Genomic DNA, 242,537 nt, shown 5'->3' with positions numbered 1-242,537 from the left:
TTTCAAAACATATATTTTATTAAAATGTAATATTTGTTTTTATATACAAATTTTGTACGTAAAAAATTTAAGTAAATATCAAATCAGAACAGGCATATGAAAGCAAAAACCATTCTTCCCGTCTGAACAGTAAAGTTCACTGGATTGGAACACTGGTGGTAGTGATTATTTGTGGAGATTGGTCATTGAATTAAAAATGCATTTTCATCAAGTTACTAGAGCTTCATATTATTCGTATTTAGTCATTAGTATGTTATTGACTCGAGCAACATGAAGTTCGGAATTATCGTAGCTCTGATGTGTGTTTTCGATTCCGCGGTATCTGCAGACTCGGGAACTCGTCACACGAACATCAAGTGTGAAATTCATGATGAATCCTTTGTCGAAGAAAAAGTGTGTCGATTGAAAATCCTGGGTCGCGGCATAATCGGAGCTAACGTACACTTGAAATTGAAAAAGCTGCCAGTTAAAACGGTACACGTCAATTTCAGCGTTTGGAGAAAAATGTCCGGGTATCATCCATTCCTGTTCAATGTAACGGTGGATCTTTGTCACAACATAAAGCACCCGAACCCCTCTAATGTATTCTATTACTTTTATGGAGCCTTAAAGCCTTTCATAAATGTAAATCACTCTTGTCCGATCAACGTGAGTATAATTTAAAATAATTTAAAAAGATATATTCTATTAGTTTATCTTTAAGCAGCACGACCTGATACTAAAGGACTTTGTTCTAGATGATATGATGTTCACACTTTTTCCGGTGCCCAAAGGCAACTACATGTTTGCGATTAAGCTTTGGGCTAATGGAGCTTGGAGGGCAACGATTTTTTCTTATTTGGACATTAAAGTTGACAAAACTTTGTAGTTGTACAAATTTTTAACTACTATGGATATGGTCATTTCCGAAAGTGTCGATTTTTGTAGATATCTTGAAAGCAAAGATTGCACAGAATCATTAAGATGGAAGTAGAGAAGGAAAACAAGTAAAATCCATTGCCAAAATGAAAACCATTTTTTTGCCAAAAAATTCGCATTGATTGCGTGCAAAAAATTTTCCACTGGTGGTAATTACTCCGAAACACACCTTTTGGCAAAACATTCGGAGTTTAAGCTTAAGTTAAGCTTTAATACAACTTTAGCAATGTCTCGATCCACGAATAATTTTACATACATCATATGAATTTAATTTTAGCCAGGACTCAAGCCTTTGAATATGTCGACCGTTATTTATTAAGGTATTTAAAATAATCTTGAAGTGCAAAATGTGAAATCGCTTTCCATTATATCTTTACTTTCTTAACAATAGTCCGCTAAATATACACAAAAACCAGTGTACTACATTAATTTCCTTATAAGTAAACACTAACTGTCATGCGCCGTGATCATGTCACTGATAACGAATTCATTGAGTTCACACGAGTTGTTCGGTGCCAGACAGTTTCCTTTTCTTTACTAAAAATTATGTTGTCCCCATTATTAGTTATCGTTTTGTGTTTAACACGTGTAATTGGAAACATACTTCTTTTAATAAACTAAAAAGTTGCTTCCGGTTAGTAATACGCGTGCTATTGATAAGAAAAGCCGTTAATTAATGGATACCTCTAAAAGTACTGATAGCTGCAGCGCTCGGGTTCATGTGGTTAATGGTTAAAAGTGCGTCGCCTAGTCAGTCTGTATGCGAACTTCAAATGATGATAACCTTATTCCATCCGTACCTCAAATGGCTTTGCTTTTGCTTAATAGCCACAATTGTGATTCTCAGTCTTTCAACACAAGATGCAAATACGCAATATCGGGAAATTATCGAAAAGGAAAGAGTTTCGGAATTTACAGTGAAAGAATCTGCAAATACTCAAGATCGGAAAACTGCTGAGGATTTCAGAGATTTGGAAGATGCAGTGGAAGAATCAGCTAGTTCTACATTAAATCCTGAAGTGAAGGAGAAGGATCAACCCCTTTTCTTTGTGGAAACCGCCAAGTGCAAGATTCCGTATGTGAATCCCTTTGATTCGGATGCCATGGCTGTGTTCCATCCCGAACACTTTGAGTCCTGCTCCAACGAAACCGCCCTGGTGATCCCGATCTATGACGTCGGTCGGCAGCGATATGTGCTGTTCATCAATAAGACGCTAGCATCGATCATTCTGAACTCTTCCGAGGTGGAGTACAACTGCTATTATCAGGAGATAACACGCGACCGGCAGCACGACAGCTATGACAAGTAAAGGCCTCGTGCCTCTTTGATATCTCTTTAATCTAACACGATTCGTGGAACCAGCTACTTACTCACATATCATTCGGTTCTGTAGGGTGGAGCGTAAGTACTTTACGCATAACTACGAGGTCCCGCTACATGTTCATGGCCTGATCTTGGCCTGTCATCGTCTTGGCAACGAGTCGGATATTCTGCAGAGCGATGCCTATAGCCTCATTCAATATAGGCCACTTCCCAAAGGACTTTCGATGGAACCGTCTAAACGGAAGCCAAGTGTCCTAATGTTCGGCATAGACAGCCTGTCGCGGATCAATTTGCGTCGAACTATGCCCAAGGTTTATAATTTTCTGAAGGGAGAAGGATGGTTCGAACTGCAGGGCTATAATAAGGTGGGTGAAAGAAACAATCATCTGATTAATAGTCTTAATCCCAAATTTCTATCTACTCAGATTGGCGACAACACTTTTCCCAACCTGCTAGCCATTTTGACTGGCTATAATCCAAACTCGGCCATGGAAAAGGTGTGCAATTGGCACGAGAAGGGCTGTTTGGATAGGACCCCTTTTATATGGCACTACCTCCGGAATGCCAGCTATTTGACCGCCTACGGTGAGGATGAGAGTGGAATAGAGACATTCAACTATTGTAAGCCCGGCTTTTTGGTGCAACCCACCGACTTTTACCTCCGACCCAGCCAAAAGGCCTTCGAATCGGGTCTGAACACCTGGAAATGCGAGGACTGCTCTATGAGATACTGCATCGGCCGACGGATCACCAGCAGCTACGTCTATGATATGGCCAAAGAATTTGCCAAACGCTTTGTGGACGAACGTCCCATTTGGGGGCTCTTCTGGTCGAATAGCTTCAGTCACGACAGCTTTCAGATGCCCTCGAAAATGGAAGACTACGTGCTGCAGTATTTGTTGGATTTCCAGGCAGATGGTGTCTTCGAACAGAGTATAATGATATTCCTATCCGATCATGGATCTCGTTATGGAAGGATAATGTCTCTGCCTAGTGGATTCCTGGAGTCGCGACTGCCCTCGATGTTTATCTACTTGCCGCCCTGGTTCCGTGCTCAATATCCGGAATATGCGAAAGCCCTGCAGTTGAACCAAAACCGCTTGACCTCCAACTACGATCTGCACAATACCCTGAAGCACATCATCGAACTGGGCGGAACTCCTGATGGTCCCAAGTTACCCAAAGCTGCCGACTGTCCAAAGTGCCAGTCCGTATTTCTTCCCATCGATGAGTTGAGGACGTGTGAGGACGCTGGGATACCAGAGCACTACTGCACCTGTGTGCCTTATAAAAGACTAAATGCGGGTTGGGAGGAGCGTTTTGCTCCCCTGGTAATCGATCGAATCAACGAGTATTTGGCGAGCAGGAATCTTAGTAACATTTGCTCAAAGCTAACCCTGAAGTACGTACACGAGACGGAGATAAAAATCGACCTGGATCAGAACTTCCATGATGAGGTGCCCCCTACAGAGGTGGCCACCTATCGCACCATGTTCAAGGTGAATCAGAACACCGCCGACTTCCGAGCCACCGTTCTATTTAATAATATCACCGAATCTGTGGAGGTTTCGGTGCCCACTATCAGTCGACTCGACAGTTATGCAAAGGTTTCGACATGTGTCGACGACAAAACCGACAAGATGTATTGCATTTGCAAAAGTGATATCCAAGAATAAAATAGGTTTTAGGTAGGTTTATAAAGGGCTGCCATCTACAATGTAGATTTTAGACGGTCTTATAAATTTTTTATAAATATTGGGTTGCTAAGTTTTATTTATTTTTTGTAAGATTCTTTAAGTTTAAATTTCCATTGAAGACCCTAACAAACACCCGTCAAGTGTGGAACATTTTGTCGAATAAAGTTAAAGGGATTACAGCAAAATGTAGAACCCACTCCACTGGGGTTCAAATCGGGGTCACATGGTATCACCTGGCAAATGGTATTAGGATCCGGTCTTCTAGAAGTTATTCCATCGTTGTGGGTTATGACAACCCATTGTTGCCCTGAGATATGGCTAACAATTTTGTACATCCACTCGGGAATGGGAATTCTGTTATTGGCCAACAGGTACATGGGGGTCGGAACTCTATTCTGATTTGCCAACTTTTGCACCCCCAATGCCCCTGTGCAGACCTTGAGGACATCATAGTTTTGTCTAACCAGAAGTCGTTTTACCCAAAACTCTACCCTCTTCCAGTTCCCATTATTAATGTTGGAATATTGTGGAACAACGTTTCGCAGCTTGTTGGTGGCTTTTTGAAACTGATCAAAGGAATAATCTCCGCTTGGCGTCAGGTGGCCATGATCGAAGGGGTTTGGTGGGTTAGAAGACACATAATTCTGGTTTGGACCCAGAACACTATTAAAACGTTGGTAAATTCGCGAAAGCGAGTAGGCGGCAGCATCTCTGGCGGTCATCGCTCGGTCAGCGGTGAAGGCTTTATCCTGACGAGGAGCAGCTAAAAAAGGTTATTAATAAGAAGTTAAACTATAAAAAATATAGCTTACATTCTCTGCTCGGATAAACCTTGTTGATGGAAAATTGCGCTGCGTAATTCACACTATCGTAGCAGCTCCGATAGACCTCCATAAACCTATTGCTGTACTTATAACCCACGCGGTACATGGTATGAGGACAAGAGTTATCTAATATCTCTTCAACAGTTGGCTTAAACACTTTGGTGCAACCGGCACTGGGAAATGGCACATTGAACCTATTATTCGGTTGACAAACTAACTTAATAGGCGATGTTCCATCATCGCAAAGTAAATACATCGCATGATTCGTTGCCACACTATCACTGTGGAGAATATCGTAGACTCCATTCTCGATGCTGAAGAATACGTAATTTGACGACAAATCTGCTTTATTAATATAACAGATAGCCTCGGCATTTCGCATAACTAAAATTTTAATGGTTGAGTCATAAGCTCTGATGATAACACACATTGTTTACTTACGGAAAAAAAGACTCAAACTGATCCAGAGAAATTTATGATGGCACATTCTCACAGCTTAAGCTTCCAGCGAGAACTGAGCATCTCAACAAGCTCAGTTATCAATGAATTTATTAATTCAAAAGCAACTGTGTTTTATACCCTTAAAGAGGGTTTCTTAGTTAAATGGCAAAGTGTTCCACGCAATAAATTTATGTTCTAAAAAATGTATTTTCTCATAATTACCAAATATCATGCAACCTAGGCTCTTAGATTTAAAGTTTATCAGACAATTTTTTTTATATAATTATAGGTATAGTATTGAATCTTACAGAGTATTTGTTCTTTATTATCACTACAGTGAGGAGAGTCCCGGCATTCATTAAGACGCTTCGGAACTCAGTGATAAGCGGCTGGGATTAATTCTCTATACTGTTTAGGTTGCTGCCTAAGTATATTGCGAACATATCACAGACATAAATTAAATATTTTTTCGATCGGTTTCCTTTTTATGTACTGCTATACATGGGTAGCGAAACAATTCTTTATTGATCAAATGAAGTTAAATTTAAAATATACAACCATTGCAAGGTTATTTTCATTCCAAGATTTTTAGATTATTTGCGGTGTCAGCAAATGCCAGTCAAATGAACGATGTTCCTTTCAATAAATTCGAGTGGCTTACAACAGACAGTGAATCCCACTCCATTTCGATTGAGACCTTCTGGACAAGCGGTTGTAATGCAGATCTGGTTTAAGTCGCGTGGAAATGGCTGATTTACATCGTTGTAGGTTAACATCACCCATTTATCTCCTGAAAGATGGCTCACAATTTTATACATCCACTTGGGAACGGGTATTTTGATGTCATTATGAAGGTAAATAGGAACCCGTCTAGTTATCCTCTTATTTGAGTGTTTCAGGTCATGCACTCCCAGAGCCCCGGTGCAAACCTTAAGGACATCGTAAGTTCGATAACGATTATCATAATTTCCTTTAACTAGCCTGGTAACCCAGGCCTCGATATACTCCCAGTTTTGAACATTTACTAGATTATATTGGGGTACGGCATTTAAGTATCTGAAGGTCGCCTTCTTAAACTCTGTGAATATAAAAGCAGAACTTGGTGTCAAGTGACCGCGATCAAATACACAGTTCGGTTGGTTGGCACCCAAGGTAGTGCTCACGCAGGCCTGAGATACTTGTCTCTTGAAAGACACAACTTCTTGTGCTGACATTAATAAGTCCCTTTGCCAGTGGACAGAAGTAGGACGAGTAGCGGCTAAAAATAATGCTTTTAAGATTCGAAATTGTTTATAAAATATATCACACTTACATTTTGTGTAGCGATAAGTCTTGTAGATGGAATGTTGCAATGCTAATTTTCCCTTATCGTAGCAGTTTCTGTATAACTCCATAAAATGATCTTTGAGGTAATAGCCCACAGCGTAAGTAAGGGAAGGAGTGGGACAAGAAGTATCTGGTACATTTACAACGGAAGCTTTGAGTACCGATGAACAGTTAACCGTTTCTAGCGGCGGATTGAAAACATTGTGTTGGCATTGAAAGCCTAAAGGATGCATTCCGCCATGACACAACAGAAATATCATTTGGCCATGTGGCACAATGTCAGTTCGTTGAAGATCGTAGACCCAATTAGTATTGCTTAAGTAGATGTTTTGGATTTTCAATAGGTCCTCGTGGATAATACATGTAGCGCTGGCAGTTCCTACAACTGTAAATCGAATTTTTTATTTGCAAAATGATTGATAAGAAATCATTTACAAAATGTACTTACAGAAAAACAAACTCAGGGCTTTGCACAGGAACTTAAGCTCGTTCATCTTTACAGATTCGGCTTTCAGCAAGTACTGAAAATCGAAATACGAGCTGCCAAATTAATGGTTTTATAATTCGAGCTTTTTCTTATCTGTCTAGTTTCCAAAATCTAGACACTGATCAAGACGCTTTGCTGGTTACCAGTGATAACCGGCTCGGTGCTTTTTGGAGGTCAGTTCATATCAAAAATAAAAAATCAGAAATTTTATTTCTTCACTTGGTATTTTGAATCGACTTTTTTATTTTTTTCTAACATTATTTGCAACAAATATAAATGACAAACATATTAGAATGTTTTTAGATGTTGACTTAGCAAACATTCCTCAAATGCCTAAGATTTCGTTCAATAAAATCGTAGGGCTCGCAGCAGACAGTATGTCCCACACCATTGTTGTTCAGTTGAAGATCTTCATGACACCAGATCTGAGTGCAAATGTGATTTATTTCCCGCTCTCTAGGGGGAATTACGTCGTTGTAGGTTAACATCACCCATCTATTTCCGGAGATATGCCTAACTATCTTGTAGATCCACTTCGGGACGGGGATTTTGTTATTATCCAGAAGGTAAATGGGTATCATATTGTTATAATTGTTATGTTTCAATTCATGCACACCTATTGTCCCTGTGCAAACCTGAAGCTCATCGTAGGTTTCATAATAATCATAATTTCCCATAACTAGATTGTTTACCCAGGTCTCAATTCTTTTCCAGTTGCCACGATTGACTTTACTATACTGTGGAACGGCATTTAAATATCTGAAGGTTGCACTCTTAAGTTCTTTGAAGATGAAGGCAGAAGCTGGTGTCATGTGGCCACGATCAAAGCTACATTGCGGTTGTTCTGCACCCAGGTTAGTTAGGAAGCAAGCTCGAACTGTGCTTCCCAGGTAGGCGATATCAAATGGTCCAATTTGATCCGAGTTCCATGAAGGATTAGGACGTGAAGCGGCTAAAGAAATATCAAGAATGGAGCATTGAAAATAATAAAGTTGCTGCTGAATATTTTAAACTTACTATGTTTAAAGCGGTAAGCCTTGTAGATGGAATGTTGGAATGCTAAGTGGTCACGATCAAAACAGTTTCGATAGAGTTCCAAAAAGAGTCCATTGAATTGATAACCCACTGCGTGCATCACGTACGGAACTGGACAAGAGGTATCTGGTAAATGTACAACAGAAGCTTCGAATGGTGTTGAACACCTAGCCGTGTTTAACGGTGGATCGAAAACATGGATTTGGTTTTGAAAATCCGATTTGCACTCGAATTCGGGGAGGGAAGTTGCTCCGTAACAAAGCAAATAAACCTTTTGACCAACAGGCACAATATCACTTTGGTGAACACCGTAGATGCCATATTTGTAGCTCAAGTAAATATTACTGGTTTGCAAATAATTAATTTCGATGGTGCATTGAGCTATTCCAGTTTCTACAGCTAAAAAAAAAATTGTTTAGTCGTAACCTTTGACGATTATAAGGTTATCTACTAAATTTACTTACTGAGACACAAACTCAGGCAGACAAGCCAATATTTCAGCTCTTTCATCTTAGTAGCTTCGACTTCTGGCTGGAACTCGGGATTCTAAGTGGTCAGTCTGAACACAACCACATTCGTTGAGCAAAGATTATAAACTGATTTTATTTTTCGAAGTCCGCACTTATGTAGGTAAATTGAGATTTTTCTTCAATTCTTATCTGTATGTTATGAATATGCTTACTATGCAGGTAGCTCTATTAAATGATCCATACGTTACCATATGTGCGGTGTGGAAAAACTGTAATTGTGGGATAAACCTAATTGGCCTGACACTTATAAATAGAGATACAAGTTTTAGCTCAGCTCTAACTCGGATTTAAGTCGCAGGTAGATATTTTTTCACATAGGTTCTTGACCAGGGGTTGTAATTTCTTATACATACTTTTTTCCTGCACAAGCTGACTAATCAATGGTGCAATTGCTAAAGAGTATTTCTTATCGTTGTAGTCTAAAAGAAATCCTCTCATTCGTCAAGGCGCTTCGCAGGTCATCAGTGATAAGCGGCTGGGTTCCCTACTCCGGTCTTTTCAGGGCGGTTCTTCGGTGGGTGGTGGTGCCTGTGCCTTTCAGTCGGCCTTATCTTCGCATATCATCGGGTGGCTTGTTTACCTTGCCAGCGCACGTTTAATAACAAAGGAGTTGCCCTTCCGTTCCCGTTCCTTTCAGGCTGCATCCAATGAACTTTATGTGGCTTGCATTTTGTCAGCAGCACTCATAAAAACCTATCTGAAATTGAATCTAAGGTGCAGCGGAGGAAAATAAAATAAGATTCCGCACTTGAAACCGTTCGTTTGGGGCCATCATTAAGTGGTAGCTACTCGGATTTCATCATCAGAAGGGGCTTGGAGTTTACGTGACTCGGTGAGGTTTTGAAAAAATTATGGATTTTGCTATTTTAGCTTTTAATATTTAATGGAAGGGGTGTTTGCAAGGAAGACGTTTGCCTCTAAAATATATTATAATTATTAGTCTCAAACGAATGATTCCCAAATGAAGATCTCTTGCAATCTCAGGTGATTTCAATTTAATAGCCAATCATTTGAAATTGCTGCTTAGTGATATTTTTATTTGGCTTCCCCTGTCTCATATTTAAAGGGTAAAAGTGGTGGCATTGCAGCAGTAGGTGTAACCGGCGGCTGCCACATTCTCCAGGGTCATGGGGCAGGGAATGCTGGTGCAGAAGGCGGGGGCAGCTGGCCGGGCACGGGCAAAGATGTTGTTCAGGGTGAGGAAAACGCTGTGCGGTCCATTTGCCGAGGTACGCACCACCTTGTACAGCCACAGGGGCATTACGTTCTTGGTTCCGGCACCCAGAATGATGCGTCTCTGGCGACTTCGACTGTCGGGCAGCGTTAGATCGCCATTAGTTCCAGTCTTGATCCTCAGCAATCCACCGGCACTTATGCGAGTTCGCACCCATCTTTCAACCGTCTCCCAATTCCGATCGTTGATACTCTTGAACATGGGCGCCACATTTATATACTTGAAGGTAGCGCACATCTGATCTCCATAGAGATAATCACCCGAAGGGGTCAAATGTCCACGATTGATGATCACATCTCGTTCGTTAGGAATGTAACGCTGGTTATTGCCGAAAATGGCGCGGAAAGCTCGGAAAACACTGCGTGGCAGGAAACTTTGGACATCGGTCTCGCTGAGGATGCCATCTCGGGTGAAATCGGCACAAGGACGTTGTGGGACTGCAAGGAAACTGTTAGATATTGTACAGAAAACCAGCTATCTATAACTCACAGAAGGTCTTGTGGTAAACGGAATGGGTGGTGAACCTGGCCCTTACACCATTGCGATCGTAGCAGGCGCGGTAGAGCTCCAAGTGACGATTGTTGATGGTGTAGCCCACGGAATACATGGTCGCTGGACAAGAGGCATCGGTTACCACAGTGGCCGAGGCAGCAATGGGTCTTTGACACCGCAGAGGGAGCGGCCTACTGAAGTTGGTATTCTGCTGACAGGTTGTCTGCACAATATCATTCGCCTGGCAGTACATGTGGAGCACCTCGCCGGTGCGAACCCTCTGCATACGCTTCAGTTCGTATTGGTTGGCGGCATTGCGGTTCGTGAATATCCTATTGGTGCCCTCGATCATAGCCCTGGAGAGCGGACAGTCCGCCTGGGATAGGAACACTAAAACGGCAAAGGAAATTAGCAAATTAAAGAAGTAAAATTGGATTTTATTGAATATTTTAGAAGAATGAATTATTATTATTTTATTTTAAACCTCTTTCGTATAGTAGCGATTTTTATTAACATTTAGAAGGAATTGTGTTTATTTATGTATTAAATTTGTTTTAAATTAGATCTTAATTTAGAAAATTAAATGACCTAATTCTGAGCAAAATGTGTGCGGAATATAAGGAATTATTTTTGAATTTATTTTAGAATCAAACCTTTTATCTGCTGCATTTTAGAAGGATTTCTCATTACTTAACATTTCGTTTGCATTAAGCAGGTAATAAATCAAGACAAAATGTACTATTTAAATAGGTATAATAATTTCCAGAGGCTTTATATGTTTTTAGTAGCTCTTATTGTCTCTTACCCATTCCCAGTCCAATGGCAACGATCAGCAGCAGTTGTTGAGCTTCCATGGTGTATGTGTTTGATCGATCGGCCTGAGCCACTGGTGTTTATATACCATTTAGGCCCGTTTGCTTGGCCCGCTCCCATTGTTCTGGCCAAGCTCGTGGACACGTGTCTGCATTCAGCAATTCTCATGGCCAACAGACAACAGACTATTTTTGGCCGTAAACATATTTTCCCCATTTTCTTCGGGCTTAAATGCTTGAAAAGCGTTTTTATTGCTTTTCATTGTTACCCACTTGCACTTGATGGGCGGCTCTGCATCTAGAAGTATTTTCCACTTGGAAATATGCGTAGTAATTTCCAACATTTTCCTGCCTGCTGATGAAATTTATTTTGCCAAAAACCATTGAGTTGATTTTTCAGTAACTGGCTTAAAGGGAAATATATACAGTTTATGCATGGATGAGCAAGGCTGGCCATTAGTGTTGCATATGGATTGTGGTCTATCTAGATGGGGAGTTTTATTGGGTGTTGTGGTTAACTAAAATCAAGGTGCAACTTTTACGAAATCCCAGCCAGACAAAGGCTGAATAATGGCCTTGTTTTATCCCAGCCCGACAGTCGTTTTCGTCTGGTCATTGAAATCGTTCAGGCTCAAATGTTTTGGGAGTTGTCTAAGTGGCTGTGGGTTTTAATGTGCATGTTGCGAAATGGTTAATGCTCGGTAAAGTATGCTAGGCTCTTGTCTGATTTCGGTTTAGGGTGTTTTATTTTTTTGGAGTGGGCGTAACGCAATTTCCTGCGCTTACGAGCAATTTGGCGCTATTTGGGCACTTTTAATGCATGCTCACAGGGGCGAAACCAAATTATGCCATATAAAATTTGTGACTCAAATCGTGCGGTGTTGGCGTGAGGGAGTCGGAGTCTGCCTGCTTGGCTGCCCGTGTTGAATTGTAATGGTCAATAAAAATAAAAGGGGCAAAGCAGCAAAATCAACAAGCCGGCCACAAAACGGGGCATAAATTAAATTGTGCCGCAGTGCAGGATGGATGCATAGAAATGGCCAGGATGTGGGTGGTGGGCTAGTAGGGTGGGCAGTAGGGTGTTGCAAGTGCTCAGCCCATTCACAATGCCATTGAGTTGCGTGTTTACAGCACAATTACAACTGTTAGGTTTTATGAGAGCCCAGCTCAACGCATGTCCGGGTTGCTAAATTTATTCTGCACTTTTATGAGCTCCCAGTGTCCGTTTCCTATCCCCCCGTGATATCCATCGCACGCACAAAACAATTTCGCAGGCGTGCGTATTTAAAAGCTACGCAACAGCCATGCCCTGCTGAATAATTTATTTAATGTATACTTTTAGGCGCAACCCCCGGCAGAAGCAATTGCCATGGCCTTTATTGCACTCGCACGCATTGAAAAGCATTTGCCTTCGCTCCTCCACAATCGCAGCTTGAATTTAAATGGGCCAAAAGCGAGTTGGGGGCTGGGTTCTCCTGAATTTATGAGAAGCCGCTGAATGACCATTAAAACTGACGGCTGGAGTCCATTCCGAAAGAGGCACGAATTCAAAGTGTTTGGATGCGTTTTAAACTGCCACGCAAACTTTTACGATTTATGAAAATTGATTCGCACCATGACAACATAAAAATATATTTAATTTGACTTTAATTTGAACTAAGTGGGGGATATCATGCGGTTTTGCAGGAACCATTTGCGGTTCTTTCGGAATATTTACCTAATTTGACTGTTCTTTTTTTGATAATATTTTTAAATAATTGGTTTATTTAAAGGAGATTGATTTTGCTTAACCAAATCTCTATCTTAAAATATTTTGGTTCATAGAAAATAAAGATTAAGCCAATAAATTATTTGGGAAATTTAAGCTTATTTGACTGTTCTGTATTTTATAAAATTTAAGTTCGTATTTTGCATACCTGAATCACTTTCTAAAAATATTTTGGTTATTAAAAAGATAATATAAGTTAAGGAATGTATAGAAAATATTTGGGCAGCACACAGATTTTTATTGATAATTTTTCTTAATGATATTTTAGTTTTCAAATTAGGGTCTAAAAGTGGCGGTGTTACAACAGAAGGTATAACCAGCCTGGGCTGTGTTAGGCAATTGTATGGGGCAATTCACAGGTTGACAAAACGGTGGAGCCGCTGGACGTTGTCTGGCGAAGATATTGTTGAGGGTCAGGAAGGCCACGATGGGCTGGTTATTGGACCTCCTCACTATCTTGTACATCCACAGGGGAACCGGGTTCCTGTTGCCGCTGAGAAAGACGTTCTTGGGCCCAGTGCCCGAGGGCAGCGAGAGCACATCTCTGGCCCCTGTGCGCACATTCACGAACTGATTTCCCCTCACCGAATTGCGAACCCATCGCTCGATGGTCTCCCAGTTGCCATCGTTGATACTTCTAAACTGCGGCACGGCATTCACATATTTAAAGGTGGAACACAACTGATCGCCAAAGAAAAAGTCTGCCGATGCTGCCAAATGTCCTCGATTGATTATCACATCCCGGTTGTTGGGTATGAAGTTCTGATTGTTGCCAAACAATCGTCGGAAGGTCGCATGAATGTTGCGGGTTGTATAACTTGCTTCATCGGCTCCACTGATCACTCCGTCGGAGCTGAATTGCACACAGGGTCGGGTGATAACTAGGAATTAAAAAAAATGCTCATTAATTTTTCAAAGTCACTTCTGTGATGTTCTAAAATTATTCAAAAATCTGCTAAAAGTTTTTATAATATTTTTGACACTAAAAAAAAAATCCTTTAAACTTTGATAGATTAAATATTACGATTAATATTAAATCTAGATTTTTTTAGATAGAGATATAAACTTACAGAATGGCTTCCCGTAAATCTGATGATCCACGAAGATCGCTCTAACCGCTCTGGTATCGAAGCAGGCGCGATAGAGCTCCAGGAACTGGTTGTTGCCCACATTGTAGCCCACCCGGTACATGGTAGCCGGGCAGCTGCGATCCTGAACGGGAGTGGTCACGGCGGCCGGAGGATTCGCCCGGCAGGTCATGGGTAGCGGTGGGCGGAAGGCTGGAGGCCGACCTGCCTGGCAGGTGGTGGCCACAATGTCCCGTGGATTGCACCACATCTGCAGGACTTCGCCAACCGGTGAATCAGACGTGCGTTTAAGGGAGAGCTGCTGATTCCGACCACGCACCATGAAGATCCGATTGGTGCCCTCCACCTGAGCCCGGGTGAAACGGCACTGGGCCTGAGCTACAAGAACGAAATCTATAAGTCTCTTCCTTACCTATAAAATATTTTCCTTACCCAAAGCACAGAAAGCCAGTAGCGGCAGCAGAATTCTCAACATTTCGATCAGAATCAACTCGACAGCTGATGGCCTGCAGTTCTATTTATATGGTTGGGACTCTTTTTTATTTCTTTTAAATATTTGCACAACTGTTTTATTGTAATTGCAATTCATTGTCGAATTTTTATTGCTGGCATTAATTTTCGAGTACATAACAGCGACCTCAAAATTACATCAGAATTGATAGCACAAGGTTGCGATTTAAAGATGATTTAAAATCTGCCCTGGATAATCAAACTTAATTACCAGCAGATCGATGGGACAGGTAATGTGCGGACTTTATAGAGGGGGCCTGCTGGGTCCCATGTGGATAATGTCAACTTTTGTGTGCATATGCTGCTGCCGTGCGATTGCAAATGTGCCTGGCAGAGTAAATGAAATTAGTTATTGGCCCGATGCCACAACCTGGCCAGAACCGAATCACTTTCCATTTGCCCAGCGCCCCATGATTTCATTATCGTTGTTTGTTCCACAAATAACATTAGTTCGGTTTGGTTTAGCATTGATTTCGGTTTCGGTTTCGACCCAATGTCCCAATGTTCGATGTCCAGTGGCCAACAACAAGTCGTGCTGTGGCTGCAGATTGTATATTTGTTGCCTTAGTATGGCTTTCCCATATAACATGGCCAAAACGTTGTGACTTTCTGGCTTGTTTGCGGAACAGAAAGGTGCAATAGCAATCTACCCAATAGCACAACACATCCTTGGCGAATATTTCATAAATTTATATTTGCCTGCTAAATCCCTTAACGACTGTAAGCTTTTCCGTTTGTAGGGCATGCAGAAATGGCGGCCAAAACTAATACATGCGCATATATAACGCCGACTTAGAGAGGCGTGTGTATACAGGGATATGGAAAAACGTGCAAACTTTGCATGTGTGTGTGTATTGGCATCGTGTGTCGAGTGTGAGTGTTAGCCAAGTGGCAAGTGCCAAGGAAGCTTTTTGGGTATAGAAGGCAGAGACATTTGACTTTTACGCGCAATTGAGCCTGAGAAGCCCCGGAGAATCCCTGAGCGGCAGGATAGTTTGGAGTAGCTCTTAGCAACAGATCTAGTCCTGCCATCGACGGCCCACTCAGCCGCTTACACTCAACCGCCCACCGCTTATAAATATTTATAACAGCCCACTCGACACCCACTAAATTATTAAGTTAATGTGTCGCGCTATTCAAAAAAGGTATGCCAAACGCCAGGGGGACCAATAAAATTCCTTGGCCCAAACCTCAAACTCACATCGCTGTGGTTATGAGGGAAATGTGTGTGTGTGACAATTTCACGCGTCCTTCATTCCAGGATCAAAATCGTGAATCCTGAATTCCGAACCCTGAAGCACGTGCTTGATGTTCCTGTTTCGCGTGGTGTGTGGCCAACGATTAATAAGCTCGTTAATGTTGCGCGAAATTATTGGGGAAATGGGAAAAGTTTTGCAAGTCTAAGATTTATAAATGGTCCATGTTTAGAAGTGCAATTATAAGACGGGGTAAAAGGAGGGACATATGCCCGGGATGGCAAGTTAAGCAAGTTGAAGACCATAAATCAGAGATGGGACTTATGAAGTTTCCTGAGATATCACATAGAGGGATCAAGGATGCTGGCTTGATGCTGCTGTCCCAAATGTGTCACGGGTCGTATACGCTATATTGCATGTTTTTCAACCATGAGTGTGTGTGTGGACAATACGTATATGCATTTCGGAGACCCACCTTTTCGCTACTAACATTCCCGAATGCGGTCAACGGCAGGTGCAATGTTGTCCGTCGCTCGGCTGCCTCTCAGCTTGACGTTTATTAAATTTTTCGACCAAGCCACAGGAAGCGGAAACCAAGGATCCTGCATCCTGGTTTCTCGGGGGCGGCGGTGGATGGGCTTGCACTTTATGCTCCACTGCGCGGCAACTTCAACTCTTTTAGTCTTAAAGCTTTCCCGCCCCCCTTCATCGAATGCGGTCGCTTGAGTAAACACTTGCCAAAAGAATTTCACTTCATTTTACTGTTTTCCAAGCGCTTTATTTGATTCCCACAGTTCTTTTTGGAAATATCATCATTAGGACTACACATGCGACGGGCGACGAGCGACGAGCGACGTTTGTTCAAAGCGAAACGGCTCCATTACATTACAGTTTGCATGGCCCCAATTTCTGGGGCAATTATTTGCTTTGTAGCCTGCCAAAAAGGCTGCCAGCAGCAGACAGACAAGGAGCTCCGCTTCGAGCCGCTTCTCGTCGCTTCTTGCCGCTTTTACACAATTTCCTTCCGCTTTGCTTTCGCCCGGGAAAGTATTACGATGATTTGCATAATTTTAGCGCACCTACAGCAGCCTCAAAAAAAGAAAGAAAAACAAGAAAAAAGAGGCCTAAACCACGAATCCTCCAGCGCATCCTTGTGTGTGCTTGATACTCGGGCCCTTTTTACTTGTTCGTTTTTTCGGCTCGTCTTTATCTGCTTTGCTTTCACGGCTCCTTTGTTGAGGTGTGGGCTGGTTTTAGGGGTTTTCAGGGGGTTTCAGGGGTTTTCCCCGCTGAAGGAAGGGTGGCGGTCTTGAGGGGTAGCCTACATTTTTGTAACTGATGTGCTGCGTTGGCTCTCTCTCTCTCGAATCCGCTCCTTATCTTTGTGCCTGATCGAAATTGCTTTTGTGTGGTTGCCGGGCGTCCTCCTTGCAGGCCCTATACCTTCCCCCAATACCCACCCTCATCACCATCCCCACCACCCCCACCCTCATCTACTGACTGGGCCGTGCTGCTATTGCTATTTTAATTTCAGTCATGTGTGCAGCTGCCTCTGCGACCCTCTTTCTGTGGATTCTTTTTAGGCACTTTTGCAATTTTCTGCCTGTTTTGGGCTAGATATTCATATCAGCTCTATACATATTATAGCTATTTTCCGCTATAACTGTTACTGATTGCCGCTTTGTGGCAGCATTTTTTCCTCCTCCTATACCCACATCCATTCTATCTGGGAACTGGGACTACTTCCTCTCTCGTTCCGTCGCCCCTCGATTTTTGAGCACCAATTGAGATGCAAATTGCTTTTGCCTAGAATGATTTGAAAATAATTCAGTTGGTTAGCATTTTTGCCTTTACATATTTTGCTCCTTTTTTATCTGGAATTTCTGCACTCGAATTAATTTGATTCACTGGCGATAATCTTTGGCTTTAAAGTTGGGCATTAAATTTTCAAACATGATTTTGGGCCTAAGCAACCTAGGGAAATATGCATGGCTTATATTTAGGAAAAACCGATAAAGATAATAAACTGCAGGTTGGTTTTAATATACCTTTACAAATATCGGAATACCTTGAAATTTTTGGCAAGGCATTCAAAGCTTTTTGTCAAATGTTGACCTTTGATATTTTGGCACAGCATGAAACAATGAATAATATTAATTGAATGGTGCATTTTCCTAGCATTTCGCGGGAAATAATTTTTCGACTTTGTACCAACGACCACAAAAAATCCGCCCCATTGTGCGGCAGTAAAACAATGCGCGAATTTTCCAAGGAATTTTCTTTGAGGTAGTATTTCGGGATCAGGGTTGCTGCAAATTGTTGTGTGGCCAAACAGGCGCATTTATTATCCTTTCGGACACTCACATTCGTATATAAAACGTTTTAGCGCTTGTCGCTGCCACATGGCGCTTCCATTTCCTTGTTCATTTTCATTTGCAAATATTTATTTGCACATTTCCTTCTGGCACTATTTACCCACTTCCGTTGCAAACCCGCCACACACACACACAGGGATACTAAGGGCTTTCACTTTTCACTTGCCAGAAAACTTGCTGGCAAATTGCTGACCCAGAGACTCGAATGCAGTTCTGCAGATGTGAGTGCAAAATGCGACGTTTTAGTTTTCATTTCGGTTCGGGTTTTGGGTTTTTGGGCTAAAATGCCTCCCTGCAATTTGCTAAAACCCAGCCAAAATGCCAAGCCCTTCAGGCGATCAAAAAAAAAAGAATATAAAAGGAGGCCAAAGCCAAAACACCAAGCGTTGGTTTTCATTAAATTCCTTACTTTTGTTCAACATTTAATTGATGTCCTCTAAGGGAATCTGTCAGAAAATCCCACGATTCGATTCGAGAGCTGCTCCAATTAAATGCAACTTATCGAGGCAATTGATTAATTGTCTTATGAATCTTAAGCCAGGCTGTTGAATTAAAGCAGCCCAGCCGGAAAGTCCTGTGGAGGCCAGGTTGCCAGGTTGCCTGTTGCCAATTCGCCAGGGAAATCAGTGCAACAACGGTGGGTCGTCCAGCGAAGTCCTGCGAATCCTGCCTGCAGCTGGAATCCCGACGCTGACATGCACATCATAAATGCTTAATGGCCACACACGCACTGCACTGCACAACGGCAACTGCAACTGCAACGGCAACTGCATCTGCATCCTTGGACATCCTGACATTCGACTGCAATGCAATGCAAAAATTCGAATTGCTCGCAATCGGAACGGATGTCAGGAATCGCATCGAGATAACTCCATGTGCATTGCGTGTCTGTTAAATTAATAAATAATTGCTCGTTCAATTTCCCGCTGGCTGTCCTCCATCTGTGCCGGACTTCGCTTTTCTTCGTTGTCCTGCGAAACAGAAACATTGGCCATTCGCCATTCGCATTGGTTTTTCCTCGGTTTTACCTGGTTTTCCTATGCAGCTTTTTCGCGCACACCTGTCCGCAGTTGAGCCAGATTAATTGCCTATTTACCTCTCTCTTTCGGCCCCCGAATAAAATCCATCTGCTGCGTGGCTTTGCCTTTGTTTAATGATAAGCCGTGGCCGAAAATCTCTGACACTGACATGCTAATTAATAAATTATTTTGCAACAAATTAATTAGATCGTTGCGGCTGGTGAAAGTGATTGGTCATGTTGCGGCAAGTCGAAAAGAGCTGGAATTTTGGAACTGGGAATTAATTGAAGTGATGGGGTGAATGCTCCGCTGATTGATGGGTGTCTGAGTTGAGGGACTTTAAACTTTTAGGGAAATATAAAACATTTATTAGTCATTTATTAAAGCATAAAGTGGATGAAAATAATAATTATTTATAGTTTGATCCTTTTTCCCTCCTCTAACTGATTACTTTTGACCCATCGACCCATCCTTGGTCCTAGTTTTCTTGGCTTTTGTCCTGGCACGCACAGACCCCTGAGTCGTCGCCTGTCATCATTAAAATAATTTATCTTACCTGAATCTAGTTTAGTGAGTCTCGTTGCTTTCCTTTTTTTGCTGACCCATATCTAATTTAATAATAAATATTTTAATTAAAGGCCAATGCTTTTATCGCATGCTCAAGCTTTTGAGTTAATTAAAATGGTTGCTGCTGTTGTTTTTCTGCGTTTATTTGTTTTTGGGCAAAATAGTTGTTAAAGTTTTATGACAGCCGCATAAAATATGAATTCCGTCTGCTTTCAATTACAAAAGCAGAGCAGAAAAAACAAAGCAATTTCTGTTTAAATATCGTTTATTACTTTGCGCTCAACCATTAATTAAGGGCAAATGCCTGGCGATTATTGCGTGCCGGGCAGCAGGGCAACCTGCCGCACCCGTGACCAGGCGACCGCCCACCTGCCACTCCCCCTGACCCCTGACCCCCTTGGACCAACATCTGGCATCTTGGCGAAGGGCAAATGAATGCGGAGACAATTAATTGTTGCGCTGTGTGTTCAGTTCGCGCTTTCAACATTTCATCTGCAGTTGTCAGTTACTTTTGTCGTAAGCCTCAGTCTGAAATTCCGCTCCCAACCCCCCTCCTCTCAAAGCCCCTTCTCGAGGCCCCTCATCCCCATCATCATCCCACTGCAGCGCGCTTATGATAAATGAGTTGTTTTCACAATGCGGTGGCAGAGTCCGCCGCCTTTGTGTGTGCAGCGAGCATTTAATCCTTTGGGCTTCAAGGCATTTCAAGCGGCCATTCATTTAGTTTCCATTCCCAATGCAGGAGCCACTTAGCGCGATACCCTCGGCAATGGGCATAATGAGCACCCGGTGACCAAGCCCGTTTTTGAGCCCCAGTCTGCATCCTGCACTCACAGAAAGCAGGATAATTACAGCTTTCGAGGGCTTTTATTTAAGGCACTTTTGATAATTTACTTGAATTTTTATAAAAATTGAATAAAGATTTATTTCAGACATTTTTAAATATTTTTCATTATATTTTAAACTTAAATTAAAATTGTTTTACTATTTATATCTCTTTTAATCATGTGTAATTTAAACTTGTTAACTGTTTATCCAAAATTAAAAAATGTCTAAATTTTTTAGTGATGTTTTTCTTAGATAGGATAAGCATTAAATAAACATTCTTTATCCAATAATGTTTCCTCCGTCCAATCAACGAGTTGGCTTTTAAATTTACCCATAACTTTGGCCACATAGTATCTCCTTCAATTCAAGTTTTAACTATATTTCTTCAAGTGTGAGTGGTTAGTCTGCCACTGGCGTAAATAGAGTCGCTTTAAAGCGATCCACAGCCGAACAGGAAAAGTTTGCTTGGCCAAGTTCGCGCTCGTTGCCCAAGTGGTGGGTGGTTTGGATGGATGGGAATGTTGCAACTGGCAACTTGGAACTTGCATGTGCTGGCACATTCAGGGAAAGTTTACCACTTCGGCTTTGGCCAGTTTGGAGCACACCTGGGTGCTGCATAAAGCACATGGCCATATATTTATTTAATACTGCAAAAGAAGCCCCTCAACTTTTCCCTGCACTTGGCCAATTAATGTGTCAAGGGCCGGCATACGATAATGATACGAGGATGTGATGATGATGGGTCGGTTGGGAAAAGTGATTGGAATTATTCGAGTATACCAACCCCCACTCTGTGCATATTCGATTAACCAAATCCCGGCGGAAGCGCGTGCCACAACTTTTGTAATTTATTATTTTGCTTATTTTGTCAACAGAACTTACAAATCCCTGCCCCCGGACGATTGGCGGCCTGACAAGCCGCCGCAATGCGACCAAATCACAATCACATATAAATTATTGCGTCAAATTGAAGCTGCTGCTGGCCGACCCGAAAGCCGATTTAAAACTTGACACACTGTGACAGATATACACATGTGTATTTATCGCACGCGGGCCAGGTCGAATCGCAATCCAGCACATAAGCCGATGGCATTAAATATTTTATTTTATTTTTCTGTTCTTTTTTTAACTTACCGAAAAGAGTCTGCCTTGTTTTGCCCCCACGGAAATCCCGAAAGTAAGCTAAAAGTGTGTTCTCGGCTTCCATGGTATCCGCTCTATCGAATAAGTCCCCGATAAGTCCCCACAAGAGCTTTTACAATCATAAAACTCTCTGAGCTATGATAATTTCGTGAAAAGTTTCTTAGGATGATGTGAAAACAATCATACAAAAGTTTTTTAAGTTTTGTAACACTCATTTTTATACGGAACATTTTATTTAGTTGATTTCTTCATTATTTTTCATCATTAAAGATTAATTATAAAACCATCATAACAGAAAGAATTTTGTATATCTAAATTATGATTTATGAATTACATATTTAAATTATTTTAATAATGCTGCTATTGTATTGTGTATATTTTACGATTTTTATTTAGTTAAACCACAAATAAAAAAGGCACACAATTTTACTTGATATTTTTTGGATATGTCCCTGAATCCTGCGAGCGTCTGGATAGTCGTAAACTTGGCACATTACACTCTACTACCAGGGAGGCAACAGTTTGATGGGTGAAAAGGTCCGTCCTTCAGCACGAGTCCAATGCACGACCAGTTCCGCATCGTTCTTTTGCTCGAGGAACTGCAACGGATTCTTCGGCTCAACAGGTTGCTCCCTCGGTTGTTTCTTGATGGCAACGCCACATTTACCTTTGGGATCCAATTTTGACTTGCCTGTACATGGCATACATGCTACATGCTATATATATATACTAAACCAACAGCTGGAGGAACTTACGCAGACATGACTGCTTGGCTGGTTCAAATCCGTAGTTTTCAAGTACTCGACGAGGCATTTTGTTTAACCGAAATCAAGGCACATATACCTAACAAATATTTATACACTTTTACACAACCTACTACCAAGTGACACGTAAGTCGCAGCAAATCGTTTTGCCTTTGATACAAGCATGTGAATAATCCCTCAATTGTTGTGGGGATCATGACGCGTTTAAGGGATGGAGGTATATACACATCACCCAACCGCAGTGTTGTCATCGTTCCGCTGATAAATCTAAAGAGATTTGTTGCGCATCCATCAAAGTGAGCATTCTTATTATTCAAAGTACTTACACTTGCGACTGAGCGTTTCGGGCAAGTGCGTGTCCTGTTTGCTGCTTCAGCTCCTGCTTCTCCTGATATTCTCCTGATTCTGATATGTTAAGGAGCCAAAGCAACAGTGGCAAAATCCAAGAAGCACAGATAAAAAGTAAGCGCCACAAATAGCACACTCACACACACAAAATCCATTAACTAAAGTGTCAATTTAGTGACAGAGATAAAACGTCACACGCACAAAGACTTGGACTTGGACAAACACAGACACATACGCATATGTCCTTGCCGTTGGGCGGAGAAAGAAAACAAAACGAAGGGCGGGGGATGGGAGAAAATGGGGGACAGGAGAATGTCAGTGGAACTGCCTTGCCTTGGCAAATAGCATAGCACAATGAATGACAGCACTTTGTATTTTTCCACGTTTTTTTCCCTCTGTATTTCCATTCCATTCGCCTCCTTTGCTCCTTTGGCTGTTGCGTGCTTTCTTCTTTATTTGTTTGCTCATGTCAAAAGATCTTGGGATAAAGTTATCGTTATCGGTTTTTTGCCATTGTCTGCATTTGCTTGGCTAGGTCAAATCACCTGTTACGTGTCACATTCCCTTGTCTGCCTTGCGTTACGCATACGCCGCATGGTCCGTCGGTCTCTTAATAAGCGATTGCAAGTTTTCAATGGGCGATTGAACAAAAAAAGTGGCAGGCTAATTGTACAAAAAACAAGAACGAACACACAGATTGGAATCACTTTTTGTTTGGCTACGCAAGAAAGAAATTGTGGCCTAACTTTAGAAAATCCTGTTTTATTGTTTAACTAAAAATAAAGCAAAATAAGTTGAATATTTTCATATTTATTGCTCTGATATTGCTGAAATGTTCTATTACTTCGATAAAACACATTTTTGAAAATCTTGAATCCCAAAAAGTCCCCATTTTGTAGACTAGTGTAAGATGCCAAATACGAAACACTGGTTTTACAAGGAGCCCAAAAAGGGTTGCGAAAACAGAAGAAAACCGAAAAGTGAAATACGCTCAAAGACGAACCGCAAGTGAAAATTGTTTTTTTTTTCGTTTGTTTTTTTTCCCCCGCTTTTTTTCTGGCACTGACGCTTCCTTTGGGCCAATTGTCTTGCAGGCATTTCGTATGCGCCACGCAATACCGCAAAGCGCCACAAAGTGCAAGTCAATATAAGATCCTGCTTATCCCCGCTCCTCTCAATCCATTGGCTGCCAATCGAGAATGCGGTGCGTGCTCGAAAAATTTCCAAAAAACTAAAATTTCCACGACTAAGCAAACATCGGCACATCGGAATATACACACATAAGCAGGGGCCACTGAAAATGTTTCGATGATGGCAACGAGTGGCAAGCATTTGCTTTTATGCAAAGTACGGCAAATTGTATAAGCTGCATTGAAATTCAAGAGCAGACCCAGACCCACTGATAAATGACAAGCTCGTGCAAATGCAGCTCCATCTTGGTGGCACTCGATCCATTCCATTCCATTCCATTCCGTTCGTTCGCCGTTGAATTGGAGACACAGCATGAGTGCCATAACGATGCCACCTTGTGTGGCAGCAAAAAGCGAAAGAAAAGAACAAAAAATAGATAAACTGAAACAGAGGCGTGTAAATTGAGAGGAATTGCCCGACACGTTTTAATTATTGGCCCGGGCGGTACAGCCCTTTGGGGGCCGAGCACTTCATTAGGCCTCTGGCGCGGCTCTAAGTAAGACACGCATATTTTTCATACTTTACAAAATCCACAAGCGGCGCGAAGCTCAATTATTCAAAACAGCTGCACGGCCCGCACCCGAAAAAAGAAAGATAAAAGGTTTTTGGTGGTGGCCACGACTGAAAGATACCCTGTAGAGATTAAGGTGGGATAACTTAAAAAGAAATGGTAAATAAAAAGATTATTTGTAAAAAAAAATGTTGGTAAATTAACTTACATTTTTAATCTGATTTATGCAGTGGCGGATACAGGATACATACTTTTTGAATACCCGATTTCCTTCAATTTATTACGCGAGGAATATAAGATTTATTTATTTATTTTGATAGTGATAAGATATCATTTAGGCTAATTTGCATTTCAGTTCCTAAATTATTTCTGCTTTTTATAGCTTTTATAATTATAAAAACCTTTGAATAGACTATCTTATCTTTCAAATCTAAATTTACCCGAATGCAATATACCCCTTTGTCGACGATAACCGGGTACGCATGGGATGGAGATAGGGCGAGTGGGTAGTGGGTGGCCTAGACACGGGTACTCCCTTACACGACATTGACTAATGTTGATATGTCGTCGTTTTTTGTTGTCGGTTTTTTCCCAGCCTTGGCCTGATGGTTTATTTTTGATGTGTGTGCAGTTGAGCTTTGGCGACGTGCGTCTCCGGCGCCGAAGGATGTTCGGAAGCTGGGATACTGGGGATGCTGGGGATACTTGGCGATACTTGGGGATACTGTGGATGTGGATGTGGATACCGGGGATACTCGGATTCTCAGACTCTCGGATACGGGCATACTCGGGTGGTCGTCCCTTTTGTAGCAATTGCTGTCGTTGCTGCTGCCAATTTGCTGCTGTGCGTTTTGTCCTGTGACAGGAAGCGTAGGCTTCTATTGCGCCTGTGGATGTGTATATGGATGTGGATGTGTCCTTCGTACGCCGAGTGGGCGGTTGTGGGTGGTGTGGGTGGTGTAGGTGGTTGCGTTCTGACGTGACACATGGTTGTAAAGGATTTTCTTTGATGATGTTATCGTTAATGGTGCATGGTCGCAGCTTAGCTCAACTTCGCTTCAGTTCGGCTCGATTTCGCATCAGTTTCAGCTTCATCTACACAGCTCGACATTGGCAGATCGTTAGTGAACTTTTGGCGAAACGTCTACTCTTTGAATAATGATGTTGAACAGCCAGCAAACACCCACTCTGCTAAAGAAGTCTTTAAAAGGCCGCTCTGCCTACCTAATACATCCCACAGGATTTGGGATTCAGGATTCTATTCAAAACAAAACGAAACGAAACAACAAAGCAATACATTTTAATTAGCCACCCGGGCCCAAGGACCTGGAGACTTGGACTCGGTGCTAATTCAACTGGCTGACCGACCATTGCCAAGCAAATAAGCTTGGCGGCTTGTTGTTATGTCATGTTTTCGGTTGGCGGCTTTGTCACAAGAGTGTCGTAGTTGTTATTGTTAATTACCTGGTACGGTGGTGGACGTGGGATAAGAAGGTAGCCAGTGGACCTCCAACCTGGAATGCTAATTAAAATTGAAGGGCCACCCAGCCAAACCCCCCTGCCTATTTGCCTTGGCAAGTTATTTGGCTAAGCCCGAGAGTCGAGAGACGGGATCTTAATTCTCGAGACTCGAAACCAACTGATTGCCAGCCAGCCGGAACAGAATGCACTCAGCTCGGCCATAATGCAGCACTTAATGTCTTATTTAATTTAACCACACAACATAAATTCATCATGAAATGAGGCTGGAATTCAATTTCCTGCTGGAATGTGCAATGTGCACAGCCGAGGAGTGTGTGCATTAAAATTCTTATTAAATGATATGCACTGGCCGCAGACATTTGCTTCTCCTTAACAACCATGTTTGGCCACAATAATGCAGAGCACATGGCAACATTAAAATATGAGGCTCCAGCTTCTACCAGCTGGAAGCCACAAAAACCTATGTTGACCGCACATTAATTAACTTGGGGTGTACGAGATATATTCGGACAGAGGCTGCTTGCCCCAAAATATATATAACACGTTTGCTTTCGGAGGTTCAGGGGGTGCGTGTGCATAAATCATTTTTGAATTGGCAGCAATGCACCTCAAATTTGCAATGCAATCCATTACGAACTCTCTCGATAGGTGTAAACTTATTGGGTTGATGGCGTAATTTATATGCCCAACGTGGCCCCGCCCCTTTGCTGTTTTCCCAGCTAATTAGGAAGAGGGAGAGGGGGTGGGGTACAAAAAGAAAATTGAGGTACAAAATTGTTTCAACTGCAGTTTGGCTGTCTAGTCAATTAGCTCAAGCGTTCGGTTAATGCGAAACTTGGCTGGTTAAATGGAAATTGCGAGGCCTGTTCAACAATTCGCAGTCGTGTTTAGCATTGCTGTCATTGCAGTTGTAGTTGTTGCTGCTGTAGTTGCATGTAGCCTAAACAAGCGGACTGCACAAATAACAATTTCGGTTTAACATTTTACATGCATGCATAAGGAAGGACTCTCTCTGGGGGGGAAGAGGGGTTGAAGTCCTCCACTATCCTTTAACAGCGAATATCGTAAACATTTCTCTTAGCTGGTTTAGAACACCCCAAAAGCTTTCGCTTTCGCTCTCTTTCTTTTTATCCTTCGTTGTCCTTCGTGTTTCGTGTCCTGTCGAACCATGGCCGATTGCCAGGACAACGACAGTTCAGTTGCCTTTTGGCACTCAGCGGCTTTGCTCTCGAGCGTTTACCAGGAAATTATGCCAGGACTTAATGCGTAAACTATGTAGTTTATTAGTTCAGCATGGCCCGTGGGCCAAGCGGAGATTCTGATTCCGGATTCACCCTTGTAGTTTCAGCTGTTGCTAAACATCCATCTTGCCAGCTGTAGTTACACTTCTCTACTTTCCCCCTTTTCTTCTTGCAGAGATGAACTGATTCTGATTTTATTCCGCAACCCAAAACACGTGACAAAATGTTGGCCACCCGCTGGCTGTTCTGTTCGTTCTCTTGTTAAGTTTTATGATATTTTGCTTATAAATAATGAATGCATATCGCTCGGCTGCAGGACTCGCAGGACTCCTTGGTGTCTGCTGAGCAGGGGTCACGTTCATTGCAGACGTTTCACACCAATTACTCGCAATTTGCATACAACAGAACCGCATGCAAATGACACAATGCAAAGTTATCCACGTCCTGTTCCCGGTTACCCAGTTTTCAACTCCCTTATTCCAGGTTCCCTGCTTTCTGCTCCCTGTTCGCCATTTGCATTGGCCATGCATCTCAAATGTAATCAACGAAAGCCGAAACCAAAGCAAACTTTGCTCCCTAACCGCCAACCAGGCAGTCGGCAGTCAGTCTGCCGTTGACTCTATTAAGTAATGAATTAAGATGCGAATCGAGATCAATTGTTCGAAAACGCCACAGCGTCGAGTTTCGGGAATGGCTGCAAAAATGCATTCGGCAAATTGCAAAAGTTTCCACTTTTCATTGGTTTTGCATTGGAGTTAGATAGAGAGAGTGGGGGAGAAAGTTCCGGTCGCACTTATAAATTAATGATTTCCCTACCGAAAAACTTTCTGCCAGTGTCAGTTGTGTCGATTTGCCAGCCAGCAGGACTCTCTGACGTACGTAGCTCCTGGCAATCCTGGCTATTCTTGCTATTCTGGCTGTCTGACAAGTAATCAATGCCGCAGTTCCTTGAATGCCAATGTCCAATGCTTAATGAGGTTTAATTTGAGTCGCCCCCGTTAGTCGCGTTTAATTAACAGCCGCATCATATGCGAACGGGGCGTATAAGTAACTTGTCTTGGGGCCACCCTGTCGTATGCGTGACGTGTCATTAGCCAGCCTATAAATACAAATGGATGACATGGCCCCGTCCCAGGCCCCAAATTAATTTGTCGAGCTCCCGAATCGGTTTTGGTGTAAGTGGCGTTTCAATTTCACTTGAATAATTTATAAAGGCGAATCGCTAATTGGCCAAGCCGGAACCATATGCGTGCGATGTCATAAGCCCAGGCTTCGTTCAACAAGTGCCAAATGAAATTTGCCGCCGATTTTGCTTGGCGTCGCCTTGTTTGCAAAATAAACATGCGAAAAAATTGTTGTGCTGTAAACAAGCAGATAAGCCGTTGGTATAAAACCCACATACATCGACTGTGTGTATAATTTAGAATGCAAATGCGAATTGGCATCGACAGAGGGATACTTAGTAGGGAGTAGGAAAAATGTAAGGCGATATCGAGCTTAAGTAGGTATATATAAACCCTTACACTTTTTACTAACAGTATAATAAAGTTCGGTATTATTTCAACAAAGAAAATTAAAAATTGTACTATAAAACGGTTTCCCTTTTTTGGCAGGTTGACAGCACAGCAAAAACTATTTGACATAAAAATCTAAAAACAAAAAACGAAATTCGGATATAAATCATATAAAAAAACAATGCACCCAAACTCTTGCCAAATCCATACTACCCCACATAACGCAGGGTATCGTATGGGTCTCGGGATCATTTGCATACACGATATGGCGCAAAGGCTGAAAAGGAGGAGGAGGTGGTAGTAACTTGCTGTTTGCCGACGCAAAGTCGATTGCCGATATATACCAAATTGACGTTTAGTATAATAAATTGTATGCCATGCCTCACATTGTCCTCATCGAGCTTGTTTTGTTGCGGATCCTGAATCGCTGGGATGTGAACCCCGGGATGAGCTGAGCAGCAGTTGCCATTTCGTATTGTAAATTATATTAAATATGCAAGACAATGCTTTCATATAAATCCTCTAAATGAATTTCAAGCACGCAAACACACGCGCCACTGAGCTCAGAGATACTCACCCACACTGGGGCATGTGTATAAGTGGATACTCTTGTTGTGCCAGTGCCACAACAAAAAAAAATCCAAACATATATAAATACATATATATAGAGAAGGCGAATCCTGAGCAATTTTCTCCGCTGTTTTGCACGCGCGTCGCACAAAAAACTTTCGAGCTGTTTATTGGAAATTAGTTAAAGCACCCCCCAGGATACGACGAGTCCTGCGTGTCCCATTGCCCAGGGCTAGTTAAGCTGCTTCGGAGCTGCTGCTCAGTGCTCAGTGGCTTAATTTCTAGCGGGCTCGTAAATCTCGGCAAAATGCTGCAGACTGTGTTTAAAGAATTACAAACCCCGATCACGTTCTGCAGCGAAGAAAGTTTCGACTTCCTATAAACACTTGAGATGCTTTGTATTGTGTCGTAAACGGAAATGGGAAACAATTGCATAAGCGTTTTGGGTTGGATGAAGGGGGGTTTGGGTGCCTTGATTCCTCGATTGATGCGCTTAGCAGTTTGTGCGAAATGCACACGTCGCCAAGGTGAACTGCACTACGAGGCGTATACTTAACCCGCAACCCCCAACCCCCGACCCCACTTAACCCACTGGCAGCAGGCATTCCGTTTCTCATCGACTGGGCTTAACCCGACATGGCATGGCCCATTTGTGGCTGCTCTTGCTCTTTGGCACGCTGTCGCTTTGAATGCTTTACGCTCGATTGAGTATTTATTTGATTTCTCATTTGTGTCTGCCAGTTGACTATTTCTTTTTTCCCCGCTCGATTTTCTCGGCTTTTCTCTCCATTTCTTGGCTCCTTCGTGTCGCATTGCCTGGAGGGGCTTTCCCACTCTGTAATTCAAGTTCTGTGGCCAAAAGTTAGCCACAGTTGATTGGTTAGACAAGGCTTTTTGTTCCACCGAACTTCGATGGCTGTTTCTGTTGGCTTGTCTGGCTTATTTTTCAAGAATCGGACAGCAGTTAATGAAACTTCTGCCATGTTACACAGGAAAGTGCATTAAAGGCATCGGTCGGCAATTGCAGAATCAGGGGTAAATTGTCGGTGGCATGTTTCCATTTTGCACCCCCGCACGCTCACACATTTATTTTTTCCACACATATATTTCTTTCGTAAGCGAGTGGAATATATATGACCTGCCATTTGTTGCTGTGCTCTGCCTGTTGTTGAATGCACTAAATATTTTTTCACTTGATATAGTGGAGCAATATTGCGCATACGCCGCGTGGCCATAAAATACTCACCAAAAACCTGCCGACAAAACGTAGCAGCATCAAGAGACAATGTAGCAGGCCAATCCATGATGATGATGATGATGTTGTTCAGGGGCTAACAACTTTAGCATACTTTATGCTCCGCGGCAATATCGCTTTAATCGGAACACGTGTCCCGGCTGCCAATGGAAACGGCCAATAGCCAATGGGTAATTGCTATCGTCGCAAAAGAGGGAAAATACCGATATAAGATTATCGTGGCCATCGCTCTTCATTCCGCGCTTCACTTTTCAGCACGGTTTAATGTTCCGGTGCCGGCAGCTGAATTCAATTCACTTTGATTGGCCAACGACCAAACGATTGCTCCGGCTTCACAGCTCGACGTTTTTAAGTGGCCCTAAAATCAGAAGATAGCGATAATTATGCCGTGAAAGTTTGAAAGCTTATCTCCGTGAAAGTTTGCCCTGTTCCCGATCTGTCAACGGCTGAAGTTTGGTCCTTAAAAGCGTTTCGCCTGACAACCTGGGGATCCAACTGCGATCTGGCATATTAAAAATGAGAAAAACTGCCTGCTGCCAGTGCAATATGCCACTCGAGATGTGTGACAGTCGACATGCCAACAGGCTGTCATCTCCTGAGCGATTTCTGCACAGACGTCTCTACTGTGGCCAACCATTGACGCTGATTTGCAGCAGTCACTCACCCGGAGGTTGAGTTGAAAGACCACTTTATTTTGGCCAACCAACAAAAAAACAGTACATTTTCCGGACTTCAAATTATAGATTCCCTTTTAAAATTTTAATAAAAATGAAGCAGATTTTTTGTAAGCAATTAAAATGCCAGCATTTCAATTTGATAGAATTAAAAGAGGCTTTCCGGTTGCCGCATTTTATTTCGCCCACAGAATAAAACATTTGTACCTTTTAAAAATGCATTCGGCAGATTTACTGGTTGATTTCATCGAAGTGGAGTTCTTTTTTTCGCAAATGCACAGGCGTGGTAAAAATCATAGAGTTATTTTCTTTTATTTACCGAACGGTTTTGTCTTAGAAAAATAATACTTTAATTGTAAGATTATATTTTGTAAATTCTCAATTAACATTTGTATAATTTTTTGGATTTTTTTTAATTACCCAACAATTTTTCTTTTTTCTTTTTTCTTTAAATTTTTAAGCTTATATTTTGTGGAATATCAATTAACTGTGGTATATTTATTTTTTTCCCAGCTTTCTCATGTTTGCACTTATTACTTTTTGATATCTGTATGCACTAAATGTAACTACTAGGCCAGAGTTCATTGCTTTTGAATGTGCAGCTGTTTCTGTTTCTGTGAACCGTTCTCATTAGACTAACATGGGTTTTTCGGCAAAGTTGGCGCATCCAACGTAATCACACAAAACCCCACAAATGTCAAACAAATCTGACAAATTACTCGAGGCGCAGCTGGATGGCACGCACAAATTTATATATTTTACATTTGACAGAGAACTTGTGTGTGCAGTTTTTGGGGATCAGAAACGTTGTCATTTATTTGGGAGCCTCGGCTGAGCAGAGCAGCTTTCTTGCGGCAAACAATGCGAATGCAAATGAATACTGGATGCAAATGAAATGCAATCAGTTTGTGTATTTTTCATATGCATATCTCGGCTTCTTCATCGGCAGTAAGCAAGCTAAATTACAAAAATTCCAGCCATTCCATTTGAGATTCCCAAGGAGCTTGGGAGCATTTGAATATTTAAATTCGATTAGAAGGAAAAGGCAGGCCGGGCCATCAGGCAGGCAGGTCTTCACTTCATTGTCGAATGTCCAAGTCTGATGTCCTTGTCCAGTGTTTCTGGGATCGTGTTCCTGTGGCAGCTACACGTGTGTGCATTACCTTTTAGCATCGGCGCCTCTGGGGCATTGCTACGATTTGGTAATCTGCTTTCGAGCTCCAAAACCCCCTCCCCCTCCGGATACCAATCGACTTTTTGGGGCTGCCTTTGAGTGCTAGTGCGCCCTGAATACAATAAAATGTTCGTTTACTGCGTACAATCAACAAATACTTTTCAATATTTAACTTGCACATTTGCGGATTTCCTGCCGTTCCGAACCTGGGAGGAAGGGGCGTGGCACACATTCTTAGTCCTTTCTGGATCTCAGGACTTGGCTTGCCTTCTGACTTGTTTAACTTTTGTGCCGACGAAAACGAAAACCCTTTGAAACTCGGTTGAGTGGCTCTCATAAATTTGAGTTCAGCCCCCCAGAAACGCCCCTTCTATTTACACTCGCCATATAATTTGGCTCCGAATTTATGTGCCATGTGCCACGAGTCGTTTTTCTTGGCCCTTTCCTAACTCTCCTAGCTTCTAACTACCAATTTGTTGTCATAATTCATTGACGAAATTATTAGGAGACTGGCAGCCATCGTTTTGAATTTAATTGCCACTCTCCGCAAAAGTGGTAAAACATTTGGTCAATCGCCCAATTCCAGTTATTCCGGGGCCCTTGTTAACTTTTTGCTTACTGGTTACCAACTGGTTGCCCCGAGGGTTTTGTTGTGTATGTACGAGTGCCTCATAAGTGGCCTTTATCTCGCATGCAAGGTTTTTTTGGAAAAAAAAAAGAAGAGGGAATATAGCTTGTTTAATCCGACAAACAGTTAGCAAACTTTAGCATAGAAGTCGTCGCCCCGAAGCAGTTTTCGAAAATTCTACCCCATCTGTGGCTTCCACCCCTCTATCTTCTATCCGTAGTTTTAAATGCTTTAGCAGCTTCGAGTCTCGTTTCGAATTTGGATCACAAAGACACAATGGAATACTTGGCTCAACTTTTTCGCGATAAGCATTTGCATCTATCTCTAGTCCGTTGGTGCTTCAGTTCCACTTGCAGATGAAATTAGCTGCAGTTTGGCAGGGAAAACTTTCAATTTTTCATTCTGCCACGGCACAAAGCTTTGAGACTCGAGATGGGAAGCTCTTGCAGCTGAATATTTGAGCTATTAGCGAGCAGAGTGAGACAATGCCGTTCTATGCCGGCTAAACAATGTGCATCTATTTTTCCCCAGTTTTTCATAAATTATTCACGACAAAAGGACTAAGGACTTTCCAGCTACTGCAGCAATAAATGCAAAATAGTTGAGCATGTTTTATTGCAGCCAGCTAAAAAGATGGCGTACAAAACAACGTAGGGACATTCGGGCAGACATTCGGCAGGAAAGGCTCGGATTCCTTTTGTTTTTCGACAGCTTTTTTCTCTCTTCTACGTGCACAAATGCATCTTAAACTGGGTGAGTGGGTAATTTTGCTCAAAACTGCACAATGGTATAAATCAGATAAATTTAAATACATTTGTATTATTATAGGATATTTGGATAGCCTAAAAAAATATATATAAATTATTTGTAAGCCTTGTATAGTATATTTCATTTTTTAAAACTTTTCTTTTTCATAAAATAATAATCTAAATTGTCTCAACATTTTTATACAAATTCTTAACCAGTCTGGGTTGCCCTTAGAAATTTTCCACAATATTTGTTTGGCGTTTTCTTATAGATCTATAGTATTTAAATTTACAAGTAATATTTTTTACTTACCAATCTTTTATTTACCATTTTAATATTTTTAAAATTTACCCATTGTACTGGCAAGCCTTCTTTCTGGTAAATCTCATTTCAAATCTGATTTAGCCCCTAGAAGTTTTATCCCCCGGAGTTTTCCGACTGCGGTAATCCATTAACAGCAAATAGAAGCTCACACTGCACACTTATCTAACCAAATGAGTGCATTCATGAACTCAGCCAAAGGCAGGGCACACATGCTGCCAGTCTCACCTTTTCCAGCTGCATAATGACCGCAATAATGGATGTTGCGTCTCTATTCCACCAGTTTGGGTGCTTATGCACTTATGCTTGGCCCACTTTTCCCATTCCCATTCCCCTTACCTTTTTACCATTTTATTTTTTGTGTTGATTCTCTCGGTTTAGTTTTGTTGGCCAAAAGTGGGTTAAGTGATTTTCAGCTCAATTAAAATGGCTGGAAAAGCCAAAGTCGAGCCATCGGCCAATGGGGCGTATGAGCGCTCTTACCGCTGACCGGCAAACAAGGCTCTGTCATATTAACTCGACACTCTGGCCCGGAACACTGAGCCAGGACAAGCTGACAGCCTGTCAACCGTAAAACACTAAAGGCCACTTGCGGGTCGTTGCTGCTGGTGAACTGGTGAGCTGGCAGAGGTTGGGGCGACTCCAGGCGACTTCAGTCGAGTCGAGACTCTCTTTGCAAACTTGAGCGTGAATTGCTACTAAATTGCAACATCACAGTTAACTGCTCTAAACTTACGTGACATAATTATGCGTTTGACTAAGGAGTACCAACAAAAACAACATCAAGGGGGGTTTCCTAGGGTGGCCGGGGGGGCTGGCATATGGCCACCCGGGAGTGTCTGTTGTATGAACGTGTGTGTGAGGTTGTTTACACAATTACTACGAAATGCATGCACCACCAGAACGTGCAGACAGCAGGACAGCAGACACACACACCAACATACACACAGAGAAAATAATTTAAAAAATCTTTTAAGAAATTTAAACTAAATTTTATAATTTTCAGAATTTGTAAAATATTGATGTAAAATGTTACATAGGATTTATAGTTTGTATAAATGCTTGCCTACTTTGTGGGGTTATATTTAAGTTAATATTGAAGAAGAAAACTAAAAAATAATATTTTCTTTTATGAGGTTGAAGGTAAGTATTCCATATATTATATTTAAAATTTATTTACTATTTTATTTACACTTATAAATATACCTACATTATTTCCAGTGCACAGGAAATAAACAGCAGTAGCAACCCCTCTTCGGTTCGTGCCTGGCTACATTTACATAAGAGTGCGCTTATGGCCCCCTAAGAACCCCCCTATTTCCTCGCCCATCTCACACATTCGCAGCTGTTTGCCAGCGGAAGATGCTTAATGAGCAGGCACACACTCGGCGCCATAAAACAGATTTTTATTGTGCCAGAATTAACTTTGCAGCACGCACACAACCAGACAGGCAGACAGAAGGACAGACAGCCGGCGATTTCAATGAAGTGGCCCAAAACATTTTGGCTGGCCAAAAATCACTTCAAGGTCGCTAAATGGAATTCCCTGGCATGTCATAATGCCACTGCTGTCTGTGTAAGCCATCTCATTGAATTAGTGTGGGTGTAGGTGGTTGTGGGTGCCCTGATTTGGGCATAGGTCGCATAGCTCCCTGCTCCGTAGAACCCTGAACCAGCCAACCATTGACATTCGACACATGCCAGGCATTAGGCTGCCAGTTTGGCTGGATGTATGGGATTCTGGATGTTCGGGATTTTCGGCAGCTGAATGCTGGATGCTAGCAACTCGAATTGGCCGAGACTCGAGAAAGCATTTTGATTAACGACATTGTGCACTAATGTCAAAAGTCATTCAATCAGCCAGAATGCCGAGAGTAAAGCAAAGTCGACCCGAAAGCTCCAATCCAGTTAGACGATGCTTCATTCATGGCTCCTGCGTTGGCATTGTATTTTTACGTTGACAGTATCGATTGATCATTGGCACGTGATTGAATTCAATTTGATGAAATACTTTAGCCAATATGTCGGTGGCGTTGCGCAAATTTTTAACGATGTGGATTTTTATTTTTGCGCCCGAACAGAAACAATAATAAAAGCGTTCTAAATAGATGATGATGTTCGGTTTTAATGGTTGACACTTGCCATAGCCCTGATGACATTATAATAAAGCCGGATGACGTTGGATGACAAATGTGTTTGCGCAGCTTACACACATTCCTCCCTGTATATAAGCATGGGATTTATACCATACCATACCATACCATACTCATCCTCCAAAGTTATGCGGCACATTAGCATTCCTTCCGGCCGATCCATTCCAATTAGAGTTTTTTCGCGTTACGCATCGCTGGGCGGTTCGGTTTAATACATTGTCCCGGCCAAAAACTCAACTTTTGGGATTGAACTCGGCACATCAGCGAAAATCAACGAAAATGTGCAGCCAATGCAAACTAAAAACCAATGGTTGCTGAGCCGCAGAGCCACACCCACCGCCAAAATCCATCTGGCCAGCTGAAATGTTCCATGCAAATCAATTAAAATGGACCAAGCGGTCGATCCTGACCAAAAGTTGACAGCCAGCAGAGCGAAATCCGCTTAAAATGTTGTTGCTGCTGCTGCTGCTACTTCGTTTGTTTTGTTTCTGCTTTTGCTGGCAAACAAGCAACAAACAGACAAATGGATATTATCTTTTTATCTCCTGGGTTTGCCATTATTGTAACTGTTGTTCTTCTTGCTTTTTAGTTGTTGTTGCAAATGGGGCAAAGCTTTTAGAGGAGCAACAGCCGATGGCTAAAAGTACGGATGGGGATGATGGCTTCGGGGGATGGGAGCTCAACTCAAACTGGAGCTCAGCTCCTCGGAAGCTGTTAAAAATGCCTTAACTTGCGCAGACAGCGGCGCAGCGAAGGAAGTTTTATGTGAGACCAACGTGGCGTATACGTAATGTGCTTAAGCCTCGAAATTTAATTTGATTTTCCAATTAATCCAGCCAGCTTCACGAGTGAGGAGTATCTATACACTATTTTTATATATAGGTATATAAAAGTGTGTACAAAAATATGCAATTCTTAATTGAAAATTGATTTCGCCTGGAAGGCTTCCACTGGCAGCCTCAAGTGCAAATTGCTTCATTTGTATGCAATTTGCGGGTTTGCCTGTGCGTTTCGGCTTTTGGGTTGCTTCGGTTTGGTTTGGTTTTTGGTCGTTTGCTCGTTGGTTGTTCGTTATTGGTTGCAACTGCATTTACGGCATTTTTACCCGGACCGAAACGGTTTGGAAGCAGCTCTTACCTGGCAGCTGTTTGCTTTTGCAGGAGTCTCCACGTCGGGCCATTTAATTTAATGCATTATTTAAGGCAAACAATTTGGGCAATGCAGAGCGATACAGATACCAAACCAATCCATCTGCCTGCCAAAGCTAATGCCCAACGACATGGCCTAATTCGGCTAACACGACCCCTCGTTTCGGCCATAATATCAATCATTGCATACATTAAGGCGCATCCGCTGATTGCACACCAGGTTGTGGAATTACCTATTATTATTATTATTGTTATTATGGGCATTGACATGAGACCGCCGCATGACAATCCACAGTCCACCATCCACAATCCATACTTGATAAGCAGTTAAATGAGCGATGCCTGTGCATATCGAATCGACCATCAACCATCAACAGAGGCTGTGTGTTGACGTGGGGATTAACATGTTGCGGCTTGTCGCATGTAATTTATTCAAGCAACATGTCGGCAGTTTACCAATGGACCCATGGACCGCACCACAAAAGATGTTAATTAAGAAGCCAAAGTTAATCGATTTGCGGGCCAGCATGTTGATGGCTCTTGTGGCCGGTCTTAATGTTTGTTTTTGTGGGGTTTCGGGCGTAGGTTTCGTGGCCGATTGCATTGACTTAACTTGGCCTGGCCAACAGATTCCATATTTTCCCGGCAACGGATCGCGGCTTATCGTAGTCAAAGCAAAATTCTACTGCAGCATTGCTTTGAGCCAAGCTTTGCTTATAACGCAAAAAAAGGAGAAAGAAATACAACACATACTATGTTCATGCGAAGGCCAAATCACGCATTCGGCCAATTCGTGAATTTGGCAAAACACGAAAGTTGACTTTGGTATCAGCCTCAAAGCAGGATTCTATTGCACGAGTATAATTGCTTTTAGACCAATCTTTTTGTTAAGTAATAATTATTATTATTATTTATGAAATCAGTCACAACTATTTTTACCGGTATGGCATCTCTATAAGCTGAGAGTGAAGAAAAGCTAACTATTTCGCATAAAAAGGCGATAATTCTATATCGCGCTTTCAAAAAATCATGATTACCGTCGCATAACCACAGTAACAGATGCATCTATCTATCTATCTATCCAACCAGCTGTCCAGTGAAACAAAAACTAAAACTGAAAGCACACAAATGACCAGCAGATAGATGGAGCATTTTCCCTTTGGCCTTTACAATTGTTGCAATGCAACCGAGATTGCAGAATAGAACAACAAAAAAGAAGAAAAAACAGAATTAAAAACATTTCTAGCAGTTACAGTTGCTGCCACCGGAAATTCACTAATTCAAAGATGGAGTCCGTTGCTGCAAACTTTAACTTGCACTGCTTCCGTTTCCCCAGCTACACTTTTCCTGCTACACTTTTCCGCCTCCTCAGCCATTTTTTGGGGGGTTAAGGAGCAGGACCTCCAGCCCCTCCTCCTTATAGCTGGATTTTCCTTTTCCTTTCGAGCGATTGCTGTGCCATTTCTTTCGTGCTACTTGGGGAGCTTTTAATGTTTTATGCCTGATTGAGTTCTGCTTTCGGGTTTTTGTGCAGACTTTTGTTCTGTTTGCCTTCGCTCGCTGGACATTTCTATGAGATTTCCGCCTTTGTGGCTTATGTTTTGAGCATTTTTGTTATTAAACTTACAGCCACTTCAACTGGCTTTGTGCTCCCGGCCGTTGCTAAGTAATGAGATCGATTCTCTTTATTTTCCATTATTTATCCCCGCCTCGGCCCCTCATCCCTTTGTTTTCCATTCCCTCGCCCACTTTTTAATTGTTGTTTTCTGGGCTTGATGAATTGGAATTCATAGAAGGTTGGCGTTGGCTATGGCTTTGGTTTGTTTGCGCCATAACGCTCATTGATTTCGTACATTTTCGCCCGCGAGAAAACAACGATTTGAAAGGGATATCCAGCTTGAAATGGTAGTTCTTTATTTCTTATTTGGGTGTGGGAAAATGGGTTCGCCGACCCTAAAAGCTATCAGTTTTTTGCCTGCGGTTGTACTTATCAAACTATTCAATTAAATTACATTTACACATGTTAACCATCAGATATGACTTACAAAATGATAACTGATAAAGAGAACTTATAATGTAAGAAACCAAAATGAAACTGATAATTATGTTCCTTTTGAAAATTGGTATCAATTTTGACTTAATATGCGGCATCTCAATTTAATATGTTTGAAATGTAAACAGCATATCCTAAGTTTACCAGTTTTGAAATCGGCAAAATGATATTATTTAATATAAATTTTACCAGTATTTCTTGGTGAAAACGATAAGCGCTTAGATACCAAAGATTTACCATGCGCATATCGATTTGATCAAGGCTATTTTCAATTAGATTTGACTGACAGGTCTTTAAATTAATTGATACTTGCATCCTTCATGATGAATATGAAAGATGATTTACCATTCCGATTTAATTTATCCTTGTTATGTCAAGGATTAGGCCATTGTTTTAGTCGGACACCGAAAGCCTTAGGGGCTCAACATTCCCGTTTCAAGTCCACGTTGCATGTGAACATGTCGTGTACTCAATTAGTCATTACATTAGTCGGCTGCTATGTATCTAATTGATGTATTTGCCCGCCAACGTTTTGTTTTAGTCCAGTTTCAGGCTCGACTTCCTTTTGAAAAACACCCCAACTACCACCACCACCCTGGTTTATTCATTGTGCCGGACTAAATAAATAAAGCAATTTGTAACTGAGTCACGTAAATTGTAATCTGGCAAATAAATTGATTTGTTTGTTAAAATCGCTGCAAGCCAGCACGAAGAACCAACTGTACCGACTGTCAGGCAGTCGCTTTGATGGAACAGGAACCGTAGCATCCTCGCTGTACCATCTACCATGTACCATCTAGCCATCCCACCTTTCACCTTTGCAACTATCTGAAAAATATCGATATCCATTACGGACTTGCCGTCACAGCCTGTATTGTTTTGCCGCTTTGCTTAAACAGGTCATGGCAAAGAAACTGGAAAGGGGGACGGTAGGATCCTACAGGATCCCAGGGAAACCGAAAAGAAAAACAAACCACACAAAGCTCAATGGGGCTTTGTTTGTTCCAGGATGAGAGCAGGTCCTGAAGCTGCCAGAGGCATGTTTTTCCTGTCCTCTTACCAAACCAAAGCAGAATGGAATTGTATGCCTTTCGACACCTGAGACACTTTGGCATGTGACTAGGCCAAAGCCGAAATGGTGTCTAAATTATTAACCGGATTGCAATGCAATTAATATAATTTATGACTGTTAATTTGTTGCATACCGTTTACAGGCGTTTATCGTATTATTACTGCTCATGTTACTTACTTTAACTTGTGGCTGCTGCATTACGAAGGTAAATAATTCAATGCAAAATGCCTGGGCCGAGCAAATATTTGCCTATCTGATGGTTGAGACAGCCGAAAATTAAATTTATCTCGAGGAATTTGATTTTAATATTAAACAGGTCTGAGGTCTGAGTCAGGATGCCAGAGGATGGTAGACCCCCAGACCCATGCACTCATACAAAATCCCGGAGACATATGCAAAAGCGGTCTGCCAGGTTGGCAAATCCGAATCCAAAATCCCAACTATTTATACCCCTTACTCGTAGGGTATGTTGTATTCGTGGGAAATGATGTATATTAATTATATATATGCTTGATCAGGATCACTAGCCTAGTCGATCTATCCGCCTGTCCGTCTGTCTGTCCGTCCGTATATGCGCTAAAATTTCGAAAAATTCAAATCGGACATTTATTTAAAAGTTACGACCAAATAATGGAAATTAAGCAGTGCAAGCAGTCGCTTTGTTGCATGCATATCTCCATCTCCATTGCATTTCTTTCATCTGAGTAACAGGTATCCGATAGTCGAGGCACTCAACTATAGCGTTCTCTCTTATTTAGCTTACTTTCCGAAGCGAACTTTTCGGTTTTGCACTGAACCGTCTGTCTGCCTGCGGCTTGGACTCTGATTTACAAGCGTAAAATAGCAGTGGCATAAAATATTTAACTATTTTGTATCGACCGTCTGTGAACCTCCTGTTTCCTGTGTAACCTCCGTCTGTGGATTTTGGAGTTCAGTTTGGCTGTTCGGCTGCCAGTTTGTTTTTGCGGCTGCTCTGAAGAGGCTTCATTTTTGCGGGGTCGGTGGTTTATTTTTTATTCGCAACATTCTGCTCTAATCCATCCCCTAGTCTGCGCCTGAGGGCGGTTTATTTTCATATTTAATGACTTGTTATTGTTGGCACTATTGAAATATTTGCCATTTAAAGCCACAACACCAACATATATAATTGCTTAAATATCCGCACGTTAACAAAGCCGAGCAAAAAAGCGCCCCTCTTCTGTCCGACGCATTTATTAAATTTTCATTAAAATTTATAGTTGCCTCACTGTGGCCTGGGCGCCCATAAATCAGCAAATTAATATTAGGTTGTGGCCATGCCGACGGAAGGTCGGCTGGCCATTGTGCCTAACACGTGGATAAGCATAATTCATGTTCGCCAATGGGTGGGGCATTCTCATCCTACTTCTCCTTCTCCGCCCTGTAAAATTTGTGACACATTCGAAAATATTTCGTCCAAATATGCGGTAGCCTGGCATGTGACAAATTGAATGTGCAGCATTTGTCCCCCTCTTCCGTTTATTCCCTTTAAAGTCGAGAGTGCACTTTAAGGATGGGCATAGCTTCTCATCCATTAGGGCCTTTCTGCTATCGGTATCGGTTTGGTCATGGCTGCCGGCTGGCTTTTGGTGCGGGGTCCTTCGTCCTTCGTCCAGAGACTCGATGCTCTGCACTCTGTACTCTGGCTGCCATGTAACGTGCAAATAACAAATAAATGGCCAACTAAAACCAACATCAATCAGGTCATGTTTATGCGGGCGTGCTGCGACGGGTTTGCCCGATTCCCTGACTCGCAGCAGTGATGCACTTCAAAGTGGCCAACAGTGTGCTTGACGTTGCCGCAGAAGGCAGGCATTTAATGCAACGATTTTCAGTAAATGCATTATAATAACGACCACTATCCAAAATAATCACTTTTTTAAAAGGAACCCGAGTGTTAATCTTTAACGTTTATCCCACATTTATATATACGACATTCGTTTAGATAATAACGAGCTTTAAACTAATTAATTCTTAGAACCTTGACAGTACATTATATTTTTCTTGTATGTGTATTGTTAAACGTGATTCATATTAGTAAAACTAGAAAGATTATCTTATCTTATTAGACAGTAATTAAACACAGTTTTTACACTAATTTCGTTTTGTACGGCTCATGCTTTAATCCATTTGAGCTTACAAGATTTTATAATTCATTATCTAGTTCGTATACCTGCTACTCGAAAAGTAAACGGGTTAAATTTGTTTGCAGAAATTTAATTCATTATTAAACACAGTAATTCTCTTTTATTGTGGCAGGTGTGGATCATGAGTCCGTTATCTAGATAATCAGTTAGACAATTTTCTCCAGACTATTTTGCACTTATCCTCAGTTTAACTGTTCAGCTTTCACTTCAAAGATGTATTTTTTGGTCTCCAGGACTTTAGTTTACCTACGAAGATTGCTAAGGCTACCACAAGTACAAGCAGTAGTAGGAAATATTGTAACTGTTGGAAGAGCTATAGTAACTGGGCTAGGAACACTGTTGTTCTTTTGGATTCAAAATAATAACGATGATATATCGTTTTGTCAACTATCGCGTGCTAATACAATGACAGATCGAATATTTTCCCTAAGCGTAGGCAACCGCTATGAACTTTTGCTTAGGGATCGCTTACACGTCTGTGAGAATATGTTTTTGCTTTGCGATGGAGGCGATACTGTGTTCAAAACTACTTGTCAGCGGGACGGTACATTTCATCCCCCCCTCCCCACGAGCAACTGTAGAGTTCCTCTGAAGCCATCTATTCAGCAAATCGTAGATTCAAGCTGTGAACACACTATGATCCGGGTGGGATTTAGGTTTGGTTCTACGTTTATGGAGCTCTATCGAAACTGCTACGACATTAAAACTGCAACTGCACATTTCTCCATCAATAAGGTTTACCCCATCTATATGAGTAAGTTGATATAGTCAGATGCAGTTTATTATTATTATTCAATCCCTTGTCGCTAAAACTCCAGGCTCTGATCGACCGCTGACGGGTTTCGACCGCGATAATATCATTTCTGCTGCGGATGCGGATTCCTTTCAGAATAAAAATATCTACCAGCGGTTTAAGGCACTTTTGGGACCTAGGCAGCCCTATATAGCTTCTATAAAAAGTAGCTCCTTCGACCGAGGACATCTGACACCCGTTGGCGACTACTTCTTCCCTAGGATCATGAAGCAGACAAACAAGTATATAAACGTTGTTCCTCAATACTACAGCATAAACCGCGGAAACTGGAAGACTGTCGAAACTTGGATTCGTAAAACTGTCAAAGAAGTACAAGATGATGTTCTAAATGTCTGCACCGGTGCATTGGGTGTATTGGAGTTAAGTAACAACAATCAACAACCTACTCAGATTTACCTGGTGCCATCCAAAATTCGGGTTCCCAGGTGGACATACAAAATAATTCGTAGTGACACCACCTATAGGAAGTATGTGATTTTAACATCCAACAATGGATGGGAAACTTATAGGCCAAATTCCTCATCGGTTTGCCAAGAGGTCGCCTGTCCCTTATCTTTATATACAACAGCTACAGGATACACCTTTTGCTGTGATCCAACCGAATTTATCAGGAGAAATGTTCCTAAGTTGGCGGGTGTTTGTTGAGATCCTAAATTTAAGATATTTTCTTCTTTTTGTTTAATTTATTAAATTGTATTTTCGGTAACGTAAATGACATTTTTCCCCACGCAGTTTTGCAGTGTACTTATATAATACTATTAAAAGTATCTAGAGTGAACTTGGAATTCTCAGAGAGAGAGGAAGAAAAGATAAGATAATATAAGAAAAAAGCAGGCCATAAATATTAAAGTGCAATAAACACATACTGTCCTGTTTTGAAAATGATTTCAGTTCAAAGAGGATTTAATAAGTTATATGTTATCCAATCTATTCGATCATTGCTGATCTTGGCTGACATAATCCTCCCTTTCAACAAATACAACAAATATTCCAACATTTGTAATAAAATTGCAAAAAGTAAAAATAAAAAAATGCAGTAAAAATCTACCCGAAAGTGATAATGATCGTTTGCTTACCTTCCGACCTTTTAGCCGAGGCACCTAATGCGTAAATCATTAATCATAATTTCACTTAAAAAAAAAAACAAATCCATAAATATAAAATGCCGCGACGAGCTTACTGAAGAATATTGAGATAAGGAAATGTAGTCTAATTGATGCTGATTAAGAATACGTATATATTTGCCCAAGTAAAAAAACGTCTCCACTTATTGCGATTATTGCTTAGTTCTCTCCGGGAGCCTGAGCTGTGAAGATGCACGATCTGAAATATTTCGGTGTTTTCCTGAGTTTCTTTGTCTGTGAGTACATTGAGTGTTTGTTTATCGTCAGAAATTAATCCGACTTTCAGTTGTAGGAAATGTCAGCTCTAGTTGTCTTATTCCTAAGAATTTGTTGGCGTCCAAAAATATATATTTAACCCACAATAATGGGATCTTCGGTATTCAATTCAGTGACATAGTGGCTAATGGCCACACGATCTACTTGCTTTGCAATGGAGGAGTTCAACCTACTGGATTCCTGTGTCAGTCTAACAATGTTTTCAATCCATCTCTAAACTCGGCTATATGCTCAGCACCTTTTGAACCAACTGTTGTGGGCGTTAGAAAAAAAGATGCCTCCTGCCCCAATTCTTATCACTTGTACAAGGTGGGTTTCTACGTCCAAAGAACATTTATGGAACTGTATAGGAACTGTTTTGATGGTAATACATTAGCATTCCAAAATTCCATCTATAAGGTCTACCGCCACGAAAATAGTAAGTTTAAAGTATTTGATAGCCTTCATTTTTTTTAAAACCCATTATTTTTTAGCTGCTCCACGTCCCACTCCTCCGTGGAACGCGGATGGACTAAGTGGAGGATTTGATAATGCCTACGAGGGAAGAGCAACTCAAGCCTGCTTGCTTACCAACCTGGGTGCAACACAACCGCAGTGTAAATTTGATCGTGGCCACATGACACCAGCTTCTGCCTTCATGTTCACAGAGCTTAAGAAAACCACCTTTAAGTATTTAAATGCGATCCCTCAATATCGGGGAGTTAATCGTGGCAACTGGAAGACCGTCGAAACTTGGGTTAACAATGTGGTGAAGGGACACTTTGATAATCCAGTCATCAACAACGTACAAATTCGTCGAACTTACGATGTCCTCAAAGTTTGCATTGGAGCACTGGGAGTGCATAGGCTGAAACACAATAATAATAACAATATGATATCTATTTTCCTTTTGGACAATAACAAAATTCCCGTTCCCGAATGGATGTACAAGATAGTCAGCCATCTTTCTGGAGATAAATGGGTGATGTTAACCTACAATGACGTAAATCTACCCAATCAGCAAGGCATAAATCAGATCTGCCAGCCGATCGATTGTCATCCAGGTCTCCACTTGAGTCCGAGGGATGTGGGATATACTGTGTGCTGCGAGCCATACAATTTCATTAGAAGAAACGTTCCTCATTTGACTGGTGTTTGTTAAAGCCACTTATTTTGAAAATAATGTTACTAAATATAAAAATGAAAACAAAAAATAAATTTAAAAAAAAAGGAGAAAAAAATAAACTAAAAAAAGCATAAACATGGGTTAAAGCATCGATTGTCATAATTATAAGAAAAAACTTAGAAAGTATACATTTTTATATTATTTTTATGAAATTGTATTTTTAAAATAATTTTGATTTATAAAAAAGTATGTTTGGAAATCGAAAAAAAAATATTGTTTACTTTTCTAGGAACGCTTATCAGTAGACATAGTATTATTATAAGTTATCAGTAATGACCTGCGAAGCGTCGTGTGAAAAGTCGGAATTCCCATAATTGAAGAGATAAGAATAAAGCCGGTAATCAATGCATCAGAGCAATGACCATAATGCATTAAGCAGGATTGATAAGTTATCCAAACTATCTGTGCATGACTCCGAGCTAAAATTTCAGAGAGTGAAATGGTTGGTAGAAACCCTAAAGATCCTAACCTAACCCAATCAGTAATCACTGACGTTTTAAAGTTCCTTGAGCAATTTTGGGAATTTCACAGCTGGAGAGATAAGAAAATAATAGACAAACTAGAAATGTTAGTCCCAAGAGTATGCTTTAAAAACATGACAAATGGCAAATATATGTAAACAAATAAAGAGGTAACCGTAAAGTCTTACTTTTGAGCAAGACAATTCTTAGAATTTTTCGATTGCATTGAACCTTACGAGGTGCTCATAATAAATTGATTAAATACTTCATTAAAGAACGCTCTCTTGACAGATAAGATATAAACAAAGGATGTGTATTTTATTGAGGGTGTTGATTCAGTTGCTTATTTTATCAGTCAGAGGTTTCTTTCTATCCAGTTTTTCTGCGATCATCAGTTGTACTTTCAAGCTCATACTGTGAAGATGCACGAGTTACGATTGCTAATTATTACACTGTGCCTGTTTCTAAGTTGGTATAAGCTTTTCACTAAATATGCAAATAATGTAAAATATCATTTTTTTTAGGTTTGGGACAAGTCAAGCCTTTTTGTCAGCTGGGTGAGAATTATATATGGACCAATCACATATTTGCACACGTCGTTAACAACCGCTATGAATTACTACCCGCGGATCGGTTTCCATATAATCAGCAAATAAAGCTGCTATGCGGTGGCAATGCACCTGTCTTTTCAACCACTTGCCAGACAAACGGTCTATTTAATCCGCCTCTACCGACATTAAACTGTTCAAAGGAAATTAAATCATCTATTGAGACCGTAGCAAGAGATCCCACTTGTGCTTTTACCCTATATAAAGTGGGTTTTCCGTTTGGAAATACCTTTTTGGAGGTCTATCGAAGCTGCTATGACGCAAAAACAATGACGGCATTATTCTCCATTCACAAGGTCTATCCCACCCATTTGAGTAAGTTTTAAAAGTATTTTACATAATGATTTTGATATATTTATCCCTACAAATTCAGCATCTTATCGAAGGAAATCTTGGGACCGCGATAACCTCATTTCACCTGCAGATGAGGCCTTGTTTACTAAAGAAAAAATCTATGAAAGGTTTAAGACACTTTTGGGAACAGGACAGACGTATATATCTTCCAAATCAACAGATTCCTTCGATCGGGGTCATCTAACTCCATCAGCGGACTATACCTTTTATAAGGTTCTGGGTCTAACCAACAAGTACTTAAACGTCATCGCCCAATCGTCCAGCATTAATCGGGGTAGATGGGCGCAAATAGAAAAATGGGTTCGTGATCAGGTGTCTAACGGACAATATGATGTTCTGAAAGTCTGCACCGGTGGATTGGAAGTTCTTGAACTGAATGACACGCATCAAAATCCAATTCAAATTTACCTAGGACCTGGAAAACTTCCAGTTCCCAAGTGGACTTACAAAATCGTTAGCCATGCTTCTGGACACAATGTGGTGATCTTGATGACCAACAATGGATGGGAAAATAATGCATTGAACCCAGCATCTGTCTGTAGAAGAGTAAGCTGCCCCCAAGGGATAAATACAGCTGGAAACACTTTCTGCTGCGACCATTTCGACTTTATCGCAAGGAATGTCCCTTGGTTGACAGGGGTTTGCTAACAACACACAGACTTATACAAATATTAATTACAAATTACTCACTTCATAAAGATTGCAAAAAGGTCTACTTTTTTTTTAAATTTTTGAATTAATGCGCCATACTTGATGGTTTTTCACCACGAGCAATAAATAACAATGCTATAAATCAGTGTTCTATAAATCAGTTAACCATAAACTATGGTACACTTTGTAATTCCAATATGATACACATAGATGTCGCCCACGTGCCACTTCATATTCTCTATAGGGGGCGCCAACACAAGAGCGAATGAATACGCAATATAGGCAAAGAGAGACAAATATATGCTCAAGTGCGCGCTTTTCAAAAAAGGGAAATTTATGTATTTATTTTTTATTATGTATGAGATTTATTAAAAAACTTAAACGGTCTATAAATAATGTTAAAAATAAAAAAATAAAAGTCGTAAGTTCTTATTTGTTACACCTAAAAAAGTGTATTATCTTTTGTAAATAAACAATGAAGATTTTCATTTTTTTTTAATTGAGTGGTAAAAACTTCGACAATTTTGTATCTGCAAACAAAATTAATAAAATTACTATCCAGTCTATTATTATTATTCGCACTTCATTTACACTTTCAAACCATTTGAATTTGCGGACAAATAAGCACATTAAATTGCCATTTAAGTGGCTGTAAAATTCCACTTCCGATTGGAGACCAACTACCACATTTGTTGTTGCTTTTGGCCAATTTACTTATTGGCTTACTCTACATACTTCACCGGTGGCCGTTGACCATGTTTGAAATTTGCGCACACGCATTTTAGCCTGTTTCTGTTGCAAATTTTATGCAGCTAATTTCATGCTCTTGGAAAAGCGATTTTCCCCCTGGATCTATGTTTTCCCGACTTCCGTCAAGGCGGCTCTGCCAAGCCGGTCGTCAAGTCGAGTCGAGACTTATGTAACGTTTGCAAATTGCAGTTTTACTTCTTCGGCGGTTTGGTATTTGTTCGCCACAGCCAACTCGTTGCTCATACGCCGTGTGTACGGCTGGTAGTCTGGTGTCGGCTCTTTGGGCATTGTGCAACTTGTGACACAAATTCTTTGGCGCAGTCGGTGGTTTTGTAATTTTGGTTATTTACCCGGCAAGCCACTGGTCGCCGCCTTTATTGAATCACCGGGCAGCGAGCATCGAGCCACTCTCGTAATTATCAAATGCAGTTTTATCCATTTACAGCCGACAGTGGCGGCGGCGAACCGAAATTCGAATTCAAAACCGCCAACGAAACGATATCAAAAGGCAGGCAAAGTAAAGTGTGCTTTAAACTTTCTTTTTATGCGCCACTTTTAGCCTCCATTTCTTTGGCCAAACATTCGTAGTTGTCTCGATTCGTTTCTTCGTTTGTCAGTCTTTTTTAGCGGCCGCTTCATTGATTTTCATTTACGCTGCCGCCGCAGTAATTGTTGCAATTTAACGACGCCCGCCGATGAGGTAACCCATCCTCCCATTTTTTGCGGCGAGTGAAAGAGCAAGTTTTTCTGTTTTTCTGTTTTGATTTTTATTTTTGTGGCTAAGAGAGTCCGAGACACTCGCATTTGCATTTTGGGAAATGCGACGACTACGACAGTTTGTCCACCATTTGCATACCAATTCGGCCTATTGATACCGTGAGACTTAAATATAAATATTTAGATAAGCTTTTATATTTAAGTCCCGGCTATTTGGTTTCTGCTGCAATTTGCGCAATATTTACCACCAAAGACTTTCACTGACCCCTTGGAACTAGCCGGAAACTGGAAAACCTGGAAACTGACCTGCGATCAGGGAAATTGCCTTGTTTTGACTTTGTTTTGATGCATTTGATTGGTTTTAAGCGCCCGCCTAATGCAGCGTGAAATTCGATTGTTATTTTAAATGAAGATCTCAAGTCCAAGCGGTTTTCTAATTTGATCTCTGTCACGTTGACGTGTGAAATGTGTGAATTATACAAGTCGTATGCAGAGAAGTTTTCACCGAATCGCTTTAGTTTCGCTTTTTATTAGCGCTACTAATTAAATTTCGTTTTATGCGCTGTAGTACAACATTATTATATATATTTTTATGGCCATAAAGATACCTTTCCGTTGACGGGTAAACGACCAGGTCCATGATAATCGTCTTTAAAGTTCATCACTCTGCTGTGCAGTTCATACTTGGTTTTGGGGCGCGTAACGCGACAGTAAGAGGTGGTTATTGGGGACCGAAAAAAGACGCTTAGGGGGACTCTTAACGGTATCGTGTAATGCCTTAATTAAGCCGCACAAAAATGCCGTGAAAAATGGTTAAATGAAGCCCAGTGGGCGTAGCCGTGGCTACCTAAAAATATGCTTTTCATAAGGCTATAATTAAGCTTATTAGTAGGAGATTTTCTGAGATTTGTTGATTAATGTTTTGGAAAAATTTCAAGTAGGAAGTGGGTAATATGGTTAGATAAGATACTCTAGAAAATAAACTAAAAATAAAAGAAATATCCGTTATAATTAATTTGATGTATACTAAATTTAATTTATATATTTTAATTGCATTTATCTAATTATATCTCTCTTATAATTGCTCAGATTTACATTCCCTCAGCAAGTTCGTTGGCTTGGTGTGTTCGATTTTGGCCCCCTGTGCATGACTAAAAAACCATGCATGCTTGTCTATAGGAAAAAACTATATCAATACCGAATAAAATACAATCTCTCTCGCTCACGATCGTCGGTTCATACGAGCTCATTCGAACAGCTCTCTCGTTTTGCAGCTTTTGTCGCATTTCGGCAGCTCTTGCGCTTGATGCGCGCGTCTTGAGGTTTCAGCTTTTCAGTTTCGTTCACAACTTCGTCGCGTTAGGCAGCAGCAATAATCAGCAGCAGCTACAAGACTATAAATACAAAAAACGCTATCACTTTGTGCTCTCTTATTACGTGTACCTTATTAAAAGGCAAAAAAAAGAAGAGTTTAGTTATAAATCAAATTACGTGTTTCACCTGCGCGCTCTTTTTGTCGCCGCGCCCTCGCATTTTGTCGTTCGTTCATTCGTTTGTACCACGTTTTGGGCCGAAAAACCAGAAAACAGCTGTTTGCACGACAAAGCTAAAAGGCAAAAAAACACTTGATCGCTCGTCCGCTCGCTCGCGCCTAATATGAAGTCTTAGTTCGCTGCCTAAGTCTTTTGTTTTTGAGTGCGGAGGCGCACGCGAATTTCTGTGTGAGAAACTGAAACTGAATCCGAAGCTGAGTGTGCAGAAACAAATCGAAATAAACAAGACTATTTACTGGCATCTGCGGCAGACAAACCAGTTGTGCAACTGCTCTTCGCATAATCCATTGAACCATTGACCAGTGCATCCTCCTCTCTCGGAAATTACTATAAAAAATATGGCTCCGAAGAAGGAGACAACCTTGAACCAACAGCAGCCTCAGCAGCCCGTCATGGATCTCGAAAGGATAAAGCGTCACTTCAGCTGGTCGGATCCCAGTGCCATGTGAGTCACAGCCATTACATCTGCCTTAACTGCCCCCCTTAATGGTCCATAAAGTAGTCGTTAAGAAACGGAACTGAACTGAACCATCCGCTGATCATCAGCTGAAGTTCGTTGCCGAAGTCTTTCGATTTTTCCCCAGGCAAAAACAACACAAATAGTGCTTCGGCTTCGAGGTCGAGTAGCTCAAGAACGTAGCGTTTTTTTCGATTGAATAGATCTAAGTTTTATTGTCTAAGCTTTGATTTACACATTGCATAATATAACACGCGCGCACGTGTTTCGGTGTCATTTATTTTGGGAACACCGAATCGAAAAACATATTTATCAACGAGATTTGCCGATCAATGAATATTTAAATGAGCTCCAGAGCGAAAGAAACATTCGAGTGAAGTGTTTATTTGAAATCCAAACGTGAATGACACTTCGATAGGGACAAATGTCGCGCCAAATGGAGTTCGGTGCATTGCCCAAGGCTTACAAGATGGTTGCCGGGTGAAATGCAAATTTAGACAACTCATTCGGGGGGATCTGTGATCATGATCATTATCATCAACAGCCGGGAATGGAATTCGTTAGCTCAGTTAGCTCAGCTTGTCGCCTTCGCCGCCGCCGCGCAAATTCCCAATTTTGCAGTTCGTAATAGTCTGCACAAATTCCACGTCATGCTTATTAAGCGCTGGGCTTTAATTGCATTTATTCACATGCTAAGCAACTTCGCCAAAGTGACGAGTGAAATTTGCAATTATATAAATACGTAGTAAAGTAACAAATTCATAACAAGTTATGAAGCCAGCGATGAGCCACTGAAAAGCGGCGTATAATGTGAAGGCTTATAAAAATAGAACCCAGGGTCGCTGGCTATAGGGCGATGGTATAGAAGTATACAAGCATAGAAGAAGACACTGTTTAGCCTCAGTCGGCAACGGCTGGCTGGCTTTCAGCACTTAGCATTTAATTCCAACTAATTGCTAATTTCAATAATTTCCCTAACAAATCCGCACAATAAATGGGCAAACAAATGAGTTTTCGAACAAATTAACGTCCATCAACGCCGCAATCAGCGTCATTTTGGTGATTTTTTTTGCAGCACATCCGGCAATCGGTCAATTTCGCACAATGTGTGAAAATTATTGTATGTTTTGCCATAATTCAATACAATTTCAGGTACAAGGGAGGTGTGTGCCTCTGCGAAAGTATCGGCTTTATGTAAATACGCATTGGTCATTCATTTATGCTAAGTTTCTTCTTTCGTTTGGTTTGGGTATGACATAATATTGGCAACACATGCGATGCTAAACAGGGGCGTAGATCTAAAGAGTGATCTTTAACTAATAAAAATAATACTATACTAATAATAACAGGCATTTTAAGTTAGTTTCTTATCATACAAGTATTTTATTTCAAAAGCATTTAAAAGAGATATGCAGTTCACCAAACTAAAAATTTTGATTTACCATTATGTATTTTAAATTGATAGTTTTTAACATGATATATTTTATTTTGATATATTTTGAGGACCCCCCTTTTTGCCCATGCCCCTGTCTGATTTTATGTGTCAAATATAATCATATTATTAGCATCAAAATGTGGGCTTTGGGTCGGGTCTCTAACCGCCGAATCGATGGGCCAAATGAGTTTGTTTGTTGCCTTTAACGGTATTTCTCTTTTGGCGGCCTTCATTATACAATATCCACCTCACAATTCGGCTACGTCACTTCCGCATGAACTAGTTCAGTTGTGAGTGGCATCGAAGTATTGGGAAATCACTCTGCTTTTAATCTGTTTCGTTTCTGTTTTTTATTTTCTGTCAACATGTTTCATAGCGATACCTGATACCTGTCGCTCCTGGCGTGCCGTTAATTGTTGTTATTGACGATTATGGGTGATGATTTGCAACCCAAGCACGCTTCAGACAGACCAAAAGCATTTAAAACAGTTTTAGCACGCTCGTAACTTAAAATTCTAATTGCTGAATATATAAATGGAATTGTGAAAACCATAAGCAATAAACGGGAGCAGTAATTCTATCTGCGCAATTATTTTATAGGATAATTAAAATCTATTATATTGTAAGTATTTAAAGAAAAATATTTAGAGTATACCATATTTTTTTTTTTTTAAGTATTATTGCTAAATAATTTATAAAGCTCGACTTCCTTAAATAAGCCTAGGCCGTACCGTGAATTGTGTTGTGAAGTGCAAAAAGCTTAAAAGCTTTAAAATATTTCATAGCTACCAGGTTTTTCTTACCTAAACTTTAAACTTGGCTTTGCTGTTAAAAGCCCACTTTTATTTAAGCTTTATAATTAAGTTATAAAGAAAGCTAGATAATATAAACCCCAAGCTCAAGCCACAAAAGCTTTTTAATAATTTTGAAAATCGTCAACGTTGTTTATTAAATTACTGTGGCCGCTTAAAAAAAAACAGAAGCTCAATAACCATTTGATTGCTCAGTCAGACGATTCTAACTACTAAATCTGAGAATTTATAAGCTCGTCGATCTCCAGTAATATGCCTCAAAGGTCGAAAAGCAAGTTCATTATTATAGTTTGCCCCCGAAACTATCTTTTGTAGAACATTAGCTATAGAACATAGGAACATTTTTCTACATTCTATGTTGGACTTTAATGTTAGCCATTAAGCTATATTATGCTTAATTTCTATCCCACTCAGTGTGGAGACAGTCGTTTGCCCTGAAAGGCCACAGATATTAAAGAAAATCACCCAGTCATCTTAATAAAAATCTTTATAAGAAACAAAAACAAAATAGAAAAAGCACACGCCTGTTTCTTATGACAGGCAATGGAAGATTTATTTCCGCAATGTGCAAGTGTCAGCGACTTTTGCTTTCCTGAGTCTAACCTACCACCTCTGGCAAACTTAAGAACGCACTTCTGAATTATATCATGTGAGCTAAATCTTAATGACGATCAGCCATATCACGTAGGCTCAAAAGTAATTGTCCTGAATAAAATCTGTCACATAAATCTCTGCCGATTCTTAGGGCTTTTGTATGGCGATCTTTTCCACGAAACAATGATGTGTTGTCCCGACTTTTGTCAATACCTTTTGAGTTACTTTCACCCCTTTTTGGACGCACGCTGCAAGAAGCCATATGCATTGTCTTAGAGCAACTATTTCAGCGTATTTGCTCATGGCATTAACAACAATTTGGCCAGCCTGCTAATTGACTCAAAATGTGTGGTCGAGCAGACAACAAAATATTGCACAATGCGGCCAATCAACTTGGCGAAAAAAATCTGACTCAAATGCCGTGCATTGTGTGCCAAAAAGTTTTCCCCCGATAATTATAGTCGCATTTAGCAAAAAAGTTTGAGCCCAGTTCCCAAATCGCTTGACCAGCTTTTTGGTTTCCATTTGATTTGATTTTATGCGGCTTGTTTCTTTCTCTGCTCATTTGCCAGTTTACAAAAGACCTTGACACATTTGGGGCGTGTGTTTTTTGATAGCTTTGGCCAAAATCTTCACAAATTATTCAAGCCAAAGACGACGAGTGAGCCATATTCACTTTACTGACCAGCTTCTTTTTGTTTTTTATTTTTGTGGAAGTGGACCAAACAATTACAGCGAAGGCAGAGAAAACCCAATGGAGCGTTTGCGCTCGCCATTTCGTAGATCGTTTCTTTATGGGGCGGCCACAGCCTCTAATTGTAATTAATTAGGCTCTTGCATTAGCAGCTCTTTTGCATGTGGCCGGTCGAAAATAAGGCAAAGTAGTCAAGAGTTGCAGGAATTGCATAATATTTTGCAAGTCGCGAAAGAAACCACTTTTGAGTACTGAAAAGCTTTGCAACAGCTGGAGCTTTACACTCCATTGCTCTGTAGTGCAGTGAAAAAAATTAAATAAATAATGGTTAAAAGAATTATAGTGGGTATTAGGCTGAAATAATTAAAAATAATTAAATTTAAAACGTCCGACTCGCTTCTTCTGTTGACACAGAACAATAAATAAATCACACTTAAAACACAATACGAAATTTGAAGACCTTTGGCTAAAACCAGAAATACATTGCAATTTATATGACGCTTTTATATATAAACTTAATTAATTAATTGCTTACTTTGTCATAAGAGTCGCCTTCAATTATACAGCAAAGGTAAATGTCTTCTTTTTGGTACTTTGTTCTTTTAAAAATAATCTTAGACTTGAAAAAATATTAAGAACCAGAGTTTTATTGCAGTAATATATTTTGTATTAAATAATATTTCAAACTACATTATAATGTAATCAATAAATATCTTACACTGTGCTGTTGCAGCCAAAGGTATCAAAATATTTATTGATGGCTTTTCCTTTTTTGGAGAATTATCTACAGGTAGAGATTCCATCTTTCTTAAATATTTAAGGAATATTTTTTCGCATATTTTCCCATTACATTTTTTTTGTATTTACCCCTTATTTTCTTTATATCCCCTGTGAATCACTCTACTTATAGAAGGGATTAGGACACCGTCCGAATGAGCGAGCGCAAAACGAGTTTCAAGCGAAAGGGAAATTTTATCGTTAAGTGCAATCCGTTTTATGAGCTTGAAACTGCCGCCGCTGTCGTCTCGTGGCTGGATGCAATTAATTTAAAGCCTGGCTGGAGCTTCTGCAGTCCGTCTGGAATTCAGCCTAGCCCCTTTCCTCCGTCGGCTGCCCAGCAAAACTTCCTCCTCGTCGCAAGGGCGACCTTGTGCCCATTTTCACAGCAGCATAAAAAAGCAGGCAGAGAGATAAACCAAAAAGCCAAAAAAACCAGAGGGAAAGAAGAAACTAAACTAAACTAAAATGAAATTGTCTGTGTGAATGGGCAACTAAGACTGGGAATGAAGGGCCATATAAAAATGCGATGGAGTAAACAATACGAAAATGTAGATTTCAAATGTGCACATCTCGCAAGACAAAAGGCCGTCGAAATTGTAAGTGAAGCTGTAGAGAGTAATATTGATGCCATGGCAAAACCCCAACGAAAAACATTTGTCAACTAATTTCTTCAATATTTTTATAGCCATTTTCGCAGTTACCATTTTTACCATTTGTTGTTGTTCTCGTTTTTCCATCCAAACCGAAGTCAACAAACTTGTCCAAGGTGTTGTTGTTGCATGACTGTCCAAAAATATAATAAACCACAAAACAAAGTTAGAAAATTGCAAGCTTAGTTTTTCGGATTTGAAACTGTGTTGGCTGATCTTTATTTGTGTGTGGGAGTTGGCCATTAAATGGAACTAAAACAACAGTTACGAAATTTGCAGCTTGTAAGAGACAAGAGACAAGAGCCAAGTTATTGAAGGCTTCCACATGTCTTCTCTTCTTCAACTGCACAAATTAGTACACCATGACCTGGCAGTTTATAGACTTATTGTAAATTAGCTGGAAATGAAAACCAGATGATGAGCAGGGTGAATCATAAACGCTATAAGACTATTGCCACATATCCCCCCCAGTTAATGATGAACGAGGAGCTGAGGAACCGAGGAACCAGGTTTTCAGGGCTCATTAGCACGTTGCCTGTCGCTTATATGTTCCAAAAAGCATGTCAAGTGCGACAGCTCGGCATTTCGTATATTTATTTCTTGATATTGCTTGTTTTTCAACTACAATTATGCCCATTGCACCGTCCACGAGGATGTTTACAGGCCCATCAGTCAGCCGCGAAATCGGTTTTATGCGTTTCATTAAATCTCGCTGTTCCACGCGGCGTATGAGTAATCTGTAAGGGGTAAAAAATCATATCGCTTATTAAATAGCGATTTGAGAGCTAGATAAGTCGGCTGTTTTAGCTTTTTGGTCTCGGGAATGCATGACGGGCAGATATTATAATGTATAGCAGGCGACCTTGTCGGTTAATTGCCGTTTAATAGCAAAAGAAACAAAATGAAAAAAAAAAAATAGGTAAAAATCCAAATCCAACTTGCTATTGTACCGCTGTCCATTGACCATTGACCACCTGCTTAAGATGTTCGAACGCGATTTGTTACAACACCCCGATTTGATGGCACTTTTGGCCAGAAACACCCACCAACGTTGGCTGTGCATTTTCAATGTCAGCATTGCGCAAAACTGTTTTGGATTTTTTCTTTCTTGTCCATTGGCTTCGTTTTTAGTTTTTCCCTAACCAAACGCCCTTAGTCACGCCCTTAACGCCGGCTTGTTAATTTTTTTTCGTCTTCGTCGTATTTTTTTCTTCTTTCTTGGATGACATTGAAATTGTGCAATAGGCAAACAACGAAAAAAATTTTAATATAGACATGTTTATTGATTTTGCGGCTTTGGCCGTCTGTCCATCACTCAGCCACCGAAAAGCATTCTTTGGCATAGTAATTATAGTAATTAAGGCATTTATTTTTCAATATTGCCTTGGGCAGCTGCAAAAATGTTAAGCTATTTCTATTTATTAGCAGTGAACTTTGCTCTGAATGGGATTATTGGTTTTGCTATAGTTACTTATGTAAAGAAAGGCAGTCCTAATTAAAATGGAATTGCGATTGCAATTAAACGCCAAATGAAGCCATTAACCGATCTAAAAAAAAGATAGCTGTTTAGTGAATGGGTGAGCGGCGGCTTTTGCAATTCTGGCTGGAAAAAGAAGATAGCCAAGGTCGCCGGCGGAGGATTGCATAAGTACTATACCTATATAACGTCACAACGGCGACGTAAAGAGAAAAAACCCAAAAACCGGGGCCCTTTCCAGATAGTTCCTTTTTTTGTTTCCCCTCGGCCGCCGCGAAGGTGAACTGCCGCCAGGAGCGAGAAGCCAACAAACTTTGCCACCACCACCTGTTTTTTTACCAGACGCATCGGGCTCATTCGCCGATAACTTGCCACCAAAGCGCTCAAAGTGAGTGGCTTTTGTTGAGTGCTTTTCGCTCTGCAGGTGTTTTGCGGTTCGCTTTGACTATCAGCCATTTCAGTTGAGTTTCTGGAAGTACAACGTCTAGACGCGTTTAAAGTCGCGCTTGAAACGCACGTGCAAAAGTGCAATCGTTCGCCTACCGCTCACTCGCTCTCGCTCTCTCTCTATTTGCTGCCCTGCTTCCGTCTCTGTCTTCTCCATTGACAAAGTGTAAAGTGCAAAGCCAGCAGCGACGACGTCGACGCAGCGCCAGCGTCTCAGCATCAGCTCAATTCCGTTGAGCTCGGCTCAGACCGCCTTTTGGCCAGCGACTCGAAGTCAGTCTTGGCCGAACCTTTCAGCGCAACGCAAGTGCTCCGGTTAACCGCTCTCCACATCGTCGGTCCTCCGTTTGTCGCTTTTTTGTGTGAACCCCCCAGTTGAAACGTTGAACGTTGAACGAACAGGTCAAAAGATCCCCCAGCGATCGCGTTCGTGTCCTAAGTCTTTCGTTTCGGGCGAGAAGTGGATTATCGCGGATCGAAACCAGCGAAACAACTGAAATAGTGTGCAAACATCAACAACTAGAACACGCGCCTTGTAAGTGTAAATTTGCTCATCAAACAAAAGTGGGACTTTATCTTGGAATTTGCCGAGCTTGAATGGCCAGTGCCGCCGTCGATACTTCGACACGTTTCAGGAAATCGCCCAAAAGGCAGTCACCATGATATTTAAGCAAACAACAGCTTATTCTTTACTTAAAAAAAGCAAGAAAAACAAATGGCCGCTTTGTCGTCAATTACTTTGTTCGCGAACTTCCACCATCATCATAATCATCATCATCGTCGTCGGGATCCACATCATCAATAACAAAGTTCCTTCCCCTTCACCCCTCCCGAAAATTATTCCAACGCGTGTGCTCCGCGCTTGGCATACAAATAATGGGCGGAGTGGGCTGACATCGCCTGCCCCGAAACGTTGTTAGAATATTTCTGCCCCCCCACTGATATTACAAATCCGCTGAATAGCAACTCCATCAAGATATTGCTACACTTTTTTACCTGCGATATGGATGTGAATTGCATAAAAGGGGGTAAAAAATGTGGATAATGCTGCCATAATTTCAGTCATTAACTGCTTTTCACATCGCCCCGATGTGTCATTCATGCAGCCATTGTTGCATGGATATTATCGCCACTCAGCACTCAGCTTAATTTCCTTTTTATTGATCGAGTAATACCTGATGTGTGGAATATTTTCATATTCTAGTCCCAGACTTCCAGCACTTTCCTGGGGTGCTAAAAAACACGTTTCTGACCTACGACTCCTATAAGTATTTTGCTAAAAGCCCTGCGCTTTTTTGCTGTATTTTTTCTATATTTATCTGAGATCAGCAGTGGAATCCAGTGAATCCGCCCTGTAAGAGCAAACAAAGTAGCGACTGTTAGTAACGCCCCACGCCCACTACCGAAATGTGAGAAGAGGTTAACAACAATTGGAGAGCAGTTAGTTTTTATTATTTCTTTTCTTATTTTTTGTACACACTGCAAATTGCAAATTGCAATTCGAGCAAAGTTCAGCGCAATTAAATGCTGTGACTTTTTGCATTTTCATTGCACAAGCTGAAAAGCGTCATAATAATAACAATTATATCTTACGATAAACTGCATTCATCGTCGTATTTTGTGCACCCAGAGACCTTCGGCGAGGGCCCTGAAATTAGTTGTCAAGGCTCTTCAGCCCCCTTCTCTCCTCTCTCTCTCGCATGTGCATTTCCGAGCTGTGCAGCATTTTAAGTTTAAACTTGAACTGGTATTTTCGACTTGGGGTTTTTTGTTTTCTGTATTTTCCAGTATCTGTCTTTCTTTTTTGGGCCCTCTTATTCTCTGTTTATCACGTCGCGGCTATGCCGAGTTCAAGGTGCTTCCAAGCCAAGCCAAGCCACTCCACTCGGCAACAGAGCGATGCCAACTGAGATCCGGGGCGATATAGGCATTATAATGCCATCATAAAGCGGTGCGACATTTAATTAATACCAAGGCAATGGCAGGGGCTCTATTAAAATAGCTATATTATATAAATAGAGCCGGCAGAATCGGTTCCGTTCCGATATGATTATGGATTATGGGGATTGTTAGGCTAATTGCGAACAATTTGCATTGCTCTAATCGATTTCAAACGAACAGTACAGATGATTGCCCTGAGCTGCATAACCAATGGAATTAGTCTTAAACTGCTTTTAATGCTATGCTATGCTGGTCACTTAATAACCGATCAACAGGCCCTAATTGCTCAATAAAGTCAAGTAAGATATTTAACCAGTCGCTTGGGATTTAATCAGTTCGACAGTTCGTCTTATTGATTTCTCAATTTAAAGGCGGCAGAGACCTTTAAGGAACATTTGTAATTCAGCCGCGTGAACATTATAAATTCAAAGGGGGAGGGCTATAATAATAATATTCCATGACAAGCTAAACATTTGTTGGGGTTCACGTGACCCCGGCTGAACTCCTAATTGTCTGGACTGTGTGGATTGTATGGATTGTGCAACTGTGAGACTGAGACACACACAACAATTGAGAAAATTAAATATTAATTGAGGCAATCGGACATTCTCTTTCGGGTTTTCGCAGGAATCGGACTCCAGAGACTGGTTTTCAGTAGAGCAACAACTGCCAATCGATACACGCTGCTATCCACTATTTACTGGTGAATTGATTAGCTTTACAGACCATCTGGATTATCTAACACCTTGGTTGTTTTCTGTTTTTTCGACTTAAGTGCGCGGGTGAGCTGTGCTCGAGTATTTATTTTTGGGCACGGGCCGCCGAAAAGTCTAAAGACCTGTTGCAGAACCAGTTGCCAACTACCATCCATTCGACTGGTTTGGTTTGCCATTTGCAGAAATGCTCGAAGAAGTTGCAGCACGAAACTGTGTCGCACACCGTTGCACCGTTGAAAACTCACAGACAAGCCTGTGAAATTATGTCATCGGAAAAGCCAGTCAAAGAAAATGAAAACTGGCCACTAGAGATCGAAAGTGGTGAGTGCTTGTCAGGGAGATCTTTTATTTGTCTTTCGTTTTTCCATTCTTATTAGTTTCGAGGCCGAATTAATGTCTTTCTCACCCACTTGCTTAATGCCACACACGTAGGCCCATTAAGCCTTAGTTTTAATTATGGTTTTTCCTGTCTGCAACTGGCAGCTGCGGCTGAAAAGTCGTTCGGCGGTTGCATTCAGATTGCCACACTGGAATTTGAATTGTATATGAATAAATTCAGCCAAGCATTGTCTGCAGCTGGCTAAATGGTTAACTATAGTTAACTAGTTGAATGCTAGTTTTCATGCTCAACTGGCCAGCTGATTGGGCAATCTTTCGGGAGCTTCGAGTGACTAACTCATATATCTACCCTCACTTAGCACTCAAACATTCGATGACGCACTCGTTAGCGCTTAGATAAAACTTTCCGCTGCACCGGAAATTCACGGAAATTCTCCATTGCATGCCAGCTACTTTTGACCTTGGCTATATGGCTAAATGGCAACGCACTCGGCATGCAAACTAGGCATCAGCGAATCGCAATCGGTTGTTAAGAATTCGAAAAGCTCAGAAATCACACATCTCCAAGTGGCTCCGAAAAACAACTGAATTCCAATGTCAAATGCGTACATTGCTTTTCGGACTCTCAATTATTATTATTATTATTATTACTACTACATTTCAATTGTTATTGCGGTGAACTAAGCGGCTTTTGGTCCGTTCGCATATCGAATTGCTGCCAGTGTTGCGTCCAAGAAACATTCACAGTTGTATGTTGATCATAAGCAATGACTCAGCTTAAAGTCGCTATTATAGATAGTTTTTGATCACAATAACAGCAGCAAAACACCGCAAGGTGTTGATTGTATAATGTTTCAAAAACGGGGAATTCGATCCACTGATTGGAGGTAGCTTCTGGACTTCGCTTGGTTTGAATTCTAAGCTTCTTACAGGCTGAAATCATTGATAAGTTCTCACCCATCACCTGAGATGACTCTGCTAAATTCCTGAAATCTCAAACGTACAACGTGACGCATGCGCAATGCTGCGAAGCTGCGCAGCCAGGTGAAAGACACAAAAGCCGGTGAATAAAAAAATAAAAAAAAAAAATAATACAACAAGCTCGGCAAACTCCAGGTCCACAGTGCATAAATCAAACAACAATTTACGCTCAAACATGATTATTATTTATACATTTCAGCAATGTGTGCCTGAAACACATAAAAAGCACAGCCTCCCAACCACTTGGGAAAAGATTGCAAAAGATTGGCCCGTCGGCGAAGTGAAGTAAAAGTAAACGGTTAGCGGTTAACAAAGTAACTAGCCTTTAGACAAAGGCAAATAAAAGCCGAGAAATAGGCAAAGCCAACAACACCCACGAGCAGTGGCAACAAATCCAGCTAACCAAAAATAAAAAAAACAAATAAAATGCTGATATCAACGTAAGTAAATTCGTGGGTAAACGTGCTGAGATTACGGCCATAAATTGCAATCAAGGCGCGAAACAAACGCAATAGTTTCGCTTTTATTTTGACCCACTGATGTTGACCCACTTGGGGTGGCAACTTAATCTTCAATCGACCGAACATCAGTCATTCGATGGGATTTAAATTTTGTCTGATTTCGATAGGGAGATTTCCTGCTGTCAACGCCCGATCTCTCGACTTCAACACTTGTCGACGACCCATTGAAGATTGCATAATCTTCGCTGCCTTCGATTTGACTTTTCCAGCGCTTCACCCTTTTGTGTCTCTTTTTTTTCCCGTTTTTGGTTTCTTTCGATGTTTTTTGCATATTTGCCAGCCAGGCTGGGGCGATAAATGCGACCGCATTTCTCGGCGGGGCGAACAAGTTTGTAATTATGTCAAATACCAAAAGGTAAATTGCATAATCCCCCTCTTGCCATCGCGAATTCGTCTTCTTTTGGCCTTAAATCCCCACTCGATTGATGTGAAGAAGATGAAACATTGTCTGGGTATCTCCCAGATATTTTTTTTTGCCTGTAAGTCATGGGAGTTTGCTGATTTATTTGGCAAATGACAGGTCTGTCATTTCAATGGCTTCCTCGTTAACCCAAGAATAGAAGCGAAACAGAAATGAGCAGAACAACAAAAGGCAATTACACGACATTTGCATCTTCCGCGTGTGGCAGCGACTTGTATGGAAATGGCTAAGAGGTGTTTCGCCTGTCAATAATAATAGTACCCGGCTCGGTCGGTCTGGAATTCCCCCTGAGGAGGTCCGGAGAACCCGTGGGTTATTGGGGATCGGCAATCGGGGTGCTTAGCATTCAGCATTCGTAGTTGCCTTTGCCTTTGCCAGCGATGCGTGACAGACTCCAGCTGAACGGAGCCAGGAACCATTTAAGTCTCCCCTCTGATAATGCCTCTCCCTTTGCTGATTACAGACGATTAGGCGGCTCGATCATCAATGAAATCGCAGCACGGAATGCTAGCATCTTCGGCTATTATTAAAGGTTGCACTGGGGAAAATTTAATAGAACACAATTTTTAAAAAACAGATATTCCAAATCTTTTGATTTCTTTTGATTTAGAATCAAAAAGAATTAATATATTATTTCAATTAAATCTTATTAATCGAAATTTAATTATTATATTTATAATTTGTATCTTGTTACATTTTTTGCTGTTAGCTGTCAGCACCTTGGATGTTGTAACTTTATTTCATTATCTCAATCAATGTAATCTATACATTTTTGAATAGAATCCACCAACTAGTCAAAGTGATTTATTACAAGTCATAAATGTAATCATCTTCATCTTAACAGCTTTTCTGTCTGTCCAGTTAGCAATCCACATCTTGCGATGACTTCATTCTCTCTGCACTTTGCCTCTCCCTAAACGCTTTTATTTCCATCTATTCGCCACGATAATTACACATTCTAAAGTCCGCATTTCGCACAGTGAGCAAAGTGCGGAAAGGAAAATGTGTCAGTTATGGCGGACTAGGGCACTAAAGATTATTGATGGTTTCTGGTTTAAGGGGAAGTGACTATAGTCACTAGTGTGTTGGGCCATAGAAATGTGTTGTGTTTCGAATTGCCGCCTATAACTCAGTATGTTGACAAACCCCAAACCATTCTCACGCTCTGTCATCCGCACAGGGTGCGTCTGTGGAGAAATCAAGCGGGAAAAAAGTCCCCAAAAATAAATGTATAAATGTGAACCCGTGCTGGGCACATCGTTGCATGCATAAATAGCGCTCTAATAGTTAATTAAATTATCAATAAGCATTCGGCAAAACCAAAACACCAAAAATCTTCAAGCCATAAATGTCAAGCAGAGGGAAAAATGTCGGTTTGTTGTCATTATAAAAAACTACCTGGCCTGACCTTGTCCATTGTTGACTGGCGCACACAAACAACCAGAGAGACGCAGCGATTTACGCAACCAACGAGTGTTGGTTGTTCATTGTTGTCTGTCTTTTTGGCTGTGACTAACTCCAATCCAAGCACCGTACGCAAATCGAAAGACTCAGGCAACGAACTTGAAACACATTTCGTCAACCGGCCAGCTCGAAAAAATTGCAGCATGGCATTTCTGAGTGCGTTTCGTATTCGAACTCGTATTCGTATTCAGAATTCGTGCGGCCCAGCCCCAAATGTTGTCAGCGCATTATGCTAATATTTGATAGGCCGCATAATATGGCCACTTAATTTTCCCTGCAAACTTTGGTATTCGAGGATGTTTGCTAGCCACTTCAAGCAAGACCATTGGGCAACTCAATACCCATCCCCATACCATCTCTGTCACTCTCTGCCTTATAATAAATGCAAATATTTGCGGCCGATCGCATATTTATCTTAACGAGAAGTAACGCAATCGATTAGCAAAAACTCGAGTCGGCCGAAAAAGCGTAGCCAAATCGTTTTCGAAAGCGGCATTAGTGGGGGGTAAAAGCAACAACACATCGTCGTCAATCGAATGCGTTCAATCAGTGACCTTGAACTAGTTTCCCCCCATCCAGCATGTTATTTTTTATATTTTTGGTCTGTTTGTCTCGCTTCTCGTTTTCGTTTTCGTTTGCCAGCGCTAATGATATGAAAACCCCGAAAAAAACGTATAGCTGGCAGTCAAAATATGTTAAAGAGGTGCGAATGTGATTAATTGCAGGCAATTATGAACTTTCCTTCCCCCGAATAACAGTGCAGCTAACCTTGACCCAAAAATTGGCGAAGCTTTTGGCTTGAAGCGTGCAAAAAAAACTGCATGGGAAATTGCATAATAATAAACTCAGGCGATGTAAGTGTAATTGTAAATGCAAATGAAAACTGCAAAGTGCGGCCTGCATATTTGCTCAACGGCTGACCAACTTGGTGGTGGATGGATGGCTGTTGGGCAATCGGCGGATAGAGCTGGTCCAAAACCCGACTTGGCCAACGACTTTACATTACTTCGCGCATTCACTCCGACTTTACACAGAAAAAAAATAAACAACAGATCAGATTGATGTGAGCAGATTAATTTAATATTTTTAAGATCAAGTTATTCATGTCATTTTGATATGAATAAAGATATTTGTTAAAAAAATTCTACACTTGGTATTTTAAAACAGTATTTTTATAACTTTTATGAAATGAAAAAATATCAAGCTGATATGTTTGAATCATAAATGTGACATTAATTATATTGGTTATTTATTGATATAAAATATGGTAGAAATGAGCATATTTTAAATCGATTTTTTCCTGTGTAACTTTGGCCTCAGCTCTTTAACTTTAACTTCAGCTGGACTCCAAGTTTTCGGGCAAAAAGCGCGTTGCTTAAGAGACGAGTGCTCCGAGTGGCCAACTATAAATATTGAAATGAAAAGTGTTGCCAAGCTTGGCCATTGTGTGTTTGCTGTTTCGCTCTGTTTTATGCCTTTTTTTTGCAATGTGTGCCGCTGACATAGTTTTTCGGATGCGGAGCCATTGAAGCATAGCACACAAAACCCATAACACACATTTTTTTCTCGAAGCGGGTTCAAATGCAAATCGTTATGCAAATCGCCATATGCGATATGCGACAGCAGGAAGCTGCCAATATAGCTGGAAAATTAAGAGACTATAAATATTCTAACGAACGAACGGAACCAGTTTTGGATTGTTAACGATCGTTACAAAGTTGGATTGTTATTGATCTTTCCCTTTAATATCCGGACTTTGAGGAGTTGACGCAGAAAGATTTCACAAATTCTGAGCTTTTAAAAAATGTAATAATATTTAATAGCTGTCAGCATTATAATTGAACAGTCATCATAGTTTACTTACTTTTAATTAATTCATCGGAAAAACTATAAATAATTTTTAGATTTATCTCTAAAGTTAAACAAACGTTGGCTTAGTGATCTCCATTTTCATTTCGAGTTCAATAACAGTCCGCATTTAAAATGTAAATTCTCATCCGATTTGTTCATTGGAATTGCCTGTTCATTGTTTGCTTTTAGACACCCTTTTCTGTTGTTTTATTTATTCTGTATAAATCACCTAACGAAAGCCCTTCAAAAAATAATATTTATCAAATGTTTTGACTTGACTTTTGATGTATGGCAGGCTTTTAAAACGGTTAGATGACTCACTTGATTTTTAAATTATTTATTAGGGAGTTTAAAAATTAATGTCTTTTTTGAATAGACTGAAATTTATAGATAAGTGGCGAATATTTATGAATTGAAACTTATAAAAAAGTTCTTGAAATTATAAAAAGAAATTATATTAAGAGTTAGATAACTTTTTTGAATTTTTTTATTTATTAGAGCAGTTGTAAATTTGAACGGATTTTTTCAAGATTTGTAAATATTTGGAACTTAATTGGAACTTAAAAGAATGTTCTTGAAATTATATAAAGTATCTAGAATTATTAAATTTCCAGTTGCTACTATTATTTACCTAAGAAATATAACCTTCCTAACCTTATTTTAGACCTTGAACTAATTAAGGTTTCCTGATCTATTTGCAGCATTCCCACAGACTCCGCGATGGCGGCCACAACAAATGATGGCGGCACGCAGCCTAATGCGGTGGCCGCTTGGGGAGCTCCGGCCAATGGACCCCGGAACACACAGGCCGCTGTATCCGTGCGGCATGCCTTCAAGGCCTACGGCAAGAAGAAGAACGCCAACCAGGTGCTGAACAACCTGAACATGACTGTGCCCAAGGGAACGATGTGAGTGAAGTGAGAGTGATCGGTTCGGGTTCCATCAATAAAAGTGAAATGTTGACAGCTCAATTTAGCGAGTTCATAAAAAATAGAAACGGCGAAAGTAATTAGCACCTAATGCTAACTGAACTCGAATCCGAAATTAGCACTGCTAGCTGGCACAATGCTAAGCGATTTCCTTGTGACGGCGATTTTATTGCAATTGCACCTATGCGATCTCGTCTATATCAGAGGTCACTTGGTTACGCTTGCCTCTAATTGCTGCTATTATATGGCTGGCGAACCGGTTTAGTCGTTCGACTATCTTGCAATTGAAACGGCATTTTTGCATGATAATTCTAGGCGGCTAACGAGGGTCGTTGTAGAAGTTCCGAGATCTCTCGATCTCTGAAAGTGATCCCAATTAAGCCGCTTCCCGACTGACGTCAATGCCAAGACCACACGTCTTGGCCATTAATCCCAAAATCTATTTGTATGCCTGGCACTTTGGGTTATTTGCGTATATTCTCGAAATAAAATATTGATCGATTGTGGCCGGAGAAGATTGCAAATGGCTGGAAAACGATATTTATGTTTGTTTGGAGCAGCCAACTATAGTCTATCGCCATCTCTGTCGCGGCACATGTGCTTAATTGCGAGTTCACGAATTTTTTGGCAAACATTTAGGGGCCATAAAAATCAAATCGTAAATATACATTTTTTATTTCTTTTTTCTTTTTTTTTCTTGGCCGCCTTTGGCATTGGTTATGGCCTGAGCAGAGGTATTATTAAATTGTTGTGTTTGTTTCTTGTTTGCTTTTTGGCATTCTGAGTGATTTATACTCGGCGAATTAGTGCTGTGTCGTAACGGATTTTTTATATATTTTTTTTTCGTATATTCTCCGCCGGCCTGTGCAGTCTTGACCCAGTTAAGAGCTTGGTTCGTTCAGCTTTTTGACCTAGGTCAGGTCGCTGAGTTAGCCGCTTTTTCGGTCGAGTCAACGAACTGCTTTGGGGCTTCTCAAAGTCAGTGCATTAACGATTGAAGTCAATTAAAGTCTGGCCAACATCCAGACTGGCCAATCCCCAGGGGCCTTAATTATCAGATTTTGTCTCGTTTAACTCGTTAAATGGCGCAGCGTGCTAATTATAATAATAGATCCAATAACAGGCCAAAACGTGCGACCTACGTGCTGCAATACTTTTTTTGTCAAAGGCCGAAGACCAAACGAAAACAGACGACAGAGCTGAAAAAGCGATAATCACAATAATCACAGCCACCAAGTTCATCATGATCATAATGATGATGGTGATAATAATAATGGGAGAGTAGAGCCCCTCCTAAAGGCGGAGTCGCTTTTTTGATAGCCGCGGGCATTTCTTACATTTCAAGGTGAACATTTCGAAATAATTCAACTTGAACTGCTGGAATTAACATTGACATCGCCGCCGACATGCCACACGAGTATTTATTTACCCAGTTACATACCCACCTATCATATAAAGCCATGTTTTTATGGTGGCGACAGTATTCGTGCTGAATTGGCTAAATGTTTTTCCCGCTTTCTGCTGACTTTTCATTTCAATTTCTTTGCCCCTTGTGGTCACGGTTGGCTTCTTAACCTTTTGTGACCCCCTTAAATGGCGAAGAAGCCAACAAAAGGTAACTTTTATTTATTCTAAAAGAAAACAACCAAAAAGATATAAGTAAAAATAATATATATTTTAGATAGGAACTCTGTTTAGATGTTAATAAAGCGCTATAATAAATGACTTATTAATAGAAATATTATATTTTTCAGTCTATACAAATTTTAAATCTCATTATTTAATTTGTAATAGAAAAATCATAAAGGAAATTAATAAATAGAAAATCTGTATTTTTGTATCCATAAAAAATGGAATTTTCAGAATTTAATTTTAAAAGAAACTAAATGGTTTATATTTAGAAAATCCCTTCCTTTCTATTCAAAATAAATTAGAATTTTCTGTATTTAATTTTTATATAAAAGTCCATAATTTAACAAAATGATTTATATTTTTCTTCACACCAGTTATGGTCTTCTTGGAGCCTCCGGATGTGGCAAGACCACCTTGCTATCCTGCATTGTGGGTCGCCGTTACATGGACGCCGGCGAGATCTTCGTGCTGGGCGGCAAACCGGGCACTCGGGGATCGGGTGTTCCCGGCAAGCGGGTGGGCTACATGCCCCAGGAGATCGCCCTGTACGGCGAGTTCTCCATCCAGGAGACCATGATGTACTTCGGCTGGATCTTCGGCATGGAGACCAAGGAGATCCTGGAGCGCCTGCAGTTCCTGCTCAACTTCCTTGATTTGCCGTCGGAGAAGCGACTGGTCAAGAATCTCAGTGGTGGCCAGCAGCGTCGCGTGAGCTTTGCGGTGGCTTTGATGCACGATCCTGAGCTGCTGATCCTGGATGAGCCCACCGTGGGCGTGGATCCGCTGCTGCGCCAGAGCATCTGGAATCATCTGGTGCACATCACAAAGGCTGGCCAAAAGACGGTCATCATAACGACACATTATATTGAGGAGGCGCGACAGGCCCACACGGTAATAGCGATAATTATTTAAATATTATTTTCTATATATTAATATTATGATCTTTAGATCGGTTTGATGCGTTCGGGTCACCTGCTGGCCGAGGAATCGCCCAGCGTCCTGCTCTCCATTTACAAGTGCATCAGTTTGGAGGAGGTCTTCCTCAAGCTGTCCCGCATCCAGAGCCAAAAGGGCGATGTCACCCATGTGAACTTCAGGTAAGGATCTGGCATGCACCACGTGGCTAACCTCTGACACTCTAATCACCACTCTGAACTCTCCACCCTGAACTCTTTTCCATCTCGACACTCGCATGCTCGCAATCTGTGTTCCACCCCCATTTGTTTGTGGTTTTTTGTTGGCGGGATTAGTAACAACATCTCGTTGCACGCCATGGCCTTTGGCAGCAAGATGGACAAGCCGAGTTCCAGCCAGGAGGGCGGCGTGGTGGGGCTCAACTTCCACCAGAGCAAGGAGGTGCTCATTAACGACAGCAATGGCTCTATATATACGGTTTGTTTTGGTTTATCCTGGGTGTTTTCTTTACTTAACTTTATATTTTTATACCAGCTCAATCAGGAACCCTATAGTCCCCCGCCATCGAGGCGAAACATGAATCCCAACGATGAGGAGAGCTGCCAGGACTGCTATGCCAACCTGTGCAAGATCACCTCCAAGGGCAAGATCCGCGCCCTGCTCACCAAGAACATGCTGCGTATGTGGCGCAACGTGGGCGTGATGCTCTTCATCTTCGCCCTGCCCGTCATGCAGGTGATCCTCTTCTGCCTGGCCATCGGACGCGATCCCCAGGGACTCAATCTGGCCATAGTCAACGGGGAGATGAACGACACGGTAAGGGTAAGACACACTTGTACACTTATACACCACATCACTTAGATTTCATAACCCCGAAAACTAAAGTCTTATAAATTAATTAAATCTAATTTTAACAAAATTTTAATTGTTATTATATTATAAAAAAGGGTGTTTTTAATTTCTTTATAATCTTACAATATTAAAATATTTAATGAAATATGAATAATGAATTATCAAAACACTATTCCACTTAGATTCCACATTCCTTAAAAACTAAAGTCCTATATTACCATTTTCAAAGTGATTAAATCTATTTTTTTTTAATTTTGATTATGTTATAAGAAAGTGTGTTCTTAATTTCTCAATGATCTTACAATACAAATATATTTAAATGAATTACCAAAACACCATAAAAACACTTTTAAAATGTAATAAAACTTAATTGATTCGTTAGACATTCACAGCCATAAATTATCTTAGTTATTTTAATTGTTAGTTGATTTTCCATTTTTATTTGATTTTTTAATATACCACTTAAATTCATATTTTAAAGATTAGATAAATTTAAAATTGGAAAATTAACTAGCACTAAAAATAATTAACAAGAGAGCACAAATCTTTTTTAAAGGCAAGTTAAACTAATTTTTCTGTAATTATTTTAGGAAAACTGCTACTGGGAGGATGGGTGCCACTTCAAAAACCTGGGATGTCGCTATCTGAGTCATCTAAACACGAGCGTGGTTAAAACATATTATGAGGACCTGGACGATGCCAAGGAAGCGGTGAGAAAGGGCACAGCTTGGGGAGCGGTCTACATAAGCGAGAATTTCACGGACGCCTTTATTGCCCGCGCGAATTTGGGACGTGACTCCGATGACGAGACCATCGACTCCTCCGAGGTGAAGGTCTGGCTGGACATGTCCAATCAGCAGATCGGCGTCATGCTCAATCGGGACATCCAGCTGGCCTTCAGGGACTTTGCCATGGGCCTGTTGGGCCAGTGCGGCAGCAATCCGAAATTGGGCGACGTGCCCATTCAGTTCAGGGACCCCATCTACGGCACCATGAATCCATCGTTTACCGATTTCGTGGCACCTGGCGTGATCTTGACGTAGGTTTCAATAGCTAAGCGGTTTATGGGAGTGTCATTAATGTTTATCTTTATTTTTATTATATTTAATAGCATTGTATTCTTCTTGGCTGTGGCTTTGACGTCATCGGCTCTGATCATTGAGCGCACTGAGGTGAGTTTCGAAAATAATTACTCGTTTAATGGAAAACAAGAGCAATAGTCGAGAACTTCGACTATCAGATATCCGTAACTCAGCTGAAGAGAGTGCGAGAGAGATAGAGATATGCTATTATCAAAGCTACTCGCGCCATCAATTTTAGATCATAACTTTTTAATAAATGGTCCGATTTAAAAAATTTCTTCTACATTTTGATGGGTATTTTTAAACATAACAAAATTGTATTTATACTTTACCTTAATCTTTAAAGATCTGAGCGACAGATGCATTTTAATGTCGTTTAAGGCGATTGTGGGCAAAAGCATCCATAATATTTTAAAATTTAATTTTATAATTAATTTACTTGCTTTCTTTCAGGGCCTTTTGGATCGCTCCTGGGTGGCTGGTGTTTCTCCCTTCGAGATCCTCTTCTCGCACGTGATTACCCAGTTCGTGGTGATGTGTGGCCAGACCACTCTGGTGCTGATCTTCATGCTGGTGGTGTTCGGGGTCACCAACAACGGTGACCTCTTCTGGGTGATTGTGCTGACCCTGCTGCAGGGCATGTGCGGCATGTGCTTCGGCTTCCTCATCTCTTCGGTGTGCGAGCTGGAGAGGAATGCCATCCAGCTGGCGCTGGGCTCCTTCTATCCCACGCTGCTGCTGTCCGGAGTGATCTGGCCGATTGAGGGCATGCCCGTGGTGCTGAGGTGAGTTTGGGGAGGGGTTTTTATCTTAAAAGGAGTTTAATTTTTATTGATATCCCCCAGATACATTTCACTGTGCCTGCCCTTAACGCTGGCCACCTCCTCGCTGCGCTCCATCCTCACTCGTGGATGGGCGATACTGGAGTCCGACGTTTATATCGGCTATGTGAGCACGCTGTCCTGGATCGTGGGCTTCCTGGTGCTGACGCTTCTAGTGCTGCGCTCCAAACGCGGCTAAGATTACCCCATATTGTACTTTTAGATGCCTACTTTAGATCACGATTAGTCGTCCTCGTCGTCCTAGTTATCCTTATCCGCTTACCTTCTTATCGTCTCTTTGATCTGCCCAAAATGTCATAAATTATTTAAGCACATTCGCAGCTTTCCTTAGCTTTCTACTCGGCACTCGTTTTTCCCTAGGCTAAGTCTTGCACATTTCGTAGTTTAAAGCGTAGGGTTTTAGGTACACCTAAATGAATTGTTGTAAATATCTGTTGTCACGAATTCAGTAATCCGTTGCTAGATGTCCATTTTTTGCAACCCTCTCTGTACTAGAACTTTTCTCGATTTATTCACATACACACACGCGACTAATTTTATATTTTTTCAATGGACTGTGATTGTTTTTTCTACATAATTCACGCGAATACACGTAGGGCAAGCCTAAAAAACAAAAAAAGAAAACACAATGAAAAGCGAACAAAAACAATGGTGGGTTTTGTTAGTAACATTAAGTAGCTTAAAGCATTTTTTGTATGGGTTTAAGTTTTTTAAGGTAAAACATAATTAAATACAATAATGTATGTAAAGAATCTGTTTCAGGAAATATTATGCGCAGAGCATAGGTATTTCGCAACGAACAAAACAAAAGACAATGAACAACGAACAAGTGAAGTTCTTATTTAAGTAAACCATTAACTATGTGAACGCAGTTATGTATAAATGATAATAAAAAGTAAAAGAAAATAAATGGTAGTTTTTTTTATTTAATAGTTTGAATGTAAGTTGTAGCTGCATTTGAATGGCTTTTTAAAAACGATAATATTCGCGCAAATGTTGGGAGGGTGTACTCGCTTACTTAGCCGATGCACACTTTTCGCTCTCACTTTCAAGAATCGGATCCCGTGTTACGTATAAATGGCATTATTCTTAGGTTTGTGTCTCGGAAATACTGTAAATAAATCGGAACTGATATCGACGTAATTTAATTACGTGTAAATAACCCTTACGTTTTCACTACGTTACCCGAAAATAGTGTTACCAATCGCCCATCCCAAAAATCCCTGCAAAAAATACCAACTGACAATTCCAAAATCCCAACTCTCCCGCTCTCTCTCTGAGAGCCATCACGGAGAGCCCTCGTTACGTACAACTTACACTTACGTACAACTTACACTTACGTTTTCACTACGTAACCCAAGAATAGTGTGGCCAATTGTGGCCAATTTTGAAATCCCAGCTAAAAACAGCAGCTAAAAACCCCAGGTATTCCCGCCCCCCGCGAACGGTCACTCGAATTCGGTCAACAAAAACAAAATAATCCAAAATATTCCGCGGAGAAATAATCCGAAAATAATCGCCCGTGCCGAAGCTTTGGAGGCCATTCCACGCCAGGGAGCTAGCCCCGAGTTGTTCGCAATCATTGCATTCGAAGAGTAGCCCCCGCGATCCCCGCCAGCGCACAGTGGCCAACCACAGAAATCCTATTGATTTTGGGGCTGCAATTGTGCATTAAATATTAAGCAGAAAACGAGGGCTGGTCGCGTGGCAAGTTGTTGCTCCTGCGGGCAGAGGACACCTGGAAACACAGGATGCGGGCAGAGGATTTCCTAGGACTTGGACTTGGCTGCTAAGAGGAGGAAACTTGGAAAGCCCACTGGAACCTTTCGCCTTCATCTGTGTGCGTGCCAAAGCGTAAAGCGCAGCCAAAAGAAACCACAACAATGGCCAACAGCAGTCGGAGTCGGGCCATTTTGAGCGTTAATCTCGATGCGGTCATGGCCAACGATCCGCTGCGGGAGCTCTTCGAGGCCTGCAAGACGGGCGAGATCGCCAAGGTGAAGAAGCTAATCACGCCGCAGACGGTGAACGCCAGGGATACGGCGGGACGCAAGTCGACGCCATTGCATTTCGCAGCGGGTAAGTGGGATAGAGGGGGTTCCCAAGGACTCAGCACCCCCCTGGTGAAAAGGTTGAAGGACTCACCCACCCATATAAACCACCCACTGCAGTGCGGAGATGGCCTTGAGCTAGTTGCGCCTGGGTGTGACGGGCGTCATTGTCGTCGCTCTCGGTCGGACACTCGCCTGCTCCAATGGCGTCGAGAGTTGACCTAGTTTCCATGTCGCTGCTGTTTCTGCCTCTGCTTCTATATGTTCTATATGTTCGGCTTGTTTCCGGAAGCCCCCTTTTCGGTGGTGGGGGGCAACCCCCTTTTCACCCGCCCCGCCTCTGTGTGCGTGCTGCATTTTAGCATTTTCTATTTTCAAAAAATATCATCCATACAACTGCGGTAGAGATAATAGCACCAACAGCCGTGGTAATTAGCCATTTCACTGGGAGCTTTCACTGGAAGCAGCACTGGAAATAAAATTGATTCGAAAGCAAAGTAGAACACACCTATTTGACTAGCTTTATTTATTTAGCCAAATGAATATTTGTAAGGCCTTTAAAACCATATGGTGTGAATATAGAACTTCGAGGTGAATAACCTGTATTTTAGGGGTTTATTAGGGGGTTCTATCTTCAGACAAAATTTACCATTAAATACACATTTTTTTTATTTTTTCAAGAGTTTTTTATGCCTTTAAAAATTAAATACAACCTAATATCAATAAAATGCTAGTAAGCTAAAAAAAACAACAACTTTAAACTATTTTTCCATTTAGAAAAGTTTTATTAAACCCTCAAATATAAATACAATCTAATATTAATAAAAAACTAGTAAACTAAAAATATAATTTAAACAACTAATTTAACAATTACAAAATTGATTGTGTTTAATAACTAGTAAACTATAAAATAACTAATGATTACCAATAAAGCAATTAAAAATGTTAAGTAAATGAAAATGTTACGTTCAAATACATTTACTTTTTTTGGTAGCTCTTAAACTGAAAAATACGAATTTTATAGCTTAGTTTATAGTTTTTACTACAAGTACTTTTTTATTTACCTAAACTATTGTCTGAGCTTTTAAAACTATTCTTCTGAATTTATTCCTAGGTGTGAGTGTGTGATTTTTTCGAGGGGGTGACAGTGATAATGGGCGGTGGGCGGGGCAGTGGGTGGTCTTGTTGTGGCTGCTGCGTTGAATACGCCATCCTGCTGACGTCTTTGGCTCAATATTTTCGCGTCTTTTGTTGTGACTTTGGCCTAGTTAGCATTTTATGCATTGCGATTTATTTTGTCAGTCGGCAGCCCAGCATCAAAAGTCAAAAGAAACGGCTTGGCTTTCACCCCCCCTCGTTTCATAGTCATTTTAGACCCCCCCCTGAAAGCTTTTTTAACCGTTTCACTCGACGCCCCTTGCATATCAATTTCGCCTTTTGGCCATTTGTGACTTCTTTTTAACTTGAGCACTTTTTTATTATCTGCTGCGGTCTATGATTCATTCGCTGGGTCTTTCTTTCTATAAACTGGTTTTCCATTATTATTTTCGTCTGTCTTTTTGTCACGTTCTGTGAACAAAAAGTGAGATCTTCAAGGGGTCTGTATTATTGTCGGGTGTCGTTTTATTATTATTATTTTTTGGCTCGTTTTCACCTTGTTGAATGTACAAACGAACATTTTAAGTATTCGAATTTGAACAATACCTGTTGCAGAGGAAACAAAATCGAAGCTCACGTTTCCTCCTTCCTTTCCCCGTAAAAGTCAATCTTTTCGGCTATCAGCTATATTGACATTGCCCCGTTATCTTGTGTATATATAGTCCATAAACCCGGAGAGACCTTCCCACCATATCTCGGCCACATTTTAGATACTTAAAACTTACTTTTATCGCTACCCAAAATGTTGAGCAAACTAACCTTCAGGCGAGTAATTGCAGATCAAGTTAACTCTGGGCTGTAATACATTTGCACATATCCCAAACTCAAGGATCTATCTTTTATGTGCCCAGCAATTGAGGCTTTGCTTTGCGGCCCGAAGTGCAACAGTTGAAATTAAATTTTCCATTCTATTAATTTTTAATGCAAAACTTTCGTAATTGTGTTTGCCCACAGAAAAGTGAACGGCGCACACGTTTCGCAAACCTCTTTTTGGTGGGTGGCTCAAGCTCTTTTGTTTGCCCAGATTTGCAATTGGCTTCGGTTCTCCGTTTGCAGTTCATTTAAACCTTTGCATTAATACGACTATAAACATTTATGTTGATAGTCGGTGGGGTGACTAATTCCGGTGGCAAATTGAGATGATTCAGATTTCCGCCATAGACAATGCAAGAGTTGCCAAAAGTCTCAGATTGCTCACGTAAATATTTATGTCTGACAATTTTATCTATTGATTATAATACGATTACTGCTTTAAACTATATTGGTCAAAAAATTATTTTAAATTTATTAATTAGGGTTTTCAACATTATTATTATTTTTAGAAATTATTTGTTATTACAAAAGAATTCATAAATTATATGTCATGGGAAATAACAATGCTCAAATTATTTTTTTTTTTTTATAGATTTTTTTAATGACTATTTAAAGATCACTTTTTGTTTTTGGTATTTCCACCACCTTAAATTGTATTATTAGTCTGAAAAAATATATGTAATGAAGCTTAGAAAAGTATGATCCCTAAAGTTTCTTTTTAATCAAAAAATTAATTTTAAAATTAAAATATAAAAACTAAACTAAACTAAACAATACAAGTCGTAAATCTTCGCTTAGTTAATTATTCTGCCTATTTAAATAACCTTCAGGAAGAGTGCTTGATAATATAGGGAAATCCAATCTCAGTCTTCTCTAATTTCCCCCCCTTGATTTCCCCTTTTCATATGCCACGGGCAAGGTCGAAAGAACCCAAGAAAGAGAACCCCGAGGGCAAGACCTTCCCGTTCATTTCTAGGGCTTGCCGTCCATCAACCAAATCACCCTAAGCTCTGGTGACATTCATCTAATGACGGATTCTTTCTTTTTCTTTTTATATATACCTAGGTTATGGCCGCCGGGAAGTGGTGGAATTCCTGCTGAACAGCGGCGCCTCCATCCAGGCCTGCGACGAGGGCGGCCTGCATCCGCTGCACAACTGCTGCTCCTTTGGCCACGCCGAGGTGGTGCGGCTGCTGCTGAAGGCGGGCGCCAGTCCGAACACCACCGACAACTGGAACTACACGCCGCTACACGAGGCGGCCAGCAAGGGCAAGGTGGATGTGTGCCTGGCTTTGTTGCAGCATGGTGCCAATCACACGATCCGCAACTCGGAGCAGAAGACGCCACTGGAGCTGGCGGACGAGGCGACGCGGCCCGTGCTGACTGGTGAATATCGCAAGGACGAGCTGCTCGAGGCCGCTCGCTCGGGGGCCGAGGATCGTCTGCTGGCGCTGCTCACTCCGCTGAATGTCAACTGTCATGCCAGCGATGGGCGACGCTCCACACCGCTTCATTTGGCAGCTGGCTATAACAGGATAGGCATTGTGGAAATCCTGCTGGCCAACGGGGCGGATGTGCATGCCAAGGATAAAGGAGGATTGGTGCCGCTGCACAATGCCTGCTCCTATGGACACTTTGATGTGACCAAGCTGCTCATCCAGGCGGGCGCCAATGTGAACGCCAACGATCTGTGGGCCTTTACGCCGCTCCACGAGGCCGCCTCCAAGAGTCGCGTCGAGGTGTGCAGCCTGCTGCTCAGTCGCGGAGCAGATCCCACCCTGCTCAACTGCCACAGTAAGTCGGCCATCGATGCGGCTCCTACTAGGGAGCTAAGGGAACGGATTGCTTGTGAGTAATCAATGGATTTGAAATTTAGAGCCCTGCGTGTATCATTTAATTTTTGTTTTATCATGAAATTTCTGATAAATTTCGTTTAATTCAATTCTATGTGAAAAAATTGAATGTTTTTCTAATTCATTTCGAATTAAATGAATGAATGAATAATTTTTATCAATTTTTTGAATTTCCAGATTTTTCTGTGCTTTCTTTTGAGAAAAAGTTTAACATTTTTAACGAATCAATGTTAACTGCATAGTAAATAAAATTCATGCAGATTTAATCACAAAATTAGGGCCCTTTCTTCTTCAAAAGAAATTGTCGTTTGAATTATTTCTGAATTCATGCCATTCATTCATTCAATTCTATTTAACTTAAAATTCAAATTCATTCAATTCTATTAAGCTCAAAAATAACTAATTAATTCATTCATATAAAACAAAAAATTCAAAATACTTCTTTGAATCCATTCATGCAGGGCTTTAATTTTAAACCTGAATTCTTTAAGTTCTAATTCCCTCTTCTTACCAGTTGAATACAAGGGTCACTGCCTGCTGGACGCCTGTCGAAAATGCGACGTTTCGCGTGCCAAGAAGCTGGTTTGCGCCGAGATTGTGAACTTTGTGCATCCGTACACAGGGGACACTCCACTACACCTGGCCGTCGTGTGTCCGGATGGAAAGCGCAAGCAGCTAATGGAACTGCTGACCCGCAAAGGATCTCTGCTGAATGAGAAGAACAAGGCATTCCTCACGCCACTACATTTGGCCGCCGAGCTGCTCCACTACGATGCTATGGAGGTTCTGCTGAAGCAGAGCGCCAAGGTGAATGCCTTGGACAGTTTAGGACAAACACCACTGCATCGGTGTGCCCGTGATGAGCAGGCTGTTCGTCTGCTGCTCTCCTACGCCGCCGATACGAATATTGTTTCCCTCGAGGGACTAACTGCCGCGCAATTGGCCTCTGACAATGTGCTGAAGCTGCTCAAGAATCCGCCGGACAGCGAGACTCATTTGCTGGAGGCGGCCAAGGCCGGAGATCTGGATACTGTGCGTCGCATTGTGCTGAATAATCCGATCTCAGTGAACTGCCGGGATTTGGACGGACGACATTCCACACCTTTGCACTTTGCAGCTGGCTTCAATCGCGTGCCAGTGGTTCAGTTTCTTTTGGAGCACGGCGCCGAGGTTTATGCTGCTGACAAGGGCGGACTAGTTCCCCTGCACAATGCCTGCTCCTACGGACACTACGAAGTAACCGAACTGCTGGTCAAACACGGAGCAAATGTAAACGTTTCGGACTTGTGGAAGTTTACCCCTCTGCATGAAGCCGCCGCCAAGGGAAAGTATGATATTTGCAAGCTACTATTAAAGCACGGTGCCGATCCCATGAAGAAGAATCGGGATGGCGCCACGCCAGCGGATTTGGTCAAGGAATCCGATCACGATGTGGCCGAGCTGCTGCGAGGACCATCAGCCCTGCTGGATGCAGCAAAGAAGGGAAATCTCGCACGGGTTCAGCGATTGGTTACCGCGGAGTCAATCAATTGCCGGGATGCGCAGGGCAGGAACTCGACACCACTTCACCTGGCCGCAGGATACAACAACTTTGAGTGCGCCGAGTATCTTTTAGAGAACGGAGCGGATGTGAATGCGCAGGACAAGGGGGGACTCATTCCCCTGCACAACGCGAGCAGCTATGGACACTTGGACATTGCAGCACTGCTGATCAAGCACAAGACCGTTGTCAATGCCACGGACAAATGGGGATTCACACCGCTCCACGAGGCTGCCCAAAAGGGACGCACTCAGCTGTGCTCGCTGCTGTTGGCCCACGGAGCCGATGCCTACATGAAGAACCAGGAGGGACAGACGCCCATCGAACTGGCGACCGCAGATGATGTAAAGTGCTTGCTGCAGGATGCGATGGCCACGTCGTTGAGCCAGCAGGCGTTGAGTGCTTCCACGCAATCGCTGGCGAGCACTTCGCCGGCTCCAGATGCTGCAGCTGCTGCCGCCGCCGCTTCTTCGTCGTCCTCATCCGCGATACTCTCGCCCACCACGGAAACGGTGCTACTGCCCACCGGAGCCTCCATGATTCTTAGTGTTCCTGTACCCCTCCCTCTGTCCAGTAGCTCGCGCATGAGTCCCGCCCAAGGAGCCGAAGCCAATGGGGCCGAGGGCGCCTCCTCGGATGATCTGCTGCCGGATGCGGATACCATCACGAATGTCTCCGGATTCCTATGCAGCCAGCAGCTGCATCATCTGACCGAACTGTTCGAACGCGAGCAAATTACACTGGATATTCTGGCCGAGATGGGCCACGACGATCTCAAGCAGGTTGGCGTCTCCGCCTACGGCTTCCGCCACAAGATACTCAAGGGAATTGCCCAGCTGAGGTCCACCACAGGTAAATATAATATAATATTTATAGCTTATTTATTTATTGTGTTATTAACAACCAACTTACAATTCAAGGCATTGGTAACAACGTGAATCTTTGCACTTTGCTGGTGGATCTGCTGCCGGACGACAAGGAGTTTGTGGCCGTCGAGGAGGAGATGCAGGCCACCATTCGCGAGCATCGGGATAATGGACAGGCTGGAGGTTATTTCACCCGCTACAACATTATTAGGGTAATTGCTTAAATCAAACGGGGCTTACAAATATTTTCTAAATTTGATTTCTTGTATAACAACAGGTGCAAAAAGTGCAGAACCGAAAACTATGGGAACGGTACGCGCATCGACGTCAGGAGATCGCCGAGGAGAACTTCGTGCAGTCCAACGAGCGGATGCTCTTCCACGGTAGTCCGTTTATCAACGCGATCGTGCAGCGCGGATTCGATGAGCGACATGCCTACATCGGTGGCATGTTCGGGGCAGGCATTTATTTCGCTGAGCACAGCTCGAAGAGCAACCAGTACGTGTATGGAATTGGCGGCGGCATTGGGTGTCCCTCGCACAAGGACAAGTCCTGCTACGTGTGTCCTAGGTAGGGATTTAAATCATAGAAATATATAACAGTTGATCTCTAGATTTCATCTTTATTTACAGACAATTGCTGCTGTGTCGAGTGGCTTTGGGTAAATCCTTCTTGCAATACAGCGCCATGAAAATGGCCCACGCACCGCCGGGACACCACTCGGTGGTGGGAAGACCCTCGGCGGGTGGCCTGCATTTCGCCGAATACGTTGTCTATCGGGGCGAACAGGTGGGTCTTTGATAAAGCTATTATTATCAGCAATGTTTTTAATATACGTTACCTTGCAGTCTTATCCGGAGTACTTGATAACCTACCAAATCGTAAAGCCCGATGACAGCAGTAGCGGGACGGAGGATACGAGATGATGGATGCCCTCTGTCGGCTCCACGCCCACAACCACATCGCCAGCGCTGCAACAGCCGCAACCACAGTATCACCCACATCATCAGCCGCCGCAGCAGCAGCAGCCGCAACCACAACAACAGCAGAAGCCACCTTCACAACAGCAGACCTCAGCTCCAGTTGCCAAGAGGCGGCCCAAGCCGTCGCTGCAGTTGCAGTACCAGCACTATCAGCCCCAGCACCACTCGGTGGTTGCATCCGCAACGGCTGTGACCACCACCCAACCAGCGCCCGCCGGCGTCTTTGCGCACAGCAATAATAACAACAATACGAGCAGCGGAAATGTGAATAATAACAACAATGACATGTCCCCAGTGTCGAACAGCAATAGTTACTCCTCGGTGGACACAAACCAGACGCTGCTCAATTCGCTGGCCAACCAGCAGCGCAACCATCGACAGCAGCAGCATCAGCAACATCATCATCAGCAGCAGCAGCAGCAGGCGAATCGCAGCCAAAAGTATAGTCAATTTATGATCATCACACCCGCCGTTTCCATCGATCGCGACTTTGAGTACGAATCGCATTTGGACTTTGAGGATTTCGCCAATGCGGCCCACAACAATGGCAATCTCTTTCGGCTGGGATTGCGGCGCAGCGACAGCAGCAGCGACGACAGTGGCCACAGCAGCGACAGCAGCAGTTTCCGCTCGAATTACAATCCGTACTTGCACCACAGTCGCCAGCATTTGCTGTCCAAGGGCGGAGGAAATGGTAGTGGCGGTCGTCACTTTTACGCCTTCACCTCGTCGTGGCGGTGGTGCAGTCTACTGTGCGCCGCCATGCGCTGCTTTGGTGCGGGTGGAGCCGGTGGGCACGGCAATGCGCCGTACAGCAGCTCCCTGCAACATCATCGCCTGAGACGCTGTTCGTCGTACAATGCGGAGAATGCCTACGAGCATTTTGCGGCCCCCTTCAAGGCGCGAAAGACGCGCGATCACATGAACAACATCACCTACGAGTTGTGACGGTGGTACGACGACATGCTGCTGGTTATTGATCTCTTTGTCTCCGTTGGCCTCCCGTCTATTTTATTACAATTACTAGCTATAGATGTCGTGTCCTGTGTGTCTCTCTCTCTCGTTGTTTATTATATTACTCTATAATATATCACGTAAGGGCGAGCTAGCGAGATTGCTTCGAATCGGATCGAATCGAATCGAATTGGATGGGATTGGGTTAATCAAAAGTGAAGCACAGTTTTTGAGTGATTTTAATTCGAATTACGGAAAAGGCGATTATACGAGGTTAAAAGTTCTTTGTCGATGAATGCATTACATTACATTACATTACGCTCGCGCGTTTATTTAAGTGTTTAAGCTTAGTTAATTTAAACAATAATTAAAACTCCAATTAAATTTAAATATACAAATACATATACATCAAACGGAAAATGAGTATTACTTCAATAAACTGTTTTTTATTAGCATGTGGTGGGTAATTTTTGAAGAAATCATTTTGGAATTAATCACCTATAGTATGGGTTAATACAAATTTGTTTCCCTATAAATCTGAACAATATTATTTTTATTATATTGTTTATTAGTACTAATTCAAGACATAATGATAATGAATCTTCTAAAATGCACACATACATATGTACAAGGCTGTATAATTTCAAGAGGCAATCAGCGAAGATCAAGGGTCAAAAACTATGTGATTCTATTAATAGTCCATTCATATGGGAAAGTTCTCTGGTCGTGGGTTTCATGTGCACACATGTAAACAGATGTTTATTAATTTTTAAACTAACTGAGCTTGACATTGAATATTTAGCTCAACCATTTATGGAACTTCAAGCAATTAGTTTATTTTAAGCGCTCGTCATATAATTTGTTTTTATTTTCTTAGGCATCACATTCTAAACTTAATTGTATAATTTTTTAATTGTACATATTTTTTTCAGGGACCGAAAATAGGAGTTACTTTTTAAAAAGCCTTTTTAAATAAATATGCAGAAAAAATCATAATAATTTATTAAGAACCCATAAGTGTTTATTTTGATAAACTCTATTTATATATGTAATAAACCTTTATCGTGGGAACTTTCTATATCTCACAATCGAAAGTCATTTATAAAAGTTCTGACTGATAAATTCGAAATAATTTTAAAATATAAAACGTCAGCGACTTTTATTTTGTGGTTAGTAATTGTATTTTTTAGTTATTACCTTCACTAAACTAATAAATTCTAAATAATTCATAATTTATCAAACTTCAATTAAATTTCCCCTAAATACCGCTACTTCTTGACGCCTACCAAGTTGTTAAGTTGTAACCTAATAGCTAATAAGAAAAGCTCCTTCCTAACGATTATTGCGTGTTTTATTTAGCTTTTAGCCTGATGTGGTTGCAACCACAATTTGCAACTGTCAAGTCTTCCCGACACGTTAAGCTGCGCCTAAAAATTTAAAATGCAACCGCATTGGAAGAATAATGATGATGAATGCTAAAGTACGCAAATATCTCTCCTTTCCCCTGGCAGAAAATGCACGCAGGCACATTTCACTGTCAAAAATGCGGCTATAAACCATTTTGGAGCCGCCAGGAGCTGCTGTCGTTGGCATTTATTTTTATTTCTGTTGCCACTTATGTTGGCCCGCATTTGGCCATTTCTCAAGTCTTTCTTCCCGCTCGAGTGCGTCTTCTTTTTTTCGGGCCTTAGTTTTTTGGCGTTTCCTTTTTTTGTTTTTTTGGCAACATATGCAAGTAATTTGATTAAATTATATAATTACAGGGCCTGGACAGACGAGATGGGAAGATGAGAAGACGGTGCTGACTTTGACGAACAGCAGCACGCAAAATGCCGCACCACATTATGGCCATGGTTATGGTTTCTGGTGGTGCGGTTAGAGTTAAGTTAACGTTAACGTTAATGTTAAGTTGTTGGAGAGCACAGACAAAAAAAAATCCCTAATTTGTATTTTCTTAATTCCACAAAAGGTTTAAAATATATTATTTAAGGATGAAAGAAGTATTTAACATCAATATTATAAAACAAATTTTAAACAAATAAAAATATTATGGCTTAGGGTCGTTTTCTCGCCCGTTTGTTAAATTTAAAATAGGGTTTAAACCTTGAAATCGTATGGGAAATTAGAGCATAAACTCCCTTTAAATTTAAGAGGAGGACGAGAAAACTGCCCATAAAATATCTGATTCTTAAAGTTAAGTTTATAAAAGTCAAAAGAACATCAATTCTCCTTGTCTTAATAAATAAAAACAAATTTAAAGTTAAAGTTAACTGATCTAAATCTTATATGAAAGCATTCTTTCAACATTAAACTGTAGCAAGTTGTTGAAAATACAGTTTTAAAACTAATAAAAATTAAAATATAATACAAATATTTTTCTTTAAATGCTTCAATCCAAATTTCAAATCATTCCCAGCCAGTAACACTATTTTCGTCGTGTAGATCGTTGACTGCGACACTCACTGCAGGCCGGGACTAGTGCAATTTGTATTTCCAAAAGCAACAAATAAGCACTGGGCACGGCCTACATCAGGTGACGTTTTAATGTACCACTGCACTCTCATCTCGGATGCACTTCACTCCTCGCTCCACTCACCTTTTGCGATCTTCTGTGGGCCGAGGTCTTGGCGATATCAATAAGCCAAGTCAGCCAGCCAGCCAGCTGGGAAAAGGAGCCAGGAATGTCCGAGAGCCACATAAACACTGTAATTACACGCACACACTCACTACCAAATGCGAGGAGCTGTAATTTAATTAAGAAATATAGACGCATTATTAAAAAAAAAAAAGGGGAAACGCACATAGAAATGGCCTGGAGGCCCCACCCAATTTGGTCAAATGGAGATGTGCCCACTCAGACTTCATTTGGCAATGCGACTGCAGTTTCCAGTTATCCCGGCACACATTTCTGGCATTATCCCGGGCATGTTAATGCGTTGGACGTCCCACGACATCAATCAGCATCCTACAGGGGAACACCTCCTCTGATTCTGGGTGGCGTAAAGTTGATCATTATGGTAGGAATTTTATTGGGATAATAAGCAATCCATTGCTTCATGGCCTCCAGCCGTCAAAACCAGTTTGAAAAAATTTCCCTAAAAGGAATTTTCTTCTTAGGTTGACAATATCTAAAGTTTAGCTTGAGAAAAAGGGCAAAGGATATTCATACCTAGCTGGGAGCTTTTAGAAGCTTTTGGGGTGGTTCTGGGCATACAGAAAGTAATAAAACTTAAGGACCTTTCTAATGTTTGCTTTTTCAGTCTGGGCAAGCAGAAAATTTAATGTATGATGATGAGCAGGTATTATGTTTAACCTCTCCAGTTTCCTTTTTACAATCCAAATGAGAGCAGCAAACATATTGTCCTTGTGCTGAAGGGGAGACCTCAATTTCAAATATATATGCATTCATGTTTTAAGGTCGTAGGGCATTAATACTTCATAAGGAATCCAAAGAACAATATTATCCGATTAACTATCCCATAATTTTTAGAGGTTCCAATTTCGAGACACACACTAATGAAACCATCAAATGTATTATTGTTTAAAATATGTATGGTCCTTTATATAGGATTTATAGGATTCTATACCATTACAGATGTGCATCTTACAGATAGAGTATAATGCTTTTGCCGAATCTGAATCTGAAAGTTGATCAATTTGGATTAGTCGACCCTTCCAACCCGGCCGTTCGTTCCCCTGCCTTTAAAACAAAGCAAATAAGTGTATTTTGTCCATTATGTTAATAAATGAAATGCTTGGATCTTCCACCCCCGTTACTGCGAGGCTAGAAGACTTAAAAGAGTATAATTAAAACATATATGGAGTAATCGAATTCTGTCATTAATGCGGCTATTATATGCTTATTATGCATAGACGTAGACACGCGTGCCAATATCCCTACCCGTAATTAAAAAGTGCAACTTAAAATCTACTCGTCCTCCTCCTGCGACTCGCTGCTCTGGTCGACCGGATCGACCTGATCGGGCTTCCGTTTGCTGCCGCTGCCCTCGCTGCGAATGGAGGTCTGGACCAGTTCGCGGGTGAACTTCTGCACCAGACGCAGGGCAGTGGGCGCCGGCATGTCGCACAGGGAGTGGCACATGAACTCGCCGAATCCCCGGAACTTGGCATACGCCGGCGGCAACGGAGCCTGGGGCTGTGCGGGATAGAAACCGGATATCGAGAGACCGTCGTCTGCCCGGCGCTTCGACGGATGATCGTCCGACGGCTGGGCTCCGCGCTTAATGCCTTTATTGGGATTGTTGATTATCGGACTACTGATGATGTACTCCGGCTGGTTTTGATGTCGTCGCTGATAGCTTTCCGCAAAGTGATTGTAGCCCTTGCCATTGGCCATTTCCCCGTTCATGGAGCGCTGGCTCTTGTTGGCTTCGTCCGAGGTGTTCAGGGGAATCCTAAAAGGAAATTACATCTAGTTATTAGGGAGCAGTTTTTTATTTAAAAAGGGGTTATGGACTCACCCCAGCACTGTGGTCACGGGCAGTGCCTGCTCGCAATCGAAAATCTCGCAGTCGTCCTCCAGTTCGTCCTTGACGCTCGCCATATGCCCGTTGCTGTCGCTCTGGCAGTCGTCCACCTCGTAGGGCTCCTCGTCGTCCTCCTTCATGCTCATGTTCTTAAAGCTGCGCCTGGGGCGAATGTGATCCCCCAGAAACTGGAGGCTCTCGAAGAGGGGCCATTGCGAAGCCTGTGTTGAAAGGCCGTTTTCGACGCGTCGCTTCTCGATATTATAGCGATTCCTCAGCGTGGTCATACGCTCCCTCAAACTGGTGGCTAAAAATAAAGATGGTAATAAACCCTAGTATTAATACCTGCCAGTTAAGAGTGTACTTCACCCCTTCCTCACCATCATAGCCCAGCTTGTGGGCCATCTGATCCCATATTTGGGCCACATACAGCTTGTCCTTGAACCGCTTGTTAGTCCGATCGTAGAGCACTGGGTGCGATCGGTATTCCCGGATCAGACCCAGATCGAATTCGCCCGTTTGGGCGTAAGTGGCCCGAGGCCGGCCACGCCCCTTCGGCAGTTGCGGTGGATACAAGTGCGACAGGTGCTCCATTCCTCCTCCAGTTTCACCTTCAACCTTGATTTTTTTAGAGATTAAATTTTTTTTTGCCATTAAATTTTTTTTTTTTGATTTGTTAAACTATGGATTGTTAAGTTCCTTTTTTTTTAATGAACAAAAAATGCTTGATGCGATACTATCGACTAATGCCAGGCTTGCTGATTTTAAAAATGTAATTAAAAAATAATGTAGAAAAATTTACCTAATAAAATATTTTTTAGAATTTTATGTTTATAAGTATAGATAATTATTCTTCCGCATCTCAAATTTGCAACATTAATACGAGGGCGCTTAGAACTGATATGGACTACCAGTAGTGTTAAAAATTATTCTGATAGCAACCGTCCTTTAGAATATATTTCCCTTTGCCATTCTCTACACAAAACGAAAGATAATTGATGTCTTAAAAAAAGAAAAATAAAAGATCCAGCGAATGAAAAGAACACAAGAAAGAGGAATAATTTTGAGGATATACATACATAGTTACCGGTTTTTCAACTTAAGGGAGCATAAACAATTAAAAAACAAAGTTGGGTAGAGAAGTTATGAAAAGTATCTCGTAGGTTGAAAAGCCATGGTTATTGGATAGATACGGTTATGTGGATTTTATGCTTTCATATCACTTCGATAAATCGATGGTGTCTTGCTATCTCTCTCCCAGGATATACACACATAGTTACCGGTTTTCAACAAACAATTAAAAAACAAAGTAGAACGTGAAATAGTGTGACTGGACTTCGGCCGGGCATTTGCTAGCGTTAGTGCTCAGAATAATAAAAGTAATGCTAGATGATAATAGTTAAGTTTAACGATAACCGCCTCGATAAATCGATGCTGCCATCGCTAATCTGCATCCGCTTCCACGACATGTACATGTTTTTTACACAGTCGCAGCCGTTTACATGTATATATACGCGTGCGTAGGTGTGTATATAAAAACAAAACTGCATCTTCGGCGCGCTCTTTCGCTCCTGCTCTTTTCTGGTGCTAAGCGAACGACGCGCACTGTCGGCGTCGACGGCAGCAGCGCAATAAAAACAAAGCCAGCGAATACCGTAAAAATATCAAACCTACCTAAAACACAAAAAAAAGTACAGAAACGCTCTCGCAACTGCTTGATATTAATTTTAAGCGACGCCAGCTGCGCTGCTCACACAGATAAACATAAAAAGTCGCTTTATAAACTTTAAATAAACAATTGCAGACTACTACTAATTTACGGTGTGAGCAAAAACTAAAAAAACAAAAAATAAAAAAGAAAGCAAGCAGTAATAGAGAAATATTTTTCTTGGCATCTCGCAGATAGCATGGCACTCGCAAATTATAAAAATTCTTAATTTATTTTTATAGATATTTACTCACCTCGAAATATTTAGATTCCCGTCAGGTTTGGTTTAGTGTGTATTTTTATATATTTTATACCTATTAAAACGCGCGCTCTTCGCTCCGCCCTGCGCCTGCCTTCGCTTTCTAGCTGGCTATTATGGCTAACTGTGGCTGTGGCTGTTACTTTAAAAAATCAATATAGACGTAAATAAATTAATTAAGATTGCCTGCGCAACACACGACGCTCAGTTTTTCAGTTCGAGTTCCGACTTTCCGACTTTCCGAGTCCGACGATGTTCGCTCTCTTTCGCTGCTCGCGATGCTCTGTCTTTCTGCACGCACAACTAGTCGCTGGGAGAATTTTTTTAACTCTGAAACTGAAAATATTTTTTATTTTTATATTTTACGAATTACGGACGAAGGCAAGCAAGCCGCAAGAGAGCGGCACTCAAACACACTCAGGCACAGACACAGAGACAGAAACAGACAACTCACACTCACACACGGGCACGGGCGCGCATCCACCCTCTCGCTTAAAAAACGGCTCACGCTCGCATCTCTACTACATGGGGTTCGGCGCCTGTGTGACCGAACCCCATGTAGTAGAGATGCGAGCGTGAGCCGTTTTTTTTCCGCGCGTGATTGGCGGGTTTTGAAATTAAGGTAAATAAATACATTTCACTCGGGTTTCTGCTACATTTGGGTCCCTTTAATAGGCAACGGTTTCTTTCTTTTGATTTTCATTCATTATACATTTTATCACACAGTTACGACACTTTTTGTTCATAGCACACAATTATCACGTGCACATCTCTAGCAGACAGCGCCACCAGGTGGCAGTGCTGCCGATTCGAGTTGATGTGGCAACCTCGAGGCGGGAATTTTTATAACGGAAAAGGGATGAAAAGTACCCAAAAAGCGCGCGCGTTTGGGAAATTTTTAAAATAATATTTATGGAAAATGAAACATTAAGGGTAAGTTACCCTGGGTAACCATGAAGTGTGGAAAAATATGTGCACGGATGTGAGGTAAGTGTTTGAATACATAAAAACGGGTTTTAACATTATACATGAAAGAGATAAGAAGTAAACTCACCTGGTTATATATTGTTATATATTTAAAATAATATGTACAAGTCTTGGTATTGCAAAATTGAGATCTGAAATGAAGGAAAATAGTTTATAAGTTAAAATTCAAGGCATGGTTTTAATAATTTAAAATTTTTAAAAGTAATTTACGATGCTTATTACAAACCGCCCATAGGCCGGGACAAGTGCAATGTTTATTCAAAATGCAAAACGTTGACACCTTCCCGTCCTACGGGAAATTCATATTCATATTCGGTGCATTCTGGCCTCATCCTCCAGTGCAGATCAGAAATATAAAGTTTCAGCAAGTACAGTGAACATCTTGATAAAAATGTTAAAAATAATACCAACAACAGGTAGGCAGGTAGACAAACAATGGGAGCCAGTGATCAAAGCCTAAAAATCTCATATTTCAAGAACAGAGAACAAAAAATAAGCCAGCGCTTCATATTAAATTTCCGCCCCTACTTGAATGTCCTTTGTGTGCGGGTCTAAAATCGAGTCCAACAATAGTCCTGGAGGAGTGGGAGTTTCGGATCGAGAGCAGGTAAAATTAAACCCCGGGCAAAATCAAGCGTTAAATGCCTTTTACTTACGCCTCACATCATTTCGCAAGAGGAAGCTTGTATGTACCATACATACTCGTATATGGAAAAAGTATGCTGCGGGGTCCATTAACAGTTGGCTAACATCAACAAAATTTGAAATCCAAAGCGTGACAAATTCGTAGAAACCAGAACCACTCGAAGGCGTAGCAAAAAAAAAGACCAAAGCTGATGAGCGGAAGAATTGCCAGGGCAGCAGAAAAGAATTACTAAAAACCCACCCGCGCTACCCCTTTTTCCGGAGTTTTCCAGAGATTCTTTACTCCCTCTAACTCGGAGTCTCAGCGTAATTCGCTTATCTGCCCCCCAAATGAAAGCCAGCAAATAATAATACTAATAATATCGTTTGGGGGAACGGAGAAGCGGAGCTTGCGCTCAATATTTGTTTATTTGATCGCTGCTGGGGGCTTTTTCGTGGCCCAAGACGGCATTAGGTTTTAATGTTGTTCCCTGCGACATAATAAAAAAAAACCGAATCCAGCAATGAACAAACGCTGCAATAAATTCATATTTATTTATTTTTGTTAGGCAAATACGCCCCCAACGGCACAAAGACTCTCTTCTTCTTCGGTCTTCGGGGCCTTCTCCTTCGTCGCCGAGCGAATGAAAGGAAGGCCCGGGCCCAGAAGAGACCCCAAGTCCGAGTCTTGGAGATCGGAAAGCGGAAACGCAAATAGACGCACGATAAAAAAAAAGAGAGCCAAGGCAGTAGAACGAGCAGAAAAGAAACAGCACGGCACATAAATTTGAAATAACTAATAATTCATTGAAAAAGCTGCGATGGCCGGGGAATCGGGGGCCAAACTGGAGTGGTTTGGCGGTGGGGATCGGAATGGAGTGGTGCGGTGGTTCCGCCGGTGGTGAACAATATCATGTAATAATATTTGCTCAAGCCAACAGCTGACAAGTCAGCAATAACACACTTTTCCCCGATATCGCGATCGAAAATCCCCACAGGAATTAAAGGCGTGCGAGTTCAGGAAAAGAGGTGGCTTTTGGTTTTGGGCTATGGAAAATATATTGGGGGGGTTGGACAGAATTTATAATAGCCAGTTTTCAATTCTACTCCACTCGATCATAGGAAAGATATGTTAATTGCTTTAATTGAAGAGAAAATGTAATAGATCCTATGATTTGTGAGTCTAGACATTAGAATAAAATATTTCTTACTATTACTTTAGAATTTTTTTATCCTATAATTTATTTCTAAGCCCCATCTATCTTCTTCAAGGTTTTCTCTTTGCTCATCAGCCTTAAAATATGTGCTCATTAAGGGCATTCACAGTTCGGCTTGTTGGCCTTTCTCCTCTGCACATTTATGATGGCTATTTCTCCTCCTCTGCGGAAGAATTGCCAGCTTTTTCGTTGCCCGTTGGTCTCTGTTCTAGTTTGAGTAGAATCATTTTTAATGACTCGAGAGGCAGCGAAGGCAGCAGGCAGGAGCTGCAGTGCCAAACCAAAACCAAAGAAAGCATCGAAGGCTTCGATGGCAGCCAGGGATAAGTGAACGGGAATGGTCATGGATGGCCATGACTTCCAGCCAAAAACCGTTTGCATTTCCCATTGTTGATGTACTTGTTGCTTCTCCGAGAGAAAGAGCTACAGTGGAGCGCCTTTTAATCGAACTATAAAATAATTTCCAACCGTTTTAATTATTATGATCTCTAAGCTAATTGATATATAAACTGCATAAAACTTAAATCTACTAACGGTTCACAGATTAACAGCAAATAAAGTTTAGTACAGGAAATGAAGAAACCAAATAATAGGTTACCAAATTATACAAGCTTGTAAACTTTAATTACACAAATATAATAATTAGTTCAAGATTGTTTAGGATGGTATGGGAGCTTAGGAAAGTTAACTAGAATAGATACATTGTTGCTAAAGATTCAACCAAGTTACTACTACAGAATCTCCACTGTAGAACGAGCGAGGGCCGCGAATAAAAATAACTGTATTAAATGGGCCCAGGACCAGAGACGTCTAAGAAAAGGTCTGCCGCCTGAGAACCGAACTGAACCGAACCGAACCTCCGCTCTTGGCTGTTACAATTTCTAGGCTCTCGGGTCGCCAGACTTGGCCATCGTTTTGGCCATGGTCTAACCTGTTTTGGGCTCGGACTGGAGACCCAGCACATCGCATAAAAGGCGTTCCACAGATGGGGACTGGGCCGTGCCTGGCTGTCTCATCTGTTGTCTATTTGGCAGGCTCAAGCTGCAACGCCAGCTTCTAAAAATTGCTGCGGGCCTGTTCGCAAGTGCAACACAAGTTGCCTTGGCAAACACTCGCAGATTTGATTTGCTCTTGCCTTGCTTCCATTTCTTCTAGGTTCTTTGTAAGGCTCGTTTCTTTTTTTCGGTCGGTTTGTTTTTGCAGCAGCGTAATCGAAATGCAATTAAGATGCGGCTACAGAGTGGCTGCAGAGTTTTGAGACTCGCACTCTTACCGAAAGGAGCGAGAACGTGGCTGCAATTTATATTCCCGGACAGATTTTTAGAAAGTAGCAGAGGAGTTATACACTCCAGAGTCCAGACCAAGCCAAGACCAACCCAGAGTGCCATTCGAAAGGCGTTGACGTCGACGAGAGGTGAGCCCATTCCCGATCCCGATCCCGATCCCGATCACAATCCCAATCCCAAAACCCGGCTTAGAACGATCTTTGTGGATTGTAGACTCTTATTCGTTCTCGTATGTGGCATAATTAAAGGGTTACGCCACGGCCACGCCAATCTCCATTCGATATGTGGCGATCTCTTCCCCGTTCCTGGCTTTCTTCTCTGCTGTTCTGCTCTTTTCTGTAGAATTGTGTGGCTGATATGCATAACGGTGGTTTAATATGAGTTGGCGCACAAAGAGCGACTGCACCACAAGTGGGCATGTTCTCCGGTGATCCGCCAACCCCTTTTCAAGGCGATATCTGCACTGCCAGAAAGTCTATTTTAAATTGGGAGTAATAACTCTTTGAACTAAGGAGCCAAAAGAACAAAATGTGTCTTCAAATTTATTTAAATACCAGAAAATATTTATCGTAATAATCAGATTTAAGAAAATATTTCTAAAAACCTGTTTTCAAAATACTTTTTCTAATTAAAATTTTCGTGTATTTTTCCCCCATGTAAGAGGCTTCTCTTGTAAGTCGAAGCACACTCATTTGGTTGATATCGTTATGGCATAATATGGGCCACTCTCCCTGGACGTGGTGCAGTCATCAGTCCAAATGGTCGGCCATCAGCGCATCGTTTATTGGGGTTCGCTCTGCGAGTTCTCCAATTGATTGCCCACATCTGTTCTGGCTCTCAGAGGTCCAAAGGAATCTTCCCCAGACGCACCGGGATGATCACAAATTATTGTTCATTTCGAAGCGGGTTTTGAGTATGTTCGGGAAAACTCGGTTTGGAGCAGAAGTCTTTGTTTAATGGCACAAACTTTTAAAGCAGGCTGTGTTCCAAGTCAAATAACCACTCTCAACTGGAAATTTTGAGCTGATTCCATTACGTTATATTGCAAAATAAAAATTATCTCACTTAATTTGGTACTTTCAACGGCAATTTATCTGTATATTTAAAATAATTAGTGCTATATACGGGTTTTTTATATAAAATTCGCAATCACAGAACTTTTCCTTTTTTCTGTTTTTTTCTAAGAATTATAAAGTAATCTTAAATCTTTATTTCCTTCATTCATATCACAATATTGAATTCTGTGAAAAAGAATTTCACTGGGGAATTGTCTTGGGGGAAATGGGAATATGTTATCAATATAATGGGGAATTTCTGTTAGAAGCTTTTTTTCTGGGTCTTCTTCTTCCACAACTAAGATTAATCAGATTTGGGAGAATTACCATTTTTAAATTCATAAGAGCTTCCAGAAGAATGTTAGAATCGAGTCATAAAATCGTAGATGATTTGCACGTCGTATAAGTGCATTATCCCACAAAGTTTCTCATTATTTCCCAAATGTGTAAGCAAATGTTATTATCCGCTAATTGCCAAATAGTTTGGCGTATCTCGTTAGCAATGGCAGGCAGATTGGAGATGGGAGACCAGAGACTTGAGACTGAAGACTGGGCCTGGAAGACTGGCTTCCAACAGCTCAATTACTCCGCGGCTTTAGTGGCTCACAATCTAAGCGCTGAAGAAATCGGGCTTGTTGCCAAGGAGTCGTCGGTCTAATAGCTAATGATCGGCGGTGAATATGCGCCATCTTAATCCCCCCGTCGTACCCTGCTCATCAGCATCTTAAAAGTGAACGAAATCCCGAAGACCAAAGTTCTCACACAAATTAAAATTGCTGTTCTCTTTTTTTTCGGGGAGTTTCTACGCAAATGTTTAGGGTATGGGTATGAAGTATGGGTAGGGGGATGCTCCAAATGGAATCTCTTTGAGAAGAATTTAAGCCTCGAATTTCGCAGAGGAGAAACCGAGCGCTAAGCAAATTTTAAGCTTGTGCCTCATAGTTTATATGGGGCATTGTCTATATATGCAAGCTGTTGGTTATGTGTGTATGGTAGTCCGTGTTAGGTATTCGATAGCGCCAATTTGATATGGCGGCCAGGAGCACAAATTAAGTTTCCCAGAAACGAAGAATACTACCTGAACTGAAGCTGAACTGAGCTGAGTAGAATCCCCATTCCATTCTTCTGGCATTTGGCAGAGTGCTATCTTCCTTGGCTGCGAGTTTTATGTCCGCTCAGATCGTAAAGCAGTTAGCGACGCTATAAGGAAGAGAATCTCTCAAAAAGAAAGTTGGCAACACAACGCAGCAACGCAAATAAACTATGTAAAACGGCTTCGGTGGAGAAAGAAGCCAAAACCGAATAAGATGTTGCGGCAGGAACTTAATTTTGCTCAGCGGTGTTTTTAATGCCCCCGAAGATAGTTAAAGGAAATTAATGAGTAGTAAAAGCGAAACGGACGAGGAGCGAAGTCGCGAAAGAGATCCGCTCAAAGACCACAAGACCGAAATCAATATCCAATCATTAATCGTTAACTAATTCCATGAATTCTGCCCCTGCCGAACATTGGGATCCCGGGTCCAGCTTTTTGGTCAGGTCCGTCTGTCTGTCGGTCTGTCTGTCTTTGGTCTGCCTCTGCCTTTGCCTTTGCCCCATTTACCAAGTTCCAAAAACGCAACCAGACATGCCACACTAAAGACATATATTTATGCCCCGAAAGCAACTTTTAGCGTATTTAGAACAGCAACAACAACAAACAGCGGCAAAAAAAACAGAAATATCAAGATAAAAATATTTTTCGGGCGGCCCTTTGTGGCTCTTTTGGCATGGGACAGTGGCTACACTGGAATAAAAAGGTTACTAATATTTTTGATCAGTTCTGATAACAATTTTGGATAATGAGAAAAGTTATTTCTATTTTCTATATTCATTGAAGGAAGAATTTTGGAGTACACCTCACTTTAAATCAAAATATGTGATGTTATTGTGTCAAATTCTACAATTCTAGACATTTCTTAAAAATAATAGTTTTTTTTTTCCCGGTGTATTATTGGTCAGCCTAAACCAAGTATTTACTGATTGCTGTTTTGTTGTTGTTATCGTCGTGGCGCGTCTCAAGTCTGGAGTCGTCTCTTTGGGCCCTCTTCAGGGATCTTCTACTGGGATCTGGGATTTCCTCCCTCCACACACACGCGTTTTGAATTCGATTTGCCGATTGCCGTTTGCTTCTTGGCGAGATTTCGATTTCGTCGGGCACATAACACAACAAAAGCAACAACAACAACCGTCGACCATGAAACAATTTTATATTTTTGTGCAGAAAAAACGAAGATCAATAAAATTTTACCGACAACTGTATTTCGTTCAGACAGCGGAGTAGAGGGCCCTAAAATTAGTGACCAAATTGTCAAGAGGGGGCAGCTTTCGGGGGTATCGGGTCACATTTTTGGTTACAGTAATCAGTCCAGAGTCCAAAAAAAAATTGGAAACAAAGCAGCTGGAAAAAATTTGAACTTCATTTTATGTGTGTGCTTCGGTTTCGTAGAATCCGAAAGTGCTACAAAAAAGATGTGTTTGATTTGAAGTGTGGGGAAAGGGGTCCCCGTTGCGTATTGAGGTTATGTCGACTCTATGGGAAGCTAATGCGGCCATAAATCAGATTGTGACAGTTTGATATGGGATACGATAAATGCTTACATGACTCAAAAAATAGTTTTAATTGAGAAAGGAACTTGGGAGGGAAATGTATGGAATTTGAGTTAACCAAATTTTAATTAAAAGCTTTCCATACAAGTAATCTAATCTGTGATAGTTGAAATGTTCTTTAATTAGGTAGCTAAAAATTGTTTTTCTTTTTGATCCTTCTTGTAAAAAATAATTTTCTTGCTTTTCTATTATCTGCATACAAGTTGAAAAGGTCTGGTTTTATCTATCAACTGTGAACCGAAAAACACACAAAAAGAAAGTTGCCCGAAGGCTTGGGGCATAATTCTGCAGAAAAGCGAAGAACAAGGAGGTTTTCGAAGAGAAGAGAGGGCACCGTGTGAGTTCCTGCAGAATCCCCAGCAAGAAAGGTGCTCCAACGACAACAACAAGAACGGCGATTCCCAGAAACGAGAGTGTGTGTGGGAGGAGAAGGCGGAGTAGGAGTAGGAGAATTCTTCCAAAGGAGCAAAATGTGCGGAGAACGGGGGCCGTCACTAATGAATTTGTATGCAGAGACCGCAATGATTTGGCACAAAAACAAAAGCAACAGTAACGGAAATGCAAAAAGAGCGAGGATTTATGAAAAAAAGAAAATAAAATAAAACCGCGGGTCCAACGAACAACAACATTATGCGAAATTAGTGCAGACAGCCGAAAAACGCACCTTTTATGTTTTGTAGCCTCTCCACATTTTACGATTGCCAGCTCTTGGTTCGTTTTGTGTGATTTTTGATTTATGCAAAAGCAATAAAAATTATTATAATGAAGGCGCTGACATGGCTGATGGCCAGGGCAAAAAGCATGCACTGAGAGAAAAGGGTTACACATATACAATATTAGTAAAATAATATTCATCGAAATGTACTAATTTTTGTATGCAAAAATGATCTTGAAATGGTTAAAGTGAACTTTTGGATAATTCTGTATGTAATTTTTTTTTACCAGATTTCTTTTTTCTGTGTAAGCGAAGAACAGAGCTGGCGACACGTGATGATGTTGGAGACATGGAAAGGAGGAGCAGGAGAAAAAGGAGGAGAACTGGGGGCGATGACGATGCTGATGTTCCTTGTCCGTTACTTTAACTTCACTCGCTCTTTCTCGGGGTCTTCAAAAAAAAAAAAAAAAGAGCGCGGCGGGGAGAATGAGTCAGAATGTTTGTTTGACTTCTGCACAAAGAATGGCTTCTTATTTCTTTGTGCTCTCGCCCCTCTGCGTCCCCCCAAAAAGCAAAAGCACATGTAAATAAATCAAAAGGCGACAGGAAAATCGCCATTTTCCCCGCCTATATTCACAATCATTTGGCGCAAAAAGCCTTACTAAAAGAACGTTTTATTCTCAACTATTTTGATGGTCAACATAAATTCTGCACCTTTTTGCTGTAATTATCTCCGGGGAAAGAGTCACTCTGCATTGGCGCATTGGCTGCACCCAAAAACGGTTAGGCATAAAAAAACTAACGGCAGTTTTATAACGCTGGTCTTCGGGGGTCTGGAAGACTGGAAGACCGGGGGGAGATTACCTTTTGGGAGGCTGTGCGCCAAAAATGAGCGGAAAATGCCCGCGAAAAGAGTGGGCGCACAGAGATCCCCGAAGATGATACACAAGCAATCAAAAGAAATGCAACATCCTCTTCGGGCTCCTCATCCTTCTTCGCCCCTCCATCATCCAGCGTCTTCATCCATTTCTTCCTGCACTTGCCTTTCCGATGCACCGTTACGCGGAGTTGAGCCCGGGTTCAAGATCACCGCACCCAGCTAAATGTTTTTTTATTTAATTTTTTTTGCTGTTTTTTTGGGCGCATTCTCTGCCTTGTCTCTTTGCACTTGTACACAGATTCTTTTGGGGATTTCTCGTTTTTGATGTTTCTTTGCAGTTTTCGGAGGGCACTTGGGGACTAACGGTTCTGTTCTGTTCTGTTCTCCAGTTAACAAATAAAAATAGCGCGCGCACTCAACTCACCGACAGACAAACACGAGCACACAGAAATGTTTAACACACCATCGTCGTGAATAACTGGGGCCCAAGGCTCTGGCTTAAACTTCCTCGATCCGCAGTAACTTGGTCACTATTACTTATTTATTTTCCTGTTCAGGAGTTAGGAGGTTTTTGAGCACAACCGCCGCCGCCGATGGATTGCGCGCAATTGAATTTCCTCCACAGCGGCGACTCAGCTCGATGCCTCCACAATCCAACTTCAGAGTTCTGAGTCGGCTCTCTGCTCTCACTCCTGGACTTCGCTGCCAGCGCAGGCTGAAGCAGCGGCTGCAAAAAGGAACGGAACGCTCGAGAGTCTTGAGACAATAAGATACCCTGGATTATTTTGCAAGGGAATCTTTTATTATATTTCATTTTTGTAGTACGTTGTTTATTTGCAAAATTTAATCAAACTTTTTAAAATAAATATAAATATATAAATATAAATAAATAAAATATATAAATCTAAAATATTAGTATGTTTGGGTTAATTTCTTAAAATATTCATTACCTAGTTCGTATACCCAAACTATAATAGTTTTAAAAAGTTCGTCCATTTACCATATGACTTTCTGAAATACTCTCATCTTTATACATTTTAATGTAAAATAAGTAATGGATAACTCTTTATCGAAATTCCGTTAAAGCAATATACCTTGGGCTCGTATAAGAAAAGGGTAGCGCAAGGCGACAGCAGCTACATGGCGACAGCGACAAGCTACAAAGAGCAGCTCGATCTTTGTTCTCTCTCTGCGCCGAATGGCTTGATACTCTCACAGGACTGGACTTAAGGTTTCCCGAACAAGGGTTCTGGAATGTCGTAGAATAGGGGATGATATGTCATACAAAAGGAGCTGTCTAAATAATGTTGCCGATTTATTTCAAGGGATTTAAAAGGTCCCACTTCATTTATTTTAATTTTTGTTTTAATTATCGATGAAGTGCAAAATATTAAATCATTGTTTAGGATAATTTAAACTACTATGTTTAAGAAAAATTTTAACTTATGTGGCTATTCTCGAAAACTTTAATTATGAGTTCCTATCCTAAGAAGTTACCCTGAAGATCTTCCAAAGATAACTCAACTTTGAATTCCCCAAACTTAAGCTTTTGTATCCTTCCCAAATGAAAAAAAGGAATATTAACATAAAACATAATGCCCGAAAACGAAATGTTGCCCGGCAAGTGAGGCCTCTGCCAGCTAATGATCGCCCAGAGCAGGTTGGTAAAAGTTGCGAACCTTGGGGCCCGGGGACAACTACATTAGGGCGGCCCACATTCGGTGGCCAGTTGGTTTTAGTTTTGGTAGGAGAGCAGGTGCATCGGCGGCAAGCCCTCGATCGAGAGTCGCGAGGAAAGTTGCGGCGCGTGGCTAGAGATCGATGAAGAAACCAGAAGACCCGCGCTGCCCGCATATCGCAACAGGACAATCGCTGAGGCACGAGGCCTGTCCGGAGTCCGGACACATCTGGAATGGCATTGAGTCTCATAGTCACACCTTGAGCAGCGCTGATCGTTTGGCTATTGCCAGGTGTGATCTGGCTATTGTAACTACCTCGGAAGGACATAATTTATTGAGAATCAGTTAATAGTTTCGAGATTGTAAGATTTTATTAATCAAACCGATCAATCCTAGCGTTTACCGATTAAAATATATATCTTTAAGGGAAATGTTGTAGATATGCAAACATCGATTTTGATAGTTTATTCTGAATCCATTCTGAAAAAAATATGTATTTTAAGTAAGAATACTAATGGGATATTGAGATTTTAAATGGTCTAAGTCCTTAGTAATTTCTCAAGTTTTTAAATATTTTAAATATTATTTTAAATATTTTGTGATACTTTAATGAAGCTTTCCATTATTTATATAATAAATGCGGCTAATTTTTCAGCTTTTTGGCAGCACTACACAAGAGTGCGAGTCGCAATTTAGCATAAATGAAAACTGAACTGAGATCGCCGATGGCCAAGGCATCATTAAACACATTAACAGACAGCAGACGATGGCGATGGCAGGTGATGCCAAACAGAGACAGTTGGCAAACTGAATGACTGCATAACTGACGGACTGACTAACTGAAGGACTGACTGACTGAGTGGACTGAACGACTGAAAGACTGAACGATCCCAATGGCAACTGTACAAACAGGCTCGTGTTGTTGGGGACTTTTAATGGGCTTAACCCGTGCCTCGGGCTCTCTCCTCCGCCGTCTCCATCGCACTCCTTTGTTAATTACAAAGGATGCGCCACAGGACAACATCTGCCGAATGCCAATTGATTCCCCCAACCCCAAGCTTCTTAACCCTTGGTATAGGGTATTAGTCCGATTATACTCCATTATAAATTAATGGTTTTCCATTTAGAAATGCTTAGCAAAAGGTAAATAATTTTTGTAAAATATTTAAAAATACTTTTTTCAATTTGGTTTATTAGTTTCTTATCAATGATGAGATATCTTCTATTTGAAATATTTTACAAATATATTTATTAAAGTGATAAACTTATCATCAAACCAAAGTTTTTTTTAAAAGCACATCCCCAAATTCATGTGTTTGGTGGGTTAAGCTTGGGATATAATCGGCGCAGCTGTACCTTCGCTTCCAGATCCTTCTGATCCTTGCGGCTTACGCACTCCGCTGCTCCTTCTTCTTCTTCGTCTTGTACTCCTGCTCCTGTTTGCCTGTATTTCTAATTTCTATTGTCATGCTAGATGTATAGCTGCGAAGGCCAACTATCCAGCGGCGAAACTAGTTTACCACCATTTGCGTCTTTGAGAACCGGTAACGGTACAAAGGTGCTGCCCCCCAGCATTTCTCCCTTTTGCGAAGCGTTGGAAATTATGTTTTGATTTTCTGTTTTCCGTTTTGGCCAAGCAAGCACAAACCTCCTAACGAACCATACCAAATTGTCTAATCTCGCCGAGCGTCTTCACACCCATTTTGACGAGTGCCTGCCAAAGGGGAACATCGAATGGCGAATAGGGGATATATCTATGGCATTTTCCTATCCCTATACCCATTACATTATCGTTTACATGCCACACCACCCCGATTCGGTATGTTCATATGCCCCTTTCCCAGCGATCCCCTCTCTCCGGTTTGCCCTCTGGCCCATTAAATAACCGTCGAACAGCTTTAATAATTTGCTGTAATTTGTTTATGTTTTCTAAGCAATTTATTTTCCACACGCGGCTGCCGCAGTAGCGCACCCAAGGGGGAACAAGGGGTTAAGGTTAAGTATTGGATACACAAAAAACGATCGTTGCAACTTATCACTTAACATTTTTTGGATTGCCTGCTTTTTGTAACATACTTTCAACAACTCATAAAAATCCTATACATTTGAATAACAAATAGATTCATTGGTACTAATTGGTAGGTACTAATTTAGTAATTGGTAGTTTAACTAAGTACTCCATTTTATTAGTACCATTTAGTACCATAAAACAGAATTAGAATTTTATTAAAATAACTTCCTTTATAAACTCAACAAAAATTACGGAAACAGAAAAGAAGTCTTAAGTAATTTATTCCGAACAATAAACCATTTTATTGGTATATTGCCTTGACAATTAACTGCAACAAACCAGTTCATTTAACTAATATTTTATTTGTGAAATTTCCCCATTCCAACCAGTTAAATTCGTAATTCAAAGTGTCCCAGAACATGAACATAAATGTACGCCCTCTTGTACGTTTTTAATAAAGTTATAAATCTGAAATCAAAACATAAATGTGACATTGATCTACAACTGCCGAAAAGGGCTGTGAACCTTTTCTTGTTTCTCACCGAAATCGATGGAAAAAAAATATACGAACAGAAGGAGATTTTTCAATATATATTTTTTGGCAATCGTTTTCCTTTGGGTTTCGTCCAGGAAGGCAGATAAACTTTATGACCACAAAAGAGCATCTAAAATAAAGCAAAGCAAATAAAATCGGACAAGAACAGCATGTGAACGATTGCAAATTACAAGACCAAGCTTTCTGCTGGGAAGCGTCGTCTTCTGAAGACTGCAGACTGCAGATATGTACAGCCCAAGTATCTCGGGATCAGGACCATACCATTTCGCTGCTGCTGTTGTTGTCTTGGCCATGTTTTTCGGAAGGGCAGCTGCTTCTTTCGGCTCTGTCGTCATTACCAAAAGGAAGCTAAAGACAAACGGATATGCGCTGCACATCAAGCAACTGCTTTTTGCTGCCCTGTTTTCATTTTCCATTTTTTTTTTATTTTTTCGGTGGTTATTGCATTGCTGTTTGGGCTTTTTTGTTTCTTGGGCGAAAAATAAATTGTGCGACAGGTGCGACAACGACAGCAGTCGAAGGAGGAGATCGGGCCCAAAACAGAGAGATGCATTGTTTCAAGGGCCAGAAGAGAGTAGGATGCACTGCAAGAAGTTCTCTTAAGAAAGTAGGACAGAAGCTTTCAAAATTGCATATCTCTTGAAGTTTAGGTCCTATAAAAATGGGATCACCAAGGCTTAAAAAAAAATAATCCCTAAAACACTTGCCATATTTCAAATAAGAATCAAATATTTTATAACTTTAATATCTGTTTTTTTTTTCCTTAAAAATTGAATATTGAATCCTTAAAAAAAATATATATATGTTCTATTATAGGTAGAATAAAATTACGAATGCATTTTGTTTTAGTTTCCTTTATTTTTCTTCAGTGCACCCAAACGATCTTAACCCCAGGAAGCTTTTTGTGTGGGAGCGAAGCTTTCGCATTGATTTCGGCCTTATGAGTCTGTTGTTTTTGGCGATTTTACAGCTGCAGCGTCGTCGATAATTGCCAAGCCGTCTTACAAGGACCGAAAAGATGCAGATCAAGACCCACGAAGCAGCAGCTGTTACTTCCGCTCGAATGGATTGGAAAGGAGAGCAGAGTCTGTAAGGGCTTCCACTTCAATTGTCCATCGGCGATCGGTGATCGGTGAACGGCGAGATCCTCGAGATCCTTGGCGCATTCATCGATCCTTTTTCTAACTCTAATCCGGCAGACGAGCCGCAGACAGGGAATTTGGACTACCTGTACCTGTTTTGAGCCTGTTTTTCAGACTCCTTTCGATATTTATTTTGATCCGCTGCGGTGATCTACATGCATGAGCGAACCCACGATCCTCCTTCTTGGCCTATTGAATTAATGTGCGGCATTAGGCGGACCAACAGGTTTGGCTGCAAACCTTTTCGGGTAGCTACATACCTTTGTCTGTATATATATGTGATCTTGAGATTTTCTGAGTGAAGATCGCGAGGCGCGCTCACGTAGCTAATAGTGTCCTAAATAACAGGTGTGGAGTGATTGGTTCCACTAGGATCCTATCCTGGCCCAAGAATCCTGCCGGAGCACGTAGCAAATTGATGAGGAATGAGTTATAAGTGTGATCCAAGATCTCTGTTCGAGGTACAGTTGAGTTCGAGTTCAGCGATATGTGGAGTGGTCGAAAAAAAATAAAAACAAGTAAACAGGGCCAAAGGCAGATGTTTGCATATCGCCAAAAGATCGGTCAGCATTTCTTCCTCTCTCCCAGCCGGTTCTTCTTCTTGTTCAAATTTTGCATTTCGAAATGCAAACAGTAGAGGAACAAAATAAAAGCCGAAAGAAAAACAACATTTCGAGCACAATGGTGAGGCAAAGACAAAAGGACACTGGTCCTGCACATCCTGCCGTGATATACGGTCCCAAAAATGATCGATCTCGAGCGGAAAACAAATTTGCTTGCTTGCGGCTTAGTGCAAAAAAAAAAAGGACAATAGAAGGAGCACCAGAAAAAGGACCATCTCGATAGGAAGATCCCTTTGCCTTGCCATTTTCATGAATCTTGCGCAAGAATGAATTTCACGACTCATTTGAGCCAAGGTGAAAGTATTTTTGATCGATCTCCTGCAATTTTCCATCTTGTCCACGGTGCAATGAAGTTGTTAACGCGAATAACCCTCCTCGGGCGGCGGCCTCCTCATCCATCCATCCATCGATCGATAATGTGCAAATTTGGCATGATCACCCCATATGTGAGTACGGCGATCTAAGCGCGAAATCTTCCAGTAGTGAGGCACTCAAGCATGCATTAAATCTTGATGGATTTGCACTGTCAGCAGGGGGATAATCAGGCGGATCAGCGGGAACATGAACTTGGGAGGGGGGATTGTGAGAGGGATTTGAGCTAAATATAATATAACAAAAAGCATTACAGGGTAATTTATGGGTTTAGATGTTTAGGATAGTATAGTCTTTTAATCTAATGGATCCTAAAATATATTTTAAAATCCATTACAATTTTAGAAACTCTATTTATGGGTATACTAGTAAAGCTAAGGCGTCAATGAACTTGACCCTCACTTTAAGGTGAAATTTTCCCCATCCCAAAGAGAAGATCCCACATCCACCTCCACTGATTCCCCCAATCTTCCCCTGATCCCCACCAATCTTCGTTGTTTTATGAGTGCTGATTTTGCTGTTTGCAGTGCGATCGCCTCTGTTTGTTCAATAAAAACAGATCGCAACTTAAGCTCGACAAAAATGTAACAGAAATACTGTTTGCAGTGGCTTGAAAACAAATCAAGCGATCGAAATGGGACGCAAAGTTCAAGATCTCGTTACAGAGGAGATCCTTTATTTCTGCTTTTGTTTTGTTTTGTTTTTGGACCGACTCAAGGGCATCATCATTAAGCTAAAGAATGTTGAAATTTATGAAGATTTGCTCGCAAATTAAAATAAAGAGAAAATGCCGCCGATGATCTTTGAGGCTTTTGTCTTTCGAACGGAGATTTAAAAACTTCCGGTTTTTACAAAATTCGATCGTCGTAATTTGATATGTTTATGCATTTCGGGGCGATTCGCATAAACTTGGCAAAAATAAGAGACAACAGCTGCCCGTAGAGCTTTTCGGCTGATCGCAATTCGCGATCATCGCATCTCATCCTCATCCCCGCTTCCTTTTCATTATTTTCCTTTCCTTTTCTCGGCCTGTTACAATCGCAGACAATTAAGCGGAAATGCGATATGAGAAATGTTGCACTGCACCGGATTTAAATGAGAATGCACTCGGTGGTTCCAGAACGGAGGCATAATTATGCCCACAAAGGCGCAACCAACTGAGGCCTACCCAAATCAAAAACACAACAAGCCACCGAGGAAAAAGGAAAAGAATAAGAAAAAGGACCAGGGATCAGGGACAAGGACAAGGACACGTATGAGCATGAGGATAAGGATAAGGGCAGGACCAAGGACAGAAACTGGGAAAATCCAGCGTGAGAATCCCTCGACGACGCAATTGAATCAGGGGGCAGGACTACGCAACAGATTTTTCTGGTATCCACCAGAAACAGCATTATAAATACACTTAGAAAAATTAGCTACTAAAGTTTAAATAAAGTTTTATGTTGGTATTTTGCCAAAATAATATTTTAAAGCATCAAAACTATTTAATGTGATTATGACTACAATTAAATTTAATTTAATAATTGCACGATCTGAACCATATCCTTTTTCTTTTGTGTACCATCCTGCCACCGAACTACCCCATAAATGGAGATGCTGGAAGGGGGGAGGAAGGCGCAATAGAGCCACCCCATTTCCGCCCTTTCATGGGCATTGTGCGTTGGGGTTGGGGTTGCATAAATTATACAAAACAATGCTGCCACATATATGATTCAAGGAAGGATCAAATCGAAATGCGTAGTTCCTTTGATTGCTTTTCAAACTATGTTTTACGCGCTTTTAAGCGATTTTCGGTACAGTCAGTCCAATCCGAGCAGTTGGTGAAGTACCAAGGTCTTCCAGTTAACGGTGTTTGGCACTTTACACTGCAATAAAAAATCTATTTTACAACCTCAGTAAATTTAGAATGTTCTTAATAATAAGACAAAGTGGAAATATGTTATGATTTGCCTACATAAAAATAAAAGGTAACTTATTCAGTACTAAGGAGCTCTAAAAAATTGTGTATATTTATTAAAGATTTGATTAACATTAAAGGAAAATGAATATAATATTTAATTATATTTTTGCAGTGTAAAACTGTTGATTCCGGAGTAAAAAATCCACCCCAAAATTGGGAGATCTAAGAACCAGGTTTCAAGATGAGTAAGTCGCAATAAATGTACCAAATTTCAACTTTGGCAAGTTTTTTGGAAGGAGAAGCTAAATGGAATGCGCAATTTAATATTTCCTATCCGCAGACAACAGAAGGTCGAACGAAAGGATTATGCGCAGCCCAGGGAGGATGATTACAATCTATCAAAAGAAGTGCGCATTAAAGATCCAGGATCGTGTTCTTAATGGCACTTTAAAAACCTTAAGCTCACATTTTATAATAACTAAAAATATAAATAAAAACTTTTTTACTTAAAATTATTTACCAAATTGTATTTGTAATTTATATTTATTCTTTGCTGTATACATTTCTTCTGATTCCTTCATCAAAATCAAAGGAAATAATTGGAAATAAGAAACTGTTTGACTTACAAATTTTCCCAAATTTCTTTCTCATAACAATTCAATTTGATTCGCCTGAAGCCGTCATAAGAAACGGTAGTTATCACAAAAGCACTCGTTAGCCCAACACTTTTCACTTCATTTCGAAGGGTATTATGCGCCTAGGTATTGCAATCTTTAAAATTCGGGTGTTTTCTTGTTTGAATTTCTTGGGGTTGGCAGGGCATATTTTTTGAGGATATCGAGGAACAACAAAGGATACGGATAAGGGATCGTTTTGTGCGGCCCAAGGACAACGGGATCGAGTTCCAGTGCATGCCAGGACATGCCGGGGAAAGTTGAGAGCTACACACAATGGGCGGCGGAATTATGAAATAATAATCAAGTAGGGCATAATCATAATGCCGTAACCTTGATGCAAAGGTAAACAATAATTAAGCTAGGCCAGGGGGTTCGTCTATATAACAAAAAGGGAAGAAAAAAACAAATGGAAAGGGATAGGTATCCTGGATGGGATCGCAATCACAAACGCACACGTGTTGCTTCCACCCGGACAGAGCTAATCTGCTGACGCATTCAGGACGGCTCGTTTTGGGATCTGGATGGGACATTCGAAATTGAGAACTCCTGGCAGCTGCTCGGGCTTCTTCGTCTTGATCTCCATCTTGGTCCTTGCTCGATTTTCCTGCGACTTGACTTGGCGAGCAGCTGCAGAAGCGATCGTTAAGCACACGTGCCAAGGTGAGTCAGCAGGAACAGGATCTCCAGCAGGACCTGAAGCGAAATCGCACCAGAGGAACCTGAAACAGGAGCAGAAGCGTTTATATCTGCAAAGCTATTATCCTGCTAACCGGGGAAGTTTTTAAAAATTAACCCATAGGCAAAAAATGGAATCATTAAAGAATCAGAATTTCCTTTTTAAAAAAAGAAGTGAATTGAAGAAGTTCCATATCCTGAGATTTGTCAGTTATATTATATCATATCATAAACTAATAAATATATTTTTTCTTGAGATACTTTCATAAGTAAAAAGGGCATTTTAACGCATGTCCTCAATGGGTTAATTCGTAACCCGTCCGAGGATGTTTCATTCTCCGAGGAGCAGCTGCTGTTTTGTTGCGTGAGTCGATCACGACATTTATCTGTTCGGCGGCTGTTTTGTTTTCCTGCCATTTGCCATCTTGCCACATTGCCAGGACAATTGGCAGCGGCAACCAGTTTGCGCCCTAAGCTTGCGAGTCCTTTGTCCTCGCAAGAAAGCTGCCAGGCAACCAGATCAGAGATCCCAACCCAAGAAACCCAACAACAGATGTTTTATTCTCGCGTTAAGGAACGTGTTTCCAAACATGATTTATGGCTCGGCCGCATTCGCGTTAGAGAGTGGATTGGAATCCTCCCGAAAAATAATAAGAGTCGGGGATCTTCGGTGGATCTTCGGAATGAAAGAGAGGGCCAGCAGAGCGGCCACATCATTGTTCCCATTGACCAGCTGCCAGGGCGGCGTCTTGGTTTTGGACTACCAGAGGGCCTTTGCGTAGAACCGGTCCCAGACGATCCTATTCGATCCCATCTTTCCAGCTTTGTGTCGTTTTTATGGCGTGTTATGATTTCGTATTACAATTAGCCGGCACAAAAGGCGCACGGCTGCCTATTTCTGGGTTGTCAATTGTTTGCATTCCATAAAAACGAGGGCCCCATAAATTCGCCGACCATGGCGGCGCATTAAAACTGTCAAAATTGTGCAGTTAAGTAGACATTAGATTGGTTTTGAGTGCCCTGCCGACTGACTGACTGACTACTTCATTAGATGGTTTTATGATGATCCCTGATGAAGAGGCAGCACTGACAAAATCATACAGTTCCGAGGGATACACATAATAGCGAGACCTAAAATATTTCATATTAACGGGTTCTAAACATTAATTTCTAAACAAACTATTGTAAAATACAATATTTTTATTGAAAAATGAATAAAAATCAATTCCAATTTTAATGGGAATTTACTATACGAACAATTAATATTTAATTTCCATCTAAAAATGAATGTAATCTAGTGCATTTAGAAATTAAATATCATATAATTTCCAAGCCGCAAACATAATTTTTTATTTCTTTAAAAATCAAGAATCAATAATAATAAAATAATAGTTCGCATTTTTTATTAGGTTCCTTGTAATTTTAATTAAACTTTTTTTCCCCCCCATTTTTTATTTCTCTCAGTGCATCTTGATCTCGATCATCTTAGAATGGGACAGCGGCACACACCTCCCGGCAGCACTTAAGACAAATAACTTAAACACCTATCGACAGGAGCCGGCAGCAGGCACGTTTGCTTCCGAGCTAGACGCATTTTCAATTAGTTTTAAATCACAACTAATTGAATTCATTTCGGAGCTGGGGTCTGCGAATCCCGATCGCGATCGCCATCTAGGCAATCTTATCTTAACAGTTATGATGTCCGCGTGGCAACCTGGCCGCCTGTTTTGGCATTCTTAGCCAAAATTTATTGACAAAATTTGCAACTCAGATTGCGGGCTTTGGGAAGAAGGGAAGGACATAACCAGGTGAGTTGCAGGAGGAGGAAGCTGCATGACCAGTAGCCCAGTAGGCAGAACCTGCCGCTGTCTAATGCTCAATGGCACTCGGCAAAAAAATTTCAACATTTCTTAAATTCTTTTATTCAATATCCTTAATAAAAGAATTCCATATTATGTAGTTCTCAGCTAAAACAAAGAAAACAATCTAAAAAACTAAAAAATAAAATATTTTTCAGAAAATATTTTAGAATTATGAAAGTTTTCCTTCAGATTATTTAAGCTTTATTTTATAATTCTTAAAATTTGCTTTTGAGTTTTTTCCCAACATTTTTAAAAATGTTTTTTTTTACATCCCAAAGTAAGAGTATGAAATTTACTTTTCTATGAATTAATATTAATAAAGTTTTATAAAAAAAATTAAAAATTTCTGAAAAATTTACTTTTTATTGGCTTAAAATCAGAAAAAACATTTATTTTCAAGTGCAGAGGATGGGTTGGGAGACCCACCTTCTGACAGAACCGCTGCCGGCATATGTGAAATCTATGGTCGTGATGGCTGGCCTGGCTACAGAGTCATAATAAATGGAGCACCCAACTCCACGTTGGCGGCGCATGCAAAAAAGATCGGTTAGATCGGGCGAAAGGCACCGATTGTCCAGAGATTGCTGGGACAAGTGGCGCTGCCTTAAAGTCGCTGTAAAGCAACGGCTAAAAATGGGAATCAGGAAGCATGAGTACTTGGACTTTCTTTTTCTTGCTGCTCCCTTTTTCTTTTTTGAAAGTCAAACGGTTGCCGCCCAGACGCTTGACAAAAGTTGAATGCTGTGGGACTTTAGATCGATAGCTCGATAAAAGTTTGTTACATTTTCAGTTTAAAATATTTAATTAATTTATTTTTTAGGTATATAAACAATTATATATTTTAAAAATGTTTAGAAACAATTTGGTCATTTTATACTTTATCTATCTTTATTTTCGTTACAGATAATTCAAAATCATAATTTTTGGCGGTTCTTAACAGCTGTTATGTAAAACATAGGTTGGCAGTTCCTCAATTTGCAATCAGCTGATTTTGATTACCGAAAAACGAGTTGGCAGGTTCAATCGCTCTGCTGGTTCGGAGCGCATCAAATTAAAATCAATTAAATTCAATCAAAGCGCCCATATTGAAGCCGCAACTACAGTTCTGGACAGCAGAGAATCTTCCCGATAAGGCCGCAGATAAGATAAAGCCCTCAACTCCCCCCACAGGTGACAAAAAGGTGATAAGAGAGCGGCGGCAAGAGACCGGTCAATAATCGATTAGTAGCCAATTGCTAATTTGTTCATAAATACAATGTATATTGTTTATAATCTCCAGACGACAGAATGTGGCGAACGCTCAGCGGAGTCGCACGAACAGGAAGCCATTTGAACTTCTCCAGGATGCGTGGACTTTCGGCTTTAATCCAGGATAAGGCCTTGGTGGATGGCAACTGGGTGGATTCGAGCAACTCGAAGGAAACCTTTGAGGTCCGGAATCCCGTGAATGGAGCGGTGATTGGAAAGGTTCCCAACATGACGGTGGCCGATGCCCAGAAGGCCATAGACGCCGCCAAACAGGCCTACGAGTCCAAGGAGTGGCGATCCTTGACGGCCAAAGATCGCTCCAATCTGCTGAAGGTGAGTGACGGGATCATTTCTTATCAGGGGTCTCATTACTGAACCTTAGATCACTTAATAAACTTTAGTAATAATAATATAAGCAGTCAAACTTCTCTAAAAAGCATGGTAAAAAGATCCAGAACTTGTTTAGAGGCTGTATTTAATCATATGTGCAATAGAAACCTCTAGAAACCTGAATATTAAGCTTTATATTCTCAATAGATCTTTTAAAAATCTTAAAATTAAGACATATTCAATGGAATGCACTTTATCTTTAACTAATTTCAAGTTAGAAAGTTCGACTGTAGGTCATTGTCATAATTTCTCATGAAATATACACTAGTACAACTAATATATGTAGGCAAACTTCTCTAAAAAGAATAGTAAAAAGAACCAGAACTTGTTTAGAGGCTGTATTTCATCATTTGCGCAACAGAAACCACTAGAAACATGAATATTAAGCTATATATTCTCAATAGATCTTTAAAAAATCTTAAAGTTAAGACATATTCAATTGAATGCACTTTATATTTAACTAATTTCAAGTTAGAAAAGATCGACTGTAGGTCATTGTCACAATTTCCCTTGCTTTCTAGCTAACCCCTGCTAATCTTATCTAATCTCCCGTTGCAGAGGTGGCACAAACTGATCGAGGAGAACTCGCAGGAGATTGCGGAGATAATGACGGCGGAGTCCGGGAAGCCGATCAACGAATCCAAGGGAGAGGTGGCCTACGGCAATGCCTTCGTCGAGTGGTTCGCCGAGGAGGCGCGTCGCGTCTACGGAGAGATTGTGCCCAGTGCTGCTCCGAACAGGGAGATCATAGTGATGAAGCAGCCCATCGGAGTGGCGGCCTTAATTACGCCCTGGAATTTCCCGATGGCCATGATAACGCGAAAGGCAGGAGCTGCTTTGGCAGCGGGATGTACAGTGGTGGTGAAGCCCTCGGAGGACACTCCTTTAACCGCTTTGGCGGTGGCCAAGCTGGCCGTGGATGCAGGCATTCCGAAAGGAGTGATTAATGTAGTTACCACCAATAAGGCGGCTCCCATTGGCGATCTCTTCTGCAAGAGTCCCGATGTGAGGGGCATTTCCTTCACTGGATCCACTGAAGTGGGAAAACTGCTGTTCCGCAACTCCGCCGATGGCATCAAGAGGATCTGCCTCGAACTGGGCGGCAATGCTCCGTTCATAGTCTTTGATTCGGCCAATATTGAGAAAGCGGTGGATGGAGCCATGGCCTCCAAGTTCCGGAACTGCGGACAGACCTGCGTTTCGGCCAACAGATTCTTTGTCCAAGACAGCGTCTACGATAAGTTTGTCGGACAGCTGAAGAAACGCGTGGAGGCCTTGAAGATTGGCGATGGCCAGGGATGCGATGTGCAAATCGGACCTCTGATCAACGAAATGCAGTTCAAGAAAGTCAGTGGCTTTGTGGAGGATGCGAGGGCCAAGAAGGCGAACATTATCCTGGGTGGCAAGCCCTTGAAAGAGCACGGTGCCCTTTTCTACGCCCCCACAATCGTAACTGATGTGCCGCCCTCCGCTCAATTTTATTCAGAGGAGGTCTTCGGCCCGGTGGTCTCCATCATCCGTTTCTCCGACGAAGAGGAGGCGGTGAAGAAGGCCAACGATACCAGGAGAGGCCTAGCCGGCTACTTCTACAGCGAGAACCTGCAGCAGGTGTTCCGGGTGGCCAAGCGACTGGAGGTGGGCATGGTCGGCGTCAACGAGGGCATCATCTCGGCGGCAGAGGCGCCTTTCGGCGGCGTCAAGGAGTCGGGAGTCGGACGTGAGGGCTCCAAGCACGGCATCGACGACTACGTGGACATCAAGTACATCTGCATGGGCAACCTCAAGTACGACTGAAGTCCAGCGGAGGAGTCCCTTCTTCCACTGCTTTCATTTGCTGTCTTCCACTAGAATGCGATTTGTTAATTGTTTATAATTGTTGTAGAGCAACACGCCGCTATTTTAATAAATGTGCACAAAACTAAAGCTTCTAAGTTTACTATGCCTATTTAAAAAATTAAAAATATGCAAAATTGTCTACTTTCCACTTTTTAAATAGCACATTTGAACATTTAGAACATTAGAACATTTCAAATTTCAAAATCCATTTTACAGAATTAGGACGTCTATATTATATAGCTGCATAGGAAGGATCAAAAAATTAATGCCAAAATTATTAGAAAGCAGCTAACATTTTGATTGTTTTAACATATGGGCAGGTAAATCTAAATTTAATGTTTTTGTAAGCTAACAGGAATGATCGGCAAGGGTAAATTTAAATTTAATGTTTTTGTAAGTTAATATGAATTATCTGCAAGGGTATATAAGCTTCGGAAGGAAGCTTGCTTCCTTTTTTTCTTTGCTTTCTACAGATTTGAACTTTTTTAAACGTTAAACGGTTTTCCCACTTTTCCGATTTTTACAAGCAGTTTTTCCCACTTTTTTCGATTTTTACAAGCAGTGCATTCAAAAGAAGTTATCGAAGAAGAAGAAATACCAGACGTTTCAGCGTCTGGTATCACTTGGCTGTGCGAAAGAGACAGGAACAAAATTACAATGCCAAATGACAAAATTGTAAGTAAATTGTTGATAACAAATTAAAAAGTGGTAGCGGTGGTAGCAAGAATGATGTGATTGTGCAGTGATTGCAGTGCAATTGGCTATCCAAACGCCCACAAGTACACTTGAAAAAAGCCGGCAAACAAAGTCGGTTTCCCCGTTCGATGGCGTTTGTTGTTGTTGCATTATATATGGCAAATATAATTAAAGAACCTTTTAGCCGGTAAAAGTTCTGGATAAAATGCATGTGACATCTATTTGGATGCTCTATTAGAAGTGTACTACCGGTACAAGTCTTAAAATGGGCCAAGAAGTGCAGGCGGTGAAATTAAGTGGTACCATGACTTGTAGATTTTCGACTGCAGTCTAGGCGAAAAAGTGGACCGAGGGGATTTGCGGGGGTTTTTGAAGACCCTAAACTGAAACCCAAATAAATTATTAACTATTATTCGACACTGAATGTCGCCCAGGGAAATGCATTTAAGTGCTGCACCTGGTAAAAGCGGAAATAAAGACGTGTCTGGCCAATACAACATTTTGTTTTTGGAGGGGTGTTGCACTTAGAAAAATTTCTATACCGTTTTTAAAATAAAAAAAATTTTCCATTTAAAACTTTAAATCTACTTTTATTTTTAATAAAGAAAATATTATTAAATTCTCATAAACAATTAAATAAATATTTATAAAACACAATTATTACTGAAAGAATTTTTTTTTTTTTAATGAATAAATTTGGTTCTTTTGCAAAAGTTACAATAGTCCATATCTAAAACAAAAATTAAAATCTCATAATCTTGATAAATTAATTAGCATTATTTGAGCGTTTTAATTAAAGTTCCGTACAAAAAGATAACGTACATATATATATTTTTGTTTATTTTGGGTGCAAATCAATCTCTTTTAACTATGCACTCATTTTGGCAACGATCTGCAATTGTTTTTATTGCGATGCCAACAAGAATTTCACAGTCAAGTTCGCGCCTTCATGACGTACAGTCCGAAACACTAAGCAAAAAGCCTTTCAGGCTTTGGTAGCTCATAGCTACACTTGACAACACCCCCACCCAAGCCACCCACCACCCACTCGACCACCCACTCAACCGCCCACCCCAGTGACCCGTCCAGAAAGTCCAAAAAATGGCTTGTGCACCACTGCTGCTCGAGCAATTCATCTACAAGAAGCGCAATTTCGCCTACGCTTTTGTGCGCCATCGTCTGTTTGTGTTATGCAAACAATCGGTGCGACCAGAAATGCACTTATATTCACCTGCCGAAATAAATTAATATTTCTTATTATTTAATATTTATTCTTGCATTTCAGCTAATTCGCGTTCAGTCGGCGGAGGGCATCAAACGCATCGAGATCTCGCCCAAGTCGAATCTGAAGCATCTGTACGACAGCGTTCAGAATGCCCTGAAGGTGGATGGCTTCGGGCTCTTTAAGGAGCGCAACTTTCTCACAGAGCTGCCGGCCAGTGGCAGCCAGCTGGTGGGAGCATCCTTGAAGCACGGCGACATGGTCTACTTAAAACAGATGGCTGGCACATCGTCTCGGGTAAGCTGAACCTCTTAAAAACGATTGTTATAGGAACTAACAGGTATATTTCCACCGATTTCAGCGCACCAGCACCACTGTCCTGGAGAATCAGTTGTTCAAGAGCAGTAGCAGTAGCAACAGCAACCCGAGCAGCGCTCGTCCCTCCATCAATGTGGTCGAGGATGACGTGGACCAAGCGCTGAGCAAGGCGGATGGCACCATCAAGCGCGAACGCGATAGCAAGCTGTAAGCTGTTTCAGTACGTGGTTTTAATTAAAACTTACCAAACAATGTGTATATTGCAGTTGCCATCACAATGCCAACGGAAGGTGCGTCCATTGCTCCGCTTTGGAGCCCTACGATGAGTCCTACCTGAAGGAGCAAAACATCAAGCACTTGTCCTTCCACTCGTACATACGCAAACAAACCTCTGGAATGGACCAGGGCAAGTACTTCGTGTTCGACGACATCAATTGCCGCATCAAGCCCGGCTGCCGCGAGCATCCGCCGTGGCCCAAGGGCATCTGCTCCAAGTGCCAGCCGTCGGCCATCACGCTGAACCGTCAGACATATCGGCACGTGGACAACGTCATGTTCGAGAACACCAAGATCGTGGAGCGCTTCCTCAACTACTGGCGCACCACGGGCCATCAGCGCATGGGCTATCTGTACGGCACCTACGAGCAGCACACCGATGTCCCGCTGGGCATTCGGGCCAAGGTGGCGGCCATCTACGAGCCGCCGCAGGAGTCCACACGGGACTCGATTAACATCCAGCCGGACGAGGGAGCCGACGAGGTGGATGCCGTGGCCAGTGCGCTGGGACTGAAGAAGGTGAGCTACTGTTATTGCCAACTAGCTAATAATATCTGATAATTTTTGTATTTCCCAGATTGGTTGGATTTTTACTGATCTCATCACGGAGGATGCGAGTGTCGGCACTGTCAAACAGATCCGTGGCATCGAGTCGCACTTTATTACGGCCCAGGAGTGCATCACAGCCGGCGAACTGCAGAATCGCCACCCGAATCCGTGTAAATACGCCTCCAACGGTGTCTTTGGCTCAAAGTTCGTGACGATTTGTGTGACGGGTAAGATTCCGGCTAAGGATGCTCTTAAATAATGTTGGTTTACTAAATTGTTCTTTCTCTGTTTAGGAGATAAAACCAAACAAGTGCACATGGAGGGCTATGCGGTCTCTGCTCAGTGCATGGCCCTGGTGCGCGACAATTGTCTGATACCCACTAAGGATGCGCCCGAGCTGGGCTACGTGCGAGAGTCCACAGACAAGCAGTATGTTCCAGATGTCTTCTATAAGGTAAGTGCGGTTTGATCTCTATAAACTACTTTTGTGAAAGTAAGGATGTTATTAAGGTCATGAAAAATTATATTCCCCCTTTAAAAGTAAAACCAGCTTTTGAGCCATCAACCTTTATTGAATTACGTTCACATTGACACAGACAAATTCCACATTTAGACATCAATTGGGGCTTATTTCGGTAACATGCAAAGCAAATCGGAGTTTTAATACCAGGCCAATTAAACTCTTTACATGGAACATTAAGAGGCTTAGACTATCTTGAATTACAGTGATTTGCTTATTGAACAACTGAATTTTGTTTAGGTTCCTGTCTTCTCCTCGGTTTGTACTTCTCATCATTGCTCTGGGTTCTCCTTCGGTATTTTAATTCACTTATCGTATATCTATGACACTCAAACACAACGATCCTTTGCTGACACATTGTTCTATTAATTTTATTTAATTTAACTTAATTTTAGAGCCCTTTGAGCAACTGCCAGCCAATCACAATTTTCATTCTTTAACTTCTTACTTGGCCCTAATTCTAGTATTCAATTATTTGACGAACTTGCAGTTTTCGTTCTATCTAACGCTTTTTTTTAATGTCAATATAAGATTTCGTTTTGATTTTCCTAAAACTTTAAATTATAATATGAAGTAACTAATTCGTTCTTAAATTAAATATTTATTCTGCTAATTTAATTTGGAATTTAATAAAATCATATGATTTGTTATTTTTTACTTCAAATTCTAAAATTAAATTATAAATTTTTAACTATTCTTTGCCTTTTTACCGACTTTATTCCCTTAACTTACTTTTGGATGGCTATTCTTGGCGTTCTTTATTTTATCCATCACAAACAGACCGTTAGTTATGATCACACAAAATGCATAAGTAGACATCGAAAAACTATCTTGGCTAACAGATATATTTCTTATTGGTAACTGAATTGACCACATTTATTTATCAGCTGTTACTTCCGATTTCACCTGTTTCTTGGTTTGAATGAAGAGCTCATCAAGATTTTTTTCAAGTGGTTCCACATAACATCTTATAAATAGGAATATGTATTATTTGTTTTTATGTTATTGTACTTAACTACATCCAGGTATCGTCGTAGCGCTCGAAACACAATTGAAGTGTTTCTTTAGTCCTTAAGATCTACTTAATTTACTTTTTCAGGGTCGGTTACAATTTCCACCTTGTCCATGATTTTGAAATATTTATAGGTCATTGAAAGTCTTCTTCTTTATTTTTGTGTCATAAATAGCATCCAAAACATTTGTTTGATTTGTAAATTGTTTATAAAAATTCCTTGTACTGAGCTAAAAAAAATTGGTTTCTGTTATTGACTATAAATTTATGCGTTGTCAAAAAAAACGTTGACCTTTATTTGACGATTGAGAGTGGGGGGCGTTTATTTCTACAAAAATTCGTACCAAGATCAGTAGATTTGTATAGATGTAGATATCGGGGAGAGTTGTACAGTTATATATTTAAATTGTGTGGGAGCTTTTGGTTGGTTAGTGTTTGTTGTTAGATCTTAAAGGGGACTTGGCTGAGAGACATGGTACTCGCCACAATTCCGGATGATGCTTCTGAGTGCCGGGCGTCCCAGCGCATTGCCACTGGCTGCAATGCGGTCCACCAACTCGATGCCCTGCACGATGAACCCAAAGATGGCCGTGAAGGAGCGCATCTCGTTGAGCACCAACCGGAACTGGCTGCCCACGAATCCACTCCTGTCCTGTCGCCGCTGTCCCCTGCGCATGCCAACCGTTCCCCGATGTGCCGGCAGTCCCGTGTCGTCCGGCAGGAAGTACCGATTGTCGAAGGCCGAGTGGCCCCCCCGTCCGTTGTGCGACTCAAAGTCGCCGGTGATGATGCTCTCGCCTCCCCAGGCCTGAAAGACGGAGCAGCCCCGGTAGCCATAGCCCCGCTCATGGCGCACCAGCGCCCCAAAGTTCTCCGCCATCCGGGGAGCGGCATCCGTTCGCACCTCGATTAGTACCCGGCCGGCCAGTTCGCCTGCTATTTCCATGTCCAGAAAGTAGATGGGATAACAGTGAACGGAGGGCTGGCGGACAATGCTTACCGGGGAACTGGAACTGGCGCCATCCTGGTACTGATAATCCTGGTTCTGCTCCCAGTTGACCCAAGATGCATCCAGCTGATGCTGCTGCTGCTGTTGCCATTGCTGCTGCTGCGCCTGCCACTCCATCTGTCGATACTGCTGCACCATCCGGTGGTGATCCATGTCCAGAACATATGTGTGGATCTGCTGCTGCTGCTGCTGCGGATCCGTGGCGATGCTATTGCTGCTGCTGCTCGGCGAGGAGGAGGAACCATCCTCCGCCAGTCTGTTCAATGCCTGATTCTGATCCCTTTCGACCTGCTGCATGTACATCCTGGCCTCGACCTCCCGCTGATAGTGGGTAAAGTGCGGCGGCACCACCGCTCGCCGGGATTGCGGCAGCAACTCGACCTCCGGCGGCGGAGTTCTGGCCTGCGGCGGAATCAACTGGCGCTGCACTTCGTTCCAGTAGGCAAACACACAGTAGTTGGTCAAGATGAGCGCCCGCGGTGGCTCCACATTGGCGGGAATGGCACCTGGACGAGGATTGCTGCGCAGTTTGAGGATTCTATCGTTCAGATGATCGAAATCCAGGACCTGCATGCCGTTCTCCTGAACGGCGGCCCGCATGCGGCAGTGGAAGTGCACCTCCATCAGCTGCCCCTCGAATCTGCGCCGCTGTTTGGCCAACTGGCCGAGCAACTGCATCATATCGGCACCCGTGAGACTGCCGGCGGCCCGATTGAGATCCAGTTCGGCGCGTCGCTGCCAACCCATCATCATGGCGGCCACCAAGCTGGGCTGGTGCTCCAGCATCACGCGCTTCACATGCAACTGCACCTGGAAGCAGGCTTCGGAGAGGTCGCGGAACAAGTCCATCTCGCGGGCGGCCAACTCGGTGGTCTGCAGGGCCGCGCACTTCACCTTGGCCAGCTCCGAGCTGAGCAGCTGGCGCAGGAGGTCCTGGTAGTCCAGCTGGCGGACCATGCGATGCTCCCGGTGCATTGGGACATCCGAACAGGCGCGGCACAGCAGGCGCTGGCAATTGTGGCACCACGTGGAGTTTGGCATGGCATGGATGAAGCAGTGCTCAGAGCCGCTGACCAGGAAGCTTTCCACGCAGATCTCATCTAACCAGTTCTCCGAAGGAGACTCCTCAGCGGTGGTCGCCTCGCCAGAGGAGGATTCTTCGGCGTTCCTCTTGGAGAAGTCCAACATGGCACGGCCCAAAACCAAGGCAGGCAGCTCGCGGAGCAGATACATGATGCCGACAGCTTCCGGCAGCTTCTGGCCACTCAAGTGGGTGCAAACTCCGCACAGGGGACAGATGCACTCGGCCGAGTCGGGAACTGTGCTCCTGGACACGCACTCGTCGCAGAAGTTGTGCTGGCAGAGCAACTCCCGGGGCAGCAGGCCGGTGGCCAGGTCATAGGGACGACGGCACAGGCCGCAGCTGAGCAGCGACTCCAGCTCCTTCGGCACCTGGATGGGCAACTCCATTCTTTTTGTTCAGTACTAAAAAATAGAAAATTCGACCTAAATTATTTTGTTTTCTGGGTGAAACTGTTCGTTAGGTGTTCCTACTCCTATGGAATGTACTTTTATGTGAGGAGATGTTGTACAACTGACATTTGGCAAACCATTTTGCATAGAGCTCTACGATTAGACTTTTAGGACCAAAAGTGTTTAATATGTTAAATTCTATATTAGTAAATCTTTAAAAATATTTTAAATCACCCGTCTAATTCGACTTCAACTTTAAATGGATTTTCTAATCAAGCAAAAATAGCCCACCATAAACAATTCCCGTTTAATTTGCGGTCTCCCACAAATCATCAGCAGATGTCTTCAACTTTATTTGCACTTAGCTCGAGCAGCTTATGCACAATAAATAAATAACCAAATTTAACGAAATTGAAAAGTTCTTGATTCAGCATTCTCACAACAAATAAATAAGACTAAGACCTCTGTTTCAAAAGCTCAAACTTCAAATTATTTGATTTGTATTCCCCCATTACTAAGTCATTTTCCTGGGATTCCTTTCCTTGACTCTTGATTTTTAATCCACAAAAAACTTTGTAAATTTTCAAATTGTTTATACTTTGAGTTGATTGTGATTAACCTTTCACTCACACCTTCTCCCGAGAAATCTCCTACCATTTCTTGTTAGTTGGCCTAATTCTTTTGGTGCGACCCTTGAGAAAGTTTTTTCGCCGTGTGGCAGTTATTGGGACTTTGTTCTAAGCTGTGTAATCAAAGTTTTTGTTTGGCCCGAGAGTAGAAACCCCAATTTAATGTGTAACAAGCGGTCTGGGGGTCAAGCAAAAGCGGCGGCCATGGCAACGCACAGAAGTCTCTGAAGTCTGGCCAAGGAAAATAGCATCATATTCGCATTCGGGGAAAATATTGACCAAAAGCCAAAACTTTGTGGGCCAGTAACATGCGTGTTATATTTGTGTTTCCGTGTGCAAATAGCCTGGAACTAGGTTAAACAAATTAATTAATATTCAATCGAAGTAATTGCGACTGCTGTTTAGTTTTTGTATAAATCTTTTGGAAGTGTATTTTATTACCACTCCTCTCTTTATTTTGCTCAGTTATATTGGATGATGTGTCATATAATAATGACAGATTTTAGCCAATTTAAAATACAGAATATTCAAAAAAAAAAATAAATATAATTTTTATTTCGTGTCATAGTAAATGAAAAATTTTAAGGACCCCCCCATATCCCATGACGAGTTAAGACCCTTTTTTCAGGACGATTTGTCCGGCATGCAGAGCAAACACAAAAAACTGCTAGCAAACATTGTTGAAAAATGAGCTCTGAAGTGACCTTCTGCAGGTTTTTTTCCTCTTTTTTTATGATGTTACAGTACACCTGCTCAAACTGAAGGCTTCAAACGTTTCGATTTTTTCTTGCCCATCTCGGATTCTATTTTATATTTTTTTTTTTTTTCTAGAAACACGTTTCTGGCATTCCTTACGCCGATTTTGTTTTCTGTTTATTATTCACTTTTGGTTGTATGTTTGCCAGTCGCTTTTCCAACATTTCCTTCCCCTTTTCCTCTGCAATTATGCAAATGTTTTAAGCTGTCTGCGAATTTAGCTGGCTCCTGACAATTACAGGGAGAAGTTCTTTTTGCATATGGCACACAAAATGTTGCCTACTTTTTGAGGTCTTTCCTGGGTGGAATCTATCTTTATTTCACACTTTTCGCCATCGAAGCAACAAATAAATTCCTTGGAAGACTGGCATAAATACATATTTATGGCACTTGTTTTGTATACCAGGCATCTTGTGTTTTGCATAAAAAATGTACAAAATGTGCGTGAATTCGTTTCGGTAATTGTTTACAGCGCCTGGAAATTAAGTTGACAATTGTACCGCACTGTATTCATGACAATTGTGTGTTTTGAAATAGGGGAAAATCGAGAAAAGCGGAAAAAGCCAGTGAAAGTCTGGGCGAGACAATGACAGATTTCCGTTGTCGTTGGTCGGTCGGTTTATTTGCTTTTGGGCGGCAAGTCTACAATAAATTAACCGCTCGACGTCTGTCTGTCTCTCAGTATTATTCAGGCTTAAGTCACATTTAGCCACGTTTACTTCCATCAGTCGACACCTTGAATGTCTTAATTAGTGCGCCTGACAAATGTTTTTGTTTAATTCCCTTCCTTGAGGTTAATTCTGCAACGCGGAGTAATTGTCCCTCTAGTTTTTTTCATTCCGTTTTTATAAGCCTGCGTAATTGGCTAACTTTTTGTGAAACTTAGTTGCTGTCGAATGTCAATTGTGGGCGATGTGACAAAGTGGTAATTAATGGGGATAAAAAGGGTGAACGAGTCGCCGTATTAAAAGGCTATTTATACCTTTCACGTGGGCTCATAATCTGCACGCTTAAATCTGCTTTGGTAAAATATAAAAAATTCTGCAATTATATCTACGCGTTGAGAAAGAGGGATCTATGGTGGATATACAGGAACAAAATTGACAAAAAATCAGATTGATATCTGCAGGTTAATTTAATATTTTTTACAATATTTGTTAAATAATACTACATTTTGGTATTTTAAAACAGTATTTTTATAACTTTTGTGAAATTATAAAATATCAAGTTGATATGTTTGAATCATAAATTTGACATTATTCATACCGGTTTTTTGTTGATATAAAATAAGTTAGAAATTACCCTATTTCATATCGAATTTCTAAGCACTACAATTACCAAGTAACTTTTTAATTTTTATATTCAAACAAACAATTTGCCTACTGTCTCTGATTTATTTATCCCAATTTCCAACCTTTTTTCCCATACATTTTTAACATGCCTGTTGCACATTTTGATGTTTGTCGGTTTTTTACGCCCTGGGAATTGTCCTGAAATCGCCTTTTGTCTGGGTTCCTGCTTATTTATCACACATGTCGAATCCTTTCGCTTAGCACATGCAATTCCCAAATGAAATTAAAAGTTTTGCACGTCAGTAAAATCGCAGGGCAGCCGCCTGAGCGAATTGGCTTAATGAATTCCCAGTAAGTTTAAATGTAAATTAAGTTGGCAAGCTTTCATTCGCCAGGTTAAGCGGAATAATATTATTTGTATTTGAGTATTACAGGCTTTGAAAGCATTCCGTATAAAAATTCATATGTTTCGCACTTCAACGTACACGTCCCTCTGAATAATTCAGAGTTTCCGATGTCTGCTCATTCAATTTGCACAACTGCGTCAGCGAATTCAGGCCAAGCATTTGGCTTAAAATCATAAAAAGTGGCGAAGGCAAATCTGCAAATCGATAAGCAATTTGTGGCCTGGTTCGCTTTGGCTTTACTTTGGCCCACTTCCTTCTCCTTGGGCTCATTGTCAGTGCCATCGGACATTGGACATTGGCCTGGCTTTTCGCTTTTATGCCTGGCAATAAAAATTTATTGCGTGCCTGTGTGTCACCTTCGATGGACAGGATAGCGAGCAGGAGGTCTCTATTTCTGGCCGGACCTTACCGCAAACTCCCCTTTGCTAATTGCCATAAGCGGACTAGGGCCAAGAAATAATTGCTTCCCCCGTTTTAATGGCAGTGCAAACGTGCTGAGAATTTCCCAGCCATATGGCGAAGTGTGCGATTCAAATTTGCAAGGGAGCTATGCGCCTGATGATGGACTTTATTTGAATTACCGGGTGCTAAGTTTCTTTTGGGTTCAATTTCCACTTTTTACTTCCCAGGCTTACGCAATTTGCAGTTCAGCATTTTGTAAATAGTTTTCCAAGGCCACAGGCAATTACCGCTGAATTAGTTATTATAAAATTGCATTTTAATTGAACAAAATGACATCTGGTCGAAGTGAGTTCGCTGAAAAACTTTTAATTTATTGGAATATATCTGTTAAATTTTATTTTATTTTATTCCATTTTAGTAATGCATAGAAGCGCATATTAGCATTTTCCATTGAATTTTAGTGATGTTATCACGATGGCAAGAAAATTGGTTTCCCGGAAGTCATTTAAAGTGGATCAAAGAAGCTGAACAAAAGACTAGGACATTATCCTAACAAGACACTTTTACAGGCAGCGGGAAAACAACTTCTTGCCATCAGAAATCATTTGGACAATTTAATAAACGTGCTAGATTAGTAGTTAAAGTTGCTCAGCTTTCTCACACGTTACATATGAGGGTTGCTACTCGCAGTTGACAAATAATTAGCATACTTTTGCGGGGCAAATCGACCTTTTTTGATTGATGGCCCTTGGCCCCGCCGGCCAAAAGCTTTCCTGCCAGACTTCAATCATGCAAATTAACCTTCAGCATGTCAAATCATGTGCTAATCAAAGCGAAACTTTGATGGATGCGAAATGGAATGTGGTGAATCTCTGACAAATAAGTGTGGCTGAAGGTCTGCATCCGTTGAGATATGATAATGAATGTACTGATTAAATGATAAAAATGGGATGTAAGATCTAAAGAAAATTTAAGAAACCATTTATTTTTATATTTGTTTATTTAGGTATGGAAAATAAGGACAAGAAATAAGAACAGAAACAGTGTATAAAATAATTAAAATTAATTTAATAGTTTAAAATTTTAATTTTATTTATTATATAGTCTTTTTTTTTGTTATTTTTATTTTTAGAATTGAAAACAATCTCAAAAACTCTTAAATCTTACCATAAGTAGGTTTTATTCCTCAAAATTGGGGGTCATTAAATATATTTTATGTTAAATGTTTCACTTTAAAATCCACAGGAACTTGATTGTTTTCAATTGTTATTGTTTTGCCTTTAGTTTGTGTTTGTTTCATAGTTTCTAGCTTGAAAATGCATCAAAAAATATTGAAATTTTCGGTTTATATTGTTTTGACATTTGTACACTTGCACTTTCACTACTTCTGTGTGCACTTGCAGGAGGTGAAAGCTTTGAATATTTTACTCTCACTCCTCGGACTCATTTTCTTTTTGATGTTCGCTGTTTGTAGCTTGTTCTTCTGCTGCCCCACAGCCTGTTTTTGCTCCTTATTTGGCTGCCCTTCCTGCTGGGATTGCACCGAGTCCTCGGACTGCTTCTGCTGTTGCTGCTGCTGCTGTTCGTGTTGCTGCTGTATCTGTTGCTGGTGTTGCTGCAGTAGCTGTTGCTGTTGCAGACGCGATTTGAATGCTGCATTGCTAAGCTGCCAGCTGCTGGCGGAGGCTCTCAGCGGCGATGGCTTCGTGTGCTGCTGCTGGTAGCTTGGGGCCGCGCTGGCCAATCCCGCCGAGCTCTCGGCGCTGTTGGACGAGAGCGTCGAGGAGGCTACCGCCGTCCAGAACATGTTGACCTGGCTGGCTAAAGGTTCTACTAAGCATGGGGTGCAATTCCTCCTTCAGGCCAGGCATGTTAGCCAAACAAAAAATGCAAATTGATGGGTATTCGAAACACAAATAACCAAGGATAACAACGCGTGCCGTTCGACTTTCAGCGCAGCTCGTCCTGCCCGTTTCGCGATTTGTTGGCAAATGCAGCCTCGGCTCGCCAGGATGGGGCTTTTATAGTGGGAGAGCGCTGGGAGAGAGCTTGCGAAGCTTCGGGTGTCCTGGCATCTCTCTCTTCGCCGTGTTCAGTGCCTTCCAATGTCAATGTCAAGCTGTTTTTCCTCTCGCTTAACACTCTTTTTATGCTCCACAGGGCATGCAAGTAATTTGGATTTTGACTTGCAACTCTGCAACCTACTTTTTCATTTTGGTTTTGGTTGGCTCAGTTGCAGCTGCAATTAGATTGTTAAGTCAATTGAAATGCAATCAGTTGTTACCTTTCAGGAAGTATTGCTGTTTTGTTTAGAATGCCAGACGCATTATCTATCCCTTTCTTAGTTTGACCATTTTCCCGTAGAGTAAAAGGGTATATTGTATCGGAAAGAAACCTTTCTGATGCTATGAAGTTATTTAATAACAGAATTGATCTAGAACTGTCCGTCTGTCCGTCTTGTTCGTCTTGTCCGTCCGTATAAACGCTGAGATCTAGGAAACTGCAAAAACTAGGAAGTTGTGACTTCTTATACAGATTCTAGGTGCTCCTATGCAGCGCAAGTTTCTTTCATAACGATGACTCGCCACAGAAATTTGTTATTTTATACGAATTCAAATTGGACCATTCATTATAAAGTGAATAATGAAATCGACACTAGATTTTATGCAATTTTGCTGCTTGCATACCTCCATCTCACTAGCACTTTTTTTTTTTTTGGAAATTTTCTGAAAGAGGATTAAAGAAAGAACTTGTTTGTTCTCTTGCTCTCTTTTGTGACGAACACAATGACTGCATTTGGCAAGCCCAATAAATTGCAATGGTGTCTGAAATAATAGAAAAATTACAACTTCATATTTCTACATACTGCATTTTCAACTATTGGCAGTTTTGTATTGACTTTAAGTCAAATCAACAGCATTGGGCATTCTACTTTGGACAGTATTGTTTTCACATTTTTCTAACAATGGGGTCAGGTTCTGTGTTGACAAACTTCAATTTGCAGGTCCAGTAGACTTGCATTGTCTCGAAAATCCCATCCAATGTGGGAGATATTTCAAAATGATAGCTTAATTCTCAACTAGTAGCAAATTTGTATTGATTGATTTAAAGTCATTGTCGGCTGCTCTTTGATGATAAGCTCCAAGCACAATGGCTTCAATTTGCAGGTCCAGTAGATTTGCATTGTCTCGGAAATCCCATTCGAGAGATGAGATGTTGAAATTCTTGTGTGTGTTACAAAATTTGTAATTGATTCAAGGCTAGTTTCGCCTGCTCTTTGATGATAAACTCTAGGGACAATGGACTTAACTAGCTTAGCCTCGAAAATCCCAGTCCATTGGCAACTTGAGTGACAAAATATAGACACATCCCATGGAAATTGTGCATTAGAGAAACTTTGATGCAATCTAATTTGAAGCTGCAAACTTGATTTTCCACCGCTGACGCAAGCGGAAGCGGAAATTTGTAATGCAACAAGTTTTGAGTGGCTCCTGGTAGTTTAACATGGTTAAACGGGCAGAGGGTCCGCGTCCGATATCCTGCTCAACCTCTATTATGTACGTTCATTGATTTTGTTTGACCAGCTTCTGGTCCACCAGGTATCCCGCCACCTGCCGACGAGTTGGGGCTCTGCGGAGTTAATTAACTTATGTGTGCTGCATGTGATGCGTGATATTTCGTTCCATTTGAATGCACTGGCATCGAACGGGGCACTCCTCCGCGGTTTAAACGCCCCCATTTTGGACGCCCACAGCTCGAGTTAATTGCGTTTGTCGCGGAGCTGAAATCAGAAAGCCAGAGAGGCGTGGAATGTCCAGGCATCAATATCCAGTGTCCGTTTTTTACCCGAAAATTTTGTCAACGATTCTCCGTAGAAGTTGATGTAAATACACTCTGACAGTCGCCCACGTAAACTGCTGGCATTTCCAAATTAATCATGACATGAAAACTTTCATTTCAATTTTGCAATATTAAAGGTCAAGACGTCAAAAAGGTCCAGTTGTCAAAAACATTTATTTTAATCAATTTATGTTGATATTGCAGTATGCATACTTCATACGAAGTACGTACAGTTATATTCCTCATAAAGCATTGGTGACCTTTTTCAATCAGGGGATTCCCCGAACGAGGCTTCCTTTTAGCAGCTGGATTACTGGAAACCAGCCTTCTGTCTTGAGTGCGGGGATATGGCGACCCTGAACGTAATGTCCAAGACCAAAGACAAGTGCCGCCGGCCTTGATAGATGATAGAGCAAGGTCATTGTCGAGCTAACAGGTTGCTCGACAGCGAGCTTTTAAAGCGGAAGAGAGAGAGAGAGAGAAAAAAGAGAGCAAATCAGACGTCAGCAAATGGGTTTTTTCCCTTACTTTCCGGGCCCAAATGCGATGTAGGTCACTGGGCCAAGACTGGCTGGGCTAAACCGTCAATAACCTATCTTATCTTCTTGTAATTCCGCCCCCAGGAAAAGGACCAGTACGGCAACGAGGTGCAGCGACTGGCTCGCCCCCTGCCCGTGGAGTATCTGCTGGTGGATGTGCCCGCCTCGACTCCCCTGCAGCCCATTTACACCTTCACCGAGTACGACAAGCGGCAGCAGTTCCCCATCGAGAACCGCTACATCGACGGCCACCTGCAGGACTTCAATGCTTTGAGCTGCTACCTGTCCGCCTGGGGCGACGAGGAGTTCCTCGAGGCCATCTCCGACTTCCACCTGCTGGTCTACCTGTACAAGATGGACATGCTGCCGCTGCGCCAGCACATGGGCCCCCTGCTGGAGGCTGTGCGCACCAAGAACCCCAACCAGGCGGCCCAGTTCAAGGTCGAGGATGTGTGGAAGCTGCTCGAGTCGCTCATCCAGGCCAGTTCCGGCGGCAGTGGGTGAGTTTTCCCTACCCTTCCCTTCCCAGAATTTATATATTGCATTTAACTAATTGATTGTTTTTCCCTTTCCTTACTTCAGTGGAACCACCAGCTATCCCAGCGGAGGGGCCTCGGCCAGTGCCGGAGCCTCGGGCTCGGAGGCCATGGATTTGGACGCCAACACCTGGACGTGCAACCACTGCACCTTCATCAACCGCGGCGAGCTCACATCCTGCGAGATCTGCTCGCTGCCGAGATAAGAGCCCCAGACAGACGAAAATTCCACGATTTGCAGCAGCCTAGATGAACCATTCGAAATTCCGGTGTAAAACAAACTAAAGATTCAATCATACTTACTTATAGCAGCGGCTGGAAGACATGGGTGTCCCTGTCCCCCTGTCCCTCCCCCCTCGCACACACACATACACATGCACACTTAGAGGCGCACGGACAGACACAAACACACGCAGCGGTTCGTGCGAATGTCGCGCTTTCTCTATATGTAATCCTTGTGTAAGAATTTTATAAAATAAAACAAAAAGAAGGAAGGAAAATTTAATTTATTTTTAAATAAACTTCAATTGTTGTGCACATGGTTTGTGGTTTTTATTTTTAGTTTGGATTCAAAGTTTTTAAGGTCTCGCTGGCCAAGTAAATTCAGGCCACCTTATCGTAGCAGGTTTGGGTAATAGATCATCCCAGAATTGTCCAGGCGGTTGCTATATATAGATAACAAAATATTAGGGTGATTAATTAAAGTCGCTTTAGACGTGTGACCACTTACTGCAAGTCCGTGACTACGTGGCACTAGAAATATTAATAAAAATACGACAAGGTTCAATTTCCACATCTTGATGGTGCTTCTCTCACTGATCCGCAAAACATTCGATTTTAATGTTCTGTTTGATAATCTACTTTTTCTGGTCTTCGAAGCGAAACGAAACGAAACGACTTTTCCATATCGAACACATTTAGTTCTTTTAACGCCTTTTGCATTTGCCGTAGAAGAATTACATATATTCACTTCTCAATTTGGCAAATATAATAAATGTGAACAATGAGTAATGAAATTACTATTTTCTATAAGTCCTACGGGATTTCTTCTTACAACATTTAGAATGCTCTTTGCCAGGATACACAAATATATACAGGGGTGGTCAAAAGTATTTTCACAAATATAAATGTTAACTGTACTTATATTTTGAACTAATAATATAAACTTTTGGCACCTATAGAAAGAGCACTTCAATTCCGTTTAAATGACACAAAAATGTTCTTAACCCATTAAGACCCCTTTGAAAAGTGAGCAAATGCCAAAGTCAAATTTTCGACTTTTTTCCTGGGGCTTAAAACAAAAATGTTTTGATGCAAAGTTGTTCCCCAATCAAAATTAATAAGACCTGCAAAAAAAAATGTTTCAAAATATTTTTCCTTGTATTTTTTATGATTTTTTGAATGGAGACCTCTCAGTAAAATTTTGTATGAAAAGGAAGAAAAAGCGGCAAAAATAGCTATTTTCAAAAAATCATAAAAAATACAAGGAAAAATATTTTGAAATTTTTTTTTTGCAGTTATTATTAATTTTGATTGGGGAACAACTTTGCATTAAAACATTTTTGTTTTAAGCCCCAGGGAAAAAGTTGAACATTTTATTTTCAAAAAAAATTGTCTAATTTGCTCACTTTTCAAAGGGTGCTTAATGGGTTAAGAAAATTTTTGTGTCATTTAAACGGAATTGAAGTGCTCTTTCCATAGGTGCCAACATGTTTATATTATAAGTTCAAAATATGAGTACAGTTAACATTCAAATTTGAGAAAATACTTTTGACTAGGGTTGTAAATAGGAACCTTTAGAAAACACAAGAAAACTACGTCAACAATGTAAGAGCGACAGATTTTAGTCTTTATCAAAATTTCGTGTGAAATAGAACAAACATTCCCCATTTGGCAAAAGCTATATCAAATTTTTACTCTAAATTTGAAAATTTTAAATATTGGATTAGCGGATTTTAATACAATGGCGCTTCGTCTTACAGCTTTAGCCTTCCGAAGGCGCGCTCCTTTATTACTCGTGCCAAAGGTAAGATATAATAAGATGGCATGATAACTATTCATATGATAATCTTGCTTTAACGACCCTATCCTTAGTTGCAACCTCCACCGTCAACCCGCACTTTATTGCTTAGGAGTAAGTGCCAGATTAAAGAGAACTCAGTTCAGATCATTTTATTTACAGACCCACTTTCTTTGCAGAGAATCTGGTACCGCTTATAGATGATGATCCTTGTGTGTTCTCGAAGAAAGCCATTATGCATCACTGGGGGGTAAGTGCATATAGTCGAAAAATCGGGGACCCCCTACCAAAACTTACCATTTTTGCTATAAATCTGTAATCGGAATCTATAAGAGGTGTATACTTGTATGCTTACTTTAAGTGCCTCTAGCAGACTTTTGGAGCAGTTCTAAGTAGGATAGACCCAAATAAGGTTATTCAGTGCAAATTTAAAATCAAATTCTTAATTAGTGTATTTGTAGAAAAAAAGGAAAAAAGGTAAAGGTAAATTTTATTAAACTAGCTACGCGCAAGATTCATAGATACAAAATTATAATAGAAGTGTTGGGTGTGGAAATGCACGGAAATTAAGTTGGTTGAAACTACAGAGCAAATTATTTTATGTGAAACATTTATTGTGGTATATATGTATATAGTATATATATATAATTAATTATATTAATACGCTGCAACATTTAAGATGAGTTCGGTTTGAGTTTCGTGTGGGTCAAACAGCAAATTTTTACGCAAATTCAAGTTTACTCAATACCAACTGATGTCTGATGTCTGTCTTTTTGTGTGAATGAGTGTGCATGTATGTACTACGATCTAATCAAATCTATACGTTATCTATGAATACTTTATATAATATTTAAGTTTCAATAATATATTTATACGGCATAAGAAGCTAAGGGCAACCAACTTTGGGAACAGCATTTCGAAAACTTGTCGAAATCCGTCACAGTTTTCGATGGTTTTTGTATATAATTTTGTATTGCACAAACACTTGCAACGTAAAACATTTAATTCTTTTTTTTATACTTTTATATATGCTACTATTTTGGTTTTCTCTTAGATCGACCAACACAACAACACAGTGTGCATTGGTGTATCAATAAATTGGTTCATCTTTCAACTCAGCGCTTAGGGTTCTAGTGTTAGCTTTTTGGGTCACCGTTTTAATGTTCAAGATCGCGCTTACGGTAGCAGACCTTTAAAATACAAATATATATTTAATTATATGTTTCTATTTCTTGAGTTTGCCTCAACATTAACACATCGGTATCAAAGTTATATATTGCTTATATGTTGTCCTCGCTCTGACTATCTACCTACAATATCTGACTGTTAATTGTTGAATCATATGATTTACCTTTCGCTTGGAGGATGCTCTCTAGCAAACTTTGAGTTCACACAAAAAGGGTATTGTCGCATATGTATTTTCTTAAAAAGAGTTCTTCGGTTTTCGCTTGCTGATCATTGATTTCAATTAAGATATCTTTGTATATCAAAAACCATGCTTTGCCTTCTGTGTGTCTAAGCCTAAGATAAAGCAATAACTAAGGTTGATAAAAAAGTAGAATTGGATACCACTTGTATATTTATGTACAAATCAGAATGATTGAAATAAAAATACTGCAATTACTGCACTAAAAGCATGAGTATCATACACTAGAATCGAAAATAAAAACCAAAGTTAATTGGATATCCTTGTAAAACTTATCTTTACTGTAACAGAAAATCACAAGTCGAGAATACCGACTTATAACCGGCACTCAAAATTTGTATGGGAAATCATTTGGATTCTACTGTGTAAACAAAGTTGATTAAATGAATTTTAGATGGTACTTGTGTGGAATCGGATCAAACTATATTTTATGAATATTTTATTAAAAATGTAATGAAACAATTGTTGTGAGCCAAGCTAATGTATATAAAAACGAAAATGAGCACCGGGAATATTCTAAAAACAAAACAAATTATACAACTACTGATAGTAAAGTGAATTTGTATGTAATCAATGTCGATATTACTAAATGTCAATCATTTACCATTACTTTTACTTTTACGATTACGTGGTACCAAGTTCGAAACGAATAGTACGTTATACGAGTACATTTTACAAAGTCTAATATGACGGTGGTTTCTAATTCAACTATGAACTAATTAGTACCATACGAATGTACGAGTATATATAGGTATATATAATTACAGCTAGTCTTACGCTAGACATTAACAATACAATGGTTGTACAGACACTTCATTTTTGTTGTGCATTATACAGGAGAAAATTATTTCGTGCAAACTACTTTCAAATTACAAACATACTTTTCCAAATTTTATTTTACTCGTACTCCATTAAATTTAAACCAAATACAAAGGTTCTATTTGTAAAATTTTCTTTCACATTTCATTTATTCGTTTCAATTCAATTCAAAAAGGGGTTTTATGCCAAGAAGTATTTCAATAGGAAAATTACACAAAGGGTTCACATTATATTTTTTTATCAGCAATTTGTTTGATTTTTCTCGGTTTGGATTTTGGGGATTTTGGGCTAAAAGAGTAAATACCGTTTACATGTCCTTTGTATATATCGAAAGAATTATATATTGTGTTTCAGTATATATGTTGGTGTCTAAACATCGCTACAAGTATAGAGCGAGAAATAGAGCGACAGCAGTTACATGTTACAGTTACAAGATACAGGGTGTTGTATATAATATATCCGTTTCTCGTTACAGGCTAATCAAATAATAAGCATTTCGTAAAGAAATGTATGTAAGCTTGGCTGTTACAATAGAACTGCATACTTTCTGATCTATGGATACGTTTCTGAGCCCAAGCCAAGCTCAATTCAAAGGGTTTCATACTGGTTTGCTTATGGCCTAAAAGTTATATCGTTTATATATATTTATATGAAAACTTATTTCTAGCCTTCGTTTTGTTTACCAAATCGTTCAATATAATGCACTTGCTTATCGTTTACATAGTTTGTTTTTATCTTTCCTTGACCTTCATTCCAATCTTTGGAGAAACAAATTTACAACAGTTAGTAAGAAGAGCCTTCAGCCCGTCTGCGATTTTTTTTAGTAAGAGTTCGAAACGATCTGTATGTTTGGAACCTTAATAACCGGGAGAACCTAATATCAAAATTCAAAACAAGGTTCTATACCATTTCTTTTTCAAATGGTAAATGGTTGCTTTCGTTTAAAATTCCTCGTTGCAAAAATTGTACTGATTGATTACGTGTAACAAGTATAGCCAAAAGCTGAGCTCGGTCCGCCCCTTGAAATTGTTTCGAAATCATCGGGGGTTTTAGACAAAACGTAACTGAATTTTATTACCCCTAAAATTTCTTTCTCCCGTTGTCACTATTGGTGTAAGAACTTTTTTCATTTCAATTAGTTGCTGGAAGACGAGTCTAAGTTATGTTTTTTTCGATTAGGAAAGTCTTAGCAAGGCTTTCTGCTAAAATTTCGTTAGCGATTTTACTCACCTCAGTTTTCGAGTATTTACTTCACGACTTTTATTGTATTTAGCCTTAATAAAAAAAACCACGGTTGTATCAATTGAACTTGGTGTTGATGAATTCGTTCTCTTTAATTTGCATTCCATTTCAAAAAGTAGCTCAGTAGAATTGATATGTTACGAGCCAGTTAAAGTAGTCATTCTTCCTTGCTATTTAAGAAAACATGTTTCCTTTTTCTTTTTTAAATATTTTTGTTTGTTTTTCATGTATTTTTTTTAGTATATTTGAATTTGTCTTGCTTAACACTTAAATTAGGTTTGAATACGACTTTTCTTGTCTTTGATTTTAGCATTTCGTTAAGCATTTGAAATGAGCAAAAGTAGCCATTCACTGTTTCTTAATAATATATTACGCATTTAAATATAATTTTAGCAATTGATAAATATATAGCTTGTTCGTCGAAAGTATCTCGTGAATACTCGTACGCATTGCTTCGAAATTATTTAACATTTGGACTTAATTTTAAGCTTACCAACTAATTCTCAATAAGATAAATTAAAGGTTCCTTAGAGCATTTTTAATGTGATTTATATGTTTTGTGGTTTTTATATTTCCCAGGGTTAGTCAGGGGAAATAATTGCTTTTAGGTTTTATTGTGTACGTTCAATTTTTTGGTTTGAATTTCTCTTACACGTTATTGTTGGTTTTTCACTTCTTACTTACCACTTTTTGCATTTGTTTATAAAGAATTAGTTTGTGCCTATGCACATCAATTGACTAGCTTGTTGAGAGTGTGTTGGGGTGTGTTTGGTTGTATTAGTGTCGGTGTTATTCATTGCGCTTGGTTGATAGGAAAAACATAACAACGCCAAACAATAAGCAAGAAGCCAAAAAATGCCAGGTCGTAAAATAAAAAGGTTCTAATTAAACTAGTTTAATTTGGGCATCTTTTCTTTTACTTGTCATTAGGATCTAATAACCTGATTTCTGAATTTCGCTAAAAACTTGGTCCTCATTAGTCACTCAAATCAACAATACATTATTGGATGCACTCTCGTAGTCGGTCGTCTAAAACCATATCCAAAATGAAATCTAGTTCCTTGCGCTGTTTTCATGTTTCTGTTGATTCGTTAAAAAGATTCTCTTCAGCAAAACTCTTTCCACAAATTCAGTTTTCTTGGGTAAAACTCGAAAACTCTTGGGTTTGACACCATCAAGTGATATGCGTTGTTTTGTAGCCTTCACAACAACTGTTGATGAAATGTTTAATTTGTTTTCTTCCCTGGATTTTCCTGGGTATACCAAAAATTCTACTCTTAGTATGCAATTTGACACATTTTGAGAGACGCCTCAATATATAATTGATATATACATATAATATATAATTTTTTGATTTGTTTTACTAATTGAATATATCACGGTCTTGCTAAATATCATCGTATGTATATATATGTATCTGTATCTATCTGTATATATGTATGCATGTAAATATCTATAAAGTTTTCGCCACTTGAGTTGCTCGGGAGAACTTGATTCAAAGTCTATCCTAACCCAACTACTGTTCCAATTTCTAAAACGCCATTCATTCCGAATCGAAATCCAAAAGGTTCCCTAGGCCTGGTTTCCTTGTCGATTACATAGTATAAGTTTGTTAGGTAATTTGGTTTACGAATACTGACACTTGAATGCTGAAACACAGTTGATCTTATTGTCATATGATGTATGTGTGTATGATGTAGGTATTATGTACGTAGTTAATGCTAATGTCTTGCTAATGGGGGACTTCTGGGATCTTGACTTGGGGTACAACTGTGACAGATGATATGAGGTTGTCTCTGCATAATCTTGAAGATTGCCGTTGTGTATATAGGGGATGTTACTCAATTGACTACTGTACATGTTTCATCATGCGTTTTGTTTCATAAATGTGTGTACATAACTATTTTATAGGAATAAATAACTAGGTTTTTCTAAATATCTTGTATTTCAATAGGTTGGTTGTAAACCTACAAGTCAAACGAAATGATAAGCTCCAATTCGCAGTGTGTAATGTTGGTATTATATTACAGCAAGTTCTTCATGTAGTTTTTGGGCTGATAAATAATGATTGAAAATCGACTATATATTTTTGCACAGAATATAAAACTCTTAATGACGCTATACCACACGAAAACAAGTCAAAAATACAGATTCTATTTGTAAAATGTATGGATGTTTGGGGGCTGGCTGATAAGTATTTACTGTTTCCGTTCCCGAAAAGAAAATATTACTTCCGAAAATGAGTTTTTGTTAGATTTTCGAATTTGGATTATCCTTGGATCCCTTGTCTTTCGTATTCTTACTAAAATTACTTATCAACCAGCCCTCCATATTGAGCAATTTAGTTATTCTATTAATATTGGTATTCAAAAAATAGATATATGTATATGTATATATTTATAGAGAGAGCGCTATTTTAAGTATGTTCGATCTGGTAACTATATATCAAAATTAGCAAGCTACTACTTTGGGTATATATCTTTGGTACGAGTATGGAAAACAAAACATTTCATTGGATATAAGAGACATATTGATGGTATATCAAATAACTAAGTAATCGGTCGACTTTTTGTCGCTCTGACTAAATGTTGAAGCATACGGAAAAGGAACCAAAAATCGAAAAGTAATTTTCGAAGTATTATAATAAACTTAGGCAACTATGAGAGCATTTTTTGACTTCTTGCTAATATAAATAAATGGAAAATGCAGATTTCAAATATAAATATTTTTATTTGGTTTCATTAAAAATTAGGTCAATAGAACAAAAAGTGTGTATATGGTAAAAAGGAATTTGTCGCATTGTTCTTCTTGGATTGGCAGGGTAAAATCAATCTTATGCTAAAAGCAATTGTTCTGAGATCGAGATCTGACAGAGGAGCTCAATAAATTATAAATTTTAATATTGATAAGTAAATGGCACCATAGCATGTGTGTGGAATGTGTTAGAGTCTTAAGCGTTAACAATAAATAAATAAATTAGTTTCTGCAAATGGAGATAATGGGACTCGAGCCTCGAATTCGGCCCAGCAAATGTGAAATGAATTTGGTTAATATGCAAAATCTTTGGTATACGAAACGATATTACATCATACTCACCCCTCGAGGCGAAAAGCTACAGGAATTAGAAAACAATTCTCCACAATCGCACAATCGTTAACTTTTTGGTACTGGCAAATGCATCGAAATGTAACAAGTTCTACACATGGGTGAGAGGAGCAGATAAGTAGAGAGAGAGAGACAGCACAGCACAACAACAGATACAAGAGTGTGGTTTACGAGGTAAATCAAATCAAATAATACGGTATGTGGTCAAATATTTACAATCAAATTAATCAAATCATAAGAAAACACAAATTGTTGCTCAACTCATGGCAAAGTTGTTTGTTGTTTTGTTCGTTGGTTTTTATTAAACACAAAAATTACTTCAAATCTTTCATTGTTTTCCATATAATGTGTGTATGTGTGTAATGTATATAACTAAGTATTTACATACGCAAAATATTACTTTCCAAATGATAACTAGTAATTAAAATTAAACTTTAAACATGCAAGCGATTCAAATGAGACAAATACATAACTATCCAGGAACTTCTGCTCCGGATTTCTTCTTAACTCGATTTCTTTCTTGGTTTCAATGGGTGAAGTATTCGTCGAATGCAAAATCAAATGCAAATGCTACAGATAAGGGTAATTACAAAATAATATTAAGAACTAAGGTTGTGCCATTTAAAACAATAAGCTACAGTAAAGTAATGTTACCTGGTTCATGAGTTGCTTGGATGGTTATGCAAATGAAATACGAATTGGAAAGGAGGGGTTCAAAGTCTAAAGGATTAGTAGTGCCCTAAGGACTCGTTCTCACTTGAATGTCTTAAGAACTATAAAAGAAGCCGCTAGTCTAGAGAACTTTCTGTCGGTCGAAACTAATATAATAATATGCAATGCCAAAATATTCAACAATGTTTTAATGTTACTTGCTACAAATGGTTGAGATTGGGTGGAGACTAAACTAGTTCTAAGACTAAATCAAATAAGAGTCGCACACACAAAACACAACAAAAATTTGGTTGTTCGTTGTGGTATTGTATTGTTATATTATTAAGTACAAAGAACAGAGTTAGGGAGATAGAAGATGGGAGTAAGGGGAAGAGGGAGTTTATGTGTACGTTGGTGAGTTGGTGATGTTCGTTGGTGATTGGTTAACTCTGTTGTTGTAATCTATGCTGGGTGAATTAAATTCGAACTCAACTAAACCTCTAAAATAATAGTTTCATTTCGGGTTTCATCGCTTTAGTTGGTTAGCTTGGTTTAAACATTAATTAATAACTCTTTGTCTTGAGCAAAATGTTTTCGTTTGCAGTTTCATTCGATTAATTAATACTGCCCTTGCAGGAGTTTCTCATCAATTTCAGTTTGAGTTTAGGGCTCCGAAAAAATAAGGAATTCTTCAATTTTTAATCAATGAGCGCCATTAAACGAGCGTGAGTTGTAACTTATAAGATTCAATCCTTGCTCTTGCTTTTCATAAATATGTATTTATATATATATATTTACTTTTATTTATGTTTATTTTAATTTAGGTTTAGGTTTAATGGTTTTCTTTTATGCACTAAAAATTATATATTAACGGCTACATTTAAACGCAATCACAATCGGTGGTTTTTAATGTGTTTTCCTTCTTTTGCTTCTCTATCGCTCCGTAATTTTTGCTTTTTGGTTTTGAATTTTGTTTTTCCTTGATTTCGCTTTGCTTTGCTTTCTTTTTTTTTGTTTTTTGCTTATATTGCTTATGATTTTTTATATGTATATATATTAGTTAGTATTTATTGAACTCGCCCCCGAGGGCTCCTTAAATATAATACTTAATTTGCCTTCCGTGTTGCGGACTACTAACTAAGCCAAACTCAAAGGAAAACCAACTTCGTATATGAGAGTGTTTCGGTGTGTTTCTATGAATATTTATGGATGGGGGCCATGTGTGGATTTTGTATGGATCTACAACTAAGGGGGTGGTGTATGTATGGTGAGTGTTTCATTCAAATTACCAAACAAAACCCACGTCTTAGACGTACATGCCCATGCCGTACATGGTGCTCCAGTCGACGCCCTGGAAGCTGGACATGTCCACGTTGGCCAGCGCGTAGTTTTGGTAGGCAGCCGCCGGATTGGCAGCAGCGGCGGCGGCGGCAGCAGCGGCATTCAGGGGATTGCCGGCCATCAAGCCAGCCTGCTGGGCGGCCGCCGCAAGGCTGTGGGCTCCGGCGGCACCGGCTCCATTCGCTGCATTGGCCGCCAAAGCGGCAGCCGCTGCTGCCGAGTGCGCCTGCGAGGCGGAATTCGAGACGGCGTTGTGGTGGCTCTGCTGCTGCTGCTGGGCGGCGGCCACATGGGCATTGTGGGTCTGCTGCTGGTGGTGATGCTGCTGCTGTTGCTGCTGCTGGTGATTGTGGGCAGCGGCGGCCATGCTCTGCGCCTGATGGGCCTGCATCAGGGCAGCGTTGGCAGTGGCGGCGCTGGCGGGGATCGAGTAGGGTGCATACCTATTAGGGGGGATAATATATTAGTTACGTTTTTAAAAAAGTATCTATAGTAACTAACCTAACGCTGTGCAGCGCCGTCTGCGGATATGTAGTCAACAGCTTGCCGAAGCCCGCCTGATTGGCCATCGAGGCTGCTGCGGCGGCGTTTTGTACTTGAAAGGGATTCTGTGATATGAGCGCGGCCTGCTGGGCGGCGGCCGCGGCTGCAGGGGATTGCAGCAGCTGTGTGGGATTCTGGAGCATGGCCAGCGGGTTCATGGTGGCCACACCAGCGCCGCGGGCTCCAATCAGTTGGCCAGGAGCCGTGGGCAGCTGTACGCCCAGGGTGCCCAGCATTATGCGCTTCTGGAGGAGCTGGGCTGCCGGGGTGACCGCCTCCTTGGGCTGGGCCTTCTTGCACTCGACCTTCTTGTTCTTGATGGTGTGGAAGTGGATCTCGCAGACGCGATCGACCACATCCTCGTTCTCGAAGGTGACGAAGCCGAAGCCGCGGTGGCGCTTCGTCTGCTGGTCCATCAGCATGACCGTCTCCTCGACGGGCCCAAATTGGCTGAAGTAGGCCTTGACCTCCTCGGCGGAGGTGTCCTGCGAGACGCCGCCCACGAAGATCTTCTTGGTCTTGTTGGCCTGGCGGGGTCGGTTCTTTGGGGTGGCGTGCTTGGGATCGATCTTCTTGCCGTCGAGCGTGTGAATGGGCACCTTGAGCACCTTCTCCACGGTGCAGGGTTCTTGGAATGTGATGAAACCGAAGCCGCGACTACGCTGCAGGTTTTCAATTTTTGTGGTGGGTGGGGAAGAAAAACAAATAGACACAGATACATTAGTTTGGAGAAACCACGTTCAGTTAAACAGAGCTTCGGTTAGAGGCGACTAAGTCTAAGTTGCAAATGTTGTAGTTATATAACTAGGATTAATAATCGTAAAATGTCCTACGGAACGTTAGCAAAAGTCCAACAAAGTAAGAATCAATCAAGTCGATCGGAACTCGATCTTCCACAAGTATATAAAAATTATATATAAAGATATATGTAAACACAGATACGGATACAGTTTATATGCATGTATGTAGATGGCTTTATCGACTGAATTGGGCATGGCCGTTTTACGCTTTTGCTCATCAAATTTGCATTGTTTTTTTTAATCTTTTATTTCGTGGAGTAAACACAAACAAGTTTTAATTCAAGTCCAAAGAACACAAAATATGTTTCAACTAAAAACTAAAATTCTTCTAAGGATACTTTTGCTTTGTTAACAGAATACCAATATTTATACGCAAGTAGATCGATCGTTATATGGTCATTTGCTAAACTGCAACATACATATATCATAGAAACATTACGAAATATATGCATTCAACGTGTTCTCCATACTGATGCGGCGCCCCTCTAGATCCCGGATATATGTAGGTACAGGAGGCATAGATATATACACGAAAACTGGAGGATACCAAAAACATTCGTTCACTCTGCCGTGAAAGCGAACTCAACTCAAGGATACAAATGTAGGTGGCAATTACATATGGTGTGTGTGATAGTAGGGTTTTAAAATGTAGAAAAGTTGGTACAGTGCGATTCAGAACTAAAACCATTTAAAATACTAATTTTAAATGAAAGTGATGTCAAGTTTCTAAATTTAAATTTTGTTAATTTCCAAATTAATAGTTCTAAATCGCACTGTGTTAAGGTAGGAGTATTAGAAAAAGTGGGAATGCTCTAGATATGTGTTCTAAAAATGATCTAAAGCATTTTAAGTCGTTGCTTCTTTTTCTTGCAATTAAAGTTTAACCCCGTTTTGCCATACAATTTGTTTTCATTGGTTAGTTTTGCTTAACAATTACTTAATAGTTTTTACAAAGAATGAGCATCGAATGTGTGATTTTTTGTTGCTTAGTCTAATTAATTATTCTCGTACCGGTTACGTATATTACAATAATGGGGGGATACATATTTTTCTTAAGCCTAGGGCAAAGTAGAGTCAAATGACTCAGATACAATTTATTGTACATAATTCCAGAGAGAAATAGAGAGAAACTATACGACTACCTACCTAAAGAGATAAAATATATAATTTCTAGTTTATTATTTAACCCTCGGGTAAATTCCGTTTACAAGACGAGCTTTATTTAAGGGCGGGGATTTGTGGGGTAACACAACTAGCTACATACATATACGGGGCCTAGGATATATCCTATGATTTTCGATTTATGAAATTATGCCGAATTTTGGGTGATCTATTTACTAAGCATATTGGGTTTCTTCCAATTGAAGTGGTGGTGTTACAAACGGGGTCTCAAGAACGAAAAATCAGCGACGCAACACAAATGAAAATATATGATTTACTTTATCGGTTGGTTAATTTCAATGATTCGATATGCCAAATAAAATTAAAAAGCATTAACTAAACACATACAAACAAAATGGCGAATAATGGTTATTTATAAGAATGTCTACCGTTTTACGGGGTCTTGTAATATGGTAATAGGTCGTAATATTGGGTACATTATGCTAAACTAAGGTTCTTATTTATGTTACACAATCAATTCAACAGTTGCCAAGACGATTTTCGATTCCATCTTACTCTAAAGTGGGAGCATGGCCATTGGGTAGTATTATTGGGTTAAAGCACGCCTCTTTAAAGTATAGTTTGAATTGAGTTCTAGGTTTAAGATATGGTGTGTAAGATATAGAAGATAAACTCGTTAGTTTGATTTGCTTTCGAGGCTTGCTTGAAATCAATGCGTGGATTTATATTTTTGTTGATTACTTTTTTGTTTTGGGTGAGAAACGCTAAAGTAAACCAAGTACACAATACGGAGTACGAGTACGATTAGGAGAGTACAAGAACGAGTACATTCAATTAGAGATACGATTACAATTATGCAGTTATTATTATTGCTCAGAGTTATACGATATACGAGAGTTACGATGCGCCAGTACTGAGTAATTCAAGTACGCTAAGCGTTCTCTTTTTTGTTTATACAGTAGTTAAAGTACTTGGCGATTGCTTTTTGTGGGTTTTTTGTATAAAATGTACCTAAGCTGGTTCGTCATCCTGTGGTTGGTTCGGGCATCGTGGTTATGGTTACCTGGGCCCCAGGTATTCGCTGATATTCTCTGGTTCCTTTAGTGGCTTCCGGCCTTGTCCTTGTTGACTCGAGATTCCTCACTTTTGGTTGTGGTTTTATGTTTATTAAAATTATGTTATGTTTAGTAGTTCATACATTTGGTTTTCTACATCATATCGACTAGCTATTCAATTGACTGATCTTAGGTGCTTATGGACTACAGTAAATTCCCCGCGATCATCGCAAGGATCGTCTTCCTGAGCAAAGACAGTTGGTAAACCAGTTTTCTTCGCCCTTTGTTTGTTTCTTGTTTTTTTGTGTACTCTTTTTTTTCCTCGCTTCAAAGAGGGGGGAATGGAACAAAAGGTGTTTTCTGTGTGTGTGTGTATATCTTTCGGGGTCTACTCGAGGGGACAGGGAAAGGGACGGGGACAGAGAGACAGGACACAACCCCCGTTAGTCGATCGCGGCGAATATAACTGCCCTATCATGCAGCCGTAGCAGTCGTAGCAGTCCGACTCATTCCGTAATTGCGCAATTGGCTCGCAAACAACCCCAGGTGTACGTGTACGTATAGAATTTGTCCTGTGCCGAATCCTACTCTCTATATCGAACCCGAACCCGAAGCCGAACCCTAGCTATGCGGAGGTCGCAGGAACAGCTGCGCCGGAGGAACAGGACTCGCAGGAACAATGCAGCAAAGGCAGCTGCTGTTTTATGGCCCGAAAGCAGCGCGCGCGCTCTTTTTCGTTGGGGAGCCACATTGTATATAATCGAAGGGAAATATATGTGCATGTGGCGACTAAATGCATGTAGGATGCGTGGATAATGTCCGCTTATCAAGCGGACAAATTGCTCAGAGCATTAAGCATTTCTAAAAAGTCAATTTCCGCTGCAATAACTCTGCTCTTTCGAGGGAAACCTCCGCCTATCGCCAGATATCGGTAATGTTCGAATAATTTGTCAACATACCTTTGACGTTTCTTAGAAGGAAACAAGGTAATACCAAAGGTAATTTCTAAAATGCATCTGTTTACTTTTAATCAAATAAAAACCTATAAATCAAAGAGAAACCTAAACTAGGTGGGATTAAAAATAAAATAAATATTTTTGGGAACCTGTGAAATTATAATGAATGAATTAAATGAGGAAACTCGGTGGCCAGCATGATACAACCTGGACAAGGTGGGATTAAAAATTACTACGTAATATTTTTAGAAACCTCAAAATAAGAAAAAAAAAATAATTATAATTACTTTATTAAACCTATCGCTCTTTAAACCAAAAGGTTCTTAAAAAACTCGGTGGCCAGCATGTTTATAAGAAAATTGATACAACCTGAACACGGTGGGATTAAAAATTACTATGTAATATTTTTAGAAACCTCAAAATAATAAAAAAAATAATGATAATTACTTTATTAAATTTCTCCCTCTTTAAACCAAAAGATACTAACGAAAACTCGGTGGCCAGCATGTTTATAAGAAAATTGATACACCCTGCATACAAATTATGACAAGGAAATTGCTCCTTAAGTTCGTGTCCCAATAAACAGTTCCGAGTGGATCAACCCCGACAAGCTGATCTACATATAAAACCTGATTAAATTAAATTCGGGTTCGGTGCTCCTCTCGCCCTCTTCCAACTCCACTTCTTCCTACTTTGATTCTTTTGTTTTTGGCACGTAACGCCGAAAGAACTGTAATTCTAAACCTCGGCTGGAGGGCTGGTAGAAAAGGTAGAGGATGCAAAGAGGGCGACAGAACCTGCAGTTTTGCAGCTGTGCAAAAGGTAAATCACAAAATGGTAGCTGTAAACCCGAAAGGCAGGGGGATTATGCGGATAGGTAGTACATCATCATCATCTTATACGACATAGAGATATTATAATAGTGGAAATAGAGGATATTTCGGCTTACCTGGGTGACGGGATCCTTCATGATGAGCACATCGGTGACGGTGCCGAACATGTTGAAGTATTCCTTGAGTTTGTCGGACGACGTCTGCCAGCTGAGACCGCCGACGAAGAGTTTGCCGGGTGCCGGATCGGAGCCACTGCCTCCGCTCAAGCTGGGTGTCGATCTTCCGGAGGAGCCGCTCTTGTTGCTGCCCCCCATGGCCGGTTGTCCCGCTCCTCCGGCGGAGGCGTTTACATTCTCCTTCAGCAGAGCCAGTGCTGCCTGTTGGGCCTGCTCCTGTTTGGGCTGTTGATCCTGTCCAGCAGAGACTACCACTGAATTTTGGGACTGCACTGCCTGCTGTTGTGATTGCTGCTGCTGCTGGGCGGCACTCTTCAGAACAGCCGCCGTGGTCAATCCACCGCCGATGGCGGCCACACCATTGTTGGCTATCGAAGCCACCAGAGCCTGGTGCAAATCCCTGTTGTGATGCGGATCTATGAGGCCCGCTGCTGCGGCGGCGGCGGCTGCTGCCGCGTTCTCCATGGGATTGCTGCGTGCGTAAAAGAAGGTATCAGCGGTGAGCAGGTGATCCTCCCCGGAAGTGGGTGGCGGCGGCTGCTGGTGGTGCAGCATGGTGGCGCCCTCCTGAAGCGCGTGCATTTCCTGCTTTATCTGAATTTTGAAGGCCTTTTCGTCTGACAGTTGGTCAAAATGGATATGAGGTATTTTTGTTTTTTAGCTGTTTTCCTTTGGGTTTTAAGTTTTTTTTTGGGGTTTTATTTTTTTTCTATAACTTGTATGGTTTCCTAAAAAAAGTAGACTTCTTCCTGGTTTTTTTCGACTGCCTTTCGGTTTCTTTTTTTCGCCACTTGCTTTGACTACGCTTCCCTTTTTTTCGGCTCTACTTTGTTGTTGCCAATGGCAATGAATTTGCGTTTTTTTTCTTGGGTTGTTTAACAAGCTTGCGAATTAATGCAAAGGGCCAAAGCCATAAATAAGTGCCTAAACGATTTCGGAAATGTTCTAACTGCACGACACTGAATTTATCCTGTATTTATTCTGTTTCGGCCTCGGTTTTTTTTTGGTAAGCGGTTGCGACTGCGCAGTTTGAAAAATGAAATTCGAATGTTGCTACGTCCGCTGCTTTAGCGCTGCCTTCCCTCTGCCTCTGCCGGCGTCGGACGTCAGGATTTCAGAAGCAGCGTGCGCAAGGAGGGGAAAAATACCAGATGACAGCTGACTTGTCAGCTGAAAAGTATTTTTTGTTCGTGCACCAAGGCGCCACCTATTAAAGTCTGTTAGGTGACAGCGATAACTAATACGCCATCTATAGCAACTATGTTATGCCGTCTAACCCTTTTTTGTAACTCCTTTCAAAGGATGCCTAAACTAGAAAGGATCATTTTCTGAGAGGATTTTTTATTTCATTTCATAAACCTACCCCTTTAAAATGTTCTGTGTAATAGTCCCAAAAAGAGAGTGCGTGGGAGAGCGAAGAAGAAAGGTGACAATAAAGAAGAGAGTGCAAAGCGATGTTGAGAACGATTCCATCCACTTGAGATATGTAGAGATAAACACAATTTTGGATGATTTACTATAGGAAAGTGAAACTATAAATGCCTTTAGTGCTTAATGACTGACACTTTATTGATTGCATTCTGATTATAAACAATTAGCACCTAATTTGTCTCAGACTACTATATCAAGCCCTAACTGCGAAAATATTATAAGCGTTATTTGATCAATTAGGCAAACTATTACTTATAATTTAACTTTAAACTTTAATTTATCGGGGTTAGGGCTCAAGAAGTATTATTTTAAGAAAATTTAAAATCGATTCCCGTAACGGTGGTTTACGGTATTTGCGAATAAGGCTCAATATAGTTGTCTGCAAGGGTATTTAAATCTTTGAAATCCCATGCAAGACTATTATTTGCGCTTTATTCCACAGGCAGTACCGATCATTGTAATTTCGGCCATCGCATTTGGTGTCGAAGTGATATTCTGGATAAAGATTGCTCTGTCCAGGCACGATGTCGCTTACACTGCCAACTCAGCCGCGTGTGATAATCTCGAGACCCGAAATAGTTATTTCTACCCAGCGAAATACCTAAAGGTGAGTCCTGATTTTAATTATATCAGGGATCGCAAGTAAGAGTTACTTTTTAAAAAAAATTGACAAATAAGTTTTATTTTTCAATTTTTATTATAAAAGTTGACAAATAACTCTTATGCTTCAATTTTTATTATAAAAATCAACAAATAAGAGTTATTTGTCAACTTTTATAATAAAAATTGAAAATAAAGATTGAATTGATATAACTCTTGAACTGTACGGTACATTGGTTTAAAATTTATATATATATAATCTACGCTTTAATACCTTTCTGTTGATATGCCATATGTCCCCAAAATATTTTTTATAATAATAATATTTGTTACATCATAAACAAGAAAGGAAGCTACCTTCGGCCAGCCGAAGCTTATATACCCTTGCAGATAAAGTAATACTCACTCGGTGCAGTTCCAGGGATTCCAGATTCAGTTTCTATTTTTGAATTTTGTTTTTAAGTAGTCAAGAATTAAAACGCCTACTTCCTACAAAGTAACAATGAATTTTCTTATATATGTTTGAATATTCCTATGGAGCCTTAAGATATAGTGGTCCGATCCGGCTGGCTCCGACATATGTACTACCTGCAATAGAAAGAAGACTTTCGGGAAAGTTTCATCGCGATAGCTTTAAAACTGAGAGACTAGTTCGCATAGAAACGGACAGACGGACAGACGGACATGGCTAGATAGACTCGGCTATTGGTGCTGATCAAGAATATATATACTTTATGTGGTCGGAAACGTCTCCTTCACTGCGTTGCAAACATTTGACTGAAATTATAATACCCTCTACAAGGGTATAAAAATATTTTGGGGACATATGTCATATCAACAGAAAGGTTTAAAGCGTAGATTATATATATTTAAATTTTAAACCAATGTACCCCACAGTTTAAGAGTTATTTCAATTCAATCTTTATTTTATTATAAAAGTTGACAAATAACTCTTATTTGTTGATTTTTATAATACAAATTGAAGCATAAGAGTTATTTGTCAACTTTTATAATAAAAATTGAAGCATAAGACTTATTTGTCAACTTTTATAATAGAAATTGAAAAATAAAACTTATTTGTCAATTTTTTTAAAAAAGTAACTCTTGCGATCCCTGAATTATATCCAGGGAAACTTCTAAGCAACCCTCCTTCCCACAGTTTTTGAAATATAATCAACGGTGCGAAGTTCCAAGCGGTTTAATTCTAGCCAAGCAAGGGGACACAGCAGGACCATCATGTAAGTTACTTCCATAATTTCAAAATGATAAGCCATTCCATTTAAAGATAACTTGACATTTTAAAACTATTTTGTACAATTTTAAAGAGATATAGGATCTTGAAATTGGTCTTGGATGATTTCGGTGGCGTTGCAAATTTTAAAATGTTTATCTTACTTTCCTTTTTTTACAGTTAACAGTTACAAGAAGCGAAAACAGCCCTATAGGAAAATGGCAGGTCCTGCTGCCGTGAGTGCAGCTGCCTTGTCCTCTCGTGCTTAGAGGACTAGCAATGTTAAAATGAGGCTTACATCGTAGGACAAGGCGTACTACTATATATATGACCATGCTCTGTCTTCCACAGTTGAGTCGGAGCAGGATAAAAAAAAATAATATGAAAATGGATTAAAGGTCGGAACACTTCACATTAGCCGGACTTCATCGCGATTGCTTGGTATGGATTCGAGGGTTCGGATCGACTAAGCTCAGCCCGAGGCCTCCAATCTATATGTAAAGCAATTGCAACTGCAATCAGCTGACCGGAAGGAAATTGAAACCTAACGAAAACCTGTTTATAAAAAGTTCAGGGTAGGAAACCCCAAAAACGAAATGGAATTGAATGCTTTCCCCATTCAAACTCTGGGTATTAGTCCTCTTAATATATCATTTTACAATCCAATTATAACTTTCCATTTCTTAGAAGAACTGAAGAAGAAACATCACAGAAATTGTGTACCTAAATTAAAAATAAAAAGGACAAGAAATTATAAAAAAATTCAGCCTTTTCTTTTCTATTACTTTTAAAATAAAATTGTTAACTTTTTTCTGTCTTCGATGTCGATCTCAAACAAAGCAATTTCATTCCACAGGTCCTTCCCATTTTGGTTATATCAGTGGTTAGTTTGTTCTTCAAGATTGCCGTCATGGTCAGACTGGGCCTAGTCAAGGATGATGTCTGGTATACCAAGGATTCAGCGAATTATGAGTATTTTGAGACTCGTCAAGGTCCTTGGTATAAAGCGAGGAGTCGCAAGGTCAGTATCAATCGATTACTGAGTATTGTCCTTTTGCCATTGACTCTTAATTCCATATTTATAAATCTTATAACCATTTCTAAAGTTTGGTGGTCGAGATGACTATGAAATGCCACCCGGGGCGATCTTAGCCAGACAAGGCGACGTCAATGGCCCGTCATGTAAGTTATACCTCAAAATAACCAAATAAATTATATAAAAGAACCTCATGTCTATAATAAATAACATAAAAAGACAAAGACCTCATTTAAATTTAATTAACTGAAAACATATCAAATCGTTATGCTACTCTGTTTATATCCTCTTTTAAATATTCTCTGGTAAATCTTAATTTTAAATGACGTAAACATTTTCAGCGCTTCCCAGAAAATCTTCTTGAAGACACTTTTAATTAAACTTAAAACTGATATATTATTTTATTCGGTTGGAGTGTTTTATTATCCGTTTTTGTCACCTTGCCAATTTCGAAGTCTGGGATGCGTTGAAAATTTTCACGATCATCGTGGATAGCCCCAAATAATGTAAATGAAAATTTTCCATGCATTCCAGTTTCGGGAGGCGGTGACAAGAAAAGTGATGACGGTCCGAGCATTAAATCAGTTGCAGGACATGCACTTGTTACTGGTGCAGCCTTGGGTTTGGCAGCAATGATTTAGAAAGTTTTAAAACGGAGCAGATTATATACAAATCATAGGACGAGGCTCTCTCTTACTTCCATTTTAAAGACTCACATATATTTACTTGATTGCGACCTGTATCCAACAGTTGAGAAGGACGACAAAAAAAAAAAGTAAACTTTGCCTGGATGGGAGATGGTCAGGCTAGCATAGAAGCTACGTATTTCATAGACCTGACCATAAGGCTACCATCCATTCGCCTGACTCTAAGGTTCAGGATCCGCTGAGAACGATTCCCCAATATATGCTGATGAAAGAGTTTTTATACATGGTATGAGTATGACTTTATATGTGCAATCGAATTCAATTGATTTTATTTCTTCCTCAGGAATACTTTCCATCTTTCTACTGAGACTTCCGAGTGCAAAACGAAATTTTCAAGTGGGCAACAAGAGTGTCATACTTTGCTAATAAATAATTCTATGTGAAAAAATATACTAATGAATATTTACACAAAAATATATATAAAATATAAGCCATATTGCTTTAATTTAATTTTTTGAGTGTAGCCACACTATTTAATTTGCAGCGACATCTACCGTATACCAAGCAAATGCAGGAGTGGCGCCGTACAGCGGAATGTATTTGAATGTATGTAAAAAAGGTCCTTGATATAAAATATTTTAGGGCTGTGTAGAATTCAAATAGGGGGCGTGTCTCGCCCTAAAATATATACAGTCTAACTTCCATAACTCGAACTACCATCTGCTGTTAAAAAAAAGTGGAATACTTTTATTCTATTTAAGTTAAATATCCTTATTTATAAATTTGGAAAAGTGTTAAGTATATTAAGGAGAAATATTAAGTTCATAAAGTAAGATATAGTATTGACACTAAGAAAGCCCTCTAGGCTTGCAATGATATATGGATGGGAGCCCGACGACAAACGGTTGTAACCAAGTAAAACAAAATAAATAACTCGCTTAAATATGAATATGTTTTGATAATGCCCCTAGCAAATTGCTGTACCTTTTGTGTGGACATCCCCTGCACATCCTTCCTTCCTTCCATCCACATATAAGCTCATTTTCCAGGGCGCCTGCGCCGTGCACAAAATCCAAAAAGGAGTAGAGTTTGGTCGAAAAGAAAAAATCCCTAAATAAAAAAAATTGGTCGCTGCTTGGGACAATTTTCAGTCTTAAATTGGGACCACACTTCTTTTTTTTGTGTGCCTAATGGAACGCATGTGTGTGTGGGCAAAAACAAATCGTGGCTGCGTTATGTGCGTTATTGATTTTTGGCCCAGGAAATGGGATATAATGCCAAAGGATATGAAATTTATTAAAATAGATTGCGAAATAATTCAATGAAGATGTTGAAAAGCAAGCTTCGATGGCAGAGGGCGTTGGTGGGGGCGGTATTTTCGGGTGGGGTTTCCACCGCACGTGTGTGGCTGTGTGGTTTTTCCTCCATCGGTTGTTGAACTTTCCGAAGCGACGACGTCGTCGTCTGCAGGATTTTTTGCCGTGTGAAAGACGTCTGTCAATTTTATGGCTACTGACCCAGAAAAATGGAATGCTAAATAAGCCCTTTGATGGTAAGAGGGGGTCACGAATAAAGCAAGGATTTGCTGAAAGTTGTATGGGAAGAAAAACCCCCAAAAACGTTGATGGCGATGACATCAGCAGTCGTCACCGCGATATGTAATTCGATTAGGCGCACTTAACGTCCGCCCTTCATATAGAAACCCCTACTGCTCTCATCCTACGCCACGCATTTTAATTGCGTCAAATAAACAGCGGGGAAGGTGCTTGGTCACGAGCCATCATCCAACTTTTTATGGCCTCCCCTCGGACTGATGGCGTACACATTAAATTAAGCACTTAAAGGTGACTTGATATATTTGAGGACTTTGTTGAAGACATAGCACACAGGGGAAGACAACCAGCTAGTTTGTTGGGTAAGCAAAATAAATAAGTAGGTACTTATAAAATATTATACAACGATTTTTATGAAGATATGATATGCATTTCTAGAAAATATTTATTTATATAGACAAAAAAGGAAACAATTAGGAAAATGATTGACAAGGTAGTACACAAAATAAAATGAGACCAGATAAAGAATATTATGGAGTGATATAAGATATATTATATTTAATGCAAAAGCTACTTTTTTTATAAAGCTGAAAAATTACTTTAATATTTATTTCTTGATACAATAATTAAAAAAAAGGCCCTAACACCAAAAATATCTTTTTGAAATTATAAAATGGTACATTTTGTATTATAACTATTTAATCTATCAACTTTTCAGAACAAATCCCACTTAAAGACTTCGACATATTTTATGTAGCACCTGAAATCACCAATCCATTCCCAAGCTGTCCTTTAACGACTCCCCTGCTCAAAGCAGCTTGCCGGGACAAAGTACTTTCTAATCCGCACCGGCTATCCGATGACAAACTGCAATCTGAAAATAACTCAATCCACAGAACTGTTGGTCGTCTGAGTGTTTTCCCCGGGGCTAAAAATTGCAATGCAATTTACCGAATCCGTTGCCAGAAACAACAATAACAATAGGGGGGAACAGCACAAAAAACATGAGAAGACGAAAAACAAATTGCTCGGCTTTGCTCTCCAAAAGCCTCCATTTCGCAATTTCCCACTCTTTCACCTACCGTTTTGTTCCGTTTGCCCTGCATTTTCCCACCCAACCGAAGTGCATAAAATTTATGTAGACTTAAAATTGCAGTTGAGTTGAAAACCCAAAGAGAGAGAGCGGGGTATTTTCATTGAGAAAAATGCCACAAAATACAAAATGCGATGGACGGCAACTCTTTTTCGGGGGGCTAAAAGCATATGGCGCAACTTTATTGTTTTTACATTTGATTTTTCCAAAGCGAAGGTGGGAGTAGCACTTGCACTGGGCAAAGTGCAGAGGGCCCCTTCGGAAAACGCCGCATAAACTTTGGCTCTGGGAAAAGTCTATATATCATATATGTGCGATTTACGGGGGGTGGCTTGGCCTGGCTGTCGTTTTTGAGAACTGGAAGGCAGCGAAGCTGACTGGAAGTAACCACCCTCGAAAATGAAGCGCCGGCCCGACGTACACCGAGCAAAAATCTGCTCTAGAAAAACGCATTTCCACCGGCGCGGGACATAAATCCCGCTGTGAGAGAAAGAGTGAGAGAGCGGGCGAGAAAGAGATGGCTGGAAGAGCAACCCCCTGAAATCGGGGGAGATATTTTGCAATTGGAATGCGCGCGCAACCCTCGAAAGCCGACGAAAATCGAGACGATGGTGGCCGCTACCCTGGGCTGCCTTTCAGTCAACTTTGGGTTTCCGTACGTGCAATTTCTCCCGGACCGAAGACGGATCACACGGACCTCGAAAGCGGGCCAGAAACTAACCCAAATCCCTTTTGGATAGCCCCCACCTACATATAGCACCCCTTAAATGGCCACCAATGTGTTTTTAGCTAGTGTCTAACGATTAAAAGTGCTTCAAAATATGAATTTACCCAAATGGAAGCTCGAAAAAAGGATTTATCCGCCATATATACGAAATCGGACGCTTGCCATTGATATTGTCCTGTCACAGCAGTATTGTAACACTATATTATAGCTTACTGCTGGGTCGGGGCATTAACATTGTTGAGCGTCATTAGCAACGAGAGGCGGCGGCGGCAAGGAAAACCCCGAGGAAAACGCACCAAGCTTTATTTTCCGGCTTGTCAGTCGCACACTGCGACTGTGTGTGTATATGAGCAACCGGAAAAATCAATTTTCCATTTTTAATTCAAAGCTCACACAGCGCACAGGACACTCGCCCACACACGCACACAACGCACGTGCATGTATACAGCTATATACATATATATTTATTTGTATATATGTGTGTGTGTGTATCGGGCCAAAAAGGGATAAGCAGGATGCTGCAAGCTCTGCAGGGCGAGCGAGAGGCAGGGAGAGCGAGAGAAAGGGGCAGCGTCATCCAAAAAGAGAGAGCAAAGAGAGAGATTCAGCATATAGGGATAAATCCCATTTTGTATAGACAAAAGCTGGGAAAATTATTCAAAATCAGTTTAGGAAAATTAAGCAAAATTATAGTTATTAGATTAAAAAGTAGTAAAATCGTTTAGGCAACTAAAATTCTCAACTCCTTACAAAGATTTCACAAATAGAAGGCCGAAAAAAGAGGCAGCGACCACTCCCTGATTTTTCTCACTTTTCGTGGGAGTCTCTGGGTGGGCTTAAGAAAGGCATTAAGGGGGATGCAGAGGCGTACTCTTGTTTTTTTTGTTGCACGGAAAATTGTTGCCAACCCGAAAAGCCGGAAAAGTTCCGGGAAATGCCCGAAAGTTGCACCACAATCAGATGCAGAGCATCATCATCATCGTTAACAACCCCTAAATATAATCCCAATGCATTATCTGGGCAAGAGGGGCCTGCATAGGAATACCAAATAACAAAAAGAAAAATCCAAAAAGATGACAAAGAAAGATGATGAATTGGGAGATTGAGGGCACAGCAGCAGCAGCAGCAGGGACAGCTGAAAAATGGCATTTAAATGCAGTTCAAAAAAGGACTCGGGTGGGGAGAACCTGAGAGTTGCTCGCTAAGGGTTGCTCTCCCTCTTGCTCTCCCAAAAATCTCACGTTTCTGCAGTTTGATGACGATGATAATAATGGCCTAGCTATAGGATTAGTCCACATAGCAGGCGGAGGGGGGGACTCGAAATTTGCCGGCCTGCCATGCACATGCTGTTGCTATTTCGTCAGCAAGGATCAAAGCCTTTTTGGGCGTTTCTCGGCAGCTGCGGCTGTGTGTGTGTGTATGCGTGTGTATCTCTGTGTCCTGTGTGTACTTTGCCTAAATACTTCGAAATTGGCCAAGCGTTTGTTGTGCCCATCAAATTGACAACGCTTAGCTTTGCTTGAGGTAGCCAAATTGTTTCTACATTCGAAGAGGGTGTGCTGCATTTATCCTCGGCATCCTTGTGCCATGATTAAGGATTAAGGGTGGCTTATATGCTGCATTTAATATGCACCGGCGGAAGTGAAGTGGTCTCTGTTTGAAATGAAAATGTCGCAGTTGACATCCCAGCAATGAGTTGGAATACTTAATTCGAAGAGGATTACTCATCTGCATTTCGTCACATTTCATAGAGATTTCTATTAAAAAGTTTCTTGAATTTTATGTCTTAAAATCGCTTTAAAAATGTTTTTACTTTAATTATAAATTGATTTTTTAAAACTCTTTTGAATTTACACTAACATTTTAATAATGACGATTTTGAAAACAAAATAAAGATAAATATTTTTAAATTTGTAAGTTGTTACTTATTGAAAATTGTTTAATTCCCAATAGTAATCTTGAATGAAAATAGCATTTAAAATATTGTATCAAAAAAGTAATCATTTAATGAAGGACAATGACATTTTCAACACCTAAATAAACATGTCAAAAAGTTGATGGCCATAAACATGTTCTATGTCGACTAGCAACCTATATTTGAAAGACCCACCATTAACCCTTTTAAATGATTAATTGCCACAACAATTAAAAAAAACAGGGACAAGTCTCTGGCACAACAAAATGAACGGAAGCTGGTGATAAAAAGTGCGGAAATTACGTTGACCTAAAAATAAAATTGCAAACCAAGTTTGCCGGCATTGCCACCTAGACACACACACATAGAAAAGGGAAAGAGAGAGAGGGAAAAGGATACACAGAGAGAGACAGCAGGACACGCACTTGCACTCATGCACTTCAAATATGATGAAAAGGTAAACGCTCAACTCTCACAAACACACAAACGACATCAAGGGACCCGACGTAAATGGCAGAGGATTTGACAAGGATAAGGAGGATATATATATGTGGACAAGAGTCCTTTCGAGGCTGGCTGTGCATGTAAATGCGTGGAAGAGCTGGAGGGTTAAGGTAAGTGGTTCCCCGTAACCACCGACGACTAGTCCTTCCTTACCACCCACACCCACAGCCAAATGCAAATTGTCGGTGCTTTTGTGAGCTTATTAAGTGCTTGAAAGTGCATTACAAAAAATACACACATGTATACAGAGCCACAGGGGAGGGGGCGGCCTGCAGGGGGGTGGTTGGAATGGGGGATCAAGGACCTGCAGCCGGAAAAATGCTTTCAAGTCAACCCACTCGGAAATGAGAACCCGGCGACTGCTGCTCCCTTTTCTCGCTCTCTTACACGGAATGACAGCATCGAAATGAGCAGTTACACAGCGAGAAGTTCTACACACAAAAAAATTTGCTTGGTAAAATTGACCAACAAAGATAGTTACGTAACTATTAAAATAGTTACGTGTATTTTGTTTTTGCTTTGGGTTTGTGTCTTTGCTAATTGTGTGTATTTTGTTGTTGTGAAATGACTATTTACTTAGTAGAATTGACAATTTTGCTGGTTGGGGCCTGTTTGACAATTATTACAGTTGATTTTACCAAGTTTTTTTTTTGTGTGTAGTAACCGATCTAAAAAATGTTTCTTTGAAACTTATATTTTATTTTGAAATAAACAATAGATTGGACTATTTAAAAGTTTGTTTAAATTTTGCTGGGAGGATCGTTGCATAATCGCTATCGCTGTCTGTCATATTATTAAACTTTATAAAAATCCTACACAAGTATAATTTTTTAAAATTATGTAAATTTTTTCTAAACGCTTTTTAAATTTTTTAATGTAACAGGCGAAACAATGCCAAACACCAAACCTTTGCTCAAAACACATGTATTGCTTACAAAAGCTGTCCTGCGTTTGGTGTAATTTTGCTAATTAAAAGGTGTGACTAAAGTGGGGCCAGCGCCCCGTTAAAAGTCTCAAATTACCGAAAGCATCCTTCAACAAGTATGTGGCAAGGACAGTTGGCCAGGAGTTGCAGACCACAACCCAGATTCTTGCTCATTTGCATACAATATCGTCATCGCAGGTGAAAGCTAAGAACGGAAGTCCTTGCTCGGAGGAGCAAGGGTGAAGGAGCCTCTGAAGATGCCACTTGAGGTTGTCAGACAAGCCAGACATCGCCGGCAAGTGGCCACTTTGGCGTCTGAAGGACTCTGTAGAGCAGGAAATTTCTCTCGGCTTTCTGTCCTTTGAGCAAAATTACCAAACAGGATGCTTGTAAAGAGAAGCAGATAGCCAAGAACGGCATCAGAAAATCTTAAGCGGATTTCTGGCAATTGACATAATTACAACTAAAACTTCAATTAAACATTTCGTTGGAAATAAGGACTTTCAACTAAAATATCTTTTGCCTCTACGCAAGTTCTAGACAAAACAAAAATTCCACAATTAAATGTTTTCTAGCTATATTTTTGAATTCATAATTTTGTATTCGTATTTCTTTTAACTGAGTGAATATGAACCACCTAATCCAAGAATCCAAGGATTATCCAAAATCCTAAAAGCTCCTATAAAAGCACGCATCCTTTCAAGTAAAAAGCTTTTTCATGGAGCTTTTTCCTAATGTGGAAACGAGCCTCCGGTGGGTTAACTTTCCATCCAGGACATTGTGAAGCTTTTATAAAAGCTTTAAATAAAGCTTTGGTATCCGTTAACGGATATAGGATAAAAAGGATACATTTTAACAGTGTTTTAACAGAGTACCTCTGCTATTTTAACATAAGCTATATTTATAATTAACAAAAATAACAAATCGGATATGGTCTTCTTACTTGTGTTTTTAAGGAAATACTTCTGGCTTTCGGCAAGCAATTCTTAAACAAATCAAGCTTTTAACAATATTATAATTTAAAGTTAAAAAATCCTTTGAAAGGTGCTATCAATGCATGGCCTTAAAAATTAATTAAAACTCTTGATCATGGAAATTAATTGAAATCTTTGTAAAAATAAAAAATGTTCAATTAAAAACGGAAAAGTTTTCACTAAGCTAAGAAGAGCTACCATAGTTCACGTTCTAATAAAAATTTTGAAGAGATGCTTCTTCCTTTGGCAGTCATCAAATTTGATGTCAACAATCTCACTCAGCCTTAACTGATGTAACAAATTCGTTTATGCCGCTCATTGTTTACCCACAACAGCAACAACGCCACAAAGGGCACAAACGCACATATATGGGCCTTAGTATAAGGAATATAAGGCTAAGTCAGCAGCTTTGAGAAGACGCATCCTGCTTATGCTCGCAGGATGCAGTGCGACAAGTGCCACTTGAGAAAATGCTTCTTTTTTAGGGTTGAGGGCTGAGGAATGAAGGGTCGTCTGGTAAATGCTGACACCAAAGACCGGCTCAAGTATTTTGCGGGCAAATAGTCCAGAGGACGGGACACTACGGTCCCCATCCACACATCCTCCAAACCAGTCTGAATATCCTCGTAATAAAAGTCACTCGAGTGACATTTTTGAGCTTGCGGCCATAAAGTAAAAGGCAAACAAAGCTCAGACTGCCGGAGTTCCTTTTGCCAGTCGCTGTTTTTAATCGATTATTGTCGCGTTATTGTTTTTTATTCATCCCCCCTACCCCAGCTCTATTATGGCAAACAAATCCTGTCTGAGTGTCGTAGCATTGCAACAACAATGGGGATGCTGGCGCAAAAAATGCAAATGCAGAAATCCAAGCACAAAAGATTGTACATTGAACTTGTGCCGTATCACCATCTCATCGCAGCGGAGGAGGAGAGGAAGTGATTTCGCGGGGGGGCGAATTGAAATGTCCCCGCATGTCCTGTTCGCAGGTTCCGTGACATCATATTCAATATACCCCGTACATAATCCCGATAAGAGCGGGCTCTAAGATATGGTTACCTTTCGTTTATCTTTCCCGGCTGCCTGAGGGTTCGCTTTTTTATTCTACCCTACAACACGCTTTTCTCGTTGTTTTCGTCACGTTTTGCGATCGGCGATAAACCCAAAGGAAAACAGCAGGTCCTTCGTCGTCGTCGTACCTCATTTCTCCAAGCAAGAAATGCACGCGCCGGATGTCGTTAAAATGGCGACCGCCACTTCCGGTGGGCGGAATTCGCGGAAATATGTGAACTTACCTGCAAAGTAAACAAAAACAAATGTGCAAAATTTCGATTAGTATGTTTTTGCCGCAGGCTTAAGAATATTTTATATGTGTGTGAAACAAGGCAATTGCGAGATTGAGATACTTAGTGTATGGAATATTAAATTAAATTGGTAACTTTTAATATTTATAAAAAAGTCTAAAAAGTATTTAAACAATTTAAATAAAAAATTTTAAGGAAAAGGAAAATATTTCTCTGAAATTGCCTGAAAATAATACGTTTAAATAAACTGACAGATGTCCCGCATCGAAAATTCAGAAAATCTGACAATAAAGACTCCCCAAAGAGAAAGTATAATCAAACCGCGAAATTTTCAGTCAGCTTTATATGGTTGGGGTTTCAGTTAAGCTTCAAAAGCTCGAAAGAAAAGTTGTAAGGAAGGTAAAGAAATTAACACTTAAAGAGGGATATTAAAAATGGGGAAAATATGTAAATATATTAAACACTTTGTGGAACCTAAACTTAAACGTTTACTTTTAAAACTGTTTTTTTTAAATAACTGAGTTCATATTTATTTAATTTAACAAAAATTTAACAAGTCTTTTAACCCGTATATTGACCTATCCCAAAAAAGATTTAGCTCCCATCATCATCGTGTGCTAAATGGTAAGAAACTTGGTCACTGGCACAGATTCCTCTCGTGGTTCCCCCTTCCGCATCCCCTTAACTCACTGCCAGAACTTTTGTTGACCCAACAGATTAGCGGCTAATGGGAGAGCACTCTCCCAGTAATTCCCGCCAACTCAGGCATTAACAATTACCTCTTGTTAAGAAGAAATCAATGAAGATGAGAGTGAGAAAAAGTGTGAGGTTCTGCATATTAATAAGCCGAAACATAAAATTGGACAAATATGAAGGTAAGTGCTGCGACTTTCGTTAAGTTCGGTTCAGTTTTAAATCCCCGCTCGTTGAGGACAGAACAGATATTCGAGCTATGGGAAATGCTGTGCATTTTGTGGTCGTTTTGCAGGCAGGTGACTATCATCATCACCATCATCATCACAAATTGTTGGTGCATTAGTAATGTACACAGTGAAAAAATATGAGAAAAATACCAAAGAAAACCATTGAAAGATCCGAAAGATATTAAGTTTTAAATGTAAGGATTTTAACATCCAAATGCCAAAATTATAATACATTTTTTGGTATAAAAGACGGAAAAAATTGTATGGGTTGAACCCTTAAAAAGTACACTAAATCCATTTTTTTTCCTGTGTGCCTTTACTCATTTGCCGAATGGTCTAGTTGCACAGTTTCGAGCCTAATGCACTTTCATTTCGTTGACACCAGTTTGTTTGTGGCTCGCTGCAGCAAAGCTGAAAGCGTCTGATTATAGGGCTGGTTCTGAGGACTATAATGCCGCTGCAGACAGCAATCAATTGCAGGAGGAGGAGGTGGGAATGGCGAAGACGTATCCGAATCCGAAACCGAGACCCGCAGTGCAAGTAAAAGTGACAAATGAAGTGGAAAGTGCCCTCAGAATGGGAACAATGACGATGATGCGGATGAGAAATCGGGGCGGTGAGCGGCGACGGCAGCAGACGAACTACTTTGACACACAAATGCCACTGCTGTCGTCTGGCCTAATGAGTCCCGGCTTGCTGCCAATATTGAATGAGCACGAGAAGGAGGAGCAGCAGCAGCAGAAGGGCCATAACTTGGGGCCCAGTTCGGTTGAACAGCAATTACTCCGCCTGCAGCCGGACTACAAATTGCTGTACAATGCCGAGCACCACACCTATTTCCACCTGCACACCCGGCGCATCCCGGAGGACATCGACATGGCAGGACCGCGACCATCGAAATCCGAGGAACCACCGCATCGCCGGCTATTCCAGCAGGTCGTGGGCAACACACTGACCGCCGCCTTTGGCCTAAACGCGATGAACAAGGGGCAGGTGGAAATGGGGGAGGGGCAGGCGGAGGTCACCAGCGAACAGGTGAATCTCTACGATGCCGCCTCGCTGCGTCGGTCGCGCTTCAGTCCCTTCAATCCCACGCGGTGAGTGCTGTGACACGACTATTATCTACGATTTTTGAGTGCCACTTTGAAAACCATTTTAGGTTTGCGAAAGCCTCACGGTGATAGGCCATTTTCAAGAGATTTAAAGGCAAAAAGAAACGAGTTTAAGCGAGATAACGACATAAATTAAGATTAGATTAAAGGTAGAAAAGAGATATTGATATTGTATCGATATTTTCAGCAAAGGTATCGATAATATTGAAATAATTGATATTTTTGGATATTTAAAATTTCGATATTTCAAACGTAACGAAATCTTCGATACGATAATGAGCTTGATTTTTTGTTAATATATCATCAAGGACTTTTCCTCCCGATGTACATCCCTAGATTACATTCACTCTATAAATAATAAAATGAATCGCAGAAATTTAATGACTAAGTTAAATTAGAATCTATACAAAATATTTATTATTTAATTTAATATTTTTATGTTAATATTCTCATTATAAATATTTCGCTTTTAAATTCAAATATATTATTTTTCAGAATCCTCATTCATGGATGGCTGGGCAATGCCAATGCCAATATGTACAGTGCCCTGCTCCCGGCCTATTTGGATCTTAGGAATGGCAACTACAACATCTTCACCGTCGACTGGGGACGCGGCGCCATAGCCGACTATATAACGGCCAGCTATCGGGTGAAGCCGGTGGGCAAGGTTCTGGCCAAGTTCGTGGACTTTCTGCACCAGGAGGCGGGACTGCGCTTCGAGGATCTGCAGCTGGTGGGCTTCAGCATGGGAGCCCATGTGGCGGGGCTGGCGGGGAAGCATCTGCGGACCGGTCGCCTCCGGATGATCCGGGCTTTGGATCCAGCTCTGCCCTTCTTTCGCTACGCCAAGGAAAAAGAGCGTCTGACCGCCGAGGATGCCGACTATGTGGAGGTATTGCACACCAGCGTGGGCAGCTACGGATTCGATCGACCTCTGGGTCATGCGGACTTCTATGCCAATTGGGGCAGCCAGCAGCCTGGCTGTTTTTGGCATGAATGCAGCCATTGGAGGGCTTTTATGCTGTTTGCCGAAAGTCTCTCAGGGGATCGGAGTAATTCGGAAGGCGGTTTCTTAGCACAGGGCTGTCCGGCCGGTGAATGGCAGCAGTTGACCCGATTCCATCGCTGCCCAAAGGATACGGGAATTATACCACAGACCATGGGCGGTGATTTGGCCAAAGCTAGTGCGGATTTCCTGGCCCAAAGACAGGGTGTCTATTATTTCCTGACAAACGACCAGCCACCCTATGCTTTAGCACAAAATGCCAGCCGTATAAATAAAGAGCGAAATGGCTGAGAGAACGTAATGAGCAAAATGCAAGTGCAGTTCGCGTTTTTATTTCTAATTAGTAAGTGCATGTGTACTACACACACGTGTCGGTTTGTTTGTTTGTGTTGTCCCATTTCTAAAAGCCGGCTGGCAAAATTAAAAAATGCTGCCATGTGTAAAATGCTTTTCATGCCAGTCGCAGGCAGTAAAAATAGCAAAAAAAAAAAGAAGGAAAATAGGGAGTCAAATTTATGAAAACATCCATGCAGGAAATATAAGGACGAGCACACAAGAGCCGTGGGTAGTTCAGTCTGGAAAATCAACTAGAAATTGGTATGACCAAAAAAAAAACGGAACAAAAACTAATCCTCTTTAACGAGACAACACAGAGGAAAAATTATTCAACAAAGTTTCCAGTGCAGGCTTAAATTTTATACATTCTATTTGGTTTTTAATTTTTGTGTTGAGAAAGCTTACACTTTAATTAGAGATACCTTTAATTGAGTAAAGATGAATTTGTATTCTTTAAAATTTAATTTTAGAAATAGTCGAAATTACTTTGTTGAATTAAATTTTAAACAAGAAAGGAAGCTAGCTTCGGCCAGCCGAAGCTTATATACCCTTGCAGATCATTCCTATTAATTAACAAATCGCAAAAATGTTCAATTTTCTAATATTTCTCATTAATTTTCCGATCGTTCCTATGGCAGCTATATGATATAGTCGTCCGATTTTGATCAAATTAAAATTGAAATTCGGAAATATTTAAAAAGAGTTATATCCTAGAGTAGAAGATAATACAATAAAAACCAAAGAAGCTAGAATTTGTTTCCTATTACTTTTCCATTAATTTTCCGATCGTTCCTATGGCAGCTATATGATATAGTAGTCCGATTTTTTAAATAATTAATTCGAAACTCAGAAATATTTAAAAAATAACATCCCCAAAAGTAGAAGGTAATATTTCAAAAAACACCGAAGCTAGAATTTTTTAAAGCTTTTTTCTTCCGATCCTTCCTATGGGAGCTATAAGATATAGTTGTCCGATCCGGTCGGCTCCGACATATATACTACCTGCAATAGAAAGAAGACTTTTGCGAAAGTTTCGTCCCGATAGCTCAAAAACTGAGAGACTAGTTTGCGTAGAAACAGACAGACGGACAGACGGACAGACGGACAGACGGACAGACAGACAGACGGACAGACGGACAGACGGACATGGCTAGATCGACTCGTCTTGTGATGCTGATCAAGAATATATATACTTTATGGGGTCGGAGACGTCTCCTTCACTGCGTTGCAAACTTCTGACTGAAATCATAATACCCTCTGCAAGGGTATAAAAATATTTATTATATTGTTTATTTATTTAAGAATAAACGAATTCTTGATTTGTCAGTGAATAAATAAATATGTTTCGTATAGAATAGACAACTTTTAGACTTAAGTTAGGATAAAACAGAAACTTTATTGTGAGTCCCATTAAAATTTCAGGCTGCATGGTGGTATCATAAATTCCAAAACTTGGCAAGTCAAGGTTTAATTGGCCAGGGCAGCAACACACTCCACCGGAAGATATAGTACACTTTGGGGTATTAGGACCTTGGATCTGGAGACCAAAATGTCGCACGGCTGCCGCTAATGTGATTTTTACGCACCATTTGAGTGAACAGCCAGCAATTCATTCGCCAAAGGGCACTACAACGATGAAAACTTGGCAGCTGCGGATGGATGCCATAGAAAATAACGTGAACAAATATTGGCAAAAGAAACACAAATATTGCGCACAACATTCTGTTGAGTTAATTTAAAAGAAAGGAATCACAAGGACATTTATTCAGACGATTTTTGTATTAACTCAAGTCTATTTGAATTCATTTATCCAAGAAATTGCATAAGAAATGTGTTCGCAGCCTAATATTCTGTTTTTTTTACGTTCCGTTGACTAAGAAATAGCTATGAAAATATTTAAATAAATTTGTTGAAGTTTAGCTTCAAAGTCATTTAAATGTATGTGAAAACTTTGATGTATTTTTAAGGAGTTTTCTTTACAAGTCAGTTTGTTTAATGGTATTCCGGAAAAAGTTCACTTTTCTTTTCACTTGATAGATAAATGTTTTTAAATATTATATTTTTGATTGAGGTGATAATTTTTCCTTACCACAAAATGGTTTCTAAATAATTCATTTTGCACAGAACTCAGATTAGTTTTAACTTGGTTATGTTTGCACTGAATTAAATATTTTCCCTTCACTGGCTGCCCAAACAGAATTTGCAATCATTCGTTTAAGCTTTATCACTGGCAGCAGCAATAATTGAATCAGCTTGAGACAAGCCGAGAGAAATTCACTTCGAGACTCGGGAATTAAACTTTTTTCCTTGGTTAACTGGTCTGATTATTTCCTTACGGCCAGACAAAAGAATCGAGTGGAAAACGAATCGAATAAAAGCCGTCGACTGTTGCCAGTTGTGCACTGCAAAGCAAACTGAAAATGTTCTCAGCCAAATGGAAAGACTGCAAAAAAAAAGAATGCAGAAAAGATGGCTAATTTGTGTCGCGTCTTCCAGCGAAGGGTTGAGAATCGGGGGAGGGTTGGTGGGTGGCGGAGAAGTGGCTTTGGATGGCGGTGGTTGGAGGTTACTCTGGGAAGCCTATGAAATGTGCCCCGCACTTGAGCCAAAGAGTTGACGCACAAGCTGCAGCAACACCGAGCTGAAAACCCGAACGGCAAACTGAGCTGAGCCCTCAGACAATGCATTCCTAATTCCTGCCAGGGGGTGGGAAATTGACAGGAGATGGGGGTGGTAAGTCCCCCCACCAGAATACACAAAAAAAAATTTAAATAGTTTATAATATTTATTAAATAGTATATATGAATTTATGTTATCTTTATAACGCTGATAACTTTATAAATTAATATTTTTAAAATAAAGAATGGTTTTAAATGATGATCCAAGATCGCGTGATTTAAAACCTAAAATGTTTCCTGTGCAGAAAGAGTTTTGTGCTCGACTGCCTGTTCTTTTTTGGACTGGCAGCACATCAAACCGAACTGAATGCAAGTAAGTCCCTGGGAAGCAGTCATAAAGTGTCGCGTTCCGTGCTTCCGTTCCGGTTACATCTTTCCGCCCACTTCCCGCTTCCTACCGCCCACTTCCCACCTGTGAGCTGTCCTGTTACCTGTCTCCCATCCTTAAACCCCCATCCCTTAACCCGCCATGGCTTCCGGCACACGCACCCAAACGGACGGATAAGTTTGCCAGCTGTTTGTCTCCGGCTGAAAGCGCATATTACTTTGGCCACAAGCCGCTCTTCTTGCAGTAATAAGCACCCGGATTAGCTGAGCTATTCATCTGCACATCTCAAGGGAGGACCAGGAGCTCTGGTTCCTGGGAATCTGACGTAACCGAAACAAGTGTATTGACACAAAGCTGCTCCTGTAGCACTAGGGAAATCTTGAGTTTAAGTCTGTAATACACATAAGTCTAAGGCCAATACAATCCGTTAAAAAATAATAATTAAACTTTCTTACCTAAAATCAGGTTCAATTAAATTTAAATTAATATCTTTAATGGACTAATTGCTTGACTTTCCCTTACTTCTTTCTTGTTTTTACTTATGCCTTAAACTAAACTAATAAAACAGCTTTGTATAATTGTAATACGTTAATAAGGATTTTATGTTTCTAAGGGCTTTACCTTCCTTTAAATCCTTTTATTCAGTTTTTTTTAAGATTTTAGTTTCGAACCCAAGGAATTAAAGTATCAAGAGCATTTCATGTTCTTTGTAGGTCGTAATTTAACTCAGAATTAAGTGCACAAAATCTGGCGCTGAAACTAAAGGGGAACCTCTGGCTCTCTGAATGGAGGCCAACCGATGTTTGACAAGATTGTGGCAAAAAAGAAAAACCCCGTTTCGCTTCCCATGTGGGTGTGAAAAGATGCCCGACAACAGCCACAGCAGGTGGCCTTGAGAGGTGGAAAATGGGTGGGTGGGGCTCTGTTGTCAGCACCCACACACAGTTGGAGGTCCTCGGTTAGGTGACCAACGGAACGTTTATTTAATTGAAAGGTCAGTCTGCAGGATACAGTTGCCTAAACCGTTTTGGAAAGGGTAAGAAGAGCCACAAAAGTGAATGGGAACAAAAGGTTGATTAAAGGGAAAATGAAGACTACAATGGAGAGTGGGGGAAGGATTAGTTGCTAGAATGGATTTCAATGGAAGTGGAGATAGTTGAACGGATATTGCCAGCAAGATGACAAAATAAGCAAAAATAATGTTATCCAGCTAGAGGCAAGAAAATACCTTTAAACAAAGCACTCGCACTATTTGCTATTTATAGTTCTTTATAGAATTTAATAAAGATACTCTTACGAAGAGAATTTCTTAGCCCTTGTGATTTTGTTATATTTTCCACGAAATTGTTTCTTCAAGGTGTTTTATTATGCAAGCATTAATCTTAGATAAATGTTATTTAAATAGTTTGATAAACCGGGAAAAATATTAAAGGATTTATTATGCCATAAGAAATATTTCATAAAATCAAATAATAGTTCGTTTGTAATGAATTCATGAAAAGAGTCAGCCAGCGCAAAAAAAACTCAAACCACTTCGCGCACAAGTTGAGGTAACTATCAAATCAAACTAGCAGGTAACAATTACATCATTTCGCAGACAATAACGAATGGAACAAGGACTTTTGGGTTTTCGAGGGGGCAGGACGCTGCACTTATATCCCAAACTCACTCAAACAATTAGCTCAAAAGGTGAGGTTGAGGTGGGGTGGTGGGGGCTTTGTGACTCACAGCGCGTCGTCGTCAACTGAAGCCCTATGAAAAAGTTTCAGTTTTTGCGCAAACAAATTGGATTATTCGATTACGTGTTTGTACAAGCGCATTGTGGAGGTTTTTGGGTAGGGGGTTGTTGGTTGGGGGACCGAGGTGAGGAAAACCAGGTGAGTTGGGGGGTGAGGTTGGATTGTAAAGCGGCCAAGGGAACAAGTTTTTAAGGGCACCTCTGGGGTTTGGTTTCTTTTTCATAGGGGCTGCAGTTTTCTCTTGTTTGATTTTGATTTATTTGGCATTTGTTTGCCAATTGGCAAATGTTTGCAAATCTATAGAGAGCGGGAACGTAATCTATTATGGATTGACTTCCTCTTCATTCGATGGAAAATCGGAAATTCGCAGTATTTTTATTCGCCTTTAAAGGGAAAATTTAATATAGATACTTAATCTTTATAAGAGAATGTTTAAATTATTATCTAAAATTTATAAATTGATGTTTTCTAAATAAAAGTTGTGAATAGGGTGCGTGAAAATATTTATTAAGTATAGGGTTAACAATAAATTTAATAAAATACAATTAATAAATTTTGAAGAGGCTAAAAGGCAACCTTTTCCGAACTTAGAACTGCTGCATTGGTGCCCTTTAAGGGAGCCTAAAAATAAAACCCAACCAACTGACCGGCTTCCAAATTGAAAGTCAATATAGTGAACAGTTGGCAAACACCTCGTGCTGCCGGCAACTGAAATTTATTGTTACAAACTGGCTTAATTGCTGGCCAACGGTTGGGAGGGGCTTTTAAAATTCTGCCCGACTCTTTTCTAAGCTTCTATTGAACGAGGAAACAGGGTGAATTTGTGTGGGCATGGGATGTCTGGGCACTTTGATTGCTTGCTTTTAAAATGAATTTTATATAGTGGCTTTGGCCAGGTGTTTGACATTTGTGCAATATTGTGCTATGTGGATATGTGGATAGAGCTCTTATTTATTTTGCTTTTAATTTCTTGTTCGCAGTGAGCGCAGCCCGCAGCTGTCAGAGTGTCTGTCAGATGGTGCGTATGAGTGATTTTTAATTTAAATTTAAATCAAACAAAAGGCAAGAGGCCAACCATCCTTGCTTTAATGAATCTCAAGGAAAAGAAGCCCGCAGCTAAGGAAAACACCAAAATCAACAAACTAGTTGAGGGAAAATGGCGCAAAAAGGGCGTTCGAGTAAAGTGTGAAGTACAAAAGTTTGGGCCAAAAAACACAACATGTGCAAGTTATGTACAATCGATAGACTCGAGCCCAGTACATTTTGCTGACTGGCTGACAATTAACCCCTTACGTGCCAATTGGTTGCTAAATAAATTAACCCAAGCACACACACACAGAAACGAATGCATTGCGTTGCCAACAACAAAGTCAGCAGAAATCTTGGCATTTTAATTGGCCCAGCCGACGACGCCTTGAAGTCGGCCATAAAAAAGTTTACTCACAGTCAACTTCAAAGGCTTTAACGGAAACATAACCTTTATACGAAACGCCTCAGAACTTGGGTAAACTTGAATGGCCCCTGCAAAGTAAGGTAATTAAATTAGGCCTTTTTGTTTACATTTTCCGCAACGCCCTCTCCACTACTGTTTTGCTCGTAAGGTAATGAAAATTAATCAAGCATACGCCATGTGTGCTTGGGAATGCTCAAAAATGGGGCGAAACTTTAAAGGTAGTTAGGGAAATCATTTTGAGATTTAAGAATGTTTAGAGTGTGAAGACTTTAAAGCAAAAGAAGTAGAAACAATATCCGTTTCTATAAATGATAGTCGTATATAAGCCAGTATCGAAATGCCCTTACTCCATATTGATTTCATTCCTCGAAAAAACAGCAATAAAATCGGAAATGTTACTTTACTTACCATTAAGCTGGAAAGTCATACACCCACATTTGTATAAGTCAGATTTTCCTTTTTTCGTTCCCTTTTAAGTAAAGATCCCGCTGTCTTTCCACCCATTGGTATATTCCGACCATCGGCCAATACAATACGGATTGAACGGTTCTACATTATAATTCATTGAACGAGCAACGCGATTTTTGGCATTCCTTGACTGAGCTGCAATTCCCCGGAAAGCAAAAAAAAAAGGGAGAGAACCCCCGTCACTTTTAACAATGACATTCGGTGACCCCACAACCTCTTCCTCTTTTCAACCCCCCTCTGAGGGCAAACATTGTGCAAAATGTGCATATGCCACGGGGCTTCTGTGAGTTCTCCGAGCTCCACAAACTTTCCCCACAACGCAATTTTTGTCGTTTGCTGGCATTTTACTTCCCCAGTCTCACTCCTCACTCGCTTTCTCTGTCACTTTTTTATTTACTCTGATTTTTATACCCTTGTAGAGGGTATTATAATTTCAGTCAGATGTTTGCAACGCAGTGAAGGAGACGTTTCCGACCACATAAAGTATATATATTCTTGATCAGCACCAATAGCCGAGTCTATCTAGCCATGTCCGTCTGTCCGTCTGTCCGTCTGTCCGTCTGTCCGTCTGTCCGTCTGTCCGTTTCTATGCGAACTAGTCTCTCAGTTTTAAAGCTATCGCGATGAAACTTTCCCGAAGGTCTTCTTTCTATTGCAGGTAGTACATATGTCGTAGCGAGCCGGATCGGACCACTATATCTTAAGGCTCCCAAACAAATATAAGAAAATTCATTGTAACTTTGTAGGAAGTAGGCGTTTTGATTCTTGACTACTTAAAAACAAAATTGAAATAAATCGAAACGCTGAATCTGGAATCCCTGGAACTGCACCGAGTAAGTATTCTTTTATCTACAAGGGTATATAAGCTTCGGCTGGCCGAAGGTAGCATCCTTTCTTGTTATACATGTGTTTGTATTCCATTTCGTGTTATACGCATACGGTAGCAACGAATAAAGCACTTGGTGAAAAAATTAAGCAATTTAAAAAGCAACGTTTTTCTTTATTGCTTGAAAAAAAAATATATACACGAAATAACCAAATAAACCCATCGATTTACACTAATTGTTTGATTGTTGTCCGCATGAAATGGTAGTTTGATTGTTTGCACTTTATGGCAGTAAAATATTTAAATGTTTTGCTTGCACATTTTACTTTTCTCTAAGAGATAATTACACGAAAATTTTAAATTTTATAAAACACTCATTAATTTAAATCCCTAAAAACAAATATGTTTATAACGCCTAAAGCTGATAATTACTTGAGAATTAATTAAGGCAAGACATTAAAAAATGGCTATGGCCACTCGAACTTTAAGCAAAACTGAACTCAACTTGAATGTTTTTACTTTCCCTCGGGAGCTGGGCTAAACTTTTGTTTCGGTTTTTGTTTTTGTACCAATTATAAAGGCCGCATGAGCTGCTGCCAAAAGCGAGTACCAAGTTCAAGTTGGCCTATCCCCCACCACATTCATTTCGGAAGCAGAAGCTCGGCAAAAGTTTGATTAAATTTTTATTTGAATTTGTACTTTTAGAGTTTGCTTTAAAGTTTCCCCCTTCAAACGCCACATAATGAAACGAAAATGAATTTAATCCTCGGGTAGGTGAAAGGATGGATATTGTAAACGGGAAGTCAATCTGCACACTGTATGAATAATTCGATCGAAGCTTAAAGCCTTTGTGGCGACCGCCCTTTCCATTACCCTTTTCTTAAATTTAATAATAAATGGGCATAATTAAGCTTAAGTCCCATGGCTTACCCGGCATATAGAGAAGTTGCGTTCATCTCCGATACTGACCTGCAAGAGACAAAGAGCAAAGAGGAGAACAAAATACGATTATAATACGGTCAATTATAAGTTTTTAGATCATCTAAAGTCTATTACGGGGTAAAGCTAAAGATAACGACGAAAAACAACAGCAACAACACGAGCAACAACTTCAACTACGTTTAACTAGGAAATTAAGTTGTCTGTTTATTTATTTATTTTTTGCTTTGCCAGCGGAAGAGAGACCTGCATCAACAGCTTACGGGGTAAAGTCAATTCTTTTTTTCTTTTTTCTATTTTTTTGTTGCTGTAAATTGCATTTCCCTTCGAGGGTTAGACGATATCCCCGGGCCAACTCAAAGACAAGGCGACGGGTTGGAGTGAGTGGAAAATCTGCAGAGTTGATAGGTAAAGCGGAAAAAACTACGAAGCGAAAAGGACGAATATAAAATGTAAAAGCGGAAGTTTAAGTTTTCCCGTTTCATCCAGGGGTGAAGGTTGATCAACGTTCAGGGGTCGGTTGTCTGTCTGGTGTCCATCAAAAAAACTCGAAATGAAAGGAGCATAAAACCATATCAAACGTCAAGTTGAAGTGGTAGTTTTCGCGTGAACGAAATCAATCCATCACGTCATCAAGTATATGCAATTCATCAACAGAAAATGATGACTTGCAAACTATTTGCCTCCAATGAAACTTAAATAATAATAATACAATTTTGTTAAAATGTTTACCAAAGGAAACTTTATTAAGTTTGTTGACCCAATAAAGCATGAACCTAATTGTCAATTGTCTTAGTTGGTTTGAAGATTATGATCTTCGTCAACTGACGGTAAGTTATTATAAATGCGGCAAAGAAAACTTGGCAGCTTAGTTGCCAAAAAGTTTCTAAGCTACTGCCAAGAAAATTCGATGGCAGAAAGATTTTATGAGAAACAAATGACATTCTCAAGAGAAATAACTTACAGGCTTAAACTGTGAGAAGCAAAAGAAAGAACTTAAATAATATTTAAGCTTTTAATTTACAAAATTAAAGAAAATGATTACAAATTACATAAATGCTTTGATTTTAGTCTTTGATTTATGTTTTATTATTTTTTAAAATTCTTCGCCAACTAAATGTGCTACTTGACAGTCTTAGAGGGATTTTCAGTACGAAGAAGTCTATACTTTTCTCCCTATACAAAAAGTGGCAATCTCTATATGCTGCTACCATGTCCCTTTCCATTTCCATCACCAATATCAGACACTTGACACAAGTTTCATTAGAGAACATATTGATCCTGGGCAAGCAGAAGTTATCCTTCGGCCCGACTAGAGATGAACAAGAAGCAAAAAGGACCAAGTGACGAGATGCACGTGCCAAAAGTCTCAAGTTTAGCTGTTGCTGTGGCTACTCACAAAAAAATTCGCCCAAGGCGCTCGGAGGGGAAAAAGGGAGGGGAGATCGGAGGTGGTATGTGGAAAATTGAGGAAAAACCGAGTGGGATGAGCAAAAGGATGACGACAGCTTGGTCCTGTCATGGTAAACGCGACGTGAGCGTTTGCTTGGCCTTTGGCAAGTTTCTTATTGCATGCATGTGGTGCGGAAAAAACTGGAGAAGGGGAAACCGGGTGGCAACGAAAAAAAAGTAGCGTTGCATATTTATGTGCGCACCAGCCAACGGACCGTTTGAAGGCTTTTGTAATTAAAAAAGCAAAAATCTTTACCCCAACCAACCACCTGTCCAAATACAGTGGAACTAACCAAAAGAAAAATGTAGAAGTATTAAATAAAACTTTATGTTTCAAATATAAGAAATCGAATTAAACATGATTTATCATCATCAGTTCAAATATTTATTTTTATTTAACAGGAATTTGAATTATTTTCTCAAATATTTACATAAAATATTGTACAATCCCAAAATATTAATCCTTGCCAATACAAAGCTTTTGTTAAGTTTTAGAAATTCATAATTAAAATATTTCTTTCGAATTGAGAGACTCGACTCTACTGTAACTCTTTTGCCTTTTATGTGGATGAGTTTCCATTTTGCAGTGGCGCCAGCTTTGGGGGGCGGTGGGCGTGGCTGAAGGATGGAAGAGTCGCAACGCTTAAGGATACTTGTGCAAGATTTATGATGTGTTAGTTTTTTTCGAGTGGAGTTCCTCGCAACAAACATGCATATGCATATGCTCAAGCATGCAATTTCTGTTTTCCACTGTTTCACCCTCGGTTTTTTTCTCATCCCCTCGGTTTTTCTCGCCCTTCTTGCATTTGGCAAATGGCGCTCAATTTTTTAATGAGCGCGCCGGAAATGTGGAAAATGTCTGCGTGTGAGCGTGTATGTATGTGGGTGTCACTTTGATTTATGAACATCGGCCTGGCATCCGACAGATTTTGTCATTTTCAGCTGTCGCTCTTTGTGGTGGAAAGTGCGCTTTTAGGCGGTCGCAAAAGAAAATTATTTTTAATGGTCATAGCCATGAAGTGAGTGTCCTCCAACTCCTGCTCATGCCATCCCCCTTCCATTTTTGCCCTTATTTTGATATTGATACGTAAGCCCTTCGCGCGGAGCACTTAAACTGTATTTACGCACATGCGTCCATTAATCAAACAATTTATCAAAACATGTCATTTGACGGGAATCTCCGAGGAGTGGAATAATGTTCGACTACTCCGTCTATTATCGAGGAACCCGGACCGGAAGGAATCGACTTGTGGGCTCAGATTGCTGGCATCGTGTTGGAGCTGTCAATCATAATGATGACAACGATCGTTCATTGCCACACTTCCTGGAGCGAATTATCGGCAGTCGAGTGCAAACAAATACGCAAACACTTTGCAAAAAAATGTATTAGTTGTAAAAAGGGAAATTAATGTTCATGTAGTATGAATGAATAATGCCTACTAAGATAGAACAAAACCAATTAATATTAAAAAAAATTTTATAAAATTTGATATTATGTGGTATAACAATTTATAAATTACTTTTTATGTCATATCAATTCGATATGATCTAAATGTAACTTCTTTAAGTGTATGAGGAATATATCTAACTAAAGCCTTAAAGTATCTCATCCTTATTTGCATACAAAAGCAGCTGCACCGCAGAGAAGGCTATAGTTCACCATGGGCGGCGACCAGGATTCACAAAGTCGTCGGGAGGGTAATAACAAGGCGTTCATACACTCTCACAGAAAGAAAAGCAAACGTAGGAAGATTTTTAGTGGGGCCACTCTTGTGTGCTCTCACTTACACCAGGATAATGCAAAGTTTGTGATAATGTTTGAACAAAAAGCAAAGGACTAGTGGCATGAAAGGATAGGCGAGTGTAAGCAGGCGTTTAACCTCTCACAAGTAGAGCCATCCATCAAAAGATTGGCTTTCGCTCCATTGATGGAGGGGTAAATATTTAAAGTGCATGTAAGTGTGTCAATTAGTTTAAGGGGAAATGGATCAAATGTCGCATAAGTATTTCATTTTGTTACCAGGACCCGTTGAAAAAATAATTTATATTTTTCCTCCATTCGTTTTTATATTCTTTGGAATATATAACGTTTCATATTTTATATAAGTTTTATTTTGATAGAAACGTAAAATATTTTTGACTTTAAGCTTAAATTATGAGTTCCTTCTTGTGCAAACACTCGCACTTGTATCTTCAAAACTGAGAACTTTTCCCTTTTAAAACCAACTTTTGGCTTCATTTTCATAAGAGTATTCGGAGACTGTTTCCACTCGCCACTCGTTTCCCGTTTTCCCGGTTTCTATTTAGTAAACATTTCCCCCGTCAGAGCCGCCGGATGATGCTTCGCATTTTCCTATTTTCCATCTCTCAGCATCCGCTTTGCATATAGTGGGGGAAATTTAAGGCGTTCTTCAAGAGGTTTCCTACATTTTGGCAATTCTAGTATCACATTTGGCATTTGGCTGAGTGGGTGTGCGTGCTCCTTACTTATGCATGTGTGTCAAAGCCGTGCAAAAATAAAAAAAAGGAAGAAAAATGTGGCGATGGCATACTTTTTGGATCGCACTCAGACACACACTCCTTTTAAATCAGCATTCATTCATTTTTACGGTCTCTCAGGTTTTTTCATACTTTTACTCCTTGTGCCAGCACACGCCTCCTTCACATAATTGAATTTTTATGACCGAGGCGACAAGCCGAGCAACAAGGAGTCGAGGAAACGTAAGGAAAAAGTAAGAACAATAAACCAAACAGCCATAAAATAACCATAAATCCAAATTTTTGAAAGCGCCTAGGCCGCGTAGCACAATGTTTTTTTATTAGCTGCCATAATCGAAGTTCGGTGTTCGAGGCTCAAAGTTATCCATATGTCCGCTTACTGCGTCCAAACATGCGACATTTCCGATACGCGATTGCAGCACAAATTGCAACTGCAATTGCAGTTCGAGATTGGCTCCATAGCACACGGGAAAAAGTCGGGAGATTTTAATATTAAAATGGAAAAAAGTAAAAATAATACTTATTAAATAACTTGAAACACCGCGATTGGTAATTTAAAGTTGTTAGAGATTTCTGAGGCAAGCACATTTATTTTAGAATACAAATTGTATATTTCTCTAGTTGCCCTCTACAGTTTAATAGATTTATTTATAAAATAATTTTAAACATGCCAATTAGTATTCTAAACTTGTTAGAGATTTTCGGGCAACCACATTTATTTTAGAATACATATTATATATTTTTATGGTTGCCATTTACAGTTTGTATCTGTTTTTGCGATTTTTTTGAGTAGAAACTTTAACCGTCTAGCCCGAAAAAAGGCTTTTCCGGGCAATAAAAGTCCGACGCGTTGCAATTTCTATTGCAACAGCACTGCAGTGCAATGAGCCGAAGGCCCGGAGACAACAGCAACGGCAAACTTTTGAACATGGCGTGATTTGCGCCTAAAAGTATGCACCAAACTGCAAGAACAAAGCAGCCCGATAAGCAGGGAAAAAGCAGACAGTCGGAGGGGTAAAAGGAGCACAGGGATAATGGTTAGGGGGCGGAGATGGTCAGAGGAGCAGGTCCAGACACTGAGACAGATGCCCAACTGACAGCCAGTGGAAAGCAGGCTTTGTTTTGTCCAAAAATCCCCCACCAAATGTCTGGTTTATGTTTCATTTCGTACAGAGGGAAGCATTATGAATGGGCATAAAATAAAAAGAAAATTAGAATGTAGGTATAAATTTCAGAACATTTATTTAAAACTCACATTAAGACGAGAAAACTCAACCTAAATGGTTTTTAATCAAGATACAAAGAAGATACATTTTGTAGACTTTCTATGATAAGATTCACCTCTCAGTCACTAGCAAATCTAACAGAGTATCCTTTTATCTATTCCTTTAATTGCACACACTTTTCCTGCTCTTTCAGCAGCCTTCGTTATTTATGCTGGACCCCAGCGCTGTGTTTCCGGTTTTTGGTAAAAAATTTATTTTCATTTCTCTCAAAGTGGGAAAAATTTATCACGTCGAGTTTTTTGTAGCTTGCTGTTGCTTAATGTTCAAGTGTCGACTATCTCTTTCCCGCCGTCTCTCTGTTTCTATCTCTCTCTGTTTGTGTGTGCATATGAGAATGTGTGCATATTTGTCTGTTTTGTGCAGCTTGTTAAATATTTATCTGCCCTTTTTTATGTCTTCTCTAACACCAGACTAATGAAAAAGCAAAGGGAATGCTGAATTTTCAGAAATGTTTGGACTGAAGAAAGTTTTTTTTTTATAATTTTTATATGTGAGAAATTAAACTTTGTTTTATTTTTTAAGGTTTTATTAGCACATGTTCAATTAAAATTTATTAAAACACTGGTTTTCTACTACACAAATAAATTTATACACACAAAAAAAAGCACGTCGCCGTAAAATCGATAAGTCCAGGTAATTTTCTGGTTATTCCTACTCATATCGTTTTTACCTGAAATATTCATAAAATTTACATTAAATAATATCATTTTGCCGAATTTTCTCTCTCGGAGATTCTCTAACTTCGAAAAAGAGCGCAAGAATCAATATGGCGTGCAAAATGACATGATTGGAAGCGAGAAAGACGTATTCGAAATTCGAACTGACGTACTTCAAAAGCATGTTTTCTCGCTCGCACAAGTATATGTTTTGTTCGACCATATCACATTTACCTGGCCCCATATCAAGTTAAAAATGATCTTAAAAAAGGTCAAATTGACCTACGATTCATATCGATTTTTTTTTGGGTGTAGTGCTTTCCCAATATGTAAATATCTTTTTTAGCGAAAGAGTATTTTTAATTCGGAATTAAGTGAATACATTTGTTGTTATTTGATAAATACATTTTAAATGCTTTCTAAGTATGTAAATATATTTTTGGCCAACACAAAATTAATTTTAGTAAATTCTAAATCTTATGCCCCCAACAGAAGAGTATTTCCAATTCGCCTTGCATACAATTCGTGGTATCAGTTTCATGATCCTGTTGCTATTTTGCCACTTTCGGTATGCTCATGCTCTATATTCCGTTTTGATGCGTTTTTTTAATTAGCTGCAATTAAAAATTTAAGTGGCCTTCCCAGACCAACGGGCGAAAAAAAAAGAGAATAGCTTGGTCAAGGGGCTTAAAGTGCGTCTTAAAGCCATGTCAGACACATCTGTCGGTGGCCCAGTAAAATTTCATAACCTAATTAACTTTGTGGACTGGGCGCTCACAGCTCCTTCAATTTGGACAAAGAAATTTCCATTTCACCGGTGAACTGGAAGGGGAACTTAAAACTTTCGAAAGTTTCTCTCTTTCGGACTCTCTTCTCATTGGACCTCTGCTAATTGCACTTTTTGAGTTTCCAATTATAGTAGGTTAAATATTTATTTAAAGCCAAATTGTGGAGTAAGCTGCAAATGTGAAACGTGGCCAGAGGACGACCGCTGCCGCCCACAGAGAATGGAATAACGTGACTTGCTATTTGTGTAACCTGACCAAGGATTCTCCCCCATCCTTTCCCAATGTTAAACAATGATGCGGGAGGATTGGGTGGTTTTTAGGGGGCGGTAGGATGCCGGCAACAAAAGTTTAATTGAATTTCCTTCACCTGGCCAACGGCTAGCTGACGTTAAATGGTCTACCGTTTATATATATCTCTGTCTTTCAGAGAAATATAGCTTGCGTCTTGAAGAGTGTCAAAGTCGCACTGATTAATTTTGCTTTGGCACAAGCTTAAGAATATTGTGATAATTATGTGGTAAGTTATTATCCAATAAGTTGAAGGTTTATTTTACCTTGTATTTAAAAGGTACAAAAAATATATAATGAAGTTTAGACTCTTTAATATATTTATTTTCAGTTTAAAAACCGCACATAATCGATTGTGCTTAAATAAATTAATTCAAAATGATAATAAAGTCAAATTATATGGCCTATTAGCCCACACGTAAAAGGGTAGTGACCCCTTTTCTGTTGTCATAATGCATAAATTAAGATATAGGTATAATCGCATTAAGCGAAATACTGCTCATCACGTTCGTGATGTTAACGCTAAGTTAATTGAACCCATATTAACTCGCCAACTCCCCAACATAGAACTCCCGCAGCAAATGCAAATAGCGCCTGCTCAGAGCGTTTCCGTCAAATTACGCCGCCAATATGATATGATATGGTTATGGTTATTGTTTATCGAGCATGTGCGCCCCTGGGTCACCGAATCCATCCGCCACGTCCTTGATCGGTTCCACTTGGACCACCAGCACCCATTCCGCCCACTTGCAACGCTGCCTGCATATTAAGCATTTCTATCTGTATCTGTATCTCATGTACATACGAATATCGAGTATCTATAACTATGCATTTGTATCTGGCTGTGTGCTTTCTGTGTCTGTTCGTGGAACGCAAAATTTATTCATAGCTTCCGCTTTTTGACTCATCATCATTGACTTGCGATGGTTAAATTATATGGGAATGTGGTCTGCGTATCTTTAAGATTCATATAACCTATGGGTTTTTAAAACTCATAGAAAATAAAACGACTGTACTATATTTGTTCTTCAATTTTATAACACATTTTTTACTATGCATCAAAACGTCAGACTGGCAAATCTTTCGTGATTTATCACCGGATTTAAAAACGCTTTAAATGCTTAAATCATGAAATTTGCTCACTCATCATTGCCGCACAGATTTATTTTGCAACTTGCGTCTGTTTGTGCATTTTCGAATAGATAAACGCATTTAAATTGCAAGGAAGTGCAAACTTGCCACCACTGCGAGCAGTTCATGGCTGCTGCCCGAAAATTTATGTTGACAACGTGCTGGGCCACCACGTCACCGCTGCGATACCCCCATACCCCCAACCACCCGATAAGAACGGCAGAGAACCAACCCACATCCCCTTCTCTTTTCCACGACGCCCAGCTGTGAGAGTCGAATGAAATGACCAAGCCAAACCAAACCCGAAAGTGCCGTGCGCTTATTAATGGGTCATGTGTGCAGAGCTAAAGTTTTTTGTATTCCCGCCTAGACACTTGAAAATATAGTTTTTAATTCCACAAATATATTTTCACAGATTAATACAAATTTATAAAAATAATTACTCAAATAATTACGGTCTCTCTAGGAACTTTTTAGTTTAAACAGCAATTAATAACATTTTATAAACCTGCTAAAAAAAATATATACAATTTATTTCGCTGTTCCATTTTAAAATATAAATGATGTAATGTATTACAAAAGTTGTCTTGAGATGTGCGAAATATATAATAAAAATTAGAATTTAAATGAAATAAAATAAAAAGCTAAAATTTAATATTTTGAAAGTAAATGCACATTTAAGTTTTTTTTTTGAGTGTTTTACGAACTGTTGCAGGATAGAGCACCGTGATGTGGAGAAGAAGGAGCTTCCTGTCTTTTACTACTTGGTCCGTGGCCGAAAGAGTTTGCCCTGAAAGTTTCACTGGCCAGTGGTGAAAAGTTTTTGGTGTTGGTAGCGATCCCCCCCACACATTCTCAGCCCCATCCACATTCGCCCACAATCCATTCTTCTCGTCGTAGTTCATTTTTGGTAATTTCCCGCCTTTGGCTAAAGCAAATTATGAGCTTCATTTGCATATTCGCTTTGCCAACAGTGAGGAGCAACAAAGGGCTGAAATTGAAAACGCGATTTGCACGAATTTACAATCGCAATTTACATAAGCCCTACCCCCCGCGCACCCCCCTCCAGCCTTTTTTGAAAAGGTGTTGCCGAATGCATAAATCATTACAGCATATATATACACACACACAAAAGCACGCATCAAGGACAACGTACAACAGTGCGTATTGTTGATTTGAATTCGAAATTCCATCGGCGAGTGGATCAAAAATGGAAAATGCCTATGTAATTCTACTGAAGACAGCTGTTGATGCTGCCGTGCAAACAATAAATTCTGTTTGCCATCGAAGGATAGGAAATTAAGCCAATATTGCGTATACGCAGAGTAGGAAATTAAGTGGTTTGGCTTGTTGAGAAGTTGGGGTAGCAAAACATGGGCAAATCTGAGATGGAAATGCTGGGAAAGAAAAGCTTTAAGTTTTCATGGAATTTTCCGCGTAACTGATAGAGTCAACAGAGCGTTAAATTCTGCCTCTGTCAGTGTAATTGTCAATTCAGCGAAATCACCAAACCAACGCAACTTGACCCAAAACGTAGTCAAGTGCAAACGGAAAACGCAATAAGAGGAGATTTTAACGGAAAAAACGTCGAGAGAAACCCGCTGGGTCCCTGACGTAATTAAAGCCTCGAAACAGGCGGAAGTTGCTGAACAAAAAAAAGAAAGGGGAGAATCTGGGGGAAAAAAATTAGAATGCGTCGCTCTATCGTAACAATACACATCCTGTTGCTGGATGGCAAAAAGGAGCAGCTTGTTCGACTGGGAAATTAAAAGTACCACAGCAACAGGGCTTAAAAACAAGCCAAAAAGAAAAAAAATACAAAAAGAAACAGAGAAGCGAATCAGGTGAAAGGGCGACAATAATTGGAACAGTAGAACGAATCCCTTCGAATGTTTTCGCCTGTGTGCTGCGATATTGCAGCAATGTGTGTTGCAACATGGCTGCAACATCGCAGCAGCAACAGCAATTGCAGCTGCTGTTGTGCCACAATAACCGACTAGCGATGGCGACAGCCGCAGAGCAATTTTAATTGATTGTGGTCTTGGATGGCGAAAGTGTGCTGCTCCCCATTCGAAAAGCTGTATTAAAGAACGAAATTGTGGTGTAAATAACAGCCTATATGGTCTACGCTATAAAGTAAGTTTACCACTTTCAAATATTTCTAATATAATATTTAAGATACCTTTATTTTAAATTGTCGAAAAACAATGATATTGATTTATATATTAGGACATGGTATTTATGTATTGATTTTAACAAATGTTTGTAAGATATGTAAATTTAATTCGGATTTATATTTATTAAAGTATTGATTTCTTTATTTTATCGAGTATTTAAAGATCTAAATTTTAAGTTGCCGAAAAATATTGATTTAGATCTATAAATCGAAATGATATAGATTTCAACATTAAAAGTGAAGAATCAATTTCCAGTATTTATTTTAACTGATTAAGCACAACTGTCAGCTGAAAAACCGTGTACAATTTCCATTTAATTAAACCCGTAGTTTATGTAGTCTACTTTCCCGCGTTGCGGTTGCACTTGCAGTCAAAATAACACGAATGCCCACTGCCAGTTTTAATTTCTAAACATAAATTTCAGTGCAATTAATTTCCCGCAGTTCTCGCTGTGGTTCTTATTGTTGCTGTTGCGTGTTTCACGCCATTCTGTTTTATTTTTCTAATGTTTTTTGTTCCCGCCGAACAAGTTTTTTATGTCATGAAATTTTTAGCACCTTTCTCCACGATTTGCTGGCTTGTTTCGCATATCGCGTATCGTTTGTCAGTTTCGGAATGTGGCAAATGTGCTGGACTCACGCATTCCGCGAACAACATTTTTGAAAATCCTTTTGCCACGCCCCCTGGGCCCAGCCCCCGCCCCTTCGGCACTTGGGACAATTTTCCGGCGATTGTTATCGCCAGTCGTTTGTTAAAATTGCACCCGCACAACGCCAAACACAATGGCTGAAAAATAATGCCTGCACAATTACACCAAACAGACACGGCTTAGTTTTTCCTCTGCTATTTTGCCCAATTTCCCCGCTGCGCTATTATAAATAACAAACAAGAAAATTGTTTATAATTACACATTAGGAGATAAAATATTGCATGTTGCCGATGTTGGCAGCCATTCGCCGCGGGCATATGTGTGTGTGACCAATTTGTTGGCCTGCCTTTCGTAAAAATTGCTCTTTTTTTTCTGGTCGCAGTAATTGTTTCAGTTCCTAGTCCGCTCTATACTTTTTTATGATGTGTTATATAGCGCTAAAGTGTTGTCATTATCGTCAATTACGAATGCGATTGCATAATAATCGCTCAGAGGGCGCAAAACGATTACGATAATTTGCAGCTCTGAGGATTCAAGGAGTCTATCCTTGAATTGAAATATTAACAAGTGAGTTTTAAACAATGAAATGTGTCACAAATGCATAGTTATATCTTACACTTCTGTCGAATATGTAAAACCAGTAAGCTCGTTTTTCACTTATAAATAACTAAAATGTGTACACTGAGAATTTAATTATTTATACTTAATTGTAGATGATTTCTACTCCAAAAAATTATTATTTCATTAAAAAAATTGTGTAAAAAAGGATAGTAATAGTAATCAAATATTTTTATTAATGCCAAATTTATCCCAGAATGTTTCCCGTGTGGAAATTTATATAGAGACTCAGACCATAAACACGTACGCTCAATTGCTGGCACATTAGAGGCATTAAAGGTTCCGCTTCTCCCCATTTAATGTTTAGCAAATTGTGTAGCAAATCTATCCGAATACATACATCTGTATGTGTGAGCAATAAAATTATAACAAACATGGACAAGAAAACAATATAATTGCAGCCCAGAGCACAGCAGCAGGCCCATTCAGGGTCTCTCGGATGGCGAAGGCTGCCAAATGCAACAGGATTATCCTTCGTTTCCAACTCCCTTCGCTTCCATCCCCATCTCGAAAACACCACAGGCCATTGTTTTGCCCATAAATATGTTTCCATAATATGTTTCTAATTGTTGCGTTCAATGACCAAATGGAAGTGGCCCTGCGGCCAACAGTTTAAAGATCTAATTTGAATCCTAGAGATTATAGTTATCGAAATAAGAGGAAATATATTTTCTCTACATCTGGATTTTAGCATAATTAACTATAAAAAAGATCTAGAAAATACAAAATCATATAAATATTTCTAAGCTGGACAAATACTTTTACTAAATGACAACACTAAGTAAACTAAAATAAATACTAGTTTTATAAAAAGACAATTAGTTTTATTAAATTATATCAAATTCTGCAATACGCACAGTGTGTAAGCCAATTAAAAATGTAATCATTTATAACTATAACATTTATAATTTTAATGGGTACATGTTGTTTTAATTTTTAGCCAATTAAATAGTTGTGGGACACACACACAGAGTTTAACAACAAACACAATCGAATTAATCTTTGGGGTTTTATTTGATTTGTCGTTATAATATTGGTTTTATGCTGAGTAGAGTAGAGTATGGGTGGGATTTTGATCAGCTGGTTAAAGCTTACCTTGTGGCTGCTGTCAGGCAGGCAAACGCTTTAATGGGTGTCTGAAACCTGCAATGTAAAAGAAAACCGGAAAAGAAAAGAAGAAAAGTTCGCCACTTGTAAAACAATTTTTCAAATCGATCTCGTTTAAACTGCTCTCTTTTTGTTTTTTCCTTGTTGGGTTATTGAGTAAACACTGGTTATGGTTTTAGGGTTTGTTTTTTGCTTTCTGTTACTACAAAAATGGTTGCATCAAAACTAGGTATGTATATAGGAATATAAACGAGTTGACAACAGTAGTTGTTCTTTTGTTTTGTTTTATTTTATGGCCGACCACGTGTCAATTAAAATGCATGGATCGTTATTTTTGGTGGTTTACTCAAGTGGGATGTGGGTCTGATGTTTGTAAAATATTTACAAAATGCACAAAATATTTTAATTGCCAGTCAGAAGCACGCGTAAAATTATTTACATGGGTTTTCGCAGCTACTTCTATGGCCTGTCAAGTGGATCATCATTGAATTTGATTTATTTCAAATGCTTAACAGTTTGCTGATTGCATAATTTTATTATGCATTCAATGTCCACTGTGACAGGATGAGAAAAAAACGGCAACCTCAAAAATGTTTTCATCTACATCTCCAGCAACAACTACATATTAAGCTATGGGTAATTTACCAATACATATGATGTTCAATGCTAAATTATTTCACTTTATGCGGCAGGGGAAATTATTATTATACTTTCGTATTACACATACCAAAACCATTTAATCAGGAAGGTTATTTACACAACAACTGGGGACCATGTTAAAATGCATAAATGGAAAAGTACATATATAATTAAATGCGTATGAAATTAATAAACCAATGTAAGCCACACTAACAACAACAGCAAAAAACAATAAAAACGAGGACAACAGGGGTTGGGGAAAAATGGAGAGGTTCACAAAAATTCCGATGATGTCAACCAACTCGACTCTGATTTGCATTAAATTACCAACTTTACTCATATTATTTTTAATTATTAAACGTATGTTTCGGTTATTTATTTATGCTGCGGCAGTCAAAATAACATATATAAAATATACAGAAAACTTTACAGGTATTTTGCTAGGCACACAACATAAATTACACAGCTATACGATATACCGGAAGAGAAATAATAAAATACATAGGTACATATACAAAAAAACCATATATAAACATATGAATTGTTTATTATTTATTTCAAAGTAACTACACTTTTCATGTTTGTTTTATTTTGTGTGGATGGGTGTGTAACATTTTTTAGTTCCAATTTAATTGCTGTAAATATTGAACCTTTCGCGAATCGCGAATGTTTTCATAATATTTTAATAAATAATTCTAGACCCCTTTTTTTAAAATTCAAATCCTAACTTTAAACTTTTGTTGAAGAAAAATTGTCTTTTCATATAAAAGGGTTCCGAAACCTGAAACTTTTCCCAACACATTAAATTGAAATAAAGTACCCTTTAGCCTTCTAATGTATCCAACAGCCCTTTCACTTTCCGCTGGCTCTTCCTCCTTCCTCCTGCACCTTTTACTTGTGTATGTGCTGGCATTTTAGTTTTCTGCCCACGAATCTAGGCCAAAATGCAAGTTTTGCTCCTCTAGATGTGACACCAAAATGTCAACAAGTCGACGAGGCGTGGAGGCTCGACTGAAAAGGCTAATGAGAGAACGCATCAGGCGGAATGGCCCAAGGGACGTACTCATTTGTAATTAAGAGCAGAGCAGAGGCTTCCACATATATAAAATACGTGGAAATAGGATGGGAAAATATCCTACGTTAATATAGAGAGAAATGAAATGCAGATTTCCAACCGCTCCCCTAATTATGCTTCTTCTTTCGGTGGCCATTCTAATTAAATAAAATTCAGAGGCAAAGTTAAATGAATATTTGATAAGGAGCCAGAAACGAAGATATGGCAGCTAAAAGACTCTATTCCAGTGTTTTTTCTTGCCCCCAAATGGGGATATATTCAAAACAGACAGCGACTATCGGGCGGAAAGAATCTTTGGCAAATTGTCAAAACAACAGAAACGACAAGGAAAACATTTTTAATTTCCTGCTATAAATTGTATGCAAATGGAATAGATTTTCCCCTGATAAAAACTTTCAGCCGCAAAATGCTGTTTTTCAATTTGGATTTTCTGATATGTTAATTTCGATTTTGTGGGCGAGGTTTGGATGGTTTGAGGGTTGAATAGGTTGTTAAAAACTACTAGTACGAACACAAAAATGTAGTGAATCGATTACAGGTTGGTAATGTGAAGAGAATGAGGTGGGTTAAGCTTAGAGAAATATATGCGAATATAGTATATGGGGAGTACATAATTACGGAATTAGTGGATCTCTACATGGGGTTAGGGCTTACACGCACACACAGACACTACAATGGTCTCTATGGCTATCCCTTTCGCACGATGTTCTTGAGCTATTTTTATAGTTGTCGAGGGTTGTCGCTTACCTGAAAGAAAAGAGAAAATAATTAAAGTTAATTTAATTTGACATTATTAAATAAAAAAACTCTTAACTTTAAAAGCTTATCCTTAATAAATCCTAGTTGTTAATATTGTAAAGACAAATTTTAAACATTTCCTGTTATATTTATTAACCTTAAGTTTCCCCTTTTGAATCTCAGATATGCACCTCCTTTTTTGCATATACCTAGACTCTCTCAACATTTGCATATCCTCAAGGGCCCAACTTCTCGATCCCCTTGCATCCACCCAGCAAATTGGCATTAAAAATGTACACGCAATCCTTTTAATCGATTTAACCGTGAGTAAAAAAGGGCTGCAAACCGGAGGCTCTGGGTTACCAAGTGCCTTATAAAGCGTTAGCTAAACGTTTTTGTCGGTTTGTGCATCAAATATGCATATGCAAGTAGTTGGAGTGCTAAGTAACGAAGGGAGTTGACCGAGTTGTCGTGGTTAATTTCCCGGGATTTTAACATTTTACTGTGGCAGGTGATTTAAAAGCATTTATTGCCAAGATAAATTAGCTCGTTAGGTTTCAAACTTATTTCACTGAAGGATTTATTACATAGTATACCATTATTATTCTCATTTTCAGAACTATAAAATATGGATTTGAAAGCAATATTTCTTTCTACATTTCCAAACGCACATATCCCTCCAATTAACAATTCCAGAAACCGCAATCTATTTAAGCCCGTTGGCATGCAGATTAAAACATAAAGTTGTCCAGTTTGTTTTTCACTTTTTTTTATGACACAAATCGGATTTGGTAGATTTTTGCGCACCACACGTATGAACAGTATGGGGTATCAGCATCTCACTCACTTTCGTTTTGGCCAGTCGCACCATTTGACAACTTTGTCGGGCCATATAAAAGCCGTTGCAAATGTCGGTCTATTACAATTTTTCGCTTTCAATTTTTGCGGCAAGGCCCAAAGAGCTTAACTCATAAATCTGACACTCGACCGGACGAAAAAGTATGGAAACGGGGGAACTTTAACATTCATCGATATGACGAATTGTAACTGGCACGAGTTTCGCCCTCTCCTTTTTTGCATTTTAATTGCATTTTTTATACTTTTATTCCTCGTTTAAGTCCACCTCTCTCACCTTGGGGTTAAAATTCAACTTGGGAGTGGAAAAAAAATGTGCATATAAAATAATTCGCAGCCATCATCGGTCATATACAGTTTATAAATTATAGAGTGTGTGCTTTTTTCTCTCTCGAAACGGAAACACATTTATAATTGCACATAAAACCAAAGCCGTTTACAGAGCTTTTTGATTGGGGATGGGGTCTTTCGATTTCCCGCCTGACTTCAATGTTTTAATGATTCACTCACTGCCGGCGGGCTCGGTATCCACGCATTGAGCCCCGATATGCATACGTAATTTCCTGCTCGATTTTAACGGGGAGGGACAGAAAGACCGAGGGACTGACTGACACTCGACTGGCTGTCCATTTTAATGGTGACATTTAATATGCGTTAATTATGCCATTTATGGGCCGTTTCGTTTGGGTTTCGGGGCATATGCGCTAAATGGTTTGTCGTTAAAAGGTCTCATCCATTTTTTATCACAAAGCTGGCCAAAAGTTGCCTACACCCAAATCAGCCCAAATTGCCTGCGACAGGTCTTCATTGTTTGGCAATTTAGTTAAATAAATTTGAATAAAACTCCGCTGAAGATAGATATTGGCAAATAAAAGTTTTAAATTGGTAAGGGAACCCCCCTTTATACAGAGACTTATGCAAATTGCTTGGGACATGCGTATTACTTTCAACTGTGCCGAAATGTAAATAGGTTTCAAGGCGAATAAAAAATACAATATAGTTCTTAAAAATAAATCAGTTTTATTTTTAATTATTAAGCGGACATACCACATTTTTTTGACGTTTAGAGCCCTTAAAAACATAAAAGTTCTTACTTTAAAGCTAGTAAAACCCTGCCTTTATCGCATCCCAATTACTACAACAATAGTGGCAAATAATTGAAGTCAGCAAAGAAATTGAACGCATCAGATACACACACATACCAACGCGAAGTCTTGCACAAATAAGTATGGTATAGTCTACTTTTTGGGCAAAGCTTTCACGCTGTCGAAGCTCAGCAAATTTTTATCCAATGCTGAGATCTTACAAATACGAAAATAGTTTCATTTTCCCCAAGCACACTCCCAAATATTTTTATACATATATATTTGGAGGAGGGAAAGGGAACTGTGGGTCAGAAACTCTGGCTTAGGGCGCAGGAAAAAAAGAAACGTAAAAAGGAAATGGAGGGTGTTTGTCTGTGTGTGTATATCCGAGTATCCTCGTATCCCAGTATCTGTGTGTGTGGGTCGGGATATTCGAGGCGTAACGAATTGCCGCTGTGCTTTTCTGTTGTTGTTGTCCCACATTGCCATTATATTTGCGGCAGGAGAATAACTGAAACGCCAAACCCCAGCACAAAAGTTGGCAGCTCCAACAACCGCAGGGGAAGTGCCGAAGAGCAAATGTGAAAAATAAGTAAAAATAGCTGAAAAAACCAGCTGAATTCACACGAACTTTTGATACTTAAGAAGCTTTTCATGCATTTTATAAGTAATATTTAATTTTAGATTTTTTATCTATATTGCTGTCTTTGTAATCTTTATCTAATATCATTTTAAATATTATTCTCTTTATTTAATAGTTTTTTATTTTTAAATTACTTTTTATTTAGGGCTTACACAACCCCAAAGACCGCTGGGTAACCCATAAAATGTAGTTACATATATTTTGATATTTGTGTCATATTACTAACAGGACCCCTCATTAACCTCAACTACCAGTCTTTTCCATATCCAACGAAAATCGTATCAAATGGCAAAAAGAGAGCAGGCGCAAACATTTCAGCTATTAGAGGGTGCCTGAAACACCAAAAAACCGAAAAGGGTTGTTCACACACATGCACAAGGTCCGCATTTTCGTACACTGTAAATATAATATTTTATTGTGCAATAAATACAAAAAAAGACGACGACGGGTAAAGGCAACCAACAAAATACTAAGTAAAATGGCGCGCTACTTTGCCTTGGCCGAAAACGGATTCATAACATGAAATTGCTTTTCATGATGGGGGCTCACACAAAGAAAACGAAAGGCCCACAGCACATGAGGGGAATAAAGGGTTGTGTCTATGTTAATGGTTATATTTCTACTGCATCTACATTTCATAACTATTACATTTCCCCACCCTCGAACTCCCACCCTCAGACTCGAAAAAGAAAATTGTGTTTGCATCATTTCAACGCGTCATATTACAACAGAGGTCACGACTGTCTGAGGATGTGGATATGCGTGTTTCTATAAACAAAATGTAATACAAGTTGTTAGATGCAACCAACTTTGCTTATTAAAATTCTTTATTACAAAGTTTAGATTTGTTTGCAAATTGAAAAGAAGAACTCGTACGAGACATGCAATCTTTTCCTTGTACCGAAAAAATGCAATTAAATTTTGTTGCAGAAGAAAAACATTTTCTAGAATTTCTGTTAAATAAATCATATTTTTTATGATTTGAAATTCAATCGTCAATTATATTTTTATAGATACAGTTGTGAAACATTTACAATTAAAATACAAAAATATTTGAAAAGTTATTCTCCAACTGATAAACAACATGGCAAATAAAGTACACATATATTTTTAAATTTCCAATTGCCCTTGGCTGCTGTCATATATTCGGTTAGTTCAGTAAACAAAACATGTGGGAAAACAATTTTTCTATTTGCGAATATTTGGCCAAGCTTCGACTAAATACTGGCAAAACTAAACTAAACAGGAAAACCAAGGAAACTGAATAAAATACGAGAAATGCAAACGTATAAATATGTTTTAAATAGGAATTTTTGAAATATAAAGATTGAATGCGAATTGTTGGTACATACTTTCTAAAGTAAAACCAAAGGTAATAATTTTAATTCCTAGCAAATAGTTCTATTCAGATTGCAGAGCCAAATAATTGTAATTTTCTTGGCTCTTGTCGACTTGTGACTTTCGTTTTTAGCCACCGCAGTTTTTATTCGTTTCCCATCAAGTTGACTGCACTTTGTCATGCGTTACGCTTGCTTTTTTCATTATTGGGCAAGACAACAGCAATAGCGACAGTATACAGCATACAGTGCGAATGAGTAACGGCGATAAACATTGTTGCCTCAGTTAACTATGGGCAAACACACTTTGCCCACTTAATTGACTATTTGCCGTGCTTTATGGCATCGTCTCGCACTCGCTTTAAACACTTTTAATTAATATTGTTACACACAACTGCACACCGATTCAGGCGATGCGATGCGGAGGGGGCGCGTTGAAAAGTTTAATTGAAATTTAATTATACGTGGCATGTGTGAGGGAAATTGAGTACTTGCAGCATCTGATACCGGATCCTCCGTTCCTGGCCCTCAATAACCCATTGCCCATTCCCAACACCCAACTACCGATTCCCATTGGGCGAAGGCGTCCATCCAGAGAGCATCGCATCGCATCTCGAAGTCAAGCCAATTGAGCGTAAACAACAAATTGTTGATTTGTTTTGTTTGGCCCCTTCGATTCCGATTCGATTTGATTCGATCCGATGCGATACGGTATACGGTTTATGTTGGTTTTGGCCGTTGCCACTTGAAATTTTATGCCATTATTTGGCTTTGTGCACGATTGATTGATTGATTTATATGAATGAGGCTGAACTCTCTCGTTTGCCATGTGATTGCCTTACTTTCCCATGGTTTTTGGAAATGGAAATTGTGGAAGTGCAGTGCAAGTTGGGGAAGTTGAGATAAATGCATTCAAAGATTTATAAATTATCGATTTTTTCGATATTTTCACAAATTTGATTTATTATCGAGAAATAGCAAACTGTTGATATTTTTCCAAGCTCTACTTTTAACCCCTCTAAACTTAATACAAATGTGCATGCTTTTCAACGCACATTTGTGACCTCTTTGTGTGCAAACATTTTTTATGTTAATACGCTTAGATGAACAACGCTCGGATCGCTTGACTGAACTCAACTCCGAACTCCAGTCGTCTGCACACACTGAAAATTGAGAGATGAGTCGAGGTGTGCAGAGGCTAGACAAAAGGCTTTGCATTTGAACTGGTGATTTATGGAGCATACTACCCTTGAAGCCCGGCAAGCACTATGAATGATCTCATATATCTTTTTGCGGCACGATTGCAAACATTGTGCGACCTATCCATCTATGAAGTTCATTTGGTAATGTGTTTAAAGTTTAAACGAAAATCTTGCATTCCGCAGAACTCAGCTTAAGTTTGCGAATGATTAAATCGCTCTCAATTTCTCAGAAACACAATTTGTTGCAATTTGATGACTGATGTGGGACAGATGAAATGATTCACTTAGAGGGAATAATTAATGCGCAACTTATGATGAGTATGATTTCATTGAGGGCAAAACTACTTCTTAAAATTAATGGAGAACCAAGAACTTGCCTTGATTTCCAGGAAATATTTATAGAAAATCCCATTAACTGATTGGTTAATTTATTTTATTTACCTCTTGCAAATACCTTAAATATGCATTAGCTGCTAGGAACAGCATTAAATTAACCCTAAAATATCCTCCTCTTTCTGGCTGGCATACAGCATTAATTATTTTGCATTATTTGTCTTTTGCTTGCAGTCATTTTTCACTCCCCTTCTTATTTGGCTTTTGTTTTCTTTTTTTTTTGCTTTTTTTTTGAGGAAAAAGAGAGCCATGTAATTATGTGCCACTAAAGACGGCAACGAAGCAAATGGGGCCAGGCACATAAGGAATGAAATGGAATAAAAGGAAACCACAAGGAAGACGAACAAACAGGGCGAGAGCTAAAGGCAGTGACATACGAAAAAACCGAAAAAAAAGAAGGAATATATATAGAATCGGGGGAAATACGACTAGAAGATGGAGCTGGCGAAGGAACTGGCTGTGGCCGATTCACCTTGAACTCGAAAAGTGAACTTATCGAGGCTGAGACTGGTCTCCCCCGAAGGCCCCAACTCCTTATTTTTTTTCTTTTTTTCAGTTCCGCCGTCTTGCTTCGAGAAACTCCACTCGTTGGGGCGTTGGAGCGTTATAACACTGGATGAGGGGAGCGAAGGAAACGGGGTGCACAGAGCCCGAGGAGCAGGAACTGGTAACAGGTAACAGGTACAGGTAAGGAGGTAACTGAGTGCTCCACACCCGTACAATCGTACACTCGCACATGCCTTTGTACGCTCCTCTGACTGACGGACGGACGTCGACTGGCAGCCAGTTCTGCCTTTTCAGCTCGCTTCCTTCTACTCGTTTGTGATACCCTTCAAGTAAGGGTCCTCCTAACTTAACAAACGTTAACAATTTTAAAAAGTTATCAAAAATTACTAAACGTCCACTACATTAAAAAGGAATACGATTGTAAATTTAGAAGTATATTTTAATGAGTTTTTAATTCAACAAATTATGAAAAAAATGGTATATTATAAATAGTATTGAAAAACATTGGGAAAAACATTTTAAAAAAATGACTAGGTACAAGAAATGTATTTGTGTATTTTCCAATACCTTGATCTATGAATATTTCAGAATTTTCTAGTTCTCTTATTTAAGTCTCTTAATATTAATACGATTTTTAAGTGCATTTAAATATTCGGTCTCCCCACTTTGACTTCCTTCCTTCTTTGTTTTTTTTTTTCAACTCGAAGTTTTGTGCGTGGTTCCTTGGGTTTTTTTCACCTCCATCGCCGCACCACTTTTCCCTGCCTAGCCGCTTCCTCTTGGCTTTTTTCGCTGCCTTTAACAGGTTTTTCATTTAAAGTTGGCAAAAGCCACTTCTGCGGAAATTGTGTGTGCATGTGTGTGAGCCTTTAGATTTCACTCGTCAAGGTTAGTCTACAAAGCGAAAAATGGGGGCGGGGGGTACGGCGACCCAGTTAATGGCCTTGGTTCCTTTTTGAGAAAAACTTCTCATATTTATGTCACAGATTTTTTGATTGCCTTTATATCACCTTATTTTACCTCAGAAATGATGGGAGGTGGTATTTTTAATTTAATTAACATTTATTTCACGCACCGAAGAGCCATTGACTTGCCAATAATGAAAGAATTAACCCGAAAATATATGTGCACTGGAATAATATTTATTGTAGCCGGTTCCGTGAGGTGATGACATGTTCACAAGTCACCCAAGGGGAAAGTCGCAGCAACGACAATGACAATTTAAATTTGCTTTTAAATGTTTTTATGGCTTCATCTGCACTTAATTGCAGTTTAATTCGCCATAAAAGCGATTGCCCAAAAGGGTTTTCGGACAAATTGAAAACGTGCCAAGCATCTTTAAGAATGTCGCCCCATGGCATAAAAAAATGTCATCCAGTCTGGCTCCTTGATCTATTCCCAGGATACCGAAAATGTTTAACAGCAGATGTTACCCCGTTTTCTTCACTTTTTTGGCTCAAGTTTGTTGACCTGATTTAGAGAGGGGGAACGCATGCGAAATGAGTTTATTTGTTCAACTCGAAATATTCACGCAACTGCTGTTGCCTTTTTTCTCGCTCTTTGAATATTTATTTACGGAATTGGAGTATGAATAATATTTACGAGTTCATAATGGACCGCTTGAACCTGAAGTTCAATAGCCGAACGAGGCAAACTCAAAATGCAATCGCAGCTTGAATTAAAAAAAAATGTATATGATAAATAGCGTTGACAGTGAAGGTTTGTTTGTAATATCTGACTTGCCTTGAGTCGCTGGAGCAAACTCAATCAAGGTTCTTGCAATGCAACTTCAAACATGATTTAGAGCTAAAGAAACCCAAAAGCAAACAAGAGCAGAAGTAATAATAATAATAATAATAATCGTAATAGTCAATGTTGCCAGTGAAACTGCATTTTGTGTATTTTCCAGTTCCCATCATCGAATATGTATGGCCACAAAAATGTATTATTTATGAGCGAAAAATCGCAAGACAAACGCCAACGAGTTTTGATCGATTGAAAACGCAAAAGAAATATTCGAAGAATAAACGAATGATGTTTAAATATTGAATTTCAGTATACCCTTACTTCAGAACTTTTAAGAAAATATAAAAAATATATTTATTAATTTTTATAGTGTTATACTTTTGCAACAACTCAAAAGGAATATTCAGGTGTGTCCCAGAAAACACTAGAGTTTTTTCGGAGAGTTGCTTTCAAAAACAACAAACAACTAAGAAACTCCCTTGTTTTCCTTGTTGTCTCAATCAAAAGCAACAGAAAAACAATTGTCGGGTTCCCTCAAACCTGAATTTGATGCTTTGAAATGTCAATTTTTTTCGTTCTACATTTGGTTCAGTTTGTAAGTTTGAAAATATCTGCATCATTTTCATAAATGTCCAAGGCTTTGGTAACCTTTTTTCGAATTAATTTTGAAGAAGATTTAACAAAATGCATTGGATTATGTGTTCAGCGGCTTAATTTTAAATGCTGATCGAAAGAAATTCAAATGTATCGGATGAAACTAAGTAGCCCTTATGTTGTTTTTCATACAAGTGCGTGTCAAAAAGCAAACTTAAACCTCTATTTTTTCGGGGACACCGACATTTCAGGGAGTTGTTTTTAGCAATACAAATGTCGGGTTTTTTATGTCAAAAAGATTTTGAATATGGGCTACAAAGGAAAAAATTTTAAAAAGCCTACTGAAATGTTCTTCAAAACGCCTCTAGCTATGGAAATGTCAGAACATTTTTGAAGGAACCCAACAATTGCTTTTGAGTTGTTTTTTGATTGTTATAGTTTTCAGGGACACACCTGATTAGTATTTATTATTATTTATTTTTATAAAAATAGTGCTATTTTAAGATTTATTTCTTACTCTTAGTAAATCAACCGTTAGAGTATAAAAAATGCACAGTTAAAGTCAAAGAAAAACCCGTAAATATTTATTGCATAATGCGAGAAAAACACATCATGATGATTGGCCTTATATGGCGGCTACTCCTCAAACCTCTCCTCCACATTCATTTTATACAGATATCAAATGTGCAACTGTTGCACGAATGAAAATTCACGAATGATTTTGTGGTTCCGCCTTAAAGCAGACATTTTGCGATGTTTGCTGGCAAATCGTTTTTCGGCTTTTAAGGAAATCGCACATTGCACAATACGGAATATTCCATATCTGTTGTTTCTGCTGTTTGTTATTGTGCAGCTGCGGCTAATAAACGTTTGGCGGCATATTAGCCGTGGCTGTAAGTAGTCTTTGATTTGGTTTTTATGCATTTGTTTGCTGTTTTTGTTTCAACGGATAATAAAAGTGCTGGCCAATGGGTTCGGGTTCTGGTTTAGTCTGTTGTTTGCGCTGTTTTTCCAGCTTTTGTGTTTTTGAATGCTGATTTCTGCCTTGGCATTGTTTATTTTGCAATCACGATACCATACACCGCCCCCCTTCGCCCAGCTACTTGTCTTGCGTACAATGGAATATGCATGTTTCAACTATGGCGCTCAAAAGCCAAAACACCCCTCGCCCCCTCGGAAAAACGCCACACGATGAACAATAGTCGTAGGGCCAGGGGTATTCTACATCTGCAGTGCAAATGGAAATTTATATACATCGAAATGAAAAGCACAAAAGGCGCTACAAAAATGTTTTCCTAATGCATTTTTCCACTTTTTCTTTCTTTATTTCATACAATTGTGCTCAAAAGAATAGTAAATTGTTAGAAAAAATATGATTCCTTTTTTAAGATTTTTTGTATTTATTAAATTCAAAAAATATATGTATTTATTTAATCTCAAAAATCCTACTCAAATCTTTATCCAAATAGTTGTACTTATTTATTTATTTTTTGAACACCACTGTATGTATTTTAGTACTCTTGACATGGAAAAGAGAAAGAATGGGAACGCATTTAGCTGAAGATATTAATGTGTCTGCCAAGCGTTGAACAAAAGAAGGGCTGCAAAGTATGCTAGGAAATAAGAAATCGTTGGCCATCAAGCGAAAAATCGATTTCAAACTGAATCGATGGAATTTAGTTCAATCTTAAGCTCTTTTCGGCACACCTGGTCGAGTCCACCCTCATATCCGCTGCAATGAATTGCCTTTTCTTCCAAAATAACTGGCCAAGTAAGTCCATTTACGCACGACCCATACAGAAGGTCCGAAAGAAAGGGTCAGAGCCCGAAAGCCAACGGAAGTCATTTATTTCGGCTCACGACATAACAATGAAATTGGCATAACAATTATTTGGCCAGAGCGGGCGAAGTGAAAAGAAACTGACGAAAGGCAAAGGAGCCATTGCAGGAGCAACAAACTCGGCTAAAATCAGACATCATTATGTAGACATGCACTAAACCAAAAAAATATTGTATAATAATTAACATAATTTAAATATTTAAAAACATTTGTAAAAATGTTGATGGTAAGTTTTTCATTCTTCTTGTAAATTATTATAATCGGATTATATTTGTTTTAAATGTCTTTACTGCCAACCATTTTTAAAGCCCATTTGGTTTGAGTGTATCTACATTTATTTCTTTTGCTGGCTTCCTGAGAACTGAGCTCCAGCTAGTTGTTATCTAATTTTGCTTAAAAGCCAAAGTCACTCGAAGCGGCCTGGTTTTTAGCATTCCCTTTTTTGTTTTCTGCTAAATATTTCCGACTGCAGCAGCAACCGTCATTGTTTGGGGCACAAAAACATAATTGCAGTGGGGGTAGGAGGAACAGGATGGGCTCGGCTGAAATGAGTTTGGATACGACAACTATTTCCAGTCATTAATTATGCAAATGTTTTTTAATATTGCTAAAAACCCAAAACTGTCAGACGGAAAAGAACGGCAGCCTGTCAATTTGTCTAATGGTTGCCTGTGGTAATTTCCTGTGGTAATTTCACCCAAGGAAGCGACTTTCGGGATTTGGTAAAGACGATTAATACCAAAAATTTTAAAAACAGCAATTAACCTACTTAATCGGAAATAACTCAGGTTACGAATGGGTTTATTCGTTTTGTTTTTGGTGGTACATTAACCTCCAAAGTCGGCGAATTCCAAAGCCAAAACAAAAGCAAAATCCGTAATATGATTCATGCGGACAATATTCGTAATATCTGTGAACAAATCGTGGCTTCAGTTTCAGTTTCATATTTATATGCATAAACAATAAGTATGATTTTGGTCTTTTTGTTGTTTCCCTTTTTTTGTTTATATCGTAATTTATTACAGTCGAAATGCGGGTTGAGGGGGAGTTATTCCCATTAATACAATTTTGAATTTTGGCCAAGTGAGCAAACCTGAAACTGAATGGATCGAGAGTCATGTCTTGTTTTTGTTTTGACTTTTTATATAAATTTTTTTTTGATTTACAAAGCATTGACAAAGGCTGAAAAGACGCTTTTGATGGCTCTTGACACGACGTCATCATCGAATCATCATTGTCAGTTTTTTTGTTTTTTTCGCGAATCTTTTCGTTTGCAAAATATTTAAATTTGGCCAACACATTTTTTGTGCACAGAGAGAATTCTGACGTTCTCATCTGAGTTGAAAATGTTCTTAAAAATATAAATGCCTTTTTTAAGTTCAAAATGTTCTAAATGTGCTTAAATTAAGTTAAATTGGTTCTTAAAATCTAGTTGAGCTTAGAATGTTCTTGAAATATGAACGAAATGTTATTATTTTAGCACAGGGTTCTTAAATCAAATCAATTTTGTTCTCAAAAACCACAATCCCTCAAAATGTTCTTAGTTTGAGAACGAAAAGGACTAAAGAATGAACAAAAATTAAGTTGCATTTCAACTTAAAGTGATTCAAAACTCTATTCTCTAATTTTTATGGATTTCCTAGAAAGCGTTAGGATGTTTTCGTTTGACACCTAGCACGCATTAGGCCATTTTCCTTTGCTCCAATACGACCTTACCATTAGATTGGCCCTTTTCGTCTTATTTATAATTCCCAACTGGGTCTAGCCCTTCATGAACCAAGGCCAAGTCAGATATTGAGACTTAAAGACTTTTTTCTGGCTTAAGCCTTTAATAAACTTCCGCACCTTTATAAGGTGTAGGATGAAGTTACTTTTGGAAAAGGTAATTGGACAACTACCTTAATATTACATATAAATTACTTTTGATCCTAAATGACTCTTATCTTTAGCTAAAATTAAATTCAAAATGCTATAGAATTGAGAGCCAAATGTTCTGAAAATATAACAAATGAACTTATTTTTGTATCCATTTGATTTAAAAATGTTCTTGAATTAAGGACAAAATCAACTTGAAAAAAGAACGAAATGAACTCAATGTCGGATTATTAGCTAACACCATTTCGTTCTGATGTTGAGAACATTCAACTCGAAATGAGAACATTTGTGCTTACCCGGTTTTTAAGAACGAATGTTCTTGATTTGAGTGCAATGTTCTTAGTTTTTTTTCTCTGTGTGGGCTGCTGACAAGAGGAAATTAAACGCATTGAATTTAAATTAGCGATTTCTTTTGGCAAATAACAAATAATATTAAATGTAGGTGGGGATTAAGATAACTTTTAAAACCGCTCTCAAACGTTTTCCATAAAGGAAAGAGCCTAGAATTAACTTTATTTAAAAAAGAAAATAAGGAAGAATTTGTTTTAAAAAAAAATTTGATATTTCTTTAAAAGTTTGCTATCCTATAAAAAGTGTTCTCGCTTTTTTATGAAATTATAAAATGTTCGATTAACATTTTCCCCAAGCCAAGATGCAGTGTGAAAAGTGTAGCAATGAAAAGAGAGTTTATTTATCTAGCTGTAAAAATGTTGACAGCATTTTCCAACCGTAATTTATGCAGCAAAGCGGGTCTTCAAATGCGGAAAACAAGAGAGTGCATTACCATTTGCAGAAATAGTCGGCAATAAATAACGTATTGCATGGCAGCTTATGACTTAATCTTAAAGACGCCGTTTTATATAAAACCGCCCAGAGATGATAAATGGTGTGAACAAAACGTTGAGTAGTTGGGGAGATGGAAAGATGGGAAACCCTTGGCATTTATCAAATGAACTGCGATTGGGCCCTATCTCAACACAAACAGTGTTGGCCAAATACAAAAACGAATTATAACTAATAAGCGTGCTTAATGCCATTGTTAGGCAAATTAGCAGCCACAGGGCAAGCAAAGAAAAATATAGTTTTTATTCGATTTGCCTTCATTAAGATGAGCTTTATGTATATTTCGTCTTTCCACGGTTCGATATCGCATTTTTCACTCTCGGAATTCCCTTTGTCAAATAAATGAGAAAAGAAGTATCATCGGCTACTTTATACGCCACAGTGTGTGCAGGGGAGTGAATGGAAAATAAATTAGAAAATTATGCAAATTAACGCATTAATATTTGTGAGCCAAAGAGCCAAGCATTTGTTTAATGCTGTCGCTTTTGCTTAATGATGATTCTATTTTGGGATAAGCAAATAAAGCCACTTTAATATAAAACCAAAAAAAGAAAGATGAAAGAAGTAAATTAGAAAATATAAGTGCCAAAAAGGAAAGCACTAAAATTTATTGAGGATCTATAAATAAAAATTCAAAGGGTATTATATTTATAAGGTTTTTATGAATAATTTTCTAAATTTTTATCAATACTTCAAAAATTTACATTTTCTGGCGATTTATCTATTCTGACATTGAACTTTTAAAATACTCCCATTAAAATGTAAATTGAAAGAGCTGAAAAATCGCAGCTAAAAATGAAAGTGTTTAAAGGGAAACCAATTTAAAAAGACTTTGACAAATTCATAAAAAATAATAAACTAAATATTTAGAGTATTTTTTATAAAATCGCACTGCACAAACATTTTCATTTAAATTAACAGTTTAATAAAAAATATTCCTCAGTCACACAACCAACGAATTTAAGCATTTTCAATGAATTTTTACAAGGGTTTTTCAGCCAGATTTCGGTCGGTCAACAAAATGAAAAATAACTTTGGACAGGGCTGCATATGGCGGCGTCAATTAACCCAATTAACTTGATATATGCACAGCATGCATATATAATTTTTCGACCAAAATGCCGAGACTTCATAACAACAATCAGAGCGGGCTCAACATTAAATTACTTTAAAGTTTTTCTTCTTCGATTTTTATTTCGTTTTTTCCAATAATTTGCATAAGATTATCATAAATTATGCTATGATTTTGTTTATGACAGGTACGCGTGTTGTGAATTTTGTTGCCACGATTTTGATGATTTGGTTTGGCCTCTGACAAATGTTTTTATTTGGTGTCTGATAGTTTACACTTCTCCGCCTAATTTGGTCTTTTGAGACTTGGTTGTGGTTTCATCTTGGTGAGCCGCAGATCTTGGGATTGATTGAAAGATTACGCAAATGAATGTCAGGCCGTGAGATGAACTTGTTAGGTTTAATTGTCTAGTCTTTGAAGTGCCATTAGACCTAAACTTGGTGGTAGAAAGTTGCCGTCAATCAAAACTAATTAGGTTTTGGGGCGGAAGTGCAAGTTTCTGGGGAATAGGGAGGCCCATTGGTCTGATGGTAAATGGTTTATGTTTCAGCTGTCAAAGTTGTCTTGTGGGTGGAGTCTAAATATTTCAGTTTGTCTTTAATTGACAAGGAGAATTCGAGCTAAGATCTATGGATTGTTATGGTTAGACATCGGATTATATGTTTTTCTTCATTTTTGCTTCATATACCGCCAAATTTTGGATTTAGGCACTATATTAAATTGGTATTCGAATGACGACGACATATCGCAAATATGCATTTTTTTATGCAATGGAATATGCAAAATATGTCGAGAATATGCAAAATATGTCGAGAATATGTAAAATATGTCGAGAATATGCAAAATATGTCGAATATGTTTCTGTCTCTTACAGGCACATATATTTCGAGCTTAATGGTAAAAATGTTTAAAATGTATTTCTGTAGCTGACAGAAGGGGTATACATAAAAATAGCTACAATTGCACCACCGTATCTTAAGAAAATCGGTTTCAAAAATAGTGTTAGTTTGTGAACATTTTCATCAAACTACTGCTTATTTCTATAATTTAAAAAGTTGGACCAATCAATATAATTTTTGAAAACTGTACCCGCCACATTAGCCGATCCACAGGGAAATTGAAAGTGCAAAGCCCCAATTCGGCTGGAATTGGTTTTAAACAAAAAAAAAATTGTTGAAAACCACACGCAACAAATTTATATATTCGCCATTACACCAAAAAAATCAGAAAAAATACGTATTTAATATGAGTGTATTTAGTGCTTTGGGGATCATGCTAGTCAATAGTTAGGATGTCAAAGTACATTTTAGTTGTAATTTTGTTTACAATATGTGACCAAAATTTTTTCTATATTTTCAACAGTTAATTTTGTTCTTTTGTCTGTGAGTAAAAGCTTGAATGCGGAAAAGCTTCTTTCAACATCGCACGACGTCAATGGAGCATATGGGCGGTTCTTTTACAAACCGAACACCTTTTATTGGCTCACATTTTTGATTTGCCTGAAACTTTTTTTACACGTACTATTCGGAAAATAAGTAAACACGTGTATCAGGATTTGACCGAAAAAAAAATATTTTCCTAGTTAGAATTTTTTTAAGTGTGCCAAAAATTGTCAAATTTGAAAAAGTACCCTCTCATTGAAAATCTGTATCTCCGGTTATATGAATCCAATTGACTTCATGTCTTTTAAATTAGTTCCTCTAAAACCTCTCCTTTCATAAAAAAACTTTTAAATAAAAATGTTTTTTAATTTCTTAAAAATAAAAACAAATTAAGATTTAAAAAATTTTTTTAACTATTGCCCCCACAAAAAAAAATTTTTTTTTTTATTTTAATACTTGCGCCATATTGTTAGTTACAATCGGTTTTTGTAAAGAGTTGGAGCCACTTTTAGTTTTTAAAATATCGAATTTGTTTTAGCAAGGCCTCGGCTTTTTTCTATGAAAAAACGTCGCAGCAAGTAAATCTACTCTCTCACTCTTATCGGATCCTAATGGAATTTTTGTTTTCTCATTGTTTACTAGTCCTTTAACAATTGTTAATGATTTAAAGTTAAGTTTTAAGTTTTTTGACAATTCTGAATGACAAAAAGTAAAAAGTCATTTTTTAATCAATTAAAAACTTACAACTATTTATTTAACCGTCTATTTAATAAACAATAATTTTAAATTTATTTTATTTATTATTTTTTTATGTTATGTAATTTATTAAACATTTTTAAATATTTTTTTTTAAGTTTTTAAAAAAATTTATTTAATAAAAATAAAAAATTATAAAATTTAATTAATTTTTTTTTTAAATTCAAAAATAAATATTTTAAAATGTTTAATAAATTACATAATATAAAAAAATAATAAATAAAATAAATTTAAAATTATTGTTTATTAAATAGACGGTTAAATAAATAGTTGTAAGTTTTTAATTGATTAAAAAATGACTTTTTACTTTTTGTCATTCAGAATTGTCAAAAAACTTAAAACTTAACTTTAAATCATTAACAATTGTTAAAGGACTAGTAAACAATGAGAAAACATAAATTCCATTAGGATCCGATAAGAGTGAGAGAGTAGATTTACTTGCTGCGACGTTTTTTCATAGAAAAAAGCCGAGGCCTTGCTAAAACAAATTCGATATTTTAAAAACTAAAAGTGGCTCCAACTCTTTACAAAAACCGATTGTAACTAACAATATGGCGCAAGTATTAAAAAAAAAAAAAAAATTTTTTTTTGTGGGGGCAATAGTTAAAAAATTTTTTTAAATCTTCATTTGTTTTTATTTTTAAGAAATTAAAAAACATTTTTTTTTAAGAAATTTTATTTTGAAAGGAGAGGTTTTAGAGGAACTAATTTAAAAGACATGAAGTCAATTGGATTCATATAACCGGAGATACAGATTTTCAATGAGAGGGTACTTTTTCAAATTTGACAATTTTTGGCAAACTTAAAAAAATTCTAACTAGGAAAATAATTTTTTTTCGGTCAAATCCTGATACACGTGTTTACTTATTTTCCGAATAGTACGTGTAAAAAAAGTTTCAGGCAAATCAAAAATGTGACATTTTTTTTTTGGCCAAATCTGTTCGGTTTGTAAAAGAACGGCCCATATTTATATTTATAGACTTTTTCCATGTTTAAATCGTCAATCGAATTCATTCCATCTATGCTGTTAATTGAGTCATTCAGTTTTTCAATCGTTTTAAAGTCCGGGCTTTTCAATAGTACATCCTTTAATTTTTTCTTTAATATATCTCCCAAGCTTTCTGGAACGTCATTTATCATTTCTTGAGCTTTGCTCAGCAGAACCATATTTTGCTTCAGAGAATTGGACCCTTTTTCTAAATTTTCAATTATTGACGGCATGGTGCAAAAGTAATTCTGAATAGTTAGGAGTTCCCTTTTTACAGTTAAGTCCTTTAGTTGCTCCTGAACATTTTGAATAGCTTGAGCATCGTCGCTTCTTAGAGAATTTACAACCTATAAATATATTTAGTAAATAGTTACTGTCAATAAATAAGAATAACCTACACGACTGATTCCATTAAAGTTTGTAGCATGAAAGCATGCAGCCTCAATCCAAGTTCCCCATCTCGTTATTATTGGCTCCGGCGGTAATTCAATATCTAGCATCAATTTGTATTGGGCGCAACGGTGGGGAGATTTCAGAAATATTTTTTTAACGTCCGATATGTATTTGTTGACTTTTGGGAAATGTCCTCGAATAGTTTCTGCGACCCGATGCAATCCGTGGGCCAAGCAAGTCACATGTATCATGTTGGGATAAAATACCTTCAAGTTTTGACCAGCCTTTATCATATAAGCAGCTGCGTCTGTAACCATGAGCAGTAGATTTTCTTCATTTAGGTCTGGCCATAGAGATCTCAATCCATTGTTTACAAATCTAGAAATTGTACTGTTGTTGACTTTTTCTATTTGACGACAAGCAATCAAATATGGACGCGTTGACTTCTTCTCATCCAGTGATCCAGTTATTAAATTTGCTATATAACGTCCATTCCTGTCGGTTGTCTCGTCTACTGATATCCAAATTGCGTTATTCCCTATTTCATTTTTAATTTCTTGGAGGGCTTTTTGATAGCTTCTGTCTAGATAGTTTTTGCGTATGGTACTTTCGTCTGGTATGTTTTGATTTGTGTATTTGTGTAAAAAAGTTCTAAAAATGTTGTTGTTAATTGATTTAAATGGTAGGTTAACTGCTATCATAGCTTCACACAGATCGGAAAAAAACGGAGTTTCTTGTTCGTTTCTAGATGTTATACTATTAAGCTTTTGCTTATGTAATTCTGTTCTTATGTGTTGTATAAGTTGCGACTTACGATCACTACCAATCTAGGACATTCAATTATAAGATAGAATATAATTTAATATATTTATATTTCTTACATGTTTTTGGCAGGACTTGCAGTATAGATTGTCGTCAATTACTGTAATGGCAGACTCGTTAATGTCTTTCAACCATTCCTTAAGCCGATCACTTTTCTTTTGAGTTTTCGGCATTTTTTTAATAATCAACTCTTCACAACAAACTCTCTTTGAAATGATTTTTTGAATACTTAAACATTCTGACAAAAGCCTGCTTTGATAATATGTCGAAAAATATGTTGGATATGTTCTTGATATGCAAGATATTTCGAATATGCAAAAACAACATGGCCTTAATCTTATTATTTTAACGTGAAACGAATTTCAGTCCAATCGAAATTTGATTTCGACAAGCCGTTAAAAATATGATTTTGCATATAATCCGATGTCTAGTTATGGTATAAGGTGATGGTAAAACAAATAAATAAATATATAAAATATCAACTTAAAGTAAAACCAATATCAAAATATGATTTAAGAACTCATTAAATTTTTTTTTTTTTTGAAACACTTTCTGTAGAGTGTCGAAATATTTGACCCATAACTTTTATAATGCCGCCTCAGTTTCCGACTCTTAGATGAGGATGATGAAAACGGGAATGAATGGTTTTGCAGCTCCCTGGAGTATGTTTGGCATTCACTTTATTGCTTCCACTTCACTTTACTCTCGCATAGCCGCTTGACAACATTTTTGCAGCCATCCTAGCTGCCGAGAAAAAAAAATCCAGGCTCTTGGCGGTACAAATATTTTATAGTTTTTTGTAGCTCAGTTGTGATGGAAGTTATGCGTGCCATAAGCGCCCCCGGCCCCTTACGGCAACCTGCAACGTGCAACCTGCAACCGTTGACAAATGCATCCCCAGTGGGTGGAAAAGTCGGTGGTTGCGAGTGGGTGGTTGGGTGCTGAAAACCTGAATGCGGTTGCGGTGGCTCCTCTGACACCGTTGCAGCTTCACTGGTTTACTTTTTTCTGTTTTTTTTGGGTCAGAGATTGCAATATTTTTGTGTGTTTATTTTCAACTGCATTTGGCAGAAGAGAAGCATTTAAATATAGGTAGTACAAAGAAAATGTCGTTACCTATTCTTACCTCAGCTACTTGTTCTTTGAGAATTTAAGATCATTTTATACATTTTAATTCAAACCTTTTTTGAGGTTTTTAAACATAAAAATCCAGGGCGAAGAAAAGGATTGTGATTTCCATAATATCTCGTATTTTGGAAAAATTACTTAAAACAGGTAATATTAGTTTAATGAGTTTTAATATAATTAAAATGTAAAAATTTTAACTATTTCAATTTATTTCTAATTATTTTATTCATTTCTATACTTTGCAAACTCGAACAAAATGTTGATGACTTTTTTTTTTTGGTTTTCGATATATATAATATTTTGCAATATTTTGTTGCATGTGTAAAACCTTGGTGGTTTGGCGCCTGTGGGCGATGGTCAATTTGCTTCTAGCTGATGTGAAAATTCCGCAGCACTGATTTATGCCACCTCGAGTGCGACTTTTCCACATTTGCCCCCCGTTTAATTTGTACTAACAAAATGCCCGAAAACAAATTAAAATTCATGCGTGTTTTCCATATTTCTGAAAAAAAGGGGACAACAGGGGCAGAGGAGATGAAAAATGATTTTGCTCGCACTTTTCCAAGATTTATTTCACTTGTCATTAGCTGCGAGGGGGAAAACGAAGAAGCAGATCTCTTTGCCCGCTCGGTTAACCATGAAAATTGATTGCGACCAGCAGCTGTAGATGGCTCTTCCTCACTTTTCCGCGTTCCATCTGTTGGTTTTTTTTAATGCTTCTTCCATTTTCCATTTTCATGTTTTGCCGGAAGCATTATGTGTATTAATTTTTCTTCAGCATTCAATAACGTTTTGCGTACATGCAGCTTAATATATCAAACGAAGAAAATACAAAGGCAGAAAAGTTGTTTTTTCCCTAGCTTACAGCAACAACAGTGCATTGATGTATGACACTCGGCTGCTTAAATTAGTTCATTGTTGTCCAAAAGCTGTCAACTGTCAGCTCCTCTTTTCTTTTCCCGCCTTCTCGGAACACGAATAGTGAAAAATACTTAAAAGTAGCCATAGAGGATATTTAAAAAGTCAAAAGTAATGAAGAAAACACTTTAATTCCCATTGATGATTTAATCTGCAAAGATAGGACGCACTAGAATCAAGGTTTGTGGTTATTTCGCTACATTTCTGACAAATTCTCTTAAATTTGGCAGCCCCTACTAAATTAATTCCCTTATTAACTTAGATAAAGGGGAAGGCACGCTCACGTTTCTAATCGCATTTCTGCATTTAGCCAATTAAGAGGATTACAAAACGTTGCTTATATAGCAGCTACATACAAATATTCCTAATGCCATTAAAGTTTCGGTTTAAGCCCATTGAGTAGTTGATAAATGAAAGCAGTGTTTGAGACACATATTTCTAAGCACTTCCCGGTTTCGAAAAAGCGTCTTAATCACTCATTTTGTTGATTGAAAAGATTGGTCGACTTTATGAAAATAGCTTCCGCATAACGATAGCATTACGTGACCGCTCGAAAAACGTTTATAATTAAAGCCGAGCATCTTGGGAGGCAAACCAATTGAATGCAATCGAAACAAACAAACAGAGGCCACTGTGAGCAGAAAATGAAAGCAAAAGTGAGGCAGTAAACGAAACAAATAAATGAGAAATTACGAGAGAAATTAATACGAAGCTACTCATACCCTGTACATTTTATTAGGTAAATTTCAAGTTTTTGTTAAAAAATGTTTAAGTATTTATTTTAGAAAAATGTAGTTCGCAAAACCAAACATTTGAAAAGTAAGGCTCAGAAAGCTAAGGAGATTTTCGATTTAAGTATGGGGATTGTAATCCAGAACTATATCAAATTGTGGCGCATATAAATTCACTTCCTCGAAGCAAAGCGAAGCAATTTAAATGAAAAATTAATAGTAAATAATTGAGTTGGGGGCTCAGCTCGCTTGGTCTCAATAAAAACAGACTTTCCCACCATTTTACCCTCTTATTTGTGAATGCACTTTCAAGTGCATGAACTTATGGCCACTTGAATTTTCGAGGGAGGGCAAATTGACACCAAGAGGGGTTCCCCCACTTGAAAAGAAACATGATAAACGACATTCACACAGCAACATATTTTTCAAGTCGCCGGGACGGACGGCAAATTAATTTAAATGCGTTGAACAAATTGTTTTTGGTGGGCATTTCGACTGAATTTGGTAACGATTTCTAGTAGCTGGGACGTCATTAACAGCCTTCGGAAATCACATTCCCAAATCGAATGGAATCCGCTTAGTGAAGACAGCAGCCCACACTTGCCATCGAAAATCAAAATCACAGACCCTCCATTTAGTCGGTCTGTGTGTTTGATTTGATTCGATTTCGTTCGGTCGGTTTCATTGAAAGTCTGTCAGTCAGTTAAATCAATTGGAAAGAAAATCACAAAATCAGCCACAAGAAAAAAACAGAAACGGCCCGACAAATATTTAATTGCTCGCCAAAGAAGTCATAAAAATCATGGTAGTCGGACGGCGGAGAGGAAGCAGAAAAATTCAAAAATCGTTATAAATCTCGGGCAAATAGCAAATATAAATAGCTTATGAATATGCATGAGCTACTGGCCATATTTGGCCCATAAAACCACCGAGACAGCAACTGGCTTACCTTGGCCAAAACGTGGAGCAGGGAAAACGAAACGGGAATCGCATTTAAAATCAAAATCGACTTCGGTTTCTGTTTCACTTTTAATTGCATCAAATTAATCCACACTTATTCTTTGGCCATTCATCAAATCCAAATCGGTTTAAACTACTTAATCATTTATACTAAATCGCAAGGAAATTGTGAATGGGACTTGAGCAGGTCAAGGTTGTATAGAAAATGAATCGGAAAGATGAGTTAGATTATTCATATTTATTATTAGATGAATATCATGTATTAACCCAATTATTTTGCCTAGAAAATATATATAAATACATTTTATTGGTAACTCTGAGAGTTCTTATCTTTTCCACAGCGTATTTGCAATTCATCCACATGCCAATATTTAAATTTGATACTCATTCCAGTCAAACTCGATTCAAGTTTTGATGAATGTAGATCGCTTACCTGAAAGAAATAAAAACACAAATAGTCCAATAAGTAAAGCGGTCATTAAAACGGTATCAATGAAATGCAAAAAAGTTATATAATGATCACGAACAATCTAAAGGGAAGTATACAATTTTTTTTCCATTTTGAGCTTGATTTATTTTATTTATTTATTAAAATTTCAATATCAGAAATATCTGCCCTTGTACAGCAAATTTCTTGACTTCAATGTTTTGTGTTTTATTTATTTAGCAGTAAACAAGCAGCTCATCAAAATTTAGATCTCCGCTTTAAGATTAAAATTAAAGTGGCTTTGTTTTCGGGCATTTAAATGTCACAACTAGATTGCCCAACTTATCACCAGCCTCAATTAAATATCAAAATTCAAACCAGTCAAATGAAAATACAAACTAATCTGAAAAAATAGAGTTAGCAGACCAGCACTCACGGCTGTAATTAGCTATCAATAAATTAAACATTAATTTTCTTCTGTGGTATTTTCAATTAAAACGTCAAACACAGGACACCTCATTAATTACAAATTTAGCGCTAATTTTGGCCATATATAAAATAGATTTTACGTGTGTGTTTGTGCCAACCGACTGCGCAAAATGGCTTCCATAACTCAGTGTCAATATTTATGGGCGGTCCAAACATGCGGTTCGCCTACGCACTTATACTCATGATATAGCAATGGCACTTCAATTATTATATATAAGGCAGTTTCTAACATCTAGCTCTAGTTGTTGGCGTGTCCCCGCTGAAAAATGCTAAAAGAACGTTCTTAACCACTCACAATCAATTAAAGATACATTAAAAATAAATATTTATAACCAGAAAACTGGGTTACGAAGTTGACAAACCGCTTATGGTATTGTGTAGTTTTTTGCTTTTGTCTTTGTCTTTGAATTTAGAACAAAAATAAAAGGAAATATTATTTTATGAAATTGACTGAATATCAGATACTCTTCTTTAGAAGTTTAAACAATTTTAAACTGTGATCTTAAACATACAACATTTTCATTTTAATAAATACCCACTGACAATTTAATTTGGTAATAAAGACTAGAACATTTCCTCTCATTTACTGATTATATCAAAGACCTTAAGCTTGATTTAAGGAATCTTTTGCATAAATTTAAATCCGGCGATATGCATATTTATTTGTATGTAGAAGTGTTATGTTTCTAGTCTTACCCACAACAAGTTCATAAACTTTTCGCCTGCGCCATTAAAACTTTAGTGATCAGGTATATAAATAATGCATAAACGAGACTAGACACAGTCGCTAATTTGATTTTTTTGTGACGCAAAAAGCAACACATACATCAAAACAAAAAAAATAAAAGCTAATACCACACAGCGGAATAAATTAAGCAATTTGGTTCGTAGCTCAGATTTCAATGCTATTTAATTGAAATAACAAAATATTAATGACACTTAATCGAGAGCAGATTAACATTTAGCGCCCAGAGACAAAAAGAATATAATTCAATTCAATCAAATTATGCGTATTTCAATTGTTCTTTTAATCATTCAACAATTGCAATTCGAGTTTTTCGATAATTGTCATTTTATTGTTGAAAGCTATGCTTCCCCTCGTCGTCGGTGAAATAAATGCGATAAAATGGATTTTCCCTTCCACCGCATTTCACTTCAATTAAACTATCAAACTCAATCAGCCGAATCAAAGTAGATTAAGTTTGCATTTATTGTTTCGACTGGTTGGAGTTGGACAGTATTAAAAAAGTAATTTACTTAAAAGTCAAGTTTAAAAGAAATGACAGCTTGACACTGGGCTTAGTTTTGGATTATCTGCAGTTGGATATTGAATTTCAAATAAAATTATACAAAGGCTTGATAAGTCTACGTTGCTATTAAATGTTATTAATGTGAAGGTGTTGACTAAGCTTCAGTTTATTTATTAAGATTATTAAGATTTATTAATCAAATCAACTAGCAATAAATCAATATTAAAATTTGAACTACAATTATTTTATAAATATTTAGATCCAATTATTTTATTAATGTTCCTACACCTTTTTTATCAACTCGACCTACGTAACATTTAGCATCGAATATAAATAATTATGAACTTATCACGTTATGCGTCTGTTTTACTACCCAAAACCACAGTCAAGTGTTTGCCTTATAGCCCCCTCAATAAAGATAAGCCCACCCAAATGTTGAGAGATCCGAGTTGATTGACAAATAAAACTCCTCACAAAGGTGGCACAAAACAGAAAACAATCCACACACTTGGAGGTGTCGGTGATGGGCTTTAAATATTGAGTGCGTAAATAATAAATATTAATCATTAGAGCCCGCACTCATTGACTTTAATAATTGAATCGACTCGGATCCGAAATAGGCATTTAACTGAAACCCGGACCTGGCACGCAACTATAGGTACATATATATTTTTTGTCGGCCCAAAGCTGTCAAAAGTGGTGTCGGATACCTTATAATTTTCAAATTTATAGTTACCTTTTCCACTCGCACATACTCGTATTTTTGGCTAAATGGTTCGGTAATGTTCTAATTACGTGGGCGCGTGTCTATTTTATCATGCCGCCGAATCAGTTGCTATTATTTATGGTGGGGCCCCCAGACCGTAGTTCAGTTCGATGTCAGTTTTGGGACAGTTATTGTTGGGCCTGACAATGGTTCATGTTCATATCGGGAATTAGTAGTTGGAACATGTTCTGTATTTGATTACCAGGCTGTGCGGGGCATTTATAATTGCTGTGTGTTTTGGTACTTTACACACTTTGGGTGATAAATTGAATTTACCTCATGATGGAAGTTGAATTTTTCGGCGAAACAAAAGTGAGTATTCAATGGAAATCAAAAATAAGGAAATGGAAAGGAAATACAACAATTGTTTTGGTTTTTACGTGACGTTATTGGTAAATTAAAAATACAATACAACCATAATCCCCGAGATTTACATATAAAGTTGTATTATTTGCGTGATTCCCCAGATCTTTGACGTCATAAAAACACAGTTTAAGGTTTTTTCTAGCCAAAAATTTAGCAACACCATATCATGTATAATATTTTAAGTATGAAATACTTTTTAGGCCGAAAATCTTTGGCATCTTTTGCTGAGTTTCATTTAATAGCGCGTCATTCATTCAATCCGACAGATACATTATTCCCTCGATAGCAAAAAAGCTCTCACGTGGCCAAAGCCACCGTCAAATGAAATGCGAAACTTATAGCGAAAACTGGGGAAAATAGCGCAAGTCTCAGACTTAGTCTACCAAATGCTCAAAGACAATGGCGTGCCTGTCACATATCATAAAGAAACACGGCCAAACTATTTCCATATAAATCGCATGGGCCGCAAAAAAAACACAGCGAGAAAACAAAAGTGAAATTTAATACCCTGCCATAGTTTACATGCCACAAAACGAGCTACTTTCCACTCGAATTACGAAAAGACGAAAAGTGCAAACATCTGCTGGAAGGCAAAGTGTCGGGTGTTGAATTCCCTACCCATCCAAATCCATCCATCCATCAAATGCGTGGAGAATGAATCCAAATTACAGGTTTCAGTGATAAATGTGCAAACAAAATTGAATGCAAGCAAAGATTTTCCACTCAATTGCCAGCCAAATGCCAAAGTGCCACGCCAAGCCTTGATTGCAGCATTCATGGTCTTTGGCGGCTGCCAATCTGGTCACACAAAAAAGTCCAAGATAAACGAATACTTCAAACTGTCAACGCCGAAAACGTGTCGAGTGTCATGGGAAATGAATGAATACATAAATAAATAATAGTAATCTTTGGTGTGTCCAAGCAGAAGAGTATAATTGCTTATGAAAATATTTTTCTACTCCAGCTGAATCCTCTACAAATATTTTCCTTACTGTGCGCCATTTTCCCACTGGCCATGGGATCAAATAACGCGAGCTTTAAGAAATTAGCATAACAAAGATAACAAAAGTTGATTTATTAATTAGTTTCAAAGTCGCACACTTCTTGGCAAATTAAATTCAAATTAAAAGACACATAAAATACTACAAAAGTAGAACAAAATGGGCGACAAACAATGATATCAATCAAGCTGAAAAAACTAAATAAACATTAACCAAAACCGAAGGCAAACTAAAAAGCCTGTTTTTCCCTCAAAACAAATACGTTAAATAAAAACTAAAAGAAGTGCCGACAGAAATGTTTTACAAATGGCGAAAACATACAAAACATGAAGTGTAAAATAAAAAGAATGTATACAAAAATAAACAAATGGTATTGCACTAATTGATTGTTGAATTTTTGTTCAATTTTTGGGATGGCAAAGAAAAAACAACAAGCAAACCAATTAGTTGGCTTTATGGGGTCAAGGGTTCACATCAACCACACACATCACAGCAACGGGGAACAGTAGCCAATGAAATGTTTTGAAAGCATTGTGGTCAATCAGGTGAAGTTTAATAAAAAGTAGGTCAAATGAACATATTTTTAAAATGTTAATAAAATTGAAAAACTCATTTAATGCTTGTGTAAAGCCATGTATGTTTAAAATTGATTACAAATACCTCAGTTTTAATTAAAACACGTACAGATTGTCCCAATGTTGCTTTATTCAAAAGGTGGGGATAAAACAGAATTTTGTTAAAAAATTTAAGGTACATAAAACTCATTAAAACCTTGGTTTTAGTTCATGTTAATTACAAATTAATATAAACTATTGTTTAAACGGTTCTCCTGTAAAGAACTTGCTTCACTATTGATTCAAAACTACTTTTAATAATTTATAGCATACTTTTATGTACCTTTTCAGGAGATTTGAGATCATTGACAAAAAAAATATATATTTCAACGAATAGAAGGTATCCAATTCATGTTCTATAAATTTGCATTAATTGTGTTTATCTCAAGCAAATATTTATTTATCTTCATAATGCTTATTTATTTGCAATTTAGTGCAATTTAATAATGCTCACATATTTTTCCCAAAAACAAAGAAAACACAATTTGCATAAACAAATGTCAGACGAGTCGTTCGGCAAATAAAAAAATGCCAAATTAAATCATATAAAACAAACCGACAAGATGGAGGGCACAAATACACATACTGCCGCGTAAATACATATAAATATGCGAATAAATGCCAAAGGAGGTGGTAGCTGGGACCCAGATAAAGCCGCCAAACTGAACAGAGTGTTGTCAAAAAAGACAGCCGACGGAATAAGAACAACAGTCAAAATCCCCATAGAAGATAGGTGGATGTGGAGCCTACCTCCTCTCCCAGAACTCCGCCCATTACGTGCCGACAGGGCAATAAATATTTATACATACATATATATCAACATATACATGTATATATGAGGGTTTTTGAAAAGCCGTAAGGCATTGAAATTTAAATGCACAACGCATAGCTGGAAAAAGGAAAACGGTGGGGGATTTCGCAGAGGTATGGGTAAAAACACATGCAAAATGAGTGAGCACACGCAGGAAACGTAACTCACCCCCGGCACCCCTTTTTCCCCCCACAGGAAGTAAGGCAAGAAAGGTAAGTCAACGCGGCGTATTAGCAACGTAATTTAACCCAAGGGCAACCATTTTCAGATATAAATGTTTCTCTTCGCCAAATGGCAAATGCAAATTGTGTACATTTTGCACAAATTTATGCCAACATTTGTATTTATTTTTAATTTTATATCAGAATCAATCAAGCGGAATGGGTGACGGCTCCCAAATGGGATTGCTTTCTGATGTTACGATGGTGGCGGCGCCCCGCACGAATCATATATATCTTTACAATACTAAGCTGCCTTGGGGCCGCCCGCACACACATAAGTTTTAATTATAAGCCTGCCACAGGATGCATAAGAAATCCCGCTGGAAAAAGAACAGAAACAAAAGAGAAGCGAAGGGAATGTAAAGGAAGATTGGCAGGCAGCTGAAGTCCTGGCTCAGGTAGCACTTGGCAAATCCCTCTAAGCACACCTTAAGTACTACATAATACTCGATACATACAAGCAAAAACGTATATATGCACTGGAAGAAAATGGGTATTCACCTAAGCATGTAAAGTAGAAGAAATTTTAGAGAAAAGTGGAAATAATTTGCCTTTTACTATATTTTTATAAATAGTGCCCGTTTTATAATACAAAACATGGTTTAATATATTATGGATTTATTTTCCTTTTTAAATTCCAAGTTTTTTAAATATTTTTCCTATTTTTCCCGCAATGTATATATTTATTTGGTAAGCTTTTGCGGGAGTTTTTTGTTCCTTTTCTCAAGAATTTCCCCAAAGATTCGGTCCAAAGGATCAAGAAGGAACAGCTGACGTCAGAGCGCCAGACAAAGGCCTCCGCGGCACTCGGTGGCTTAGTCAAAACTTTTTATGCTTCCCCAAACCTGAGACAATAATAAAAACCCATAAAAGACGGATAAGCAATGACGGGGATCAAAAATCTGAAAACTAGCATAACAGCAGAAGCCAAAAGACGAATCAACAACAAAAGCTGAAACATATACAGTTGCCGAAACTAAAATAGCTACTGACAAACAACTGGAGTTCCATTTTACGACTTGTTATGATGCCTAAATATGGTTGACGACAACAACAGGACTAACAACTGTTAAGAAATTGCGTCGCCAATAAGTCTGGACACTCGCCCTGGGACGAGGATTGCTTCTCATCCGAGTGGACTGAAATTTATTTGCTTTCTGCGTTGTTCTTGCTGTTGGCGTTGTTGTCATCAGGAGCCTGAGCTCCTTGAAGTAGGCAAAGAAAAAACCTTTCAAAACGGAAAACCATTTTACACAACTCAACGACTGGGAAATACACTAAGATTTTTGTTCAATTTAGCTGAGCAATGTGTAGATTAAAGGGAATTATATTGAATTCAATATTTAAAATATAAGTATGAAAATTAAATTAAAATTTTATGAAATTAAAAGTGCTGCTGGTAGTTGAAAAAATTCAAAAAGGGATAATGAAAGCAACTAGCTTCCCTCGGTGAAATTATTTTAAAAATTCACAAAATATTATTTACCACAGAAATCAAAGGCAGAATGACGTTTTGAAGAACATAAAAAACTGTTATGAAATGTGATTTCCGTATGACAAGAATCGTATTTCAACAGAACAATAGTGAGTGGCGTGTTTCCCAACCAAAATGGACTAAGCAAAGTTTTCCAAAGCCCGAGAAAAAAAAACGAAAAATCCCCAAAAAATCAACCCCCTAGCGGCGATGCCGATGAAGACTGCGACGCCACACGCAATCCCCTCTACAGGGAGTTGTGCTCCAACCCCAATCGCGAGCCATACCATCACCATCACCCGCCGAACCGCCCAGTGGGCCCATCCTTGTGCTGATTACCTTGGCGTTCGATGCCGACGACGATGCCGTAACAGTTGCCGCTTGGTATTTTGGTATTTTACGAGATTTACGGCGGCGGCGCTGCTGCCTAAATATATGCTAGCTAATTTTTATTCAAATATATATGGGGATGTGGCAGTGTGTGTGTTCAGCTTTTGGGAATATTTCGTGTGCGCAATAAAAATTAATGGGCTCGTCTGGCGCTTCTTTTATCCTTCGGTTCGCTTTGGCTCGTCCTCTGCATTTGACGTTGATTTTAGTTTCATTCCCCTGACTCCCTGACTTTGGACGGACTTTTATGGCCGGCTCCGGCTCCTTGAGGTTTAAGTGCAGATAGATAGATACAAATACGACATGGTAACCGAGTTCCAATGAATGTTGAACGTTAATTGCTCTGGTTATTGCGATCCCTAGAGGTTTAATGTTGAGGAAATCACAGGACATGCAAACAGCCGAAAAGAATCTCGGGTCTTTCTGTGTTCTGTCTGTTTTCGGAAATCAATCAATGCACTAGAGGCTTCCACATAACTCCACAAAAGCCTTTTTTGTGTGCCCAGGCCAACAAATGGTTAACAAAGCCCTCGGGCAAGGACTCTTCCGTTTCCTGGCCAAAAAACCTAAAATAGTAGTAACCTTTTAGTCTTCGATTTTTATGGCCACCTGGGCAGGTGTGTACGAAAGCATTTGAACCTGGTTATTATTGAATATTATCCGGTTGCTGCCACAGGTTTGCCGCACGTGATACGGTTTTATGTGCCATAAGACATCTCCTTCATAAATTGTGGTTTGAGGTCGGCTTCATATTTAGATTGCACTTGCCCCTCGAGGCATAAAAAGGTTTTAGTTTACAAATCACTTGTAATGGGTATATAGATTAAAATAATAGCTATAAGCTTTTAAAGAAAAATGAATTTATAGAAATATTTAATTTTAACATTTCAATTAAAACTATTTTTATTTAAAAAAAAGGTGTTAGCAAAAATCTTAAAATTATTAATAAGCTCTTTTATGTAATCTATTTCACCTATTTTATGAATTCAAGAAATTTAAATTTAAATAAACTTAGTTTTCTCCATTAAAAGTAACACATTTAACAACCATTATGATTATGCTTCCGAAATAGAGTATGTCATAGTTGGATAATAAAATGTGTGCTTCTTTTGCTATTTATTTGACATATAAAAAGCTGCCATTGCCGCTTTCTAAGCCGAGTGCACACGGCAAACATTTTATGGCTTGTTTATTGTTCAGTCGGAGGCCTTGGAGTGAGGTGGAAAAAAAGGTGGAAAGCTCTGGAGAGGATCAGGCGACTTTCGTATTTATACGCATTTTCTATGTTAAACCAACATCAAACCCACAGTAGGGGAGTGTAGGGTAAGGTGACGAACGATTCGTTTTTTGAATGTAACTTTTGTAAAAATCAATATTTTTCAAAAGTGTAAACGCAGAAAGTTGCTTACATCTACTGAGCATATCCCTGTAAAATTCGAAATTCGAAATTCCAATGCAGCTAAATCCCACAGCGTTTGGCGTCAACCCTACTTTTTTTGCACTTTCAAAAGTTGTAGGGTAATGTGACGAACGATTTGTTCTTTAATGTAACTTCTCCAAAAATCAATATTTTTTAAAAGTGTAAAAGCAGAAAGTTGCTTACATTTACTGAGCATTTTTCTAAAAAAAATTGGATTCGAAATTTCAACGTAGCCAAATCCCACAGCGTTTGGTGTAAACCATCCTTTTTACAAACAAAAAAATACATTTTTTATATATTATTTACGGAAAGGTTATTTTCGATACGGAAAAGAAAAAATTAATAAGATAACACCCAAACTTACCAAAAAAAATGGTCAAAGTGCAAACTTTTTTTTAAATTAAATTAAACTGACGTCACTATTAAAAACAACGATAAAACTGCAGCAGTAAATGTTATCTGGTATTATTATATTTTTTTTACAAATAATCAACGATAACAGTTAAAATTCTTGAATAAAAAAAGTTCGTCACAATACCCTACAAAAAGTTCGTCACGATACCCTACAAGGTAGACTTGGAGCAAAAACGGTGTCACTCTCAAACGGCGCAAAAGAAAAAAGCGCGAGGTACCAAAAACTGTTGATAAAGATCTCATGTATACGTGCATATATTTGCCTGATTTTATTTTCCACTCATCTTTGCTCTGGCACTGCTGAAACACAAGTAAATTGAATGGGTTTGCTAGTTTGCGCACCACATTTTTCGCGAAAATTACCTCACGAACAAATTACGGGACTTCTTATTAATATTACTATAAATACATTGTCGACACGATAAGGGGAGACGACTACATTTATTTGGAATTTTTGTCGTGACGTCATATATGAGATTCGACGAGTTCGTCACATTACCCTACTCGTCAAATTACCCTACACTCCCCTAGTTATTTGTGGGCTTTTTATGCTTTTGTTGATTTTTTATACATTATTTTTATGTCAACGGAATTTGTTTATTGTTTATTTTTGCGCCCCCCACCCATAAGCACACATGGTTGAATTTTTTTTTTTGTATTTTGTTTTTCACGGTTTCCAAGCAACCCCACTCGGTCGAGTCCTTCGAAATGGAAATCCTTTAAGTCGGGCGTCAGAAAATCAAGCGAAAAACACGCCAGTCAGGCAAAAGTTTTGACCTGCCACTGCAACGCAGATATGCGGAGTTGAAACTCATTAAGAAGAACTTAGACAAGGTCTGAGTGGAAAATAAAAACAAAATCCATTTGAAACTCTCTCTCGCTGCAACAATGAAAAATTGTTGGCAGCCATCTGAGGGCCTTGTAGGCGTGTTCCTTAGTTGGCCCGAAGTGCCTTAGGCCATCTAAACTGCGCCAAAAGCCACTCGAAGGCCCGGCTTTGGGCCACTCGAGAGTTGCTGCTGTTTGCGGCTCACAAGTCCCACTGTAGTGGCCGCAAGAGATGCTGCCAAGATATGATTTTGGACCATGGCGTGGGAAACAATCCCCCAGCTAACTGCGCCACTAAACGATCACAAATCGCCGTGTTAAATGTTAAAGGTAGCTAGAAAATTGGTTAAACAAACATTGAAATTATCACATAAGCGGTAGATTGGTTTAATTAATATTTATTTTTTGTAAGATAAGGAAGTATTATGTTTGCTATTTTGACTGAATGAAAACATTTAAAAAACACTATTTAATATTTAAAAAAAGTATTGAAATAAATATCTAAAATATATAAACTGTTACAAAATCGTGTTTTCGCTGCAGAACTAATACATATCATAATATCTAATAAATGCCAGCGATAAGAATGTTTCTATCACAGTAAATTATGTTAAGAACTTCAAGGTTTATCCTGACAGCAACTTAGACAAAGATTTTGTTTTAGTTTTAAAGCGTTTCTCATTACATGAATGGCGACGAGCTAAAAGTTTACAAGATTTCAAGTGGTTCCCTCACCAAAAGCGAAGAACTTGTCGCCGGTCAGGCAGATGTTCTATGTGGAAAATAATAAACTTGCTTGCTAATAAGAAAACTTTGGGGAGACCTTCGGAGCAAACTTCCGAACAAAGGCAGCAAGCGCAATTGCTTCAACCAATTTTAGAAAGTATAACAAGAAAGTATTATCGATGCTGACAGTTCTGTTTTTTATGGCCGCAACGAAACAAAAAAACTGACCTTTGTTAAAAGTGTCAACGCCCACACAATGCCACTCATTAGGGCCCTACTTCATTTGACTATCCATCTCTGCGACGGGCAAAATATGTTTTTGCCTCTTTTTTCGTCGACACTGTTTTATTTTTTCCTCCGTAGTTTCGGCTGCAATTACGCAGCTGGCAAATATTTACGCAGACAGCAGCCAAAGCTGTTGACAGCTGATGGTCGCCGACGCCTTAATGTCTCCCCGCTCAAAGCAAAAACAAAAACGACGAAAAAAAAATAAATAAAAATAATAACTGGAGAATATCAGACAACTGACAAAAAGTCCGAGAGGTGTAAACCCGCCTCAGCGACCCATCACGCTCCTCAGGCGATCATTAATGGCTGATAAAAACCAAGAGAGACCCCAAACTCAGCCACAATCATATATCATTTTAAACGAAAAAAAAACGTTTTTTTTGATATTTATGTTTGGGTTTGACAAAGTTAAATGTTGGGCATAAAGTTGGTCATAACTCATTGGGAGAGGGTCAAGCAATGAAATGCAAGGACTGGGGAGAAAATGCTCCAAAATATAATTATATAATAATTTTATAAACGATATTAGACAGGTAAAATGGCCTGAAGTTGTGCCAAAAATATTGCCTTACTAATATTTGGAGTCAACGAAGTAAGGGAGTAAGGGAATACAAATTATAAAGTTTAATTATTTTACTATTTTAATATGGAATTTTTAAGTTCGTTTGTTAAAATAATTTATATACTTTTATATAATTTGTAAGTAGAGTAAGAAAAATAATATTTTAGCTACAACTTAACACACGAATGATAAAAAATACAAATCTGTATCCACGCCGGCACAACACTTCGTATACGTAATGTGACCTTAATCGATAGTTCGCATTTGCTTTTGATTTATGTGAATCATACCTGAAACGAAAGAAAAAATATTGAAATTAATTAAAAGCTTTCAAAGAGGTTGAGTTATTTTCAGAGTGCCACGCACTTAACTAATTAACTAACTCAAAGCTAACTGCAGCTATCCTTACACAATTCGTTACCTCAAAATAAACCTTTTCGGCCGCTTTTCTGCTGCTTTGTGCCCATTACGTCAAGCTGCCAAAATGCCAAAACTGTACACTTTGGAGAGTTTTGCAACATTCTTGGCTACCAATCCCAATGATATGCAAATGAAAATTGACCAATTGACCAGATGCCAGATGGCCGGCTCACCGCATTTCCATTTGGCTTGGTTTCGGGCATCAAAGATGCAAAACTGCAGATGCGGCTACTTTGCAACGGCGTTTGGGCCTTCTGGACAGGATTAGGCCAAGTGTCCGAGTCTGAGTTGGCAAATGGTAATTGATTCGCTGCTCTTAAATCTGTCAAACCTGTCCGGCCTGCTCCTAAAATGCCTCCTCGCTTTGGGACAATTTAATTAAGAATTTTGTGTCTCTTGCCCGCAAGAGTAATTAATTTTTTATATTTTTAAGTGACCTGCCTAAGTGTCGCCGGGGAGTTGTGCTGGAATAATTTTACGATGCCGTAGCTCACAACATATATTTTTCCTAATTGAAAGGGATTTTTATCAAAAATATTTAAAAATTTTTTTGAATGCACGAAATGCTCAGTTATTTATTTATTTTTAACGATTTTTATTACACACAATAAATAAGAAATATTTTATGGAATAACTTATTTTTTTCCAAATTTTTTTTATATTTCTGTAAATATTATTTAGCGAAATGAGTTTATACATTTTTGTGAACTTACATTTTAAATTCGCTTTAAACAAACAGATAAATCCCTAACCAAAGTCTCTCTCTTTAAGCAAACATCCCGAAGAGCATTCAATTTTCGTTGGCTTATCCGAAATGCCATCCATATTTAAAAGCCTGCCTTACCCTTTTGTCAACCTGGGGGAATTTCCCAAGCAGGCAAGGCGGACCAAGTGGGCGGCTGATTGTTCGGGGTGGGCGTGGCCGTGGCAGGACATTATGAAAAGACGTCACCTGCCTGGGGGACATTTTGCCTGATTGAGTTCCGCTCGCTCCTTTCTGCTTTCTCTACCGAAGGCTGTGGGGCTGTGTTTCTGTGTTCTGGGGGGCTTTGCATATTTAATTAAAATTGTAATTGATTTTGTGTTATGCACGAAATTGTGGGCCAAAATGCGTCTGTTTTTAATTTGATGCCAGCCAGCCCAATGTCCCAGTGTGCCTCATAATTTTTCAGTTTTCAGTTTGCTGGCACAGATTTGTTCGCTCTCCTTTTCCCGCCGCCGCCGTTGTGGCTTTCCTAATTTGACTTTAGCAATAGAATTTCATGGCAATCTCAGGTGAGATTGGCCTCGTTGCGGTTGGCTAATGGTGGCCAAAAGGAAACAAAAAATTGAAAGGGGTACATTTTTCGGCTCTGTGTATTATTACGTCAATGTTTTGCATATGGATGGTAAATGTATGTAATCGTTTTGCCTCCTGCCAAAAGCTGCAGCTTAGAACGAGGTTCATATTGATTTTGTGAGACTGAGAAATTTACTTTCGTTCTCGGATATTACTCATACGCCACCGGGGCCCACGCCAACCGAAAAAAAACTCCTTCTCTCTTTTTTTGCAACAGCAGCCCAGGCTTTCGGTTGGTGGAAATCAATTTTCATGTCGCCTGTCAAAAGCAGGTTTTTCCCTTTGTATGTTTGTTTGCGTGGGAAATGTCGAGGGCCCGAAGATTCGGAGGTGTGTGTGTGTAAAAATAGCAGCCAAGTTGCTCTTTTTTCTGTCGCGTCACGATTTGTGAGTTTTCCACTCGAATCCATTTCGTTTATTAATTATTGAAAGGATAGATTCCGAATGCCAAAGCCAAAGTGACCCAGTGAGCGAGGCCCACAGAAACATGAAACTAATTAGTTTTGCCATAAATTCTGCTAATTAAACCATTAAAGCATAATTACGAATTATCTTTCGGCATCTAAGCTCGACAAATATTTCACACGAAACACACCCATAAACCGAAATAACATGGCAAAGATTTTGGTCACCATTGACCTTTCCCCAAAACTGCGCAATGATGCATCAAACTAACAACCTAGCTAAACAAACCGACTAAAATAAAATACAAGATAAATACAGCACAAGCATATTTGTTTATATTTTACAAAACTAGAAGAGAAAAACAACAATAGCAAAAAAACAAAAAACCACACACAAAAGCAAACAACATGGGGCATTATCAACAGATTTGGGTTTTCGGTTTTGCGATATGATAAATTGCAAACCGAAAAAGAGCAACAACATGTTGATTTTCTGTTTGATTTTTAGTACATTTAGCAGTAAATTGTTTTTTCACCGAAGGTTGACATTGTTTTTTGTTATCGTGGGCTTGTATTTTTTCTGTTGGCTTATAAGTGCGGGTGTGCCAAATGCTTTTGTAAGTGGATTTAAAAGAGGCTTAACCAACAATCATGAAGGCTATCAAAGATACCACGAAATAATCCTTAACCTTTTAGTGACTGTAATTTTAGCTAGAAAAATGTTGGTTATACTGACAGGCTGATTTATAAATACATATCCAAGTTTCTTAAAAAACTCCTTATGGGTAAAACTTGCACTTGAAACTCCCTAAAATAAAAACTCAGCTTGCTCAACTTGATTATAATAATAAAAAGCAAACTGTTTGCGAAATAAAATTTCCAAATGAATCACTGAAAGTAAAAACCAGAAACTCCAAACCCATATAAGTTTATTAAGCCATAAACAAATTCTTTCAACTCCCACACACTCGACAGAAAAAGCTGGAGTGCAATTTATATTTTTTTTGTTTTGTTGCAGGAAATGAAAGTCAGTGTGTACGGCGAAAACCCAACGATGTGAAATAATTTATTTAATGCGACATTATTTTTGCCACCAAATAAAGACAACGCAAACGGCGGCAATAACAATAATAATAATAAACCCCGGCCATTTACGGGCAGCTTCCATTTATATAACTCTGCAAGCAGACTCAATTGGTCGCCGGAGAAATGTAATGCTTAGATCCGATTCGATCCGATACCCTGGTATTTTCATTTCATGATCCGCCAAACGCAGGAAGAGTTTTTGGCCCCGGGGCTGCGACCACATTTCAAGATCTTCGACTTAATGCCAGGCCAAGAAACAATAACAACCAGGGCAGTTTGCTGCTCCACTCATTTGGTTTTAATTTTGCGCTCGTAAATCGAAATGAAAACGAAACGGAATCGAGAGCTGGATTCAGAAAGAGAGACTGAAACCGGTTGAGTTGAGTCGTGGCCAACAGAGACCCAAAAGCCAAGTCAGGCCAACAATTCAAGCTGCCAAGCTACTACAGTGATACTTCCTTAAGAAAGAAATGCCGGCAGTCCCTTAAATATAAAAAATATTTTCCACCAACCTTTCTTCTACTAACAGTACTTAAAGCGAAATAATATAATTTGTGCTTAGAAAAATCTAATACATATTATGTTAGGACCTTAAAAACTATCTTTCTTTCGGAAAACCTTATTAAAAATCAACAATAAAATATTTTTAAAACCTAAAAATATTTATTCCGATACAAAAAATGTTAAAACGCATCTGATTATTTTTAGCCAAGTTTATTTTTACTGTAAAACACATATATAAAGCCTGAACCAGCGACCGGAGATACAGATAAAGATCAGCTCCAACGTTGTGGCAGACAGCCAGCAACAACAACGGCAGCGGACACGTTTTGTGGCACAGCCGGTAAAACAAAAACAAAGCAAAAGTCTCAGCGGTAACAAATACAACAAAAAAAGAGAAAAAGAAGGAAAAAAGTAGAAGTAGACTGGCAGCAAAAGCTGAAACCAGAAACCTGAAATTGTAACGCAATCAATGCGAAAAGGGGGCGTTGCCACGCCCCCATCGCCCAGTCGTGCTGAAAATGAAAATCAACACAGCTGGCCTCCTGCAGATACACAGGAAAAAAAAACAATTATATATTTGATTTAATAATACAAAATATTTACAAGCTTTATTAGTATAAATATTTTGAAATATTTTGAATAATATACAATTTTGATCTTGTTAAAAAAAAGAATATTACATAATTTTGTTCTGTGCAGTGGCTGGCGGTAAAAGGGGGTAAGTAAGGGGAAGTTGGGTGTTCGGGGTTAGTTGGGGCCAGCAGCAGTCAGTTATAAGTTGCAGCGGGCTTTCGTTTTTTTTATTTTACCCATTTACTGTGGCGTTTTGTTTTTTGTTAGATTACCGCACGCAATCGGCGGATAACATTTTATTCACACTTCTCTACGAAGGGGATGCGAATAGTGTGAAAGGGGTTGGATGGTGTGATACTGAGGAGGGGCGTTGAATCGGGATGCAACTGTCGATATGTCGGAAATTGTCAAAGCTCGAAAAAGCGACAACGGCGACACGTAATTTCGTTTGAAAGCGAATAGCAGTGCTGTACAGGAAGGGGCTTAGTGAAGGAAAAAATATGTTGAAGATAGGATAAGGGAATATCGAAATACAGAATTTTTTTAAAATTTCTTACAATGTGCAAAAATGCCTAATCCGAGGTCTTTTTATTATAATTCAAAATGTTATGAAGCAATTTTTTAAAAATTCATTTATAATAAATTCTATTTATTTATATTTCACTTAACTTTTAAAACCATTAAACTTATAATTACCATAAACGTGTTACGAGTGCAAGACGTCAATCATGCATAATACTCATTTTTAGCTGCATGTTTAATCTTATTATTACTAAGCCCTAAGGGCACTGCAATTATTGTTACTTTCTTAGCGTTGAACATTCCATTATAATCGGTTTCATGGGAGATTTCGTTGCTTATAATATTAACAGAGACCTCGTCAATAAACAGTTGGCTTTAATAGAAAAAGTTAAGTTATAATATATATAAAGTTAAGTTATAAATCCGAAATAAATTTTGGTTAGGTACTGAGAAACTCGCTAGCTTTAACTAAAGCTTAAATTTTCCAGATCATTTCGTGAGCTCATAAAAACAACTTCAAAAAGGAAAACATTTCGTCAATACTCATTTTTCTCTCGCTCCCATTTGAAAAACGTATTAAAAGCCACCAGAAAATGGGATTTGACTTGGCGAAAGGAGCCGCACACACCGAAAATATAAAAGCAAACAGGCATTGCCCACTTTTGGAGCCCCTTTGTGTACGTGTGTTTTTCGAGTGCTCGTGTGTTTTTCACGCTAGGCCGAGTTTTTTGGCAATTTTGTTTGTATTTTGTGCAGCTCCCAGTCGCTTTGTTTTGTTTTTTCGTTTGCCATTTACCAATTTCTTTGTTTATGGCCGCAACACGTGTTTTCATTTCAATACACACGCAACGGGAGAGGCGGGGAAAACCGGTGGGGGGTGGTGGAAATGGGGAAGTTTTATGTCTATGTTAATGAAATGGTAATGGCCCTTCGGACCCATTGGGGGGCTCTCTTCCCAGGCTCCAGATAATTAAAGCCAAAGCCACCGGACGATTGTCATTGCTTTTCAACTGACCAACCAACTAAGCAAAGAACCGAAGGTCGTTGACTGTTCAAACATAGAATTGTTTACAGATGCAAACGGGGATCTCAGACTCGGACTTCGCCCCGGTTTCAAGTCCCAAACGCCTCTATCGCCGTCGAGGCATCAAATTTTGATTACCACTGGGTAGCATTAATCTCTTCCGCGGAAAGAAGAGAGCTGGTCGGAAATTAAGCAAATAAATAAAACTTGAGTGGAATCTACGACGATTGCCTGGAATGGTTTTCTGTTCTCACAATAAACCAGTACATACAGAATGGGAATTTGGAGAGTTGGATTCTAAAGGCGAAGGGTTTGAAAACCAAGAAGAATTCTCTGATAAACAAAATGAATAATAAATAAAAACAAGAAAGGAAGCTACCTTCGGCCAGCCGAAGCTTATATACCCTTGCAGATAAAGTAATACTCACTCGGTGCAGTTCTAGGGAATTTTTGAATTTTGTTTTTAAGTAGTCAAGAATTAAAACGCCTACTTCCTACAAATTAACAATAATTTTCTTATATATGTTTGAACATTCCTATGGGAGCCTTAAGATATAGTGGTCCGATCCGGCTCGCTCCGACATATGTACTACCTGCAATAGAAAGAAGACTTTCGGGAAAGTTTCATCGCGATAGCTTTAAAACTGAGAGACTAGTTCGCATAGAAACGGACAGACGGACAGACGGACAGACGGACATGGCTAGATAGACTCGACTATTGGTGCTGATCAAGAATATATATACTTTATGTGGTCGGAAACGTCTCCTTCACTGCGTTGCAAACATCTGACTGAAATTATAATACCCTCTACAAGGGTATAAAAAAGCTTGCAACTACGAATTATTTTCGAATTTCGGTTTTTGGATTCCAATTTTTATATCAAAAGATGTCCTTTGCACAGTGATGGTCAGCTAAAAAGTCTCCTCCTTTTAATATGTTTTTATTATTATATTATTGACATTTAATAAATGAGTAAGCACAATTTTTTCAATTTTTTTACGAGATTAGTCAAATATAATTTTAAAAGTAAAAAATTTAAAAAATACTATAACCTTTCAAAAAAATATTTCGTTGAAATTTGCATTCCACTTTAGATTTTGATACGCAGTATCTACCTACCGATTAGAAAACCAGAAGTCTGTACTAACCAACTAATTCAATTCGATTACAGCCAACTTTTCACTTTCACATGAAAAGCCTGGGCTACGGACAACAAAAACTAGTTATTTGCCGGCTATCTCAACACGAGGCTGAAATTATGTGGCAATTATGTGAAAGTGAAACCCATTGTTGGTAGGATGTTGTTGCAAGTAAAGCAAGTTAAGTGCTTTGGGATTAGCAGTTTAATTGGCTGCAATCAACTGCTTGCTCTCAAGATAAATAATATCCTGAGTGCAGAATTTTGATTTTACACTCATAGAAATTTTCCGGTAAAATCGCCCTAAAAACAAGGAAAATCGCCCTAAAACGGGGGTCAATGGCGACTAGGCAACAAAATTGGGGCAAATTACCCTAAAAATACGGGTGAATTTGTCATACATTTAGGGCGATTTTTCGTAGATCTAGGGCGATTTTTCTATTTTCAAAGCTAATTGCCCTAAAAATAGGAAATGAGACCCTTAAACTAAAGGCAGTTTCCTTTAAATCCAGGGCGATTTTTCTGGACTTATAGGCGAATTGCCCTGGAAATCGGAAAAAATACCTTTAAACTAAAGGCAGTTTTTTATAAATCTAGAGTGTTTTTCTGGATTTTAAGGCGAATTGCCCTAGAAACAAGGAAAAATATCCTAAAACTAAAGGCAGATTTTCATAGATCTAGGGCATTTTCTCGGGATTTATAGGTGAATTGCCCTAAAACATGCAAAATGCTCCCCAAAATTTCACGGCCATTTTTCATAAATAAAAAATACAATTTCAATATATTTTTTTTTTGTTTTTATATTTTTGTTTGTTGTTATTTACAATAACTACGAATATATTTACACAATTTATTGTAATACAAATTTACATACTCTCCTACTATTATTGCTAAATGGATTATATCGGGTTTAAAAATAATAAATAACTTTAAAAGAAACGGCTTCCCGAGTCCGCAATAGTGTGCTTTGCGTTCTTGCTCCCGCCGTCCTTTTTTGTTCTTGCTGTCGGCACCAACACTGAATGGATCGCAAGCCAAATTAAAGTTGATTGTATCTCTATTAAATGAAAACAGTCTAATTATTATATGATAATAGAAAAAAAGAGAAGCACTTACCTTCAGAGTGGCTTTCCAAAAATTTGAGCAGGTTTATTTCCTGTTGCTTCCTTACTCCTGCTTTTAATAAGTCCGAGAAGTGGTTTGCGAAAGCTGGATCTGAAAAGCGTTCTCGATCTAAAAAAAAAAAGAAAAAATTGTTAGAAATTAATATAAAAATGCACAACCAACACACACAATTTTCATTTAGCCTGCGATTGCGTTTGCTGCTACTCCTAGAAAAAAAAAGAAGCAGCAAAAGCAAATTTCGAGCACTGACGAAATGTCGCAATAGACATTTCGGGGGTTGTTTTGGATTATGCACTTGTGAATGAGGTTTGTCCGGTGCATAAATACAGATTTCTTGTAAATATACATATGTATGTGTGTATTCTGTTGCATCATCTTTTTAACTTAAGCATTATTTACATATACACATACATATATGTATACTCTTATTAATGATCTTACTTTGTTCTGCCACACTTCCAAAACTTCCGCTTCTGGACCGACTAGTTGAACAGGAATTTCTCCTCGTAGCTGCTTCCACCCAATTTTTTTAAAGTTTCAGCTGCATTTTCCTTTGTTACAAATATGTAAATTCAATTAGTTCTTAATATCCAAATTGCACAATTATATATGTATGTACTCACCAGAAAACAGAAAAAGAATCGCCTCCCAAGTCCTTTAATAGCGTTTACATTTTTCACTTTTTCACAAACAAAAGGTTTCACAAACACGTCTTTCGCCGCCAAGCGCCCGAAAAATTATGACAAAGTCTAGACAATGCAACTCTTTCTACTCCCACCCTTGCCACTGCAACGGACGAAAAGTAGCAAAGAAGAAGAAAAAGGGTGGACTTCTCTAAAGTCAAATGCGCTCAGCATCAAAATTCATACAAAAAGGTCCGCCCTAATATACACACACATTCACTTGTTTTGACCTGCCAACCACACACACATACACACATATTACATATGTATCCATTAATTGCGTCTTAGAATTTCGTTTGACTCTTCCTTGTTTTTAGGGCAATTTCAGAACATATTTTTGGCTATTTTGTTCTGCGTTTTAGGGCGATTTCGCCCTAAAAAGAAGGAATTACTTTTGGAGTCGACTCATAAAAATTCGCCCTAAAAAACAGGGCAAATTTGGCGTTTTGGAAAAACTAACCCTAAAAAATATTTTCCATGGCGATTTTTCGTATATTTAGGGCTAGTCACCCGTATAATAAGAAAATTTTTCGTAGTTTTAGGGCGACCTCGGTTTTAGGGCGACTTTTCTAGTATTTAGGTAAAAATTTCTATGAGTGTAAATATCAATATATATTGCCCATAACATTCCAGCACCTGCTGCAAAACATTCGAAAGCCCTGCCAATTCTGAATTGGACCCGAACTAATTGCATTTAGCATTCGCCATTTGCCATTGCCTATTGACATCTTTTGGCCAGTTGTCAGCTATCTGGCCATCGATTTCGAGTTCTCTTCTCGCGCCATTTTACAAGTTTGATTTTAGGCAATATTCATTCCGTTGTGCCAATGGGGCAAGCATGCAATAAAATGTATTTCGCACTCGTTGGGTGAGAGGCCTGCAGGTCTCATAAATCCAAATCCATTCAAGCGAAACAAATAAGACTGAATCCGTAGAAACGAAAAAAGAATATAAAAAATCCAAGTAAAGCGTTCGGTCGTCTGGGTCTGAGTTTTGCTTTAGACCAAGTTCTTTGTTTTCGTTATTTTTTCTCTTTCATTTTTCAAGCGTGTGCTTCGATTTTGAAGGGAAACTGAACTGAAAACTGGTTTCCACTGCTCTACTCTTTCTGCATTATTCGGTTTAATAGATCAGCGGGAGGGGCAAAGATTTGCTAAGCAGATTTTTTCTATTTTTAAGCTCTTCTGTCTATCTGTATCTGACACAGTTGAGTGGCGGCGATTGCATAATGGCCGAAAAGAAGATTTCAATTATGATTAGGCCATGGTTAAGTGAGTCGATTGATTTCCCACGAAGCCGCAAAAGATTCGATTTTATGCCGAGATTTGTGAGCATTCTCTGGTTTTGATGGATGTTCAAAGTGTCTTTCGATTGGCTTTCTATCATTTGTTATGGCAAAACAGTCAACTTAATGGTTTTGGCTATCGAGAATACTGTTTAATTAAAGCCAAAAAATGTTGAGATTAATTTGACAAATTTCCATAGGTTAATTGGATTTGTGCTCAATAAAAAATAAAGTATTTTAACTGTTTGAATGCAAAATGAGTTTTGAATTTGATAAATGATTACCCAATGGCTTCAAGCCTTTTTTTGTTAAATACATTTTTTCTATAATAAACCTTCAAATGTTTAACACATTTAAATTAAAATTTAAATTGAATGAAGAGCATTTCCCACAGATATTTTCAATGTCAACTCGATTGAATTTACATAGAAACCTTGTAGAAAAGGGCATTGCCAAATAAGATACACATCTTAATACTGATAAGAAGACAACTCTGCACGTATTTCTTTTTCTTAAACTGCTGCCGGAAACCCAACAAAAACAACGCGCGAATAAACCTCAAGCAGAAGCCCCGGGTTTGTCACTTATTTATGCATCCGGTCGCCAGAAAAAAATATATATACAAGAAATACAAAAAAAAAAAAAGATAAACATATGATGTATACCGGCTATGACAAGATAATATGGCTGAGCTGTGATTTTCTCAGCATGAGCTGCATGAAAGTTTCGCGGGAATGTCAAAGTTAAAGTGAATATTACAAAAATATTTGCTCTCATGCTGCGATGACGAAAAAAGTTTTACAGGAATACTATTTGCGCTGCGAGTGATGAATATTTGCACAATATTATGTGAGATCTAACGAAGTCCTTAAAAAAGTTCAACATAAAAGGTTCAACTTGGCACGAAAACTTTTCTGCACAGAAGGAAATTTATTTAAATTTCTGGCATGCAAATCGTTTTAATCGTTCCTCTGGGTACTTTTCTCCGGTACATTTTTCAGACATAATTATCTGAGAATTCTCCCACAAAGACAGTCATCAGCAACCGCAAAAAGGTGGAGAGACGTTCGTTCCGTTGAACATTTTCCTTTTCCAACTGTCATGCAAATCGACACACGACAAGCAGGCGGGCAAAAGTTGATCTATCTCGCAGATACATTTCCCAAACTTAACTGGCTTACAGGATCTGGCATTTGTGTGGCTTTTGGGTATTGCATGTTTCACAATTTTACGGCTGTTTAGATACTCAAATTGTGCAAAAAATGTTGCAAAAAATATCTGCACAATGGCAAGTGGCTGACTTTCGGTTCTGGTCTGCATATTTGTTTGCCCAAGCGAAATTGAGTTCGTCTTTGATAGTTCTAATGGCATGAGAATGGACACTCTCCTCCTTTGGGGGTTCGTGATATTTGATTACAAATTATCTATGAAATGGAGGAAAAATGTGGCTCAATTCGTTGGTGGTTGTTGGCTAGAGTTCATTGCATTTGACATGCCAACAAGTCAACTCTTTTGTGTGGCCTAAAAAATAACGAGAAAAGTCAACTTTTGGCTTGCTAAATTCCATCCGAAAATGTTTGCATTACGTTGTATATATTTTATCTTGTTTGATGATTTTTTTATGGATAAGAATAGAATAAATAAATTATAGTTCAATTAATAACGAAGGTAGGTTGCATTACCATACATTTTTATATTATCGATGATGTATCTTTTCCTATTTAAATACAAAAATAACTTAAAGCTATTCCCAATTTGCTATTTAAGCATTGTAAAATTCCTTCTTTAAGTTGCAACCAACAAATCAAAACCTTTTCCATCTTGATCCATTTTCAACATACATTTTTCTTCTCCCGTCGATGTCAATTCCCAAATCGAATGCGAACAAACTGAAATGAAATTTATCATCATCAAAATAATTGCACACGAGCGGCTAGCATCAAAGAGCAACAAAAAAAAGCAGAGAAATTTTTCAGGGCGCAGCAGCCTTCGAGAAATCGGTGTATACAGAAAAAAAAGGTTATTTACAAAAACTATATACGTTTATGACAAAATAAATTGCCATAAAAATTGTGGCTATTGCAAAAACATTTTGCACAGCTTTTAGTGCGATCAACGAGAAAGCCAAAACAGAGATCCAAACAAAACGAAAGCCAAATATATATATCAACGCAAGGTGTAGGTGACAAATCGCATTGGCCGCAATAAGGTGAATAGAAATGGAAAACTATGTTGCCAAAAGAATAAATTTTGAAATTTAAATATGCATCATAAATAACGTTCAACGATCGATAAAGGGGCGAAATAAATAGAATAGATAGATAGATTGGTATCCACACTCATTCGCCGCGACAACCGCAGCAGCAGCGGTGGAATATGTAAAGATACGAGTAAAACCTCAAGAACCGGTCTTGAAAATTGAGCTATTTAAAGCGTAATTATAGGTTTTCTCCTTCGAGTCTAGAATCGTATCGAATCGAATCGAATCCAAATGCATTCGAATCCGCACACAAACGGGGTCAAAGTATTGCAGCAAATGCCTAACGAAGCACACCCAGATGCCATAATAATGCCCCCCAACCAATCGACTCCTCCACAGACGTCTCAGAAATGCCAATCAATTGATTTCATTGTCTTCAATTTATAACCTATCGATAATATAAATTCCTCCAGCCAGCCAGAAAGCAGCAGCAGCAGCGGCAGCAGCCGTCGAACCCGCTTATGATAAATGTATATATATAGATATTCGATATACTAGACATATATATCCGCACGTATAAACTTAAAATATATTTGTGCGCACTAATGTAACTGATAGATACGCATGCCAATAATCAGATACTGTCAAAGCACATACATCAAACTGAGATACACTCGTGCATATCTATACGGTGGGTTCGGTGTGTGTGCGATTGCTCTTGACATTAATTATTTGGAATTGTTTTGTCACAGTTACCATTTGAATGGGTAGCAGGAAGTACAGAAGAAGCCCCCTGGTTCCATGGGGTGCAGTTTTAGATAGGATATGATGCCATGTTTTTCGCAATTTTTTAGGTGATATTGCTCGTCAAACCAAACACAAAAAGTGACATTTGAGGGTTGTCGCATGCAGGGTTGCCACTCTTTAATTCTACAACATTTTTCGGTAGATACAATTAGAGAAGTTATAACTTCTGAACGAGTGAACCGATTTTTATGATAAAATTTACATAAATAAGCCCTAATACTGAATAATATTTTATAGCATAGAACACAGTATTTTATTAAAAGATTCCCGTCTTAATCAAGCCTCCTATAACGCAAAAAACATTTTCTATTCAACGCGATAAACTTGTTACCACCCCAGAAAAACTTCATCCAAACTTGAGTTTTATCAGCAAAATTTTTATGGCCGTTGCCCAGCTACTGGCAGCTAATTTTAAGTAATTGTTCCCAGGCCTCGCCGGCGAGGGAAAGCACACGCCCCCACAAGAGACTCGAGTCGAGAGTCGGGAGACTTGAGAGCCTGGTCGCACTTTAATTGGCATATCAGGCCATGGGTAGCAAACAATTTTGTACTTTTTATAACCATTTTGTTAGGCCAACTTGCGGCCAGCCAGCCAGTCAGCTTTCTTGCTCCCCAACAATGAACTCCCCGAGCGAAAAATTTACAACAATTGTGTAGTTGGAGAGGTTAATGAACTAAATGCGCAATGGGCCAAACTTATTTACCAGCCAACAGGCTACCAAGCCGGCCAAAAACACAAAAGACTACTAGCAACAAAAAAAAGTACTCCTAATGAGACGCTCATTACTCGTTTCTTGAGAGTTATGCGGGGGGATAGATATATATATTTGGCTAGAAGATTGATAGAAAATCGGGGAGTAGTGGAAGAGAGGTATGATGGCTTTATTTAGTTTGGCGTGGGCTTTACATTTTTTATGGCCCCGCCGCTGCTCGTTTTATTTCTCTATTCTGTATTCTCAATTGACATATTAATAGGAAAGTTTCATTGTAAGATGGAAAAAATGGCCGGAATTTCACTCTCTTTTTGGCAAAATCAATATTATTAATTCAAATACACGACACGTCGCCCAGAAACAACAAAAATTTACAACATAAATAAAAATATTTCAAACATAAAAAATCTTGTTCAATTTGTTTTGGCACATTGCAAAAATATCTTGTCGCTAAATTCGGTTTTACAAATGCCTCAAAAACATTTAAGCAAATTGACAGCGACACGCGGTCCGAAAAATGTTTTGAGATTGACCCAGTTGGAAACAGAATTATATCTTTGAGAGGGCGATTGGAAAAGGAAATTGATTGTAATTGATTAAGAATATGTGGGACAAGTCTTTGAGCGTAATTGCAATATGTTCTAGTTTTTTTCAAATTAATCTAAGGTGAAAAAAGGTGATTCATGCTATTTGATCTTAAGGATTATAAGTGGCATTTTTAGCATTTCTTTCAAAATAAATCAATACGTTTCGTGTGCTATTTTACATTCCTCTCTTTAAGAAATGTGGAATTTTTATGGCTGAATGGAACATTTTGCATAATGTCATATTTAAGCTCTTGACTTGATGTAAATTCATTTCGTTTTCACTTGAAAAGAAGAAAGATTCTTCTCTCTCGGTGCTAAAAATCTTGAGAATGTCATGCTTGGAATTTTGTGAAATGTTTCATTTCAAAGGGAAAGGCGCCCGCCCTTCGTTTGTGCATAATTTAATGCGGCCCTGCACTTGAGAAAATGCAATTTTCCCCCATTCGTATGGCGAATAACAAACGAAAGAGTTTTTCTCCGCATATATGTATGTACTTGTAAAAGTACATATAGTCACCCATATCCAAGTACATATTTGTACGCATTTGTACATAAGCTGACTGCTTCATGCACATAAAACGAATCTACATATAAGACCTCTTGAAGCAGCATTTGTACTTGTATAAAAGAAATTGAGTGTGGACTTGTGGTGCATAAGTCGGGAAATATATGTGCCTTTGATGGGTAAAATGCAAGGGAAGTAAACAAAAACAAATAAATAAATTTGCCAGCCATCTAATAATATCATTCGATATGAAGGTTGAGTAAAAATCAAATCAAGTTCTTTGTGCATAAATAAACAAAAGTACTTTTTCGTTTTGAAAGATATTTATTGGGGAATGAAAACCCTCAGGGCGGTTCACATCTATCATGTGTTCACTGTTCTGCGCCAAATGGAAATTCAGCCATCAAATCACATGCAACTCATTAGACATTAAAATGTTGATAACGAAAACAAACAGTATATCGTCGTTATGTGGCTTAAAATTCTAATGGAAAAGCTACGCAAAACACACACTATCTATCTATGTATCTCAGAATCTGTAATCTTGGGTGAAATATTTGCGCGTCATTCGGTTCGAAAGCTTTCAACTTTGGAGTAGTGCCGAGATGGCATTTCAATTAAAGTGCAAAAACACACGCAGTTTGAACTGCGCGCCCCTTTTCCCATCCTTTGGCTTTGCAGTTCGTGCAAATAATTGAAATACGCCCACATCGTGCAAAACTGGGATGTCGGTGGGGTGTAAAAAATACTCAAAAGTTGCCGACTCCATAGAGGAAAATTCCATGCCGGCAGCTTGACAGTAAAAGCAGACTTGGCAACTTTTACAATTTTATCTACTGCAAGAAAAAAACAATCTAGAAAAAATCATATGTGCCTCTATTCACTGAGCAGCTTTCATCCACAATTTTATGTGGAATCCCAGATGCAAGTATGTGATTCTCTATATTTGTAGGAAATATATATGCAACTCAGTCAATTCAATTTAATCTAATAATTTTACATTTACACATCACTTCAGTAATGAGCATAACTTTACAATTCAAGAAATAAAATCAAAATTAGGGCACCTATTTTCGCATTGAAGTGCCTACTTAGAGAAAATTCTTCAATATTTGTATATAACAAAAAATAATTTTAAGTAATTTAAAAATTTTCTGATCCTAAGTGGAAAAGTATTTAATTTATTCATGACATTAAATTTTCTTTACAATAATATATTTTTGGAAAACCTATTAACCGTTTTGTGGAACACATACATTTTTTCTCTGTCTATAACTCTAAATCGAATATATATGGCGTAAAAGTCAAGGAACTTTAAGCTGCTTTTTGCCCAGGCAACTTTTACCCGCACATTTTTCGTTGTCTATGTTTTCTTATTTTCATTTCGGCTTGTCATGCTCAATCTAAATGAGAGATGAGTTGTCCATTTGTTCGTTTTCTAGCTGGTCAATTTGTTGCGGCCATTCAAAAGGCGAACATGTGAGAACAATTGAATCGAGACTTACAGTTATAACTGCCGGCCAGCAGTGCGTGTGGGTAGATAAATTACGATGGTCGGGTAATGAGTTTGTTGGATTGGATAAGTTCGGAGAAACCCGGGTAAAATTAGAAATTAGCACTAAACTTTGTGCGGCAAATAAACTTGCTCAAAGCCTAAGTGGAATTTATAGAAAATGCACTAACACTTATTTATTTGAAAATACATTTTGTTTCTTTTAAATAGCAAACTTTATTTCAAACATTTATTTAGTAAATCATACCTCTCAAGGCCATAAAAAAGACAAATAATATCCAGAGAAAATCCAAGAAAGAGAACTAAAATTGGAAAATGCCCTGCCAAAGAAACCCGCCCGATTTAATCAGCTTAAGTAAGTACCCAAAGAGAGCGGTTCGGATACGCAGTTAAATAAATCTCTTATGTGGGTGGTGTGTGCCACTATCGTCAATGGTGGTGCTGTTTTCGGTGGTGCTACCTTAATAAGAACAGCCGTTGTAGCTGTCAGTCAAACGCCCCGACACAAATCTCTCGGCGAAGCCTTATGAATAATCACTCGGCGGCGGCACCAGTGTAAAAACTTGGCAAAAGTGCGAGCGTACAAAATAAAACGAAACCAGAAAAGAAAAATGTATTTCAAATGCGCAAAACGAACAAAACAAAAATTAAATGTATCAAGAAAAATCGTGAGGAAAAGTGTCTTTTAGGCAACATCTTAATAATGCTGCGAAATTGAGGGAAGAAAGCGTGAAAGGGTTGGGGATATGGGAAATAATGCTCACATGTCTGCCTCGAAAGATTGGGATTTGGATTTTTAATTTCAAATTCGTGTGGCATTTTACTTTTACACCCCGAAAAAAAAGTGTGATACCTCAAGCTGAGCACTTAACTCGGTTCTCAATCGAGTGGGAAGGAAGGTCGACCAAGTCACCTGCCTGCCGACCACGTATGCCAGCTTATTTCGAGATAAAGATACAAATTACAAGGGGGATTTAGGAGGGGTTCGCCTCGATTAATATGCAAGCAGTGCAGCAAATAAAATATATATAATTGCTGTCTGATTCTTATTTACCAGACTGTCGTCTGTTGCATAAAAAGCAAATCAAATGATCGACTTGGGGTTCGACTAATTAAGGCGGAACTTGAGCGTGGCTTAACTTCAATGTCAACAGACAAAGCGGTTCGGAGAGTATTAAATTGTCATTTCTGATTGATTGTCAAGTGTTTAATAAAATGGAAAGAACGCTATAGTCAAGTACCTCGAATATCAGATACCCATCAGAAGTGCGAGGGAGATGGAGATACGCATACGGCAAGGCGACTGCTTGCACTGCTTGAATTACCTTATTTGCTTATAACTTTTTAATAAAAGGTCCGATTTGAAAAATTTCTTCCACATTTCTATAGGTATTAAAAAACACATGAAAGTTGCATTTATATTTTTCCGCTCGGGTATAATAATTATTATTATTACCTTTTTGCTTGTTACCAAGCCCACTGTCACACCCTTAGCTGTCTATAATTCACAGCCATTTGCGAAGCAAACTATGCGTAAGAAGCCCAAAATAATTAAGTTAACAATTTGGCTAATTATGCTTGCACTAAATGCAGTTAAACCAACGCACAATTAAACCACAAGAACGAGTAGACGAGAGCCAAGAATTTGAATACACAGATATATTTTTCAATGCCTCATATTACAGTGGGTACCCGAATACGAGGAAAACTATTTGCCTACTCAGGAAAAAAACGAAATAGAAGCAAAACATATGAGAGTGTAGGATGAGGATCTCGAGTTCTAGTTTTCCCGGTTGCGCTGCCATTTGTTTTTCCTGTCAGTGTGTCAAACCGAAAATGTGGCGACGATGTCTGTTTATTTAGCACGTTCTTTGGCTTCTCGTCTCCCTCAGATTTCATCTGGCGCAAGTTCAGTCAGCCAGCCAAGTTCTTCTTCGCTTTTTTTCCTAGCAGCATGTTTTTTTTTGAACGAGTATTTATAAATGAAACTTGCCTTTGTTGTCATTTATTACTGTCACTTTAAATCCAATCAACGCTTTGTCTATGCTCTGGCCATCGATGAGCGATTTTCTGTTGTTTTCTCTTCGATTTTTGGCTTTAGATTTTGTTCTCTGTCAAGTGTCAGGATGATAATTTTAAATTTCATAATCTATTTTGGCATTTTTGGCGGATAAAAATAACTAGATTCTTGCAAGTAATTGGATCTTGAAATATCTTTAGCAATTACTTATATAATGGCAAAACAGCTTTTCTTCAAACAATTTTATGAGCTAATAAAAAATCTAGCAATACAACTTTTTTCATTATTACCATTCCTGTCTAAAATCAATTGTGATATTTTATTTATACGTCCCACATGCCCCTCATAATTTTGTAGTTTCCCGAAGCAAGAAAAATGTTTGGCACATGCCAAAAGAAAAAATTATGAAATAATAAATAAAATGCTAATTGGTAAAGCAAGCACTGAGGAAGCGAATAACAAAAACTTTAAACTTTAATTGCCTGGCGCCAGACGATCGTTTTTTAATATTAAAAAGTAAAGCAAGTCCCCATGACGTTGACGAACTTGAATGTCGGTGGTTTTTTTTTTCTGTTGCCCTGAATATTTCGCTTCTGGCACAAAGGTTCCCCTTTAAAACTGTTTACTCTCACTTTAGTGGCACGAAATGGTTCATTAAAAACGTCACTTACGGCAAAAGCAGGGCATTAATAATTCCGCCGAAGCCTACAATCATTTATTACCGAGCTCAGGAAAATTACGGAAAAAATGACAAATTTACAAAACTTGACAGTGACTCATAATGGAAAAATATTATGGACATTCTGGGCTCGAGGATAATTCATTAATTTTAATTTATTGCTAGAGGGCTTTTATAAACCGGCCATATTAAAAAGGATAAACAATAATTATCTGCTTTCAAAAGCTTAAATTTACTCAACTATTTTACTTTTATTATAATCACAATGTTACGTCAGAAAATCCCTTTGAAGTGCTTATAAAACACCTTATTCCCACGGTCCCTTGTCCAGTGCCACCCAAAATGAATATTAATAAGACAACTCACAACGTAAACATCGCCCTCGATCTCGTATAATAAATGAATGCAATTTACGGACAGCAACTTAGTAAAATTATAGGTTGGAAAATTTGCCCGCGTCTCAAACTGAGCCTGAGTGCCTGATGAAAAATTTAAAAACAAGCAAAGAGCAAAACAATTTTCATAAATATGCCACTGAGGCAAAAGTTGGGCGAAAGCTGTGAGAAAAAAAACGAGGAGAGTAAAAACCTCAAAGCGCATTAACGCCTTTAATGGCCTTGAGACGCGCAGAGTTCTTACTTTTTTGAGGGGGCGGCGTTGGGCTGTTAGGTCCACTTAGAACAAATATTACTAAATTTAAAATCATGAAAAAACAGAGGTTAATCTTTAAACCTGTTCTCACCTTAGATTTGGGACAGCCGCCGCTGCTGCCGCCGCTGCCTGCAGAGGCGGGGGCACGTTGTACGGAAAGGGCAACTTGGCCGCAACCGCCGGATTCTCGAACAGCATTCTCGCACTGTTTTGGGGGTGGTGCTGAGTCTGGTGGTGCTGAATCTGGAGGTGGGTGGCGCCGCTGGGGGGGTTGATGTTGTTGATGATGGTGCTGCCCGTTTCGGTAACGGTATCGCTATAGGTATCGTTGTTGCTGTTTATGTTGAAAGCGGAGTTCCCAAAGCAGTAAATTTTGCTGGCTCTTCGCTTATCCCAAGACACTGAGACGCTGAGAAAATCACTTTAATGCGCTTGCACCAAATACTTTTGTTTTACTCGGTTTTGTTTCAATTTTTCTTGCACTTTCTAGTTGACTTTCTTCAACTATGTAATTTATAAACGATTTTGTATTTAATAACCGCACTGATATATTTTTGTTTTTTTTTTTTTTAAGTAATACTCATTTTTATAACACCAAGATTTGCTGGCAAGGTTTTAGATTTTCTAGAAGAAAAATATATGTAAGTTTGATTAGACTTTGTTAGAACTTTAAAGTACCTATAGTATTTATTCATTTAAAGTTTTTATAAATTTATTAAGTACTAGAAATATAATAGAAGTAGTAATAGAGCAGTAGTCACAATCTTCATAAGCTTGTGCCTGTACGTATGAGTAATATTAAGATTTTCATTCATTGAAGTCAAATTTTTAACCTAATTTTATTTTTAAAGTTATAGTCATGCCTGTTTTTGGAATTACTAATTTATCAAGCATTTTAAAATTAAAATTAAATTTTTTTGTCGTTTTTCGTATATTTTAAAGTTGATTCAGTTTGTGTCTTGTTTATTAAGTTATTGAAGTAATTTGTTTCCAAATATTCTCAATTGTTTTGCCATTTTCCATGACTTTGTTTTTATTATTACAGCATTATTTTCATCGTTTTTCCTGCTCTTTTTGCTTTTTTGGCATTTCTTTGTTTTTGCCTTTATGCTTTTACTTTCGTTATTTGGCATTCGCTTTTGCCTTTTGCTTCTTGCCTTTCAATGGCGAATTCTGAATTCTCTTTTGCCATTGCCGGCTTTTTCGACACATACACACAGGCCAGCACGCACACACACACAGACGCACAAGCACTCACACACGTGCGTGCCGCTCTCAAAATGGTGATAAAATATTGTTGTTTCTGCCGTTGCGGTTTGATAAAATTTCACACACGGCTTTTAATTAAAAACGCTTGAGTCTCGGCCCGTTTGCATAGTTTTTATATAGTTCTGTGCCGGTTTTTGTATTAATTTTTCATAAATTAAATCGATTTGCTTAAACAAAAACACATGCACACGCATACATAAGCATAAATTCACGACACAACAACAAATTTCTGCGACGTCATTGAATTCGCCGCAAAAGAATATGCGAAAATGTGAAAAAGAAGAAAAAAACACAGAAGAAGCGTCCCTCAAAAAAAATATACGAAAATGTCTTCAAGTTGAGTCACTTACACACACACACACTAGTACGCAAGACACTTACACACATACACTTGTGCAAATAAACGACGCGTGACGAAAATTACACGGGGACGCTCGCAAAAAATCCACAAAATTCGACAATCCGTCCGCTCCGATCAAAAATTTTTTTCGACTAACGGTGAAGGAGCGGCTGCGAAAAGTTTAAGGCGAGCTCTGCGAATTTCGCCGCAAGCTGCGCTGAAACTCTCGCAGAGAGAGCTCTCTCTCTCTCTCTCTCTCTCTGGGATTCACTTGCTCTCCCTCTCTGCAGGACTTGAGTACTCAGGGAAAAAAGCCTGGATTTGGATGCAACATGCGGCTGAGTCAGTTAATGACGTACCACTCTCTGTCCCCCTCTTTTGTATCACTTTTATCACGCTCCCTCCTTTCGTTCCTCATGCTGCTACCCTACTCCTGCCCCATAATCATTTCCGATGTGCAGTTCCATGCAGTTTCCCCAGACAATAGGCCTATATAGCCATATAGCCCCATATAGCCAGCAGACTGAGTCGCCCAACGAGCGTCTTTATAGCTTGCTTTGTTCGCCACGACTTACAGTGGTCTCTGGAATGGTGGGAAAACATCTAGGATTTAACGTAAATAAATTCCTAAGATTCTTCTTTTGATTTCAAAAAATTTTAATCAGAAGGTTTTATAAGAAAGTCCCCAAATAT

General features: G+C 39.2%; 21 protein-coding genes and 3 long non-coding RNA genes across 38 annotated transcripts; 11 read left to right on the top strand and 13 right to left on the bottom strand.

The window, feature by feature from the left end:
* Positions 1 to 1,694: 1,694 nt before the first annotated feature.
* On the top strand, positions 1,695 to 3,918 carry LOC108060604 (uncharacterized). The gene is made up of 4 exons (XM_044395721.2): positions 1,695 to 1,901; positions 1,950 to 2,224; positions 2,313 to 2,607; positions 2,668 to 3,918. The coding sequence occupies exons 1-4, from the start codon at positions 1,695 to 1,697 to the stop codon at positions 3,916 to 3,918; spliced, it is 2,028 nt and encodes a 675-aa protein (XP_044251656.2).
* Positions 3,919 to 4,061: 143 nt separating this feature from the next.
* Positions 4,062 to 5,282, bottom strand: LOC108060358 (uncharacterized). The gene is made up of 3 exons (XM_017146068.3): positions 5,205 to 5,282; positions 4,752 to 5,147; positions 4,062 to 4,702 (listed from the first exon to the last, which is right to left on the bottom strand). The coding sequence occupies exons 1-3, from the start codon at positions 5,248 to 5,250 to the stop codon at positions 4,062 to 4,064; spliced, it is 1,083 nt and encodes a 360-aa protein (XP_017001557.3). The 5' UTR covers positions 5,251 to 5,282.
* Positions 5,283 to 5,681: 399 nt separating this feature from the next.
* On the bottom strand, positions 5,682 to 7,024 carry LOC108060436 (uncharacterized). The gene is made up of 3 exons (XM_017146179.2): positions 6,979 to 7,024; positions 6,517 to 6,915; positions 5,682 to 6,462 (listed from the first exon to the last, which is right to left on the bottom strand). Exons 1-3 carry the CDS (start codon positions 7,022 to 7,024, stop codon positions 5,810 to 5,812), a joined length of 1,098 nt encoding a protein of 365 aa, XP_017001668.2. The 3' UTR covers positions 5,682 to 5,809.
* Positions 7,025 to 7,328: 304 nt separating this feature from the next.
* LOC108060197 (uncharacterized) lies at positions 7,329 to 8,562 on the bottom strand. Its single transcript, XM_044395523.1, has 3 exons — positions 8,517 to 8,562; positions 8,035 to 8,451; positions 7,329 to 7,969 (listed from the first exon to the last, which is right to left on the bottom strand). Exons 1-3 carry the CDS (start codon positions 8,560 to 8,562, stop codon positions 7,329 to 7,331), a joined length of 1,104 nt encoding a protein of 367 aa, XP_044251458.1.
* Positions 8,563 to 9,642: 1,080 nt separating this feature from the next.
* LOC108060265 (uncharacterized) lies at positions 9,643 to 11,162 on the bottom strand. The gene is made up of 3 exons (XM_017145942.2): positions 11,114 to 11,162; positions 10,306 to 10,698; positions 9,643 to 10,253 (listed from the first exon to the last, which is right to left on the bottom strand). Exons 1-3 carry the CDS (start codon positions 11,160 to 11,162, stop codon positions 9,643 to 9,645), a joined length of 1,053 nt encoding a protein of 350 aa, XP_017001431.2.
* Positions 11,163 to 13,164: 2,002 nt separating this feature from the next.
* Positions 13,165 to 14,451, bottom strand: LOC108060692 (uncharacterized). The gene is made up of 3 exons (XM_017146535.3): positions 14,409 to 14,451; positions 13,959 to 14,354; positions 13,165 to 13,769 (listed from the first exon to the last, which is right to left on the bottom strand). Exons 1-3 carry the CDS (start codon positions 14,449 to 14,451, stop codon positions 13,165 to 13,167), a joined length of 1,044 nt encoding a protein of 347 aa, XP_017002024.1.
* A 7,587-nt stretch (positions 14,452 to 22,038) lies between these two features.
* Positions 22,039 to 22,527, bottom strand: LOC108069553 (uncharacterized). The gene is made up of 2 exons (XM_044395726.2): positions 22,370 to 22,527; positions 22,039 to 22,305 (listed from the first exon to the last, which is right to left on the bottom strand). The coding sequence occupies exons 1-2, from the start codon at positions 22,425 to 22,427 to the stop codon at positions 22,118 to 22,120; spliced, it is 246 nt and encodes an 81-aa protein (XP_044251661.1). The 5' UTR covers positions 22,428 to 22,527; the 3' UTR covers positions 22,039 to 22,117.
* Positions 22,528 to 43,257: 20,730 nt separating this feature from the next.
* LOC108057508 (uncharacterized) lies at positions 43,258 to 44,179 on the top strand. Its single transcript, XM_017141784.3, has 2 exons — positions 43,258 to 43,379; positions 43,444 to 44,179. The coding sequence occupies exons 1-2, from the start codon at positions 43,262 to 43,264 to the stop codon at positions 44,082 to 44,084; spliced, it is 759 nt and encodes a 252-aa protein (XP_016997273.3). The 5' UTR covers positions 43,258 to 43,261; the 3' UTR covers positions 44,085 to 44,179.
* A 535-nt stretch (positions 44,180 to 44,714) lies between these two features.
* LOC108057510 (uncharacterized) lies at positions 44,715 to 46,079 on the top strand. Its single transcript, XM_017141786.3, has 3 exons — positions 44,715 to 44,799; positions 44,850 to 45,257; positions 45,313 to 46,079. The coding sequence occupies exons 1-3, from the start codon at positions 44,754 to 44,756 to the stop codon at positions 45,978 to 45,980; spliced, it is 1,122 nt and encodes a 373-aa protein (XP_016997275.2). The 5' UTR covers positions 44,715 to 44,753; the 3' UTR covers positions 45,981 to 46,079.
* Positions 46,080 to 46,854: 775 nt separating this feature from the next.
* On the top strand, positions 46,855 to 48,136 carry LOC108057506 (uncharacterized). The gene is made up of 3 exons (XM_070217265.1): positions 46,855 to 46,933; positions 46,990 to 47,388; positions 47,447 to 48,136. Exons 1-3 carry the CDS (start codon positions 46,888 to 46,890, stop codon positions 48,073 to 48,075), a joined length of 1,074 nt encoding a protein of 357 aa, XP_070073366.1. The 5' UTR covers positions 46,855 to 46,887; the 3' UTR covers positions 48,076 to 48,136.
* A 2,761-nt stretch (positions 48,137 to 50,897) lies between these two features.
* On the top strand, positions 50,898 to 73,825 carry snu (ABC-type transporter snustorr). 7 transcript variants are annotated; one of them, XM_070217450.1, is made up of 11 exons: positions 58,473 to 58,979; positions 62,621 to 62,861; positions 67,380 to 67,586; positions 69,614 to 70,130; positions 70,188 to 70,336; positions 70,526 to 70,631; positions 70,689 to 70,970; positions 71,597 to 72,045; positions 72,118 to 72,178; positions 72,542 to 72,873; positions 72,934 to 73,825. In XM_070217450.1, the coding sequence occupies exons 2-11, from the start codon at positions 62,848 to 62,850 to the stop codon at positions 73,106 to 73,108; spliced, it is 2,292 nt and encodes a 763-aa protein (XP_070073551.1). In that variant the 5' UTR covers positions 58,473 to 58,979; positions 62,621 to 62,847; the 3' UTR covers positions 73,109 to 73,825. The 7 variants fall into 7 exon arrangements, with proteins under 7 accessions (XP_070073547.1, XP_070073546.1, XP_016997299.2 ...); XM_070217448.1 differs by having other exon boundaries at positions 70,490 to 70,631; XM_070217447.1 differs by having other exon boundaries at positions 70,490 to 70,631; positions 70,689 to 70,976.
* A 546-nt stretch (positions 73,826 to 74,371) lies between these two features.
* On the top strand, positions 74,372 to 83,587 carry Tnks (tankyrase). The gene is given in 7 exon segments (XM_017141818.3): positions 74,372 to 75,009; positions 78,018 to 78,800; positions 79,320 to 81,197; positions 81,266 to 81,423; positions 81,489 to 81,781; positions 81,844 to 82,000; positions 82,060 to 83,587. Coding segments are annotated over 7 exon segments (4,548 nt in total). The 5' UTR covers positions 74,372 to 74,813; the 3' UTR covers positions 83,143 to 83,587.
* A 3,278-nt stretch (positions 83,588 to 86,865) lies between these two features.
* jigr1 (jing interacting gene regulatory 1) lies at positions 86,866 to 99,559 on the bottom strand. Its single transcript, XM_017141826.3, has 6 exons — positions 99,377 to 99,559; positions 90,657 to 90,720; positions 89,598 to 89,938; positions 88,016 to 88,253; positions 87,630 to 87,942; positions 86,866 to 87,563 (listed from the first exon to the last, which is right to left on the bottom strand). Exons 4-6 carry the CDS (start codon positions 88,227 to 88,229, stop codon positions 87,077 to 87,079), a joined length of 1,014 nt encoding a protein of 337 aa, XP_016997315.1. The 5' UTR covers positions 88,230 to 88,253; positions 89,598 to 89,938; positions 90,657 to 90,720; positions 99,377 to 99,559; the 3' UTR covers positions 86,866 to 87,076.
* An 11,898-nt stretch (positions 99,560 to 111,457) lies between these two features.
* Positions 111,458 to 114,013, top strand: Ssadh (succinic semialdehyde dehydrogenase). Of its 2 annotated transcripts, none has more exons than XM_070217432.1 (3): positions 111,458 to 111,622; positions 111,732 to 112,033; positions 112,649 to 114,013. In XM_070217432.1, exons 2-3 carry the CDS (start codon positions 111,740 to 111,742, stop codon positions 113,882 to 113,884), a joined length of 1,530 nt encoding a protein of 509 aa, XP_070073533.1. In that variant the 5' UTR covers positions 111,458 to 111,622; positions 111,732 to 111,739; the 3' UTR covers positions 113,885 to 114,013. The 2 variants fall into 2 exon arrangements, with proteins under 2 accessions (XP_070073533.1, XP_016997318.2); XM_017141829.2 differs by having other exon boundaries at positions 111,458 to 111,633.
* A 506-nt stretch (positions 114,014 to 114,519) lies between these two features.
* On the top strand, positions 114,520 to 129,939 carry Npl4 (nuclear protein localization 4). 2 transcript variants are annotated; one of them, XM_017141823.3, is made up of 8 exons: positions 114,520 to 114,601; positions 115,908 to 116,141; positions 116,206 to 116,369; positions 116,429 to 116,957; positions 117,016 to 117,214; positions 117,281 to 117,441; positions 128,951 to 129,366; positions 129,449 to 129,939. In XM_017141823.3, the coding sequence occupies exons 1-8, from the start codon at positions 114,584 to 114,586 to the stop codon at positions 129,606 to 129,608; spliced, it is 1,881 nt and encodes a 626-aa protein (XP_016997312.2). In that variant the 5' UTR covers positions 114,520 to 114,583; the 3' UTR covers positions 129,609 to 129,939. The 2 variants fall into 2 exon arrangements, with proteins under 2 accessions (XP_016997312.2, XP_016997311.2); XM_017141822.3 differs by lacking the exon at positions 114,520 to 114,601 and adding an exon at positions 115,680 to 115,825.
* On the bottom strand, positions 119,292 to 121,124 carry LOC108057531 (tripartite motif-containing protein 72). Of its 2 annotated transcripts, none has more exons than XM_070217146.1 (2): positions 119,520 to 121,124; positions 119,292 to 119,452 (listed from the first exon to the last, which is right to left on the bottom strand). In XM_070217146.1, exons 1-2 carry the CDS (start codon positions 120,996 to 120,998, stop codon positions 119,429 to 119,431), a joined length of 1,503 nt encoding a protein of 500 aa, XP_070073247.1. In that variant the 5' UTR covers positions 120,999 to 121,124; the 3' UTR covers positions 119,292 to 119,428. The 2 variants fall into 2 exon arrangements, with proteins under 2 accessions (XP_070073247.1, XP_070073246.1); XM_070217145.1 differs by having other exon boundaries at positions 119,292 to 119,455; positions 119,520 to 121,123.
* Positions 125,645 to 128,451, bottom strand: LOC123003334 (putative uncharacterized protein DDB_G0291608). Its single transcript, XM_044395582.2, has 2 exons — positions 127,480 to 128,451; positions 125,645 to 126,726 (listed from the first exon to the last, which is right to left on the bottom strand). The coding sequence occupies exon 2, from the start codon at positions 126,292 to 126,294 to the stop codon at positions 125,869 to 125,871; it is 426 nt and encodes a 141-aa protein (XP_044251517.1). The 5' UTR covers positions 126,295 to 126,726; positions 127,480 to 128,451; the 3' UTR covers positions 125,645 to 125,868.
* On the bottom strand, positions 129,894 to 130,281 carry LOC138913335 (uncharacterized). The gene is made up of 2 exons (XR_011419009.1): positions 130,133 to 130,281; positions 129,894 to 130,067 (listed from the first exon to the last, which is right to left on the bottom strand). It is a non-coding gene; the product is annotated as an uncharacterized lncRNA (long non-coding RNA).
* Positions 130,282 to 131,241: 960 nt separating this feature from the next.
* LOC108057523 (uncharacterized) lies at positions 131,242 to 150,884 on the top strand. Its single transcript, XM_017141804.3, is given in 8 exon segments — positions 131,242 to 131,428; positions 131,497 to 131,536; positions 131,602 to 131,672; positions 149,610 to 149,774; positions 149,860 to 149,935; positions 150,540 to 150,563; positions 150,566 to 150,722; positions 150,780 to 150,884. Coding segments are annotated over 7 exon segments (552 nt in total). The 5' UTR covers positions 131,242 to 131,365; the 3' UTR covers positions 150,679 to 150,722; positions 150,780 to 150,884.
* Positions 132,016 to 241,986, bottom strand: msi (RNA-binding protein musashi). 5 transcript variants are annotated; one of them, XM_070217540.1, is made up of 7 exons: positions 241,886 to 241,986; positions 240,327 to 240,859; positions 183,876 to 183,923; positions 171,228 to 171,266; positions 145,432 to 145,963; positions 140,508 to 141,211; positions 132,016 to 140,449 (listed from the first exon to the last, which is right to left on the bottom strand). In XM_070217540.1, exons 2-7 carry the CDS (start codon positions 240,431 to 240,433, stop codon positions 139,972 to 139,974), a joined length of 1,908 nt encoding a protein of 635 aa, XP_070073641.1. In that variant the 5' UTR covers positions 240,434 to 240,859; positions 241,886 to 241,986; the 3' UTR covers positions 132,016 to 139,971. The 5 variants fall into 5 exon arrangements, with proteins under 5 accessions (XP_070073641.1, XP_070073642.1, XP_070073643.1 ...); XM_070217541.1 differs by having other exon boundaries at positions 241,894 to 241,910; XM_070217542.1 differs by lacking the exon at positions 171,228 to 171,266.
* On the top strand, positions 146,761 to 149,601 carry LOC138913559 (uncharacterized). Of its 2 annotated transcripts, XR_011419334.1 has the most exons (4): positions 146,761 to 147,529; positions 148,682 to 148,760; positions 148,934 to 149,383; positions 149,444 to 149,601. XR_011419334.1 is itself a non-coding variant. In XM_070217545.1 (3 exons), the coding sequence occupies exons 1-3, from the start codon at positions 147,332 to 147,334 to the stop codon at positions 149,020 to 149,022; spliced, it is 366 nt and encodes a 121-aa protein (XP_070073646.1). In that variant the 5' UTR covers positions 146,761 to 147,331; the 3' UTR covers positions 149,023 to 149,601. The 2 variants fall into 2 exon arrangements, 1 of the variants encoding a protein (XP_070073646.1); XM_070217545.1 differs by having other exon boundaries at positions 148,934 to 149,601.
* Positions 160,378 to 162,960, top strand: LOC108057522 (lipoprotein lipase). Its single transcript, XM_017141803.3, has 3 exons — positions 160,378 to 160,420; positions 160,758 to 161,448; positions 161,959 to 162,960. Exons 1-3 carry the CDS (start codon positions 160,381 to 160,383, stop codon positions 162,758 to 162,760), a joined length of 1,533 nt encoding a protein of 510 aa, XP_016997292.3. The 5' UTR covers positions 160,378 to 160,380; the 3' UTR covers positions 162,761 to 162,960.
* Positions 203,431 to 204,896, bottom strand: LOC138913600 (uncharacterized). Its single transcript, XR_011419395.1, has 3 exons — positions 204,732 to 204,896; positions 203,856 to 204,677; positions 203,431 to 203,804 (listed from the first exon to the last, which is right to left on the bottom strand). It is a non-coding gene; the product is annotated as an uncharacterized lncRNA (long non-coding RNA).
* LOC138913659 (uncharacterized) lies at positions 228,377 to 229,339 on the bottom strand. Its single transcript, XR_011419470.1, has 4 exons — positions 229,216 to 229,339; positions 229,034 to 229,143; positions 228,584 to 228,700; positions 228,377 to 228,524 (listed from the first exon to the last, which is right to left on the bottom strand). It is a non-coding gene; the product is annotated as an uncharacterized lncRNA (long non-coding RNA).
* Positions 241,987 to 242,537: the final 551 nt, after the last annotated feature.

Source organism: Drosophila takahashii, chromosome 3R, assembly GCF_030179915.1.
Source record: "Drosophila takahashii strain IR98-3 E-12201 chromosome 3R, DtakHiC1v2, whole genome shotgun sequence".
NCBI lineage: Eukaryota > Metazoa > Arthropoda > Insecta > Diptera > Drosophilidae > Drosophila > Drosophila takahashii.
Note: the sequence above shows the minus strand (reverse complement) of the source record. Positions and strands in the feature narration are given on the sequence as shown.

Bases quoted from the DNA above. Each gene is read 5' to 3' on its own strand.
- LOC108060604 (XM_044395721.2), top strand. From the start codon at position 1,695: ATGATAACCTTATTCCATCCGTACCTCAAATGGCTTTGCTTTTGCTTA. The intron at 1,902-1,949 runs GTGGAAGAATCA...GTGAAGGAGAAG, and splicing joins TCAGAGATTTGGAAGATGCA to GATCAACCCCTTTTCTTTGT. The intron at 2,608-2,667 runs GTGGGTGAAAGA...CTATCTACTCAG, and splicing joins AACTGCAGGGCTATAATAAG to ATTGGCGACAACACTTTTCC.
- LOC108060358 (XM_017146068.3), bottom strand. From the start codon at position 5,250: ATGTGCCATCATAAATTTCTCTGGATCAGTTTGAGTCTTTTTTTCC. The intron at 5,148-5,204 runs GTAAGTAAACAA...TTAAAATTTTAG, and splicing joins CAGTTTGAGTCTTTTTTTCC to TTATGCGAAATGCCGAGGCT. The intron at 4,703-4,751 runs GTAAGCTATATT...AACCTTTTTTAG, and splicing joins GGTTTATCCGAGCAGAGAAT to CTGCTCCTCGTCAGGATAAA.
- LOC108060436 (XM_017146179.2), bottom strand. From the start codon at position 7,024: ATGAACGAGCTTAAGTTCCTGTGCAAAGCCCTGAGTTTGTTTTTCT. The intron at 6,916-6,978 runs GTAAGTACATTT...TTCGATTTACAG, and splicing joins AGCCCTGAGTTTGTTTTTCT to TTGTAGGAACTGCCAGCGCT. The intron at 6,463-6,516 runs GTAAGTGTGATA...CATTATTTTTAG, and splicing joins GACTTATCGCTACACAAAAT to CCGCTACTCGTCCTACTTCT.
- LOC108060197 (XM_044395523.1), bottom strand. From the start codon at position 8,562: ATGAAAGAGCTGAAATATTGGCTTGTCTGCCTGAGTTTGTGTCTCA. The intron at 8,452-8,516 runs GTAAGTAAATTT...TTTTTTTTTTAG, and splicing joins CTGCCTGAGTTTGTGTCTCA to CTGTAGAAACTGGAATAGCT. The intron at 7,970-8,034 runs GTAAGTTTAAAA...ATATTTCTTTAG, and splicing joins GGCTTACCGCTTTAAACATA to CCGCTTCACGTCCTAATCCT.
- LOC108060265 (XM_017145942.2), bottom strand. From the start codon at position 11,162: ATGGAAGCTCAACAACTGCTGCTGATCGTTGCCATTGGACTGGGAATG. The intron at 10,699-11,113 runs GTAAGAGACAAT...TTGCCGTTTTAG, and splicing joins TGCCATTGGACTGGGAATGG to TGTTCCTATCCCAGGCGGAC. The intron at 10,254-10,305 runs GTGAGTTATAGA...GTTTCCTTGCAG, and splicing joins CGTTTACCACAAGACCTTCT to TCCCACAACGTCCTTGTGCC.
- LOC108060692 (XM_017146535.3), bottom strand. From the start codon at position 14,451: ATGTTGAGAATTCTGCTGCCGCTACTGGCTTTCTGTGCTTTGG. The intron at 14,355-14,408 runs GTAAGGAAAATA...TCGTTCTTGTAG, and splicing joins ACTGGCTTTCTGTGCTTTGG to CTCAGGCCCAGTGCCGTTTC. The intron at 13,770-13,958 runs GTAAGTTTATAT...TTTAATTCCTAG, and splicing joins GATTTACGGGAAGCCATTCT to TTATCACCCGACCCTGTGTG.
- LOC108069553 (XM_044395726.2), bottom strand. From the start codon at position 22,427: ATGCCTCGTCGAGTACTTGAAAACTACGGATTTGAACCAGCCAAGCAG. The intron at 22,306-22,369 runs GTAAGTTCCTCC...TGCCATGTACAG, and splicing joins AGCCAAGCAGTCATGTCTGC to GCAAGTCAAAATTGGATCCC.
- LOC108057508 (XM_017141784.3), top strand. From the start codon at position 43,262: ATGATCCGGGTGGGATTTAGGTTTGGTTCTACGTTTATGGAGCTCTAT. The intron at 43,380-43,443 runs GTAAGTTGATAT...CTAAAACTCCAG, and splicing joins GGTTTACCCCATCTATATGA to GCTCTGATCGACCGCTGACG.
- LOC108057510 (XM_017141786.3), top strand. From the start codon at position 44,754: ATGCACGATCTGAAATATTTCGGTGTTTTCCTGAGTTTCTTTGTCT. The intron at 44,800-44,849 runs GTGAGTACATTG...TCCGACTTTCAG, and splicing joins TTTCCTGAGTTTCTTTGTCT to TTGTAGGAAATGTCAGCTCT. The intron at 45,258-45,312 runs GTAAGTTTAAAG...ATTATTTTTTAG, and splicing joins GGTCTACCGCCACGAAAATA to CTGCTCCACGTCCCACTCCT.
- LOC108057506 (XM_070217265.1), top strand. From the start codon at position 46,888: ATGCACGAGTTACGATTGCTAATTATTACACTGTGCCTGTTTCTAA. The intron at 46,934-46,989 runs GTTGGTATAAGC...CATTTTTTTTAG, and splicing joins TACACTGTGCCTGTTTCTAA to GTTTGGGACAAGTCAAGCCT. The intron at 47,389-47,446 runs GTAAGTTTTAAA...CTACAAATTCAG, and splicing joins GGTCTATCCCACCCATTTGA to CATCTTATCGAAGGAAATCT.
- snu (XM_017141810.3), top strand. From the start codon at position 51,437: ATGGCTCCGAAGAAGGAGACAACCTTGAACCAACAGCAGCCTCAGCAG. The intron at 70,131-70,187 runs GTAATAGCGATA...TATGATCTTTAG, and splicing joins AGGCGCGACAGGCCCACACG to ATCGGTTTGATGCGTTCGGG. The intron at 70,337-70,489 runs GTAAGGATCTGG...TGGCGGGATTAG, and splicing joins GTCACCCATGTGAACTTCAG to TAACAACATCTCGTTGCACG.
- jigr1 (XM_017141826.3), bottom strand. From the start codon at position 88,229: ATGGAGCACCTGTCGCACTTGTATCCACCGCAACTGCCGAAGGGGCGT. The intron at 87,943-88,015 runs GTGAGGAAGGGG...CTTTATTTTTAG, and splicing joins CCACAAGCTGGGCTATGATG to CCACCAGTTTGAGGGAGCGT. The intron at 87,564-87,629 runs GTGAGTCCATAA...ATTTCCTTTTAG, and splicing joins CCCGTGACCACAGTGCTGGG to GATTCCCCTGAACACCTCGG.
- Ssadh (XM_070217432.1), top strand. From the start codon at position 111,740: ATGTGGCGAACGCTCAGCGGAGTCGCACGAACAGGAAGCCATTTGAAC. The intron at 112,034-112,648 runs GTGAGTGACGGG...CTCCCGTTGCAG, and splicing joins ATCGCTCCAATCTGCTGAAG to AGGTGGCACAAACTGATCGA.
- Npl4 (XM_017141822.3), top strand. From the start codon at position 115,724: ATGGCTTGTGCACCACTGCTGCTCGAGCAATTCATCTACAAGAAGCGC. The intron at 116,142-116,205 runs GTAAGCTGAACC...CACCGATTTCAG, and splicing joins TGGCTGGCACATCGTCTCGG to CGCACCAGCACCACTGTCCT. The intron at 117,215-117,280 runs GTAAGATTCCGG...TTCTCTGTTTAG, and splicing joins CGTGACGATTTGTGTGACGG to GAGATAAAACCAAACAAGTG.
- LOC108057531 (XM_070217145.1), bottom strand. From the start codon at position 120,998: ATGGAGTTGCCCATCCAGGTGCCGAAGGAGCTGGAGTCGCTGCTCAGC. The intron at 119,456-119,519 runs GTAAGCATTGTC...ACATGGAAATAG, and splicing joins GCGCCAGTTCCAGTTCCCCG to CAGGCGAACTGGCCGGCCGG.
- LOC123003334 (XM_044395582.2), bottom strand. From the start codon at position 126,294: ATGTTCTGGACGGCGGTAGCCTCCTCGACGCTCTCGTCCAACAGCGCC.
- LOC138913559 (XM_070217545.1), top strand. From the start codon at position 147,332: ATGCAAGACTATTATTTGCGCTTTATTCCACAGGCAGTACCGATCATT. The intron at 147,530-148,681 runs GTGAGTCCTGAT...TCCTTCCCACAG, and splicing joins ACCCAGCGAAATACCTAAAG to TTTTTGAAATATAATCAACG. The intron at 148,761-148,933 runs GTAAGTTACTTC...CTTTTTTTACAG, and splicing joins GGACACAGCAGGACCATCAT to TTAACAGTTACAAGAAGCGA.
- LOC108057522 (XM_017141803.3), top strand. From the start codon at position 160,381: ATGGGAAATGCTGTGCATTTTGTGGTCGTTTTGCAGGCAG. The intron at 160,421-160,757 runs GTGACTATCATC...GGCTCGCTGCAG, and splicing joins TGTGGTCGTTTTGCAGGCAG to CAAAGCTGAAAGCGTCTGAT. The intron at 161,449-161,958 runs GTGAGTGCTGTG...ATTATTTTTCAG, and splicing joins AGTCCCTTCAATCCCACGCG to AATCCTCATTCATGGATGGC.
- msi (XM_070217540.1), bottom strand. From the start codon at position 240,433: ATGCTGTTCGAGAATCCGGCGGTTGCGGCCAAGTTGCCCTTTCCGTAC. The intron at 183,924-240,326 runs GTGAGAACAGGT...TTTACATTGCAG, and splicing joins GCGGCTGTCCCAAATCTAAG to GTTTCAGACACCCATTAAAG. The intron at 145,964-171,227 runs GTAAGCCATGGG...TTACGCACGCAG, and splicing joins GCAACTTCTCTATATGCCGG to CAATCCCATGGAGAACGCGG.